This window comes from Citrus sinensis, chromosome 6, assembly GCF_022201045.2.
Source record: "Citrus sinensis cultivar Valencia sweet orange chromosome 6, DVS_A1.0, whole genome shotgun sequence".
In the NCBI taxonomy this organism is placed as follows: domain Eukaryota; kingdom Viridiplantae; phylum Streptophyta; class Magnoliopsida; order Sapindales; family Rutaceae; genus Citrus; species Citrus sinensis.
The window spans coordinates 22,206,178-22,471,254 of NC_068561.1; the positions used below are offsets into that span (position 1 = coordinate 22,206,178).

At 35.4% G+C, this 265,077-nt stretch overlaps 41 protein-coding genes and 1 long non-coding RNA gene across 79 annotated transcripts; 15 read left to right on the forward strand and 27 right to left on the reverse strand.

Moving 5' to 3' along the window:
- Positions 1–239: 239 nt before the first annotated feature.
- LOC102612378 (proteasome subunit alpha type-3) lies at positions 240–4,126 on the reverse strand. Its single transcript, XM_006481921.4, has 10 exons — positions 3,917–4,126; positions 3,796–3,835; positions 3,634–3,717; positions 2,917–2,990; positions 2,286–2,372; positions 2,101–2,185; positions 1,907–1,953; positions 1,651–1,716; positions 621–711; positions 240–423 (listed from the first exon to the last, which is right to left on the reverse strand). Exons 1-10 carry the CDS (start codon positions 4,018–4,020, stop codon positions 352–354), a joined length of 750 nt encoding a protein of 249 aa, XP_006481984.1. The 5' UTR covers positions 4,021–4,126; the 3' UTR covers positions 240–351.
- Positions 4,127–4,622: 496 nt separating this feature from the next.
- LOC102612682 (probable aquaporin SIP2-1) lies at positions 4,623–8,173 on the forward strand. The gene is made up of 3 exons (XM_006481922.4): positions 4,623–5,241; positions 7,342–7,602; positions 7,723–8,173. The coding sequence occupies exons 1-3, from the start codon at positions 4,957–4,959 to the stop codon at positions 7,885–7,887; spliced, it is 711 nt and encodes a 236-aa protein (XP_006481985.1). The 5' UTR covers positions 4,623–4,956; the 3' UTR covers positions 7,888–8,173.
- A 456-nt stretch (positions 8,174–8,629) lies between these two features.
- On the reverse strand, positions 8,630–11,176 carry LOC102612985 (magnesium-protoporphyrin IX monomethyl ester [oxidative] cyclase, chloroplastic). The gene is made up of 5 exons (XM_006481923.4): positions 10,616–11,176; positions 10,243–10,307; positions 9,832–10,159; positions 9,420–9,518; positions 8,630–9,132 (listed from the first exon to the last, which is right to left on the reverse strand). Exons 1-5 carry the CDS (start codon positions 11,108–11,110, stop codon positions 8,869–8,871), a joined length of 1,251 nt encoding a protein of 416 aa, XP_006481986.1. The 5' UTR covers positions 11,111–11,176; the 3' UTR covers positions 8,630–8,868.
- Positions 11,177–12,903: 1,727 nt separating this feature from the next.
- On the reverse strand, positions 12,904–19,206 carry LOC102613288 (probable protein S-acyltransferase 4). The gene is made up of 6 exons (XM_006481924.4): positions 18,818–19,206; positions 17,752–17,934; positions 16,745–17,053; positions 15,601–15,822; positions 13,686–14,281; positions 12,904–13,093 (listed from the first exon to the last, which is right to left on the reverse strand). Exons 1-5 carry the CDS (start codon positions 18,881–18,883, stop codon positions 13,688–13,690), a joined length of 1,374 nt encoding a protein of 457 aa, XP_006481987.1. The 5' UTR covers positions 18,884–19,206; the 3' UTR covers positions 12,904–13,093; positions 13,686–13,687.
- A 3,667-nt stretch (positions 19,207–22,873) lies between these two features.
- LOC102620089 (probable protein S-acyltransferase 1) lies at positions 22,874–26,428 on the reverse strand. 2 transcript variants are annotated; one of them, XM_025099606.2, is made up of 6 exons: positions 26,164–26,428; positions 25,556–25,735; positions 25,163–25,465; positions 24,389–24,610; positions 23,423–23,869; positions 22,874–23,312 (listed from the first exon to the last, which is right to left on the reverse strand). In XM_025099606.2, exons 1-5 carry the CDS (start codon positions 26,269–26,271, stop codon positions 23,465–23,467), a joined length of 1,218 nt encoding a protein of 405 aa, XP_024955374.1. In that variant the 5' UTR covers positions 26,272–26,428; the 3' UTR covers positions 22,874–23,312; positions 23,423–23,464. The 2 variants fall into 2 exon arrangements, with proteins under 2 accessions (XP_024955374.1, XP_015386952.1); XM_015531466.3 differs by having other exon boundaries at positions 22,874–23,869; positions 26,164–26,427.
- A 12,137-nt stretch (positions 26,429–38,565) lies between these two features.
- Positions 38,566–39,013, forward strand: LOC107177543 (transcription elongation factor TFIIS-like). Its single transcript, XM_015531468.1, has 2 exons — positions 38,566–38,673; positions 38,732–39,013. Exons 1-2 carry the CDS (start codon positions 38,566–38,568, stop codon positions 39,011–39,013), a joined length of 390 nt encoding a protein of 129 aa, XP_015386954.1.
- A 681-nt stretch (positions 39,014–39,694) lies between these two features.
- Positions 39,695–47,980, reverse strand: LOC102613575 (alpha-L-arabinofuranosidase 1-like). 3 transcript variants are annotated; one of them, XM_006481925.4, is made up of 18 exons: positions 47,618–47,980; positions 47,042–47,268; positions 46,887–46,941; positions 46,102–46,313; positions 45,750–45,871; positions 45,474–45,627; positions 44,631–44,700; positions 43,671–43,816; positions 43,515–43,560; positions 43,362–43,414; positions 42,861–43,005; positions 41,971–42,089; positions 41,763–41,834; positions 41,576–41,679; positions 41,280–41,336; positions 40,962–41,160; positions 40,441–40,587; positions 39,695–40,105 (listed from the first exon to the last, which is right to left on the reverse strand). In XM_006481925.4, exons 2-18 carry the CDS (start codon positions 47,216–47,218, stop codon positions 39,956–39,958), a joined length of 2,028 nt encoding a protein of 675 aa, XP_006481988.1. In that variant the 5' UTR covers positions 47,219–47,268; positions 47,618–47,980; the 3' UTR covers positions 39,695–39,955. The 3 variants fall into 3 exon arrangements, with proteins under 3 accessions (XP_006481988.1, XP_006481989.1, XP_024955674.1); XM_006481926.4 differs by having other exon boundaries at positions 47,624–47,976; XM_025099906.2 differs by lacking the exon at positions 47,618–47,980 and adding an exon at positions 47,537–47,555.
- Positions 47,981–50,562: 2,582 nt separating this feature from the next.
- On the forward strand, positions 50,563–54,668 carry LOC102614065 (histone-lysine N-methyltransferase, H3 lysine-9 specific SUVH1-like). Of its 9 annotated transcripts, none has more exons than XR_371062.4 (4): positions 50,578–50,683; positions 50,796–50,844; positions 50,959–53,243; positions 53,685–54,668. XR_371062.4 is itself a non-coding variant. In XM_052443232.1 (3 exons), exon 3 carries the CDS (start codon positions 51,013–51,015, stop codon positions 53,176–53,178), a length of 2,166 nt encoding a protein of 721 aa, XP_052299192.1. In that variant the 5' UTR covers positions 50,563–50,652; positions 50,796–50,844; positions 50,959–51,012; the 3' UTR covers positions 53,179–54,668. The 9 variants fall into 9 exon arrangements, 4 of the variants coding, with proteins under 4 accessions (XP_052299192.1, XP_024955525.1, XP_024955526.1 ...); XR_371063.4 differs by having other exon boundaries at positions 54,341–54,668; XR_371064.4 differs by having other exon boundaries at positions 54,433–54,668.
- Positions 54,669–58,924: 4,256 nt separating this feature from the next.
- Positions 58,925–60,851, forward strand: LOC102614945 (nascent polypeptide-associated complex subunit alpha-like protein 1). Its single transcript, XM_006481928.4, has 4 exons — positions 58,925–59,092; positions 59,456–59,543; positions 60,066–60,193; positions 60,292–60,851. The coding sequence occupies exons 1-4, from the start codon at positions 59,033–59,035 to the stop codon at positions 60,628–60,630; spliced, it is 615 nt and encodes a 204-aa protein (XP_006481991.1). The 5' UTR covers positions 58,925–59,032; the 3' UTR covers positions 60,631–60,851.
- Positions 60,852–61,590: 739 nt separating this feature from the next.
- On the reverse strand, positions 61,591–64,515 carry LOC102615241 (probable E3 ubiquitin-protein ligase RHC1A). Of its 6 annotated transcripts, none has more exons than XM_052443115.1 (3): positions 64,324–64,515; positions 63,860–63,926; positions 61,591–62,804 (listed from the first exon to the last, which is right to left on the reverse strand). In XM_052443115.1, the coding sequence occupies exon 3, from the start codon at positions 62,784–62,786 to the stop codon at positions 61,857–61,859; it is 930 nt and encodes a 309-aa protein (XP_052299075.1). In that variant the 5' UTR covers positions 62,787–62,804; positions 63,860–63,926; positions 64,324–64,515; the 3' UTR covers positions 61,591–61,856. The 6 variants fall into 6 exon arrangements, with proteins under 6 accessions (XP_052299075.1, XP_006481993.1, XP_024955402.1 ...); XM_006481930.4 differs by having other exon boundaries at positions 61,591–62,875; positions 64,324–64,514; XM_025099634.2 differs by lacking the exon at positions 63,860–63,926 and having other exon boundaries at positions 64,324–64,514.
- A 1,676-nt stretch (positions 64,516–66,191) lies between these two features.
- Positions 66,192–67,919, reverse strand: LOC102615918 (hypothetical protein). Of its 2 annotated transcripts, none has more exons than XM_015531533.3 (5): positions 67,737–67,919; positions 67,607–67,651; positions 66,947–67,353; positions 66,734–66,850; positions 66,192–66,485 (listed from the first exon to the last, which is right to left on the reverse strand). In XM_015531533.3, exons 3-5 carry the CDS (start codon positions 67,319–67,321, stop codon positions 66,408–66,410), a joined length of 570 nt encoding a protein of 189 aa, XP_015387019.1. In that variant the 5' UTR covers positions 67,322–67,353; positions 67,607–67,651; positions 67,737–67,919; the 3' UTR covers positions 66,192–66,407. The 2 variants fall into 2 exon arrangements, with proteins under 2 accessions (XP_015387019.1, XP_006481995.1); XM_006481932.4 differs by having other exon boundaries at positions 66,947–67,346; positions 67,737–67,918.
- A 1,045-nt stretch (positions 67,920–68,964) lies between these two features.
- LOC107177571 (vacuolar iron transporter homolog 4) lies at positions 68,965–70,302 on the reverse strand. Its single transcript, XM_015531531.3, has one exon. It carries the CDS (start codon positions 69,920–69,922, stop codon positions 69,167–69,169), a length of 756 nt encoding a protein of 251 aa, XP_015387017.1. The 5' UTR covers positions 69,923–70,302; the 3' UTR covers positions 68,965–69,166.
- Positions 70,303–70,447: 145 nt separating this feature from the next.
- LOC102616211 (uncharacterized) lies at positions 70,448–76,813 on the reverse strand. Of its 2 annotated transcripts, none has more exons than XM_006481934.4 (14): positions 76,282–76,813; positions 76,144–76,178; positions 75,970–76,048; positions 75,811–75,889; positions 75,522–75,599; positions 75,264–75,436; positions 74,914–74,970; positions 74,319–74,478; positions 73,908–74,127; positions 73,064–73,177; positions 72,068–72,187; positions 71,924–71,975; positions 71,140–71,293; positions 70,448–70,911 (listed from the first exon to the last, which is right to left on the reverse strand). In XM_006481934.4, the coding sequence occupies exons 1-13, from the start codon at positions 76,396–76,398 to the stop codon at positions 71,141–71,143; spliced, it is 1,437 nt and encodes a 478-aa protein (XP_006481997.1). In that variant the 5' UTR covers positions 76,399–76,813; the 3' UTR covers positions 70,448–70,911; position 71,140. The 2 variants fall into 2 exon arrangements, with proteins under 2 accessions (XP_006481997.1, XP_006481996.1); XM_006481933.4 differs by having other exon boundaries at positions 71,125–71,293; positions 76,282–76,808.
- Positions 76,814–86,477: 9,664 nt separating this feature from the next.
- LOC102616903 (calmodulin-binding protein 25-like) lies at positions 86,478–87,704 on the forward strand. The gene has a single exon (XM_006481936.4). The coding sequence runs from the start codon at positions 86,611–86,613 to the stop codon at positions 87,316–87,318; it is 708 nt and encodes a 235-aa protein (XP_006481999.1). The 5' UTR covers positions 86,478–86,610; the 3' UTR covers positions 87,319–87,704.
- Positions 87,705–92,426: 4,722 nt separating this feature from the next.
- LOC102617207 (protein sym-1) lies at positions 92,427–96,005 on the reverse strand. 3 transcript variants are annotated; one of them, XR_371067.3, is made up of 8 exons: positions 95,473–96,005; positions 94,793–94,880; positions 94,391–94,485; positions 94,002–94,074; positions 93,830–93,922; positions 93,581–93,645; positions 92,714–92,794; positions 92,427–92,466 (listed from the first exon to the last, which is right to left on the reverse strand). XR_371067.3 is itself a non-coding variant. In XM_015531565.3 (8 exons), exons 1-7 carry the CDS (start codon positions 95,853–95,855, stop codon positions 92,714–92,716), a joined length of 900 nt encoding a protein of 299 aa, XP_015387051.1. In that variant the 5' UTR covers positions 95,856–96,003; the 3' UTR covers positions 92,427–92,466. The 3 variants fall into 3 exon arrangements, 2 of the variants coding, with proteins under 2 accessions (XP_015387051.1, XP_006482001.1); XM_015531565.3 differs by having other exon boundaries at positions 93,581–93,667; positions 95,473–96,003; XM_006481938.4 differs by lacking the exon at positions 92,427–92,466 and having other exon boundaries at positions 92,572–92,794.
- Positions 96,006–96,871: 866 nt separating this feature from the next.
- LOC102617783 (protein ROOT PRIMORDIUM DEFECTIVE 1) lies at positions 96,872–99,256 on the reverse strand. The gene is made up of 2 exons (XM_052443805.1): positions 99,051–99,256; positions 96,872–98,977 (listed from the first exon to the last, which is right to left on the reverse strand). The coding sequence occupies exons 1-2, from the start codon at positions 99,254–99,256 to the stop codon at positions 98,062–98,064; spliced, it is 1,122 nt and encodes a 373-aa protein (XP_052299765.1). The 3' UTR covers positions 96,872–98,061.
- Positions 99,257–102,081: 2,825 nt separating this feature from the next.
- LOC112498659 (putative F-box protein At1g32420) lies at positions 102,082–103,563 on the reverse strand. Its single transcript, XM_025100176.2, has one exon. The coding sequence runs from the start codon at positions 103,538–103,540 to the stop codon at positions 102,362–102,364; it is 1,179 nt and encodes a 392-aa protein (XP_024955944.2). The 5' UTR covers positions 103,541–103,563; the 3' UTR covers positions 102,082–102,361.
- An 8,014-nt stretch (positions 103,564–111,577) lies between these two features.
- On the forward strand, positions 111,578–113,212 carry LOC127903129 (uncharacterized). The gene has a single exon (XM_052443806.1). It carries the CDS (start codon positions 111,578–111,580, stop codon positions 113,210–113,212), a length of 1,635 nt encoding a protein of 544 aa, XP_052299766.1.
- A 30-nt stretch (positions 113,213–113,242) lies between these two features.
- Positions 113,243–113,761, forward strand: LOC127903130 (uncharacterized). The gene has a single exon (XM_052443807.1). It carries the CDS (start codon positions 113,243–113,245, stop codon positions 113,759–113,761), a length of 519 nt encoding a protein of 172 aa, XP_052299767.1.
- A 1,238-nt stretch (positions 113,762–114,999) lies between these two features.
- LOC127903131 (uncharacterized) lies at positions 115,000–116,024 on the reverse strand. The gene is made up of 4 exons (XM_052443808.1): positions 115,731–116,024; positions 115,400–115,645; positions 115,161–115,313; positions 115,000–115,026 (listed from the first exon to the last, which is right to left on the reverse strand). The coding sequence occupies exons 1-4, from the start codon at positions 115,953–115,955 to the stop codon at positions 115,000–115,002; spliced, it is 651 nt and encodes a 216-aa protein (XP_052299768.1). The 5' UTR covers positions 115,956–116,024.
- A 2,804-nt stretch (positions 116,025–118,828) lies between these two features.
- Positions 118,829–124,990, forward strand: LOC102619017 (aladin). Of its 2 annotated transcripts, none has more exons than XM_006481946.4 (14): positions 118,829–119,126; positions 119,213–119,268; positions 119,370–119,534; positions 120,223–120,337; positions 120,489–120,585; positions 120,679–120,858; positions 121,113–121,171; positions 121,934–122,021; positions 122,120–122,195; positions 123,025–123,124; positions 123,851–123,902; positions 124,033–124,170; positions 124,364–124,451; positions 124,685–124,990. In XM_006481946.4, the coding sequence occupies exons 1-14, from the start codon at positions 119,069–119,071 to the stop codon at positions 124,745–124,747; spliced, it is 1,335 nt and encodes a 444-aa protein (XP_006482009.1). In that variant the 5' UTR covers positions 118,829–119,068; the 3' UTR covers positions 124,748–124,990. The 2 variants fall into 2 exon arrangements, with proteins under 2 accessions (XP_006482009.1, XP_006482008.1); XM_006481945.4 differs by having other exon boundaries at positions 118,834–119,126; positions 120,486–120,585.
- A 4,040-nt stretch (positions 124,991–129,030) lies between these two features.
- On the forward strand, positions 129,031–131,835 carry LOC102619521 (50S ribosomal protein 5 alpha, chloroplastic-like). Its single transcript, XM_006481947.4, has 3 exons — positions 129,031–129,199; positions 129,649–130,003; positions 131,546–131,835. Exons 1-2 carry the CDS (start codon positions 129,100–129,102, stop codon positions 129,987–129,989), a joined length of 441 nt encoding a protein of 146 aa, XP_006482010.1. The 5' UTR covers positions 129,031–129,099; the 3' UTR covers positions 129,990–130,003; positions 131,546–131,835.
- A 520-nt stretch (positions 131,836–132,355) lies between these two features.
- On the forward strand, positions 132,356–134,421 carry LOC102619812 (50S ribosomal protein 5, chloroplastic-like). The gene is made up of 2 exons (XM_006481948.4): positions 132,356–132,571; positions 133,887–134,421. Exons 1-2 carry the CDS (start codon positions 132,487–132,489, stop codon positions 134,240–134,242), a joined length of 441 nt encoding a protein of 146 aa, XP_006482011.1. The 5' UTR covers positions 132,356–132,486; the 3' UTR covers positions 134,243–134,421.
- Positions 134,422–134,763: 342 nt separating this feature from the next.
- LOC102620088 (E3 ubiquitin-protein ligase At4g11680) lies at positions 134,764–137,997 on the reverse strand. The gene is made up of 4 exons (XM_006481949.4): positions 137,367–137,997; positions 136,653–136,772; positions 135,909–136,206; positions 134,764–135,206 (listed from the first exon to the last, which is right to left on the reverse strand). Exons 1-4 carry the CDS (start codon positions 137,696–137,698, stop codon positions 135,045–135,047), a joined length of 912 nt encoding a protein of 303 aa, XP_006482012.1. The 5' UTR covers positions 137,699–137,997; the 3' UTR covers positions 134,764–135,044.
- A 1,239-nt stretch (positions 137,998–139,236) lies between these two features.
- Positions 139,237–142,115, reverse strand: LOC102620371 (receptor-like protein kinase FERONIA). Of its 2 annotated transcripts, none has more exons than XM_052443107.1 (2): positions 140,571–142,115; positions 139,237–140,460 (listed from the first exon to the last, which is right to left on the reverse strand). In XM_052443107.1, the coding sequence occupies exons 1-2, from the start codon at positions 141,967–141,969 to the stop codon at positions 139,352–139,354; spliced, it is 2,508 nt and encodes an 835-aa protein (XP_052299067.1). In that variant the 5' UTR covers positions 141,970–142,115; the 3' UTR covers positions 139,237–139,351. The 2 variants fall into 2 exon arrangements, with proteins under 2 accessions (XP_052299067.1, XP_052299068.1); XM_052443108.1 differs by having other exon boundaries at positions 139,237–140,423; positions 140,480–142,115.
- Positions 142,116–145,641: 3,526 nt separating this feature from the next.
- On the reverse strand, positions 145,642–159,921 carry LOC112498596 (receptor-like protein kinase FERONIA). The gene is made up of 2 exons (XM_052443109.1): positions 157,968–159,921; positions 145,642–147,433 (listed from the first exon to the last, which is right to left on the reverse strand). Exons 1-2 carry the CDS (start codon positions 159,361–159,363, stop codon positions 146,325–146,327), a joined length of 2,505 nt encoding a protein of 834 aa, XP_052299069.1. The 5' UTR covers positions 159,364–159,921; the 3' UTR covers positions 145,642–146,324.
- A 1,229-nt stretch (positions 159,922–161,150) lies between these two features.
- LOC107177544 (NAC domain-containing protein 30-like) lies at positions 161,151–162,371 on the forward strand. Its single transcript, XM_015531470.2, has one exon. The coding sequence runs from the start codon at positions 161,151–161,153 to the stop codon at positions 162,369–162,371; it is 1,221 nt and encodes a 406-aa protein (XP_015386956.2).
- Positions 162,372–163,919: 1,548 nt separating this feature from the next.
- On the reverse strand, positions 163,920–166,004 carry LOC107177573 (uncharacterized). The gene is made up of 2 exons (XR_008055579.1): positions 165,400–166,004; positions 163,920–164,961 (listed from the first exon to the last, which is right to left on the reverse strand). It is a non-coding gene; the product is annotated as an uncharacterized LOC107177573 (long non-coding RNA).
- A 1,778-nt stretch (positions 166,005–167,782) lies between these two features.
- On the reverse strand, positions 167,783–176,468 carry LOC102621404 (transcription elongation factor SPT6 homolog). The gene is made up of 17 exons (XM_006481953.4): positions 176,099–176,468; positions 175,901–175,990; positions 175,520–175,649; positions 175,221–175,293; positions 174,973–175,123; positions 174,753–174,891; positions 174,426–174,672; positions 174,132–174,338; positions 173,917–174,042; positions 173,419–173,805; positions 173,242–173,349; positions 172,346–173,125; positions 171,878–172,019; positions 170,627–171,798; positions 169,499–169,708; positions 168,718–169,192; positions 167,783–168,491 (listed from the first exon to the last, which is right to left on the reverse strand). The coding sequence occupies exons 1-17, from the start codon at positions 176,127–176,129 to the stop codon at positions 168,088–168,090; spliced, it is 4,872 nt and encodes a 1,623-aa protein (XP_006482016.1). The 5' UTR covers positions 176,130–176,468; the 3' UTR covers positions 167,783–168,087.
- A 3,886-nt stretch (positions 176,469–180,354) lies between these two features.
- LOC102621691 (4-alpha-glucanotransferase DPE2) lies at positions 180,355–188,647 on the forward strand. Of its 3 annotated transcripts, none has more exons than XM_006481955.4 (23): positions 180,355–180,520; positions 181,097–181,496; positions 182,053–182,170; positions 182,287–182,342; positions 182,467–182,594; positions 182,740–182,866; positions 182,961–183,157; positions 183,333–183,411; positions 183,581–183,619; positions 184,117–184,236; positions 184,409–184,510; positions 184,613–184,696; positions 184,804–185,046; positions 185,231–185,356; positions 185,550–185,624; positions 185,732–185,803; positions 185,969–186,088; positions 186,375–186,472; positions 186,684–186,843; positions 186,959–187,057; positions 187,530–187,727; positions 187,978–188,071; positions 188,207–188,647. In XM_006481955.4, the coding sequence occupies exons 2-23, from the start codon at positions 181,122–181,124 to the stop codon at positions 188,422–188,424; spliced, it is 2,928 nt and encodes a 975-aa protein (XP_006482018.1). In that variant the 5' UTR covers positions 180,355–180,520; positions 181,097–181,121; the 3' UTR covers positions 188,425–188,647. The 3 variants fall into 3 exon arrangements, with proteins under 3 accessions (XP_006482018.1, XP_006482017.1, XP_052299330.1); XM_006481954.4 differs by lacking the exon at positions 180,355–180,520 and adding an exon at positions 180,527–180,700; XM_052443370.1 differs by lacking the exon at positions 180,355–180,520 and adding an exon at positions 180,746–180,867.
- Positions 188,648–190,154: 1,507 nt separating this feature from the next.
- On the forward strand, positions 190,155–192,655 carry LOC102622166 (phosphatidylinositol 4-kinase gamma 8). Its single transcript, XM_006481956.3, has one exon. The coding sequence runs from the start codon at positions 190,615–190,617 to the stop codon at positions 192,301–192,303; it is 1,689 nt and encodes a 562-aa protein (XP_006482019.2). The 5' UTR covers positions 190,155–190,614; the 3' UTR covers positions 192,304–192,655.
- Positions 192,656–193,381: 726 nt separating this feature from the next.
- On the reverse strand, positions 193,382–194,619 carry LOC102622472 (3'-5' exonuclease-like). The gene has a single exon (XM_006481957.4). It carries the CDS (start codon positions 194,322–194,324, stop codon positions 193,695–193,697), a length of 630 nt encoding a protein of 209 aa, XP_006482020.1. The 5' UTR covers positions 194,325–194,619; the 3' UTR covers positions 193,382–193,694.
- Positions 194,620–195,179: 560 nt separating this feature from the next.
- LOC102622771 (3'-5' exonuclease) lies at positions 195,180–196,269 on the reverse strand. Its single transcript, XM_006481958.4, has one exon. It carries the CDS (start codon positions 196,190–196,192, stop codon positions 195,557–195,559), a length of 636 nt encoding a protein of 211 aa, XP_006482021.1. The 5' UTR covers positions 196,193–196,269; the 3' UTR covers positions 195,180–195,556.
- A 1,100-nt stretch (positions 196,270–197,369) lies between these two features.
- On the reverse strand, positions 197,370–198,821 carry LOC107177545 (putative FBD-associated F-box protein At5g38570). The gene has a single exon (XM_015531471.1). It carries the CDS (start codon positions 198,819–198,821, stop codon positions 197,370–197,372), a length of 1,452 nt encoding a protein of 483 aa, XP_015386957.1.
- Positions 198,822–203,780: 4,959 nt separating this feature from the next.
- LOC107177546 (NAC domain-containing protein 2-like) lies at positions 203,781–204,983 on the reverse strand. The gene has a single exon (XM_015531472.1). It carries the CDS (start codon positions 204,981–204,983, stop codon positions 203,781–203,783), a length of 1,203 nt encoding a protein of 400 aa, XP_015386958.1.
- A 1,731-nt stretch (positions 204,984–206,714) lies between these two features.
- On the reverse strand, positions 206,715–213,830 carry LOC102623078 (mediator of RNA polymerase II transcription subunit 15a-like). Of its 4 annotated transcripts, none has more exons than XM_052442970.1 (11): positions 213,385–213,830; positions 213,192–213,273; positions 212,665–212,758; positions 211,449–212,234; positions 210,641–210,726; positions 210,312–210,386; positions 209,048–210,163; positions 208,435–208,746; positions 207,508–207,690; positions 207,328–207,413; positions 206,715–207,052 (listed from the first exon to the last, which is right to left on the reverse strand). In XM_052442970.1, exons 1-11 carry the CDS (start codon positions 213,489–213,491, stop codon positions 206,839–206,841), a joined length of 3,141 nt encoding a protein of 1,046 aa, XP_052298930.1. In that variant the 5' UTR covers positions 213,492–213,830; the 3' UTR covers positions 206,715–206,838. The 4 variants fall into 4 exon arrangements, with proteins under 4 accessions (XP_052298930.1, XP_052298931.1, XP_052298929.1 ...); XM_052442971.1 differs by having other exon boundaries at positions 210,641–210,702; positions 213,192–213,288; positions 213,385–213,828; XM_052442969.1 differs by having other exon boundaries at positions 213,192–213,288; positions 213,385–213,826.
- Positions 213,831–215,852: 2,022 nt separating this feature from the next.
- On the forward strand, positions 215,853–217,389 carry LOC127903132 (zinc finger protein 1-like). Its single transcript, XM_052443809.1, has one exon. It carries the CDS (start codon positions 216,556–216,558, stop codon positions 217,387–217,389), a length of 834 nt encoding a protein of 277 aa, XP_052299769.1. The 5' UTR covers positions 215,853–216,555.
- A 499-nt stretch (positions 217,390–217,888) lies between these two features.
- LOC102623351 (protein kinase and PP2C-like domain-containing protein) lies at positions 217,889–224,158 on the reverse strand. 4 transcript variants are annotated; one of them, XM_006481961.4, is made up of 13 exons: positions 223,885–224,155; positions 223,679–223,796; positions 223,401–223,567; positions 222,895–222,962; positions 222,536–222,759; positions 221,958–222,009; positions 221,179–221,239; positions 220,690–221,061; positions 220,325–220,394; positions 220,016–220,235; positions 219,825–219,929; positions 218,807–218,902; positions 217,889–218,262 (listed from the first exon to the last, which is right to left on the reverse strand). In XM_006481961.4, exons 1-13 carry the CDS (start codon positions 223,997–223,999, stop codon positions 218,068–218,070), a joined length of 1,863 nt encoding a protein of 620 aa, XP_006482024.1. In that variant the 5' UTR covers positions 224,000–224,155; the 3' UTR covers positions 217,889–218,067. The 4 variants fall into 4 exon arrangements, 3 of the variants coding, with proteins under 3 accessions (XP_006482024.1, XP_006482023.1, XP_052299554.1); XM_006481960.4 differs by having other exon boundaries at positions 220,690–221,239; XM_052443594.1 differs by lacking the exon at positions 222,895–222,962 and having other exon boundaries at positions 220,690–221,239; positions 222,536–222,767.
- Positions 224,159–227,252: 3,094 nt separating this feature from the next.
- Positions 227,253–229,478, forward strand: LOC102623947 (cysteine proteinase inhibitor 6-like). The gene is made up of 4 exons (XM_006481962.3): positions 227,253–227,576; positions 227,736–227,955; positions 228,838–228,983; positions 229,116–229,478. Exons 1-4 carry the CDS (start codon positions 227,391–227,393, stop codon positions 229,230–229,232), a joined length of 669 nt encoding a protein of 222 aa, XP_006482025.1. The 5' UTR covers positions 227,253–227,390; the 3' UTR covers positions 229,233–229,478.
- Positions 229,479–229,559: 81 nt separating this feature from the next.
- LOC102624231 (cytochrome P450 98A2) lies at positions 229,560–232,944 on the reverse strand. The gene is made up of 3 exons (XM_006481963.3): positions 232,177–232,944; positions 230,442–230,839; positions 229,560–230,356 (listed from the first exon to the last, which is right to left on the reverse strand). The coding sequence occupies exons 1-3, from the start codon at positions 232,658–232,660 to the stop codon at positions 229,712–229,714; spliced, it is 1,527 nt and encodes a 508-aa protein (XP_006482026.1). The 5' UTR covers positions 232,661–232,944; the 3' UTR covers positions 229,560–229,711.
- Positions 232,945–235,469: 2,525 nt separating this feature from the next.
- LOC102624513 (70 kDa peptidyl-prolyl isomerase-like) lies at positions 235,470–239,242 on the reverse strand. 8 transcript variants are annotated; one of them, XR_008055664.1, is made up of 12 exons: positions 238,902–239,238; positions 238,733–238,819; positions 238,296–238,556; positions 238,099–238,176; positions 237,937–238,017; positions 237,610–237,804; positions 237,428–237,514; positions 237,194–237,357; positions 236,958–237,080; positions 236,702–236,848; positions 236,497–236,583; positions 235,470–236,396 (listed from the first exon to the last, which is right to left on the reverse strand). XR_008055664.1 is itself a non-coding variant. In XM_006481964.4 (12 exons), exons 1-12 carry the CDS (start codon positions 239,056–239,058, stop codon positions 236,297–236,299), a joined length of 1,608 nt encoding a protein of 535 aa, XP_006482027.1. In that variant the 5' UTR covers positions 239,059–239,237; the 3' UTR covers positions 235,470–236,296. The 8 variants fall into 8 exon arrangements, 2 of the variants coding, with proteins under 2 accessions (XP_006482027.1, XP_052299133.1); XM_006481964.4 differs by having other exon boundaries at positions 236,497–236,624; positions 238,902–239,237; XM_052443173.1 differs by having other exon boundaries at positions 236,497–236,624; positions 238,296–238,608; positions 238,902–238,922.
- Positions 239,243–250,647: 11,405 nt separating this feature from the next.
- LOC102624898 (WAT1-related protein At5g07050-like) lies at positions 250,648–252,932 on the reverse strand. Its single transcript, XM_006481965.4, has 7 exons — positions 252,617–252,932; positions 252,430–252,492; positions 252,207–252,323; positions 251,850–252,102; positions 251,570–251,728; positions 251,282–251,433; positions 250,648–251,157 (listed from the first exon to the last, which is right to left on the reverse strand). Exons 1-7 carry the CDS (start codon positions 252,817–252,819, stop codon positions 250,887–250,889), a joined length of 1,218 nt encoding a protein of 405 aa, XP_006482028.1. The 5' UTR covers positions 252,820–252,932; the 3' UTR covers positions 250,648–250,886.
- Between the last annotated feature and the right edge of the window lie 12,145 nt (positions 252,933–265,077).

Genomic DNA, 265,077 nt, shown 5'->3' on the forward strand with positions numbered 1-265,077 from the left:
TAAATATACGTGGTAAAAATAAAAATAAATGAGAGATATAAACAGACTAACCTTTCATCCCATTCCTAACCATACATTTCGTGCTATCTAAATTTTAGACCAGATGCCAACACATTAAGCAAAAGCGTAAATTCAAGTTTCAACACCAAAAAATTTGGCGCTAGCTCATAGACCAGCAAATGATAATTTAAAAACTTTAACAGTATAGATGCAATTATCAGCGGTAAAGACATCAACCATCAAGAGAATCCACCAATCTATTAAATATTTTGAAAATGTTGCGACAAGTATTCCAAGACAAGCCCTGAAATGGCATCAAACTAGTAAACAAATATTATCAACTCTGCTACACTAATCTGCATCCATCTCTTCCAACGCTGCTCTGGCGGCTGCCTTAGCTTCCTCAAGAAGCTCATCTGGTACCTGAATGTAATAAAAACAGAAACAAAATTATATAAACAAAATCACTAGCATAATTATGCTGGTAATATTAAGTACCAACAGCAAACAGCAACCCAAAAAATTGCTCGTCTAAGATCCAGTGAGCGAGGGTGGTAACAGCAGAGGAATAGAAGAACCACAACTTTAAAACACACTAGTCATTTTAAATTATAAATTACCTTCTGATGCTGGCGGTTTGATTCATCACAGACCCAGCTCATTTCCAGTTCAAAGGCCTTGTCCTTAGCCTCATCGTGCACTCCATAAATGCTGTTTAGCATCAGATAAAAATGTTTAACCTTAGAGAAATCAAATTGATGATATAGCAGATATTGAAGTATCAAACTACAATTAGAATTACAAGTCTCATACATGCAAAAAAATTTCATAAATTTGTCAAGCAAACAAGAGAAAATATTGACAAGCTCAGAAATTATTCTTACATATAACATGCACAGCATGTAAGTTATATTTGAGAAGGCCTATTGAGAGTTAGTTGCCAAGATCCATTCTACACTCAAAAGTTGACACAAAATAGCTGCATATCACTTTTGTACTACTCCAGCCATGATGCATTAATAAGGCTATAGCCAATTAGCCATCATCTCCAGTTTTAGCGCACAGATCCATGATAGTTCAAACACACGACTTTCAAAGTACTACTCAACTGACTTGAAATGGATGTTCTGTCTAGATCCTTATACATTATATGAATTTGCAAAGTAGTGATACACAAAATAGCTGCATATCACTTTTGTACTACTCCAGCCATGATGCATTAATAAGGCTATAGCCAATTAGCCATCATCTCCACCACAATCTCATTGTATTAGTATTAATGTCACAGTTGCAACAGCATTTGTTAGTCCTAACTTGTACTGTTGTACTATAAACATGCATTTCCTATTTTGGCAACAGCCAATTCTTTTTATCTTCCTGCAATGAATTCATAACTTGTATGTCATCAATCAACATACTATGTAACACTCACACTAATGCTAATTCGTACACTATAACACGATTAGTTTAAAGACACTATGTCCAAGTCTTTATTTTTAGCAATTCAAAGCACAAAAAACACCCCACCAAAAAAATATTACTAATTACTACCGAGATGTTAGTCAAGAAGAAAACCACCAACGTCACACACTAAAATAAAAAATTTACAAGATAAATATCAAGTTACCAGAGAATAAATATAGAACTTACATCTTGGCTACTTCAATGACCCCTTGTCGGCAGGTCATTTCAGAAAGCTTCAACTTTTCAATCTCTCTGTGAAAATACAAGTTTCAACAGTATCAGTACCATCAGTTAATTTTCTCAGAAAAATGAAAAGCAAAATGAAGGTAGCTAAACAAAAAGAGGAGATGACCAGATGTTCACTTATGCCCACGTCAAAATTCTAGGTAAAATAGTAAATCTTCTATCTTTGAACTTGGTAAATAAATAAATCTAAACTTACGTTTTAGCAGCCTGCCTGCCCTTTCCAATTGCAGCTCCAAAATACCTCTACAACAAATGCCAAAACACCAATAAGCAAAAACCACTCTAGAATAACAGTAATACAAATAAATAGATGTTATACATGTAGAACAAAAAAAAGATGGTAAGACATTAAACATAACTATGAAAGTATTTGACAAAATATTAACTTACATAGGAGATACCAGAAGGTTCAATCATATACAATTGCGGTCCATCTCTGTCATAACCTCCAAGAATTACACCACATCCAAAAGGTCTGCAGCACCACCATCATTGCTCTTACAGTTATTAAAGGGGAAGGAAAACAACTTAGTAACAAAAACAGAGGTAAGTAATATCTCATCAAATCATCAAACCTGAGCCACCAATATAGAGTACATAGATGCACATAGCTAGCAACTCGTTGAGCAAGTTCTTTAACAGGAATTGGTTCGCCATATACACTGCCAGTCAACAACAAACACAGGATGAAATTGTTATGATATGATAAATAACATTAATACTTGAATAAGTAAGAGAGCATTAAAATGCCATGTAAGGAGGAGCAACCTTGGAAGGAAAATCTTAACTATCTAAAAAATTTTGATATTCTTTCTCTTATCTTCTATTTTCTTCTCCACATGATCACAATACTTATAGTTTGTTACTACATCTGGAAAGAATGTTATAAGTTTCACAAAATGTTGCTACTATATAATTGAATACCTAATACTGCATAAAGATTGAATAAAATTCAAGAGTTAGTTGTTAGGCATATTATAGACACATTTAATCTTAATGTTTTTGTTGCTTTGCAAACTGAAGGATGAAACATACTGATTGCATATTAACTTAGCACTTTCTATTCCCTCATCATAGCTACAAGCCTAAGTCCTGGACCTAGCCTCAAATATCATGCCTTTAAAGCTGTCTTTTCCATATATATAGCTAAAAACAGTGCCACTGCATTACACAAATTGCATACAAGTAAATGATCTAAAAGCAAACCTTTCATAGTTTGTAGCTTCAGACTTGGCCCTGGTAACAATTTGTCTCCCATCTGCTGCTAATCCTGCAACAGCCTGCAATTGAAAAATGTCAATATATGCTCCAAGATACAGTTTGAAATAGGTACACAAGGACGGTTTACATGCACCAAGATACAGTTTGAAATAGGTACACAAGGATGGGTTTACATGCACCAATATACAGTTTGAAATAGGTACACAAGGACAGGTTTACCTACAGCCTATTAAACCACAAGAAAGACACCATCCATAAGAAGACATCAAAAAACATCAAACAGTCTTCTGCACTTTCCACAGAAAGAGAGGTTGTGTCTACATAGATGACTACAAAGGAAACCCCCCTCCTTCTCTCCAGATAACTCAGTTGTACATTTACTTCCACATTTTTATGAACCTTTAAATTCTCTCCTAGTCATACAAAGTCAGCCCCAAAACTTTAGATTTGTATCTTCTAGCAAACATCCACAATCATATCAGCCCAACACCATATGAGCTACTGTGTATAATTGTCTTACTTCAAACAAATCTGAGCATCACCCTCATCTCACACTCTCACACACACACACACACTCTCTCTCACTAAAATCACATAATCAAAAGACCAAATTACAAGCTAAAATTCTCGATTTCACTATTAGGGATTTAAAATCTAAACTAAATCTATACAATCCACACAGTATAAGATAAAGGTAAGTACCATGCCGGAGTGACGATGAACGGAATGGATTCTTCTATTGGAACCAGGCAACATCATCTTCGACGCTATTAGCTTCTCCACTCCCTTTGGAAAAACAAAATAAAATACACCTAAAAATACAAATTTTTAAGATTTAGCGAATAAGTAAAAAACAGAATTTACCATAACGATGCCATCTTTGCATTTAATTCCAATCACAGTCCTGCGAGCGAAGATTGAAAAAATAAGGATATTAAGAATGGAGAATAAAAAAAAGAGCGAAAGAGAGAGTGAGTTAACCTACCCGCTGTTGTCGACGGCTTTGGCGGCGTATTCGATCTGGAAAACGCGACCGTCGGGAGAGAATGTGGTCACCGACAGATCGTAGCCTGTGCCTATGCTGCTCATGCTTGCTCTCTTCTTTCTTTTTCGATTTTTGAGTCAATTTGATTTCCCTTTCCCTTCTACTGAGAAAGCGAAGTTCTGTGAGATATAGACGAGTTTCTTTTTTATCAAGAAAAAGAAGCAGACTGGGACTTTAAAATAAATAAAATAAAGTAAAAACAAAGACCGATGAAGGGTATAATTGTACTTTTATGGCGAAAGGAAAATTACGGAGATGACCTAACACTATGGTTAATTTATAAAATAACCCAGCTTAAATTTTTCTCATTTTTGTAACTGGAAAATATTATCTTCCCCTTACAAAAGAGACATATTACTTATCAAGGTCATACTAATTGAGATGAAATTTATTGAACTTTACAATTAATTAACTTTAGAGTTATAATATGTTTTATCATTGATTATGATATTTTTTTTTTGTTACACTTCTCTAATTCATCGTTATAATATTTAAGAAGTAAATAATTGTTGTAATATTCACTATGTTAGCGTGATACTTTAGTCCTACAACTCAGATGCTACCCAAATTATGAGATACAATACCTTGAGATATCTCATTGACAAGTAAAAACCCCTCCTCTTTTATTAAATTAAAAATTTTAGGAGTTGTGAAATTACCATGAATGCCAAGGGGCGGCCATTGACCAAATAAAGATCCGACAATTTCTGCAAACAAGTGAAACTGTGAAAAGTTTCTTGTGATGGCACTTTCTTCGTTATGCCTAATGAGAAACTTTCCACGAGGACTACTATCTTTATTGGGAAAAAGATGAACCAATAGCAATTATTCAGATTCCCCTGGTTTTTTTACTTCAATTTGATATCTTAAGCTAAGACCATCATGATCCATTAGAGAGAATAATCGATATAAACCGTTGAGAACAGATTTTATCTTGATTGTATCAGATTGTATCAGAATTGTGAGTAGCAATTGTCACAATGGCAGGGATTAGATTGATTGTATCAGATTTTATCTTGTCATTCATGTGGGTTTGGCAGAGTGTTTTGATCAAGATTTTTGTGTACAAGGTTCTGGGATTGGGACATGCTCCCAGTGGTGAGGTCTTCAAGTGTGGCTTGTCAATAATCAGCATGTTTCTGTTTGCATTCTTGGGCAAAGTTACCAAAGGAGGGGCTTATAATCCCTTAACCGTCTTAGCTTCTGGCATTTCTGGGGATTTTAGTAATTTTCTCTTCACTGTTGGAGCTAGAATCCCTGCTCAGGTAAGCTCTTTGGATGCTAAATCTACCTTTTTGTTGATTATTTTTACTTTTGAGGGATTTAATTCTCTAATGGGTTTTGTTTTGTTTGGTGATGTTAATATGTTCGTTTGCTTGCTGAGAAAACAATGAGAAAAGGAGAGAGCATAAAGAGTATTAGTTTTATCTTATTATGGTTTCCATATAAAAGGTTCCATCAATTAACACAATCATCTGTACAAGTCTAGTTAGAGTTGAATTTTCCTCGGAACGTGATTTTTTTTTTTTTTTTGATTTTGTTGCTGAATAGAATTTCAGTATATTAATGCACATCCCTGAATTTATTTATTTTTTTCTGTTATTGATCTCATAAATAAAGTCATTTATATCTTCATCATCCTCTGGCTTGTAATATATTATTTTGTGGATCTTTCTTTGTTTGCTTTGGCAATTATATTCCGCTGAGGAAAGGTGGTTCTTAATTGGATCAAAGGATTTTCCATCTCTTATTTAAGATTACATGAAGCAAGCCTACTAAAGTACTAGGAATTTACCTCTGCTTTTGGGCTCAAATTTAAATTTTAACGTCCTGTCTAAGATCTGGATTTCTATATCTTGTTGGCATGCATCCCCAGTCAATAAGAATTGCACTTTGTGGGTGTTACACTGCTCTCGGCTTTGTCCGAACTGTTGGGATTTTGAAAAGGATAGGATAGATCTTACATTCAAATGTTACCAAGCTAAAACCAAAGGGGTGGGGTTAGAGTAAGGGAGTGTAGCACAATTAAATTACATTTACATCCAACAGCTGGTGTCCTGGTCTTTTTTGCACACAGTGACCGTTAATTTTGTGGGGTGTGCATCATGTTCATGAAATAAAAGGCTTGAGTGATCATTTTGGATAAATATCTGGAAAGACTGAATGAATAAATGCATCTTAGATAACAAAAATGCAATAAAATAAGAGGGATTTCTTAGAAAGTTTTCAATAACGTCTAGAGAATTCTTCGAAATGAAGACTGGGATCCACCAATTCATATCCATCCCTGCTGCAGGAAAAGGAATACAGATCCAGTAGGCTCTGTTGGACGGTACCCGCCGAAATATTTTCTTTTTCCTTTCTTTCGTTGATATGGAACTGGGTATGACGTTAATTCCTTCAGCTCAGTGGTTCAATAAAATCCCAAAAAAAGTCCCTGTTTCATTTTCCTTTTTCGAGTTTTCTGGCTGCAAATACAAGTAACCTTCAAAACATAAATTTGCCATGTGGTGGAACATTTCTATCAGATATTTTGTGCTAAGGCCAGGATCAGAAGCAATGGATTTTCTCCTCATCCATTTGCAGTGAACTTTGTCCATCTCAAATTGGACTTGTCTGGTTGCATCTTTCCAATTTGAAGGAAGCCCTCGGTTTTGTGGTCCTGAAGTTTCGGAGCAAAAAGGAAATTGATTTTTGAGTATTTGACTAGTAGGAGTGAAGTTGAAGAATTTTATACTTCTTATGTATTTACTCAGCAACAAAGTGTCCTCTAAAATGCTTGTTTGTGATTGGTTTCTTGGTATCCCATTGTTAAGAATGTTAAGAAGGTTACTGTTGTTTTTTCTTTAATTAACTTGATTGAAAAAAATCTTTTCTCCTTCCTTGAGGAACTTCTATCCTCTTCTCTTGCCTTTTCTACTTTGAAAACACATTTATATAACTGCTGGTGCTTTGAACAGTCTAAATTTTTAACATAATTTATGTATGTAAGAACGAAATATATTCTCCAATCTGAAGTTCCACGACAGATATCCTTTTTGGCCATTCTAGTGGATTTTACGCGAGACCTCTTACAGCTGATCTCACAGGTCTCTGAAAGGACTTAACAGTCAAGATGAGTACCTTCTGGCAGGGTGTTTTATATACACAGAAAAAGAATTGATCTCGTAACATGAGATCTAGCCATTTTCCTTAAGTAAATCAGCTTCCCAAAACTATCCACCATTCAGTATAAAGGTTTTGAAAATTATCTCTTCATGTTCCTGGTATGATAGAGAATGTGGTTGTTTCCAAGTTATAGAAATAAGACAACTTATTTTTTCTTTATGTACATTTATTTTAGTTTTTTAATCTCGTTTTTTCAGGTAATTGGATCTATTACTGGGGTTAGGTTCATCCTCGATACCTTTCCTCAGATAGGACGTGGTCCAAGTTTGAATGTTGGCATCCATCACGGTGCATTGACAGAAGGATTGCTCACATTTGCTATCGTTACCATCTCACTTGGGTTGGCAAGAAAAATTCCAGGGAGTTTCTACATGAAGACATGGATTTCGAGTGTCTCTAAGTTAGCTCTTCATATTCTTGGGTCTGATATGACTGGTGGATGCATGAACCCAGCCTCTGTAAGTACCGATTATAGTTACTGTATATATTTGCTGCTTTTTTCTTTCTGTTCTTCTTCAAGTTGCAACTTATAGAAGTAGCGATCTCTGTTGGATTTTAAAATGTTTCAAAATTTGTAGGTGATGGGATGGGCCTATGCTCGTGGAGATCATATAACCAAGGAGCATATATTTGTATATTGGCTAGCTCCAATTCAGGCAACTGTGCTTGCATTATGGTTATTTAAGTTGGTAGTTCGACCACTAGCAGAGGAGAAAAAAGACTCAAAATCTAAATCAGAATGATAAAATTTCACTTCCTTTTGTGTTGTAACTCTGTTAGCTCTTTCTAATCGATCAGCTCAGGTGAAGGCAAATGTAGGTTCACAAGAAGACAATTGGCCGAAAAGACTACAATCCATTTTGTAGATGAATCCCTTTGGAATCATCTTTCTGTAAATCTAAAGAGTACGATCTGTTCCTTAATGAACCTCTTTCACTTGATTTTTCACTCGTTAATCTGGCTGAGTAATGCCAGATGATAGATGTAATTGCAACAGTAACTGCTAAAATCCATAGATTGTTTTATGTCTTTTTGCTTGAGAAGTTTCATCCAACAAAAATCCTTAAGCTCATTCCTTCTGAGTAAAATGAACTAAGACATCTTTATTTTCGGATGACAAGAAACAGTTTTTGACTCGTAAGATGGTATAACAAAAACTGTATCTGCCAGTAACAGAGCCTTACAATGTGGGTATAAGGGCGGAGCACAGCACAGCCGAAAACTCTAAAGGATCAATTTTTTCTTTTGAAATATTGATTAATTTTTAATGATGTTCTCATCTTTGTTATGGAGGAATGGTCGGAACTTTAGGGTATTGTTTATATAGCTTCCCATTTTTGGGGATTTGTTATTTAACGTGGACTTCAGTAAAACTATAAAATTACTTCATTATTCCAATATATAAAATTTACACATCAATCGTGTAGGAGCCAATATAAACATTTTTATACTTACTTTTCATATTTTATTTAGAAACTCCAAAAATTTTTAAAACTCTGTTAACCTTTTATAACCTCCGCCCCTGTATTGGGTAGGAGATGAATCATGACTAGGTGCAAAGAAATAAATTGTTCTGATATTACAAACAAAAACAAAAGGTAGAAACTCTACATAACCATGTATCCCCAGTTACATCTGCCCGAATTCTTTTTTTATTTTTTTTTTGTTTCACCGAAACTCAAGATGGACATAAGATTTGGCAACTGGAACTTTCTACAAAATTATCAGTAAACAAGCTCTGGTTCAAACTCAGCAAAATCAACAGATCCAGAGTCAACTGGTGGCATTAGATATGTAGCAAGGAGTTCAGAAGCCAGTGCTGCAATCAGTGGAATCCTCTTCAAGTTCTTCACCAAGGGAATGTCATCGGTCGCCCCTACAGCAAGAAGCCTCTCGTTGATCTCTACCATCCGATCCAACCTCCTCTTGAACTCTGGGTTTTCAACATCCAGCACAGCAGGGAAAATTCTAGCCGTTGTGCGATTGGTCTGTAGAAAAAGAATTTCAGATACACAAGTTCAAGTATCATAAAAAATGGTAATTCTGTCCTCTTTTCCTAGGTCATATAGATATGACACTGACACTGTTAGATGTCTTACTAAAACTGAAAATGCAAATGAAGAAAAGCAGGATATTGTTAAAGTGAGCTTCGTTGGCTCACTTGGCTGGTACACAATGTGCTGTCAAGTTCTACATATTGACAATTGATTCGCAGCACAGAAATCTTCATAAACTTCTGTAAAAAGCACACTAACAAGCTCAGCCACAGACTAACCTCAATGATGACATGCATGTCAAATTCTTTGGTGTCTAGTCCAATGCCCTCATAGAAAGCAGTACGCTGGCAGTCATTGAGATACATTGTGACATACACCTGCAGGAACAATTATGAAATTATCAGGAGAAGAATATATGAACTTACTGATACCTAAGAAAAGTATCCTTTATGTCATGCGACTTATAAGAAACACATTTAGCATGCAATTACAAGATCTTACATTAGGTTTCACAAACCTAAACATGATAGCAATCAACCTTACAAGATTTTCAAAACCTCCATCAATATCCTGTTTGTGCTTTCTTTCTATGGTTGCAGCCAAAGTAGCATGAAAATAATCACAAAAAGAGCCAATGCTTATATAAGTTGGGTGAGATATAACTGATGTTCATAAAGCATGAAGGATTACCGAGAGGCAGAAAAATCGGGCCCACAACTTTGCCTTCCAGTCATTGAGGAACTGGGGTTGTGCCTTCATCAAGGCTGAGAAGAAATCACCGTGACGGTTCTCATCCTGGCACCAGTTCTCGAAATACTTGAAAATGGGATAACATTGGAACTCAGGGTTGGCCTTGAGATGTCTGTATATGGTAATGTATCTCCAGTATCCAATCTTCTCAGATAAATATGTGGCATAAAAGATAAACTTTGGCTTGAAAAATGTGTATTTCCTAGCTTTTGTCAGGAAGCCCAAGTCCAATGCATAATTGAAATCAGATAGCCCCTTGTTCAGAAACCTTGAGTCAATAAAACAATTATGGTTATTTACATGAGCAACAGAGGATACACATACATAACGGATTTGGATGCACATTCATACCCGGCATGCCTGGCTTCATCCCTGGACATCAGAGAGAAAATCTCAGCTACCACTGGGTTGGTTTTCTGTACCATCAAACTGCAAAGTATTAGTCAAAGCATTGAATTGATTTTTCAACTCAAGTCAGCTATAAACAGTTGCCAGTAAATTAACCATGTGTTTAATGCAAGTAAATATTCAGAAAGTGCAAGAATTTTGAAGATTGGACATTAAGCCATTGCTCATCTATAGTTATCTGAGAAGTGGATAATTTTATTTACATTCAGTGCCAGAACAAATACGATATATCTGCAATTAAACAAACTCTTCATGCATGCAAGAACTAGAAGAAACCCATGCAACAGCAATTTACGAAGCAATTAAATAAACAAACCTTGAGTCTCCTTCCGAGCTCTTTGTAAAGAAGGAAACCAGAGAACTCAGCAGTGCAAGACCTCTCCAAGAACTCAACAAAGATCTGCCTGAGAGGGCCTTGCATCTTGTCAGCAGCTTCCTTGAACTCCTTGTTCCTCACAAAGTGAGTCTGGTTATAATCAGTCTTGAATTCTTGAAGCAATGCCTCAAATTCAGCCTGGTTGAGCTTCTTGTTGATCTCAGTGTTGAAAAGGGTCTCCATTTCATCAAAATCTGTTGTATAAAACCTTGGTGTCAGAAGGGTCTCCTTGATAGCAGTTTTGTTTGATTTCTTGCTTGGCTTTTGGGCAGTGGCAGCAGCCGCTTGCTCTGAAGTTGCTGACATTTTGATTGTACAAAATCTTGTGCTCAGAGATGTACATGTTGCTTTCGGGTAGCTGAACCTAGGCTTAGTAGTGGTGGCGATGGTGCTGAATTTGCTAATCGGTTTGACCAGTGCCATCTCAGCTGCCATTTCTGGAACCAGGAGAGGAACTAGAGAGTAACTGAGTGGCTTTTGAGTGGCTTTCAAGTGTTACAAGCGAGGACTAAATCGAACGGAAGATAAGATGTGGGGACTTATAATTGGTGTAAAGTTGATTGCATATCCAATGAAATCGTGTGAGCATTGTGGATGTTTGACACGTGGTTGATGATCATAGGTTGGCTTGATTGCTTTCTTTGGTTGTGATAAATTGATCTCAGGGAATGGACTTTGTGGTCCTGCTTTCATTACATCAGATTTTTCATTTTTGGTTTTGATGTGTTGCTATTTTGCTTGTAGGTTGTTCGTGGTCTGAAAAATCTATGGGAAATTTTATGGAAATTGTCTAAAATTTACGGTTATTATTATTTTATTTTAGTAATCAATAAAATGACATTTCAAACTTATATGTGTGAATGAAGTAATTTGATATGCTGGACGTATGATTGACATATAATCAATGTGTCAAAGGATTTTTTTTTTTTTTTTTTTTGAAAGGGGGTGTTTAATTTTTAATGATCAATAAACGATAAACACGTTAATTACTTTTTTGACAGAATAAATTATCTAATCAAAATATTCCTTTTTTAGTACTAAAATAAGAATGATAATATGAGATACTTAATAAATTAACGCTAATTTTGGACTATTTCTATAAACTTTCCAAAATCTATGGAACTTTAAATAAAAAATAATTTTTTCTCTTTTTTTTTTTTTTTGGCATTTATGTATGTGCTTGGACTTTGATATCCCCACATATCTAAAATCATTTAAAATAATAACAACAACAATAATAATAATAACAGTAATAGAATTAATTTTATTGGCATCTAAAAAATTTTTGCTTAAACATATCTAGATTGATATTATTTTGAAATTTAATTAAGTCTTCTGAACATTTTTGAATATTTAACCCAAATCGCTTTCAATATGCATTAAATATCATTATTGTATTTCTTCTATAATATATATATATATATTTAAATGTTATCAAAGGTCACCGATCTGTTATCAAGTAAATATGATTAAACGCATAAAAAAAAAAAAGAGTAAATATGATTAAAATAAAATGAAACTTTTTCTTTTAATAAATAAGGACTTCGGAGATCACAGATCAGAGAACACATTTCCGCATTGGTTTAATTGCATAATTCGTCGAAATATTCGGAAAGATTTCAGCTTTTTTTTTTAACACCAAACAATTTCATTTTTGAAAATCAACTTCCTAAACATGGTAAAATACGTTACTAAAAAGTCTAAAACACCCCTGCTTCCGGCTGTTAGTTGTGAAAATACGGGCAGAGCACTGCCTTCAGGTGAAATTAAAAACTTTCCTCTGAAAGCTCCAATCAAATGGTGTGAACCAATATTCATAGAAACTGTAACTTAGTAACTTCAATTGGAAAACTTAATGTTCTTTCAAGAACATTTATTAACACTACCTTCTGTAAAATCATTATAAACGAGAGCAAGTACATTCTATCATCAGAGAAGAGGATGGGAAAGAAAAAGCAAAACTCATTATAGCACGGCAAAGCGTGTCCGACTAGATTGTACTAATATGACAACCAGTGGGCCGTGGCAGATATTGTACATTTCTAACCACAACTAGGAAATCTCAATCTGAATCAAGAAAGATTGAAAAAAAAAAAAATTAAGAAAATGGGAAAAAAATTATATAATCTGCGATACAACCTATTGATCATTTACTCTTGCAACTTCATTTTGACATGGGTTTCTGCATTGTTTAGAGACGGTATGACATTTACAACTTGCAACTAAGAAGATGTAAAAATTGAATCAATTCCCAGTCAATTTCCAGACACACAAATGTTGAGCATACCTCTGTATTTGAAAAAACCTTATGCCCCCGAATCACAGGACAGTATAATTACAGAAAAAAAAAAAAATTGAGAACCTTCACACCTGCTTCCAATATGTCCATGCCAATAGTAATACCTTCCATTGAGATACCTGTACATTATTGGAAAAATTATTATGATTAGAAGCCATTCGAGTAAGAAGAAAAAAGGGCTAATTTGAATAATTAATAAATTTTAGAATGACAATTTACTATAATAAAGAAAGCAAATACTATAGCTCTGTACCGTTTAAAATAATATTCATATGGGCTTCTTCTAAGCTGTTTGTGCAAGTATTTGACGGTATTAAGACGTCAATAACATTAATTTGACACAAAGAGAAACATCTTTTATTACAAACAACTAAGGTCCATGGAATATGAAATTCAAAGCACTTGCTCAAGCAATGGAGTGAAGTAGTTGTTTTTTGGTTGAAAAGCTTCTTGATCTATTATCAAGATAAATTGTAATTTTTAGTCATTTTAATAAACAGAAGGACATGTATGAAACACCTAACTCAAGTGCGGTGATATTAGGCCTACTTCTGTAAGGTAACATTTTACAAAACTGAAGCTGTTATTATACTGTTTACCAATCAATTAGTAATTTTTTTCCCCTGTAGAACTAGTTCAACCGGTCCAAAACTATAAAAACCTTAGCCTGAAAAATCAGAGAGACAGTTCAACGAAAAAATAGATCAATACCTCTATACTTCCAGAACTGGTGTAGTGATCCCATCAGAGTCAGAAACGTTATCAGGTTTGTCTACTGCATTAGCCTCATTTCCACCTGTGGAACTTTGAACAGGTTCTCTGACTTCATCAATATCAGAGCTTGCTTTGGAGTCTCTCACCCCATCTCCAATAATTTGGTCCTGCAGATATTCTGCTGCTCCATCACCAACAATGCAGACTTGCACTGAATCTTTCTCATCTTGCTCAACAGGAAAGAATGGATCAAAACCTGGTATTCCTCTTTCCTCCTTTATCTTCAAGCTATCTTCCAAATTATCAAAATCCAAATTCTGCAGAATTTCAGGAAGTGAATAACCAGTGTCCTCTGCATGCTTAGATCCCATTTCAATGTCAATTTTCTCCTTTGAGCCAGCAGCAGTACCTTCACCAAAATTTGGAGTCAAAGATCCTATCACCATATGCTCATCTTCCTCCACAAACGATCGGAAATTATTCATTGAAGGAGGGATCTTTGAGAAGAAAACTTCTCCAAGATTTCTCAACATCCCATTATTATATGGGTTCTCCTTCTTGTCATACCGGTACCGGAAGTTCTCATAGGTAGTCTGTATCCATTAAGCATGTGATAAACAGATTTTAAAAATCAGTAGCTCAAATTTGTTACCAGTTGAATGATGTCAAGCAAAAAACACAGAGTAGAAGATGCAAATAACATATGATTAAAACATCAAATTGATGGTTAGCAATGGACCTGATAAAAGCTCAGTTGCTACCTATTTTGGCATGTGCAACAAAATTGAAACTGGAACTCCACTGAGAATGAAGAATATTTTAAATTAGGAACGACTTTGTCCTTTCAAATGTCAGGGGTGAAATAAGCTTTCCTAGAGTCAATTTATCACAACACAATAAGTACCAAGACCAAGCTCAGACATTTCAAATTTACTAAAACTAGACATGTTGAGAAAGTAAGTTAAGATCAACAACAAAGGGAGACCAAATGAAGACCATATACATCATCTTTGGTCAATTGTCCACTAGGAAAAGCAGAAGACACTGCCTGTCTACCGGGAGACTGAAAAGAAAATGTCACCCAAAAACAGGACCACACATGCAAATATGTTATCTGGCATAAAGTAGGATACCAAGAACACAAATAAGTTGGTACAGGATGGTAGGCATTACACAAAATGCAAGTTCATAATTAGCACATTCTTGGTAATAGGCTTAAGCCAACAGAATATAAAGAAACAGCCATGTTTCTGGTACCGGATATTTGGCCACCAAAAGAGGTAAGAAAAACAGATAATGAGATGTATTAATGGTTAACATAACACTGCAGAAGATGCATTCTAAAACCTCAGGTAGCACTATATGAGGGACAAATCGGTAGGAATCAGATAAAATATCACAATTATTCAATTTAGGAGTAACATAATTCTTGCTGATGGCGATATAGGAACAAAAGTACAATCTCAAACTCCTTGATATTTGGCATGAAATAAAAAATAAATAGGGCCAAAAGTAGATTGCAAAAGTGGATGAACAAAAGAAAAAACAATAAATCTTTCCTGACATTGCAGAAGAGATCGCATGGTAAATCATATTAGCAAGGACTATCAAAACAAAAAAAAAAGAAAAAAAGGAAAAAATTAATAATAAATGACAGAATAAACTTTTCTATCATTATTGATAGATTATCTCGAGAGAAACTACTGACTTATATTCACACTTCACAACCTGTATTAGATATTGTATGCATGAATATTTCTGGACTGCCGATAACACAGGAGATTTAATAATATGTTGAATTGTTATTGATGGACATATCAGTTTCTCATTGGAAAACATGAAGCAATCAGTAAACAATGATTTTTTATTTATTTTTTAACTCTTTTATGTATTTGAGAAGCAAGAAAGTCACCTGGTTTGTGCAGATCAGATAGAAATGGAAAACTGAGAGGCCGCCGACAAACCAGACTGCTATGAAGCAGTAAACCATTAATATAACTGATGGGACATCCTCAGACATAGCCTTCCAAATATTGTGATCCTTTTCAAGAATATTAACCCAAGAAAATGCAAAGACGTATACGCACAAAATGGTTGATGTTAATATAAACATGTAGAAGAATCGATAATTGCGCTGCAACCATAACAAAATATATATAAGAGATCAGTTAACTGTCAAAAAGACAATCACTTTGCAAGACCATTGATACCAAATCAGACTAACATCATCCATTTTGCATACTTATGGATGTGAAATAATTGGGTATAACTATAGTTTTGTTGTTTAACCACTTTAGGTTAGATCAGAATTTTAGTATCTGCAATATCTGATTTCCCATTTTGCACCTACCCTACTAATTACGGTCTGTGCTGGTATACTATAAAATGCATAGTTGTCTTTGAATTGTACCTTTACTGTTATTCAATTTCCAATTAAATTAGTGCACTCCTTGAATGATGATAACTTGACCCACTTGTTGCATGGTCAAGACAAGTGTTCTTAAACATGTAACAACAAAAAGGAAGAAAACTGTGTGATGGAACAAGAGCTTAGTTGAGCAGCTTCACAATAAACAGGAACCAAAAGTCTGCAAGGGAGCAATGTTCTGAAAGCAAGCAGCTTGTGGAGATGGCTAAAAGGCTAAAAGCGTCCTAATGCAAACAGGGTCCATGACCAACTCACAGTTATAGCCATCTTGATGATAACACCATTTTGCACCATCAATATGGCTCCTTTTAATGATGAAAGTGCAATGTATGACTACTAAGTTTTTCTGTTTCTGTAAAGAAAGTCTAGCATACCCCGGGTATAGAAACATCTTCTTGGATCCTTGCAAGTGTGTATTTACTCTTTCATGATCAGTTTAGATGTACACATGGAAGAATCCAACGCGAGGGGATGCATACACTGGAAGTGTTCTAGACTCACTCATTTCTGAAATAAATTAATCTCAGTTCAATCGACCACTGGCCTACTACATTAGCAATAATGTTAGACATGTTCTTATATGTTTTACTGGGGAAAGTAAGTCCACATACATAAAAGTTAAACTTACAATTCCAATGCACTGACCAACCCATGGACAGTGATGATCAAATCTCTGAACACAGTTGTTGCAGATGGAACAATGAGAAGCACGAGGAGGACGATAAAGCATACAGGTGTCACAGTACTTCACTTTCACTGTATGGCCATTTATAATGACGTCTTTTGTTCTGGGTAGTTTCAAATGAGGAGTTCTACCATTGACCCATTCCATAGATGGGGTAGCCATATCAAATGCATCATCAGATTCAGGTGGCTTTGAATTTCTGGGCACCATTCCAGGATCTCTGGCAGACGTCAAGAAAAGAAATAATAGATCCTGCACAAAATTTGAATTTAGATTTGAAGATATATTTCAAAGGAAAAAAGCTCACTCATATCTATAATTTGAGGGGGGGGGGGGGGAAGCTCTGACGGTAAGCATACGGGCGTTCATCTCAAATGGTCAGCCATTCAACTAAGTAATTATCCAAAAGAAAAGAAGTTAAAGAAACTTCATCACAGAAAATAATTAAAATAGAATTGATTTCCAGTAATACTGATGCCTGCCTTAAGATTGAACGCTTGCAAATGAAAATGATCAGCCATTCAACTAAGTAATTATCAAAAAGAAAAGAAATTAAAGAAACTTCATCACAGAAAATAATTAAAATAGAATTGGTGACATGAAGAAGAAAAGAAGCTAATTTCAGGATATTTAGGACATAAAAGAAGAGAATTTACTTTGCATGCTGATTCCTTACTGTTTCAACCATCCTTGTGCTTCCACCACTTTTTCATATTTAGTCCACACAGATAATTCCAAAAAAAATAACAAAATAAACTTTTTGAAAAAAATTAATCCCTCTCAATAAATTTTTAATCAATAATTTGAAAGAAGTGCTTAAGGTTACTTATTATCAGCCCTGGAATGCAATAGAGACTAGCAACCGAAAAATACAGAGTATATTTGCAAGATAACAAAATAGAGATTGTGGCACATTACAGTTTATGCAGAAAAAAAGTAAAGCATCTCACCAGTACAGTAAGGATTGAGCCCACAATTGACACCACAACAGAACGAGCAGCATGGTCATCATGTCGTATCTTCAAATAGGATTTTACACAAAAAGCAATTGCAGGGCCAGCAATAAGGATCGTAGAGAGAAATAACGATGCGACATCGGGACCAAAGACCAGCAGCCCACCACAAAAAAATCTCTGGAAAAAAAAAGAAAAAAGAAACAATAAAGTGCTATAAAGCTTGCATAATATTATGATTTATACCAAACTATCAACTATGAAATGATGACTTATACCAAGCTATCAACTCTGAATAAAAGATGGTGCATCGAGGCCAAATTTCAGTTAGCCACCTTAGTTTAATAAAACTTTCTTTCAAGAAGGACTAATGAGGGGTCATATAAACAGAAAGAAATTATGTTTCAAAACTCCGTTAGCCATGCGAGAATTCCATCTTAATCAGCTTATGTTACAAATCTAGCATTGTGTAAATATTTCACAAGAGTGAGAAGAAAGAAAATGTCAAACTAAATATATTAGTTTACAAGAATTATGAATGGTCAATCTACTCTTGGGCAAAATCCTATTAAGAAAACTAATAATATCTTGCTTTTCTTCTATCACCTGTAGCCCCAGAAAGATAAGATTTTGCATGAGAAAAGGGGTACCAAATAAGAACAAGCAACTTTGATGAACAAACAAGTTCATCATCTTTCATGAATAATCTACTCAATAGCTGTCAGCAGAATTAGCATATTGTAAAGGAAACATAAGAAACTAAAACAAATTGATAAGCACATGAAATATTGAATCAAATAAGCAACCCAACAGTTGCAACGCCTCAAAAACAAGCTTAATTCATTAGCAAGTAGGTAAAATGAATTAGAACCAGAAAATGAAGAATCTCATAGGAAGATTAGCTGCAGTTAATCACTATAGCCAGCCATAGCCGGTCAAATAAGAAATAAGAAAAGATGAAGCATTCAAAAAACGACCAAAAACAACTTATGGAAGATACCCGATTGGATTCACGACAAATAGATTACATAGAGTAGGAAAAAAAAGAAAAGGAAAAACTCACATTGCTTCCCTTCCAGACTTGATAAAGCCTCTTGGGTTTGTCATTAAGATGATGACTCCGGGCCATTGAAGAAGAACCCAGATGAGAAAGAACAGAGATAGAATCAGTTACGGTCTTGTTTGCATAATTAAGAGAATAAAAGCAGAGTGGCGACTACGAGTTATTGCACATAATCCATGACAAGTTACAGTAAAAAACAAGAACTGAAAATAGCAGAAAGGTTGATATTCTTTTTTGGGATTTATGTGAATGTGAAGTGAAGAGAGAGAGAGAGAGAGAGGATTTAGGATCAAAGGACAGAGAAAGAGAGACGGATTCTACAAAGACTAACATCATCTTCCTCATTCTCTCTCTCTCTCTCTCTCTCAAACGATCCCTCGGGGCGGATGTTTCAATTTCTCGCGGGTTTCTGTTTTTATTTTATTTTTTATGAGTTTTCTTATTGGGGTAATAACATACGGGCCCCTGATTGTTTACAGTCTATCAATTTACGACATAGTTTTGTTTATTGTATCAAAATATCCCTAAGTTGGTAACTCCTACTAAAATTACGATTAGATTAAATTAATGTGAAAGTATTAATATTACTTATTTTTAAAAATGAATTTTAAAAGTCAACAATTCCCTCAATAATAACAATTAGATTAAAAGATATTTGAGTCATTTGAATGAAATAGAAAATAAACCCATGAAAAGATATGATACACTGTTAATAGTGATTTATGTCAAGACAGATTTTTTGAAAAATTAGAACCTAGACGAACGCAAACGGCTCGGAGTTCGCATGGCAAATAGAAGATACGGACCTTTTTGATACAATTGCAAAAAGAGTGTGTGCATACTTGACATATTATAGAAAATTAGGCACTCAGGTTTTGCATCTTATTTTATTTGTTTACAATTATTTATTCATTAATTTGCATGAGCTAATACGAGCGCCGGAGGCAAGACCCAACCGAAGAGCAACGTGCTGTCACGGAACAGCCAACAGCACATTTATTCCTTTTAATTTGTCTCTACGCTTTCGCATGAAATCGTAATCTTAATTAACTTGCTTTGTCTTCGAAGCTGAAAGAGACTTTACCATTACTATTTAGTACGTATTTACTATTACCACCCAGAACTTATCCAACAGTTTTTCTGTTTCAGTTTCGATTTTCAGTGACCGGTTGCATGGGATTAAGCTTTATTATTAGAGTAAAGATTAGTTTTACTTCACAGTATTTTTTTGTTTTGGTATTATGACGCAATAAATCATCAAGCTTATGTATTTGAAACATACATGGGGAACTTGCAATGGAGCAGCCTGTTAAATAAAAATAAGAATATGGAGGCAAAGAACAAAGAATAATTTCTTAGGATTTGAGACGTGTTTGCACATTTTCTTTTAAGATTTTATTTGCCCTCTCCAATCTTGGTTTGTTATAGAGTATTAATGGCAAATTACCCCCAAGATATATCAAATACTAAATACAATCTCTAGCAAATAAGATTGTATTTCTAGAACATATATGAAACCTGCAAAATCTGATGATCATTTCCAAAAAATGTATATTTCTTTTATGAAGAAGATGTTAAATCAAAAGAATGCAACCATTCGAAATGGTACTTCTTCAAAAAACTCTTTTGGTTTGAATTTACAACGATTAACACTTGAAATTTTCAAGCTTGTCAACCGTTTCTAGTTGACGCCTTTCTGGAAATAAACGGTTAACCGTTTTCTCAATAAACGGTGAGCCGTTTTATTCCAGAATGTCAAATACGTTACTCTCTGTACATAAACGGTTAACCATTTTCTCAATAACCGGTGAGCCGTTTTCTCTAGACCATAAAACATGCTCTCTGGAGTTAAACGGTTAGCCGTTTTCTCTATAACCGGCAAACCGTTTTTGTCAAGAATATCAAACCAAAGATTAAAAATGTTACAATCTCTCTTACACAGCCTTGTTTCTTTTTCTTTTTTTTTTTCCCGATTCGGAGACCGGAATTTTTGACGGTCAAACCACGTCTTTCAAATTGTTTCTCATTGCTAGGGCATAGGAAAAGGTATTGAAGTTTTGGAAAATAGTTTTTTTTTTTTTTTCATTCAAGTTATTAAAAGAAAAAAAAAATACCAAACAGCGTCTTGTTTTGACTCCAAATAAATGAACCCACGGTGAGGAATCTTGAATGCAAATACAAATATTCCCAATCGAAAATGCATCATAAAATTTTAACCTTTTTTTTTAATGCTTATCTTGATGTTTAACGCGACTTCAAATGCAATTGCTTGTATTTTTCTTGAAAATTTTCACACCAGAACAGAGAATGTTCTCGTTACTTGTCTTTTCCTTTCATTATTAAAAAATATATATATATGTAAATAAATGATAATCACTGTCGTAAAGACCAGACCAGCTGCCACGACGTTGGACACGATGTCCAGGGAATGTGAATCAATGATTAAAAAAAATAAAACAAACAAATTAAAGACACAATCTCATAACGTAAGAGAGCTGGCATTTGACAACATTACATTACCCCCACTACAATTCCAACAAACACAAATTGTATCCAATTCATGCTATGCAATGCAACAATGTGGTAAATTTTCGCTACTAGTTTAGGGCTTCGAGTTTTTGTGTGGAAGTTAGTAGGAGTTGATTTAGGAGGTTTCAAAGTAAAGTCAGCTTAGTTCATACTTCATATTGTCCTTGTCACGTGTCAATACTAAGCGGAGGTTTTAATAGATTTTTTATTATATAAATACTATAGTACATTCGTTTATAAATCGGTAGAAGGAAGCGGTTTTGATTGATTTCTAAATGTAAATTTTAGTCAAATTGTAATACAATTTTATTTTTTTTACTCAAAAAGTATAAACAATACATGTGTCCGTATATCAAACTTCCGTACTGTCTTTCCCTTTTTGACCATCTATTCAGTTTTTTTTTTCCCCTCAATCTTATAATTTGATATTCAATTAAATTAAAATTTTCCTTTCATGTATTTCATGGCAATTCTTGAAGAACGATTTTAAAGAAGACAGATGGCATAGGTTGGAATCGGCAGGTTTTGTTGATTTCATTTGCCCTTTTTTTGTTGTCTTCAATGGTGGGGAATCAAAGAATTGGATTATTAGTTGGCCAAGAACTATAGAAGCTGTCACCTAAGTTGTAGCCATTATCATATCATAACTAATATATATGTAACGTAACCTTTATCAGATTTTGCTTTTCGGATCAAACATTAAAAACTAATTAAAAAAAAATCTTGCATTTGTTTTCTGATAAAAAAAGGCCAGTCAAGAATGGTGACAAAGTTAAAAGGAATCATAAAAGATCTAGTCAAGTCCTGAAAAGGGCATCCATATAATCCGTTCCAAATTTACCAAATGTGTGCTGGGTTAAAAAATTTCGTGCCTTTTCAAAAACAACCTTCCCTAACTTGTACACTAAAAATTTAGCAGTCACCATCAGCGAATCTACCATTCCCAGTCAAAACATAAACAGATTTTTACAAATCAGAGTTTTTCAGAAAATAGAAAATCAAAAATAAGAATATGGAGATAACACGACAGGAAATATTCAGAAGACAAGCATAATCCATAGTTCTGTTAGTGGTTCTATGCTATTGGATTAAGCCTTCAAATAATTACAAGTTCAATTACAGCGCACTCATATTCTTCTTTTCATCAGTTCCTTACTTTTCTCCACAATCAGAACTCAGAAGAAGAAGAAGATATTGTCTCAGTTTTGAAACACAATGATCAACAAAGGAATGAATGAATGAATGACTTTAACTTTCTGCTTCTTTTATTTCATTTCAGTTCATTTACGCCATTGATAGTTTTTGCTTTTGCTTCAATCAACAGCAATGAAGACATTCTTGCAAAGATTAATACAACATTATCCGATCAAACCTGTGTTAAAAAGCAAGATCACATTTATGCATACGTTCACTACAGTCACTTGTAACATTAAACTGGATATCAACATTGCTGCATCAGATAGACAGTTGAACAATGATGCATCATAAAGTTTAGTTTGGAACAGGACACAGAAACAGTGTTGTAAGTGGTGAAATGTGATTGTTGCACTGGTTTCCTTAATAAGATAGCTATTACCAACTTAATAAACAAGAAATAAACAGCATAAGCAAATTTTTCTCTGCGTTTTTTGAAAATTACAGAACTTCTTTCTTTTTTTTTTCTTTTTTTTTTTTCCCTCCTTCTTACCAGACTCCACAGGCCAAACTAAATCAATCCCCTCCAGGACAGACTGTTTCAGAATTTGGAACTTGTAAATTATCTGTCTTTCCTAGCTATAGCTCTAAACAATCAACAAATTTCTTGAACCGCTTCACAATTTACAATTATTTGTTATTACTATCGATCAACTGCAATCACAGCTAATTAAATTGCAACATCAAATGAGTTCAACCCGTAGGAAACAATGCTAGACCATAAGTATTCCGTAAAATTGCCCCAGAAAATCTGCAATCTGATATTTGATCACTGAAAAGTAGCACACTACATCATCTATCTTTTGTACCATATGCTGTATACGTCTTTTTTAACTTACTGTGGGATACTTCAAGCAAAAAGAATACAAGATAAAGGGGTACCTTCGTCTCTGTTGTTTCAGTGATGTACTTGAGTGGGATCTACTAAGTCCTCTCATTGGAGCACCGCGGTGAATATTTGGGTACTTGTTCAGAAGGTAAGAAATATGGATCAAATGCATCAGCACCATTCCCCTCCTTCTTTTTCAAATTATCATCAATACCACTATAATCCAAATTCTGCAAAATACTTGGAAGTCGGACATCATTTTCTTTGCCATATTTCCCCATTTCTATATCGAATTTGTCCTTTGAACCTATGAACCCTTCATTAAATTCTGCTGCAGCTGATCCCGCTACTGAATCATCATCTTCTGTCACCCATGTTCGGAAATTGATCATTGAAGGGGGGATCTTGGAGAAGAAGAGTTCTTTAATGTTCTTTAATATCCCCCTATTGAAAGGGTTTTCTTTCTTATCATAACGGTAACGGAAATTTTCATAAGTTGTCTGCAGAAAATTATGAACCAGAAAGGAAGAAATGCAATCAAGACTAGCACACCACAGAAATACTTGATATGATAACATTCCTGGAAAAAAGAATATGAACTATATAATGTTGGTATATGCAACATCAAATAAGCCCGAGTTTTCATTCCTGCACACAAACACACATAGGGGGGCCAACACAAGACCATAAACTTTTTTCATTCAGAGCAACAACAATCGCGTCAATCTGACAAATCAGGCATATCATGGGTAGTTAGTATCACTTATTCTTATTTTCTGGGCAAAGTTCCGTATGCATGACAATAAAAATAAGCACCAAAATGGAAGAGAGTATCTAAGTTTATTGTCTCATGGCTTTAGATAATCTACCTTTATGATATAAACTATACAAACCATGTACACAAACTGCACTTAATATAGTTCGTCTGTTTATTTATTGAAAGCAAACCACAGGAAAATATTCTATTTTCGGGTTATTGATTTTAAACTACATAGGAGCATTTTGAAGAGTAATCTCACCTGATTAGTGCATATTAGATAAAAGTGGAAAACAGTGAGTCCACCAACAAACCAGACTGCTACAAAGCAATATACTATGAGAGCAACAGATAGTAGGTCATCTCTCATGATGCTCAATAGATCACCCTCCTGGCGGATGATGTTAATCCAAGAGAATACAAAGACGTAAAGGCACAAGAAGGTTGAAGTTGATATAAAGAATATGAAAGACACATAATTGCGCTGCCAAGAAAAGAATAGCAGTTAGCATCTTACCACATAATTTTTTTTTTTTTTCCCACAAAGTGTAACAAAAAACAAAAGCAAGTTAATCAAAGTATGGTGTGTTATGAGCAAAGCTTAAGCCGTCAACTTATAATTCTAGATATTGACACATCTCTGTTCAACCAGAACTTGATCTCTTCTAATTGAATTAGCTGATGACATTTAGCTTTCTACAACCATATGTTCAGCATGCTTATCTTTGCTCATACCTCTATTCTGTTCTTTTTTATTCTTCTCCTTGTGCTTTCCGAAACCTTACTCGGCACTTATAGATAAAGATTTTCCTTATAAAAGCTCAAACAAACTATTTGCAAGTGTTTGAGACATCAAGGCAGTAAGCAAAATGAAATTGAAACAGATCATTTCTGAGGACCCAAAACAAACTTCCTTTAACAAAGATTAAGAAAAACCAAAGAGGAGGTGTAATCATTCTCCAGGGACTAATTTAACTTTCATGGCACTTCTGGATGGTCATTTAATAAGCTCGAAAGCAATTTATTTAATACTTACTAATCCAATACATTGTCCCACCCATGGACAGTGGTGATCGAATTTCTGGATGCAGTTGTTGCAGATTGAGCAATGAGAAGCTCGTGGAGGGCGATATAGCAAACAAGTATCACAAAACTTCACTCTAACTGAGTGTCCATTAACTATTAAGTCTTTCGTACGAGGCAATTTCACGTCCTTATTGCTGATCCACTCTATCGATGGGGTATTCAAGTCAACTGATTCATCTAATTCAGGTGGCTGAGCATTCCTTGGGATAATTCCTGGATCTCTACCTGATGTCATGAAGAGAAAAGTGAAGTCCTGCATAAATTTACGTGTTAAGAGTATGTCGAAGCATGCAGACTCCTCTAAAACCAAGAAAGTTTACAAATTCATCTAACATAAACATACCAAAACTGTAAGGAGCAATCCCCCAATCAATACTGGGTAGTTGAAGAAAGGGTTTTCTTGTTTGATCATTAGCAGCATCTTTATGCAGAATGCTATTGCAGGAGCTCCAATCAATATTGAAGTTAGAAACAGAGATGCAGCATCGGGACCAAAGACTATTCTTCCACCACATATGAATTTCTGATATTACAAACAAAAGCTTAGTTCCATCGATTCCAGCATTTGTCATGACATCAAAAATTGAGTACAATATCATAGTCTATTGTCCACACAAAAACCAAACAACTGACTCAACTAAAAGTAACAAAATTCCATGAGAAATATATTCAATCCCTAGTTGTCAAAAGCGCTTTGAGAACTCATCAAATAATCATTGCATGCAACAATATCAAAGAAAATAAAAGCACCATTAAAATAGAACAAGTTGAGGTTTCCATATATATATAATTGGAATTAAAACGAACCCAATTGCATAAAAGAATCATTTATGACAAAAATAACAAACAACATTTCAGAAATGGCGAGTTGACGTTCAAATATCTTGAAAGCTAGCCCTTGAATCAAAAGAGAGAAGTACAAAAACAGAAGGTGAGAAAATAATTAATTACATTGTTACCCTTCCAAAGCTGATAGAGCCTCTTGGTTTTGGCCTGGTTAGGAGATGTGAAAATGTCCTCAGAGAACGAATTGTGAACCTTGTTTTTGTTTTTGGTCATTTTTTTTTCTTTTTACAAATTCTCTCTTTTCATTTACTAAAAAATTCAAAATCAAACACTGCCATAATTATTCCTAGGACAGAAATATCTGAAAAACATGAAGACAGAAACAGAAGATTATGAATTAAAGCGAATGAAATTAGATCAAACGCTTTAATTTCCTCAAAAGTTTTCTTTTATTCAGTTTTTGCCTTGTTTTACATTTCTCTCCCTCTATTTTTAATCAAAGAAAAAGAAAATAAGAAAATTAATAAAATAAAAATACAGTATTTCTTACCAGCTCGAACCACTAACAAACATTGCTGTCGGGCCCTCTAACGAATTTTGCTCATTCGACCGTGATTTTCGCGGGCAAAACCAAACTAAACAAAAAAGTTATGTACTAAACTAAACCAAAAAGTTGCGTTCTTTTAAAGAAATTATAAAACGACATGAAAAAACAAACTAAAACGACATTTCACATAAAACCCACTGACGCATTTTCTTTATCTGCCTTTTTTTTTTTTTCAAATAGAATTTTCTTTGTCTACTTGAAGTAACTAAACACAGCCCATCCACCCATCATATAACGGAGTTCTTTGTCTTTGACTTTTTGTTTATTGTTCATTTTTATGCCGTGGCAATCAAATTTAGAATCACCGTTATCAACGGTCATTTTAGAATTTAAAAGAAAATTTCGAACCGTTAGGGCGACAGAGAGAAATATGATTTGGCGCCAAAATTTGAGTTCAGTCAACGGCTTTTCGATTTTCATTGATTTAGCGCAATCAAGAAAGACAACACAGGTATTACCGTCAAGAACCCAGAAGCAGATTAACCCGATTCATTACAAATTTTAAGGGGGGAAATTTTTTGTAATTGACCATTAGGTCTAGCTTTATAACAAAGTTTTGGCCCCAAACTCATGATTGATTTAGGAAGGTCTCTTGAAACCATTAGGTCAAACCATTTATCTCTTTACAGATTCTATAATATCCAATAATTCTTGTGGCAAAATATTTAAAGAAAAAAAAGTAAATAATCATTTGCTTGATGTTTAATTCTAAGAGCATAAAATATATATTTATTGTGAAAAAACATTTAAAATAATAAAAATTAGGAAAAATATCTTATTTAATTTTTTAATTCACTTCGAAATTTGTAATTCTTATTTTTAATATTTAATAACCAATTGTTAATAAATAAAAGCAATCAAAATTAGCTAGGTTAGGGTTCCCGTTTCTAACTTGGGCGCCAAGATACTGAGGCCTAGGCCCTAGGTTTCCTAATAAGTAAAAGGAAACGATTTAGGAAACTAAGTGACTCATCCTTTAGTCAGTAGTCACAAGGAAACTAAAGAGGAGCGGGCTGTGGAGTCCTCTTCTATAAATACTTCCTAATCTGCTACTAATAATCTCCTCTCGTTCTCATTGATTTTCCTTTCTTGACAATGGAAAGAACAAGACCACCCCTTCCATTGGGCTGCAAATTCCAGCCCTCCGATGAACTACTTGTTCAATTCTACCTTTTCAACAAGATTTCTGGAACCCCAGCCCCCTTTCTTGATGATTTCGTAAGAACTGAATATCTCTACGGTTCCAAGGAACCTTGGCAGATTTGGAGGCAATTCGGAGGACCCGATTTAGAAGACGGTGAAGATCTTTATTTTTTCACTCCCTTGAAGAAGAGGAGTGTTAATGGTTTGAGGATTGATCGCAGAGTCGGTACCGGTACGTGGCAAGGAGAAGATGCGGGCAAGGCGGTTGTGTCCCGCAAGTCTAAAAAGAAAATTGGTTCCAAGAAAAGGTTTCGATATGAGAAGGACAAGTCTCCACACAATGGTTGCTGGATTATGCATGAATACTCTCTGAATCCTTCACTGTTGCCGCAAAACCTTCGATCCAGTGACCTTGTTCTTTGTCGAATTAGAAAGAATGGCGAACCAGCGGCAGGCGGGCAGAAAAATTCAAGGAAAAGGAGAAAGCTTGATGAACCAGTTGTTGAAGAAGACATTGATCAGCCTGCGGAACCCGTTTTCGTCGAGGAACACCAGTACTTCTATCGGCAAGAAATTCAGCCGCAGCCCTCTACTGAACTAGCTCCTCATAACCACCCTCAGCCTTTTCAGAATCATCAGTTGATGCAACAAAGTCCTGCATGCTTCTTCGGGGCCCAAGAGGAAAATTATCAGCAGTCTATGACTCAAGAAGATCCTTATGAGCCTGAACTTTCTGACAGTCACCAGAATATGCAAGACACTCCGGTGACTGAGCAGAATCCACACGAGCAGCTTCAGCTTTCTGCCGAGACTCACCAGCTTTTTACTTCATTTGACCTCCAAGAATACCAACAAATGCCTGTAACTGACCAGATTCCTCATCATCAGCTTCAGCTATCTTTTGAGGGCTATCGGTCAAGGGTTCACACTCCATACATCTTGGAGGAAAATCAAGATGTGGTTGCTAGTACTCAACAGATTACTTATGAGCAGCATGAGTGTACTGTGGAGAATCACCAATATATGGTTCATCAGTCATCCGACATCGAAGAGAATCAACAACTGCCAGCTTCGGAGCAGAGGCTTTATGAACAACTTGAGCAATCAGTCGAAAAGCACCAGTCTATGCTTCCTAATCCACCCAACTTCCAAGACAATCAACAACTGTCTGGAACTGAACGAAGTCTTTATGATCAGCTTGACAAAACTATTGAAAATCACCAGCAAATGCTTCAGACTCCATCAAACATCGAAGGCTGTCAAGACCTGCTGGCATTTGATGATACTCTCCTGTGGCTGCTTGACTCTTCTGATGAGAACCTCAGTTTTGATATTAATGACATTTTGAACGAAGAGTGAATGGAATAATGTTTATCTTGTTATGTATAAAAAAACACGGTCACTTTGTATTTGGCAAAAGTTAGTATTAATTAATGGAATCCTTGGCCATTGTGCAAAAGTTCTTCCCACTACGTTAATGAGTACCTGTGGCATGATTCTTTACCCATGCAAATTATGGTATGATTTTCTCTTTTTTAATCACTGAATCAAATTTCTTTTAGCGGACAAGGTAATTTTATTAGTCAATGGTCTTTCAAGTAGTTTCTAACACTTTCTAATTGAATGTCCAAAAGCATATCGGATACTAATCACTTTTCCTTTAATACTTTGCGCACGATTAGCATAAACAATGTATACATAACTATCAAATCGGACACCATCTCAAATCCAAAAAACATTGCACTTTACAGTAAAATATTAAAATGAGTTCTTAAAGGTGCTTTTGTGGGTATTCTTTTGTACAAGACAAAATGGGAAGACGTTTTTCTGATGCATTTGAATAGGCAATTAATTTGTGTACATCCATTTGAAGCTTTTATTTCAAATGAAAATAATTAGGGACCGAGAGAATCTCTATTTGCAACCAAAATCTTGAGTTCAAGTTCAAGGGATTGAGTTCTCAATAGAGATGGCAAAATCCTCCATGGGTTTGGGGCCCCATGGAGCCCCACCCCAAATGGGAAAGATTTTTAATAATTTTTGGGAAATTGAGTGGGGGGTGGGGAAAAAATAATTCCCAAATTGTTAATGGGGTGGGGTTTGGTATTGCACTCCCCACCCCACCCCCACCCCAATCCCCATTATATATAAATATATTTTTAATTCTTATTTAGTAATTTTTATTTTATCAACTATAATGTCAATTAATAATTTTTTTAAATTTTTATGCAATATAAATAAGATTTGAATAAAAGAAAACCCTACAATATTTTTCAATTCTAAAACATTATAATGTTTTTTTTTCTCTTTTAAGGTGTTGCTCTCTTTAAATATTTTTCACTTTTAATATCATTTTAAGATATTGTTTCAAACTTTTAGAGATTTTTTTAAAAATTAAATACTTCATAATATGGTAATGATTTTATTTTAAGTTTCTAATTTTTAATTTACTGAAATCATATATTTATATTTACTATAAAATAGGTAAATGAGGAATGGGGTGGGGATGGGGAAATCATTCCCCATGTGGGGATTCTCCATCCCCAACCCACTAAATTTATTGGGGAATAAGGTGGGAAATAGAGGCAAAAAATTTTAATAGAGTGGGGAATGGGGTGAGCCTCCCCACCCTCACCCCACCCCATTGCCATCCCTATTTCTGAAGGTAACTAACTAATTAATGCTATGGACTGAAGTGATGAATTCAAAACTTATGCATATGAAACGGCAGTGTTGTGTGTTAATGATTTCAGTTAAATGGTCACGAGCTGTACACGTGATTTTCTTAAGCCTATTCGAAACGACACAGCTCAGAGTCGTTTGTCCAAAGCCTAAGTGACGCACGTGTTGAAGCATGTGAGGAGGGAATCAAATCTGTTACAAAGCCGTTACCACGTGTCTAAATCCTGTACATTATGGGTTTGCTACGAGCTGTTATATAAGCTGATTGTTGAGGCAGCTTCACGGGATTGATGAGAGCATTCTAGAGAGATCGAAGTGAGAGAGAAAGTGTCATCTTGTTCCTTGTAATCTTCTCTGTAATTGCCCAGTAATTTCTTCTTGAATAATCAATAAAACTCATTCTGTTGGCTTCTCCAGTTGATGTAGATTGTGCATTCTTGCACAATTGAACCAGGTAAATTTGTCTTCTTTGATTCCTTGTTTCACTTCTTTACTCACTAAATTGTGTGTTTCTGATCTCCATTAATTTTCTTATTAAGGTACTATTAATCATTGAATCACAAAGATTGATTAGTTGGTTCATAAGCATCTTGAATTGATCTTTATTGCGATCTTGGGCAGTGCTTTGATAGCTTGAGTGTTTGAAGCTGTAAAATCACTACATATACGTATTATTATTACAGCAAGATTGGAAGAGCAGGTAAAAATCTTCTTGTCCACTTCACTCTCCTCTCTAAGAGCAACGCTTTCATTATTAAATTGAATGAGAAGTGTCAAACGGTATAGGAACTGTGGAGACCAATTAGGTGACCTGGCAATTGGTTTCTTGACTTGCAACAGCAGAATTTCGTTAAACCACAACAAAGACAACTTAAACATGAAATGATGCAGCCACAGAACGTTAGGCAACATATGCAGCCACAATTTTAGTCAGAAGAAAACGCAGCATATGCAAATGGCTGACATCAAAGCTGTTGCCACTTCAGGTATGCTTCAGCAGGACACATTAATCAGCCAACAGTCAGATAATTCACTTCAAATGCCACTTCCAACAAATCCACATCACTTTCAATACACATCTGAAATGTCTCAGCATTGCCGTTGGCTCTTTCATAACCTGGGACGCCAGTATATTCTGCTAATTCTCAATTGCTTCCAGTTGCTCAGCCCGGGATATCGGCATCAAGCTTTTCAACAGAGTCTTCCGGTCCAAATTATGAAACGAAATCATCTGCTATGAAGGAGCCTCTCGAGCGATTACTAAAAGCTGTATGCGTATTTTCTTCTTTGATATTTTTTATTCACTCTATATACTAGACGCCGTAAACATTCATAATTATTTTTTTCCTGTGTGCGAGTTTGCTTGATCTAAGAGACTTATGCAGCATTATGCTTCTTTTACAATGAATTATGCTTTATTCTTGCCTGAGTTTCTCTTTATTTGACCATAGTTTAACGTGTACTTTCGTCAAGCTTGTGAAAATCTTCAATTAGTAACTCTGAGTCGTTGGCCCAACAATAGCAGATTACTTTTCCTTTGGAAGTGTTATATGACGGATTCTTAGATGTATTAATGTTGTTTCAGGTACAATCACTGTCACCTAAATCATTAAGTGCCTCCGTCAGCGAAATTTCCTCAGCATTGAAAACAGTCGATGCGATATCCGGAACAGCTTGTAATGACTATGAAGTTGATGTAGATGAGAATTTGGCATCTGAAACAAGGTGTTGTATGCGTGGATGGAACTTCAGCTTCCAATGTGGGCGCTCTTCTGAAAAGAAGATGAAGCACAAAAGAAATGCAATTGCTCTAGACGAAACTGATATTCTCAAGCCATCAGCTGGTCAAATATGGGACACAGATACAACCAGGATCATCACGAGGCGAAGGATTGAGGTCTGATGTCTGCTCCTATCCTACATTTTTAGTATTTGAATGTGCTTTAATGGTAGAGTAGCCACTGCGTTCTGCATCTCCTCCCGGAATTGGGATTGTTTTATTCTATTGCTGGTTTCAACCTATGAAGCCTACATTTTACCATGTGAAATTAATGGTAAATGGCCAACATCAGCGGCTGTCATGAGAGATGCATGTATGACATAATAACTTTACATTGTAAAAATCGGAAGATAATAGTTTTAACTGTAGGAAAATGAAAATATAGGAATTTAAGATCCATTATATCAATTAGTACATTAAACAGAGGTATGAACTTGATTTATATTAGTCATAGAAGTTCATGACTGGCTGGTAGAGAAAATAATAGAAGATTGTATGCTACATAAAACCATTCACCAAAGATACGACTATTGTAATATTTCTGTAGCTATGCACTACTTCTTAGGTCTTTCTATCATCCTTAGAGCTCCGCCAACTTGAATTGTATCGCTTCTTTGTTGTAGATGTGAAACACTTGCTAATTCTTTTTACTGATCTAGTTTCAGCGTAATTTTTTATTTTTTATTTTTTACTTTTGGTTTCTACTTTTGTTGTCTCATTCATGATCTAATTTGCATACCTTAGACCCTTTTTTTTCCTCATTTTTCTCTAAAGGGATTAATACGTACTGACTATTCACAGCCCAGCAATACCCTGTTGGATGAAATCAAATGCATAAACCAGTGGTTGATAGAAACTGAGATTGATTTGGATTCACCTGAAGATCCTTCAGCATTTGATGCTGGCGAAGGAACAATAGTCAGATGCGTTTACAGTGCTGTGGCTCTCGATGAAAATTTCAAGATGCAATTTGCACCACAAATGGTGAATTCTTAAATTAATGTGTCATAATATGACAGGTAATATATGGATAGAAATTCTCAAAATAATTAATAATTAAATATGGTCCTCTCCATGCAGCTGCCACTACCCTTGCGGTTGTTTGTTCCTGCCAGTTATCCAAATGCTTCTCCTGTGATCTTAGGCGGGTTGAGTTTTGACTGGTGGTGAGAAATTGGAAACTCACTTCATTTTGATAATAAGATTTCTTTTTTTCTTTATTCTCATTTTTTTTTTTTTTATGTTTCTGTTTGATATATACTTTGATAAAATCTGGATAAGTTGTGTTCACATCCTGAAGCAGATGTGATTCTGTACCTACAGACATTATATTTATGAATCAGCGTCAGTGAACTCTAATCTTTCACATGGAGAAGTGATTCTGATGTTTTTCATTGACTGAATAAGAATGATTCCACAACTTCTGTGAACTTCTTTTGCTTTTATATGCAGTGGTGAGAGCATAGGGTCGATTAGCTTATCAGAGAAGACGAGGTCACGATTCAGCTTATCTCTTCGCAAGCTTTCAGAGCCCATGTCTCTTGCGGAGATGGCAATGACTTGGGATATTTGTGCCCGCACCGTCCTCTTGGAATACGCTCAATCAGTTGACGGAGGGTGCTTTAGCTCAAAATATGGAAAATGGGAGAACTGCGTCACCGCTTGATCAATCTCGCAAGCTGCTTGTGTGAAATTAAGAGTGTAAATAGTCCATCATAAATCTCCCTGTTAACAAGACTTTGTGGTTCCAGTCTGCTAGCGTGTTTGATAATTTGCTCTTTAGTTGAAAATTCTTTACTCCATACCCTGCTCTTTGTTAATTAACAACTAAAATAGTCATATTAATTCAAGAAAGCAAAGAGAAGATTACCCATTTGATTTAGAAATAAAAAATCCTAACCAATTTGACAGTTAGGGCAACGTCTCAGCGGCAAAACTTTTGATCCATTTAGGAAGGTTTCTCCAATACTTCTGGCCTAAGTCAACCAAAAAAATTCAACCTATCAAAAAGCTTTTTATAAAATTCTAAAATCTTAACTTATGTTATTTTTGTTTTGTAAATTTATTGCTTCATTCGGCTAGAAAACTGTAACGAGTGTACTCGTGAACTTGAGTTTTGTACGCTAAAGTGGTCATATGGCTATGGAGGTCTTACAATCTCTTTTTAGGGGAAATGTTTGTTCTGCAACTTGCAAAAATGATTCCCATAAATTGACTTACAATCTTTTTTGAGAGTCTTAGAGTGATTTCATAAGAAATCAATACAAAGATAACACTTGACTCTAAATAATGAGAGCAACAAAATTAAATAAGCCTCAATGAAGAAAAAAAAAAGGCAAAGACATAATCGTTACACTTTCTTACTGTTTTAATACATTTTTAAGGAGAATGAGAAATTTTGCCATTTAAAGAGCAGAAGAAGTTTTGCTATTAAACCCTCATAGAGAGACATGAAATTCAAGGGAAATATATTAACTTTGCTCAATATTTTGATTAATTATCAAGGGGCACAAATTAAAGCAAAACAAAAATCTTTGATATTCCAAGGTCTACAAAACAACAAAATTTTGACTAATTTTATTGTGTATATGGTTTTTCAAATAATAAACAAATTGTGTACATGGCTTTCTGTAAAATTTATACAATCTTCTTTTATTAATAACCATTTTAATTTGTAATTCTTAATGCAAATAATAATAATAAAAGCAGAAATAACTAGAAAAAAAATATTAGCGCATTTAATCTAGCTATAAAAACGCTCAAGAAATTAGTTTAGGAAGGTTGTTGTTTCCTTATATCACAAGAAAAGCAAAACAGTTCAAGAAATCCCTCTAATATTATTTATACGGTTCTATATCTAAACTCATTATCATTCACATTCACCATACACAGTAAACACATAATGCAAGAAAGAAATCATAATCTGCCATTGGGCAGCAAATTCCAGCCCTCTGATAAACTTGTTCAATTCTATCTTTTCAATTTATTTTATAGGCTTTAATAAAATAAGTAATGCTCATAACGGTCTTTAACGCAATTTTTATAATTTCAATAAAATTAATAATGTCCGTATCAGTCCCTAACAAATATTCATATATTTAACTAAAAACATTCACATAAATATCAGTAAGGAATGTTTGTTGTAATTATTTTATTATAAAATATTTTAGTTCAGCACAAAGTAAAAAACAAATTCCCAATTTCGCCACTCCTTTCAGGTATCGCGCGTTTGGGATCGCGAAGGTAACAAAACAAATAATCTGGTAGTCAAGTTAATTAAAAAAAAAAAAGAAAGAATAAAAAGCAATTTCGAAGACCGTTATGACTTAAGCCTACTGGCCTTGACCTGAGGTTTCCTAAATGGAATTCATGAACAAACAAAACAGCCCATTCAAATTTTTTTAATTCTCTTTTATCCGTTAATAAGCTGAATAAATAACTTATCAAAAAAAAAATCTAAATAAATAAAATTAGGACACTGACGAGGCACTTGCCTGAAACCAATCAAAATTAACTAGGGTTCCCGTTACTAACTTGGGCGCCAAGATACTGAGGCCTAGGCCCTAGGTTTCCTAATAAGTAAAAGGAAACGATTTAGGAAAGTGACTCATCCTTTCGTCACAAGGAAGTTAAAGAGGAGCGGGCTGTGGAGTCCTCTTCTATAAATACTTCCTAATCTGCTACTAATAATCTCCTCTCGTTCTCATTGATTTTCCTTTCTTGACAATGGAAAGAACAAGACCACCCCTTCCATTGGGCTGCAAATTCCAGCCCTCCGATGAACTACTTGTTCAATTCTACCTTTTCAACAAGATTTCTGAAACTCCAGCCCCCTTTGTTGATGATCTCGTAAGAACTGAAAATCTCTACGGTTCCAAGGAACCTTGGCAGATTTGGAGGCAATTCGGAGGACCCGATTTAGAAGATGGTGAAGATCTTTATTTTTTCACTTCCTTGAAGAAGAAGAGTGTTAACGGTTCGAGGATTGATCGCAGAGTCGGTACCGGTACGTGGCAAGGAGAAGATGCGGGCAAGGCGGTTGTGTCCCACAAGTCTAAAAAGAAAATTGGTTCCAAGAAAAGGTTTCGATATGAGAAGGACAAGTCTCCACACAATGGTTGCTGGATTATGCATGAATACTCTCTGAATCCTTCACTGTTGCCGAAAAACCTTCGATCCAGTGACCTTGTTCTTTGTCGAATTAGAAAGAATGGCGAGCCAGCGGCAGGCGGGCAGAAAAATTCAAGGAAAAGGAGAAAGCTTGATGAACCAGTTGTTGAGGAAGACATTGATCAGCCTGCGGAACCCGTTTTCGTAGAGGAACACCAGTACTTCTATCGGCAAGAAATTCAGCCGCAGCCCTCTACTGAACTAGCTCCTCATAACCACCCTCAGCCTTTTCAGAATCATCAGCTGATGCAACAAAGTCCTGCATGCTTCTTCAGGGCCCAAGAGGAAAATTATCAGCAGTCTATGACTCAAGAAGATCCTTATGAGCCTGAACTTTCTGACAGTCACCAGAATATGCAAGACACTCCGGTGACTGAGCAGAATCCACACGAGCAGCTTCAGCTTTCTGCCGAGACTCACCAGCTTTTTACTTCATTTGACCTCCAAGAATACCAACAAATGCCTGTAACTGACCAGATTCCTCATCATCAGCTTCAGCTATCTTTTGAGGGCTATCGGTCAAGGGTTCACACTCCATACATCTTGGAGGAAAATCAAGATGTGGTTGCTAGTACTCAACAGATTACTTATGAGCAGCATGAGTGTACTGTGGAGAATCACCAATATATGGTTCATCAGTCATCCGACATCGAAGAGAATCAACAACTGCCAGCTTCGGAGCAGAGGCTTTATGAACAACTTGAGCAATCAGTCGAAAAGCACCAGTCTATGCTTCCTAATCCACCCAACTTCCAAGACAATCAACAACTGTCTGGAACTGAACGAAGTCTTTATGATCAGCTTGACAAAACTATTGAAAATCACCAGCAAATGCTTCAGACTCCATCAAACATCGAAGGCTGTCAAGACCTGCTGGCATTTGATGATACTCTCCTGTGGCTGCTTGACTCCTCTGATGAGAACCTCAGTTTTGATATTAATGACATTTTGAACGAAGAGTGAACGGAATAATGTTTATCTTGTTTTGTATAAAAGACCACTGTCACTTTGTATTTGGCAAAAGTTAGTATTAATTAATGGAATCCTTGGTCATTGTGCAAAAGTTCTTCCCACTACGTTAATGATTACCTGTGGCATGATTCTTTACCCATGCAAATTCTGGTATGATTTTCTCTTTTTTAATCACTGAATCATATTTCTTTTAGCGGACAAGGTAATTTTATTAGTCAATGGTCTTTCAAGTAGTTTCTAACACTTTCTAATTGAATGCCCAAAAGCATATCGGATACTAATCACTTTTCCTTTAATACTTTGCGCACGATTATCATAAACAATGTATACATAACTATCAAATCAAATCCAAAAAACATTACACTTTACAGTAAAATATTAAAATGAGTTCTTAAAGGTGCTTTTGTGGGTATTCTTTTGTACAAAGACAAAATAGCGATTTATTTTTTTTTGATGCATCGTTATGTTCTTTTGTTTCTGCAACTAACTTTAATCCAGTGGATAGGCAATTAACTTGTGTGCATCCATTAGAAGCTTTTATTTCAAATGAGAGTAATTAGGGCTAGAGAGAATATCAATTTGGAACCAAAATCTTGAGTTCAACTTCTAAGGATTGGTATTATTATTATTTTAGGGTTTTAGAGCAAGAAAGAGAGAGCAGTTAAAAATCTTCTTGTCGACTTCACTTTCCTCTCTAAGAGTAACGGTTTTGCATGGTTGGTTTTGGAAACTGCCTCAAATTCTTGTAGGCCAAACAAACATAAAAATCAGATTATTAATGCAGTTTCCAAGATATTCTTGCCCACATTATTCTGTTTTTCCTATAAATACTTGCCTAAATTAATCATCCTGATTTCGATTGCTAATTTCTTCATTCAACCCCGCCAAGAAACTGATAATCCATCTGATATATTCTCACCCAAATTTTTTTTATTTTTTTTCTGTTGGTTGTCAAGAAACCAAAGGAAGTGGACTAGTGCTACTAATGTCATTTCTTGGATTAAAACTTGCGGTGATGAATCAATTTAAAGTACCAAAATATTAAGAGAGAAATTACAGAGAGTGAAGATGAGATATTAATTCCAGCCAAAAATTCTAAGTCCGGTTTTCCGAAGATAAAGATCGAAGAAGAGGAGCAGGCTGCTTTTACTGATAGCTTCAGGAAACCACTTGGAGTTCAGCCTCCTAATGTTTGTAAATGAGAGCTTAGTAAATGTCCCAGTTCAAATGTTGTGGTTATTATGGATACAAGATTCGTAAAAATCTTCTAGAAGGGTTGCCTAAAGTTGCTGGCGAGGTTGAAGAATCGATGAAGGAACAAGTAAGAGCTTGTGACCCAGTTGGAAGTTGCTGCATGGGTTGAATTATTGACGTTAAAGAAGCTGGGTCCTTTCAATTATGGGACCAAGGAAGTCAAGCTCAACTACAGATCCATATGTTTCAATGTAAGGTATTCAAACAATCCTGATTTGAGAAGAAAGATTCTTCTTGGAGAGGTGAAGCCTGAGAAACTTGTCACGATGATTCCTGAAGAGATGGCAAGACATAAATTAAGGCATGAAATCCGACAAATCAGAGAGAGACGCTTAGCCAAGATTCGGGACAAGGATGATGATGATGAGGAGAAGGAGGAGAAATCTGAATGTGATGATGCTCGATGATTTAATTTATTCATTATAATGTTTTCAAATATTAAACATCTGTGTTGTCCAAATTTCAAATGTACATACGCTGAGATGATATTGTTTACTTACTTCACTTATTTATAACATTACACATTGTGTCACATTACACGCTAGGTATTCCCAGGCGTATGTGAGTATGTGTTGCTTTAATTTTTCTATTTGCTTTTTAGCATATGTTTGAATTATTTCATATCTTTTTAGTTGGACGCTAAACAATATAAAATCTTTAGCAAAAGTTATTATATAAAACAGACACTTACAGCCCGTATTTAGCAGAAGTTAGTTTTAATGGGATACGTAGTCGTGATTCAAAAGTTCTTCCTATCGCACATTAGGAAATACCAGCGGCCTGTTGAATGATTCTTTTCCTGTGCAAATTATGGTATGATTTTCTCTTTTTAACCAGTGGATCAAATTTCTTTTAATGGACAAGCTTATGTGATTACCCAGTACTCGCTAGTCGCTAGGCAATGGATTTGGGATATTTCTGCTTGCACCATGCTCTTGAATTGTGCTCGACTAAGCTTAAAATATGGCAAATGGAAGAATTGTGTGACGGCTTTATGTTTATCACTATGAAATTAACTTCATCTTATAGATGACACGGCGTAGACGTTTACAGAATTTGTGTGAAAAGTTATTGATATATTCAGAACATAGATAAAATGCCGTATGAATTTTATTGGAGTGAAACATATATGACATATTCGTTTATAATTTCTGCATATAGATGACATGTCCTAATAGAAGCACTTGTAAATAAATTTACAAGCTTGATTTATAAATATTAAATAATAAAAAAAGGGACATTGAAGCAACGAAACAACAAGCGTTGTCCATATCCTTCGCAGCAATTGACCAACCAATCAGCATGTAAGTAAAGTTGGTGTCATTATCGCGTTAAAATATACTTATTCCTTAAATTGAAGATCTGGAGAAAGAATCAGCCCCCTCCATCTTCATAGCGACTGATTCTCTTAACAAATCAAACGAAGTGAAAGAATATGGCGAGATTACAACATCCATGTCCTTGGCAGCATTTTCAAGTAGTGTTAGGCTCGGTACCACCTGCATAGATTTAAAAGGAGTCCTGAGGGCTGAGACATAAAGACCAGAACCTCCAGTCTGGTTGTTATCTATTCTACAGTCATTCTTTTGATACGTCTTTATATCGCAAATTCCATTGTCACTTTCAACAGTTTAAACGGAGTAATAAACTCTTAAGATTCGAACACAAATGTATTTTCTGTTAAAAGGTACTCGTGCTTGGTTAAGTAATAAACTTGGAGATTTAGAGAGCATGTGTCATGCAATAGATCAGATGGTATATACAAGCTCGTGGAGGCCTAGAAAGATTAGTGTAAATTACTTCAGCGTGAAGAAATGAATTAGAATTTAGATACCTTGTTTGGCTCCGTGAAGGAATTCTCATCCTTCAAATTGCTAGACGTGAGCTGAGTCTTTGTTGATCCAGATAATTTTATGGAATTTGGCCCCAACCCATCCACAGAAACTTTGAGATTAACTGAATTGCTCCTGAGGTTCACAACCTGCAAAATCATATTAGCCTGAGCATAATTGAGGCTCAAGAATCAAAACCAACTATGTGTTCACTTTTGGTGGAGAATGGTAGAAGTAATAGATGCGACAAGAAATTTGGATGTTTATGTAATTGTACAAACATTAACATGTCATCAGGTTGATAACACATTTTGATGATTTTCTTATAGACGAAAAGAAATACAGAATAAAAAAAGAAAACATTTGAGGATAGTATGCACATCCATATGTATCAGGCCTCATATGCTATTTCCAAGAGAATGTGCATAAAATAAGGTTTAAAGAGAAAAGTATGCCAGAATGAAACAAAAAATCTTAAAACTGAAGATTGATTAATTGAACACAAATTGCCAATAGGAAAAACCTTTATTCTCAGGAAACTTTTGGCATTCTCTGAGTCTTCCCAAGAAATTGCAGATGCGACAATTGAACTAGAGGAATTTGTTAGCAGGGTTGCATTGAGAAGAGTTGCCCCACTTGATTCTCTGAAAAATTGTTGCACCCAGTAGCTAGGCGTTCCATAGAGCTGTGCAGAGTTGAAGACAATTGCATCCGGAGTCCACCTTAACAAAATAAGTTTATAGTGTCAAGAATAACTCATAGACATTGATGTTATTTTTCCCCCACTTTTCAATTCTAAAAAAACAAAAATAAGAACAGAAACAAAGTATGAGTGAAGTACCATCTGTCATTGGCATTTACAAAAAGTGGTGCATAGCTTGCCATTGCAACAACATCACTGCAGCAAATAAAGTAGTCATCAGGAGCTTGGAATCATTTTAATCAAATTTCGACTAAAATAAATCGCATCAAAATTTCTGACGCTCAAAACCTTTTAGATTGGTCATCGTAATTGAGCTACTAAGATTTTCGAAAAGTGACATAAGAATTGTCAAACTCATGAAACAGACGCTTAATTCTTAAAAAATTGTTTACCAAGAGAAAACAATCAATTAAAAGTAATCCATCTTTTGCAACCTGTTTTTTTCCAGCCCAATAAGGAATCCACCTTCAGCAAGTGCTGCTAAAAGATTTCCATTGCCAGCATCATTTCCGTGCACAGCATATTCACTAACGAAGGCCTGCAAAAGTATAGAATGAATGTGAAGATTCATATGTATACATCAATAACCAAATTCATAAGTGATATAGAAGCACATCACACCTTGGGACCAGTGCGTGATGTATGATCAAACTTATGAGTCTTTGAAAACAAGTCGTTGGCAGATGTATAAATCTGATCAAGAATGAAAGAATAAGGTTGGTCAAATGTTTCCAAACAAGCCATAACAATTATGTAATAACATCAAAAGAAAAATGATATATCAAATGTCCAGTCATGAGTAACACAGGCACTATATCAAGAGTCTTACATGAAAATCATAAAAATCAGCTTTATGATCCAATGGACTAGAAGATCCGTCACAGTTTGAGATTATTCCAATGTCTGGGTAGGTACGTTTTATAGCATCATAGAACTTGAGGTAGTTTCCTGGTCATTTGAAAACAACACAAGAGTGAGTCTCTGAGATCTATCATTTTTCAGAATCGAGTGCGCAATCAGACATTAGCTGAATCTTTGGGCAACCTAGTACAGAAAACCAGATTTGGTGACAAGAGCATCATTTCATAACTTTCTAAACCATAACAAAATACATCATTGGCAAGTAATCCTGGAAATTGCCAACGTTATATAGTTAGAGAACTTCTAAAATTCTAATTATTTCCCAAACAATTAATAAAACATAATAAAGAAATAAAAATTGCCAAACCCCAATAAATAAATAAAAATAAAATGCTTTCAGAACTTGCTCTAGAAGCATTTTAATAGCTTGAGCATTTTCTTGGGGTGATCTTAATAATTTTTTTAGCATTTTCTCTGTCTTCCCTGCAATTGTAATAGAAAACACTTAAATGAAAAAATATAAAAGAAAAAGATAGGAAAGGAATATAAATTGGAAAAAAGGAGGTTAAACCCTTCACACAGATTATAATCCCTATTTCTGCACTTGTTCTTTATTTATTTATTTTCTCTTTGGCGTTCAAGAAAAACTTTTTGCATAGAGAGAGAGAGTCTTATGCTAGCATAAAAGTTAACATTAACAACATCAACCAACAGTGTCTTACAAGATTCATTTTTTCATTAATCCAACCATTTAATTATCATTCAAATACTCAAGATGCATATCTTAATTCCTTATTGTTAAATAGAATTATTTATTTGATCCAAAAAATTAGAAATGAATTAGAACAGAAGGCAGACCTCTGTAATTCTTTTTCCCACAATCTTCATTCCCAACAGCAACATATCTCAAGTCAAAAGGATCAGGATGTCCCATTGCAGCTCGTACAGAACCCCATGTAGAGTTTGGATCACCTCTTGCAAACTCAATACCATCAAGGGCTTCCTACAAAACAGAAGGGAAAAAAGGAAAACCTACAATGAATCTGTACCTCTAACCTAACAATAAGTACCACATTGAACAGCAAGATAAGGAGCTAAGTTTTTTTCTGGACAAGAATGAAATAATTATACCACATGAAAGGGGCTTTTGGAATCAAGTTCCTATATTATATTAAAATTAAGAATTGGTTTGTCAAATATGCTGCTGTATGAGGGGGGGATAAAAACTAGTAAAATCTCAAACCATTTTTTTTCTTAGAAAATTAACTTAAAGGAGATAGTTTTTCTTGTTTTCAAATTAAGAAGATGGATTTTTGACCCATGGTCTTGCAGATATGGGCTACAGACTTGCACACATACTTGCACAAAAGGTAAGACAGCGGAAGTATCGACTTCATCAGTATGGCTGATTCCTGTATTAAAACCAAAAAACAAGGAAAATAAATAAATCAACTAAACAGGCCAAGAAGGAAAAATAAAAGGCAGCCCTGAAATCAACCATGTGCTTAATACCATTGTTAAATACCCATATGGGCAGCGCACCAAGGTCTTCCGCTAGCTGCATAAACAAGTAATTTTATCTTGTTATCTACTTGAGCACAGAAACGAAAGTCATTTTCTAAAAACTGAAAACTAAACTTCATCTATAGAAATGCATGTGATGCCTACTTGAAGGAACTCAAAATAACCAAGGCCATCATCTGTCCAATACATCCAAACATCACCAAAGTGCCCAGGTCTATTTTCCCAGGGTCCAATGCTTGCTTTCCAGCGAAATGCATTTCTTAACCATTCACCTTCAACAAAACAGCCACCTGATGCAATAAAATTGGAAATACTGCATTGTTTAGGGTGGAGTTCCTGAAGGGTCTGACAAGGAAAAAAATCACACAAACACACACGCGCGCGCATTTAGGAAGAAATATAGGGAGGACCGGGATTGGATAGAACCAATCTAATAAAATACACTAAAAATTTTAGAAAGCCTAATATTTATGAAAATTGCCCAATACTTGATCCAAATGTAGCAGATGTGCATATCAGACTACCACTACTATAGATAACTATACAATATACTAACTATATCACAGTAGAAAGTTGATGTTTTTATACTAAATAGATTATTAATCTATTAAAATAATAGATCACTTATTACAATCACAAAAACAATCACAAACTATTTGTATCCACACCATTGCTACAGTGGATCTGTAAATCAAGTGCATAAAGGCATTATAGGGGATAGAGAGGAAGGTAAGTTGAAGCTGTGGGAAAGAAGGGCGAAAAAACCAATCCAAAGGATTCAAGTTTATGGAACAGATGCATAATAAGGGTAAAAAGGCTATTCAAGAACAACAAATTCGGTGAAACTAAAATCCAGAATGAACTAGAAAATACAAACAAATTGATAAATTAATATTATTAGTTTATCAACAAATGAGAAGATTCTATTAAATTTATGAATTTAACAGAGGTCCTTCTGTTCACCGTTTAAGCAGATATATAGCCAAAAGTAGCAAATTCAAATATGAACCTCATCATCTCAGCAGCATGAGAACATAGCAAGGGAATCCTCATGAAAAACCTCACCAGAGCAGAAAATTGCCAGCATAAATAAATTCTATATACCTGGAAATCTGACGAATCGAGGTTTAAGATTTGCAAGCATTTGGAAGAGATCATTTCGAAAACCATGTCCCTGTGCCAAGATAAAGATGCAGAAAAGCTTAAGAAATATACATAGAATTAGCTATTAAGTCATAACAAGAAACATTATGAAACTCCAGAGATGCAGGAAAAATAGTAAACACATAATATTTGACAGTTCTCATTTATTATTCAACTTCTAAAGTGACCAGCTACAAATTAGAAGTTAATTCGAAACCTACTTTTGGTCACTAATGACATTAAAATGCCATAAAAGAGTGTGCAACACCACGTAAGAGGAGGCATACCTGAGCAGCATCAAGAAAAACAAACAACTAAAGCCTAAAATCTTAACATCCAGAAACAAATAAAGCAAAAATGAGAGATAGAATTTAACGAAGAAGCCAAAAGAAAAATGCAATATAGACTTCCCTGATACCTCTATCTTGAGGTAACTAACAAGATGCTCCTCTGTTTCAAACGCTACCAGTTTTTACTAGACGACGCTTGAAACTAGACAACACTTCAGTGACCATCATAGTCCAATAAATTCCATAAAGTGAGGAAATGTCAAAGAAGAACTTTTGGGTATCTGTGTGTTTCCAGATTTTGATTTTTAAGTTCCTCCAAATTAGTTCAACTCATAAGATATCTTCTTCAGATTCTAAAATGACGTGAAATAGCATATGCATCTGCGTTAAGTATATACTTCCTTTGTCCTCCTAAGTCAAAACTGTTGAGCGTATAGTAACTGAAATTCTGGGGTTTATTACACATTTTGAAGAGACAAATGAGTAACAAAAAGTAAAAAGGTAAACTCGTTGCCTTGTATGTGTCCAAAGGCATAGCTGACACTTGATCAAACCATATAATGCCTTCTCTTGAAGTTGTCAGTTGAAGTCTTGCATTAGGATTTGTTTCTTTGGCTTCCAACAAAGTTTCCACCCTTGTCCAGTTTGAAACATCAGAAGCAGAAGCTCTGCATGAACATTAAAATATACTGTAAGTCCAGCAGATATGAAAGCCTGGTTGGAAAAAATTCATCAATATCAGCTATCCTAAAAACAGTTTTGGGGGGGGGGGGAGAGTGATGGTGCTTACATAATATTAGAAGTAGCCAGCGTCTGCAACCCATTGGAGCTTGTCAGTGATACCGATATATTTACTGATCCCAGTGAACGGATATAAAAGATCACCTTGTAGGTCTTCCCTTGTTTTATGGCCTGGGAGAAGACGAGTAAAAAAGAATGCAGATTGCAGCAAATGAGAAAGAAAAATATAAAACCTTCAATAAGTAAACAAGAAAGGGATTTGGCAATCTTGTTTCATGTATAAGCAGATCCTATAGAGTTAGAATGGGCAAAGATAATATTCTGGTACAATCACTGTGCCATAGAGGGAAAGAAGTAATGCAGAAATAGTTTTCTTATAACAGTTGCCAAGTAATTCTCACCATGCCCCAGTATCCTGGGTTATAAACTCCAACTCCGCCAACTGGACAGATATTAGTGCCTTCACTGTCGCAAAGCACCTCCATTCGAAGGGCAACTTTGTTCCGCTCAAAGCATGATGAGCGGTCTGTTGATACAATTAAAGATGAATCGTTACCAATAATAGCCCAAGGATCAATATTTGAGGGAATGTTTTGACCCCCAGCTTCAAAACCTGTAATAGGAGATGCTTCAGATATAAATAATCAGAAAAAGTAATTTAATGTCAATAATAAATGGCTTAATGATCATGGTGGATATTTTGATTCTTAAGTGAAATGACCTCCTCCCCGGTAGACATAGTGAAAAACATCAGAGAAACAGCCTAACAGGTTTCAAATAATGCGTACAGTATGCAGACAAAGAGAAGGGGGAAGATATTTATTGCATCATGTACAGATAGCAGATATGCACCAAACCCGCAGGTCTCATGAAGAATAGAAAGTCTAAGCATTCACTGTTCAATCAAATGATCAAATGCTTTCAAAAGCCCCCAAAAAACATGATTTCTCAAAATTATTGGGGCAGTTGAGTGACTGTGTCCACTGCTTTTGTGGTTTAACCAATAACCAAGGTTTAGATTTGAGAAACAAAGGAACCACTGACAGCAATCAAAGATTGGTCCGACACATTTATAAGGCAAAGTGGATTCTTAAAATCTAGATATAACAAGAATATCAAGGTACTAAAAATCACATAAGCATGTCCTTTGCAGCAGAAGAGTAAAAACAGCCGATTTCGAAATGACCTCTGTTGCTCACAAGCTCTGCCCACAGTCCACCAGCTCCAGCATGATTGATCTCCTGCAGAAAGAAAAAAAGAAAAATACAAGTTAAAAGCTCCGCAACCAACTGAAAACCAGCAAAATCGAACAACATTATTTCAAGTCGCTGATAAACAAACCTCAAAGAATATTCCAAACAGAGTTTCAGGCATCGGCCGACCTTGAGATGCATCTACCAACAGCCTCGCCGTCTGGTTTACCTCCACTTCGGCAGCAAAACATTGAAAAAGAAAACAAGTTCCAATGAAGAAGAGAAGCAAAAGAACACCGCAGGAAGGGACCTTGCAAGAAGCCATTGCTCAAACACCAGTCACCGCATCCAATTCCAACTCTCTTCAGTCACAGCCTAATAATACCCAATAAAGCTGATAATTCAGTTACATTTCTGATCACATAACAGACAAAAGAAGATAAAAGGCATCATAATCATAACCATAACCCAACACCATGTTCTGTCACTCAAATCAGATAAACCGTTACGGACTAAACATAGAAACAAAACAAGAAAGACTTGTCGTCGTCGTCGTCATCACCATCTGGACTACTCAACACAGCAGATTGAACCCAACCCAGATAAAAACCAGAACAAATAAAACAGAGTGTGGTGATAGTACCTTAAACGGAACAAACCCAGATAGAACTTTCAGAAAAATAATTATCAAAATGAAGACAAAAGACAGAGAAGTGGTACCTACCTCTACCTGAATCAAATGAAAACAATTGCGTTGTGTACTTGTGTTTAGGTGTGGCTGTTGACTGGAGCTTAAAGGAGTTGAGTTGGGGAGTTGAATGCAGTTATAACAACAAAACAAATGTTGCGCGCGTTGTTGTTATATAATGGGACGAATGAGTAATGATGTTATGCTGGTGGCTGATGGGTTTTGTCAAATGGTCGTTGCCTTGCTTTGACGTAAGTGGATAGAGTAATCCCGATTCTCGCAGTGGATTAGAAGGAAGAATTTTCACTTTATCTCAGGAACTAAATAAATAAATAAACAAATAAATAAAAGATTTCTTTTTCCGGATCCCGCTACCTCGTTTCTGCTGATGTCAACCTTCCACCGTTGGACTTTTGCCGCTTTCATTTCACATTTTCGTTTATTTGTTTCTTCGTTTAAATAATTACATTAAGAATTTCGATTAATAAAAAAAAGAAAAAAAAAGAGTTAATTACATAAAGTTATTCTAATTAAACAACGTAATCCAAAACCAAACAAATACTTATTTTAATATAAAATTTTAACATAAATGTTCTTAAAACAAATTGCTGAAGTTAAATGCATGTACATACAGTACCAGCGTATCTTCAAGTACGAAGAGTCATTGTCAAACCAAAAGGATCTCTTTCCCTACCGTAGAAGAAAACAGAAGAAGAAAACGAGCAAGTGAAAGATCTTGAGTGCAAGCAAGCATCGTCTGATTGTTTTTATAGGAAAAAGTTGATGGGTATAATAAGCAAACGTTATCCAATAATAGATTTGGAGGCCAATCGGACAATTTCACCGTGGGGTTTTTCACTTTTGTTGTGCCTCGCCAGCCAGTCCACCTACGCAGCCAACTAAATAATAAAAAAGATCATGTCGCTTCGTTCAGTTTCCCACCAAATTTAATGTGGTTGGTTTTTCGTCATTAGAATATTAATTTATGCCGGGACGGATGTTAAAAGGAAAATTAGAGTGGGCCATAGTCCTGTAAAAATTTTAATTTTTTTTAAATATATATATGATACCCTTTAAATTATAATAAAAATTAAAAATATCTCTAAACGATATATATATATATATATTATTCATTCCGGTCTTTGTGACTAAAGTTTTCAGCTTTCGTCCTTTTTTTGTAACGAATGATATCAAAATTTTTTTACTTTCATTTTAAAACTTGGTTGATTAGTGAGCCGGTATTTAGTATGGCTCGTCAAAAATATCTATTTAAACTCATAAAATTAAAAAAAATTATTAGTATTATTTAATCATATTTTGAGTAGAAGCTAAATAAGTTATTTTATTTTTACTAAGTATTTATTTGGTGTGATTTATTTAATGATCACAAGTGCTTATTTAATTTTATAAAATTTTCTTTTAAATTTTCTTGTTATCGTTTGGTTATACTTTTAATAGAGTTTTTGAAGATTAAATAAATTATTTCACTTCTATTAGCAAAAGATTAAATTTTGAGTTTTTGGGAGTAAATGTTGTAAAGTTTTTTTAATATGTTAAAATGTCTAAAATATGTTTTACTTATTTGACAACCTTATTTTATTATTTTCATAACATAATTTTAAAAAACTTACCTATTAAAATAATTTTACAATTTTTAATAAATGTTCTCATTGACAACCAAACAACTAAATTATTTTTGGTGAAAATTCTACTTTTAAAAGCTTTACTAATAAAAAGTTAATTTAAATAAACTTTATTTGAAAAACTATATCAAACGGAGCCTAAAAAAAGCTCAATAAGTTTTTGAAAGTAGAGATTGTACAATGTATTCAAAGAATAAAATTATCTAAAATGCCCTTAATTTATTTGAACATCTTATTTTATTTATTTCATAAGATAATTATAAAAATTTGTCTATTAAAATACTTTTATAATATTTAATAAAAACTCTTACTGATAACTAAATAATTAAAATATTTTTAATAAAAATTATATTTATATAAATTCTATTAATAAATTTCTATTTAAATAAATTTTACTCAAAAAATAAACCATACGGAGGTGTGTGTGCGTGCGTGTGGTATAATTGATTCCGCAATATCGTGCCAAGGATAGAACAACCATATAGATTGATAAGGATGCCACGTTGAATGATTTATTACTTTAAATAAAGCGTGGGTAAGTTTATCACTCTTCTGAAAAAAAAAAAAGAAAGTAAATAACTATTTTTGTGGCAAGCTCAGCCCGTTTAGCAGACTATTTGGGTTTGCATAGGCCCAGGCTTTGAAGCCGACACGCCCCAGCAACTGGGCCTGTTATACCCTCTGGCACAGCAGAATTGACAAAAGAAAATTAAAAAAAAAAAAAGGCGCGAATGATAGGGATACAAGTTTACTTTACAAACATATTTTTTACATAAATAAAAATACACGATTGGTTAAATGATTTTCATACGAGCTCACTTTGGTAATACATCATTGGAATGAGATATAATTGTGACGAAGTTTTGATTTCAATATTATTAGATTATAATAAAAAAAAATAAAGTTTAAATTTAGATTACATATTCAAATACGTGTCTTTTCTATTAAATATCAAGAATTGATTAATTTTTTTGAAAAGAATTAAATATCTTATTTATAAAAATGAGTATTGTAAAAATATTAAATATTTTACATATTGTATTTTAAAATTTCATCTTAAATAATATAATATAAAATAAATAATAATATAAAGTAATTAATTCACTTAAAACCGGAGAACTTTATCAACTACTGTAAATGACACGTCACACTCAAAATTATATTAGATGAATTTTTAAGATAAAATTTTTTTGGATATGTATCCTTCGCTAATAAAAGAAATAAATGGACCCGCCCCAAGTGAATTCAAGTGCAAAAGAGACGATCAGGATCTGTAGACGATCTACACAGTCGCACCGAGAGCCCACTGGTCCGCAAAACACACGAATATCGCTGTCTGAGTAATAGTATGAATTAATAAAAACTATATATTGGGGTATTCAAATCACAATTGGAAATCACTACAAAAATTAGAAATGAAATGATCAGGTAACGACAGTAGATGCAAATCCTCTCTTCGGTATTTGACTTTCCCCTGATCTGTTTGAATATCGATTTCTTATTAATTATTTTATGTACTCTTGAATTGTTGCTTGACGACATCTGTATCCATTTGCATGTTCATGTGGCAGGAATTCATTCTCTTCAACAAATTTAATTTAACCAAAGTTTTGCTTGCCGGTATGAAAATGAAACCTCCTGTGACTTTTAACATTTTTGTTTCCATCTTATGTAGGCTAAGTAGCTTTTATCCATTTTGGTTTAATTTTTATAACTGTCTTCGTCTAATATTAGGAGCTGATATTACTTGAAGAATTTGAGTTAGCATAACTGGGAATTTTGTTTGTAATGGATCAAACTTTTGGGCAAGACTCGGTTCCTGTTTCTGGGCCATTGGATAAGTCTAGGGTTTGGGATGTAAAGCCGTTGCGGCGTCTTGTTCCTGTATTCCCTTCTGCACCCAATTCATCTTCCTCTTCAGCTCCGCCAGGTGCTGCCCCATTTTTTTGCACCGCTCCGTTTGGTCCTTTCCCTTCCGAGGTTTCCCCCTTCTACCCGTTTTCTGCTTCAGTGGGGGCTCAGGGGCAGCCCCAACAAAATGCATCTTTTGGATATGGCAACCCAGTTACTGCTGCTGTTCCAATAACTTCATTTAGGACGCCGCCGCACTCAACAGCTCAGGTAAATGGAGATACTGGGCCATCTAGGAGTTCTAGAGGTCGTGTTCAATCGCAATCCCAGGGCAGTTTTGGAGATGAGGATGGATACTGTGACAGCCAGAATCAGGGTGCCCAGTTTGTGAGTAGATATAGTATGCACATTGCTGATGCGGAGGATAATAGTAAGGGTGGGAGGCGGAAGAATAAGCCCCAGAAGAGGACTAGAAGTGGGCGGGATATCAATGTTACCTTGCCAGATATTGATGTGGATTCAATAGTTAACAATATTCTCTCATCATATAATCTCATGGAATTTGACACTGTACGGCGAACTGATGGTGACAGGGACTCTGTGGGATATATACTTCTGATATTTGATTTGCTTCGAAGAAAACTATCGCAGATTGAAGATGTGAGAGAAGCAATGCCAGGGGTTGCTAGACGACCTGACTTGAGAGTGGGTACAATCTTAATGAATAAAGGGATTCGAACCAATGTTAAGAAGAGAATTGGAGCTGTCCCTGGTGTTGAAGTTGGGGATATTTTCTTTTTCAGGATGGAATTGTGCTTGGTTGGGTTACATCATCCAATTATGGCAGGAATTGGTTACATGGGTCTGACAGTTAATTTAGAAGAAGAGTCCGTGGCGGTTAGTGTTGTTTCGTCCGGGGGATATGAGGATAATGTAGAGGATGGGGATGTGTTGATTTACAGTGGACAAGGAGGGAATATTAATAGGAAAGACAAGGAAGTGACAGACCAGAAACTTGAGAGGGGTAATCTTGCTTTGGAGAAAAGCTTGCGTCGGGGAAATGAGGTACGGGTGATTAGGGGTGTGAAGGATCTGTCAACTCCAACTGGCAAGATATATGTCTATGATGGTCTTTATAAAATCCAGGAGTCATGGACTGAGAAAGGAAAGTCAGGCTGCAATGTATTCAAATATAAGTTTATTAGGGTACATGGGCAGCCTGAAGCATTTATGACATGGAAACTGATTCAGCAATGGAAGGATGGTATCTCTTTGAGAGTTGGGGTCATATTACCAGATCTTACGTCCGGGGCAGAAAACATACCTGTTTCTCTTGTAAATGATGTTGATGATGAGAAAGGGCCTGCACATTTTACATATTTGGCTAGTCTCAAGTATGCTCAACCAGTTGATTCACGTGAAATTTTTGGTGGCTGTGACTGCCGCAATGGATGTGTCCCTGGTGATCAAATTTGTCCATGCATTCAAAAAAATGCTGGCTATCTTCCGTATACTTCAAATGGTGTTCTTGTGACTCAAAAATCCTTAGTGCATGAGTGTGGTCCTTCTTGTCAGTGTCCTCCTACCTGCCGGAACCGAGTGTCTCAAGGTGGCCTGAGAGTACATTTGGAGGTGTTTAAAACTAAGGATAAAGGCTGGGGTCTTAGGTCTTGGGATCCCATCCGTGCTGGGGCTTTCATATGTGAATATGCAGGGCAGGTTATTGACATTTCGAAGATAGAGGAACTTGGAGGTGAAAATGTAGATGATTATCTTTTTGATGCTACCCGTACATATCAGCCTGTAGAGCCTGTGCCTAGTGATGCCAATGGGGTTCCAAAGATACCGTTTCCCTTAATTATAACTGCAAAAGATGTTGGAAATGTAGCTCGTTTCATGAATCACAGTTGCTCTCCCAATGTGTTTTGGCAGCCTGTTCTCCGCCAAAGTGACAAGGGGTATGATCTTCATGTTGCATTTCATGCCATCAAACACATACCTCCCATGAGAGAGTTGACTTATGATTATGGCCTGCCAGACAAAGCAGAAAGAAAGAAGAACTGCCTTTGTGGGTCATCAAAGTGCAGAGGCTACTTTTACTAATGTTTGATCAACAGATGACATTGGATGGGAATATGGTCCTGGCTAACTAATGCATTTAGAAGAAGGTTAGATTTCTCCAACCTACTTTTCTAGGCTTTTACTAGTGATTCCAAATTTTTAATTTGGATGACTGCTGTGAAGAAATAATATTGCATTTTCATATCTGCACTAATAGAATGTGGTTTGTTTGTTAATTAAATTTCCCTAATATCTTATAAAAGTTGAATTATCAAGTAGTTTGACATAGATCCAAACAATGTCATCGTGAGTATGCTTTTTTTATATAATAGTAAATATTTTACGGTCCAATATTCCTAAGACTAGTAATGCTATTCAGCATTCTTAAAACAATGCATAAGAATACTAATACTGTTCAGCATTCTTAAAACAAAGCATAATTCCTGAGGCACCAGATATATGGGTGAGGAGCTCAGCAATGAGCTAACCTTTTTTGTATAGTCTGCGTGGTGACAGGGCTTGATCCTCATCTTGTGGTGGCCTGGCAGGATAAATGGAAGGCATGAAATTAACATTTGGACCTTAACATTTGCATATAGTGCTCAAGGTATTCCAGTTATGGAGATAGTGATTTTACCTTAATTATCTTTTTCTGATTGCTGTGACACCAAAAAACATTGACTTTTTATTAGAGCTGCTGTGAGAGAAGGCTGGTTTTGATATACTGGTTGCAGCCTGAAAGCTTGTCTTGTGTAATGTCAGAAGGGAATAGATTCATTTTTTGATAATGGAAGTGAAGAAAAATTCCCTATTTGAGTTTTTTTAGGAGATTCATAGATTAATTTCTCCGTCTGGGTATGTATTGCTAAACAAGGGACTGAGATACTTATTTCAGTTTTGGTTAGTTATTTTACTTAGAATGAGCAATAACTTGCCTCCTCTCTCCATGGCTATAAGTGTTCATAGGTCTGAGCTTGTGCTTGTGGCTCACGTGCTCATGCTTTTATTTTTTATTATACAAAGTGCTCATAAGTGTTCATTTTGTTCTGATCTGTTATTAATAGTTTGCATGCATCTAAATTATATGAGCCATGGTTCTGTTATTTTATTATTGAATATTTACATGGTCTCTCATTAAATAGAACATCTGGGTGTGCTTAAACCATGTTCTCACTCTTGCTGGATTGCCTGGTCCTTTCCTTAGGTAATCTCTAGTTGCCAGGGGGACAAGGCTGCAGAGTGACTTGAAAATGCAAGTGTTTTTGCTGAATGCATTGTGGTTGAACTGTATTTTAGTTTTACAGATATTTGCAGGAAAGAATGCTGAGAACTATCTTGTTTGGTTTTGTAGTCATCAGCACAAGAAGAAGTTTTTTTGCAGCTTGTTCATGTGCTAACATTTTGAAGATGTAACATAAGAATTTTTTGTGTAGAATCCATCCAAGTTGTAACATGGAACACTATACAGTGCTCCTGTATAGTTTAGTGTAACTTGCTTCTCCCAATGATATTGCCTACACTATTTTGATGCATGTGGGTTTGTTATATAACATGGAGTCAACGATACTCCTGACCTAGTCAAGGATTTCTACTCTGTTAATTTATAATGCGTCACGGTACATACATTTCCAAAAAAGTCTATGCTTCAGGATGATATGGGTGGGGTTTCATTGTGCTTGTATGTATCATTCCTAATTTCATGGAGCCTTAGATGATAGTGGCCCTTTTGCTGTAATTGATTCTGTTGTTGCTTCAAGGTCTAAGAGAGATAAACTAGGGGTATTTTGGTTGCATATATTTTAACGAGATACATAATTGAATGTACACGGGTTGCTTCCCTTGAGCAGCCTAGAGATGAATCAGGGAGTTGGCTTGGAAAAGTCTCATCTTGTGAAGAGGAATTTACAAATGACAAAATTCCCTGCAAGGCATAATTTACAAATGAACTAGCAAGCCACCTGTGATTGTATCAAGTTCACAAAGATTATAATAAAATAATGAGAAGTTTTTCTTGATTGGTATATCATCAATTTTGTATACCCTTTAGTTGGATAGAATGAAAATTTGGCACCAGGTCCAAAAAAATTGTTACCGAAAAGAGAAAAAAAGAGAGAGAGAGAGTTTTGTACCCTTACTGCAAACTTAGTGAAAAGATCTACCCATTTAAAATAATAATAGTAATTATACCCTCCTTGAAAGCATGCTGAAAGCTTGTTTAGACCGAACTTCTTGATTGATTCATCTAATCCTCTGTAGACTTGATTGAATAAGATGTTGGTAGTGATGCGTATATTGATTAATCTTGAAAGATTTAAGCTCAACCCAAATGGATGCTTCGATAAGGAGTTTGAATGCATCAGTACAATTCAGGTAATCATAAAATTAGATAATTGCGGTATAACCATTACCGACTAAATGCTCAAGTTGATCAAGAAGAGCTTGTTCAATCATAGGCACTGGTTGTTTTTCTTCTTGGTTAATTATTCTGATCAATAGAGGACTCAACCTGGTTACGAAGACTGTTCATTTTGCATCTCCATCTGAAGATGAAGATTTTCATCACAAGAAACAAGCACACACTGAATAGGGTCATCAATCACATGACATCTGTTGTAGAAAATATAAAATAATCAATAAAAGTGGGCAGCAAAAAGTAATACTCCTAAAAAATGAGGAGTAGAGTCATGCTCCCCCAAAAATGGAGAGTAAGAGCCATGCTCCCCAAAGAGCACGAACCACGGTTCCCCAAGAATAGGTAGCAGGAGTCATGCTCCTACGGAGCAGAAACCATGGTCTCTAAGAATGGAGAGCATAAATCATGGTTTCCACAAATGGAGGATGGCAAAAGTCGTCGATCTTAACCCATGAGGACTCTTGACTCAATTTTAGATTATGGACCGTACAGAAAAAGTCAAATTTAAATATAAGTGCTATTGTTGAATCAAGCCTAGTAAAATAAAAGTCAAAAATAGAATGATAGTGCTTGGTCCAGAAGTAAATAAAATAAAGTTTGACAGAATACAATCTGTAAAAAGATTAAAATGTTTTAATTCAAATCTGAGGGGATAGAGGAGAATTAGGAAAGTTTAAGTGAGAAAATGATTTTATTTGTAGAAGGTTATAAAAACAGAGGTCTCTTTTAGTATGGGGATACAAAAAAAAAAAAAAAAAAAACTGAGGGAGAATTGAATTGTAATTGCGACCTTAATAAAAAATTTATTCGACATAGAGTAGAGGTCGAACCACATTAATTTTCTCTGTCTTTTCATTGTATTACCCATATCTAAATTAATTCTCTAGTTGATCAGAAATCCGCGTCAACAACGTAAGTTGTTGACTTCTCATGTCCTGGTGATACAGCCCAAGTTGATCATAATGAGAGATCTCTTCAGCCGCTGACAACTCTTGAATCTCTTCGGGTTAGATGATAGGGTATGCTGCATACACCGGAGACACCCACCTAATGGGCTCAAGCCGGTCACAAGAAGTGCTTTGTTCACTCGCAGGCTTATTATATTTTATGGGTGATTCGCAACAACAGGCTCATCACCACATTGTCATTAACCTGATCTTCAAACTTTACCATTTTCCTTGATTTCGTCTCCCCTGCTCGCTGATGATCATTGGCTTCAACAATCTTGACATTACATATAATTTTATGGGAAAAATTCTCGCAAGTGGTAAAATTGACATTCCCTTTCAAAAAGAAATTGCAAGACATCACCTACGAAAGAACACGAAAGTTCAAGTTCATGAGTGCACTTTGTGTGATTGCCATTTTATGTTCCGTTTGATGTTTAAAGGATTTTCTCTAACAACAACAACACCGACTCCTCTAATCATTTCTCACAGGACAGGACACCGATGTTATGTCACCAAGGGCCGAGCTCCTACAATAGAAGAAGAGCGGATGCCATGGCACGTTTAGGTTTTTGCAGAATCATTTGAATTTCTTAATAAAATATGATAATATCATGAGTTTCAAGCGAGAAAATTTCATTTTAATTAATCTTGCATATTTGATTATTTTCTCACAATATTTTATTTTACTTTGAAGAAAATATGTTGTTTAAATTATATGATCTCATAAATAAATTTTGATAATAACTTGTAACTTTACAATTATTAATTTATCATTAATAAAGTTAATTATAATATCCTTGAGGTATAGTACTCTAAAGCTCAGATCCTCATACGTTGTCAAATAATAATATTTTATTGATTTTTATTGACTTTCTAAACATCTAAAAATGCTCAGATTGTGAGATACAATTTTATGTATTCTATTTTAATAAAAAAATTACATTATTGAAAAATAAACTTTTACATGTTATAACTTATAACCTGCACATCTCAAAAAAAAAAAAAATTTGATCAATTTTGAAAATTTTAGGTTATGGTTTGGCCGTATAGAGTTGAAGTCCAAACCCGCCCCTGGACGTCAGTAATCAATTGCCTTCTGTTTGTTGATGCCAGTTTTATACTATTTTAATGTGTTATTATTTTTTTGGATATTTAAAATTCCAATTGAGTTTAATCACTGACACTCTTTAGATTGTCTTCTTCTGTTTTATAATTTTTTTTTTTGAGAAAAAATTGAAGATAGATTTGTCTCATTTTCTAAACTATAATCTTGCGATTAACTTTGTTTTTTTTTTTAATTAACTACTAACTACACACCTTTGTTTTTTATTACGTGTTTGGTATGAGTTATTTAATATCAATTTGATATGACTAATCTAATAGTCATAACTGCTTATTTAATCTTATAATCTATTTTTCAGATTTTTTTGTTGTTTAGTTTTTTTTAAAAATAAAGCTTCCGAAGATTAAATAAGCTATTTGTTTTCATTCTTAAAAGTTCAAATTTTAGACTTTTCAAAAAAGAGGTTGAATTTTTTTTAAATGTTAAAATATCTAAAATATCTTTTATTATCTGACAATCTTGTTTAATTCATTTCATAACATAATTTTAAAAATTTTACTTATTAAAATAATTTTTAATTTTTAATAAAAATTCCCATTGACAACCAAATAATTTTTTTTTTTGTTAAAGATCGCTTAATGCTTGGAAGTTCCTTTATTTAATCATTTTCCTTCTTCGTGTTGCTAGATATCTCATTCATACACGTCTTCTCTTTGATTCTCAAGCCTATAATTACTTAGAGACAGAGTTCGAAAATGTCAAATTTTTTATGATTCCACCATACACGATTGAATTGTTAAAACTTCTAGATAGATATCCCACATCTGAACTGAATTTTTTTTGTAAAGTTTTACTAATAAAAATTTTACTTAAATAAACTCTATTTAAAAAAACTATACTAAATGGAGCCTTAAAGATAATAATTGCTTATTTAATCTTTAAATTTTTTAATTTCATTATTGTTTAGTTGTATTTTTAATAAGGATTAAATAAACTTTTTTATATGTTCTAATAAAAATATAAATTTTAAACTTTTAAAAATAAAAATTAGAAAAAGTTGTAAAAAAACTAAATCATCTAAAGTGCTTGAATCTAAATCTTAAGCGATGAGGGTTCACCGTTAGTCATTAACAAAAGGCGGGAGCTCCATTAAGAAAAAAGAGCCAATGATTATCCTTAAACTAAAGTGAATGTAAACCAATTAACCAACTCCGATTGTATTATAAATATATAAATAAATAAAATAAAAGATAGAAAAAAAAAACAACTCAGACTGCAAAATCCCATTTTATTTCCAAAATAAGGAATATTTGACCCGTGAACCATCAACCCGAACCCGGGTAAGACAGAGGTCCATGTCTATAAATTGCTTTGGTCCTTTGGAGAATATAATCGGGCATTTAGGGTTTTAGTCTTCTCTCTTTCGTGTCCGCTTCTCGTTCTCAAGTCTCAACACCCAGCCCAAAAAAAATGACTGCTCAGTCTCAAGAAGAGCTCCTCGCTGCCCATCTTGAAGAGCAAAAGCTCAACGTAAGTCCGTTTAGTTCTTGAAGTTTTGTTTTTCCGTGTGAAATATCTAAATAGGTCACTTTTAATAATTTTCTTTTCTTTTTGGGGTCAGAGAATTGAATTTCTTAGATAATCTATTTGATGCTGAAAGCCTTGTAGATCTCGTTGGATTGATTGGACTCAATGAGGGTTTTGATTAATTTGCATTTTAGATTCCATACTTAGTTGTTTTTCCTAGTTTATGTAGATTATATTGGACACCGTTTCTATGTGGGAGATAAGTTTTTACTTAATTGAGTAAATCCCTAATCCTCCCCGGTTTGGTAGATTTACAAAATAAACCTAGAACAGATGTTGATTGATGTGGCATAATATATATTGCAGCCCGATGAGCCTGTAGTCGAGGACGACGATGATGAGGATGATGATGAGGAGGATGAGGATGATGACAAGGATGAAGACGATGTGGAAGGTAAGAGAATAACCCATACATAGATTTGATATTAATATGTTTTATGAATTTTTTTATGTTAGATGTGTATATATAGGATTAAGTCATAGTATCAATCTTTACTTCCGATTATAATTAATTGGATGATATGTATCTTTGTGAGAAAGCTTCCTACGCATTAAATTTAATAGAGGGTCTTATATGTGTTTGTAAATAGTGTAAAAAAAATTGTTATGATGTTTAAGATTTTGGAGTGCTAGTGGTTGGCAAGGAAATGTATTGTTAATGGAATGGAAAGATTTATGAACTTGTAGTAGTGGTTCAAGCACAATTGATCTGGTAATATATCAATATCAGATTTAGAGTAATGGAGTTCTTATTCATAATTCATTCACATTATAAGGTATCATTGTGAAAAAATTGGAATTACTGAACAATATGATGGGCCATACGCAAACTAAGAAGTATATGCTCTGTATTTAGTGTAAACATTAATAAATAGAAAAGTGAGCATGCAGTTACTGACTGATTTCAATATGGCAGGGAAAGGAGATGGAAGTGGTCGCTCAAAACAGAGCAGGAGTGAAAAGAAGAGTCGGAAAGCAATGTTGAAACTTGGAATGAAGCCAATCCCTGGCGTCAGTCGAGTTACAGTTAAAAAGAGCAAAAATGTCAGTGTTTGAATTATTATCTAACTTTTTGTGTCCTGTTGCTTTGGTTCAAACATCTATATAGCATAAAAACTGATGCCTTCTTTTTCTTTTCCCAGATTTTGTTTGTTATCTCCAAACCAGATGTTTTCAAGAGTCCTACATCTGACACATACATTGTCTTTGGGGAAGCAAAGATCGAGGATCTGAGTTCACAACTGCAAACTCAGGCTGCAGAGCAGTTCAAGGTCCCTCCTCCTAACACAGGTAATGTGGCATCAAAGCCTGAGTCATCGGCCATGGTTCAAGATGACGAAGAAGTAGATGAGACTGGTGTGGAGCCAAAGGACATTGAGTTGGTAATGACTCAAGCTGGGGTACCGAGGTCAAGGGCTGTGAAAGCACTCAAAGCCGCAGATGGTGACATCGTTTCTGCCATTATGGAGCTAACAAATTGATGGTCACTTTCTTAATTATGTTGCTCTGCTGAATGATCCCATAAGGAAATCTTTTTTTTTTTTTTCTCGCTGTTACCATTTACAATTGAAGTTGCAGATTTTTGCTGGCTTTATAACTTTTCTCTCTTTTTTTTCCCCTCTTTTTCCCTTGTGTATCAGCATGAAACAGCTTTTACTAAGAATGTTGTTATGCGAGATTCCAATCTGGGTGTGAGAGTCAAGCCAATGAGGTTTTGATATATCTATTACATACTTACAATAGCTTTGGGAATTGGGAATCTTAGAGAAGGGTGGGGGATTTAAGAGAATAGTTCGTTTTATATCCTCCCTGTTAAAAAAGCAGCAGTTTATCTTGAAAACAAAATCACTAAAACACCTAGCTACGACATGTTACCAAATTCAATTTTTTTCTAATATCTTAGAGAATGGACATAATTGGGAAAATCATTTGGGTATATTTTTCATTTTCAAACACAAATTTGGTATTCAGAACCAAGAACTTTGAGTTGGTACTTGAGTGAAGGTGCATGCGGGTGTCTATTATCTTCACCTTAAAACTATTTTGAGATTGGCATTAAGAGATGTACCAAATTAGATGACAACTAAAAGAGAGATTTGATTCATAGACTTGGATAGGGAAAGTTTCAATAATTAAAAGACGACACAATGCTGTCGGTGAGTGACCAACTACTCGAAGATGCCTTCCTTGGCCTTCTGGTTTATATCACGTCCAAAGTCTGGATCACTGTTTTTGCTACTCTGTTTGTTCTGAATGTTAAAATTTTGTTACAAACTAAAGAGCAGTGAATCAAAAACGCATCAGTCCTTAATATCCCTATTTGCATAATCATGATGAGGCCACACTTTCAATTGAGGTTTTCAAGTCCAGAAACCATAGGTCGGAGTCGAACCAGGTCGCTTTTTTACGTTCATGGAATTAAGAAATGTGAAAAAAATAAATAAAAAGTAAAAATATTAAGAATTAAAAACTACGGGAAATTTTGCACGATAGCTGCAGATACAACTGAAAAACACAAAAAAGGGAAGTATAATTTACATAAAAGACGGTAGAACACAAACGACACCCAATTACTCTTTTAAGAGACACACTGGACTTGTAGATTTCAATGTCCCAACCAATTCCAAAGTTTTAAGAAGTCCTTTTTGGTATCAATTGAGACACCGACTTATCATGAACAATTTATTAACACACTGACTTCTAGTCTTTAATCAAATGGCCATCCGGAATACCCCATGTGAGGGTTATTCTCGTGCATTGCTGGTGAACTGCTTTCAGTTGTTCCATTGTGATTAGAGCTTGAATTCGAAGATCGGAACGGCCAGAAACCAGAGAACAAATTCCGTCTTCCTTGATTCTCCCTTCCGTTGCCATTACTACCAAAAGTGGTGCTTCGACTTTGACCACTTGAGCTTTGATGAATACGACTGCTACTTGACCCTTGCAGTGGTAATTCTTGGCGACATACAGGACATGAGTTGTGCTGCACTAGCCATGGCACAATACAATCTGAGTGGTATATATGGTTACATGGCATTTGTCTAGCTTCAGACCCCAGCTCGAATTTATCTTGGCAAACTGGACAGTGCGAATCAGAACGGAGATGCCTCTGTGTGATCCTAACGGTGGGCATAGCATCAATTGCAGATCTCGCCGCTGGGGGAGGGCCACGTCGATTATTAGCTGAAAGCTGCTCAAACAGTTCTTCCAATCCAGGACCTATAAAATAATCACCAGTATTACCACGTGCAAAGCCAAGCCCCGGAGCACCACCAAAGATTGCTTCGAATCCGCTATTTCCAGACAACCTTAAAGGAATTTGGCCACCAAATATCAACAAAGGTCCAAAACCCTGACCATGCTCAGGAGTTGAATCATATCTTCCCCGAATATCATGGCTATGCCTGTCTGCCATTCGGTGCCTCATGAAGGCTGAAAAAGCTTCCATAAGTCCAAGCCTCTGGTCACGTTCTTCATCATTGTCCAGGCCAAAGAAATCCAGAGGACTTACACTCACCATATCATCAAGCTCTTGAACAAATCCTCCACTGCAGTAAAGGCAGACTGCATCTTCTCCTTGCAGGCGAACTGGCCTCCTGCATCTGTAACACCAATGGGTGTTTCTGCCACTTGACATCCTCTCCTCTCTTTCTCCCTTCAAAAAGTCTCAGAAGTCAAAAACTAAAACTTGCACCCAGAATTCCACGTAGCTACTATCCTGGCATACTGGCAAACAAATCAATTAGATAGCATATTAATATAAACCTTTGGCCATCATCAAAGGCTATTTGATAACTTAAAAAAAATTGAGAAGTTATATAAAAATATTCAACAAAATGGTTTCTCTGATTATAGATTCATAATGTCATGATTCCTACTTCTACAAGAAAAGAAGGTTTAAAATAAACTTGTAAATCATATTCAATTGACAGAATGATGTAAAAAAACAAAAAAATCCAACCAAAAATCATAGGATCTGGTAGATAACATATTTTTTTTTTAAGGAAAAAAGAAAATTGTTTCTGTAAATTGCAAAGAAGAATTATGTGCAGTAGTTGAATTTTAAGAAATAAACCTCTTAAATGTACTTCAATAACTGTTTTATTCCGAAAAAAGAAATGAAATCGTAACTGGTACTAATATCTGAAAGTTTTTGAAGTCAATAAAGAAAATATATCAGTTTCAAATCGTCAGTTCAAAAATGCACAAAACATCCTGGAAGCACCATATTCAAGACTTCTCCATTTCTGGAAAGAGAAAACAGTATTCATACGTGCCAAAGCAGTCCAGTGAAAGTGAATAAGGAAATGTAAACAGTAGAAAGCAACGACAAATGTGCAGACAAATGCAGGATAAAAATCTATACCAGTAAATCTCTTCCAACCCTCACCCAAACCAACAAAGTTACATGGGAACTTTGGATATCCTACCATCAGTATCAAAATAGCTAAAGCAGTCCATACATTGCGGTTAAGACCATTAAAGAAAATGAAAGCCATCATCACAAAGGATACTTAAGAATAGATACAATAACCTATTCCTCAGATCCAGAGTATAGTGATGTGCTGCTAACAGTCGTATTAGCACATTCTAAATGATATAATCCTTTCTTTAAATTCCACGCGGGTCACTTGACTTGTGATTGACCAATTCTATGTTACATATGCGAACGAGAAAGAGTTACCACAGGAGCTAGATAATAAAAATTACTGAAAATCACACTCTTTGATGCATTCTCAGCTTGTTACTAGTCGCTGGTCGTCAACAAGAAACCCAACTGTTAAACAGCAACTGCTAACATCAATTTACAAAATAAAAAGCAAAAACAATGATACAATTCAAAGTCAAGAATCAAAGCTATGCTTCAGCTATCATTCAATCTAACAGAAACGTAAAATTTACGAAAATTTTCAATTCTAATTTGTTCTTCTTCTTCTTCTTCTTCATTTAAATGATCAGCTAAAAACTGAATTTATCCGGTACGAAAAAATAATTGCAAAATTTCGTTTTAATTTCCGCCATTTCTCAGCGACCAAACGGAACAGAAAAGCCGGAAACGATGACGTCATTATTATTGAAAGTGAAAATATGACAAAATTTTATGGAATCGTATTGTGATATAAACAATCGAACGAGAGATTAAATGAATCAAAAGACACGAAATCGGCACGTACCTTTAAGAAGAAATGCTTCGATTTTTTTTTATTTTTTTTGTTTTGTTTTGTTTTGGGGATGACTTATTGGGGAGGGAGAGAGAGAGAGAGCGAGAGGAGGAGGAGAGAGAAACCCTAGGCTATGGGCTGGAAAATGTGAACTTGGGAGATTTTTCTTTTTATTCTTTATTTGTCGATGTTGCTATTTCTGTCTCAACAGATAGACTTTCGAGAGACTTGAGTGAGTGATGGTTCTGAATTCGCTAGCTAGTTTACGCCAGGTGCGTACTACGCTCACTTTGCCTTGCAAGTCATCAGCACGTGCCCTTTTGGTCTTTCCCAGGCTACTTCTAGTCTACTTCTTACTTTCTTAGTTCTTTACTTACAGGCATTATGGAATTTATACTTGTCCAATATTATTTTTTCCTTTTAAATAAATATTATTAGGATATTTTAAAATTATATCTTTACTCACGTCTTGCTTTATTTTTTTTAATATAGAATCTATTAGCGAATAATATCTAAATAAAATAATGTGAACTTAATTTCTTACATATTGAGTTTACACCTATGATTAATTAATTAATACCTAATTGAGTTAGATGGAAGAATTAACTTTGGGTTTTTTTTTTTTTAATGAGATGTTTGTGAAAAATCAAATTAAAAGTTATAGGGCTTGGGAAGAACGTAAGTTGATAAGATAAGATTATTAATTTCAAATAAATGACCTTCTCTTAAATGTTCACAAATATTTATGAAATTGTAGAAATTATAGAAGAGCTATATGAGTACTAACATGCCGTGCGTTGGCCGTGGGCCGTGGGCAGGCCAAGACATTTTGGCTCTCCTTCTTTTAAACAATTTCTTCGAGCTATATCACACAAGCTTAGAAGCAAAAACATTAATAGGTTGGTTTTGCCCTTGACCAAGTTTTTTCTATTTATTATTTTATTTTTTCATTTTGTAATCACCAACGAAGTACAAAGATGTCACAATATAGTTGCATTGTCTTGTTATTTTTTACATTATTGTTTTCAAAACAATAATCTCACGTACAAATTCTAGAATTTTTTTGTTGCATAAACAATTGGTTTATTGGTAGTTAATAGAAATTATAACATTAATTAAAATTACACACTTGCACTTTACTTTCGTTAGATCTTCATCTATTAAATTCATTTAATGGATCCCATAATAATCTTCTAATGATTCATCAACGCAATTGACGGAATTTATTGAAAAGTTACAAACACTTTTGAACACAATCCATATGCAGATGCTCGTTTATAGTGAACTATTGATTGCTTTAAATGTAAGTTATTTCTTGGTTATCAATCAATTAGATGGCTTTAATTTTATGATCGTTCTACACAACAAACCCTTATTAATTTTTCATAATTTTCTTCCCGATGGGGTGCCATTTTTTTGGCATGGTATTGTGTGCCATAACGAATAAGGACACGCCGATTTTAAGGGCCCAGCAACACTTTTTCCGTTTCATAATGGCTTCGACAACTTTTTGATGTGGGCCTAAATGCTATGAGCTTTTTTGCATGCTTTCACAGCAATAATGGCAAATGATAAAAGAAGCTCTAATAATTTGTATCTAGAATGCATTGGCTTTGTCCCCATTTTATTCATCTCTCTATGCTGTTTTGGTGCCAAATGATGATATGGCGTGCAACCGCGGTCAGGTTTAGCGCCCACACTCTCTCTGTTGAAGACCCCGAGTTTTTGTATATCTTACATAATTTATATTGAGTTGGAAGTTGAAAATGAAAAACTTGAGTATAACCAAACTCGGGGTTTTTCAAGCAGAACACGAGTGAGTTGTGTACCTGACAAATGGCTATACCATAGTCATTCTATGATTATGAATCAATTGATGTCCAATGTGATTCCAAGTAATGAAAGGCTTTTCTGGGAAGTTGACTCCTCAGACAGAGACAGACTGTATTTTCCAACATACTATTCCTATTTCTTGCGGAAGCAATAATGAATTGAACAACAAAAGCTTATAAACAACTAAGAGAAATTCTCATGCTTCCTGGAGCATAATCCTATATAACAGCTAATGTCAAAAGAGGGAAAAAAAAAAAATGGTGTTACTTATAGCCGTCTCTCCTGTCTTGTTCTTCAGCTTCCTTGTTAGCAACTTGAACCGATTTGAACCAAAGAAACGCCTGTATGTCACGTCAGGTTAGATAAATAAATCGATACAACTTATTTTCTCCTAAACTAACATATTTCCCCAACCTTCAAGAAATTTTTCCCAGCTAGTCAATTAAATGAGTAGCATCTTTCTGGACCAATGCTCCTCTACACAAATATTGATAAAAGCTTCACTAAGCCAAAGATACCAGCATACTCCCTACATTGAAAATGCTCCTTGAATACCATAAAAGAGATAAAGCAAATTAAAAGAACTCACAGAAGTAGGGAAGCCAGTAAATGCAAAGAATCCGAGCAATGGAGCGTAGAAAATGCTGTCTGAATTGAGAATCCCAAAGACTGGATTCTTGTTTACATACTCAAAAATCGAACCAATCTGCAATCACAGGTTTCAAAATTACTTAATATTTCATATTTGTTTACCAGTGAAAGTCTAAAAGATCAAAAGAGAATAAAGATGCAGGAAGCTTACTGCAGCAATTGCTGTGATTGTTGAGGTGAGTAAGTATACATAAAAGGGAATCTCAAAGCTCCCTTGCGATGTCAAGCCTTTGCCTTCATCAGTAGCCCAAGGAGGGGGCTCATCAGAATCGGGTTTAGCCCAAGAGGGAATAGTTTCTTCAGATTCACTTGACTTTGCCGAACCTTCTGTCACAGCGAAAACGGAAAACCTATGAGGTAGCTTTTTATTTTGGAAGGCATGATAGCTCGGGTTCCTTTTTGCAACAAGTTGATTCAGGATCCTTTGTCCGTCGCCTAGAAATGGCTTGGGATGTGACGGTATTTGTTTCCCAGAACTACGGATCAGATTACAACTGGAGGAAGATAATATGGTTGCAGACATCATCACTTCCTTATCTTGCTTCTCTGAACTGTTACCTAGAATTTAACATAATATAAATTACTCCAAATGCCAAATTGTTATAAGGATACCGTGCTTGTCACCAAGTACACTTGAAAAACTACCCAAAAAAAAAAATATTCACGATTATGCAAATAAACTTCTGAAAGTTACAATTAAAATTAGATTATCATGTAAGAATCGTCACAGCAGTTAATTAAATTCTTCCAAAAACATAGCTACTAATATTTTCCAAAAATTATTTCAGTATTTGCATTCAATAACACGAACCTTCGTTGACGACCGCCGGAGGAACGGTGACAGAGAACCTGCCGCCTGTTGGATAATGAAGAACAATCATATTATTACTTTTCTTTTCACTATATTTATTTTTTTCCCAAAAAAAAAAAAAACAACTAACCTCAATTTGACGGCTTCACAGCGACGGAGTGAGGATGAGGAGGGTGGCGGATGTGAGCGGGAAAGAGAAAGTAAATTGTTAACGGTGATGGCCTCTTACTAGCCCTGTTCGCGTTATGACACCGATGTCATCACCAGTCACTCACTACCTCATCCACACACAAGGCACCACCAAAAAAAAAAAAAATCCCAAAATAAATAAAGATATTTCTGTAATTTCTCCATCTCATCTGTACAAATTTCTTTTCTTTTTAACATATATATAATTTGTAAATAATTTGGAGAAATTATCTATGTTTCTTTACTTGCAATCTCTACTTATCATATTCTTTACATTTATAAATTGAGCCCATTTTAATACACAATCCCAAGCCTAAAGTATATAATTGATAATTCAAGCCATCTCAAAAATTAAATAAAATTAATTCTAAAAATTCTAAAATATACTAGAGGTACCAATCAACTTAAGTAAAGAGTTGTTTACTTGTTTAGATATATATAAAGGTAAAAGGTTATTTAGTCCTTATATTTTATGATTAATATATATTTAATCCCTGTATTTTTTAAAATAACTCGAAACATCCCTATCGTTAAAGTATTAATATCCCTACCATTATTTTTTATTTCTTTTGGCTTACTTTTACAATATTATCATTTTATAATAATTTTTTGTTTGGACATTAATAAAAAGAAAATAATTAAATTATCAATTTAACCCTAAAAAATAAAAATAAAAAATTTATTAATTTTTTTGCAAGCACTATTTGCAGCCTTGGTAGTTTGCATACAATTTTTAACTTTTTTGACAATATAATTTTTGACAATTAAAAATTAATATAATTTTTTATTTTTTATTTTTATGGTTAAATTGGTAATTTAATTATTTTTTAATTAATGTCCAAACTAAAAAATTATTATAAAATTGGTAATATTGTAAAAGTAAGCAAAAAAAATAAAAAGTAACAGTAGGGGTATCAATACTTTAACAGTATGGATGTTTCGAGATATTTTTAAAAATACAGGGATTAAATAGACACTAATCTTAAAATACAGAGATTAAATGTGCTTTTACCCTATATATAATTTGTAAATAATTTAGAAAAAAATGAAAAGTTACCTGTCATAAAATTATTGTGATAAATTCTTTATTACCATCACAAAATTTGTTTTAACTTGAAATGTAGTATATAATGCAATACAATGATAAAGTTGGAAAGTGCAATGAAAATTTGTCATATATAACTATTGTAAGATATATTAATACGAAAATAAAAAATAAAAAATCTAACAAATTTCATAGCAAGTGTCGTAATATTCGTCGTTTGTTCTTTTTTTTTTTTTTTAAATTTCGAATAGCGGCTTGATGTTTATTAAGGCAGTAAGCATGTAACACTCAATACGGTGCGGTATTAAGTATTTGTTCAATCCGAATCAATCATTTCTGCCCTCACTATCAAAAGGCTTAAGCAAACCATAAGTAACTCCCATGGCAATCCATCCTCCAACTAGAACTCTCACTGCTGACACCCTAATCGGTGAGCCTCCAAGGTGAGCTCCAAAACCCCCGAAGAGTACCAGTGCTAACGAGGTAACTATTGCAATCACCACAATCCTAACAATGTATCGAGCAAAAAGAATGGCTGGCAGCAAAGGTACAAATGAACCACACAAAAATGCCAGAGCCGAGGCAGCTGCTGCCTTAAAAGGATTAGGCAGCACCTCCTGCAGGTCATCCCTCAATTCCGAACTACTCGGAAATGTCTTTGCATCTTCTATAACCACTTTCATCATGGGAGAACGTCCTGGAGAGAAAATTGTGGGCAACTTTGGCTCCGTCTCATGTAGCTTAGTTTCTTTAACGCTGGTGATATCGAGCTTCATCACGCGTTCGCAGTTGGTACTAGTAGTTGCTTTCTGGATATCTCGTTGGGTTGAAACAGAAACAAACTCTCCGACGGCCATGCTACATGCACCTGCAAGAGCACCAGCTAGTCCAGAGAGAACCATGGATCGCCTGTCCTCCTTCGCTGCACCTACACCAAGCATCAGTGATGTTGTGGAGAGCAACCCGTCGTTGGCTCCTAAAATGGCAGCTCGAATCCACTGTCCTCGCTGTATTCGTTCCTTCATCATCCCAAGGTTTTCATGATCGGGAGCACAAGGCTCTTGTGTTTGAGAGGAGGCCATGCATATAATATGTAAATGAAGATTTCAGACACATACGGTAGTGGAGTTATTGCCTACTGGAGTGTGGCTTCCGCAGGTGAGACACACTCATGGCACGTGTATATATGTAGAAAGACACACCGCAGATTCCAATTTCGTACAGCTATGGGGAGTCTTACGATATAATAATATGCTTAGGTTACACCGTCAATAGTTACAGAACAGGAACGTTAAAGTCTAAGGCATTCTCGTCTCTTAGTCTTAGAACCCCAGATGACTCGCGCATCTTTTTTGTACTTGAATACATTATAAAACTATATCATATGCTGATGTCTCTTTTGTTTTTATTCGAAAGACTGATCCACGTTCACATCCCTACTAAGTTTCTCGCCTGCGTTCCTGCCTAGGCAATATAATTGTCTCAATATTCAATGTTTTGCTTAACGCCACAAGTATCTTCTACACAATAAGCAAAATACCACCAATAGATGTTGATCCCTCACCCACCTATCGTGGGGCTCTGCTTCTGCACATGACCAAATTACAAAAATAAACAGCGCCACAAGAGGCTTAGAACTAATTTCTAGAATTTACAGCTATTTTAGTATCAATGTCGTAATCCACAGGGAAAACATAAATAATGACACTAGCTAGAATCACCTCCTTTTGCTAAGCTCTACCTTTTCACCAAATAAAAGTTCTTTAAGTTGCACGAAGCAATAAGAAAAGAAAAAATAAAAATACAACCCTCTGCTATACTAAGGAAACATGGATTGAGATATCAGTATACTTTCTTTTAGGATTTCATTTTAACTTCATTTCAAGGTTGTCTCAGGGATTATGCCACCACACACAAAAATTCCTGGTTTCCCCCCATCTTTTGAAACTTCTTGACGGCATGGCCTAATGCTTATCTAGTTCCAATATTCCATGATTTGATGAAGTCAAACAGCTGAAGATCAGCCAACCCAATGCAGAAGAGAAAAAGCCCTCCTCAAAGTCCTTAGCACCTGCATAACTATCCATTGTTATTGCTGCAATACATCCTAAGGCAAACATCTCTGCTAAAGATATTCAATTTGTAGTGGTGCTACAAGAGAAGCATCCTTAGATATTCAATTTGTAGTGGTGCTACAAGAGATGCATCCTTTCCTTGGACGAAAAAGTAAATGAGAGACAACATATAGCATACTGAATACCACAGAACTAAAGATGAAGTTTACCCAGTGAAATCAAACCTCAGTCGGCTTCACCAAGTCCATCACTCCCATCCCCTCTCTTGGATATTGCTGTAAAATGAGGGCTGCTTTTCTTCGATTGTGAAGCAATTTCCGCATTCTTCCTCAAGACAGCTCCTGGAGAGGGGTATGGACGCTGTTGAAATAGTGGACCCTGAAATTCACAGAAAGATTTTACAAGCAGCACAATAAGCCTCAAGGCCTGGTCAGACCCAAAGTTAATGTAAACCAATGGGATGATAAACATGTGTATGCACTTCAGCATGCTTGCACACATGCAAAGATAGACACAGGTAAGCAAAAGCTGTCACACGGCAATGCTTTTGACCAATATTAAGAATTACAAACAATCTATCAACACAACGAGGGGAGAGACCTCTAGAAGGAACCAGCTTGGGCATAAGAAATTTTTATCAATCTCTTGTATTTATGTGCATCATATAATAAATCATTCTGCCATACAACTAGCATAAAAGTATGAGTTGGCTTCTGTCCCTTTCAGCAAAATTAATCTCGATATAAGTATTTCCTAGTCTAGAACTAAATCTTGTCAAAATCGGGCCATCCACGGCAAAATGCTACACTTCGATAAGAGGTGCTGATAATCTGGTTTCACCTAGTGATCGGTCGAGTCACAACCGGCAAAATTAATCTGGATATAAGTATTTACTATTCCAAAGTAGCTCTGTACATTAATGCCTACAAATTCGGACATTCAGCTGTATCTACAGCATTATCAAACATCCATAGTTGAACAAAGATAAAATAAATGTAATCAGTATACCGTGGCAGTGGTGTCTGCTGCCCGGGGCTGCACTCCTTTTAGGCCAACAACCCTGCAGAATTATTACAGGATTAAACTAGACAACTCAAGCACAATACCAGAACATAATGAGAAAAAAAAACAAGAAACAAAATTATGATGTACCAGCCACCGCGGGGTGCATCTGAGTAAGAGCTTGGGTCCATGGGATCCAACTCATCATCCTCACTGAAAGCACGTTTTCTGCTATCTTTTCTATTTCCTCTTCCCATAGGAGGTTTCCAACTGGACCAAGAAACTCATGGTGAGACCTTTGTTATTCAAAAAATAAATGCATTACTACTAGTACACATACATTATTTCAACTTTTTGCATTTTTTTTTGGGTTGTTTTGGTGTTTTTTTTTTTGGGTGATTCCAACTGGTGTCCAACAGTCAAAGATATAAGCAAGACTTTACCAGGTTCAAACTTTTATACATGTCGACTCAATATGCAACAGAGACACGGCTTTATGCATTTGCCAAATTCTATCACCGTTCTGACGTTCTGTAAGAAAGAGCTAGTTGATTTAAAGCCAAGAGCCAAAGTCCATAACATTTGATGATAGTACCAAATGGAGTTAATTTCCATAACAAAACAACAGCAAGGAAATATCAATTCTCCTAGACAGCACCTAAAGACTTCAGCCAAGTAAACCAAGGTGAATGTTTTAGTCAAAATCCTCAACTAATTTCAAAGTTGCAGGACTGCAGCAAAACAAAATCCAGCGTTTATTCCATGGTAGTGCATACCATCGATCATTATATTTTATTGGTCTTACATCTCATTGTTTATCCATCCTTTCTCATAGAAAGTTTTGAGCACGGGTGTTTTTAGGGTTTACAAAGTCTCTGTGTCCATTCACAAAAATGAAAGTGATAATGTTTCTTATCCTTAGAGAGGCTGATAAGAATGCAAATATTGGCCCAGCAAAATCACTTGTATGAAATTAAATGTTTTCTTCTTAGAGCTCTTCCAAATTCATCTCTTTTTCCGAATACGACTCCTTAGAGCTCTTCCATATTCATCTTTTTTTCCGGATATGACAGCTACAATCAATTCAGTTGATAGCAAACCCCAAATCAGTTCACATAACCTAAGATTTAAAGAAAGATCAGTTACCTCTGTTTTGGTCCATTTTTGCCAGAATCTTCTTTGGCATTTGCAGAATTGCTGGTCTGCTGCTGCTTATTCAAGCTGGTCAACAAGTACTGGCACTGTGGAAGATTGAGAACTCTGCATGGAAACAGTTTGCAAGAAATTCCTTGTCAATGCGTCTTTCTTGGGGGGAAAAAAATCATCATATGCTATTTTTATGAAACCCTGAGAGTCAGGATAAATTTGCATGAGACATCCATGCACTGAATATTTAGTATTATAGATAAAAGGAAGTACTGTAGAAGAAACAAGATCCATGCATTTAATAACGTTTTTCTTACAGACAATGGATCATATTCATCCACAAAACGTAACTCAATAAAACAGTGACCTTCTTTCACTAGTCCTAAATTCTAATAAACCAACTTTGGTAAAAGCAGTGATCTTGGAATATTAAGCAGAAAACTTAAATCAATTAATGACGGAACAAAAATCTAAAATCTCAATTTAGACTTGAGAGAATACATAAATATGCAGGAATTGTAAATTGCTCAAAACTAAGTTTCTTAGATAAAAAATCATTTAACTTTAGAAAAATGATGATTCAACCTTCAAAACCTCACATCTATGGAATGCTACCTAAGAATCCCATAAAAATAAAATCTAGAAGAAAGCCAAAAAATAAATCGTCTTTCATTGGCCAGGTCAAAATTTAAACAAATTAATCAAGATGGATGATACCACAAGATTTCTTTCAATAATATTTTTTAAAAGATTTCTAACCACCAAATGACATGCACTGTGCTACATATTTCAAGGTGAAGTATGCTAATACACAGAAATTAGTGAGCAAAGGGCATCGTCCTACCTTGTACAGTGATTGCAGTAACCCCACGTCTGCACAAGACCTACTCCCCAACCACCGCAGTGCAAGCATCTCTCCAGCCCAGATGATGGGTTATCCCAGATCCCATTAGTTGTATTTCTCGAAGCATTGCTATCAGACTGTTCTGATGCAACAGGCTTTGATGAACCAGGGTGCACCCATTGTGATACATGGGTCCTTTTATTATAGTAATATTTATGTCCTGTTTGTTAAGAGCACAAAGTTTAAGATGTTAAGATAAGATGAGAAATTGCATTATCTAGTTGATTCATACGTTCTCTGGAAGTTTGACCATTGCATTAGCTTCCCAAAAAAAAAAAAATTCATAATTGTAATTGTGCAGAATCAAAGAAGAGAAATGAATGATGGAAATATGTTGCATATCAGGCATACCAGACGTTTCATCTACTGCCTCGATCCAATCTTCCATAAGGGATAAATGTGATGGAGTTTGTGCTCTGGAAGAAGTTTCAACAGGTCTTTCCCACTGACTCTTTCCTGTACTTTCATTGTAATAATATGAAGCACCACTTGCAGGGTCTTTTGCCTCCACCTAAATGGTTATTATTAGATGTTAATGGAGGCATGAAAGACCAAACATCTGTAAGAGGACTATGTCTAGACAAATTTTAGATATTTAAAGTCCTGGTAAATTCGAATCTATCTTGCATTTCTCCATGGTTGTTCACAATAAGGTTTTTAAAACTCTTGAATTCTATATGAATGTTCAAAATCAAAATTCATGTTCTCACCAAAATCAAGCATACCAAGCCTTTGTTCCTCATACTACAATTGCAGTTCCATCTGTATTTAAAAAGACCTAAAATGAATTTTTTTTTCAGAAATTTAAAACATAAGAATTTGAATGAAATCTCATTGTTCATATATGATCTCTTATCAACATTACATGATGAGCAAATTCTATACAGATATGCAGGCTAATAAAAACCAAATTAAATAAGAAAAACAAACAGCTATTGGAACGCACCCATCCAGGAAGCAACTTTTCTCTATCATCAAGTTGAGCCGAAGTACTCTCCAACTTCTGAAATCAAAAAATTTGAAGTAAACGGTTATGAAAATGTACAAGATGGCTTGAAGATACAATTTGTTCATACAAGTTGCAGTCCAAGTAAAGAAGCTTGCAATAAGTTGGCAGTATAAACTAGAGTCATATCTCACAAACATGAATCTAAAGAGTACGACCATATGGTTGGGACAGAGGTAAGAAAATACATATGTAACAAAAGAGAGAAATTTGTATCCATTGCATTAATGTTATTAAAAACCAATAAATAGGGACAATTAGTAGTGCTAAAACTAAAGACAGAAACTTGCATTATTAATTCTTGGAGGATCGCCATTTTCTGAGGTATCTTTAAGAATACCCCTTGCTCTCAATCTCTGCTTAAGATACTCGGGCAATTCTTTAGTTACAGGCTTTTGTTCTGACTCACTATCCAGTTTGAGATTTCTCTGGCCCATCCCATCATTTCCAGCTCCCTGAGTTCCTGAAGCACCACAAGATATTAAATACTAATTTACTTCACAATCAAGAAAAGTAGCATGTTTTCACTTTTCACTGGTAAGTCTTACTGGTTATGGCAGTACTCTGAACATTGTAATAAGCAACGCCACCTGGCACACCATACCCATTTCCAATTTCTGTGTTACCTGGAACACAAGAAAAGAATTAGCAAACAAAATTCTTCTCAGATAAATCTAAAAAGAGCTACTCAGCTGCTTATTGAGTTGCTGCAAACTTTGAGTACGTCACTATGCAGACAAGCAATCCACAGAGAAAACAATAATTGAATGGGTGGTAAAACTTGTTCCACTAGTAAACAACATAAATTAACATCGGCACAATAAACAGAATACCAACCTTGATTGGGACCTGTTGGCTTGCCACGCTTTAAAGCCATTTCTGCACGATGTTCTGAGGTCATCTTCAGTAAGTGCTCCTGGCAAAAAAACTCATAATAGCTAACAATACCACCCAATATGGTACCAAATAGGAATAAGAAATATATAAGTTGCATACTTTAAGAGCATTGGGATCACTTCGTTTAGCAAAAATGTCTGCACCATCATGGTGACTAGCACCCACAACTCCTTCCTCTCTGAAATCAAATTCCAAAATACAAGTTATTAAACATAGACGCCAGATTGTTTATCGATATAAGCCATTCAAATAGGAAGCAAAATGATATCTAACCTTTGTCCTTGAATGATTTTTTGGGTTTCAATTTCCTACAAGACAGCGACAAAACAATCACGTCGTCGAATTTTTTTTTTTCCTTCTTAAAATAAGGGCAAGGAAATAAACGAAAGAGGAAAAGGAAGAGAGTGATACTTGTTCACGAAGCACAGCTTCTCGGGCAGCAGCTTCAATGTCATTGGCGCTGGCGTTGGTGCCGGCGATGTTGTAAATTGATGAATTTCCATACGTATGAGGCGGCTTCTCACCCATTATTAAGGCCCCTGCCGCAACCAACTTCGACGAAAGACTTGCTTCTTCTTCTTGTTGGCTCTTGTGTTTCTCTTTGTCAATAATTTCAATTTCAACAATTTATAATTGATGATTTCCTTGCTGGGTTTTGTGAGTGAAGAAGAACAATTAGAGAAGGAAGAGTTTTAGTCAGTGGCTAAACCAGGAGGTTAAAATGAATAAAAGTAAACTTGCGGGGGGAAACTATTCAAATTATGTAAAACACGGTGGTGTTCAAAGAAACATTTTAATTAGAATCGAGTAAATTTCAATTAGATCCCTACCTCCTCCGAAATCATTTTTCGACCTGGACCGCCCCTGGTTTTAGTGTTGGGTTTCGGCCGAAGGGCCCATGGGCTTTTGACCGAATACCCAAGTTATATCTTCCTTTTTTCTTTTTTATTATGCTCTCACATCATTAGAAAACTGGGATAAGCAACTTTGAATTTTCAGCACTGCAACATTGTACCTTTATTATGAGTCATAGAGTTTGTTTCACACAAAATCCATTTCTTTTAGCTTCCCTGTTAAATGATGTTCATAATTACAACTTTGAAAAGAAAATTCTATCTGAAAAAATTATTTAGTAAAACCAGCTCTTTTAATAGTTCTCTACTTCAACATACAAAATTACAAAGCTTAATTTGAAAAGTCATTTGGTCCTACAGCTCCATCACTAGCCATCTGAGCATCACTTAGCACATACATACAGGAAATTTTGTTCAATAAGAAAGTCGAAACTTAAAACATATAAGAGCAAACTTGTGAGATCTCTCGTGATGGCTGATCCGGAAGCAGATCCATTCTATCGGTTCTTGACTAGGGCACGCCTGCGAATTATACAGAAGGAAAACTATATGAGATGAAGAAAAATGAAAAGCTTTCACAAAACGTATTCCGCTCCATCATTAATAGTTACAGGTTTTAGACATCAACCATGTTCATAGTCAACTAAAATTTAGAAATGCTTTGCTTTTTCCTGTATTTCCATAGTCCACTGGAGTAAGCCAGTGAGAATCCAAATAAGTTTCTGAAGTTAGTGTCAAGGCAGATCAGGTCTTTTTAATTACTTATGTTCCACCTTTGTTTAGTTCATTAACTTGAATTAATTGATAAATAATTACAGATGTGGGTAAAATACAGATGAGTTAACAGAATATCTGTCAAACATATTTGCAGGGTATAAAAGAAAATGGAATTACTGAGAATGCAGCAAAAGAATATGTGAAAATCGTACTATTTCCAACATTTGAAACTTATCCAATGCTCGTAAAATCTTCAGAAGTAGCAATCACCATAATCAATATACAATTACTTTTTATCAAATATAAAATTTGTAAGCAAATTGCAGGACAGGAAAAGGAGATGGGAGTACTGAAATTTTGAGGAAATATAAACAAATCTTGTAGTTAGCAAGAGTTTCAGATTGATATGGTGCACATCAAGTCTTGGAAGCAGATTTCTTAAATTCATTAGGGGTGGGCAAAAAAACCGTAGTGTTAAAAAAATCGAACCGAACCGATGATTTTTTCTAATTCAGTTCGGTTTTTATTTTTAAAAAAAACCGAATATATCGTTTGTAAAAAAAACCGAAATGTCGGTTCGGTATTCGGTTCACTTAGCTGAACCGAAAAACCGAACCGAAAAACTGAATTATTTTTTGATTTTATTCAAATCAAACATGTGTTAATAATTTTATTCAAATCAGACATGATTTTATTCAAATCAAACATGTGTTATTTCTCTTTATAATATTATGATTATGTTTATATAGATGGAGTATTGGAGTTTGGTTATATATTTTGAAATTTTAATATTTCATATTTTGGGAGTATCTTATTAATAGTTAGTAAGATATTAGTGATAAAATGTGTTTTGAATACTTTGTATTTATTGTTAATATTTGTAATAAAATTAGGATAAATTAATTGTTGAAAAAAATTATTACATTCATGAGGCCCAATGGGCTAAAAAATTAAAAATTCAAAATAGGCCCAATAGGCCCAGAACCAAAAAAACCGAACCGATCCGAAAAGAACCGTTTGAGTTCGGTTCTTATTCGGTTCTTTTTATAAAATAACCGATTTAAATCGGTTCTACTTAATTTCAAACCGAACCGAACCGAACCGAACTGTGCCCACCCCTAAAATTCATACAATACCTTCAGGTCATAGCAACAGCCAACATACCCATAATCAAAAAGCTTTACTAGGTGCAACAAGTTCCAGCAGTTCACCAATCTAACTATTAAGCAGTGAAATAATACTGTATAGAATTATTGACTGGCAGATTTGCGATTCTTGCTTCCCGTAGTATGCTCAATCCACAGCACTCGAAAAATTTTCATTTGCAAATAAAAATAATAAATAGAAGGGGCGCTAATGAACAGTAGAAATGAATCCATGCCCTCTAAGTAGAAATTTTAAACGCAATTGGTAGGCAGAGTGTAACTGAGAAACAAAGTTACAACAATCAATCATTCCAGCGAAGGAACTACCGAACTAGGCAGGATATTTAATTATCATAAAATCCCCTGATCCAGTACAATTTCTTCCAAGTTCACAAATAAACAGTTTATGGAATTAACAGCAAATATCAAACAATTGAGCAAAAGTTATTTTTGAGGAAAGAAAATAGAGGAGACAGCATTTCTTGCCTGGTTGAAACCATTCGTTGTACAAAGCTAGGCTCGCGCTAAAAGGAACTACTTTTTCGAGTCATGTTAATCCCACTAATTTCAAGATTTTTAAATTCCATTTTCTCCAGGTCACAGGAAACCGGCTCCTCAGTACCCTTTGCCAACAGAAAATCGTTATCGATCATACCCAAGGACTTGTAAAATCTGACTTCCGGCAAAACCGCACATCGTGTAGTTCAAGTCTCAGACTTGTAAAACTCTGTCATCACCCATTTGCAATATCGGTTAATTGGCTGAAGATCGGTATTGCAGCAAAAAATCAGGGCAGGCGAGTCCCTTAAATGTGCCACAGTAACTTGAGTCTTATGTCCACCAGGACGATAGCTTGGAAGCAACAACTCTGGAATTTTCCTCGGAACCAAAATCAAATGACAAAACAACTGACACAGGCATGCAGGCAACCAATTCACAGTTCCATTGACAAATGCCATCGAAACCTCATCAAGCGCATAGCGTTCTATTTTAACTCCAATCGTCATACACAAATTGGCGCTCGCCGCTCGGCGAGTAAACCTCAACTTCAGCTGGTTTCCCATCAAAGAAACCCGCGTACAAAATCCTCACAATCTTGAAGTCATTACTCTTTTGGTCAAACCCAAGCCCAAAAGCCAAGGCTGTTAGTTTTACGATCCTCCAAATGGGGAGGATAGCAAGAACTCTGGCTCCGAAGAATCCTGAACTTCATAAATCGTAATGGAGGGATTCCAGAGGTATAAAGTTCGACAAAACGGCCGAGAATGGGACAAACAAATCAACCCATTAGAACAACCAACAAGCCTAAACAGCTTGGTCTCAGACTCACTAGTAAATAAGATTTCAATACTTGAATGCTCAACATAAGTCCTGTCATGCATTAAGGCGAATGCATCCTTGCCAGTAGCGCCAGTCTTGTGATGAAAAAGAAATCCATTACCATTACTATTATTATTATTATTATTATTATTATTATTAAAATTGAGACGTGAGGAAATGAAATTAGTGTTAGTGATCAAGGGACCCCGTGCTTTGCAAACACACGTACATCTAATAAGGTCCTTGGCTGGTAACCGGACAAGTAGAATATCGTCAGGAAGATGAACTAAAGACATTTTTAAACGTGTACATCAAGTGGGAAATTTTTGCTGTCACTTAGCTGGCTCTCTGCTGTGCTTCATTCCACGTCACTAATAATACAACAATAATAAAAGCTTCTTCGCTCAAAGGCTGAAAAAAAAAAAAAAAGCACTTGGCCCATGGGCCTAGTTGGACTACTAATTGTCTTTTACATGGATAAAAATGAAGCAACGAAGCAAATATTAAATATCAACGTAGTCTCTTCTACTTTTCTTTTGGCTTTTTATAGTCTCTTCTACTTTTTTATTTTTTAAAATACTGATATATTACAATTAAAACTCCACTAATATTTAAAACCAGATAGTAATCAGGACTCTCCATGATCACAAAGCGGGGAGCCAAATAAATCTCCTATCAGAAAGAGACTCGAGTCCCAGCCATTACTTAAACTCGAACTCATGCGCCCAAGGTTATTGAGAGCTCTGAGTTGCCAATGAACTTTTCTTTTTAGTTTTTAGTTTACAAATAAAAATATGTAATCTTCAACATCTAATAAATTATATGAACAACTTTGAAAATCTTATTAATATGCCTTTGCACTTCAAAATTAATTTCACAAGGTTTGAAATATAATTTACCAAATCAAGGTGTAATTTATAACTTTGGGGAAAATCAAAGTATCGGAGATTTGAGCTCACAATACAATAATTTTAAAACATTAAAAACAAAACCTAAGCTTGCTTATTCAGCTTTGCCTTTGAATCTTGATAAGTAATTTTAAGTTAACTGTGATTTGGGGATTTTTTTTGTGGGGGTGGGGATTATCCAATCATCCTTTTCTTGAGCTAAACGCATAGAATAAAGTACCCCGTCATCTTTTTGTCCAAAGTGACATCCACTTTTTCATTCAAGTTTGTTGTTGTTGCTCTTTGTTCTATTTTTGGGCCAATTTGATTCCTTCAATTATCAACTTGATCGTCAGGCAATGGCCTCGGTAGTGGGAGACAGGGGAAACTTTTAGAATCTTCTCTCTCTTCTTTTTATTTTTTATTTTTTATATTTGCATCTTTACCTTTTGATCAAAGCTTATTTTTGGAGATTTTTATTTTTATTTTTAAGATTAAGTGTTCACTCCATCCCAAGTTGCCAACAAACTCTCTACTTTCTCAAACTCTATATTTGCTTCATTCTCTTTGTTTAGCTCATTAAGTTTTTAAAAGTTTAAACTAAAAATTGGATGTTTTATCTTTAGGACATCCAAGTAAAACGTTGATATGATATAGTAACCCATGCACCCACTCCACTTTATATCTCGTGCACAAGCGAAAATTGGAAAAAAGAAAAAAAGGAAAAAAAATCCTCTAAAAATAGTGTGAATGAAAAAAATTAAAAAGTATGTAATATTGTTATAAATCATCCTCTACGCAAAAATAAAATCCAAATGGTTTGAAGAGGACAATCCTTTGCGAAAACAATTACATTGAATAATATTCAAAAAATATTTATTGACTCATTTTAATTGGAATTTATAATTTGCAGACAATTTTGTATATTTTATTTTCAATCGACACGTTACAAATGAAGAACCACCCACTATTTAGATAGTAACTCACTTTTCTTCTCACACATGTTTAAGTGCCTTTGTACAAATATGTGGGAGAGTACTTCTTCTAAATATTTGAAATAGATTTATCCTAATTGAAAAATAATATAAACCCTACCTCAACTCCATAATCCCACCAAAATAAAATGTTGAGATAGCTTTATTATTAATTCAACTTTTATTTATTCTTATGTGGAATTGAGTTGGAAGGTGTGGAGTTAAAGTGGGTTCTCTATCATTACTTATTCTATTTCAACCTAATTATTGAGTTGCTCTATATCAAATAACACAACGAAATACAAAAAAAAATAATAAATGAATGCTTACAAATCTTTCCTTAAGAAAAATAAAAATAAAAATAAATAAAAGTGAGATTCTCAGTTAAAGTAAGTAGGTGGGGTTCGGGTAGCATCTATGAAAATGTGAACTTGAGTTTTAAATGAACTGGATTAAACGTCACCAATCACTTTCTTAATAGTAACCTTAAAATTTATGCTATAAACATATATATTTTATTAACAAGCATAAAGTGTTGAAGGATATCAGTGTATTTATGTAACATTTGTGGGCAAATGCCAAATTTTACGACCTAAAACAAGCTAATTAATTACATTTGACCTAACAGGTAGAAACTACGGCAAAGTCTATGTCTACGGCATGCATGGTGTAGTAATTTAGCAACATCAAGGAAGGTGACCACAAACAAAAGCAATCAATTCAAAACGATAAGGATATGTGTATGAAAAGAGATGATAAAAATTGAAAATTTGCGTGGCCGGAGTGCTTCCCAAACAACACGAAAGAGGCCCACAAGTGCTTTTTTATATACATGGAATAAAGAAATGAGGTCATCAATGCCAGCCATGCAAGCCTTAGGCCTATCAATAAAGCAAGAAAATGTCTTTTGTGGATGGATGGATCCCCCACTCCATGTGTTACTATCACTCGCAATGAATAATCGTCGACCCAGAAACCAAATGCGTCAAGCAAGGCCGTCCTTTTAGAGTCGCAAATTGCCCTTCCAATCCCTCATTTGGTCCGCTTTAGTAGTTTTGAATGCATTCAATGCTCCCAATAAATTTTCAATTTCAGACAGAGGCGTCGTTATTTATTTAAAAAAAGAAGAAGAAGAAGAAGAAGAAGAAGGAGAAGGAGAAGAACTTTAATGCAATATTTATGCCTCCGGAGTATAATTAGAGTTTTGTTTTTTGTTTATCTTTTGTACCTACATATTGACTGACGCCTATCTAAAAATAGTATTTTCATAGAATACGATTGTCAGATGAGAGAATTGACACATTTCTCATACAATTACGGGTAGTTAGTGTTATTGTACATAATATCATATCCCCATTTTGCATGATTGCATACCATCTTTTCCCCTATCCCACCGCAGCTGATGGGATACACCTAAAACCAAACAACCTGCTACTGCTACACGTGGCGCACATGTGTGCGTCCGTAGGGGGGCGGGCGGATAGGATTCTTGCGGGTCTCTACTTCCGTTTCGGTTCGCCCGGGCCTCGCTGGCCCAATTAAAAGTTCCCCGAAATTATTTTTTTATTTGCTATTTTGGAAGTATTTAGATACCGGTTTAGTCATTTATTTATTTTTAAAATAACTATATTGTATTCTCAAGTCAATGCAAGACCCACAAAAATCATGTCGATAATGGTGCTCTGATAAAATAATCCTGGATTGGGAATCTGTTCTTATAACTACAGTTGGTGCCTCTTGACAAAGTTTAAATTCGTGCAGTCGTGTGTATATTTTGAAGTTCATGTCGTTATAATCCGAGCTCCAAAAAGATGTCACAAATTTATGGAAAAGTTGAAATTTATACAATTCTAACGTAATTTAAAAATCGGAAATGTCGGATTATATAAAATCAATGGCTCAAAAATTTAAGTAAAAGAACTAAATTAAAATAACCTCACCCTTTTAAAATTTATCCAACTTAATTTATAGATTTTTTTCGTGTAACATTCCTCTCAACAATTGCATGCATATTTGTTTACTGCTATTATTTGCAATATCTTTTTTTTTGAGTAAGACATGATCAATTACATTATTTGGGAACAAAATACAGTCCTATGTTAATGAAATAAACAAATTCATATGCATATTCAAACGCACTAAAAATTAGCTCAATCCAGATGAAGGCATCATATCTTGATTTCCTTTCCGCCGCACGACAGTTCTATCAATACAATTAAATGCATTATTCTTAGTGCATACACTGTTTCCTCAATATATATATATTTAATTTTTTCTGGTTTCTTTCTTATTTATTTATTGTCAAGAACATTTTTGACTAACAAGTAGCTTTAAAAACCCTGATATTGGTTAATCGATGGGGAATAAATTAAAAAAAAAAACTTAAATTTTTTTAGTTTTAAAATTATATTTATATAATTCATTAAAACGAAAGACATTCCTGTTCAATTAATTAATGAGAGGAAATAAATTAATAATATATATATAAGGATCACCCTATGTTACTAACATAGCACTGGTCTATATATAAATAAGGATTTGTAGTTGGATGTAACTAAACGTCGTTATAACAGCGTTAGTAATGTGGGTGAAGCTGAGGAAGGGAGCCGAGCCGAGCCGGGGCCGAGGCGGGAGAGGGAGGGGGGAGTATTCTTGAGGAACAAGACTGTCACCTGTCAGTGTACTGGGAATAAAGGCAGAGCTTTCGGTGTAAGCATCAAGTGTCAAGTCAAAATCCTATCTCTATCTGTACTAGTTGTGTAATTTTTTTTAAAAGTATTACTTGTACGTCACCATTTCGTCACGCCACCTCACCTCCTAACGTAATCGCTGGCGCCTTCCTTTTTTTTTTTTTAAAAAAAAATTTCAAATTTCATTGTCCTTCTAGAAATGGTTACTTACACTAGTTAAATTCTTTTATTTTTCATTATTTTTTATTGAGTTACAGTGATGTATGTGGTACTGAACAAAATTATTAAAAAAGAAAAGTAATAATTATAAGAGGCTATGGTAGTGAGTTCTAAATAGAGAAGCGAAGGGGAGCACAGTGAGCATTCCTAAAGAGAGGGAGAGCATAACGAGGAAAATTAATTAGAAAGGAGCATAGCGTGTATACGATTGCAGACACATCAACTCCGATGCTACCTAATCCCTTCTTGAGAATCTCACCTTCGCCGTGTGGGTCCTCTCTTCAATTCCGAGTCATGTTACTTACATAACTTTATTTTGTTTTCTCCTGAAAAAAGTATTTCTATTCTATTTTGCCATCAGTTTTTATTTTCTTTTATTTTATTTTGGAAGGATGATGCCAGGTGCCAACCTTAATGTTCGCTTGATACACTTGTGGTTTGAGATTTTCGTTTCTATTTAAGATTTTGTTAAGTTACAACCTACGTAATTTATAATTATTGTAATATATATAAAAATTAGTCATATGATAATGGGATTCACTATCATATTATATGAACTGTAGGTTATATTAATTAAAACATAATAAATTTCTTTTAATCAACGCGTGTCATTATTCAAAATATTTTTCTTTTATTTTTTTAAAGTGAAAGAGTGAATAAATGTCAAATCAATCTTTCAATCCCTATTTTTTTAAAAAAATTTAAATTCAAATGATCTACTAAATAAAAGTTTAAAGATCCTAATATTTTTAATTGTTGAGTTGCTCTAAATCTTATCTCACTTCAATCACATCCTACTATTTTACTTAGAAGAATATAATCTTATAATTAGTAATGCCATTGTGGTTTGGATACAATTTTGGACCATGAGATGGAATTGAATATAATTTTTGTAAGTATATTATTAGCATTAATATTATTCTTTCTTACAACAAAAGCGTGATATTTAATTAAGAAAATAGTGTGGGGTTCACGAAATTGATATACAAAAATATACGTTAACACTTAAAATGTAGCAGGTACTTTCATTAGTATGATTTTGCCTTTGCTTGAAGTGATTTAACTTTATATTAAATGCAAGATGTTGATTGATATAAAGATTCGAGTTACATATGTGATTGAAGCGCGGATAGAATCATAGATCAAGCAATGCCGGCCGTCTCTTAAGTTTTTAGTTACAGTTCTCTGAAGAATTAACCAAGCGAGGATATATTACGTCTATTAAAGATTCGTGATGGTTAATTTAATTGTTGCTTTATCTGGTGACGGTCTTAATTGGGAGGGAAACGTCGTTCAAGCCTTTACATATGATAGAAAGAATCTCGGTGGGTAGGCTCAATTGTAATTTTGTAAATTTTGAATGAAAATAATTTGAAACAATTGGGAGGATTTTGAATATACACTATTCGCGAGTCATATCACGGATCCAATCCAGGATCAATAATTGACGGTAACGGCGCAATTATAATATCAAAAAGCGGCAACAAATCACAGAAAAAGAAATAAAATATAAAATATAAAAAAAAAAAAAGGGGATAAGGAGGAGGGTGTCAGAACGCGTAAACAAGGACGCCAATCGAAACGACGCGGCTTGACCGTCAAAATCAAGTCACTCACTCGCTCGCACTGTCTCAAAGTCTTTAACACCAGCAGTCAACTATTCACTAAACCATGGTTAAATTTATATTTTTTTTCCATCCGTACAGCCGAACAACCGACACGTGTCCCCCCGAAAAACGCGGTTTCTCTCTTCACCCCCGCCCCCCCGCTTCACCGTCCTATTTATTTACGAGCTCTTGGCTCCCTTAGCCTCTCCCATTTCTTCCTCAATCACTCTCTAAACAAACTCACAATGAACTGAAGAGAAACCCCCCAAGGCCCCGACCCGAATTGAAATAACCATCAGCCCTTGTTTACACCAAATATTTACGAGAATGACATCCTCCGAAAACTTACCCAGCGTCGAAGCGTGGTCGTTTCGTGCGGCTTTCGCTGATTCTTGGCTATCTGAAGCCTACGCACGCGACACCGAAACACTTACCAAGGCCCTTCAAAAAACCTTCTCTAACAACAACAACAACAGTAACGATATTACTTACTCCGTCACTGAAACGCTTGCTTGCGATTTCACTCCGCCCTTCGTCGCCCCCGAAACTCCCACTGTGTCTAACGTCTCGGGCTCCGACCCCGAAACTCTCCCGAAACGCCAGCGTACCGCCGCCGTCGGCGGCCCGAATTCTGGGAAAATCACGAAGCGGAAGGCGCGTGCGTCCAAGAAGACCCAGACGACGTTCATAACGGCGGATCCGGCGAACTTCAGGCAGATGGTGCAGCAGGTGACCGGCGTCCGATTCGGCAGCGCGCAAGTGGCCATGGCGCCGGTGCTGAAGCCGGAGCCGCAGAGGCCCGGCGGCAGGTTGCACGGAATCGGCGGTGGGTCCTTGCCCACGCTTGACACGTCGGCCTTCTTGTTGGATCATCACCAGCAGCTGGGCCAAGCTCCCGGGACGGGAGTCGGGTCGGTCCTCGGGTCGGGTCACTTCGATTTTCAAACCTCGTTGGCGGGTGATGGCGCATGTACTGGCCTAGAGTTCGATGCTCTGTCCAACTTTCCCACTCTAGAGTCGTGGAAAGTGATGTGACCAATTTGGTGTTCTTTTTTTTTTCTCTCTCCTTTCTTAATCTTAATTTTAATTTTATGAATATGTGATTTTCCTTTTTGTTTCTTTTTTTAAAAAAAATGCTTAAATTAGGGTGGTAATTTTTGTAATGGGTGGTGATGGGGTCTGTCTGTTCATATATTGGGGGGGGGGGGGGGGGACATTTTGTTTATGAGCTTATTAGATCGTTAGTGATGCAGTATAGTTTTTGTCTTTAATGGTGTAATGGGTTGTAAGGGTATATTAGAAAGCAGCAGCAATGAATGAATGGGAATGGAGCTTATTTTTACTCGCATCATGTTTTGCTAACTACAAATGTACTCGATTACTATTTCCAAGTTATATATATAGACATCATTATTATTAAATTATTTTCATCAATCTGCAGGATGTTGTTGTAATAAATGCACAAATTATTTATGATGACGATGATGATGATGATGGCCAAATTAATCAGGCAATGATGTTATTATTGTACTTGTTTGTTTCCATGAGTTTTTTTGTCACCCCGCATAAGCATATAATAAAGTGTGTTTCCGGAGCAGATCTCCAATTACATCAAAAGTAAGGTGAGATGGCGGTTCATGAGTCACGACAAGAACTCGGTGTTGATTTTAAGATCCGTTTGCTGAAGTCGGTGAACAATCCGAAAACTAGACCACCTTCTTACCGCATCGGCTCTCTTCATTTTTGGTCCGTGAACGATTTGACGAATAATAATAGAAGAATGTGATTATTTCTCAGTTCAAAACTCCGTGCTCGAGATCTAGTGAGTACCTAGGTGTTGGATTATGGAAGAATGTGTTATTATCTTAAGTCCAAACACGTCTTTAGTAGATGACAAGTGTTATTTCACTTCATGCCCCCCTATTTGACAATTATGAACACGAATCATTGAATTGTCTATCGGTTCGATCTTCACATAATTTTTAATCTACCAATTAAACTCCTGTTTAAAGAATTCTAACTCCGTTAAAAGAAAAAAAAAAAAATCAAATGTGTAATTTGTAATTTTGATTGTAAATATAGACAAGTCTGTAAATGTAAAATTAAAATAAAACAAAAAAAAAAATTCCCAAATTAAGTACTTTGTTGCAGACTATGAATTTCGGTATTTGTAGTGGTTTGTGCTCAGTTTTGTCGAATTTAAAGATCAATACCAGTCGCTCTCAAATTTTTTCATCCATACAGACAATAAATAGCATACAGAAAAAAGAAAAAAACAAAAAAAAGTTGAGTGGCTCTCCAATTCCAAGCAAGTTCCCATTCCTCTCACCACATCATCTAATACTACCATTTACTTACTTGATTGACTTTTCGATTAAATTTTATTCTTTAATCAACGTGGTGGTATTAGTTATAGCAAAATTAACGAATCCTTAGCATTCCAAGCATATTGAAATGCATATTATTAGCTTATAAATATGAACTAGCCAGGAGCACAAATTTACTTAAAATAATGTAAAAATCCTTAAATGCGTTAAGGATGAACATGCAATCAAAACAGATTAATCTTTTGACTTTACAAAACAAGTGCCGAATTTTTAACACAACCCAGAAGTAGTGGTGTGGCAGGGGAAGGGGATCTTGATTTTTCAAATAAACATGGTATAAAATCGAATCCCATATTCGTTGCAAATTTTTTTTTTTTTTTTTAAACTTCATCAATTGACTTCTATGCTAGATGGTAACTGCTGAGTTTAATAATTAGTCCACCCATTTTGTGTTTCCTCGATTTCAATTAATAAATGCTTAAACAAAGCTAGTTACATTCACTTGGCTTCGGTCTTCTAGAAAATTTGTTATTATTATTTAGAAATTATAATATATGAAAAAAAAAATATCTAGTGTTTATGGTGATTTGGTGGATGCGTTAGCACCCGTGATTTGATTAATACAATTTATGTTCAATAAATTGACGAAGAATACGTATATAAAATAGTGCAAGTGCTTTCTTAAGTCTAAAGGTCCCTAAAAATTAAATTAATCATCTAATTGCATGGACTTGTGTCTCGGCAGACCTATTCAACTTCTTTTCTTCCTTTCAAGTCAAGCAAATTGTTATATATATTATCGATAATTAATATATATATATATAATAATGGATATTATTATAACAATATGTCCCCCCCCCCATTTTTTTCTTCTGAAAGTATGCCTTTTATTAATTTTTATAAGTAACTAGTTATGTTATAAAAGTAATATTGATTTTTTTTTTTTCATGTTTTTTACGCATTGTATGATTGAAAATTATACCTCTTATTACCCAATTGAAATATATTCTAATACGTTATTTAATTATGTTTAATATTTTAGTTATGTTAAGGACAACATAACTTTTTCTCAAAAAAATCTTTTTTTTTCTTTTTAAGGAATGAAAATTGAAATACCTCAGCAATTGTGATGTGAACATAACTTAAAAATTCAAAACTTTTTACGCCATATATCCTACAAGATTTGATCACTAAAACAACTACCACTCACTTACATACAACTTTTTGTTAGTAAACTAATTTAACTAAAGAAACTTCTTTCATGAAGTACACAAGTTGTACAATTTTAATTCAAATCTGGTTTGATAATAACATTGTATGTGGGAATTTGGGAACGAGTTGACAATTTTTGCAAGGATGGTGCACTTGATTTAATGTTTATTACTTTTATTTCTTAACTAGTTATTTCAATGAGTAACTTCATATTACAGTGCCCTTGCCACAAGTCTTTTTTTCCATTCAACAACTAATTTTAGTAAGCAGTCTCTTCTAATTAAAATAAATGAAAAAAATTAAAAAATAATTTGAGATAGTTTGTATCTTGTTTTATTATATGAATAAATTTATTTCGCCTTATTTTAACAAATTATAAAATTATATTGGAAAACATGAAAACATCAAATTTGAAACCTAGTAAACGTCAAATAGCGAAAGAGATATAGAAAAAAAAAAACGTCATAGTCTGTGGTCACACATTTTAGTGTGAAATAAGCATCTTCATTTTATTTTATTTTATTTTTCCTAACAATTTTTATGAAAACAACTTGCGACTTTTTTTTTCTCTCTTTTTTTTTTTTTAAAGAAAGCACAAAATGATTGCTGAAAAACAACAGCAATCGGCAAACATTTTGTTTCGATTAAAAGGGCATCAACAATTTGCATGATATGTGTGTCTGCTTCCCTTTTCAAGTGTAAGAAAGAAACTAATCCCATTTTACAAATAGCTTTAAGGGCAATAACATTGGGGTCAAGAAGTTGTTACATCTTCTTAGTTAAGATATATAATTTTGTATTAAATTAAATAAGTCGTCCATCCGAAAACCATTATTTAAATGATCAATGGATTCTTTTATTATTTAAAACTCTCACTTCAGTAAGTAAACACAATTTTATTGTTTAGATTTTTATTTTTCTAATAAGTAACGAGGTTGAAAAAGGATTTTTTAGCACTATATCTTTTTACAATATTTATTCGCTTCATTATTAATATTTAAGGTTTAAGTTCCCTCACTTATGTTTTGAAAGTTAAAATTACAATCACTCAATGCCAGTCCTAAAGGAGACCTCAATTTTAGTTAAAATCTAAATTTTTAAATCAATTAGTTTTGGTTCAATTCGCGATTCCTTGAAATTGAACCAAAATCCAGTAAAAAGACATATAAAATCTTCTCACATCGGATCCGATATGATTGGAACCCGAACTTGCAGAAATTGCAGGAAGAAAAAAAATCCAATGATTTTAGTTACCGTTTAATCATGAACTTGATCGGCGTTGGGTGGCGTGCCGGAGGCTTGAGGAATCTTGTGGGGCAAGTCAGAAACGGTGTGCTGTACTTGATTGTACATTTTTGTCGTATTTGTCTTGACTGACAGAGACTTTGCCACGCCATCAACGGCCGCATTCATTGCACTCTCCCTACGTGTCCCCAGCATGTGCAACGTGTGTGTAGGTGTAATCTCTTTAGTCTATTGTAACAACATTAAATTATTTCCGAATCATAGACCGTCAATTATCCTCCACAAGATGAAATCCAACGGTGCAAGCTAATAGCGTTGACTGTTGACTGCTGACTGAGCCAGTCAAGTCAGATAACGATATCTGCAGCCTTCTAGCAGTGGTAACATGATCACATGATAAACAAATCAAACAATCATCCCGGCCCCACCTTATTCAATGGGATACGTAAGAATTTTTCAATGAAAACTTGATATATATATTTTTTGCCTTCCCCCTTTGAAATGTCCATGTTTAACTATTGGAGTCTAAAAATATCATGAAAAGAAAACATATCAAAATATTTACACAATATGAGTAATGTTTCTGCTCGTATAACTAATAATAAATTAATTAAGTTTACTCCAATTGGTTTTTGACTTGTACAGCCGTAATCAATCGAACTGGTTCGAGGCCACTTCTAATCTTTAAATATCTTGTAACATAAAATGTTAACAATCAAATCCTATAAGAAATTACTAAACGTTCTTCTAACACAAAACACAAAACTATTGAACGACAATTTTGGTAATACATTACCATCGGCATGCATTATAATAATTATATTTAGTATAACCAAGTTAATTTTTTTTTTTCAAAGGGAAATTCAAAATAGGATGCTTCAGTGGCCGTGACATTTCATAAAAGAAAGTGAAGCTGCGGTGTTCACGGGGGGGCATATCATAGTGGGAGAGGTTGTTGACCTACAAAATACTGGGGGCCCTCTTTCCGAATAGAGACAAGTCTCTTGGGTCCACTGACTGGTGACGTGTCTTCTGACTTTTATCTGTCGTTTTCATCTGTCACTGTTATCTCTTGCGTTGCTGTCTAATCTTTTCTTTCTGATTGACCGCCGTTGCCCGATGGTTCCTCCGTTACCTCATGCTTGCATATGCCATGCCGTCATGTTTTATTTCGAATTTCAATTCTTTCCGCAATAAATAAATATTTTTAGCTTAGTTTTTTTTTTTTTTTCATTCACGAATATTCTTAAAATGTAATATCCATGTATCAGTGCATGGTGTGGGTGGGGGGGGGGGGGGGGGGCTGGGCTAATCAAGGACTTGCATTGACAAACTTCTTAGGAAGGATTGAGACCGTAATTAAACTACAGCCTGGCAAAAATGGGCTGACTTCATTGACCTGCATTCCATGACAAGTCCAAAATCAAATAGCGGCATAATTTCATGCTTAGAGCACAAAGTTTCAGCTAAGCAACAGAATGGAGACCATCAAAACACCACCATCTCAAGCCACACCCATTTAGATGAATACATAAATTGAACAAGATTTCAAGAATTTTCAACTTCTTAATCAAAATACATATCATGGACAACAGAGCAGCAGTAAATGCATGGAATATCAACAAGAGTCCTTCGCTTTCACAAACCTATTTCTGGAGGATCTCTTTGTGAGCTTTAAATGAGAGGATCACATTCCAAGCTAGAGCAATAACATTAGCAGCAAGGACCTGAAATTTACCAAATGGATGAAACATCACGTCCAACGACCAATATGGCAGATAATGTGAGAGAGTGCAAAAAGGATGAAGTGATTGATTCTAAACAGCAAACAACAAGCCAATAACATAAGAGACTAGCACAATCAATAAACAAAGTTATCAAAGATCGGATTTTAGAATATAGGTCAGATCCACCAAGCCCAAAGCATGGCCCTGGGATGTCTCCTTTGAATAGATTTGACTTACTTAGAAAAACTTGATGGCTAAAGGTTGAAATTATAGTTCATATCCGAACGATGGGTCGATAGAGCAGCCACGAATGAGCATTTGTTATTTCCATGCTCTAACCAACTACCTTTTCAAAATGGAGCAACAAGCTGGCAATTTTCATTAGCCGGTAAATAGCTTATCTCATAACATCCCAAATTAGACAATCAAAATGATGTGTTTGGTGTTTGAAGTGTTAACATATACAGATATACTATTTCCAAGATAGGTTACTGCATAAACAAGTTGACGTAAGGGGCTAAACAACAGACCTTTTATACTCCCTAAATGGAATACAAAAAGCCCACGCAATGGACATATCTACATTGCATGGCTGCTCATTTATTTGTCTATAACATAAACCCAAACTACTTTTTTCAAATATCACATTCGAATTCTGTAATCAATTTGGAAACCTTCCATGTACAAAACAACACATTTGCTTGATGAGGAAATATGATCCAACCATGTCTGAGTAGATTATGCTAATGTACCACAAATAGTTTGGATAAATATAGCTATCCATACCTGGAATTGTGGTGGGACAAATCGAAAGTTGAGGAATTGGAAAGGTATCCACAGTTGCCAATTAGCTACAACAGAAGAAAACCACTCCTAAAAATGAAATTAAAGTTCAACTTCAGTACAAACAATTTAAAATCAAATATACATTTTATAGGTCCTTTCAAAAAGCTGCTTTTACAGTTAAATTAGAATGCATGGAAGGTAACTGAAACTTAAAAAAAAAAAAGGAGCAAAATATTATGCATTTTCCACCTGTTGAAGTTTGGGTAGAACTTCCGATGGCCTTCCCTCAAGTGTTACCAACGTAGATAAGAAAACTCCAATAAATATGGGAGAAAAAAGGAACTGCAACACAAAACATACCTTAAATGATGAAGCGACCAAGGAGTATATTGGAAAAATTAAAGAAGAGAGATATAGTCACCTGATCTGTTAGAAGGCGTAGGAATGCACCTGATGCTCCAGTCATTGTCACCATTTTATTCAGATGTGAATACCTAAGATAACACAAGTTGTCTTAAGGGAAAGATGTAATAACCCCTTAAAAAAAAAAAAAAAAAAAATTCATCTTTTTTCTTCTTTTGGTGATGAACTCACAAAAACCTTGGTTTTTATCTAGTATTTTCAGTGGCATCAAAACAAATATAAACAGAAAAAATTATGAAACCACAAATTAAAGCAACTATAGAAATTGCAAATCATTAAAGAAATCAAAAGAGATATCTATACCTTAGAATTAGAAAAAGAGTGCAAACTTTACTATAATTATGCATCCAAATCTATGTAGACAAATGTATTGATGCGAGGCATTACCAGAAATGCAATGTGGGTCCAACTAACACCAGCCCCAGCAAAGTGAAGAGGGATGTCCTTTTGAGGTCCAGTGAAGGCACTTGCTCAACGGCGAGCTGCAACAACAACCACAACATAGTCATAAAATTGAACTTGTCATTATTTAATTAATGATAGAGATGAACTGAAAACCACTAAATTAAGCTGGCTCTAAAATACACAAGGATTTTGTACAAATAGTCTATAAGTGTGAGTGATGGGCAAATAACTGTAAAATCCAGCAGTGGTAACATTGAAGTAGCTTATGGAAATCATAATTCAGTCAAGAAAATGACAAAGTAGTGAAATATTGAGAACTCGACCAATGTAGTAACAGAGGAAACAGACACTTAATCTGGTTTAAAGTGAATGAAGAAAGTTTACCTGGCAGATTAAGTCTCCAATTAAAGTCAAAAGTGCAGATGTCACGGCTTTTGTTGCCACAGGATATTTGGCAAGAAGAGCTAAATACCTGCAATGACACACAATTCCAGTTAATATAGAATAGTTGACCATTTTATTTACCACATGATTGTGGAACTGAAATGAAATAATTAGGAGATGCACACACCAAATTATTCACAGAATAAATATTTAAAAATGAGAAGATGCATACTAAACATTAGCCTCATACAAGGCCCCGTTTCATGATTTATTCGTACGATAATTGGCATGTGAGAACATATATACTAACTAAAATCAGTTTGCTTAGAGATAGCCTATCATAAGACATTTTTAAATCTATTCATCCATAGAGTTGTCAATGATCAATTAAAATCAGAAATCCAAAAATTGATAATCTTCAATTTGAGCTTGACAACCTCAAAATCAAGTAAATGCACTTTGCATTTTGATTTCCACCCAGCGCAATGCATAGGTCTTGTGTTGTTGGCTAATAATCCGAGCAGTCAAAAATGGAACAAAAAACAATGATGGGTCAATCTGTTTCAGTTGAACTAGCAATATCTAGCCAAAAAGTACATACAATGACAAAACCGAAGAATCGAAAAACAAAAGCACACTAAGACACAAACAACCAAAAAAAAAAAGCCGAAGAATTTTACCATTGAAGGAAGGACCAGTTACTCCCACCAGAACCGCCTTCGCTTCTCCCTCCAGAATTGCCATCGCCAGAGCCTCCAGACCCACCACCAGCGCCACCACCCGAGCCACCATCGGCAACCGCTAAAACGCAAACATGATCAAAACCCAGTTGCCCAAATCTAATTTTAGAACCACCCAGATCCTTAACAACAGTTCCATGACCAAAACTCGAAGTATAAGAAGTCAAAGAAAAAGATGAACAGCCCCTAAACGCTGTAATTTGAGCTTGGTTTGCAGGAGTATAAATTTGCCGGCCAGTATGAGAAATTCGTTTGTGAGAGAATCCCAGGAAACGGGACAAGAGTGGGGATTTAAGAGTAAGAGACAAAGAAGTTGCCACCATTTTTCCCTTTTTTCCCCTTGAAAATTGTGAAGCGTTGCCCTCTCAGTTTCAAAAGCAATTAAAGGGGTTTTGGAGGGTTTTGCATTAACGTTGCGTTGGGGTGAGGCAAGTTCAACAGTTCAAGTACAGAAGTACTCTCTCTCTCTAAATATTTTGAAATAAAATTATGCGCCCGGCCCACCCACACTGCCGAATTTAAACAACAACATTTATCAAACAACTTACAATCAAAAAGGCATGTAAAATGTTAAAAAGATATATATTTTTTTAATTGTATTTTATATTTTAATTGAAGCAATATCAGTATATTAATTAATTGATTAATTGGTGAAGACTTACTTATGAGTATATATATTATTGTCATGGATGAAACACAATAACACACCACATTGCACAGCCGCATAGCAAACACCAAATTTATTCGCCATTCATAAACAGGGTTTGATGTCCTCACTAATAAAATCTTCATCGGTCCCAAAGACAAACATTACAAAGACGCTTTCTGTACTTTAGACCATAAAATTTACATATGTATTATAAAAGCATCTGCCATACGTTTCTTGAATTTACTGCCTCCCAGACTCCTTATTGTGTCACACAAAATGCATATCGCCAGAAGAAAGAAAGAAAGGAGCTTGTAAGGGATCAGTTCTAGCCCAAGATGGAGACATTGGTCCTTTTAACTTGGAAGCCCGACTCAACTTCAATTCAGTCAACTTAAACCAAAAGAGATTTGTCTTCAATTTCATTTCATCATTTGTTAAAGGTTCCAATCAACAAACTGCTGTTTGATGTCCATGCAGACTCCCTTGAGATTTACGTAGAAATATATCTTCGCTATGAGCAGCCGACGACCATAAATCTGTCATATAAACCTAGCCTAGTTTCTGACTTGCAAGACAGTCAATTCCTGCTCAACCACATTGAAATCTGGCCGAAAGATGAATTAGTCCAGGGGCCCCCATTACACAGTGCATTTTCCTCTGTTTACCTAAGAAGAGAAAGGGGAGCTGCGAAAACAAAAAAAATAAATAAAAGGAAGGAAGATAAATTAACAGTACAACAAAAGAACAGTTTGCAGACCAATCTACATTAGGCAGTGTCTTCCTGTTAAAGACGCTGCGAAATAACTGCCCAAAACCCTGCTGCTAAAATTGTCATTACCTAGCAACAAATATAAGCAAGTTACAAACAAATGTTATTCAAATTTGGTAAAATGATTACATTGCATGTAATCTGAAATCTATCAAGTGACATGTTACCACTAAATTCCCTATATATCACCTTCTCAGATTGGATGTTTCAATCATACTTAAATTGTGATTTGTGACTAACAGCTTATGATAGCAGGACACGGCAGTTAACAGATATCCAGTCTTCGTTCTTAAAATTCCACCATCTAGATATTGAAAGGAAAACTCATTGAGATATCACAAACAAGGTAATTATCATTTTTTTTTCTGCTTCTCTTTTAAGAATCTTGAGCTCCAAAGCAAATAATCAACTTAGAAAACATGAAAAGAATGGCCAAGAATAAGCATAAACATTTAATCACAACTGACTATAAACTTAATCTAACAAGAAAACAGTTACTTCCCAACAATACCATCTCTTACCTACTGATGAAGGACGCCATAAGTTCAGAATTTTGTTCCAAAAGTAAAGCACATCAAAAAGAGTACTGTAACGTATACTAAACAAGGACAGAATGTAATTCCAAGAAAGCAAATCAGTTTATGCGGCCAGGTCAAACTATTTGAAATTTATTCCTTCATCAAAATCCAAATGACATTTTTTTCACATGTTGTTGATGTTTGGTATTAGAGCAATGATTCTCACAGGTATACATATGTGGCACTGCTGTGATAAACATCTTACAACCTAAAATTTTATTAAACAAAATTATTAAATTATTTTACAAGATGTGATGCAGCACTTGATTAACAAAATCATGGATTGCAGGGAAGAAGCAACTTACCACAACTAATATTTTAAGGCTAGTTGATAATTGTGTTGATGGACAAACTGTTATGTAGACTTCTCAGCATCCATGCCTCTGCATTTCAATCAGAGAAGAAGATCTCATCTTGAAGGACTGAACATGAGTCACCACATGGCCAATTGAATTCATTCTTGAAACTTGAAAGTCAGTTTCACCACCACTATTTGCAGAAACATCAAGCTCTTTGTTCGATAAATCACAAGTTTAATCTAAATTATCATCCAGATTGTCCTTTTTAAGAGGTTCAAAGATTGGAACAACCCAGTCCCCACCTCTTGTACCTCCATCACCTATTTTACCAATTAAATTGTCACTCTCCTGCTTAATTTCCTCTAGATGTTTCAATTCCTTAGTATTTCGACAACCTAGCAAGACAAGGTCTAACATTTTCCTTCTAACGACGTAAATTGGATTAGGCTCAATCAAACACCCTCTACTGTAAGCCTCCCTCAGAAAAACTGTTTGAGTACCCCCTTTTGTAGATATATAAAAAATCCCAGGATGCTTAAGTAGCAACTCCCGCACATTAACTTCCATGGCAAAATCTTTCCTGAAATGCGACAACCTCTCAACCTCAACCCTCTTCTCAACCGTCAAGCTCAACAACTCATGAACAACAGCAACTGCACGCTTCTCAAACCTCTCGAACCCTCCACACGTACGGACCCTAACCACATTTTCTTTTCCTTCATAAGGCTTGACATAAGGAAGCCTCTGCCAATTCTTCAACTTTTCCCTAAACCCTCTCTCGATTTTAAACCCCGTTGGAAAATTAATCGGGAATGCAAAATTAGTCTCGAATTCACTCAACCACTTCTCCCTATACTCATTCTCCCTCCACTTTTCAACCAAGGCATCACCCAAATTCTTGTCACTATTAACCAGTTCGACAATTTCCAGATCAACTAATCTAAAATCATTCCCATATTTCCCTAAAATGGAGTCTCTAAAATCCTCGGGCAAACCCAATTCAGTCCTAATCAACCTCAACGCGTGGACATGAAGGGTCCCACTTTTGGACATCAACAACAATTTCTTGATTCTAATCACGGCATCCGATTCGCAGCGTCTTATAACATCAACTTCTTTGTTAATCAAATTTTCCATTTTAGGAGTGAATCTACAACAGAGGTTTTTGTTTAGAGGGTGAGTGAATAAATGGAAAACGTGAGGGTATTTGTGGAGGAAGTTACCCATGGTGATGTTCAATCCGAGGATGTTCTTCCAGCGGGACATTATCTGTACGGAGACAAAGGGGCCCCGCTTTCGAGTGGACATGAGTCGGTGGGTGTTGAGAATCGTTCTGAGTGTTCTGAGTTTGGTGGCGAGTTTGTCGAGCTGATGGTCTCTTGTTCGGTTCTCCAGTCGAGTTTGAGCTGAGTCCACTGCCTTCTTCCATCTCCGTTGCTCCACAAATGGGAACTTTGGTGACAAATTGCTGCTGCGATTCCTTAGACTTTTCAATGCAATCATCTTCTCTGAAGCTTAAAGCCAAGTTCCTTCGTTTAAACTTTAAATTAGAGGGGAAATCCTATAAATTAAAATTCCCCCCCCCCCCCCCCAATAATCCTTGAAATTAATATTCGTACCACACATTTGTGTAACCACACATTCACACCCCCCACATTTGACATAAACACTGACACACCCTTATTTGTCTCCTAACTTGTTGTCCAACTTTGCAATCTACCACTAGCAATCCAAAAACTTATAAGGGTAACGGTATAGCTCTATAATAGGATTGTCAATTAATAATAATATGTAACAGTTGTTCATATGACTGGGGACAAAAATTAGGCTATACCGTGACACCATACCCCCAATTTTGTCTTTCGTGATTGTGTTACTGTCAAATTTCATGCAGCCCCTTACTTTCTTTTCTACTTCTAATTTATTTGTAAGCATTAATTTAGGTGATTTTTAAGAACTCCGTAGTCGGCAAACAATTGGATTTTCTGAAATTGAAATGGCTTACTTTAATGGAAAGCGTTAAGTGATAATGGAAAGGCAAAAATAGCTAGTTTACCTTCAAGTGACTCACCAATATATGGGGTACTACCATTTGCTAATCTTCAACCCAAAAGCTACAAAATCAGAACATCAAAAGTACGTTTAGCGGAGATAGAGCCGCCGCCTTTGTGTTTGAGAGACACGCATACAGTGTAAACGAATAACAAACACAGTGAAATAACAATTTACACAGTAGTTAAACAATAATAACCAGCAACTGGAAATGACAAATGAAAACAGAGAGCAAAACAGAAGAGAAAGGAAACCGAAACAAAAAAATAAAATGGAACCCAAGGCCTGTACAGTGTAGTATCCTTAAAACAGATTTACCATCTACTGGAGTGCTTTAGGTCTGCTGGTAACTATTTCTCAGGATACAACGGACATGAATTTCTGGCTAAGCATAGGCTGGAAATTCCAGCGAACCACAACGAAGATGGAGGAAGGAAAAACAAGCGTGCTTTGTACTGGTTTTTTTTTTTTAGAGTATCCAAAAAACAGAAGAGGAGGTGCCTTTTTATAGTCATGTGAGGATGTAACAGCTGCTTTATATTGAATTTCCGAATTCAATATATGTTATTAAATTGCTGTAACAGCCATTGAATTTAAACAATTCAATTCAAAAAATTGAATTGCATAACAGCAAGAAATAATTGTCAAACTATTACAACTCGTTTGAATTCAAAGAAGTGTGAAACTGTTACACAAAAAAATTAAAAACGTGCCATGCAAACTTAGGTGACTTTGGACATGCAAGACACGCGAGCGCACATGAGTTCAACCAAATCAGTCTTGGATTTGCACCCCCTCTGCCAAAGATGGCCAATGGGCCGGGCGGCACGTGGCACGGCACGGGCACGGCACGTGTCCGTACGGCACGGCACGAGCACGTTTCGGTGAGGCACGAGACACGGCACGGCACGCACGTGGGCCGTGCCGGGCTTAGAATTTTAGGCACGCGGGCCTTAAAGCACGGCACGATAAGAGATGGGCCAAAGCACGGCACGCGAAAAAGCACGTAATAAGCACGGTTCATTAGTGGGCTAGCACGCGGCCTGTGAGCCATTAATAGCACGTGGGCCAAAATATATCTAAGTAAATTTTTTTAACAAAAAGTAAATATAAAATGTTATGAAATTAAAGTACAATATCTTGAAATTAAATGTTTTAATATATTTTTTAGCATAGACTTTTAAAAATTAATTTAAATCATTAAATCTTAGTTTAAATAAATATTCTAATCTTTTATGTTTATAATTTATTAAATGAATAAGTAAATATCATGATTTTAATAAATAAAATTATAAATATCATAATTTTATTTATGATATTTATTAAATGAATAATGTTATTTAATTTTATTTATGATATTTATTTAATTATTTATTTACGTTTATAATTTATTAAATGAATAAGTAAATAACTAAATATCATGATTTTAATAAATAAGATTATAAATATCATAAATTTATATATTATAAATAAAAAATAATTTTTTTTACAAAATTAATAATAAAATATTTTTCATATTAATATTAAATCATAACTTAATTAATATTTAATAGAGATATGTTTCATTTGTGAATGAAATATTTTTCATTTTATACACAAGAAAAATGTTAATTGCTCTCTTAATAAAAATTAATATGATTATGATTTTGAATATTATTATTATTATTATTATTATTATTATGTTGGTGGGCTTAAAAAAGCACGTCAGGCACGTGGGCTTGAATAAAGCACGTTAGTCACGTGGGCTTTTTTAAGCACGCAAAAAAAAAAAAAAGTTGGTGGGCTTTTTTTGGGCACGGCACGAGAGGGCTCGTGCCGTGGGCCGTGCCGGGCTCAACTGAAAAAAATGCGGGCACGGCACGGCACACGAGCCCTTATGGGCCGACCATTGGCCATAGTTACCCTCTGCACACGCTCTTATAATTCTTACTCATGCATGGTTAAGTGTTTATATATAAACACTAATCCCTAGGCTTTTTTTTTTTTTTTCATGTGGGATAAGCCTTATTTCCTTTCAAATTTCCAACTTCAAGGGTGAATTTTGAGAGACAATTTCTCATACCCAAGCACCATTTTGAGAAAATAAAATTATATTTTTGAAGTATTAACGGAATAGAATCCGATATTCACAAGAATTCTCACTTTCTCCAAGTAGGACTCACTCAAAATGTGCCCTCAAAATAGCATAAAATACTATTTTTTCAACATACAGAACGTGGAAAAGATGGGCTGGTTGCATATACTCGAAGACATTTTGAATCGTCCAATATATTTCGTTTCGTTTACCTTATTTACGTTTTAAGAGTGGAAACTATCCGCCATTTGATCAGGAAATTAACCCGCGGCCTCGGTTTGAAAAACAAGATAATTATAATTAAACATATATGAACTAAAAGAAAGAAACAAGGAATAGCTACTCAAAAAGTCACAAGAAATATATGATCTTAAACAAGGGCTAGTTTCGACTGCTGTAATCTCTCAATCATTCGGCTGGTAGTGAAGCAACATAAGTGGCAGAAACCCTAGCACGCTTTAGATCCAAAAACTTGACCACATCTTGTTCAGTTACCGGAGGGATCTTGATTGCTCTTCTTTCTTGTGTCTTCAAATCATAGATAAAAGCCCTTGAAACTAGAGAAGATTTGTACTCAGTAAGCAATATTTCACCGTTATTACTGTTGCTAACAGGGATAGGAGGTCGAAACATGATGGTGTCCAACGGAAAAACATAATCCCTCCTAATCCAAACCTCACCACCACCACGACCGTAGTCTTTTAGTATCCAAACCCTAATTTTGTTCTTGGACCTAAAATCGTCACAATCTAGCACTCCCAACTTTTCCTCAGCCTGAATCAAATCATGATGCTTGCGTACCTCATCAGGAAGTTTTACAATATCAAACTTCTCCTCCTTAACATCAAACACTGCTAAAACTGGCTTGGTTTTTCTAGGATTGGTGATGATCCAATGGATGAATCCATTAGCACACAACCCTTGGCGACGAAAATGTATTCTGGAGGGCGGGGCATCGATTTTTCTCCATGAAGTAGTGCCTAAAGTAAAGATCTCACACTCTGGGGTTCCATGATTATCAATCATCCACGCGTAGGATGAGCTGTTCGTCGTATGTTTATTAGATATGTTCAACACTTTGTAATCTCGGGAGCTTGGATCAAACCCTAGGAAATACTCCCTGAAATAACTTATCATTGGGCCGGAGAAATCTTCATCATCATCACTGACGACAAAAGTTGATTTGGGAAGATCAATGATCTCTTGAGTAACGACATTCCGCATTAAGATTTCGAAGCCGACGATGTTGTAGAAACATATGAAGCCGTTAATTAGTTGGGTGACTCGATGTAGCTTAAAGTCGGAGGGTACTGTTAAGAGGTGAGATGCTTCATCTGATTGGTGTTCAATGGTCAAGAAGTGTTGCTGGGAGAAGGAGCTGTTCGTGAAGGAAACGATGAGGGGTAAAATAGTCCCTTTGATTGATGAGTACCAAGTTTTTGATACACATTTGAAGCGCATACGAGCCTTCTCTGGAAGTATTTTGAGCACATCCATCGCCACATCATGCGGAACTGTGTCTCTTCTTTTGTTCTCCATTTTAGTAGTCTTTGTGCTGTTCATATTGCTAACTAATTTGATCATCATTATACATTTATATATATATATACTGAAACGATCGACAAAATACCGCTATTAAGGAAAATGTTTTAATTTCAATATTCAACTTCCATTTTACACCTTAAAAGATTTTGCCGTTTTTTGTTTCCTTTTTAATTGATTGCGCATTCATATTTACATTAGTTTCTATTTCAAACCTTGATTCCCCGATATTATTCTATGTTATTCAAATCTTGTGCATTTATTGCTGACAAAACTCAAAATTTTCTTTCTTTTATATACACAAATTTAAGGATCAATCACCCCTAGGTGACAAATTTTTTGATAAATTTAAAAAAATGAATTATTTTTAAAAAATATTTGAGTATGTGACAATCCGTTAACTTTTTCATTAACTTTAATGGGACCAGTAAATTAATTACAAAATAATATTTTTACCCCTAGAATTAATTATAAAATAACATTTCTACCCCTATAATGGCTACAAAATGACATTTCTGTCCCTAAAATTGGTTACAAAATATATTTTTGCCCCTACTCAATTATTTAATATTTTTTAAATAGAAAAAAATTATAATTACATCTAAGTGCAATTAATGGGCTTTTTTTGTTAAATCATACAATTGTTTTTTAAATTTCTTGTTCAATCAAACTTTGCCATTAAAATTTATAAAAAAAAATTGTTTGATTCAACAAGAATTTTTCTTTTAAAAATTGTGTGATTTAACAAAAAAAAAACCGTTAATTGCACTTAGATGTAATTTTTTATAATTTATTCTATTTAAAAAATAAAAAATAATTGAGTAGGGGCAAAAAATATAGTTGCAGCAAATTTAGGGACATAAATGTTATTTTGTAATTATTATAGGGGCAGAAACATCATTTTATAATTAATTTATTGTTTCCGTTAAAGTTAATAGATTGTCACATGCTCGAGTAGCTTTCGAAAATGTTTCACCTTTTTAAAATTTGTCAAAAAATCTGTCACCCAAAAGTAATTAACCCTAAATTTAAATCAGGTTGTGATGGCTTGATTTTAGCATAGAGTAATGGTATAGCCATAAACTCTTGTATAAATTTAATTTGTACAAACTGATGTGGCATGATAAAATTGGTTGAATTAAATATCTCTTGACCCACATGATTTATTTATATTATTTTATATTTTCATTCAACCAATGAATTAATGTCGTATCAGTTTATACAAGAGTTTGTAACTGTATCATTACTCTTTAGCATATTAAAAAAGAATCAGTTTTTTTCTTGTTAAATAAATATCTTTTAGTTACATTATGCTCATATTTACGCACAATCACATAGAATAATGATCTTTAAAATTGATCGTTGGTGGTACAACTGTAAAGATAAAGGTTAAAATCACACACTTACAGAATTTCCACCATATTTGATAAGCGCCCATTCATAATCAATTAATCATCACATAATTGTGAAGCGATATTAAATAACTAATTAGCATGTGACGGTACTTTTTACATTCTCATGTCATTGGCCAAAGTAGTCATGGCTTAAATTTTCTATTTAAACTTAATTTTCTCCCAATTGCATATCTTGACACCACCATATGTTGTCACATACACAACAATTAATTAAAGAAAAAAGTTATGAAATCGTTCGGATGACCCGTCGTCCCCTCCATTCGTACAACTGACACGTGTAAATAGCATGTGCTGGTGCATACTCTGTGATCCGTCTTTTACTTTTGAATGGAAATGACGCATCATTCTTCTTATTAACATGCTAACAACATGACACTCCATGCTTTCTTGGCAAGCGACCCATCATCTACGGTGTTGAATTCCAAGTTATTTTAATTGAAGTAAGAGATTAATCATTTTTTAGCAGTTGCATGGAATAGCAATCTTAACAATTGTAATTGTCCTATAAAAAAAAAAAAGAACACACACACATGCCTAAAAGTACTAGTAATCATAGCATTTGAGTTCCAACTATTGTAGGTCGTAAATTTTATAATTTACAAAATTACTTATTTATCATTTAATAGACACGTTTTTTTTTAGGGAAACATGAAACTTTATTAAACAAATAACTGAGAAATCAACCAAGGAGGTGAAACATGCATCCACTCTCCCAGACCTGACAAAGAAGCCCCACCCTAGCAATAAAATGGCAGTGGAGTTTCAGATCTCCTAACAAAAGAGAAAATAACATCGCCTAAGAATTGAGCTAATGCTCTACAATCATAGCTCTACAATCACCAATAATAAGGCCGAAGCCATTACGACTAAAACTATCAACAAACAAAGCATTGAAAAATTGTAAGCTGTCCATTTCAACAATAATAGGAAGGAATGGTAATCCCCTGAGCCAACTGAGAACTTCTCGCACGCCAATAGCTTCAGCTTCCCGAGCTATCCATTTAATAGAAACGTTATTCAACGTGATTATGATAACAATTCCAATTACAACTACAACTATTAATTAAAATTAAAAATATAATTATTGATCATGGTAACATAACAAGATAATAAACTTTGGCCATATAAACATACCATTGGCCATAACATTTTAGACTTGAAATCCACAAACTTCAAAATTTTTTCTCATATTTTTTGAATATGAAATTCAATTTTCAGGTTTCGGTCCGATATTTTTCCCTCAAAACTAGAACCGAATAAAAAAAATAACCAAAACCGAATAAAAAATTAACATTCTTTTTATCTATTAAAATAGTGCTAGAAGGCATGATTTATATACTAAAATAGTGTTAGAAGGCATAATTTAGTGGACACGAGAAAATAAGAAATTAAAAAAAAGTTAAATTTTGTAAGAAAATTTTAAAAAATTATAACTATTTAAATTTTAATGAACCTGCACGGAATTTTGGTTTAAGTTCGATTATTTTATTTTTTAAACTTTTTGATTCTATTCTTATTAGTTCTTTAAAATTCAATACCGAATTGATACATTGTCCACCCATAATTAGCATTTAGCCATCAACATTATTATTTCTAAATGACAATAACAACAACAGCGACAATTAAAAAATATTAAAAATATTTTAATTGGCACTCAGATTGTAAATGGCATGATCTTTATTGGGTTTCAAAAAAATAACATGTCGTGCATCGGTAAATCGTTCGAAAGACCCGTCGTCGTCCCTTCTATCTGTACGACCGACAGACGTAAATATTATGTATCAACGCATACTCTAGGTGACTCACCGTTTACGTTTTCAACGATAACGACACGTCTTTCGCTTTATTAACTTGTCGACAATTTGAAGTCTCTATGCTTTCTTGGCAGACGACCCGTCATTCGTGGTGTTGAATTTCAAGCAATTTGATGAATATCATAAGGCAAACACCAACTTACAGCACTCACAAAAATATGCGTGAACAGTAATAATCCCATGTAGTTTTTGTGTGTGCTGTAACTTACAGCCGGCTGTAAGTTAGGGGCTCCCATATGATAAACATCTTTGGCTTTTATCCTTATCCGCCACGTCAGAGCCAGTGAGCTCAGAATTTTGACTTTGATCCAAGCCAAACTGCCTGCCTGAATAATAGCTCGATCATTTGACCTTTGAACCTGTCACTTCAGGGTTCCAGTGTTAGACAAAGCTAACCCTTTATTCTTCGTAGGCTAGGACCCGCTACGTCAGTAAGATCAGACATCATATTATCGTTAGTGGCAGTATATTATTCTCGTTCGTTTATTATTTTATTTTTCTTTCCCAACTTTATCAATTTGGATGAAAATTATGATATTTCATGAGGGGATATATGCTTGTGCGATCCAAGAGGTACCTTTCTGTCACACACACAAAGTGTGTTGATAGTTGAGGTAAATATATTCGAAAATTTATATATATATATAATTTATTTCTTAACAAAAATTAAACATGATTAGAAAGTGTCACTGTGTCAGGGGTATCTGTCCATTTTCCGGAACTCATTGGCATATTCCGATTTGGCATCACAATCATACCATTTCTGTCCTACAATGAAACTTTTTGTTTCAATAAATGCCCCTTTTTTTCTTCTGCAAATTCTCACGCTTGACCATACACATAGTATTCCCACCTGTTGATGTTCAAGATGTTAACCGTTAATCGTTCAGTGATAATCACTACCCCAACTGTGGAAAGTTGGGTAAGCATACTGATTCTATTCACTTGGCTGGCACGGCATTAATTTCCACAGAGAGTTTGATTCCCTTTTGGTGGCAATAATTTTGAGTGCAAATTGCTTCTTCTTTTGAGAAGTATTAATGAGTCTAATAGTTTTACGTTCTCAGCCATTAATTTATTAATTAATCTTGCATGCATGCATACTCTAACCCTTATTTATGTTAACTAATTTAAACCTTGATTCCATGATATTATTCTAAATTTTCTCCAGGAAAATGTTATATTAATTTATGTATATTTATTACTATGATAAAACGTAAAATTTCTATTATTTTTTATACAAATTTAAATGAAGGTCATTTTGTAACGTGATTACTTGATATATAAGTTACAAAATTTCCATATACGTGAAACCATATTTTAGATAATTGATAATCAGAACATGCCTATACTCACATGCATACTGTCACATCATTTGTCAAATTATTAATTCACAGTCAAAATTTTCCATTTCGACAAAGACTTTTAATTCCCGATTATTAATACATTAACTTCACCATTATGTGCCTCACAAATTAAACACAATTGATTTATTATATGATTTTTATTTAGTGATAAGTTATCCGATGTTCTCTAATAAAATCTTGCAAATGTAAAATTTTATATTAAAAAATATCAACCATAATATTATGATCATAAAGGAAAGTTTAAGTACTTGATATTTTAATAATTTGACTTTTTTTTTTTTAAATGGAACCAATATTTTATGCATGTAAATCTTCGTAGATAGTGGCAGACTGCTGCAAATTTTCTGAGTACAAGATATCTAGCGCGGGTATGAATAGAACGTAATTAAAAACACAAAAGTAATACAAGCAAAACAAATAAAAGCAGGGACACATAGTAAAAGCAAACACACGATTTAATATATATATATATATTAATAATCTGATGGGCAGCCCTTCATCTTTGTTCATGACTACACACATAAACAGTCACTTATTCTATATAATTTTAGATGAACGATCCCGTCCATTATAATTTGGATAGGTTGAAGGGGGCCATATGCTCGAGCATATTACTTGGACTCGGACTTGGACTGCATCTGCTTCTTGCCCTCTCTCCAGTGTGGTTAGTCACAACTGGGAAAGTGCGGTCACCAATGGGAACGAAGTCAGCTCCGGCAGTCGGTGGTGGCGCCTCCGAGTTACTTGCACTGGCACCATCATTGTGGAAAATGGACCTGGTCATCCTTCCTCGAACGTCTCCTTGGTTTGGTGGTGATGGAGGTTGGTTGGGTGGTGGGGGGTGATAAACCGAAACATACTGGAAACCAGGTTTCTGGTTGTTGTTGTTTTCCCGAGACATTTTGGCTGCTGAGATATACTACGTACTGGGCAGAGTTTAAGATGTGCAGGATGAGTACAGATGAGGCGTAACACATCTATTTATAATTGACTGACTTACATGAGGCTGCAAAATGCACCCTCGTGTCCTTGTTGATTGGAGAAAATTTAATCATAGACCAAAATTCTAAGCAATGTATTACCTGAGTCCTCCTTGTTTATAGCTTGGGAAATTGATTTTCGAAACTTCTGTTGTCTAAATTATATTTCTACAAACAAAAAGACCACAATAAACAATAACTATAATTTTCAACATTATTGGAAATTACTGATCCCCACATGCTTACTATTTAAACTTGCAAGTCTTTTCTGACGTTTGGACCATGTAACATACCTATTTTCTGACATATGAATGTAATTAACCTATTTTTCTCTAATTTATAAGTTCTCAATGTTTAATTGGCGCATGGATAACTAAAACCTAATTGACCATAAAACCATGACAAAAGGATTTGCATTTTCTTCAATAATATTTGAACTTCTTGTCGGATGTTTTATCACTAATTGATCAAGAGTTGCTACCTTGCTAGTTATAGATTCATTAATCATCTTGATCGTTAATCAGTGCATTTAAGCAACTAATTCTCAGTAACAAACATGTGTTTAAAAGTGTAATTGCAGACACTACACCTAGAAGCCATAAGTGAAAGTGAAAAGTATAATAACACACTCAAACACACACACATATGTTTTTAAGTGCGGATGTTCTTATTTTTTTTCAATGCAAACACATTATTAAGACATATAATTTAATAGAATCAATGTTTAATTTACTATAAAGCTATGTGATTAAATAACATATATGTTTGCACTCACTCTATTAAAATGCATAGTTTAATAGTATGTCCACATAAAAGAAAAAAGAGATAGTAACCGCGTGAGAGAAGGACTAACTATATATAATGAGGACATTAAAATTACATTTTTTCATTAAAATTATATTTTTTTTTAACAAAATAATGAAGTGAGGATGTCGCGCGCACATGTGTGTTTGTAAAGAGAGAGAGAGAGAGTGGAAACATGTAAAACCAAAACCAAAATGTGAAAGAAAAAGATATCATGACATGCAAGTCTATTCTAGCTTGCATCATGAAAAGTACAAGGGAAATTTACAAAAGTAGCCAAAAAAATTAGGCATTTTTCAACTTTAACCCCTCAAACTTTTTTCTATCATAACTAGCCAAACACCCTATTTTTGGACTACATTACCCTCATCATTTTCATCAAATTTACAAAGGCATGCCACTTTCCCTTATCAATTCCAGCACTTCCACCACTTTTCCCTTTTCAACTTAACAAATTTCATCACTCAACAAACTCCATTACTCTCAATAAATTAGCAAATTTCATCAAACAAGTATTACATAATTGAAGATATAATTATCAATTGGAGAGCTTCTTAAGGTTAGTTTATACTCTTACCATAACCTAAACTTTTAATCTATTGATTTTATCATTTGAGTTCGAAATTGAAGTGAGTTTTTATTGCAAATGTTGTTATTTTTCATTAACAAAACAATGTGACTTGTTAAAGTAGTTAGTTTGAGTTGAGAAATGAAAATCAATCATTGAAACCCCTGAAAAATCGAGTAAAACAGAAGCCCAGAACAAGTGAGACATGCACCTGTCTCACATAAATCTACTGGTTTTATGTGAGACAGGCACCTGTCTCACTTGCCTGTCTCACCAAAATATGTGCGACAGGCAAGTGGGACAGGCGTGTGAGACAGGCGCCTGTCTCACTTGTTACCATTGGTTTTATGTGAGACAGGTAAGTGGGACATGCGCCTGTCTCACTTGTTACCACTGGTTTTATGTGAGACAGGCAAGTGGGACAGGCGCCTGTCTCACATAAATTTGCTGGTTTTATGTGAGACAGGCACATGTCCCACTGCCTGTCTCACTAAATTTAAGTTATTTTTCGAAAGTAATAACTTGGGCTGCATGTGTCCGTTTTATGCGTATAATATATCATTTCGAAGCTTACGATGAGACGAAGTAAATAAAAAATTGTATACTTCATTTTATCCACATAAATGTACTGCATATTCATTTTTACTAGGTTTTGTAGCGTGAAATCTTATCTCTTTTGTTTTTTTTTTAGGTTTAATGGATTCCGTTGTACTTTAATTATGTTATGACGGTTGGTGGGAGACATTAGCAGATGGCCGTACGGAGTACGTGAATGCGAAGAATACAACATTTTTAGTTCGGAAAGATTGTACGTTTGAGCAATTTATGGCAAGGGTGTATGAAGTTTTACAGATAAATCCTATTGAATATAGTTTGTCGATGAAGACAACTTTGAGATCTAGTAACACAATGTATCGTGCATGTTCACTACCTATGGATATATTTAATGATGAAATGGTTAATGTTGTGCTGCACATGGCCTCTGATGTGGTCAATTATGGATGCATCCCTATATTTGTCACCACACATCCTCGAGTTCCGGCCGAAAATCCTGAGCCACTTGTGGAAAGTGAAAGTTCGTTTAGAGCAAACGAGTCTGTCCCTGATATTGAGGAAGAGGTGTTACCATAACAAATGTCGTTCCAACAACATTACTCACCAGTCAACGAAAACAATGACACTATTGATGATAATGGCATTACGATAGCGGATGTTGAAGATAATGTGTTACCATTAGGGACATCGTTAGGGCAACATTACTCTCCATTTCAAAATAATGAGTTCCGCAGTTATGATGATCCTGGTTATAACACCAACAACACAGAAGCTGATAATGTGCAAGGCATGAACTCCAATACTGAAGTTGATGATAGGGACACTGGTCATTCCGATATTCCTATCAATAATGAGGATGAGCATCAGTATGATATTCCTGTTAACAATAGAGAGAATCGACCCATTCCTCCGATGGCCCGTTCGAGGAGGAGGACAACAGTTGATCCCCTGGTGAGTCTTGCTCCAGTTTTGCCTTCAAACTTGGTTGCTCCAGACTTAGTTAGAAGCTGTAATTCTGCCGACATTGGTGTGGGAAAGTTGTTTGTTGAGAAGAATGAGTTAATACTGAAATTGTGCAAAGTGGCCTTGCGGGAAAAGTTTGATTTCAAGATTGCACGGTCCACAACGACACGCTTTGAGGCTCATTGTTCTTCGGAATCATGTAATTGGCGTCTTCGCGCAATAAGAGGTTCGGATGAGCATAATGTTCCTTGGGTAGTGAGAAGAGTTGACAATGTTCATACGTGCTCTAATGAGGTTTTGCCTAGTGGCCTCCGCCAAGTTAGGAGTCGGGTTGTTGGCCATCTTATCGCGGATAAATTTATTCAGGATAAACGGATATACACGCCGAATGACATTAGAGCAGACATGCAGCAAGAATACGGGGTCCAGTTAACATATCAGCAAGCATATCGGGCTAAAGAAGTCGGTCTTGAAATAGTACGAGGGTACCCTGTAGAGTCATACAACTTACTTCCCAAATACTCTCACGTTTTGATCAAAGCGAATGAGGGCACAGTGACACACCTCCAGCGGGATGGAGATGATAATTTCTTATACTACTTTGTTGCGCTTGGATCTTCCATTAAGGGCTTCACACAGTACATAAGGCCTGTGATCGCTGTAGATGGCACTCATTTGAAGGGGCTATATCGTGGAAGCATGTTTGTAGCAACATGTCTGGATGGTAATAATCAACTGTATCCGTTAGCTATTGGGGTCATGGATTCAGAAAACAATGATGCTTGGGAATGGTTTATGACGAAGTTACACGGAGTGATTGGCGATAGGCCAGAGTTAGTATTTATCTCTGATCGATGCACTGCCATCAAGCGAGCCGTTTTAAAAGCATTTCACACTGCTAGTCATGGAGTTTGTTTTTACCATGTCAAAGGCAACATTAAGTCTAAATTCAGGATGTCCAAAGCTATTTGGGATCAATTCGAGCCAGCTTTTATTAATGCAGCAAAGGCATATGGACACGAAGAATTTAAAAGACAACTTGAAGGGTTGTGGATGCTCCACTCGGCCGCGGCTGATTACTTAGAGAATAATGTGGGCACGTGTAATTGGGCAATGTCCGAATTTGAAGATAGGAGATACAGCATACTTACCACCAACATTGCAGAAAGCGTGAATTCTTTAATGAGGGAACCGCGAAAATTTCCTGTTACTCATCTTGTTGATCACTTTAGAAAAACATTACAGCAATGATTTTATGATAGGAAAATTGTCGCTGAATCGATGAGCACTCGTCTAACGACGTGGGCAGATGAGATAGTCGGCGAAAGGAGAATTTTGGCCGAAAGAATGACTGTTCGGCCAGTGTCTCAGCATCGATTTCATGTTTTGGGTGGTGGTATGAAGGAAGGGATAATTGACATTCATGAAAGAACTTGCTCCTGTAGAGTATTCCAACTCGATCAGCTTGTTTGTGCGCATGCAATTGCTGCTTGTCTGATCGTCCGTGTGGATTACATAAGTCTTTGCTCTGATTATTACTCTAAAGATTCATTGGTCATGGCATATGCAGAACCAGTAGAGCCAGTTGGGGACATGACAGATTGGGACATTCCAGAAGAAATCCAGGAAATCAGAGTTAACCCACCGATCGAAGCACCACCACCTGGTCGTCGTCTAGAGTTAAGAATTCCTTCTATCGGTGAGGATGTTAACCGAAGAACTGTGAGATGTGGTCGATGCAACCAACCAGGTCATAACCGCAAGAGATGTAAAAATCTCATTGTGTCGAATCCAAACTGACTGTGTCGTTGTAACTAATTATGGATTATGAACTCTTATTATAATTTATATTACAATTATATGTAATGAGGTATATTATGTTATGTTCATTTGCATAATGAGTACTAAAGTTGATCAATAATTACTTATAGCTAAATATATGAATATATCAAAAGTTTATATCTATTAGAAAAACAATCTACATCCATACATCAAGTCTTAATACAATACAACGACTTACAAGGCAATATCGCCCGTGAATATATCTACAGCAATTTTCTTCCTGAAGTAATGCCCGTGGCTACTATCAAAATCAAGTTTTAGCCCGAACATCAAATACATTGTAAACAGCAACATAAATACACCGCAATCACCACTTCCAGGTGATTTTTGGGGCACATCCTTAACGATTCTTACTTTCCAAGGGTCGGCACTCTGCAGCTCAGATCGAATGTTGTAGAATCCAACATCTTGAAGCTATTGGGGGAAGACGACCTGAAGAGGTTTGAATTTACGCAAATATGTTTTGTCCTCGCGAAAGGTAACCAACGAGTCGTAAATCCGCATCCTCCTCACGCGAAGGTCCGCTCGAGCTAGTACCCAATGATCGCCGCCCAAATTCACAGGGATGAATATCTACATAAATAAATTGGTAAATTAGTATATTTTATACACAATTACCATAAGATTGAGTGACAATTCTTACCATATCGACATCCGTAAACGGTTTGGACATGAGATCTTCCCGCCCATGCATATAGCTGCTCAAGTTGTTGCCATATTGTAATGAATTGACATCACAACTACCATTGTTCCATAATTGCTTTAGGAACACCTATTACACGATGAGTAGAAAATTAATAACATTTCGAGATATTTAAAACATCGAAATTATAATTAATGATTATAAAATTTGAAAACATGCCCAAAAGTATGTATCTGTATGCGTGACGCGTTGTGGTAGTGCATTTGGAAACCGCCGTTGCTTCTCGCTGATCAAGCGGTAATACGTGTGAATATGCTGTGAAGGGATTATACTAAGTAAATTTATATCAATATCCATGCCAGCAGAAATATTATTGTGTATTGTAATGTACTAACCATTAAACACGCTTACCTCGTCACCAAGCCACCCCATCGAAGCATTGCCCATGAGTATTTCAAAGAAATTTTGAGACTGTTGGACGGGCCGATCCACGGAAATGTTGCCGGCAAACCACTGATCAAACTCTTCACATAGTCTTGAGTCTTCTAGTCCCCTAAGCGGATTCATATCCATACTCGATCTTTCATCAATTTCATAGTCCGTAATGTTGAGTGCGGGTAGAGGCCTGACATTCCTAACTCTCTTGAAAGGAGGAATGAAGTAAGGACTGCCAAATATATACGACGGTCGGTACGGACGCCCAAACTTACTAACGCCGGGAGGTGCCTCCGTGAATATCTGTACACTGTCATCACATATGTCCCCATGTAGACTGTACAAGGACATAGGGGTGTGCTCGTCGTCATTACCAGCATCAATATGCGTACCATAGCCAGCATCAACGTTCGGACCATAGCAATCTGGGGCCTGTTGTTTCGAGGAGATGAACATATTAACATAAGTTCGGGTTTGAAATCATAATAACATAACGAAAACATACAAAACTTGCTCACCGAGGGTGCGGGGCCAAACGGAGAATCACCGTACGCACCCTTTGAAGCACCCGCGCCAAACGAAGCCATAAACCCCATGACCGCTGCTCTATATTGTTGTGCTTCTCTGCGTTCCGCCATAAGTTCTGACCTCAGTTCGTTAATGGAACTGTGTCCAGTCTGAAGTTCCGACCTCAACTCGTGAATGGAAGACTCTATTTTATCCAGTCGTCCAACGAAATAATCATTGCGGAACTTAGTCCTTGCCTACAATTTACGCAAATAAGAAAGTAATGACAAAATTTCGGATAGGTATATGTGCATTGTAAATGTTCAGGACGACAGAAGTTACCTCTGGCTCATTTCTGTCATCTGAATCATGTGCGGATTCATAATGGTCGTCGGCAGCACCGGCATCCTCAACAGGACTCTGCTGCAGTCCTATTGGGCTCGTGGGGTCAGGATCCACCTCGTTTGGCCTTGTACTGGATGGCGCATTGATTGAAGGCTGGTGCTGCACCAAGTAAAACAGAAAACAGTAAATACCAAAAAAACAAACATATAAATGACTTTGCATCCGGTTTTCAATGATACTATAGATGATACCCACATTACAGACCCAACTTGGCAAATATGGCACGTAATCCTCGACACTCTTCCAATAATTTGTGGCTCTCTCCTTTGCATTCGGTTTCAGGGTTTGGAAAATGGTGCCATCCTGTCGTAAAGATTACCAAATTTCCAATTAGTATAACCATATATTATGTAATACTTATATACAGACATACATATAAATGACTTACAAGACGCTCGTTCAGGTATGAATACACTTCGCCGAAGTTAATATTTGAAGAAGCCACAGGCTTCCATCGCACGATCCGAGCACCCTTCCTCTTAATTTTCTCCACCCACTCTAATGGTAGTCCTTCGATCGCTTCAAAAATCCATGCCTTCAACAAGGAAAGATATGAAGTAAAAAAATGTGTCATTAAATATTTATTATAACAAAACTAAGTTATAAAAAAAACTTCTTCACTCACATGCACTGCCGACGTAAAGCCGTAAAAGTTGTATTTCTCAATTCTATGCAATGGATTTTCTGCGCTTGCCTTCTTAAATTTTTTGGCTTTGCCGTTCAATACATTATCAATGCTTTTATATATTGTTTCCCATGACAAACGACCCCACGGAATACTTCGAAAATGATTTATGTCATCTACCTCATTAAGTAAATTGAAATTGATTTGACAATGATCCTTTCTTCCGTGTAGCACTCTATCAGCAAAGTAAAACATGGCAATTTTTAGCGCATCGGTGTCATTCATAGTCTTGAAGCGTAAGTTCATAAATATTTCCTCGAACTGGCCAAGATTTATATCGCGAATCCTGCCTCCAAAGTACTTATTAAGTAACCTATGATTTGTTTTATGCTTCGTCAGGAATACTTTTTCGCCATACCAAAGTCCCGTTACTAGGCACCACTCTCCAATCGATAGCCGTATCAAATGGTCGCCAACTTGAAACCATAACTCATCTTTGTCATTTCCATCGCCATGTGACACTTGCCGAAGCAATATATTGTGCACAATCACGCCACTAAATGAATAGCTCCAGCACTGTAGGAAATGCCCAAATATATCGTCTTTGAATAGCTTCAACTGTTGCCTTGTTAATTTTTCCTGGATGGCATTAACAACAACATCTAATTTGCACATACTCGTGATACGCCTAGGGAAGTGATCAACATAAGGTATCTTCATCATTCCCGGTTCTTTAATCGGTCCGGGTGGGTTATGCAATGCTAATTTTGATTTGCCCATTTATTTGGTACAAGTTAAAAGTATCACACATTAAAAAATTATGAACAAAAGAAAAAAAAATTAAGGCAACACTGCGCACTGCCTCTTGGTGCGACAGGCTCGCGCGAGCCTAGCGCAACTCGCTCGCGCGAGCCTAGCGCAACTCGCTCGCGCGAGCCTAGCGCAACTCGCTCGCGCGAGCCTAGCGCAACTCGCTCGCGCGAGCCTAGCGCAACTCGCTCGCGCGCGAGATGGGCGCAACGTCCGCATCTCGCGTGCGACGCAGCGCCTGTCGCACACGAGATGCGCGCGGCGTGCGCACCTCGCGCGCGCGAGATGGGCGTGCAGCGCGCATCTCGCGTGCGACATGCGCTGCGTCGCACACGAGATGCGCACCTCGCGTGCGCGAGATGGGCGTGCCGCGCGCACGAGGTGCGCACGCCGCGCGCATCTCGTGTGCGACGCAGCGCATGTCGCACGCGAGATGCGCGCTAGCGAGTTGGCTTCCCCCCTTTCTCTTCTCTTCCCTTTCCCACATGCATCTCACCCACCACCGCCATTAAAACACCACCAACAACAACCCAAACAACAACAACATCCCAAACAACAACAACAACCCAAACAACAACAACATCCCAAACAACAACAGCAACAACAACAACAAGAAAAACGGCAATAACAACTCACCTAGGGTTTTCAATTTTTTTCTTTGATTTTGGAGATCTCCGAAGATTTTCAACGTGATTTAGCTTCTTTCAAGTGCCAACAACTTCCTCCGCTGCCGATGTACGCCGCCGCCGACAATCTATAGAACTTCCGGTGATGAGATTTTGGTGAGAGGGGAAGGAATTTGCTTGAGGGAAACGTGAGAATGAGGAGGGTAATTTCGTCCACAATTTGGTGATTTGGCTAATGTTGAAAGAAAAAAATTTGAGGGGTTAAAGTTAAAAAATGCCTTCTTTTTTTGGCTTGTTTTGTAAATTTCCCAAAGTACAATAACATACACATAGAAAGTAGAAACATGTCACATGTGAAACCAAAATGTAAAAGAAAAAAATATCATGATGTATAAGTCTATTATTCATTGCATTGCATCATATATAGGTGTTGTTGCATATTGAAATCCTAATTATCACGGTTCACATCACAAGTGAATAATTTTCAGGAATAATCATTCAAGTTTCATTTAACATATTGATTACCAAACTAATTAATAACGTTGTTATAAAATCGATTTTATATATATATTTATACGTTGTTAAATAAGTATAATGCAGGTAGAAAATCAATCATGGACATCCTAATTTCTTTAGCTCAACCTCGATTAATGTAACAACGACTTTACGTTCATACTTTTGTTTAATAATTGAATGAAGAAAAAAATTTTCATTAATTTTTTTTTATAATTTTATAGGTCAGAAACGTTTTTACTTAAAATATAAATATAAGGAAAAGATGCTAAATTCGATTAGCCGCGACACCGTGGACTGTTTGGGGGTTTTAATCAACTGAAGAAAGTGTGCGCCAATCTCGAACCTGAAAGTCCGCAAGACGACATGAGCACTGAGCAATATCGCTTTTAATTTCCAGCCGTTTGATTAGTTACCTAGACATCTTACGGTTATTTTAAATACAGATAAAGTTAATGGTTGATTATACCTGAGGGTACGGTGGCGGGGTAGCTGCAGATATTGTGTTGCTTTAAAAAAAAAATTTTTCTGATTTTCTTATAAATGTGAGAAAAATTATTTCGGGTCGGGTTTCCATCAGTAGCTGTAAAACCCTATTTCAGCTGCTGCCATATAAAACCTCGCGGAGCTATAATTCTGGAAATTTGGAAAAAAAAAAAACTGTCGTAATTCTCAAAATCATTTGCATTTAGAAATCAACAATGCCTTCGTTTCCTCGTCCCGGCTCTGTAACAGTCTGCGAAATCAACCGAGACTTGAGTACGTTTCAACTTCAGTCGCTATCTCATTTCACATACACATTAAATAAAAGAATTTTAGTATATATAAATTAAATGTTTCTGCAGTTACCGCAGACAATCTATCGGATGATCGAGCTAAAGACACCTATGGAAAAGTTCTGGTATGATTTTTTTTTAACAAAAAATTATTCAAAAAATTGATGCATGTATGTAATGTACTGGACAGTGATTTAATTTCTTGATTAATGTGTTAATTATATAGGGAATGGTGTTCGCTCCAGTGCCGTTTCAGTCGGATGAACTGGCATCGTCATCTCCGGATAGGCAGGAGTCTGAACAGCGAGGCAGAGAAGAGGGAGAGGGTTTGTTTTCAACATTGCATGGGATTATCAGTCACTCCATTAAACCCCTTCTTCATCCTGATCATGTATCTTCTTCTTCCTTTTAAATTCCGTAGCAGTCTTATTATTGGCATAATGAATGGTAATTGTGTTTTTAGAGACTCCTTTATCGAATCGTCGAGTGCATTGATGTATTGTGGATGGTTTCTAATTGAAGGCATTATAGGACTTGTAATCGTACTTGGGGTTTTCATTTGTGTGTTTTACTCTTTTAATTCATCAACGAAAAAACTGAAGTTTTGAATTAGTGAACTCTATGTCAGTGGCTTAGAATTTAACCCACCCAGTTGAAAAATGACAAACTTGCTAATGAGTTTTATCTGTTGTAGTCCACTTTGCCATTGGCAGGTATTGGATTCTTTTAAATCATTGCAATTTGGGTTTATGATGAACATTTTAGCATTTTTAATTTTTTAAGTTACAAGTACAATTGTGTCAAAATGTTGATTGTCCTGCTATCTGTTGATCCAAATTTTGTTTTCTTGCCCTTTTTCCCACATTTTGTGTCATGTAATGCATTTCAATTAAATGATCTATTTTTTGTTTCTCAATAGTTTCTTATTGGCTTATAACTGTGATCGAGATAATTATTACTTCCTTCTGATACTATTGGAGCATTATTCTTAGTCATCCTTCACGGGGACATGGTGTTTGCTCAAATAAGAGAGCTGAGTCGTTTTTTTGGTTGTTTTCTCACACCATAAGGTCCTATAGGTACACTTGTTACCAGAGGTTGATCTTCAGGGAGTAAGCTGGCACCAACATAAGCACATTGTTGCATTCATCTCTGGTTCAACTCAGGTCATAGTTCGTGACTATGAGGATTCAGGTTAGTAATTTATCTTAATTTTCTCCTTTGAGATATCAGTAATGTGATATTATTTAGTTACTTGCTAATTTTGTTGGAATATATTTGTTAAAGAGATTGCTTGTCCTCTCTAGTAAGGAGTTGCTTATACAACTTTGATTTCAAATAGAAGGGAAGGATGCTTGCATTTTGACTAGCGACTCTCAAAGGGATGTTAAAGTTCTTGAGTGGAGGCCAAATGGAGGGAGATCACTTTCTGTGGGATGCAAGCAAGTATCACAATTGTTACATTTTTTACTGTTATATACATATATATAACTTTTAGAGCTATTAGACTTCTTATCTCTTGTACTAAATTTCAGGGGTGGAATTTGCATTTGGGCACCCTCTTATCCAGGCAACTCTGCATCTGTTAGATCTGGTGCTGCCTCATTCTTGGGGGCACTCTCTAGAGGCCCTGGAACTCGATGGACTCTAGTCGACTTTCTCCGAAGTCAGAATGGGGAACAAATAACTGCCCTTTCATGGAGTCCGGACGGAAGATATCCAAATTGATTGTCTTATGCACTTATTTTTTTTATCATGTTATTTTGACTTCATTAGTCACATTAGTCACACCATCAATGCATTTTGCATGCCATTGACCCATTATTTTAACTGTCTTCTCTCATATGCCTAATAAAAATTGCCTTGTACTGGCTTTATTGTATTAGTTCCTCCTTCAGAAATTTCTAATTTTACTTGTGTAAGGTGTCTATTTAAAAGTAATTTATGAATTTCCTTGACCTACCTTTACATATTTGGCATCTGCCTCGTATGAAAGTTCATCATTTACTATATGGGACGTCGCTCAAGGTGTGGTAACACCTTAGTTTAACTTGTTTTTCCTTGAAGAATATCTGTTTGCACTCTAGAATAATTGACGAGCTAGCAAGATGAATTTAGACATTATTAGATGACATTACTTTCGCCATTTCTTTTTGATGCTCTCATCTCCCTTGTTGCTCCAAGAATAATCTAACCAATGTAGATGCATGTGGAGTGTAGAAAACCACACTTTTGGCTGCATAATCAATTTTAAATGCTTGACTTTAAGGTGAAATGACTCATCCATACATACATCATACCTTGAAGTTCGACCTCAGTTACATGTAAATGGGTTTGATGGTATAACATGACTGGAATTTAACGGTTTCAATATTTGCTTCACTACATGTGTTGAAGCTCTGAAATAATGTTTCTTAAGTTTATCCATAGGGACAATCTTAATATCTTATCCTCATAAGGTGAATATGCTCTGGATGTAACTAACTTAAGGGATCAAATTCCACCTTAAGCAACAGAGGAACTTGGTCATTAATATGTGAAAACTTTTGACTTTTTGAGGGGATCGGTGAGGTGAAATCATGTCAAGACAAACTTAGTTTGGGACTTCTTTGGCCATTGTTGGTTGTGCAGTTTTGTCAACATCGAAATGATTGAATTAGAACTTTGTGGTCATCTATCTCCTTTTGTGAATGAATTTATACTTTTTATTTAATGCGATGTGGTTAACTTTTTATCACAAATCTCATCTGTATCTGAGTTGATAATCTTTTACTAATTTAACATTTCCAGGGCTGGGGACACCCATTCGACGAGGATTTGGTGGCATAACGATTCTTAAATGGTCACCGACTGGAGATTACTTTTTTGCTGCAAAATTGTATGTCATGACAGCACTTTTGTATTTAGTTCATATGCTCTGATTTTGATTAAATGTATATCAGTTTGAGAGATGTGGGCTATTCTCTTTGTTCACAGTGATGGGACATTTTATCTTTGGGAGACAAACACATGGACATCTGAACCATGGTCTTCAACTAGTGGCTTTGTCACGGTAATAAAATAATTTGGATGTCAATTTTGATAGAATATAATATTCATGGTATCAACACACATCTTATTAAGATTATCCAGGCATAATTTTGATTATTATTATTATTATTGTATTGCGAATACTAAATTATGCCTGATTTAATCATCTTGGAGCTTTACAGGGACTTGCTCAAATTTTTTGAATCTTTATAATTCAAATATTAGTGCATGCAACCTAATAAAATTTGGCCAATGTTGGTATGTAATGACCAATTTCAAACGAGTATGTGCTCTCTAGCCTAGTAACATAAGATAGCATGTAGGATATTTTGCTCTCATTTGTAATATGTACCTGCATGTATTTTTATGTAAGTATAACTTCTACCATTTGACATATATGACTACAACAATACCATTTATGCATAATCAGCAGCAGAAGTAAAAGTAACTCTTAATCAGTTGGTAATTTGATTGATTGAATGACCTTCTCTGAAATTTTCTTATATATGCATGTGCATATATTCATATTATTTGGTTCAATCGTGTTTGTGTGTGTGTGTGTTGTACAGGTACATGTACATGTATGTATTTTGAAATTATTGGTTTCATGGCATGAAACTGGTAAGGAGATAATCAATGCTAATTGGTAGAGTCGTGGGGGTACTAAGGGGGAAAAATAAAAAATGTATTTGGGCTTTGCCCACCCCCCTTACTTTAAAAAAAAAAAAATCAATGTTAATTGGTATTTCTGATTTTCAGTTTAATGTCATCCTCTTGGATGCCTTATCTAATAGTGGGGAAAATTTGTAATCTCAAGCTTTTGAATTTTTTTTTTTTAATTTATTTACCAGGGAGCAACATGGGATCCTGAAGGGCGCATGATACTACTGGCTTTTGCTGGATCTTTAACTTTGGGTTCTATTCACTTCGCATCAAAGCCTCCATCATTGGGTATGCTTGTTCTACCTTAGGTTTAAAAATCTGTTTGTCTTTGGCCAGTTTTTAAGATGTAAAGACTCGAGATAAGGGCACAAGACAGTGCACTGGTGTGCCTCAGGGTTATTCGTCTTCTTTTTGTAGAAATAAATACGTCCCCACCCTCCCAAAAAAAATACCCCGGAAAGGTAGAAATTAATTCATTAATTGTGTTTTTATAGATTGTTAGTAGGAATTCTGAAGGATAAACGTAACACTTTGAACTGATATTAAGAATATTTGAGAAATTGAAAAAATAAAAGTTCAGGCTTATGCAATATACCATGCTCAATGTCCTTCGAGTAGGTTAATGTACGCTAAGGCTCTATTTGATATAGCTTTTCAAATAGAGCTTATTTAAGTAGAGCTTTTGTTAGTAGGGATTTTATGAGTAGAATTTTTACCCAAAAATTTTAGTTGTTTGGTTGTCAATGAGAGCTTTTGTTAACCATTAGATAAGGCATACCAAACAGGCACTAATACTGATTAAGATGTGAGAAACAAATATCAAAAGGAAAAGAAAACAGAACAAAATGTTGGTATAATTGTTTTTTCTGATAGATACTTCCCTGCTGTTACAGAATCCTGGTTTTTGTACATTTTCCCCAGAAATATCTGTAGTTTTTTCTTTAAAAGTTAGATTAATATGTTAAATGTCAATAAGTGTGATCCTAATTTCTTGTGTTTGACGATTCTCTCCAGATGCACACTTATTACCTGTTGACTTGCCAGATGTAGTTTCCTTAACAGGCAGGTAGTGATACAACTATTTTCGTTCAGTTTGCCCAATATTTGGAATTCTCTGAAGGTTTCTTTCTGCCCCTTAGCGTCATAGCCACATAATGGCATTAACAAGACTCTTTTTTCGCATGTTGCATTTGCAGTCAGGGAATTGAGAAGATAGCCTGGGATGCTTCTGGAGAGCGATTGGCTGTATCATACAAAGGAGGCGATGATATCTACAAGGGTCTGATTGCCATATATGATGCTAGAAGGACGCCACTGATTTCTTTATCTCTGATGTGAGTTATCTTCTTATCATGGACCTTCGTAAAACCGCAATGCGGAACTCTTTAAAATAATGTTATTATATAAGTCATTGTCATGAGCATCAGTTGTTGAGTTTTGTTTATTCTATATGAACTAAATAAATGCAATGGCAGTTATGCCCTTAACTGATAGTTAACTTGGGAATTGGTATAATGTGAATTACAGTGGTTTTATCAGAGGGCCAGGAGACAATCCAAAACCACTTGCCTTTTCATTTCATGACAAGTTCAAACAGGGACCTTTGCTGTCCGTGGTAAGCCTTACAACTTCTATGTCATTCCTTTTCTTGACTTTTTTTGTCTTTGAAACTTCTCCACTTAAGCATGTATCCTACCCTATAATGCATATCCGTACTTGCATGGTGGAGAACTGTTGAGAACTTTTTGAATGGAGAATGATTCATGGAGTTGAGTCTAATCATATAATTCAACAATTATCCATTAATTTTGAAAAAATAAGTTAGTGATTGTCTCTTCCACCATGCAGTGTTGGAGCAGTGGATTCTGCTGTACCTACCCACTCATATTTCGATCTCATCTTCTTCCATAGTCGATGTATACGAGGCGATGCTAGTTTTTCGATCCCTTATTCTTCCTTGGTGACTCTTATTTTCGGCACAGCAGGTTGATGTACTTACATATGCAATCTAAGCTCTTAAATGAGATTTGTCACCTAGTTTTACATGGCTAAGCAAATCAAAAAGTGCTAAACATGGTACGAAAGTTTTTGAGTCCTATTATTGTGCAAATCCCTTAAAAGCTACTTGGTTTATAAATGTTTATCTCCCTCAAAGCTCCATCTAGTCAGCTATGAAGAAGAATCTGGGTCCTAGGGGTGCCACCTTTTAGCTGTATAATCTCTCTCTTATCTTTCTTTCTTTTTTCAAGCAAGAAAGAATTAATTTGGTAAGATATATATTACAAAGAGATAAAATGGTTTTGAAATCAATTATGATGACATAATATATGAATACATGATCAGGTATATGTAACTGAATTGAAGCAGACGAAATGCTATGTCCGCTTAAACCTGTAAATATTAGTTTCATGGTGTAATTAAATCTTCACTTTACTAATATTTTGCTTTCGAAAATCTCACATCTAATTTAATCATCTTATAAAACCACAGTGTTTGACAAATATTCTACCCAGCACATATTTTCTGGCCCAATAAGTTTATAAGCACCAATATTTTCTTCAGGGGAAAATTAATGGACCACTGAGCTTATGCTTATGCTGTATAATCCCAAGACAGATATTTAAAAGAGAGACAGAGAGAGTCGTATTTAAATGAGTGTGTACATTAGTGTTTGAAAGGGACTTGAAAACGGGAGTTTTGACATTACCTAAGGAGTTTAATCACAACTTCTGAAGCAACTATTGGATCAACTATTGTTTTGTCAATTTATTGTAACAGAAAATTGACGTGTATCAATTAATTAACTTTGTTGAATAAGTAGTATTTTAAAACATAATATTCATAAATTCAATTTAGAACATATAATATGCCCTAATCTTGATCTTGATTTGGGCTCTACTTGGGATAATATAGATAAAAAAATGGTGCGTTAAATACTTGTTGAGAGAGTTTTACCGCCCTAGTGGTTCTACCCGGCTCGAATATGAATTAGTTAGGGCATAATGTGATCTTTGGATACCAGATGATTTATATATACCGAAAAAAATAAATAAAAAAATGATGATACCTTATTTTTTAAAAAAAATTATAAATGGGTTTTCTTTAAATTGTTTAGAATGAGAAATATAAATCAGAATAAATAGTTTAACTAAATAAATCACATATAGTTTCTTCTTCTTCTTCTTCTTTAATTAAAAAAAAAAAAAGCTCACTGTAATGTAAAAAAACTTACTTCTGAACTTAAGATCTATTAGTAGTAAACAGAAAACATCTATTGCTACATAACCTTTCTGCTCCTGACTTAGTCGCCGGGTTGACCAGCTACTTGTTTGTTGCTGCTGAATAGAACAATAACATTTAAGCAACTAGTAATTACATTAAGGAATTACTTTAACCTTTGAGCGCTTCAAATTACTTGAGATGTAAGACAACTGATTTCATTTGGTTTATTTGTACATATAATCCTTGGGATTAGAAGACTAAACTCTAAAGCATGGTCATCTAGATTCTAGAATGATGAAGTGGGACAAGTAGGAAAGATCTAAAAAATTCATGAAATTTTTGTATCATTTAGTTCTAAAAACAACTTTCCTAAAATTTAATTTTAACCACTTCATCGTGCATACATGACAAAGATGGACTTCCATGGATACTGATTTAAGCAAAAGAAACACAAAGCTTATGGTTTCATAACAACTAATAAAATAAATGAATGAAAAAACTACCTTACTTCTTCTTCTTCTTCCATATCTGGGACACTATACTTTGGAGGTTATGAACTTGTTACATTTGTAATCTATGCTCTAAAAGGATTTGTTAGCCAAAGTTGTGTTACGTGGCTAAGCAAAGCGAAAAAGTGTTAAACTTGGTATTAGAGTCCTATCTTCGAAGCTACTTGGTTTACAAATGTTTACCTCTCTCTAAGGTTCATCCAATCATCTGTGAAGAATCTGAGTTTTAGTGGCACCCTCTGGTAGCTATCTGTATAATCTCTTTCTCTTCTTTCTTTTTTTCAAGTAAGGAAGAATTGATCTATCAAAAAAAAAAAGTAAGGAAGAATTGATTTGGTAAGTCACATATTAAGGACTTGAGATTCTGAAACCAGTTAGGATGACTTAAACAAACATAATATATGAATACATGACGAGACTACATATAGTTGAATTGATCTTCTTATAAAGCCACAGCTAATGACTCATCAAGCCATAAATACTATGTGGTGGTGTTAAAGTTTAGAGGGAGTGAACTTCGACAGTGCTAATATGTCTATGTTGCTTGGATTATGTTTGACAGGCGGTCAGCAAATAGCAACTGGAGCTCAATCACTTTACCTGAATTCCAGCACAACTTGATAGATGCTACATGGCAAAAAATTGTTGTCAAAGGTATACCATATTTTAAAGTTCGTTCTAGGTTAATTGAGGGGTGTTTTATTCAGCCAATAGACATACATGAAAAAAATATTGAATCCATGCCCCCAGCAATAAAAGTTGGAGTTGCAGCTTGTTGAAGATGAAAGAATCTCTCGATCGGATGAATGCTTGTCTTTCTGATGAGTTAGACATATGGGTTCTCGGGGGTTTAGCAAAAAGCCTTTGGATTAAGCTGTACGATATTTCCCTTTGATCCATTGTTGGTGGACCAAGTTCTTTAACAAGCTTTTTAGACCACAGAATACAGATTAAGTCCATGTTTGGTTATAGAGCTGCTTCGGTACAATTAACGACGTCTATTCTTTTACATTTTGGGGATGATCATCATGCGCTCTATTGAATGGTTAAACTTGGAGAATTGTGAGTTGAAGAACATATTGGTTGAATCTGAACCTGACTTTTTCTGTTAAATGGATCCGTATGACGATTTAGTCATTATTAGCTGAAGACAGGATGGAAGCCATAGCCTAAACAAAAAGCGAATGCTTCATCTGCCGCTGCTTTTCATTCGGTGCAAATACTTGGTTATGGTCTTCCCTTTTCCCCCCCTTTTTTTTTTTTCTTTTTTTTAATTATTAGTGAAAATTCCAAGTTTTTGTATAATTGAAATTATTAAAGATTTGGATTCCTTCTTTTAAATATAGTTAATCTTTTTTTTTTTTTTGGGTTCTTTTGAAGCATTATATGGACTCTCAAATTTTATGTTCTTAATTACAATTGATAATAAGACGATTTGGTTGGTGATTTGCCAATAACTATTTTATCCTAATCGGGTAAATAGGGTTACAAAACGAATCAAATTTTATGTCAATTAGTTTGATTAGGGGGAAAAAAACTATTAAGTTCTGATTGATTAAAATATTAATCCCATCTTAAAATCTTATAATATCTTAAATAAAAATTGAAACAAACATAAATATAAAAAAAGGGTTTTCACAAATTTTATTCCACGACACAATTATCGGTATTAAGGAATAAATCTTAACCATTGGTTAAGTGCGTAGTTTGAATTTTGAATGGAGTTTTTTTTTTAACTCAAAAAATCGAAAAACCAATATTTTTACATTTCTACCTTTACAAAATTATAAATATTAAACAAATAAAGGTTAAATCATGTTCAATTTAATACAATCCTTTCATATTCTAAATTAGTATATTTTAATCAATTTTATTGTAGTTTATCATGTTTTTATAGGAAAAATATTCATAAAAAATTATAAAGAAGTTAACGTTAATTTGAAGATAAAAGGTTAAAATAATAATAGTTACCACTATGTTATCATCGCAGATTATATAAATGAGTAATAATACTAATTATTGAATTTTATTTAAGGATAAAAATTACCTAATTAAATATAAAATTTTGAAGAATATCTTTTATCAATTTAATTTAGACTTTGTAGATTAAGAAAAAAAATTAAAAAATTACGTAATAACTTAATAATTAAAATTTTTCATTATATTAAAAAATAGCTAAGATAAATAAAAAAGATCTTCTTATATTTGATTTTTTTTTAAAAAATTCCTAAAAAGGTTTTCTTCATACAATGATTAATTATTATCCTTTTTTATTATTTGATAGGTTAAACAAGTTTCGAAATTTCTTTGATTTTTCTTTTGTTTGTTAATAATAATTTTAAAAAAAATTGTTAATAATAACTAATTTTAAGTCGAAAAGTCCATTTTTCCAAAATGGGGTCAAAGTCAAACATGCAAACGGCATTCCCATCTTGCCTCGGAAAAATTAAGACGCATTTGCTTGCATTATTTGCTGCTTGCTGTGCTAACATCCAAACTTTGTAGCGACCAGCAAGGAAAGAGAGAGCGCAAATGGCTCTCTCTCTGCTCTTCTCGAGTCCTCTGTCTTCTTCTTCTTCCTCCATATTTTCGACACCATATTCATCACCTATGGCCTTCATCGCTTCCCCAAGTAAGAACTTTTCTCTCTCTTTCTTACAATATCACTTTTGACGCTTTTTGTTCCATCTTGAAAATTGCTTGCTTATTTTTTCCTTCAAAAAGTTCTATAGTTCACATTTTTTTTCTTCCTCTTTATCATGAGACTAGAAACACTATATATTAGTAATACTCAAATGGGATTTTAAGTTTACCAGATTTACCTTCTCTTCTTTGTGTTGTTGTTCATATTTATGTTTGTGTTAAACAGACATTTCCTTTGCAATTGCTTCACATTTTGATCTGGGTTATGTCAACGATCACTTCTTTTACTTTGTTTCCTCCTGGTTATTCCTGAAAAATGCAGTTATCAGGAGCTCGGAAGCTTTGCATTTGAACTATAATGAGTTTATTTTCAAAGTTTTCCCTTTTTCACTTTAATCTCAAAAGCTGTAATTTCATCTGGGTTTTGTTTGGTTTCAGTTCCCAGGTTGCATATGAAATCCATGGGTCATCATCACCTGAAATCCTGCAAAAGTTTTTGTGATATCAGTAAGAAGAGAGGTGAATTGATTGTTAAGGTATCTTCTGACGCAGAAGTTGTGGACAGTGATGAGCCTCAGTCTGAGAGTGATGATGAAGAATATTTTCCACTTGAAAAACTGCCATTGGACTCAAAGCTGCAGCTGAAATTGGAACATAAGATGAGGATGAAGATTTCTAAGAAGATACGGCTTCGCAGGAAGAAGCTTGTTCGTAAACGGAGGATGAGGAAGACGGGTCGATGGCCCCCTTCGAAGATGAACAAATTAAAGAATGTCTGACTCTTGACTTGCAGGTTATTACTCTGTAGAAATATTTTACTTAACTGCTTGTTTTGCAATTTAATTGTCAGATGTTATAGATTTGCAAGTCTATAGTTATCTTTACAGTCATAGCATGCGCATTTACTGACCTTTTTTAGCAGTTTCATATAGAAAGATGTAACTTGTAGACTGGATTTCTCAGATACCATTGGTACTCATATTTTGTGAGGTTCAAACTTTGTGTCTGGGAACCTTATATTGAGAACTTGTTTCTTTGCTAAACGAATAAGTAGTAATTTTTTCAAATATTATGCATATAACATTCAGAAAATGCTTCATTATATAATTGAATGATAGTCAGTCTGTCGACTTTGAGAGTAATGAGCTCGTATGCTTGAGATACTGGGTATACCTAATGCTAGTGCTAGGACAGTCATGAGCTCTTTCACTTTCTTGCTGAGAAAGATTGTTCCTTATTCCATTACCATACTAGGAGGAGGAGGTTAGTGGACCTTTTGCAAAATTTGGTCAAATATCCATAATAAAGTGCAACCTACAATGATCTATCTTCACGCATAAGGAGTCCATGCAAGTGGTAACAAATCTTACCAGGGACAAGAAAGCAATTAATTGGCAACAAGAGGGTCAAGCATCGAAATAGGGGTTTGATGGGACTCTGTGAAGCTTAGAATCTGCTACACTTTTGTGAAGGACAGTAAGCTCAGAGAAGCTATAAGAGATTACTAGTAGGCTTTTTTTAGGCAAACTCTGGTTGTTTAGACTAGCATGTCATTTTCGGACTTAGCCGCATAGCATTCAGCATTGATGGTTAAACCATATGACTGAGTCTGGATGTACAAAAGTAATTTTCTCAACTTGGAGGAAAATAAATATAGGCCATATTAAAAGCTTATTACTCCCTCACACACCCAATTTTCTATTCTAAAAATATCAAACTTTGTTGTTGATGCCAGTACTAGAATTCGTTGTTATGAAGTAGTTTTATATTTTATTAATAGATATCGTGATGTATGTTAGTGGCCTTGTACATACATATACATTATTAATCATCTATTTTATTGTTGTCTTCAATCCAAAACTGTAGTCTACAACCTTACTAGAAGAGTAGTTACGCTAACCAATTAAAGATGCACAGAACACAGGAAGAAATTCTTTTGTTCTTTGTGAGGAGCATCGATACCTCACTGAAACTTGTACTCAACTCTCTTCCTCCCTTTTAGAATGGAGAAGCATAGGAGCTTTCTTTTGGTCTTTGTAACAAACTTAGTTTTATTAGCTTCAGATATTCTGATCCCAGTGGCAAACTACGGAGGACAATTTTCTAATAATAGTCTTGTTTATTTCAGCCTAAAAACTATGGGTTATTATGTTTTTGGGTTGTGTATATAGATGTTTTGGGTTCATGAATCATGCTTTGCTGTTTGAAACTGCCCTGAAGTTTTCCCTTTTAACATTTTATAATGTAATGTTCGTTGTTCTTTTTTTTTTGCCCCTGAAAGATTATAATGAATGTTCTGACTGTTGTCCTTACTGTTGTCCTTTTGGTGTGCCAGATTAAACGGATCCACATTTCCTCCAGCCAAAGTTCATCCTAGTTCGTGCCGTTTCTCAGTTCAAAGTACACCTCTTTTTGGTTAATTGAAACTGCCTATTAACATAATAACATGTCAGAGACTATTGTGATGCCGCTGTTGGCAACCTTGAATTGGGTTGGTTTACTTTTGGTCGGATATTTTGGCTGAGGGAGACGTTTCCTGCTACTTAATATAGTCAAATGTAAATGTAGTCAATTCTCACTCGTGTTGGTTTCTATATAGTCAGTTTAACTTGTGACTTGTGAGGATTTACGGCTTACTGCTCAGGCAATACTTGTGCAATTGCATAGCTTGATTGGTGAAGTTGGAGGTGGCACATTCTTCTTATAACTTCATGGATGCCAATCTCTCCTACTGAACATAGATTCGATGAATATATTAAGTGGACGTAATTGCTTTGCCAATAATATACAAGGTAACTTTAATGAGTAAAATCTCTTGAATTTGTACAAGAAATTTGGGGTTCAAATACACTTGACGCGTGACACCATATTTAAAAAGGGTACCTAACTTAAATTTTGTTTTGAAATGGTGGGGATTTAAATGTTAATTATTTACTTTTATTTTCACATTTGATATCAAATAATTCGATTGCATGAGAAATTGAGAATAAGTTCAAGAAACCCAACCTTAAGAATTTGTGAGAGAAATAGCAAATAGCCAAATAGGGGTTGTTATATATGAATAAATCGAAACATTACTCAAATGGAAAAAAAAAAATGTAAAACGCAAAAGAAACGTATTTTTCAAAATACTTATCCTTTCGAAACGTCATTTTATCTGTTTGTTTGTGCGGGTGAAGAATAAGGGGAGAAAAAGAGCGTTGGGTTCAGTTGAGAAGCTTATCCAAAAGTGCCAATGAGACGCTTAAAGTGAAAGAGAGTGTTCAAAATTAAAAAATGGCTCTACTTGTATCTTATAATCCTTTCATGTCAATCCCTTCTCCTTCTTCTTTATCAGCTCTTTCCGTCACTGCTTGTCCAGGTAACACCCCTTTCTCCCTTTTTCATTTGTTGATTCAACAACTAGTAAGTATGTGCTGAATTTTTTTTCTAAGTTGAAGAAACCCAATTGAGTAATCTTCTTGATTCTTTTGTTTTCGAAGCATTGTAGCTATTAGCTCCAACTTCACACTCAGTTGGGTTTTTATCAAACACTTAACACTGCATTCGTTCTCAGTTACTTGTCTCAGTTGCATTCACTTTTATAATGTATATAAGTTCCATTTTTTTTTTTATTAGAAGGAAAATTTATTTTAACAGATTTGAAGTGTCACTGAATTTTTGCTTGCAAGTGTTTAAATTGTATTTTTGTGCTTGTTCTTGCCTTAGTTTTTCTCAGAATTTTCATTAGATAATTGAAGGTAATACATAAACTGTGCCAATTTACAGATTTGGAATGCATTATATTACCACTCTCTTCAAATTGTATTCTAATGGCTGGTTTTATTGATTAACCAAAACCTCGTGTAAAATTATTGTTGGGATTATGTTGCTTTGAACATTGGAAATTTGTCCCATTTTTAGTCATTCATTTGTACTGCGAGAATTTTACAACATAAATAATTCAATAAGAATCAATTATCATTTTGGACATTTTTCTACATATAATTTTTCTAACTTGTTATCCTAAGAAGTTATTGAGTATGAGAATTAGTAAATTTGCACTGCTTTATCAAAGCTGGTTTCTTTGAAATATTAAATTTTAATGAGAACTTAACTATAGGAGAGCTAACTGTTTGTATTAAAGTACTTGGTTGAGTTTATCAGAAATATTATAAGATAAGAAAAGAATTTTTAAGACAATAAACTAGGAAAAAGAAGCCTGGATTTCATTCTTTAGGAGCAGGAAATTGAGGCTTAGGGCTAGATAATTTTTCCTTTCAATATGTTTTCACTTTTGTGTATCATAGACATATCTAAATTGTTGCTAAGTTTTATTTTTTCCACGTTCCCTGTTTGTTTTATTTTATTTTGTTTTATTTTTCCCACTCTTTATTCTCAGATCTGAGCAAACCACTTGGCAATTTGTTGCTCATACTCAGTTGTAGCTGTTAGCTATTACTTCATGCTTGGTTGAACTTTTCAGCTCATGCTTATCTCTACTTCATTGGTTTTCCCAATTCATTTTTGTTTATTGCCCATGTTGTCTTACTGTTAAAATGCAATTTAAAAAAAAATTACGTCAGAAATCAGGAGCTTATCTGATTTTGTTCTGAAATACATCTTCTGCCTTTTGTAACTTGAAATTTAACCTTTTGGTGTATCTGAATTCTTTTTTCTTTTCCTTTGATTTTCAGTTTCCAGATTGCATTTCAAAGCCATTGAATCTCATCCAAAATCTTCCAATGGAGTTTGGAGTTGTACACCCCTTGTTGCCAGCAAAAGAGGTGCCGTGATTGTCAAGGCATCTTCAGACATCGATGGAACAGCTCCAACAGATGGCGGTGAGCCCCCTTCTGATAGCACTAAAGAGGTTGTACCCGTTGACAAACTTCCACTAGAGTCAAAGACGCAGGAAAGACTGGAGCAGAAAATGAGAATGAAATTGGCAAAAAAGATAAGACTTAGGAGAAAGCGACTTGTTCGCAAGCGAAGAATGAGGAAGAAGGGTCGATGGCCACCTTCTAAGATGAAGAAGTTAAAGAATGTATGAACTTTACCTCTAGTTTTCTTGCAGGTTTGGTGCTGACCTTTTGTATGCCTCCAGTCATTTCAATTATTTGTTTTTGTGAATTCGGACCATGTTATCATGTCAAGGTGTTATGAATACCACAATGGATTAATTGTTCATCAATCTATTCAGAATTGAATAATATATGGTGTAGAATTTCATTTCCTTGTTTCACATGATGGATGCAACGTATACAATTAGTGGTTGAAGTCTTGAAGAATCCATACATCTAGAAATATGCCATTGTAATCTAACTGCGTCTCAGATTTGTCTTAGCTTTTGTTCTCCTATTATAGTTGTTCTCTGCGGTCCAAGGGGGTTATAGGAAATCAAAAGCTACCAGCTAAATTTTCAAGAATCTGTTATTTTCATTATATTAATTATATTAACATTAATCTTAAAACCACTCTTATGATTTGATTCCTCGATCAATTTAATTCAATTGAGAAAGGACAACAGCAACTTTTGCAACTTGCTCAAATGGTCTGTCAATAATAGAAAGATAAAAGAAGATTACCTCCAATCTGTTTTTCCTATTTAACCACACAGCATAATATACACTTGTCATAAAATAAGCTTCAACATTAAATTAAAATTTCTGTACACAAAGAGGGTTCACAAATATAAACTTTAAGAAGAAAGGAATCATCTAATAAAGAACTATTTCCTTTTTCCATTTTTCTTCTTCTGAATTAGATAGCTGCTCAAAAAGAAGATAACCGAATAGGTTGTTCTGGTATTCCCTCAGTTAGAGATCTCCTCTCAACTAACGGAGGAGGGATGATCACACCAATGTATCGCCTCTTCGGATGTTGTACTTGCAGAGAGGGCAAGTCGCATTTATCCGAAGCCATTTGCTGATGCATCCACAATGAAAATGGTGGTTGCATGGTAATGTATAAAGCTCTGCCCCATCTACATATTGAGAAAGGCAAATGCAACAATCCTGAAAAGTGGGGAAAAAAAATTCAAGTTAATAATGCTGAGGATGCTGCTGCATTCTTTACTTTGCACATGCCAAATGCAGAACACTTTCAAGAATAAAGATAGTTATCACTTCATGCCAATGGGCATCAGATACAAAAGTAATAAAAAACGACATTCATCTAACTAAATAAAACTAGCATATAATATTGTATTTAAAAATAAAAATAAAAGATTTTGATCAATACCACTCTTCAATTTCGACTTATTGAAAGTCACCATGTCAAAAAAAAAAAAAAAAGGAAATAAGGACTCATTTGTTATCAATTTCAAAATCTATTTTCTTTTATATGTGTTCAAAAACAGACATATAACTGCATTCGGTAATGTACTTGGAAAATAGGAATTAAAAGCACAACATCCATTCTCTAAATATTAGTGTTGTTTAGCAAATCTTAAAGATGTTTTGTGACAAAAGCTTCTCTAAAAGAAGTTTGTTTTCGCCTTGCTTTGTATTATATTACATTTTGTGTTACAAATAATAGCAGTAGTGAAAGGCAACGTCCAATTTGTTAAAAGTAATTTTTTTTTCTTTCTTGATGACTGAATGCATAATTAAAGTAGGCCAGAAAACTCAATAATGGCTGAATGAAAATAACAATTCAACTTTCATGAGAAATCTGACATTTCAAAACTGAGCGCAGAAGTGTTTATAGATGCTCACAGAATCCTCAGGATGAAGCGCGAGTTCATCAGTAGAGTTACTGTTGCTCATTTCTGTCTCTGTCCCAAAGACATCTTGCTTCTCACTATTATTTGATGCCCTCAAATGACTAGCCAACCGGTATCTATACTTGGGAAGGTTCCTAATATCGTCTGCTGATGCACCTTGTCTAGTTGCTACAGCATAGACAAGGGCTACGATTGGAATGCAACAGAAGATAGCAAAGAAAAAGATACATACCATCCCGATGCAAAAGATTACAAAGGACACATCAAAGGCTAGAAAGACCACAGTTACCCTGCAGATCAGGCACTAGGTTTCATCATTAAAGTTCAATATGTTTTACAAGAATTCAACGCGTGAAAAAACTCAAATCCATCATTTCTTGATGGTCACAGCCACAAACTTATAGCGTGCCATCCATGCATTACCTCTTCAGATATGATATCAATTATAATTTTAAAACTTGAAGTTTCACATTACCATCACTGCTTGTCAATGATGCCTGCAGGTCATATGCTGGGAGTCATAATGCAATGCATGATCCAGACCACTGCTAGTTACATCACAGTCCATAAATTTATTTTCATTTCCATGGGTTTTATTGTTTAGTATTTATGTGCATGCTCAATTTCTATTTGTAAACACATCTAGCATCTTAAGTATCATTATTACAGCAAAAGGAATCAAGGGAAGAGAAAGTTAAAGCAAATAGCAAGCATAGGCTCAAATCATAGCTCTTACCAGTACAGGCGAGGAGAATCCCTTACCAATGCTTGACCCCCCACGACGATCCAGTAGAACCCAATCACCCACCAGATGGACGAAATCATTGTGTTCATCGCTCCCAACCTTTTCACAACACTGAAAAAGAAAACATAAGGTAAGAAGAAACATTTTGAACATGGGAAGATTCCATCACCGCAGAACATGACTGACTAGTTCAATCACAGTTCAAGAGTCTTCAAGTCGGGCATCCCCAATTCTAGCTCATCATAGCACATGCAGAGCCAATATGGCAAGGACAAATAATTTTTAACTGTTAAAACTACTAAATTTACCAAGAATCTCAAATCTACGACCCAGCAGACAAACAATAATCTACAAGATCATCTGGCCATCCAAGATTTAAGCAAATTCCTTGAGGTTTAACCAAAAATTCAATAGCTCTATAAAGAACCAACCCAAAACTACATAATATTTATGAAAAATTCACCAAATGACCTGACTGTAGCACAATGTGCTTTCAAATATCTTTAATCCTTAAAAATATACAAATAAGTAATCACATCCCAAAAGATAATCACATATGATGGAAAGTGTACACCCCCTCCGACTGAACATTCAATCCACTATCTTATAAGTACCAGCATTCATTGTCTTTACAGATTTCGCATTCAATATCACTAAATAGTTAAAGAATCGATATTTGTATAATATTTTGATAAAGAAGGTTACCTGAGACTAGTTTGGGAGGGGGAAAGGCCGTTAACAACGAGGGCCACACGATGACCGCAATAATTCTTCCTCCGATACTCAAAAAAAACAAAACCCACATGCAAAAAGCACTGCAGAGCATAGCCAGAAACCCAAACCCTCAAGGGAGTGGCGGGTTTCTCTTTAAGAGTTGAGAAAAGCACAATCACCGACACCACAACAAAAGCCATGTTCCATATCGCGTCGAGAAACACTATCGGCGAGAAAAACCTCGACGAGGATCCGCAGTTCTCGAAGACGACGTCCATTCCCTCGCAGGCGTCAATGTTCAGTGCTTCTTGTTCTTCTTCCATTGTTGGGTAGTCTTTGGTTGATTTTGATTGATTGATTGACTGATAAGAGTGTGTTTTGTGTGTGAGCTGAGCTAGAGCTCCTGGTGATGGAATTATTTGGCGAAGTGAAGGTCTGGGAAAGTCGATAGAGAAACGTCGTCGTTATCCTTCGACGTAGGTAGTGGTTGATGATTGGGTGGGGTCCCGTCCAGCGAGGTTGTTAATTGTTAAGGTAGGAGGCATGTGAGGAATTGTGGTTGTTTTGGTTGATAACGAAGTGAATGATATGTCGCAAAATCGACCGCGTGGATGTGAAAGTCATTCATTAAGTATTTTATTAAATAATTGTTGTGATAATGCCATATCATCTACCATAACTGGCAGAATTCAGATTCTAGTTGCCTTCCTAGGAAAATTAATAAATTTATAGAGAGCATAATATAAAAAGAAAATATAAGAAAAATGATAAAGAAACAAAAACAAAATTACCTTTTATGGTTGTTTTTATTCGTATTTTATTGAATTAATTTATTTGAATATCAGTGTTCAAAAATAAATTCAAGAGAACATATGTATAATGCATACATTAAAATGATTAAATTTTAACTCGCATGTTTATCTTTTCTGCCCTACGCCCGAGCCTCAACATATACATTTATCCATTTACCTACTTTCTTTGAAAAAAAAAAAGATTGAAAAAAATAACCCCACCTCCTAATTATGTCTTGAGAAAGAGAGAATTTTATTGCTAAGCATTAACCGTCACTACCGCAAAAGTTGCTGCCACAGAAAATACCAGAATCTTTGACGCAAAATTAATCACTTCAATCTTAAATATAGCTGAGCCAATGATACATATACCTCATCAAATACCGCGTGAGGTGGATTTAAAATAGGGAATCTCTATGTTATATTGAATGTACCATACATCACTTACAAGAACCACACAAATTATGAAATTCATATAATTATGTAGTTCTTGTTAATTATGTATGGTACATTAATGTAACATAACAAAGCCTTTTAAAATATCATGGACATACTGCAATTTATGTGAGATATAAACTTAATATAATAATACATGGGAGTTTGAACATGGGACCATAGCAAACGTGTGGGGAAATATAAAACATCTGGCGATAAAAGGGGCCTCAACTTACGGACTAACAAGATAATCTTTAAATGGTATAAAATTAATCCGTGCAAAATAATTTGAAAATGCCATCACCAATTATTTGGATGTGGTTGCGGGATGAGATCTTGTCATTAGCGACGACTTATACAAGTCGTCAGCAGAAAAGTCGGCAGTTGTTTTCACTTTTCAATGCCTTATTTTGTCGTACATTCTCCATTTTAAACCTTTCCAGCTTGACTTTTGAACAACGGAAAGCCCCCCCCCCCCCCCCCCCCCCCCCCACCCTTTTCCTCTTCTATTAACTAATAGCATTTTCGTTTCTATAATTAAAATTACCCTGAAAATTTTGATACTGCATGCATGCATTCGGAAATTGGAACAACTGAATTAATTCGTTCAGATTGGAAAACATCATTCAAAAATATAACTGCACAAAACTCGATCTTTATTCTACTTCACCTGTTCACCATTCACAATGTTTATATAACAAGTGGTTCGATGTCTTGGATTTAGAAAGCAAGCAATATTTCATGATCTCATCATCTCCCTTGTGGGTCAATGATCTCAGAGAAGGCATCTCTACAGAGGGATCCGCTCTCAGAACATTTATTATTTGAAAGATCAGCCTCATGACCAAACTTTTCACTCTCCTCTGCGCTCTCTTGTAGCTGAAATGCAAACTCTAGATCACGAATCACATCACTCATGGATGGCCTTTGGGCTCCGTCATCATTCAAGCATCTAATTGCAACCTCAGCAAATTTGTTCAAGCTTTCATTTGATATCTTACCCTTCAAAAGCGGATCAACAATCTCATCAATGGTTCCATTGCGATAACATTGTTCAGCCCAAACAGCTAAACTCACTTGATTCCTTTCCATTGTCCGAATAATAGGTGGTCGAGCGCACAATGCTTCCAATAACACAACGCCAAATGAGTAGACATCGGATTTTTCCGTTAGCTGCTGAAGTCGATAATACTCAGGATCTAAGTACCCGATGCTCCCCTTCACTATAGTACTGACATGAGTTTTGGACATGGAATTGGGTCCAAATTTGGACAGTCCAAAATCAGAAACCTTGGCCACCCATTTCTCATCCAACAAGATATTCGTTGTCTTCACATCCCGATGAATGATAACTTGCTTCGCCCCAGTATGCAGATACTGCAGCCCACGAGCCGCGCCTATGCAAATGCCAAGCCGTTGACTCCATGGAAGAGGAGGATTATTGCTGTCATAGAGATGATCCCGTAGCGTCCCACGAGCCATGAAATCGTACACAAGGATCATCTCCCCGTCATCATTGCAGTAACCAATGAGAGTGACCAAATGAATGTGTATTAGTTGGGAGAGCATCTCTATCTCTGTCTGGAATTCCAGTGCACCCTGTTGTGACCCTGGAATCAGCCGTTTGATCGCAACAGGAGTGGCGCCACCGTTGATAAACCCTTTGTATACGTTACCAAATCCTCCAACTCCAATAATGAGACCAGCATCAAAGTTGTTTGTTGCTGCTTTGATTTCGGATAGTGAAAAGTGAGTACAGAGATCGGACGTTAGAGATGAGCCACGAGACTTCCTTGAATTTGTCTTAGAAGTAGAAAAACGTCTCCAGAAAAAAATTGAAAGAGAAATTGCAACAAAACCTGACACAAGTCCACCAACGTTAGAGATGAGCCACGAGACTTCCTTGAATTTGTCTTAGAAGTAGAAAAACGTCTCCAGAAAAAAATTGAAAGAGAAATTGCAACAAAACCTGACATAAGTCCACCGACAATGGAAATTGTAGTTGCCATGATATTCTTGGATTTCCTTGATTGTGAGCTTGGCATTTCCTGTGGCACAATGGAAGGTTCGTTATTCCGAGTTTCGCTGATCAGAGGTTCAGGATTAGATCCGGCAAGATTTCCATAGTTGTCCACTTTAAAAATTTCAATCCCGTTCAAGATAGAATCAGAATACTTGGTCCTCCGTCGGGGAGCAGGGTGTAGTGCAACAGAGAGATTCTGCTTCTTTTCATTTCCTTTTGCTCCAATAATTACTGCATAGTCTCTGTAGATGGGAACGCCGTTTGCTCCACCCCAAATTATGATGTCTGCTTCAGCTCCTGCAATTAGATTAGCTACATAGATCCGGAACACTCTGTCGCCGGGCTTTGTTACCTCTTGCTGAAACTCGCAAAAATGAAGCCTGAGAAAATATGTGAACCCAGAATCCACTTGAAACTCCCAAGTGAGACTATACTCCTCGTTTTTTATCCTATCATTGCCCATTGACCTGCAGCTTTTGTAGACAACAGCCGGAGCAGTGTAATTATTTATTTTGCTAAATTGGAGGACAACACTAATGTTAAACGCAAGAGCACTGGGTCTGGCATCTGTCAAGTAGTCGTCATCCCTACTCCAGGTTCGAAACATGCCTGTGTCATCCAGCTGTGAAATCGGATTCCCACCAACATTTATTCGGTATAACGTCTCGAGGGAAGTACTGTTTATGATTCCGTATTGGTTCCCCTGGCCAACGAACTCGAAACCTGGGTCATTGGCGGCTGTATAATAAAGATTCGGTGGCATGGATACTATTTCAATTCCGTTGATGAAAGCATATGAATCTTTGTAATCTGGACTTGCCATGAGCGTTATGTTCAAGAACCTCTGACCTTCTTCGACGTTAATGCAAAATTCTTTGAAAAACAAATCCTTGCCCAAAGCATCGGCTGTGAGTGAAGCACTGAAGTTGCTAAGAAGGGTAAAAGAACCGGCTTTAACGGAGAAGAAAGCTTTAGAACTGTTAAAACCTGAATATGAGGTTGAATAGAAATACAGACGGATGAATTTTTGACCCGCGGTGAGGTTGAATGTGTAGGTGAACTGCGACTGAGAAAGCCGTACTGCTGAATACGGGGGCTGCTGAGGAGCGGTGAAGGTTCTTGATGCCTCATTTTCCGGCTCCGAGGGCGAGTATTCAGAGTTTATATCTCCAATCCAGGTTCGGTAATCTAGAGTACCGGAGGAGCCAGTCGAGCCACAAGCAAGAAATATGCTCTCTGTGGGTTTGTAAAGAGTGACTGAGTCATCGGAGAAGGCGAAAGCCATTGGGTGGATGAAGAATAAGATGTAAAATGGGGTGAGACAACTGCTGCCAGTGTCCTCCATGATGGTTACTGAGATCTAACAGGCTAAAACATTTGCAGATTTTACTGAAAATCATGCGCTAAACGCATGAGTAAAACGCGTCAATGCTCAGCCGCCCTTAACGAAAGGTAGAAGTTGGTGGGTCTTGGTCTTTGGCAACTGGCAATTTGGCATCACTCATAAAGAATTTTTTTTTTTTAATCACAATGACATTTGAAATACCAATACGTATTAGCGAGCTATTACATCAATTTATTAAGCCAAAGGTTACAATCTATTATGACCATATATTTTTTTAATTACAGTTTCATTTTTAAACATATACCTCTTAAAATTCTAGAATGGAGTGCTAGTTTAAGAACTAACGTGAATACGAACTTTATTTAATTTTTGAAGGGGGAAAAAAAGGCAAACAGTGTTTATGATAGACATCAAGATCGATATAATCCACCATAGTATACTTATAAGCAAACAATTAACATCTTATGACCATGACCATTGACCAGGAGTGTATAGTAGTTCATAAGGATACTTTCATAGTGAATATACCTTGCCTCCAGTAACTGTGTTCACAATAGACTAGGGTTATAATTGGAACACTCCTCCTGCTCTCTTCCCTCTCTATTTACCTCCTTCAGCTCTTTGAGCTCACCCTTGACTGCCATAGTTGGCTCCATGAGAGATGCTCCGCACAATTCGGTTTATAGTCTAATTAACTTTCTTTAAGTTGAATCTCGGAAACTTAAGATCTGAAAGAACCTCACTGCACAACGAACAAAAATATATTTTAAAAAAACTAATTAAAATATTAACCAAACTTTAGTTTAAAAAAATAAATAAAATTATTTTGTAATCAACAAAGTGTCATCATGATGTGGTGCCATGGTTCCGGTGGTCCTTTTGTAATCAAACATTCTGGTCTTGCCTTAACATTTCACCTCTCATAGAACCACTTCTTTTGGAGCTGCCGGAATACACTCCGCTTCCTCTTCCCCAATCTAATGCCCCCCTCAACCCTCGGAGTTAAACGAAATCCTTTATTTTATAAGACTAAGCTCTTTGAAAAGTTCACCATATCTAGTGTAACTTCATTATCACCAATCTCGAGATGTTTAAAAGCCAGTTCATTAAGGTCATAAGAAACCAGCTCTCCACTAATCACTAACATTCCAAAGTCACTGTTTGAGGAATTAAATAGAGCGACCATAATCTCCTCCAAGTGAAAGTGAGCAAATGGTTGAGCAGGTCACCTTGACTAGGTGGTATGAGCTTGAGCAGATCACCTCGACCAGGTACAATGAGGTTGAGCAGATCGCCTTGACCAGGTGGTGTGAGCTTGAGCAGATGACCATGTGGTATGAGCTTGAGCAAATCACCTCGACCAGGTGCTATGAGCTTGAGTAGATCACATCGACCAGGTGCTATGAGATAGAGCAGATCACCTCGACCAGGTGCTATGAGCTTGAGCAAATCACATCGACCAGGTGCTATGAGGTGGAGCAGACCACCTCGACCAGGTGCTATGAGCTCGAGCAAATCACCTTGACCAGGTGCTATGAGCTCGAGCAGATCACCTCGACCAGGTGGTCTAAACTTGAGCAGATCACCTCGACCAGGTGATGACCAGGAATAAAGACTCAGTTAAAATAAACCACCACAAAGCTCTTCCAAAAAAGCAGGGCACGAATTTGATCAATTAATGGTTATTGTCACGATCTAAGGTCGTGGGTGTGAGGTGTTTTATAAAGACCCCGAGAAAACCACGCGGAGAGGGAGGGCTCTTTTTCCCTTGATCTGACTGAGAAATTCTTTCTGGAGACTCTACTTTACTTTTCTGCAAATTATTCAAAAAGCTTTCAGTTTTAAGGCAATGTTTATCAAGCCATATGAGAAATGGCATATTTGGTTTTTCCTTTAAATCCCATTACTGACTTGAGCGTCGGAGGGTTTAAGCGGGAAAAACTTCCAGCACCTCTGACCATTCTCTGTAATTTCAGGTACTTATTGATCGTCAGCTTGAAGATTATATGCTCATGAATGTTCTGCTCATAGTTAGAGAATATTCTTGGAGATCAACCAACAGCTTCCCACCAACAAATTTAATGCTGATGCAGGGATCTGAAACTGAGTCACTAACCAATTGGTTCAGATTTCGGCATCAACAGTCACTATTGTTGACAATGCCTAATGGCCTTACAATTCTTTCCTCTGGCACAATCGAGTATTGTTTAGTCCAAGACTCCACCATGCCATACTCCCTCATCACCCAAATGTAACAGCCCTCGATTAGTCTAAGATTGCTGATGCTGCAAACAATCAGGGCAAGTGATTCTCTTAACACGGCCACAGAAACTTGAGGGCTTTCTCCTTAGCCATCTTCATGATACATTGGAAGCATTATCTCTCCAAACTTCTCAGAATCAAAATCAAACAACATGACAACATTTGCAGAGGATTCTTCTCCGGTCTTAGAGGCAAACCAATGGACAGCTCCATTGAGAAATGCTGATGAAAATTTATCATTTGCATAGTATCCATCATTATTTCCAATTGTTCTCCATGAATTCGTTGCTAGTGAATATACCTCAACTCTTGGTGGTTTTTTTTCAACATATAATGGCATATAAACATCTCCAAAATACATTATCCTTACATTATTTGAGGATGATTATTTGGAAAATGGATTAATTTGAGGATTATTATTATTTTTTTTTTTTGGAAATGGATTATTTTGCTGATGATGATGAATCTGATTATGATGATTATTATTTTTGAAATGGATTATTATTTTGCTAATGATGATCTTTTATTTTGATTATTATTAATTTTATTATTATTATTAATGATAAATTATAATTAATTAATACACTAAGAACATATGAATATAATTAATCAATATATTAACAATAATTAATAATAATAATAATAATAACAATTAACAATATTATTATTATGATAAAAAAAGAAATATAATTAATTAATATAACAACAACAACAATGATAATAATAGTTATTATTATAATTAATTAAGGGTACTTTAATAATTTAAAACAATTCAACTCATTCCGATTATGATTTTTACAGCTTAAGTAAATAATTTATTCTAATTGTCATTCCCTATTCCGATTCAAGTTTATTCCGATTCTAGGCCATTCCGATTACTGACAAATAAACGCAGTATTTATTGCTAACAAGTGGCATAATTAAAGAGGAATTAAAATATTTATATCATCTTATAGTTATCGTTTCAGTTTTGATTTTAAATGATTAGGAAATAGATGACTGGATACTTAAAGAAGAGTTAGAACATTTTTATTTTATGTATAGTACTTGAAATTTCTCTACTGACTGTATCTTCAACTTGTTCATGTGCATATAGCACTACCGCTGGTAGAAACTATATATGACTAAAGCTGGGCTTTAGTTTACTTGAAACGTTAGGAAACTAAATGTTTAAATTTATATTTAAAAAAAATTGATGCAAGGTTTAAAAGGTTAAACATTACCTCAAATGCATAGGTTTTAATATTTTTCTGAGTGTCACGCGCATAAGTCATAACCATGCGCATTAACTGTCACTACCGCAAAAGTTGCTGCCACAGAAGATACTAGAATCTTTGACGCAAAATTAATCACTTCAATCTTAAATATAGCTGAGCCGATGATACATATACCTCATCAAATACTGAGGTGGATTTAAAATATCATGGACATACTGCAATTTATGTGAGATATGAACTTAACATAATACATGGGAGTTTGAACATGGGACCATACCAAACGTGTGGGGAAATATAAAACATCTGGCGATAAAAGGGGCCTTAATTTAGGGACTAACAAGATAATCTTTAAATGGTATAAAATTAATCCGTGCAAAATAATTTGCAAATGCCATCACCAACTGTTTGGATGTGATTGTGGGATGAGATCTTGTCATTAGCGAAGACTTGTACAAGTCGTCAGCAGAAAGGGCAGAAGTTGTTTTCAATTTTCAATGCCTTATTTTGTCGTCCTTTCTCTGTTTTTAAACCTTTCCAACTTGACTTTTGAACAAGTGGAAGCCGTGTTTTTTTTTTTTGCCCTTTTCCTTCCTCCTCTACTAATAACCAAACAAAACAGTTACTAACAGTTTGAACAGCATTTTCGTTTCTACAAATTTAAAATTACCCTGAAAATTTTGATACTGAATGCATGCATGCATTCGGAAATACATAACAACTGAATTTAATTAGTTCAGATTGGAAAATATCATTCAAAAATATAATTAGATAAAACTTAATATTTATTCTACTTCACCTGTTCACCATTCACAATGTTTATATAACAAGTGGTTCGATGTCTTGGATTTAGAAAGCAAGCAATATTTCATGATCCCATCATCTCCCTTGTGGGTCAATGATCTCAGAGAAGGCATCTCTACAGAGGGATCCGCTCTCAGAACATTTATTATTTGAAAGACCCGCCTCATGACCAAACTTTTCACTCTCCTCTGCGCTCTCCTGTAGCTGAAATGCAAACTCTAGACCACGAACCACATCACTCATGGATGGCCTTTGGGCTCCATCATCATTCAAGCAGCTAATTGCGACCTCAGCAAATTTGTTCAAGCTTTCAGTTGTTATCTTACCTTTCAAAAGCGAATCAACAATCTCATCAATGGCTCCATTGCGATAACATTGTTCACCCCAAACAGCTAAACTCACTTGATTCCTGTCCATTGTCCGAATAATAGGTGGTCGAGCGCACAATGCTTCCAATAACACGACGCCAAATGAGTAGACGTCGGATTTTTCTGTTAGCTGCTGAAGTCGATAATACTCAGGATCTAAGTACCCGATGCTCCCCTTCACCATAGTACTGACATGAGTTTTGGACATGGAATTGGGTCCAAATTTGGACAGTCCAAAATCAGAAACCTTGGCCACCCATTTCTCATCCAACAAGATATTCGTTGTCTTCACATCCCGATGAATGATAACTTGCTTCGCCCCAGTATGCAGATACTGCAGCCCACGAGCCGCGCCTATGCAAATGCCAAGCCGTTGACTCCATGGAAGAGGAGGATTATTGCTGTCATAGAGATGATCCCGTAGCGTCCCACGAGCCATGAAATCGTACACAAGAATCATCTCCCCGTCATCATTGCAGTAACCAATGAGAGTGACCAAATGAATGTGTATTAGTTGGGAGAGCATCTCTATCTCTGTCTGGAATTCCAGGGCACCCTGTTGTGACCCTGGAATCAGCCGTTTGATCGCAACAGGAGTGGCGCCACCGTTGATGTACCCTTTGTATACATTACCAAACCCTCCAACTCCAATAATGAGACCAGTATCGAAGTTGTTTGTAGCTGCTTTGATTTCGGATAGTGAAAAGTGAGTACAGAGATCGGACGTTAGACAAGAGCCATGAGACTTCGCTGACTTTGTCTTAGAAGTAGAAAACCGTCTCCAGAAAAAAATTAAAAGAGAAATTGCAACAAAACCTGACACAAGTCCACCAACGATGGGAATTGTAGTTGCGCTCTTACTATTGGATTTCCTTGATTGTGAGCTTCGCATTTGCTGTGGCACAGTGGAAGGTTCGTTATTCCGAGTTTCGCTGATCAGAGGTTCAGGATTTGATCCGGCAAGATTTCCATTTTTGTCCACTTTAAAAATTTCAATCCCGTTCAAGAAAGAAGAATAATTGGTCCTCCGTCGGGGAGCAGGGTGTAGTGCAACAGAGAGATTCTGCTTCTTTTCATTTCCTTTTGCTCCAATCATCACTGCATAGTCTCTGTAGATGGGAACGCCATTTTCTCCACCCCAATATATGATGTCTGCTTGAGCTTCTGCAGTTAGATTAGCTACGTAGATCTGGAACACTCTGTCGCGGGGCTTTGTTACCTCTTGCTGAAACTCGCAAAAATGAAGCCTGAGAAAATATGTGAACCGAGAATCCACTTGAAACTCCCAAGTGAGACTATACTTCTCGTTTTTTATCATATCATTCCCTATTGACCTGCCGCTTTTGTAGACAACAGCCGGAGCAGAGTAATTATATATTCTGCCAAATTTGAGGACAACACTAATGTTAAACGCAAGAGCACTGGTTCTGGCATCTGTCAAGTAGTCGTCATCCGTACTCCAGGTTCGAAACATGCCCGTGTCTTCCAGCGGTGAAATCGGATTCCCACCAACATTTATTCGGTATAACGTCTCGAGGGCAGTGCTGTTTATGATTCTGTATTGGTTACCCTGGCCAACAAACACGAAACCTGGGCCATTGGCGGCTGTGTAATAAAGATTCGGTGGCATGGATACTATTTCAATTCCGTTGATGAAAGCATATGAATCTTTGTAATCTGGACTTGCCATGAGCGTTATGTTCAAGAACCTCTGACCTTCTTCGACGTTAATGCAAAATTCTTTGAAAAACAAATCCTTGCCCAAAGCATCGGCTGTGAGTGAAGCACTGAAGTTGCTAAGAAGGGTAAAAGAACCGGCTTTAACGGAGAAGAAAGCTTTAGAACTGTTAAAACCTGAATATGAGGTTGAATAGAAATACAGACGGATGAATTTTTGACCCGCGGTGAGGTTGAATGTGTAGGTGAACTGCGACTGAGAAAGCCGTACTGCTGAATACGGGGGCTGCTGAGGAGCGGTGAAGGTTCTTGATGCCTCATTTTCCGGCTCCGAGGGCGAGTATTCAGAGTTTATATCTCCAATCCAGGTTCGGTAATCTAGAGTACCGGAGGAGCCAGTCGAGCCACAGGCAAGAAATATGCTCTCTGTGGGTTTGTAAAGAGTGACTGAGTCATCGGAGAAGGCGAAAGCCATGGGGTGGATGAAGAATAAGATGTAAAACGGGGTGAGATAACTGCTGCCAGTGTCCTCCATGATGGTTACTGAGATCTAGCAGGCTACAACATTTGCAGATTTTACTGAAAACCATGGTCTAAACGCATGAGTAAAATGCGTCAATGCTCAGCCGCCCTTAAACGAAAGGTAGAAGTTGGTCGGTCTTGATCTTTGGCAATTGGCAATTTGGCATCACTCATAAAAGAATTTTATTTTATTTTTAATCACAATGACAACGACATTTGAAATACCAATACGTATTAGGGAGCTATTACATTAATTTATTAAGGGTGTGTTTAAAATTGAGGTGATGTGTCTTTTAAACTAAAGATGTAGAAAAAAATTGTAAATATGAAATTAAAATTTGTAATATATAGTAAATGTAAAATTTAAATAATAATTTTGATAAAATTATTAAGGATGTAATAAATTTTTTATTATACAAGAGAAAAATTATATCAACATAGCTTCTAAGTTACAACAGTTAGTGTTTATTAAACACTTTAATACTTTAACTTTTAAATTACAATTGTCCAACTTCAATTCCAAACGCACCTTAAGTCAAATGTTACAATATATTATGACCATATAATTTTTTAATTACACTTTCATTTTTAAACGTATACCTCTTAAAATTCTAGAATGGAATGTTAGTTTAAGAATGGGTTATTTTTAACCAGTACCCAAATGTTTCAACATTTTTTTATCGTACACCCACTTGTTTTGACAACTATCACCACGCACCCAAAACGTTAAAATTCTATGCTAGTTTAACGATCAAAAGGGTAAAACAAGAAATGCAAGTATGTAAGAACTAAAATAATAAAAATTATATTCATTTCCTTCTCCGTTTTCCTTTCCTTTTTAATTTTCTTCTCCATTTCAAACGTAAAACAAAAACAATGCAAGGGTAATTTGTTGTTGCCGAAATCCGATGACCGGCAACAAGGGTTGTTCGCCTTTGTTCTCCTTTGCCCTCTTAAGTTTCACAAGCTGCAGCGTGGTCGCCGCAAGCGCAAGCAATTTGGTGGCGAAAATAGGTGGCGCACAAGAGTCGTGAGATGCTGGTAACGGCATCTTTATTTGTTTTGTGGTTATTTATTTGGTATAATAAGTATATTGAAGTATAATCTCTACTATAAATTTGCTTTGTCCTCACTTGAAAATAAGATTTATATGGAGATATTGAATTAAATAAAATTATAAGCAAATGGTTTATTTGTTTATTGTTTAGTTTTGTTATATTATACTCTTAGATTTGTATTTTTATTGTAAATTTTGTAAATTAGAATGGGTAATTTTGTATCTGCACAACCAAATCTATTCAATTTAAAGGTATTTTAGTGTTTTCAATATATAATAGCTTATGCCGTTTTACTTAACGGTAAAAAGTAACGGAATGGATGTGCAGTAATACTTATCAAAACAATTGGGTGCACGGTAAAATATGTTGAAACATTTGGGTACTAGTTAAAAATAACCCTTTAAGAATTGATGTGAATACAAACTTTATTTACTTTTTGAAGGGGGGGGGGGGGGGGCAAACAGAGGTTATGATAGACATCAAGATCGATATAATCCATCACAGTATACTTATAAGCAAACAATTAACATCTTATGACCATGATCAGGAGTGTATAGTAGTTCATAAGGATACTTTCATAGTGACTGTACCTTGCCTCCAGTAACTGTGCTCACAATAGACTAGAGTTATAATTGGAACACTCCTCCTGCTCTCTCCCCTCTCTATTTACCTCCTTCAGCTCTTTGAGCTCACCCTTGACTGCCATAGTTGGCTCCATGACAGATGCTCCGCACAATTCAGTTTATAGTCTAATTAACTTTCTTTAAGTTGAATCTCAGAAACTTAAGATCTGAAAGAACCTCACTGCACAGTGAACAAAAATATATTTTAAAAAAACTAATTAAATTATTAACCAAACTTTAGTTAAAAAAAAAAATTAACAATCCCGCAAAAATAATCTCAATTGAGAGTAGTCATCAAATAACACTTCAACTAGAGTCTATAGAAGTAGAAAAGTAAAATAACGATGTTAGGAGCTAGTGATTAGTGAGGATAATAATAATATTTTTAGATTAATGATAAATAAAAATAATGTTAAATAAAATGAAAAAAATAATAAGAAGAACCAATGTATAGTTATACTTGACTGTAATTCAAAAAACAAATTGTATACTTGACCGTTGGGACCCCTATGGTTACATCTTACCGGCGCGAAACTCTTGACCTCAACGGCCTGTTATTGTGCATTGATTCAGGATGGTAACTCAATTTCATTTACGGATTTACCCTTAAGAAAATAAAAAAACAGATTATTAAATGCAGAGTGGGCCCTCTCCAACTTTCTTTGTATTAATAATAGCCGTAATAAAAATACTCATTACAGAATTTTTTTCTGGGGAAAAAAAAAGACAACGCCTTGGCCCAGCTAAAGAGTAAGGTTCAGCGCCAAAATATTTATTTATCGACCTGGTTGCATAATAAGTACATGAGTTGATTTAGGGAGGATGTTTCCTTTTAATAAAAGGAAACAAAATCAAATTAAACAGGGCATCGTTTAGGAAACCCTTCTCTATTTATACATATACTGTCCTAATCGTCTGGTGCTCATTATCTCACAGAATATAATCGTCCATTACCATGATGCAAGAAAGAAGCCGCATTCTTCCAGTGGGGTGCAAATTCTTACCCTCTGAGGAGCAACTTGTTCATTACTATCTTTTCAACAAGATTTCTGGAATCCCCACTCCCTTTGTTGAATATTTTGTGAAAGATGTAGATCTTTACGATTATGAAGAACCCTGGGATATTTGGAAACAGTTCGGAGGACCCAATTTAGAAGATGGTGAGGATCTTTACTTTTTCACTAACTTAAAGAAGAAGAGCATTAATGGTTCAAGAATTAATCGCAAGGTTGGTTCTGGTGCATGGCAAGGGGAAGATGCCGGCGAGCTAGTCCTGTCCCGCAACTCCAATCGCCCAATTGGTTCAAAGAAAATATTTCGATATGAGAACGACAACTTTCCACACAACCGTTGCTGGATTATGCATGAATACACTCTGAACGCTTCACTGTTGCCTCAGAACCATCATTCCAGCAGTGACTGTGTTCTCTGTCGACTTAGGAAGAATGGTGGTCAGTCAGTGGGGATCAAGGATTCAAGGAAAAAGATAAAGAATGATAAACAAGTTCAAGACAATGATCATCAGCCAGCGGGGAAGTCAAATTCAAGGAAAAGGGTAAAGTTTGAACACCAAGTTAATGACAATGATCAGCCTGATGAGCCTTTTGTTGAGAATCACCAGAATCAGTATGTGCAAGAAAATCAATCGCAGCCCCTGAATGAACGAAGTCCTCATAAACTGCTTGAGTCCTCTGTTAAGAATAACCCGGAAGAAAAACCACCAGTACCCAGGACTAAACAGACTCTTCTTGAACAAATTGAGCATTTAGCTGAGAATGGATATCCATCTACTTTTGAGGAGAATCAACAACAGCCCATGACTGAGCCAAATCTTCATAATCAGCTTGAGCTTTCTCAGAATCACCCGTTGATGGAACAAACTCCATCTTACCTTCTCAAGGGCCAAGAGGAAAATCATCAACTGGCCGTGACTGAACAGAATCCTCATCATCTTGAGCTTTCCGACAATCACCAGAATATGAATCACACCTCGTCATCTAACCTCGAAGAAAACCAACTTCCAGCAACTGAACAGTCGCATGATGATGCTATCTACTCTGAGCTTACTGATATTAATTCTTGGGTCGTTCATCAGCTTACCCGTATTGACGATGCTACCTACCCGCATCTTGCTGATGATAAGTTTTTGGTTTCTAATGAGCTTGTGTATACGGATTGAAAACGACTCATTCAGCTGCATGCTGGATAACCCCTTTTCAGTTAAGCCCTTTTTTTTGTTCAGTTTTTATTGACTCGAGGAAAACAGAAGTATATTATAACACGTCTATTTCACTAGTATTTTTAGATTTGCTCTGGTGCAAGAAATTCTGACAAGTAGACAGAGTATATAATATCCAGATGCATTCGCTGTTCCAGTATTGATTTTTTTTTTCAGATTTTATTTTAAATTGTATCACCCAAGTTTTAGTTTTTCATATGTATGTATCTCATGATAAGATTACCTGAATCATTAAAAACTGCTTGGATTCAATCTCCATTATTGAAGCATCCATTTGTGATGAGCTTTTAAATCTATCCAAGATTAATCAATTTAAGCACCTACAAGATCGGATTCTATCAAGCCTATAAAGGAGTAGATGAATCAATCAACAGCTGGTAACGGCAGCAACATCTTTACGCTACAAGAATTCTTCACGTTACAAGGATTCTATTAGACAACAGCTATAAAAAACTTGGATGACCTACTACTCATCAAGATATAGCACTCATTTAGAGCATTTTCATCAGCTATTTCACTTACACAACAGATTTTTCAACTGAATTTAACAAACTAATTTCAAGTGGGCCCCACCACAGCGCCACCTCAGCCGAAACATGTTTTCCCTTTTAACAGCCAAATAACTAACTACTGAAAAAGCTTGAATCAATCATTTTTATCAAATTTGATTTCTCATACTGATCGTGTAAGAATATTTTTCAATCACGTGTCTTGAAAATATTTTGATGGAAAATTATTGACTATTCCTTTGTCTCTTTGGCACAAAAGAATTGATCATTATCAATTCTTTTGTGTGGGAATGTGTAGTCCTCATTATAAATTTTCGAAAACCATGCTAAACGTTTTAAGGATATCGAAATATTAGAAAATTGATGGTAAATTTGCAAGGATGTCGCTGTTCATAACTGATATTTGATGATTGATGTGCTCTTAATTTAAATATTATTTTAATATTTTTCTAACTTAATTTTATAATAAAATTTATTTTATTATGTTAATTTTTTTTATTTTGTTAGTGTAGATATATCTTGGGAATAAGAAGAAATCAATTGGAGCTTAAAGAATAATGGAGTACAAAACTAATACCTTATGGAAACAAATATTTGATTGTCAATTTTGCCAAACACATGAGAAGTCAAACCGTGAGCATGAATTTAAAAGAAGAAAAAAAGGGGAATGACTTCCAAGTTTAAGTTATTCAAGTGGAGTGCACTAAAGGATTAATTGATAAATTAAAATGGCAAGCATGTGGTGGGCTTTTTGGACAAATCCTTACTGGCTTAGCAATTATAAAGTTGTTTTGATTTAAGGATTGACCATACCAAACAAGCACTTGGAGGACAAAGATTATTATATAAAGAGATGAAAAACTGAGAACAAAAGAATTCAAAAGAGAAGCAACCGTAGAATTTTATCGAAGCCGAGAGAAGAGAAGAGCTGCAAGAGATCCAGAGATAAGCCGAGATTAATTCTTGAGTTTTGCAATATTTTTAAACTAAGCCAACGTTCCAGGAACAATAGGAATTGATTGTTCCTTGGTGAAATTCAAAGAACAGAAACAAGAGATTCTTCATTCAGGAACAAATAAAACAAGTAACGAGTCTTTAGAATCAAATTATGTCTGCATACATTTGTATCAACAAAGTGTCATCATGATGTGGTGCCGTGGTTCCGGTGCTCCTTTTGTAATCAAACATTCTGGTCTTGCCTTTGCATTTCACCTCTCATAGAACCACTTCTTTTGGAGCTGCAGGAATACACTCCGCTTCCTCTTCCCCAATCTAATGCCCCCTTCAACCCTCGGAGTTAAACGAAATCCTTCATTGTGTAAGACTAAGCTCTCTGAAAAGTTCACCATATCTAGTGTAACTTCATTATCACCAATCTCGAGATGTTTAAAAGCCAGTTCATTAAGGTCATAAGAAACCAGCTCTCCACTAATCATTAACATTCCAAAGTCACTATTGTTGACAATGCCTAATGGCCTTACAATTCTTTCCTCTGGCACAATCGAGTATTGTTTAGTCCAAGACTCCACCATGCCATACTCCCTCATCACCCAAATGTAACAGCCCTCGATTAGTCTAAGATTGCTGATGCTGCAAACAATCAGGGCAAGTGATTCTCTTAACACGGCCACAGAAACTTGAGGCCTTTCTCCTTCGCCATATTCATGATACATTGGAAGCATTATCTCTCCAAACTTCTCAGAATCAAAATCAAACAACAGGACAACATTTGCAGAGGATTCTTCTCCGGTTTAGAGGCAAAAAAATGGACAGCTTCATTGAGAAATGCTGATGAAAATGTATCATTTGCATAGTATCCAGCATTATTTCCAATTGTTCTCCATGAATTCGTTGCTAGCGAATATACCTCAACTCTTGGTGGTTTTTTTTCAACATATAATGGCATATAAACATCTCCAAAATACATTATCCTTACATTATTTGAGGATGATTATTTGGAAAATGGATTAATTTGAGGATTATTATTATTTTTTTTTTGGAAATGGATTATTTTGCTGATGACGATGAATCTGATTATGATTATTATTATTATTGAAATGGATTATTATTTTGCTAATGATGATCTTTTATTTTGATTATTGTTAATTTTATTATTATTATTAATGATAAATTATAATTAATTAATACACTAAGAACATATGAATATAATTAATTAATATATTAACAATAATTAATAATAATAATAACGATTAACAATATTATTATTATGATAAAAAAAAGAAATATAATTAATTAATATAACAACAACAACAATGATAATAATAGTTATTATTATAATTAATTAAGGAAATTTTAATAATTTAAAACAATTCAACTCATTCCGATTCTGATTTTTACAGCTTAAGTAAATAATTTATTCTAATTGTCATTCCCTATTCCGATTCAAGTTTATTCCGATTCTAGGCCATTCCGATTACTGACAAATAAACGCAGTATTTATTGCTAACAAGTGGCATAATTAAAGAGGAATTAAAATATTTATATCATCTTATAGTTATCGTTTCAGTTTTGATTTTAAATGATTAGGGAATAGATGACTGGATACTTAAAGAAGAGTTAGAACATTTTTATTTTATGTATAGTACTTGAAATTTCTCTACTGACTGTATCTTCAACTTGTTCATGTGCATATAGCACTACAGCTGGTAGAAACTATATATGACTAAAGCTGGGCTTTAGTTTACTTGAAACGTTAGGAAACTAAATGTTTAAATTTATATTTAAAAAAAATGATGCAAGATTTAAAAAGTTAAACATTACCTCAAATGCATAGGTTTTAATATTTTTCCGAGTGTCACGCGCATATGTCATAACCATGCGCATTAACTGTCACTACCGCAAAAGTTGCTGCCACAGAAGATACTAGAATCTTTGACGCAAAATTAATCACTTCAATCTTAAATATAGCTGAGCCGATGATACATATACCTCATCAAATAATGAGGTGGATTTAAAATATCATGGACATACTGCAATTTATGTGAGATATGAACTTAACATAATACATGGGAGTTTGAACATGGGACCATACCAAACGTGTGGGGAAATATAAAACATCTGGCGATAAAAGGGGCCTTAATTTAGGGACTAACAAGATAATCTTTAAATGGTACAAAATTAATCCGTGCAAAATAATTTGAAAATGCCATCACCAATTATTTGGATGTGATTGTGGGATGAGATCTTGTCATTAGCGAAGACTTGTACAAGTCGTCAGCAGAAAGGGCAGAAGTTGTTTTCAATTTTTAATGCCTTATTTTGTCGTCCTTTCTCTGTTTTTAAACCTTTCCAACTTTGACTTTTGAACAAGGGGAGGCCGTCTTTTGTTTTTTTTCCTTTTCCTTCCTCTTCTACTAATAACCAAGCAAAACAGTAACTAACAGTTTGAACAGCATTTTCGTTTCTACAAATTTAAAATTACCCTGAAAATTTTGATACTGCATGCATTCGGAAATACATAACAACTGAATTAATTCGTTCAAATTGGAAAATATCATTCAAAAATATAATTAGATAAAACTCAATCTTTATTCTACTTCACCTCTTCACCATTCACTTGGATTTAGAAAGCAAGAAATATTTCATGATCTCATCATCTCCCTTGTGGGTCAATGATCTCAGAGAAGACATCTCTACAGAGGGATCCGCTCACAGAACATTGTTCATTTGAAAGATAAGCCTCATGACCAAACTTTCCACTCTCCTCTGCGCTCTCTTGTAGCTGAAATGCAAACTCAAGACCACGAACCACATCACTCATGGATGGCCTTTGGGCTCCATCATCATTCAAGCAGCTAATTGCAACCTCAGCAAATTTGTTCAAGCATTCAGCTGTTATGTTACCTTTCAAAAGCGGATCAACAATCTCATCAATGGTTCCATTGCGATAACATTGTTCAGCCCAAACAGCTAAACTCGCTTGATTCCTTTCCATTGTCCGAATAATAGGTGGTCGAGCGCACAATGCTTCCAATAACACAACGCCAAATGAGTAGACATCGGATTTTTCCGTTAGCTGCTGAAGTCGATAATACTCAGGATCTAAGTACCCGATGCTCCCCTTCACTATAGTACTGACATGAGTTTTGGACATGGAATTGGGTCCAAATTTGGACAGTCCAAAATCAGAAACCTTGGCCACCCATTTCTCATCCAACAAGATATTCGTTGTCTTCACATCCCGATGAATGATAACTTGCTTCGCCCCAGTATGCAGATACTGCAGCCCACGAGCCGCGCCTATGCAAATGCCAAGCCGTTGACTCCATGGAAGAGGAGGATTATTGCTGTCATAGAGATGATCCCGTAGCGTCCCACGAGCCATGAAATCGTACACAAGGATCATCTCCCCGTCATCATTGCAGTAACCAATGAGAGTGACCAAATGAATGTGCATTAGTTGGGAGAGCATCTCTATCTCTGTCTGAAATTCCAGTGCACCCTGTTGTGACCCTGGAATCAGCCGTTTGATCGCAACAGGAGTGGCGCCACCGTTGATGAACCCTTTGTATACGTTACCAAACCCTCCAACTCCAATAATGAGACCAGTATCAAAGTTGTTTGTTGCTGCTTTGATTTCGGATAGTGAAAAGTGAGTACATAGATCCAGCGTTAGAGATGAGCCACGAGACTTCCTTGAATTTGTCTTAGAAGTAGAAAAACGTCTCCAGAAAAAAATTGAAAGAGAAATTGCAACAAAACCTGACATAAGTCCACCAACAATGAAAATTGTAGTTGCCATGATATTCTTGGATTTCCTTGATTGTGAGCTTGGCATTTCCTGTGGCACAATGGAAGGTTCGTTATTCCGACTTTCGCTGATCAGGGTTTCAGGATTAGGTAAGGCGAGATTTCCATTGTTGTCCACCTTAAAAATTTCAATCCCGTTCAAGATAGCATCAGAATACCTGGTCCTCCATTCGGGCGTAGGATGCAGTGCAATAGAGAGTTTCTGCTTCTTTTCATCTCCTTTTTTCAATATCATTACAGCGTAGTCTCTGTAGGTGGGAACTCCATTTCCCCCACTCCAAGCTATTATGTCTGCTTGAGATTCAGCAATTTCATCAGCAATGTTGATCGCGAACTCTCTATCACCGGGTTCAGTGATCTCAATCTGAAACTCGCAAAAATGAAGCCTAAGAAAATATGTAAACCCGGAATCCACTTGAAACTCCCAATTGAGATTATAATTCTCGTTTATGTTCTTATCCTGCCCCATTGCTCTGGCGGTTTGGTAGAGACTAACGGGAGCAGAGTAATTAGATATCTTAGTGAAACGGAGAACAATACTAGTGTTAACGGGAAGAGCAGTGGGTCTGGCATCTGTCAAGTAAGCGTCATCCGTACTCCAGGTCCGAAGCATTCCTGTGTCTCCTAGTGGTGAAATGTGACTCCCACCAACATTTATTCGGTATAACGACTCAAGGGCATTGCTGTTTTCTATCATAAATCGTTTCTCCTGGCCAACAAACAGGAACCATGAGTCGTCGTAATAAAGATTCAGTGGCATGGATACTATTTCAATTCCGTTGATAAAAGCATATGAATCTTTGTAATCTGGACTTGATTTGAACGTAATGTTCAATAACCTCTGACTTTCTTCGACGTTGATGCAGAATTCTTTGAAAAATGAATCCTCGCCCAAAGCATCAGCTGTAAGCGAAGCACTGAAGTTGCTAAGAAGGGTGAAAGAACCGGCTTTAACGGAGAAGAAAGCTTTAGGGCGGTCGAAGCCTGGATAAGAAGTTGAATAGAAATACAGGCGGATGAATTTTTGACCTGCGGTGAGGTTGAATATGTAGGTGAACTTCGAATGAGAAAGCCGTGCGGCTGAGTATGGAGGTTGTTGAGGTGTGGTGAAGATTCTTGATGTGTCATTTTTTGGCTGGAAGTAGTAGGAGCGTCCAGGGCTTATATCTCCAATCCAGGTTCGGTATTCCAGAGAATGGAAGGTGCCATTCGAGCCACAAGCAAGCAATATGCTGTCTGCGGCTTCATAAGGAGTGTCTGAGGCACCGGAGACGGCGAAAGCCATGTGGTGGAGGAAGAATAAGATGTAAGTTGGGGTGATCAGATACCTAGCGCCGGTGTTCTTCATTGTGATTGTGTTGTGTCTCTAGCTACAGCATTTACAGAATTTAATAAAGGGTTAAAATGTTAAAAACAATGGTGGGCTAAAATCAGAGTAAACGCGTCAATGCGGGCCACTGAAAGACTAAGCAAAGTCTACGGTAGACGCTCTACGAAAGATTGGAAGGTGGTCTTGGTCTTTGGGATTACTCGTAAGTCCAGATTAGAGTGTGGGTTTAAGGACTTTTAAGACAGAGTTTCCTTTTTTCGGGAGATGGTCAACCGCTCAGATCCAGTTTAACGGAATTTTAAACTAAATATCATTTTTTTTTTTTTAACTTTTATAATGAGTACCTTGCCTTTAATAAATATCGTGCACACAATAGATTAGAGCTATAATTGGGATACTCCAGCACTCTCACTTCACCCATTACCACCTTCAACTCTTTGAACTCACCCTTTTCTACCATAGTCGGCTCTACCAGGTACCAACTGATACCATGATACATATTCCACATTACCCGATTTATAGACTGTAACCTTCTAAAGGATGCCATATAAAGTTTCAAACTTCAATATGCCAAAAAAAAAAATTCCTTATGTTTGTAGATAAATACATGAAAATTAACTAAATTTTAGATTTAAATCAATACAAAAAGTTGAAACTTGAAAACTTAGATGATTGTTGTCAATGTCCACCTCCAACTAAATTTTAACTTATTTATTTCCTAATAGTACCACATCTATATAGTTTAAATTTTTTTTATAAATTAAATATATATATATATATATATATATATATATATATATTATTTTCATTTTTTGTGAGTTTGTAGTTTTTTACGGATTTTGAGAATTAAATCAATGTCCAATCCGCCGACTACAGATTTTAAAATTTTCATTCCAAACCAATTTACAATCCACGCATTGGATTTTTTACGAATCAAATTTTTGTGACTCAAATGAATTCGATTAGATTCTAAACACCCTAACTTCAACTAATGATTATTGAAGAAGAAAAGGGAAATAACATTGTTAGGGTTTAGTAATTACTGAGGATAATAATAATCATAAATTAATAATGTCAAATAAAATGAAAAAAATAAGTTTTTGGGTGCTTCAGGAGTACTGCTCTTTATCCATTCACTATTTCACTACTTGCTACATGCGTATGTATATTATTATAAGGCAGTGACTATGGTGGAGTTGCTCCACTGTAGAATACTAATGATAATTGTTAGATTATAGCAATAAGTGTAGATTTAATATTTATTTTTATGATTGTACGGTCATCAACAATGGTCCATAGTGGAACAGTTCCAACATATGTGAACCCTTAACATACTGAATTAAAATATACACTTAGAAATAAAATGAATGAAAAATAAGCACTACTGCAGAAATACCTGAGACTTTTTCTTCAAAGAACCAATGTATATTTGATCGTTAGGACCGAGATGGATAGATCTTATTGGCACGAAAAACGGCTTGTTATTATAAATTGATTGAGGAAGGTAGCTCAATTTCGTTAACGGTTTTGGAAAACAGATTATTAACAGCAGATTGGACCCGCTCCAATCTTCTTTGTATTAATTAGGCCCAGCTAAAGAATAAGGTCTAGCGCCAGAATATTTATCGACCTGGTTTGCTCATAAGCACGTGAGATTGATTTAGGAAGGTTGTTTCCTTTTAATAAAAGGAAACAAAATCAAATTAAACAGGACATCATTTAGGAAACCCTTCTCTATTTACACATAGACTGTCCTAATCGTCCGGTGCTCATTATCTCACAGAATATAACTGTCCATTACCATGATGCAGGAAAGAAGCCGCATTCTTCCAGTGGGGTGCAAATTCTTACCCTCTGAGGAACAACTTGTTCGTTACTATCTTTTCAACAAGATTTCTGGAATCCCCACTCCCTTTGCTGAATATTTTGTGAAAGATGTAGATCTTTACGATTATGAAGAACCCTGGGATATTTGGAAACAGTTCGGAGGATCCAATTTAGAAGATGGTGAGGATCTTTACTTTTTCACACACTTAAAGAAGAAGAGCATTAATGGTTCAAGAATTAATCGCAAGGTCGGTTCTGGTGCATGGCAAGGGGAAGATGCCGGCGAGCTAGTCCTGTCCTGCAACTCCAATCGCCCAATTGGTTCAAAGAAAATATTTCGATATGAGAACGACAACTCTCCACACAACGGTTGCTGGATTATGCATGAATACACTCTGAACGCTTCACTGTTGCCTCAGAACCATCATTCCAGCAGTGACTGTGTTCTCTGTCGACTTAGAAAGAATGGTGGTCAGTCAGTGGGGATCAAGGATTCAAGGAAAAAGATAAAGATTGATAAACAAGTTGAAGACAATGATCATCAGCCAGCGGGGAAGTCAAATTCAAGGAAAAGGGTAAAGTTTGAACACCAAGTTAATGGCAATGATATCCCTGATGAGCCTTTTGTTGAGAATCACCAGAATCAGTATGTGCAAGAAAATCAATCGCAGCCCCTGAATGAACAAAGTCCTCATAAACTGCTTGAGTCCTCTGTTAAGAATAACCCGGAAGAAAAATCACCAGTGCCCAGGACTAAACAGACTCTTCTTGAACAAATTGAGCATTTAGCTGAGAATGGATATCCATCTACTTTTGAGGAGAATCAACAACAGCCCATGACCGAGCCAAGTCTTCATAATCAGCTTGAGCTTTCTCAGAATCACCTGTTGATGGAACAAACTCCATCTTACCTTCTCAAGGGCCAAGAGGAAAATCATCAACTGGCCGTGACTGAACAGAATCCTCATCATCTTGAGCTTTCCGAGAGTCACCAGAATATGAAACGCACTTCATCATCTAACCTCGAAGAAAACCAACTTCCAGCAACTGAACAGTCCCATGATGATGCTATCTACTCTGAGCTAACTGATATTAATTCTTGGGTCGTTCATCAGCTTACCCGTATTGAGGATGCTACCTACCCGCATCTCGCCGATGATAAATTTTTGGTTTCTAATGAGCTTGTTTATACGGATTGAAAATGACTCATTCAGCTGCATGCTGGATAACCCCTTTTCAATTTAAGCCCTTTTTTTGTTCAGTTTTTATTGACTCGAGGAAAACAGAAGAATACTATAGCACATGTCTATTTCACTAGTATTTTTAGATTTGCTCTGGTGCAAGAAATTCTGACAAGTAGACAGAGTATATAATATCCAGATGCATTTGCTGTTCCAGTATTCATTTTTTTTTTCAGATTTTATTTTAAATTGTATTACCCAAGTTTTAGTTTTTCATATGTCTGTATCTCATGATAAGATTACCTGAATCATAAAAAACTGCTTGGATTCAATCTCCATTATTGAAGCATCCATTTGTGATGACCCTTTAAATCTATCCAAGATTAATCAATTTAAGCACCTACAAGATCGGATTCTATCAAGCCTATAAAGGAGTAGATGAATCAATCAACGGGACCTGTATAACACGTGCTGTAGTACTTCAGCGGAAGCTTAATCCACAGCTGGTAATGGCAGCAACATCTTTCCGCTACAAGAATTCTTCACGTTACAAGGATTCCATTAGGCTACAGCTACACAAAACTTGATGACCTACTTATCAAGATATAGCACTCATTTATAGCATTTTTCATCAGCTATTTTACTTACAGAACAGATTTTTCAACTGAATTTAACAAACTAATTTCAAGTGGGCCCACCACAGCGCCACCTCAGCGGAAACATGTTTGCCCTTTTAACAGCCAAATAACTAACTACTGAAAAAGCTTGAATCAATCCTTTTTAGCAACTCTGATTTCTCATACTGATCCTGTAAGAATAATTTTCAATCACGTGCCTTGAAAATATTTTGATGGAAAATTATTGACTATTCCTTTGTCTCTTTGGCACAAAAGAATTGATCATTATCAATTCTTTTGTGGGAATGTGTAGTCCTCATTATCAATTTTCGAAAACCATGCTAAACGTTTTAAGGATATCGAAATATTAGAAAATTGATGGTAAATATGCAAGGATGTCGCTGTTCAAAACTGATATTTGATGATTGATGTGCTCTTAATTTATATATTATTTTAATATTTTCCTAACTTAATTTTATGTTAAAATTTATTTTATTATGTTAATTTTTATCTTAATTTTCTTATTTTGTTAGTGTAGGTGTGTCTTGGGAATAAGAAGAAATTAATTGGAGCTTAAAGAATAATGAAGTACAAAAAATTAATAACTTATGGAAACAAATATTTGATTGCCAATTTTGCCAAACACATGAGAAGTCAAACCGTAAGCATGAATTTAAAAGAAGAAAAAAAGGGGAATGACTTCCAAGTTTAAGTTATTCAAGTGGAGTGCACTAAGGGATTAATTGATAAATTAAAATGGCAAGCATGTGATGGGCTTTTTGGACAAATCCTTATTGCCTTAGCAATTATAAAGTTGTTTTGATTTAAGGATTGACCATACCAAACAAACGCTTGGAGGACAGATTATTATATAAAGAGAGGAAAAACTGAGAACAAAAGAATTCAAAAGAGAAGCAACCGTAGAATTTTATCCAGAGAGAAGCCGAGATTAATTCTTGAGTTTTGCAATATTTTTAAGCTAAGCCAACGTTCCAGGAACAATAGGAATTGATTGTTCCTTGGTGAAATTCAAAGAACAGAAACAAGAGATTCTTCATTCAGGAACAAATAAAACAAGTAACGAGTCTTTAGAATCAAATTATGTCTGCATACATTTGTATCAACAAAGTGTCATCATGATGTGGTGCCATGGTTCCGGTGCTCCTTTTGTAATCAAACATTCTGGTCTTGCCTTTGCATTTCACCTCTCATAGAACCACTTCTTTTGGAGCTGCAGGAATACACTCCGCTTCCTCTTCCCCAATCTAATGCCCCCTTCAACCCTCGGAGTTAAACGAAATCCTTCATTGTATAAAACTAAGCTCTCTGAAAAGTTCACCATATCTAGTGTAACTTCATTATCACCAATCTCGAGATGTTTAAAAGCCAGTTCATTAAGGTCATAAGAAACCAGCTCTCCACTAATCACTAACATTCCAAAGTCACTATTGTTGACAATGCCTAATGGCCTTACAATTCTTTCCTCTGGCACAATCGAGTATTGTTTAGTCCAAGACTCCACCATGCCATACTCCCTCATCACCCAAATGTAACAACCCTCGATTAGTCTAAGATTGCTGATGCTGCAAACAATCAGGGCAAGTGATTCTCTTCACACGGCCACAGAAACTTGAGGTGTTTCTCCTTCGCCATCTTCATGATACATTGGAAGCATTATCTCTCCAAACTTCTCAGAATCAAAATCAAACAACAGGACAACATTTGCAGAGGATTCTTCTCCGGTTTAGAGGCAAAAAAATGGACAGCTCCATTGAGAAATGCTGATGAAAATTTATCATTTGCATAGTATCCAGCATTATTTCCAATTGTTCTCCATGAATTCGTTGCTAGTGAATACACCTCAACTCTTGGTGGTTTTTTTTCAACATATAACGGCATATAAACATCTCCAAAATGCATTATCCTTACAATCCGGTAGTCATTACTCTGGTAGTGAAATCCAAACCCAATAGAGAAATAAGTTCCACGATCTGTAAAATTGCGAGCAAGAACGCCTGAGGATCTTGAGTTTCCAAATTGAGGGATTCCATAAGTAAATTGTTCAACCAAAAAACTGATACGAATCAGTCAAACAAATCAACCCATTGAGAGAACCTACTACTTTGATGTAGTTGGTCTCAGACCTAAACGCGACTCCGAAACTTGAATGCTCAACATAACTTTTGTTTTGCAATATGGAGAAGAAATTCTTGCCTGAAGGCCCCAACTTGTGATGCAAAATATGCCCATTAATGTTGTTATGGAGATTAAGGTGTGTGGAAATGAAATCAGGCTCGATAATAAAAGAACACCATGCTTTGGAAACACACCTACATCTAATAAGCTCCCGGACTGGTAATAGAGAAAGAATACGATGTAGAATTTCAACTGGAAGATGATGAATTGATGACATTTAAACAGTGACTTACCAGATAACGCAACACATCTTATCGGCCAAGTGCAGAGATTATCGTTCAGCCTGATCTTGATGGCAAGATGATTGAAGGTTGAAGTCAAGAGCGATTAAAAAGTTCAAGCAATGACTTGTCAATGTATAAACACAGCTTTGCTAAAACTTTTTAAGAGAGGTTTCTTTTGAGAAAATGGCCTAATACTTTTGTGCAACATTTTCAAAGTGAGCCACGTTCCACAAGCAATAAAAGTTGGCCCACTGTCACGGGCTCGCTTGGCACTCAAGGTGGATACACTTAGAAGTGGGGGTTAACTTAGAGATTGGGCCACCAAGACAACTAACTAGCTGGGGTGCACTTAGCAAAACCCCCACCAAGGCCCAAAATCCACCAAGGCCCAAAGGTCTAGAACTCTCCACATATTATCCATTCACTAGAACTTTCTAGGACTCACCACTTGGGTCCCTTAGTATTTTGCCACTTGTAATAAAATTCTCTAGAATTAGGCATTCCACCCCCTATAAATATGGGTGAGCAACCATCATTCACACAACCACCAACACACCCACACAACACACCTAGCACACTAGCTCTCAAGCTCTCTTGTACAAACACTCTTGTAATTATTCAAAGTGTAATACAATCATCTTTGGCCATTCCACTCTTACTTCCCTTAACATTTTCTCTAAGTGTGTGTGCTTGGCTTGTTTAGGGAGTAATCTAGGCTTACTTGGCGACTCACACGCTAAGGTCGCTCAAGTGCCGCACGGGAACTTGCTGCGCAAAACTATCACCCCGTGACACCACGCTGAGAAATGGAAAAGAACCAAAATATTCTTGATCAAGAAGAGATCAGAAAAAGAATTGCACACACCTATGATTGATGGCGATGGGCATCTCAAGGTCTAGATTTGCATTAAAAAATAGAAACTTTGCAAGACCGGACCACCACCTCCAATATATATATGAATATAATCACCTGCCATCTTTTAAACAAGCTGCAAGCTTTACTGAAAATCCATCTTATCAGACAACACATCTTGACTTCTCGCTGTCATCAGGACCTTACATTACGTCCCTTGTGATCTTCTCTAAAAGGAATTCCTGTTGTTGCCTCAAACTCTAGAACAGATCAAGACTCGCTCAAATGTTTTCTAAGACTACTACAAGGATTTCTAAAATTACAAGGATCTTCTTTCCCTTCCTCAGTGGATCCCATAAACGTCTACCTCTTCCTGATTAATCCTCACAAAATGTAAGACCTAATCCATCTATATGCTTCTCCTGTAATCGATCACAAAAATAAATTAACCGACTAACCGAACCAATTAATTTAAAGAAACAGTTCTCACACTGAATGGGACTTCAGTACTTGAATGCCCAACACAAGTCTTGGGATACAATATGGAGAAGAAATTTTAGTGGTTTGCTATGCTAACACATGTATCTGGTCAGATACATTACTGGCAATGAACATGAATGTTAGACTTTTTTTTTTTTTTTCACTTAAGAATGGCTTAATGATAACAAAGCGTTTTGGTCTTACCCGAGAATACTATTTTCAATAATGTTTGAACTATCTCTCTCTTTTTTTAAAAAAAAAAAAATTAAATATTATCTCACGATATGATCATTTAAAACCATTTCCTAAGAGTTTGACTATTGACACCCCTTCATTAATTTCATAAAATCCCTATTATATTACAATTACATTTAAGAACAAATATAAATAGAATTAAACCATTTATATTTTCTTTTTCTCTTCAATTTTATTTTCTTTACACAATATACTTTTTTTATTATCATAAAAATAATCTGAATTTAAGAAGTAATCTTCTAAGCCAAAACAAAATTTTGTAATTAAACATAACAACTTAATTAAGATACAACACAATGAAAAAATAAATTAAGTAAAATTTATCTCATTACAAATAATTTTTTAAGAATTCTCAAACTAATTGCTAAATCCAAAATTTATAAGTAAAATAAAATCATATTAGACTCATAATATATGCATTATTTTCTAAGTATAATGTTCTTATTTTTTTAAAAAAAATTTTTCTTTAGAAATTAAATAGCAAAAAAAATTTAAAGAAAAAAATATAAATATTAAGAATAAAAGAGTGAGAAAATTATTAAAAACTGAAAAATTCATATTTATTTTAAAAATATATATTTTTGGCATTAAATGGGATATAATTAAAAAAGGAATTTTAATAAAATTTTCGAGGGGTGCTAATTGATGTCATCCTTAACATGGAAACCAAATTTAAGCAAATTCAGATTGAATCAGACGCATTTTTCAGATAAATAAATTTAGAGCAAAGAAATGTTATCATATAATTATATATTTTGCGTGGGCCCGCCCAAAAAGCCAGCAATGGTTAAGCGTATGGTGGCCTGGTAACGGCAGATTTACGCGTACCGTTTTCGAAATTGAATTTCCAATAGGGCGAGAAAGAAAGGCGCGCTTCTGTGATGATAACATTACATGCAAAAGCTAATATAGCAACGCCATTAGACCCGCGCAGCAGTTTAAAAAAGAAGAAAAAAAATTCTAAAGGCGGTTATTCCATCATCCAGGGTAGAAAAGATTAAAACGGTGAAGGTAAGTCAACCGTTCGGCCGCTTTCACCAAAGACCTAAAACTAAAGCTCTAAACTCCATTACCAGCTTGGAGCTGGAAACTGAGTGTTTTCAAAGGTTTTACCACCCACCGTCAGAACTTCTCTTGGAACCACCACCTCCCCACCCTGAATCTTTGTCAGCACCACCACTTGAATGTCCCCAGCCACCATTGTCACCATCACTGGCTCCACCCCAACCACTGCTGCCACCACCTCCACTACTGCCCCAACCACCTGGGAAAGCTTCCCTGCCTGCTGGATTTTGAGCTTTGGCACCTGGAAAATTGCCCCAACTATCATCCCCTGACTTGTTAGCCGAATCCCATTTAGGAGTATCATAGCTAGAATCCTGCCTCTCACTGTTAGAGCTATTTCCTCTGTTGCTGTTATATGAACCTCGACCACGTCCACGTCCCCCATATGGCCGGGGTAGTCCACTTGGATGCCCATCTCGACCACCACCATTTCTGTAATCATTTCGGCCTATAAATCCAAGACAAAGCAATCGGTAAGTTCGAAATGGTAAGCACAAGTAGAAAACAATCTAAAAAGAGATGATTCCAGAGTTTTGAGACATTATAGATGTGTTTGAACTCCCTAGGCAGAGCTGTTTCATGTCTTATATCAAACAAATTAAATTATACACCATCACAAGAGCAGTCATTATTCATTACTAATTGCATATCTTAAGTTTAAATGAGCACGTTACCTGTTCTTGAACCTGGAGTAGAAGATCGATCTCTATTCCAGCCATCATTTGTTGAACCGCCCCAGCCACTACCCGCAGATGCCGTAGAGCCCCCATTCGCAGGGCTTCTCATTGGTACCATAGCAGCAACTGATCTGATTGATGGTGCTGAGTCACCCTGAGGATCATCAATATGCCTCTGAAAGTATGCCACAAGCCGATCAATGTCCTCAAACATCCTTTTCCGAAACTTAAATCCCTTGGGATACAGACCAATATACTCATGGTGGGGATTTGTGCTTCGTATATATGTTAGAATGAATGTACCCGGATGTTCATGGGAAATGCCAAAACCATAAACTATCCTTGTGGGAAACTCTGCTTTCTCAATCCTTAGAAGCTCATCGACCTCTGCTTTAGAGCCTTTCCTGAACTTGCGGTAGCTAAGCATTGCCTTAAGGTGGGACACTAAGGGATCAATATATCGATCCACTACCTACATTCAATAGGAAATGGAAGCAGGTATATCAGCTTTCACTTCATTTGTGAACTTCAGATATCAAAAGGCACATTCGCATACCCACACGTAGAAATTGCATTCCATTCCAATCAAATATGTGGCTTGTTTCAGCCATCACTACTAAATCCTTTAGCAGATTTAATCATTCCGCAATAAACAAATTATCTAATATGTAGTGTTAACTCCAAATACCTCTCATCTATTTTTATTAGTTACTCTAGCAATGACCACCAAAAACAGAGCAACCATCAAATAGATATTCAAAAAAGAAGCATGACTGACCTCATCCAAGTCCTCAAAAGTGTCCTCCCCAATTTTCAATGTTTTCCCAATACCAACCAAGCTTTTGATGTCCTTATGATCCTTTCCTCCTTCAATTATGTCTTTGTGGGCATACACTCCGTCATAGACTTTGAGAGTTAAAGTTAAATAAGAAGGTCCACGAGAACTAGGACGGATGATACTTTCACCAGGTTCTTTGGCAGATAATAACTGTTCAACACAACAAAAGAGAGTTAAAACGTGTTGAGAAATTTAATAAAAGAAAAATATGAAAACCAAGCTCAGAGAGCATTTCCCCTCTTAATCTTGATGAAATTGCATGAAAGAACAACATCATTGTGGTATTGAAGCGTCTGTAAAGATGTGGAGAAGATATCCTCTCTTAAAAATTTAACAATCCCGTCCAGGTCCAGGACACTCAAACTGGTGCTCACAGAAGGGGGAAAAAACACACACACTGATAATTACAGATTAACGGAAGTTGACTGGCTTAAATATATTTGAGGGCATCATGAACCTTTTCACAGACTTGCATGAGCAATTTATTCACTTTCTAAAGTTTCTTTTAACATCTAAACAAATATAAGATACAATTCAGCATGAATACACAAACAAACTCACATATAATCGGTGCAGTCGAGAGAGTGAAGAGAGGGGGGGGGGGCGCGGAACTCATACATAATCAGGTCCTCACATCTGCATATTTTGACAATTGCTGTGTCCAAAGCCCCTTTTGGCATTTTAATTCCTACAGATCATGGGTTTAATCTCCTCAAGGATCTTAAGAGTTTCTGTTTCCAGAGAGGCCCCCAGGCTCTCATGGTATCTCATTCAACAAATAATTGTTTCTCCTAGTCAACAAAAACTTTTATAAAAGGTATACAAATATGCAAAACACATATGAACAGATTCAGCCAAAAATCCCCACACGACAGACAACACATACCTAAAGCCATATTTCACAGTAAATTTATGAAGCAGCTTCATAGTGAATAGAGCAAATATTAAATCTTTATATTTTGTACTACAAAAAGAATTGCATTACCAGTGAAAAAATTTTGGATTCAACTCATGCACCACAATAGAACAAAATTCAAAATATAGGTCATGGCATGATCAACATCGCACCTTCATTGCTTCATCGGCTGTTACATTCTGGAAGCAGGGATGAACAATCAGCCGCTCCTTAAAATGTTTCTTTGCGAGCTCCTTCTCTTTGCGAGCTTTTTCTTGCTCACTTTGACGACTGCTCCTCTCTTCATGGTAGTAAGGATCAAGGTTTTGACAATGTTGGTACCGGTTATTTCTCATCTCGCTCTCCCTACAAACCAAGAACACCTGGTACCTGTTCTTCTGAATTGATTTAATCTTGCAGGTGAGAATGTCACCTTCATGAAGCTTGTCAGACAACTCAGAATCCCTCCAATCATCTGAATAGTCTTCCTTCATAAGCATTCCTGCCAATCCTGATTCAAGTACACATATTGCTCTTTGACCTTGCACCCTGCGGACCGTGGCTTGCACAACCCTCCCTTCAGCAAGTGTATCTTCAGTTTCACCAGAAATCATATAAAACTCCTCATCCTGACTTGGTTCTTTATATTGATTGCGCCAATCCTGGAAACCATGTATTAGTTCCCTTCTTATAAGATACAATGTCTCTCTCTTGTTCTCACGCTTTTTCTCTTTAATGTGTCTGTCCAGAAGATAGGTTTTCAATAAATCAGGCCGGTCTCTCACATGTTCTATAGCCATCTCCAATGCATCTTCATCATCATTCAGGTCACCTTCAATGTCCCTATTATATACCTCCTTGGCCAACTCTTGCGCAAGACCATAAGATTCTGGATGTATTCTTGTATCATCCAACAAGTCAATGAACTGACTGCTGCTAGCAGCCTGCCCGCTCCTCCGAACACGCAGAAAGCCAACTGCATTCACAAACACCTTTTTGCCAAGCCCGTGAGCGGTTACAAAGTCCTTACGAGTAAAAATTGCTCCAGCTCTCACTAGGGATCTCTGTAAAGATGCTGCCTTTCTGGGGCCAAGGCCAGATATGAATTGCAAAGGAGCAAATTGCCATTCACGGTGTATAGCCAAATTAATGTCCAAACCAACCTGGTTTGTAACATCCACCATAACCTGTTCAATCATTCCATACTTCTCATCTGGAGTGAGAAAATTCTCCAAGGGACAAAGCTTCCAAGATAAGATCTCCCTCCCAGGTCCACATAATGTTGCAACCATTGCCAACGGATTTTGCAGATAACGCCCAAGCGCAACAGCACGCTTAACATTGCCTGACAACACAAGGGAAAGCAGTGTCAATTAAAAGAGACCTTGAAAAGCATACAGAATTGAGGACAGAAACAAACAAACCTTTCTGCCCAGGTAGCTGGTCAGATGAAATTCGAGAATTTTCATAAAGGCGTGGCAAAGATTCATCCCCATATACAATGCTTAACTCATCCATCTCATGCCCAACATCTCTTGGATGTTCCTCCACCATCTTGAAAATGATCTGATAAAAAGAAGAGTGAAATAAATAAGCAAACTATGAAAAAATTGATATTTTTCAACATCCTCCCACCAACACAAGAAAAAAAAAAACACTAAAATAATCTGAGATATGTGACTGTGACCTTACAATGTCTAAAAGATACTTCACCCAACTAGAACCACCGATCTACCACAACATTGAACTAATTGCATTTTCGAGTATTATAATATTCAATGGAACATTTGTAGGCATCAAGTTCCATGAACAGGATAAGACATAACATCTCAAAGAAAACCAACAGACCCAGTGAGAGTTCAGACATCGCGAGGATAGAACTCAATGCTTACCTCATAAATATCATCTTTCAGTGAGGTGCAAGACAAGTTCACAGCTCCTAGGACAACAACATGAGGTTGATGGTCCATCATAAACTTCAATAGACGTTCCTGGTCATTTTTCTTACTCTGCTGATCACGTACATTTTGAGACCGTAAAGTGAGACATCCAGTAAAAAGCACATCTACCACCTCCCCTGACGAATCCAACATAACGAAAGTGGTTTCTGGTTTTCCAGGGCCCCAACAGCAAGCCAATACTCTTGGAGCAGCTTCCTCATCTGGTGTAATATCATTATCCTTACGTTGGTAAGGACCAACAGAAACTTTATTCCACAAGGCTTTTCCATATTCCATGAGTAACCAGCTTTTAGCTCTACCACTCATCAATGATCTTGCTTCTTTCACCATTGAAGGCAAAAGAAAATTATCAAGAGCATCCTTCAGAATCAATTCTCTCTGATCATTCCATAATTGAGCAGATTTGCTGACACCATCACTAAGATAATGCTCCTTGCAGTCACTGAACAACTTGTTCAGAGAATCTTCAGGCAACTTAATAGTCACTTGGAGAAGTTTCTCCTCTTCAGCCTTCTGGATTAGGAGCCATTGTGCATCCTCAAATTTTCTCAAGGGTTTTTCTCGCAGCCATTTCACCCCTGCAAACTGATGGAAAGAATCAATTGCTGAATCTCCATCAGGAGTTGGACATGTTGACACCACAGCATTATCCATAAAAATACTACGAACGTATTTCCTGACACACGGCTCACAGCTTATTTCGACAGCAGCCTGAAATAGTCAACAATAATTTGCAGAAAATCAGAAAATGACCAGATAATCACAAACCACAATGCGAAACTATTGAACTCACAAATATGACCAAAAAGAAAATCAAGAAGGCATACCATGTGCCTAGCCCCTTGAAGAACAGCTTGAGAAGAATTAAACATTGCACATTTGAAGTTTGAAGCCATCTCCTCAGGTGTTTCCTTAGGATCCTCCAATTCATCACCCTAAAGTCAACAAAAGAAAGAATATTATTCCCTTGTTCAACAAAACAGCAAGAAGTGAAGCAGGCTTACCATCTTTTCTAAGGATAACTGCAATCCAAGTTGCTCTGAGCTGTAACCAAACTTGCTCGCAACCTCCCACAGACCAGCTTTACTGCAACTACTATATTTTGTGCTTCTCTTAGGCCTCTTATACTGACCTTCGTCAACACCAACCTCACCCGGAGGGAAATGCAAATTAAACTTTAAGTCAACATCATCCACCTCTCTTTCTGTTTCTGCAGCCTCGAGAGACTTAGAAATCGAATCAAAAAGTTGTTGATTTAAAGCTAACCTTGTTTCATCATATATCCGGCGCGACTCTTCTTCATAACGCTTCTTATAATATGATTGAAGAGCACTCTTTCGCTTCTGAAGAAGCAACCACTTTTTGTCTAAATCATGGATTGCCCAGAGAACCTAAAGAGAAGCAAATTAGCTGTTGTTATCTAAATTTACATTTTTTCCTTAATTCACAAAACTTTTCAGCACATCCCAAGTTTTTAATTGATCCAAGACAAGGAAATTTACCTTATGCCATTTCATCGTAGGTGTTCTCTCAAAGTCATCATTGTTATCATTATTAACTTCATTTTGCTCAAGATCTTTCAAAAGGCTCAAGCATTCCTCCTTTCGATACATAGCAATAAAGGGGATCTAAAAGCAACAGAAAACATTAGCATGGTAAAATAAATACAAAATTAAAAATAAGAAAGGTTCATCACTGCATAGTAGAGAATACTAACATCTAACTTCTGCAAGTGCAATAGGTCCAAAAATCTCATGATGTCATCCCTACTGATAGAAAGATCATGCCCTTCTTTAGGCGACCCAGCACCTCTCTGACCAAACAAAGGCAAGGTACCACTAAGAAGCTGATTATATATCCAAGTGCTCTCATCTACTATACTCTCGCCATCCGTAGGGGGACTGCCAGTGCTTTCCTCAGAGATCTGCCAAGTCAGAATAATATTAATTCAGTCAAGCTTGTATTAAGGTGAAAGGAAATCAAAAAGAGGGAAACTTAAATGTACATTCACCTGCATTCTTTCTGGAACATCAGTCATCTTAATCTGGTCATCCTTCTCTGTCATATACTTTTCAGCCAAAATGATTGGTTCAAATTCATCTTCAAGTCTCCTTTCCCTCCATTCGCTTGATTCTAAACCTTGCTTGCGAAGCTGAAGAAGCTCCTCCACATCACCAAAAATATCATGTGCTTCCTGCAAGGCCGAAGACGAAATTCCAGGTGCCTGCCGATTTTTCTTTTTCTTCAACTTTTTCCTTCTACGCAATGAGTAAGTTATTTATGAGTGGGAATTCCAACACATAAAAGACAACAGACACATTCATGACATGGAATATACCTCACAGGAGCTCCATGCTCATCCACTTCTTCTTCGTCAACAATAAAGTCAGCCATCTCATCTTCTTCACCAATGTCACCATCCTCTTCTTCCTCTTCTACCGGCTCCTCTTCTTCTGCAATGTCCTCAAGTGGAGCTCCTACAATATCACAGTTTGAAATCAATTTCTAACAGGCTAAAGCAAACCTTCATAATCTGGGGAGAATTTCAAAGGTATTACCTTCATCATCACCAAATAAACTACGTTTAAGCTTCTCCTCAGCAGTTCGTCCACCCTTACCGCTGCCATCAAACTCCTCATCAGAAAATCCATATCGATCCTCATCTGTATCCCTCCGGGCTTTTTTCAACCGCTTAAACTTTTTGCTCTCCTGTAGTAATAGAAAAAGACGCCTTAGGAAAAGAAAAGAGTATATAATTAAGGCATTGTATGACAACACCATGGTCAAAAAAGGAAATCTCACAAACCTTTGGACGGTAATTAATATTGTTGTCACGGAGGAGCTCATAGTCATCCTCGTCAAGGACATCCTCAGCTTCCCTAAGAACAAAGAAACAGCACTATTAGAATTGAAACTCACTTTTATTAAATTTGTGTTAAAAGAAAAGCCATAAACTTGCTTGCTTAATTATAATAAATTAACACCACATTAAATTCCTGGTCAAAAACCCTACGGCTCAAACTTTTGAATATGTTTTCATGCAATTCCCAAAACTGCCAAAAGCACTAAATCACAGACTTAAGGTTCAAGTTGGGCAAAACTCACTTTTTCTTCCTTTTCTTCTTCTTCTTCTGTCTCTCCTCATCACTGTCTGCCCTTTCTTCTTCTTCTTCCTCCTCTTCTTCAACATCATCTACAATGAATCCGTCCTTCTCATATTCATCCTGCCCTTCCTCTGCAGAAACAAGAGTGAAATCATATATAAACATACCAAATTGAAAAATGGACCAAGATGAAACCCTTAACACACTAAAAATTAGTTTCAGTGACACAACAATCAAAACAAGAAAATTCAATTCAAAGTAACTTGAAGATGAGGAAATAATCCCCTCCCTACCTAGAAGTCCAAAATCCGGTAAGAACAAAAACAAAAAGCCCAAAAACTTTCAAAACGTCAAAATTTAACCCAAAACCCAAAGCTCTTACCGTCATCTTCATCCTCTTCGTCTTCATCTCGCTCCTCAACAGCATCTCCGTCAACTGGTTCTCGCTCTTCCTCACCCCCGTAAACCTCATCTGAACAAAAAAAAAAAAGGCAAAAAATTCAGATAATATGAAACGCTTAAGGCATTTTACTGATGAAAATAGTTTTGACAAAAAAATTAGGGTTTCCTGAGGGGTCACCTTCTTCATCAGAAACTACGTGCTTTCCCATTCCCGATAGACGATTAGATTCAGCGCAAAATCAGACGCAAAGAAAAAAAAGAAAAATAATGCAAAGTTATAATCAGAGAGGAACCCTATAAAAGCTGAAGCAATAATTTATTTTTTTTTTGGGTTATAACTACGGAGAATTTTGTTTATAATACGGAACGTTGGAGGGGGAGAGGGGGAGAGGGGGAGAGAATGAAAGAAAGTGGCAACTGTGGGTTTACAATTTAAGGGGGACAAAGCCTGAACGGGTCGGGTTTTCCGGAAACAAGTTACGTGTTTAAAAAGGACGGGGTGAATGGGTGATCCAAACCGAATTGATCGAAGTATTAAAGGCGGTAGTAGGTTTTTGTTTTCACTCCTTATTAAAATAAGAATGAATTCCGGTATTTATAGAAATAATTTTAGCATATTACCGACATTATCTATTAACAAATTATGGAAATAAGAATATTCTTGTGAAACCGAAATCCACAAAAATATTGTTCAATATAAGGTGATGCTGATGAATATATGCATACATACATATATGAGAGATTTTAATTTTTAGTTTGAATGGCTAATATCTCAAAATTGGTTTGGAATTTTACGTTGATATTTTACAATAAAAGTAAAATTGAGACTGCCCTACATAATGTCTATTATAGCATAATTTAAATATTAGTGAAAATAAATATATTTTGTGTCGTAATAGTATCTAGAATAGGGGGTTACAACCAAAGTATCAAACTCGTGCCATCAAAAATTTTTTTGGGGCAGGGGTCTCATTGGCCATTGTGTTCTTATTACGAGACAGCGTGTATTTAATTATTTCGGGTGATGCGTTTTACTTGCCATAAGCTTGACACCGGCAGAGAAAGACCGAAGCGTAGTCATAATACTAGAAGCCCAACTAAAATATTTCAAACAAGTCTGGGTCAGGCCTGTTATCGTGGATTAAGTCTGGGCCTGTTTTCCAAACATGAATTGGACTACTGTCACGCCTTCAAATCCCTCGTAAAACCCCCTTTTTCTGAAAAATTATCCCATTAAACAAACAAATAATTCGAGTTCTCATAAATACTCCCCACCCCATTCCGAGTAATGCCCATTTAAATAGGCTTCTTTTTCATTTTCTAATAAGTTCACTATATTTTTATAAAATAATCACCCAAGAATTTGACAACATTGCTGGAATAATCAATCTTCTAATTATATTAGGAGCTGTCGAGTAGAATGTAAATAGATACAACGCCAACTTTATTTTCAAGTTGTAGTATTGAAGACTAATTAAAATAACAATAATTAGATATATGAAAGGTAAATTCATGTCTTCCAAACCAAACTCAATAAATCATGTTAGCTTATAGGTTTTACCTCTATTTTGCTCTTTTTCTTGTGGCTATTGATTGAGTGCGAATTCTTCTCTACCATCATTTGTTATTACATGTATCGCTATATCAAATTATTAGCGTGAAATAAATTCTTTTAATTTTATTTTTAAGAAATAAATTGAATGATTAAAGAACCTAATGTTATTATATTCAACATTTATTCGGTAAAAGACCATTGGATTGATTGTTATGCAAAATAATGATCATGATTTTAAACAAATTTTCCTCCAAAATGAGAACGAGACACCTTAATATGGAGCGTTATTGAGAATGATTGAATTAAGGGGTATTTATGACATCAAGGTAAAGATTTTTCACCACTTAAAGTACATTTAATTATATTTTATATATGTGGGTGCTTTAAGAAAAGGGTTATATGAGGACTTCAGAGGGTGCTAATAGCACCACTCTTGAAACGTTCGAGCTGCACTGGGCCTTTGGATAAATTTATTAAACTTTTTGTTTGACTTTTGAGCACAAGTTTTTTTTTTTTAATATGTTATTTTGAACACAAAATTAAACTACTTAATGTTTAAAATAATATATGAGAATTAAAAATTCTAAGGTATAACTATAATTAAATTCATTGTAAAAAAATAATTAACATACTTAACAGATAATATAATATTAATTTATAAATAAATATGCATAAATAATTTTGAATTTGTATTTATGTATTTAGTTTTCATTCACATTGATTTGAATAACTAATACGAAGTTAAGATGATGATGATGATGATGATAGTAGTAGTAGTAATGAGAAATATATAATATATATTAATTAATACAAATAATGAACAAAAGTGTAGATTATTTAATTCGGTTTGTTTATGGTTTTAATAACAATAAAAAATAAAAAATAGAAAATGTATGAATTAACGGGTGGCGGTGGCGGTGATGCGGCCCACCAAACTCCCATGACTGGCGCGTGGGCCTCTTTACTCCAATAGAAGCATCTTTTCGCTTTCTCGTTATAAAACTTAAGCCCAACACATCACGTCATTTACTCCCAAATTTTCACTCCAATATTTAATTTAATTTAATTTTAATTTATATTCATAAAGTAAATAAGTATAAGCCAATTTACAGTTCAATTTGAATCTGATTGTACCACCAGAATAAAATTATCCATAGTCAGAAATTAGAATCCCAACTCGTGTATTTATTGGGTTTTTAATGTGTAGCTCCGCTGCTACACGGTTGCATTCGATTCCAATCAAAATTTTGGTTATGGTGAATACAAACATTATTACGATGTTTAAATATGAAAATGTAATTGAATAATGTATTTTTTAAAGTGTTAATTAATTTAATCAACAAGAACTTCTAAATTATTGAGATATGATTTTGAATTTGTCCAACAACCTGCATTATAAGTGACGCAACTCTTTTTAAAATTTAAAAACACAAGATAATTGCTCAAATTTTCCGGGACAAAGTTTGCCATGAATTTTTTACCTTAATGCAAATAATAACTTCCTTACCAAAATTCATTTCAATTAATAATATTACTGTAGTTTGATAACATTAAAAGGTAACGAAAGTTTATTAAAGGACTTACCCCCACCATTCACACTAACCAGCATTTATAAACTATTTTGTTCAGAAGAAATAAAAACTTTGATTGTATTTATGAAGTTTTACTTGTTTTGAGAGAAGTGTAACTTAAGTCTCCAACAAATAGAAAGGGAGGTCTACAATAAATTTCAAAAGCTTATTAGGACAATTCGATAAGTTAATGAGATGAGGTAGTCAAATAATTTCTTTTTGATGTTTAACATAATTACTTCAACATTCTCACATAACTAATACTAAAAAGATGTGTCATATTTGTAAAACCATAACACATTGTATATAGGTTGATATGAGCTGTGTTTGTCATTATTGTACTGATTAAGACTGGTCTCAACAAATTTATTAGTTAGTATAAGTCCATTTTTAATCATAATATTAGTACTACTATAACATAAATATAAGTAAATGAAAACGAAGGGTAACATAGATGTGAATAGCGAAGCCTTTGCTCTTTAATAATTTTAAAATAAAAATTAATTTACATAACATGGTGGATGATTAGGTACAAAAGGATCAATTCATTTTTGCATACGTTCATTGAATATGAGCTACAACAAAACTATATTGTCATCATCGGAGCCTCTATTTTACTAAACAGAACAGCAAATCGGAACATATATATATATATATATATATATATATATATATATATATATATATATATATTTGTTTATTTGTGTCTGTGTTTCATATTTTTGGGTTGTGTTTTAAGTGAAGGTGACATCAGCTGGCATGAACGCACTATATATATCTCAGATCTGCCTAGTTTTTGGGGATTATTAGTACTGAGAGAGAGAGAGAGAGAGAGAGAGAGACCAGGGGTGGAATAGAATAGCACAGCACTACTCAATTAAATTAGATAAATATGAAATGTTAAGTATTTGTTTATTTGTGTCTACGTTACTGATGATAGATAATATACTGGGTGTCTGTAGCAATCTTTGTTGACCCAATTGAAAATGTTATGGACTACAAAACGCTATATAATTGTTTTGGGCCTCCATTGTCCCGTCCTTAATTTTCATTAATTACGGACCGGTCTCTCCCCCACATGGCCCATTTTGCCCCTGCCTTTGTCTCAGTACGCGACATTTTTCAGAAATGTGAATTTGTGCACGACACCTTATGAGATTCACAATGAATATTACATGCTTGGTCTTTGCCTGAAAAAGCAAGATATTTTCTTTTAAAGCAACTAAAATATTATCTCTAGATAAAATTAAATATTCGGCAATAATTGTAACTTAACGCAATTTGAGAATTAAAAAAAAAAAAAGAAAAAGAAATAATGAATATTTGGGTAGTTGCTATTCAAAGGTAGATTTTAGACACGAGCTTGGAGGAAGACTGCGTGACGCAGCCAATTGTCAGCGTGAGTGTGTCGCGGCTTAATCACTTTCCCGTGAAAGCAGCGTTCTAAAAGGCCACTTCCTTTCCATCACCCAAAGTACCTACTCGAAAAAATAATAATAATAAAAATTTCAATGATTTTTGTTGTTGTTGCCTCTTTGATCTTTCTCATTTTTTCTCCATTCAATTTTCATAAAATATCTGTAAAACAAAAGCGATAAAACCATTTTTCTTTACTAAACCTCACGAGCATTTATTGCTGCTGGTTCGAGTAAAGGTTCCTCTACTATTTCATATCTCTTTTGGGTCTCTGTATTTCATTGTATATTACTTTTTTTCAGCTAGGTAGTTGATAAAATTTAGCTGGGTCCTGTCTAGCTGTCTCTAAAAGTTATAACTTTGTTTCAATTCTGTGAATTTTTTTCTCAATCTTTTATTATCTGGGTATGTAAGTTTGAGCCTTTTGAAGCTTATTACACAAGCACAACCAAAACCAAACCGATATAAAATTTTTTGATATTTTTACCCTCTTTCTTGTTTTCATTCAACCAAAGGGAGTCCAAATGTCAATCCGGGATATTCTTGTTGCATTTAATTTTGATATAATTTCATTCAATTTTCGTGGATACTAACAACTAAATCTTGGTTTTTGTTTGTTTTTGAGAAACTGCAGCTGATCTTGTTCGCTTCTGGAGGAAATGGCAAATATGGGATTGTTTTCTGGAACTAAGTCTTCGAAACCGTTAACATTGTCTGTGAAATCGCTGACTGTGAAATTTAGGATACCATATTATACTCACTGGGGTCAGAGCCTGCTTGTGTGCGGGTCTGAACCAGTGCTTGGTTCATGGGATGTGAAGAAGGGCTTCTTACTGAGCCCTGTTCATCAAGACGATGAGCTCATTTGGAGTGGAAGTATTGCTGTGCCGATCGGGTTCTCTTGTGAGTACAGTTATTATGTGGTTGATGATAGAAAGAATTTACTGAGATGGGAAATGGGAAAGAAGCGCAAACTACTGTTACACGAGACAATTAAGGATGGTGAAGTCGTGGAGCTTCATGATCTTTGGCAGGTGAGGCTCTTTTTGTTTCTGTAGCTATGGATGTGCATATAAATTAGTATTCACTTTTTCTGACGTGGTAGATGATCCTTGATGTTTTGCTTGAATTTTATTCATTTGGGAATCTTATCTGTCAATTTTCTGACTACCTTGTGCAAGGCCACATATTGGGAATCTTTGTTTAATAGGTTCTTCAGTTTTGTATTTTTTTTGGTTGCTGAATAGTTGACAAGAAAGGATAAAGAAAATTGGAATCTTAACTCAAGCTTACTCAAAAGTTGCAGATACTCAAGGTCTTGTCTTGTGTATATATATATATATATATTTTTTTTTTTTTTACTTTTCCTTCCAACTAACTGGGGCAGCAGTATATTCGGATGACTTAAACCTTAACGAATTGTCACATCTGCATTCAGACTTTGTTATAGTAATGCTTTACTTTTATACACTGCCAATGAATTGCTGCAGCATTTGTTGTTAGATATTGTGATCATAACATGAGTTGATGCAACCCAAGTATAAATTGCTGTTGGCTTCGCTAAAAAATTTTTATTGTTAACAAATCCAGACCGGTGGTGACGCTCTCCCTTTCAGAAGTGCCTTCAAGAATGTGATATTTTGCCTTTCTTTTAGCTTGGACATAGAGAGATCTGATGGACTCATTCAGAATAAGTTAGAACAAGAAGGTAAATTACACTCAAATATGAACTTTTAACAATCCTTTTGATTTAATATTCTAGTTGTGAACTGGCATGTTGGCCAAGTAATTTGTTATTTATGTTTTTTTTTTAATGTCAAGCAGATTCAGTCCTGGTCCGTTTCAAGATTTGCATTCCAAACATAGAGGAAGACGCATCGGTAATTTCTCTTCACCCACCAATAGGTTTTATAAATCTGCTTATTATTTACTACCTTTACGTTTTGACTTTCATCTCATTGACATTCCTGATTTACTCATGATTATGAGGTCTGCCTGATGCAGGTATATGTGATCGGTAGCACTTCAATGTTGGGGCAGTGGAAGCTTCAGAATGGGCTCAAACTTAGTTATGCTGGTGAATCAGTCTGGGAAGCTGACTGTGTAATACAAAGGGGCGATTTTCCTATAAAATATCCTTTTGGGAGTTTTCATCTCTGAACTTTGAAGTTTTATTACATGCTACCTTTGGTTTCATAAATCATAATGTCATGCTCTCTCTCTCCTCTCCCCCCCCCCCCCCCCTCCCTCCCCTGTCCACCTTAACTTGTATTCCACGTATAAGTATTGTAAATCTGGCAAGACTGGAAACATTTCTCTGGAAACTGGTGCCAATCGAAATTTGAATGTTGACTTCTCTAACAATCAGCCAAGATATATTTTTCTTTCAGATGGCATGATGAGGGTAAACTCTGGAGCAAATCTAATAGTAAAATTGATTCTTGCATTTTATTCTTGACTATTAGTGTTCATCCTAATTTTTCAATTTGTTTGATTAGGAAATGCCTTGGAGGGGTGCTGGTGTAGCAGTCCCAATATTCTCTGTTAGGTCAGAAGCAGATCTTGGAGTTGGAGAGTTTCTTGACCTGAAGTTACTTGTTGACTGGGCTGTGGAATCTGGGTTTCATTTAGTTCAGCTTCTGCCAATCAATGATACCTCAGTGAATCGGATGTGGTGGGATTCATATCCCTACAGGTAATACAAGAACTTCTGGATCATTTAAATCAGTTGCTTCTTTTCTTGTCACATGCCTGCTTTACCTTACATATTCCACTAGTTATTGCTATCAGTTACTTCAAAATCACGAAGATTAACATTTGTCTTTGCGATTCAAATGTGGATGAGTTTTCATTTACTATTCGTCGTGCAGCTCACTTTCTGTATTTGCATTGCATCCATTATACCTGAGGGTACAGGCACTTTCGGAAAAGATGCCAGAGGACATAAAGGTGGTCTTTCTATCTTGTTCATTTCTTTGTCTGAGTAACTGATGTTATTCACTGATATCCTTGACTTGAATTTATGCTGATTGTTTCAATTCTTCCAAAAATTGATCTTCTCATTTGTTGTTAGTTTGACAGTTAAATATTGACCACCATTTTTTTCTTTTCGTTGCAGAAAGAAATTGAGAAAGCAAAAGTACAACTGGACAAAAAGGTTATTCCTACAATTAGTTGTTACCCTTTCAGTCACGATGAAAGATTTTTTTTTAATTTTTTTTATTCATCTATATGTGGCTTTGATGCATTTTATGATTCATATGAGCTTTTGGGGGGAAAAAGTTGGCAGACATCCTTAATAATGGATAGTCTCTAAGGTTTTTAGGAAAGACTTGAGAGCAGCATATTAGGAAAACTTATAGAATAGATCATTTCTGGAAGTATCTCATAGAAGTAAGGATGAATATCTAAGTGGTAGTAACTCAAAGACTTGAGAGCAGCATATTAGGAAAACTTATAGAATAGATCATTCCTGGAAGTATCTCATAGAAGTAAGGATGAATATCTAAGTGGTAGTAACTCTACCAAGGATAGGGAAATAACATCTGAATTTAATCTCTCAGAATGCTGATTTTTTGATATTACTGACTGCATCTGTCCTGTCCATGTGAAGTTGGCATTCGTATTAATTTATTTGTGTTTGGTTATCTACAGGATGTTGATTATGAGGCAACTCTGGCTACTAAACTTGCAATTGCCCGGAAAGTTTTCAACCAAGAGAAGGATTTGATATTAAATTCCAGTGCCTTTCAGAATTTTTTTTCTGAGAATGAGGTCTTAATAGAATTTGACTAAATTCATGATTGGATTTTATACATTGTGGCAAAAGATCCATGAACTTTGTCTCAGATGTTATCTTCTTCATTTTCATTTCCTTCTTAGAAATCTAATTTACACAATCTTTTCAAAGCCAGTGTGATCCTAATGTTTTGTTTATCTTTAAAAGGATTGGCTAAAACCCTACGCGGCATTCTGTTTCCTGCGGGACTTTTTTGACACATCAGACCACAGTCAATGGGGTCGCTTTTGTCATTATTCTAAGGATAAGGTATTATTTTATTTTGATCAAGCCAAAAGACAAGGTGATGAGTTCTTTCATATTATTCATAGTTGAATGAAGAATTTAATAACAAACCTCCATTTCTTACAGCTTGCGAAACTAATCTCAGAAGACAGCTTGCACTATGACATAATTCGCTTCCATTATTATGTCCAGTTCCATTTACACATACAAGTATGCAAATTTGGTTTATAGCCTTTATCTTGTGTATTAATTGCTTTCACCGTTGAGGAAAGTGTTATTTATGTGTTATATTTTTTAGTAATATAGTGCAATTATAGTTGTCTGAAGCAGCAGAATATGCAAGAAAGAAAGGGGTAGTTTTGAAAGGAGACCTACCTATTGGTGTTGACAGAAACAGCGTTGACACTTGGGTCTATCCAAATTTATTTCGCATGAATACATCTACTGGAGCCCCTCCAGATTATTTTGATAAAAATGGTCAGAACTGGGGATTTCCCACTTATAACTGGGAGGAAATGTCAAAAGACAACTATGCTTGGTGGCGGGCTCGATTAACACAGGTTTTTCCCCCATTTACTTTTTCATTTACCCATATATCATTTGAAAAATGAAAATTATGGGGAAAGGGGGGATGTGCTTCGGACTATATTCAAACACTATTTTTTTATTGTCTTTATTTGCCAGAGTTTTTCTTTGTGGAGTTCTAAAGTTCTAGTACGTGTTTTTTCTTTGCTTTCATTGCAGATGTCCAAGTACTTTACAGCTTACAGGATTGATCATATATTGGGTTTCTTTAGAATTTGGGAACTCCCTGAGCATGCTATGACTGGTCTAATAGGAAAATTTCGGCCATCTATCCCTCTAAGCCAGGTTTGCTTAATCCTCTTAAGTCATGAATGTTATTCCATTGAATAAAAAGGGTTAGACTGTTTTGATTTAACCCTCTTAATTCTTGGAATGTTATTTCAGACAATGAAAAGGATGACCAGTATTGAAGTAGGAAAACTAATTTATCTTATTTTCCTTCATTTGTGGATGCCAAAATAATGCTTTTACAATGCAGGAAGAACTTGAACGTGAGGGAATATGGGACTTTGATCGCCTAACGCGCCCATATATCCGGCTGGAGCATTTACAGGTTGTTTAAAATCCTTGTTGGCTGTGATACCTTTTCATTTGACTTATGATGTTCTTTATGTATTTACTAGTGTAAATTATTAATTTTCATTTTCATTTCTGGTTCAGGAGAAGTTTGGATCTTCTTGGACTTATATTGCTGCAAATTTCCTTAGTGAATTCCAAAAGGGCCGTTATGAGGTGACAACCGTTTTCTCTTTAACAATGACACTCCTTGTTAATTCCAAATTTTTGTGGTCTTGATAGAGATAGGAGTTTTGGATCCTCCAATCTATTTACATTTGCTGCAGTTTTATGCACGCACAATATTAAATTCTTTTTATCATTTCTTCAATGATATTCTAGTTCACCGAGGATTGCAACACAGAGAAAAAAATTGCAGCCAAGTTGAAGACTTGTGCAGAGAAGTCCATGTTGTTGGACAGTGAAGACAAGACTCGCCGTGATCTCTTTGATCTTATACAGGTAGCATATTACATCATAGTGTTTTTTAACTTCTAGATTCTGTGCCAATAAATTTTTTTCCTTTTCCTAAATGGGTCATAGATAAAAACCAAATCCCTCAAAGCCTTTTTGTAACCGGGATTTGAACCTCTATCTTTTTGTACCACCCAAAGAGTTCTTACCGGTTGAAACAAATACCACCTACCTTCTAATTGTTTAACATGGAGTACATTGCCTTTTTCTGGGTATTATATCTGTTTCCAACTAGTTTTAATTCTCAATTTTGATATTTTGAATTATCTTGCAGAATATAGTTCTCATCAGAGATCCAGAGGATTCTAAAAAATTCTATCCTCGTTTCAATCTCGAAGATACCTCAAGTTTTATGGATTTGGATGATCACAGGTGCATTTGGTGCTGTAAATTCTGAATTAACTGCTTAAATTGTAAAACTAATCTTGAAAGACTGATTAAAAAGTAACAGAAATGAACCTGTAGTTGAGATATTAATCACGTTGTAGTTCTATTCAGTGATAATATATTATTTCTATTTTCCTGTTTCTAAACCTTATTTGCTGCCATCATCATGTCCTCACCCAGCGTCCTTGTGGTGCAGCAAAAATGTATTGAAACGGTTGTATTATGATTACTATTTCCACCGGCAAGAAAATCTTTGGAGGGAAAATGCTTTGAAGACGCTACCTGCCCTCCTGAACTCATCAGATATGATGGCTTGTGGGGAAGATCTTGGGCTTATTCCTTCCTGTGTTCATCCTGTACATTCATTAAACTCCTCAATCTCTTCCAGCCAATCTACATATGTTTTTCTTATCTTTATATTTTAAGCTTATATTCAGCAGAGGCACATTTTGACTCGTTGATTTCATGCAGGTTATGGAAGAATTGGGGTTAATAGGTTTGCGCATTCAACGCATGCCTAGTGAACCTGGACTGGAGTTTGGTATTCCTTCTCAGTACAACTACATGACGGTAAGACTATCCAATATTACTTTTACATGTACACTGCTCAGATCTCTGGACATTGAAGTCTGCATTGGAGATTTAGTTTTTTCACTGTGCTCTTTAATATTGTACTGATGATATCATTTGTAATGTCTCCTTAACAGTAAAGAACGTTGTCATTACCTAACAGCAGAGATAAGAAGTATAAAAGTAGATAAAAAGTATTTTCATGTAAAAACAAACAACAATCAACTACAAAATAGATGTTATACTTTTGAACTTCTAACAAGAATCCCTGCAGTAATAAAATCACTAATGAGTTAACTGTTACTGGCATTGAGAAGTCAAAACATGGGTAAGAGCATAGTTTAGTCCTACTTATTTATATATGGATTCAAAATACTGCACTTTGGTTGCCAAAGTACCTCAACTTGAATTTTGGGGGTCTTCTTGTAGTTGTTACATCGTACTCATGTTGGTGATTATCTCTACAATTTAGGTGTGTGCTCCATCTTGCCATGATTGCTCCACCCTTCGTGCTTGGTGGGAAGAAGATGAGGAAAGAAGACGGCGATTTTTCAAGAATGTGGTGGGCTCTGATGCATTGCCACCTAGTCAATGTCTCCCTGATATCACACATTTCATTCTAAGGCAGCACGTTGAATCACCATCAATGTGGGCAATTTTCCCTCTTCAGGTATTTTGACACATTTTGGTAGCTTTTTGTTTTGTCTATCCTCAAAACCATAGCCCTTCAGAAGTACACTGGATAATGCGACTTAGCATGTTCTCTAGTTCTGCAGTAGCTAATTGCATGTCTGAGGACTATACGTGTTACCATACCATATTTGTAATTGCTTTGAAACAATGTGTTTTTGAGAACTATACGTGTTACCATACCATATTTGTAAATGCATTGAAACAATGCGATTTTCTCTGATAATCAGGACTTGTTAGCACTAAAAGAAGATTACAGCACTCGCCCTGCTACAGAGGAAACAATCAATGATCCTACGAATCCAAGACACTATTGGAGATACCGTATGTTTCTTCCTTTTCCCCTTTCATTCTGATGGAAAAAAATTAATGAACGAAGTAGGCTTTGCATTTGATTGTTTGAAGTCAGGCTGGACATTTAATCAAGAATCCTGATTTTTATTGTGGCTTTGTACACAGGTGTACATGTCACGTTGGAGTCTTTACAGAAGGATAAAGAACTGAAAACGACCGTTAAAGATCTTGTTTGTGCGAGTGGAAGGTCATGTCCTCCAGGGGGTCAGGAAGTAGCATCCAATACTCGGGATAAGCAGCAGGTTGCCAGTAGCCAAGAAAAGAACCCTATATCAAAGCCGCTAAGTGGAGTTCCACAGAAGGGAACCGTTGCTGTGGTGTAGGTTTTCAGATGCTGTGAGACCAGAAATAGTTGAGCCGAACCTGGTAGAACTGAGGTTAGATATTGGATGGACTTATGCACGAAGCACTAGTCATAATCAGCCCTATACTTCCCCTCCGTCAAAATGGCAATATTTACGGGCATATTCTGAAGTTATTTATCTTCTTTATGTAATGTTATACGAGCCCAATAAATAAGCAATTCAAGTTTTCTTGTTATTGCCACCAATAGATTTACGGTAATTGTTAAAAGCTAGAGGACAGATTAATGGTGCGTTTTGAATAACGGCTGGTGTTAATCATCGTTCATGCTAGGTGAAGGGGCATTTGATTTTTTTTTTTTTTAATATAATCAAAAAGGCATGTTAAATATACCTATTATTTGTATTGTGTTACCGAGCCCATAACTCATAAGCTCTATTAGTTCAGTTCCCTACTGCATAATGAAAATTGCGAGCCGTAAAAAGCCACAAATAATTACAAAACTAAAAATAAAAATAAGATGAAAGCACAAACACAACTTATAGAACTTATGAAGTCATTAATAAATCTATCTTCTGGTAGTTAATCTTGTTAAAATAACAGCAGAATCTGTTATGTCTGTTTAAACACAGTTAAGTAAAAGATGTTATGTCTGTTCAAACACATTTAAGTAAAAGATGTTATGGTTGGTTCTGTTATGTTCAGGTCGGCCGTACTTTGTACCCGCACAAAATTGCATAGTTGGACCATACCCATTATCTGCGCTAATTGAAACATTAATTTTCGGATCAAACTGTATTTTAATCGAAAATAAGGGATTTTGTCCATTCTATTTTCCTTTAATTTCTTTATTAAATAATTCCTTCAAGAATATTAATACATACTGTCACTCACATTTATGGAACGTGTATATATTTGCATTCTAATTCTAATTAATGATCACTTACAGATGTTGCAAAATTATCACGGTCTAGTAATAGTGTTACTCTTTTGTAACCATCAATTGTTTGATATGAAGCTCAAATGATTGTAATCAGGAGAATCTCTAATGTTAGTAACTTTGTACTTTGCAATGATAATAAAAGATGCCCCGTATAAAATAAAAAAAAAAAAAAAAACCGAAACTTCATGTCTAAATTCTAAATTGTAACTGAAAATAAAATGTGGGGACATGTAGAAGAAGAAATTTCGGCCGTGGAGACCGGATCTGAGCCGGTCAACCAGGTAACAAAGAGGAGGTACCAACTATCATAACAAAATAGAGAAAAGAAAACAATAACGATAGAGAAGTAGACGGTTGGTTAGAAAAAGGAGGAAAGTAAGCAGAAATGGCAAGATGTAATTGGTGGATAAAGATAATAACAGAAAAGGGGAAAAGTTAGTTAACGAAAAATGCGGGAGAAATTGAAGGGACCCACAAGAGAGTAACGGAATTTTAAGAATAAGGAAAGGGGAAAAAGGAGAAAGAGGTGACAAAGGGATTTTAGGTTGAGTTAGTGCATCTGTGGGTTGCTGTTGGGTCTCCATTTTCCCTTCCTTCCCCTTCCTTCCCTGAATGCCTTAATCAGTGTTCAGGGTACTCTATTTTCCTTCCTCTCTCTCTCTCTCTTTGATGCCATTATCAATCACATTTGAGGTTTTTATTTTCTTATATTTTGATTGCTGTTTTTATGTGTGATTAAAATTTAATTGTTTGGTATCTCATGGGGTGTTGCTATTTCGCAGAAATTTTGGCGATTTATAAGCGGAGGAGCGAGGGAATGATATGATAGTGTGTGGTGGTTTGTTTCTATTTCTTTGGTTTTTTTTTTTTTTTTGATCTGTCGAATTGTGTTTTTGGTCTTACATATAGATAGATGGTTGATTCAAGAAATGGCTAAACTCATGTTATAGGTCATAGTAAAATTCAAGGAAATGAATTCAGCACTTTCGAAGCTAGAATGCCAATACCGGGTAATTTTTCATTTCTGTTCATACAATCTTTTCCCTTCATAGATATATATAATCTTCGATGAAGATGTTAGAAGATAAGGCCTTGCTTAATTAAGATTTATTAACTTCAGATGTGATTGTTGTTTACCCGAAGCTAATTGTAAAACTTAACTTGGAATTGCAGATTTGTGATGGTTCATATTTCGGGGAAGATTGACCATCAGAAAATCCCCTGAGAAGAACTGTACTTGGCATGAGCAGCTACCATTTTCACTTGTATGAGAATCTTCGAGATGGCGGTAGCCATTGACCAACATCATGGATTCAAACCATTTGGCCGATCTCAGAGATGCAGACTCCAATCCTTCACTCAGTTAGATTATAGCATTCTTGGACTTACCCAAACCAATCTTGCTCACTCCTTAAAACAGGCATTTGATGTTGCTAACATTCACCGAAGCTTCTCCACTCCTTGCCTTTCCTTAGCCACTACTGTGGAGGATGAATTTGACACCAGTCAGAGGATTGAAATTGTTAGTGGCAAAGGAGCCCCGCGAGTACGTGCTCTTGTTGTTGAGGTTGCCATAGCTTTAGCCTCTGGGGTTAAACCTATTCCAGTGTCAAGTGGATTAGGCGGTGCTTACTTACTACCAGGTCGGAATGGTGACGTTATTGCCGTGGCAAAGCCTATTGATGAAGAACCTTTAGCCTTCAATAATCCAAAAGGCTTTGGAGGTCTGATGCTGGGACAACCTGGCGTGAAACGTTCAGTTCGTGTAGGTGAAACTGGAATCCGTGAATTGGCTGCTTATCTTCTTGACCACGATGGATTTGCTGGTGTTCCTCCAACGGCTTTAGTCAAAATTTCTGATGTTGGGTTCAATGTTAATGATACAGCAGCAAATTCAACCGCACCCTATAAGATTGCTTCACTCCAACGTTTTGTGGAACATGAATTTGATTCTGGAGAATTGGGTTCTTCTAGCTTCTCAGTTGCTTCAATTCATCGCATTGGGATTTTTGATGTAAGAATCTTAAATCTTGATCGGCATGCTGGGAATATACTAGTTAAGAAGCATGACCGGCACGGTGAGGCAGCAGAGCTTGTGCCCATAGACCACGGTCTCTGCTTGCCTGAGTGGCTGGATGATCCATATTTTGAGTGGCTACATTGGCCCCAAGCTTCAGTACCTTTCTCAGAGCCTGAACTTGAGTACATATGCAATCTTGATCCATACAGAGATGCGGAGATTTTAAGAACCGAGCTTCCTACTTTAAGGGAATCCTCCATCCGGGTTCTCATGCTTTGCACCATTTTCCTGAAGCAAACTGCTGCAGCTGGGCTCTGTCTGGGCGATATAGGTGAAATGATGACGAGAGAGTTTTGCGGCGGAGAAGAAAAATTAAGCGTGTTAGAGACTCTGTGTGCAAAAGTTAAGGAAAGTATGATGAACATGTCAGATGATGATGGCGAGAGTAATGATAGAAGTGAAGAAACTGAAGAGGAGTTTGAAATGTTTAAATTTGACAATGAAAGTGAAGATGATTCCAATGAAGTAATGGATCCTCCTCAGCGCTCGCAGAACCCCACTAAGAACATGTCCAAGCCATCTAAATTTCCAAGGTTATCAGCAGTAAGGTCGTTGCCCGGACTACACGAGGCTGCTGCGATGTCTCCATTATATGAAGAGAACAGCAGCGAAGACGACGAAACAGAGAAACAGACCATCAAAGAGAACGGAAGTCGTGTTGATGAGATCAAGGCAGCAGCAGATGCAATGACAAGGAGCATGAGTTTCTCAGTGAGAAATTGCAACTGTGAAGCTGAAGGCTTAGCATTTGGAGGCATGGATGAAGGTGAGTGGGAAATGTTTTTGGAAACGTTTGAGGTGCTTCTGCCTGAAGTAATCGAGCGCACAAAAAGCATGAAATTGAAGAAAAGGTTGGGATCTTCATGTGAGTTCTGAGGCAAGTTAAGAAGAGAATGAAGGGAATACTATTGCACGTATCTAATTAAGTATGGTGAAACTGTACATTATTTGATCAAATGACTATATATAGAGAAGATTAGAGAATGTAGATAATTAGGAACGTAATGAAATGGAAAAGAGATTGGCGAAATGCCATCCTTCCGTTAACATTTCATTGATTTTATTTTATTTTATTTTATATGTTGTTATTGTATATTGAAATAGAATTTACCTTGAACATTATACTGTAATAATGGTATTATATTTCTATCATATCTTTCCCGGTTTTAATTCTTTGTTTCAATTTGATATTCACTATTACCATCCGGTTCAAGGCCCATGCATTATTCTGACGGGTTTAGTAGGCCCATGCACGTAAAATATCGTATGAATGGGCAAAATCGTCTCTGTAAAATAATCAAAGCAAATACAAATAATTCGACTTTGATTACGAATGAGTGTTTCGCATGTAAAGCATCATCATCATGCAAATAAGAAAATACTCAAAACCATCGATCCTGATGCTACAAAATTAAAGTAAAAACGGCAGCAAACACTAATCAAGATTCCATGAATTCTTAAATAGAATCTGCCTTTGCTGGTGAACCAATTCTCCGTTCGTAGACAATTGATAGTGTATCGAAAACACAAGCCAGAGAATGACTGACGATAACCCTACTAAACCCTACGCCCCAATTTTTGAAGCACGGCTACAACACGAACTTAACATACGTGGATGGACCTTCATGTCTTACGAAATGATTTAAGTTATATTAACTATAAAACTGTATCAAATAAATAAATAAGGAACTTGTTAAATTACATTATGACATAATTTACATTAACTATTAAGTTGTAACTAGTAATCTAAAAGTAGAACCAACTAAATTACTCTTGAGATCACTAAATATATCTTTTAGGTTAATATAAGTTACATTATTATGTAACTTAACAAGAACGAATAAATAATTACTTTAACATAAGTAATTATTTGAGTTATATCAACCATAAAAAGTTCTTTGGACCTACTCGTTATATAAGAATCTCTTGACTACGTACATTGTAGCGTAAATAATTAACACAATCAATTAATAATCACTTTATATCATCATAACAAAGACAAAAGTATAAGTAGCGATCATCCCCAACACATTGCCCAAACCACTACCAAAAAGGACAAACAAAAAAAGCTGCCATTACCAAAACCCAGATCTGAAAACTAATGCAGAAGCAGCCGGCCACTAACTCCATAACTCACAAGGCTAGTAGCTATTGATATTATGAACAAAGTAAAGTTATCCGAACACATTGCAACTAAAAGCCCAACAAAAAAAAAAAAAAAAACGAGTAGCATTAGCAATTACGAGAACCGAGGGCGGATGTGGAAACTAATCCCTAAGCACCCTCCCAAGCTCAAAGGAAACGAAAGAGTCAATGCAAGCATACTGAACCTGAGCAGGATCAAGCCAACGTTTGTCCCAGCGACTCATCGTCACCCTTCTCGGCTTCTCAAAGTCCAACCCCAAAACCTCACGCGCCAAATTCTTCAACCCCGCGTTCACCAAATCAGTCCTCCCCTTTCTGTCGCCAGCCAGCCGTCCCAATTCCACCACATTCCCTTGGACCGTTATCCCATAGAAGTCCTCCAGCTTTTCCAGATCTTTTTTGATGCCCACCCCGACGAACGAGTAGCACTCCGTCGAGAGAAACCCGACGAGGGACCGAGGGATGGTCTGGGCGTGGATGAGTTGGAATATCAGGCACCGGCGGCCGACGCAGAGCTGGATGATGGCCACGGGATTCTGGACCCGGCTGAAGCTGGGCCGCCACTCCAAGTCGAGCCCCACGATGAGGCGGGGGAGCTTGTTGCGGTGGACTCGTTCGATGTCGGAGACCCATTCGTCGACGGGGTCTTCCTCGGTGGTGACGACGGTCCGGATCTGGTTGTCGAAGAAAGTCACGTCGTACCTGTTGTGGGAGTCGTACGGCAGTTGGTGGTCGTATATGCTTATCGTCATTTTGTTGGTTTGCTTTGCTTGCTTTAATGGGAAATTTTTTTTTTTTTTTCCCTCTGCAGAGGCTGAAGTTTCAGTGACAATGAAAAAGAAAAACAACGAACACAAGATGGAGAGAGAGAGAGAGAGAGAAAAAGAGAGCCAAGCCTTACATAAGAAGCTACACACGCTATTGGTCGTCAACTTTTTTTTTTGAATATTTTATTTTGGAAAAAAATAAATAACTGTCTATACTTTTAAATTCACAGTGTTTTGAAAAATAATATTATAACTTTTATTATACATAAAGAAAATAAAATATGGACTTGTTTGAAAAAGGCGCAGAGGAAATAGCTTATTTTATGATTGAGATGAATAGTTGAAATGTATTCGGATTTGGGAGCATCCTAACTTAATTTTAATTTAGATTTGATAGTATTTCAAACGGATTAAGAGAAGGTTTGTTAATAAACAATAAATTAAGCAAATGGACGCAAAATCTAATGTGGATATAATCTAAATATATGACTCCAAAATCGGAATGAAGATTTTTATTTAAAAACCAAAATGAAGCTACACAAAAATAATTAATTAATTAGCTATTCAAGTGCCAAGTAGCTCCATCTCGAAAATGTGTTAGAATTTCTTCTTCCCGTAATTAATTAAATGCGTAGACTTCATTATGCTCGACAAATGACAATGAAACAAACGAAAATGCGTAATTGTCTCGCTTTTAAACAACTGGAGTTTTTGAGGCTCCGACTTCAAATTTTAGAAGAGAAAAAAATTAATTTAAACTTTACCTAATCTAACTTTTTAGATGTCATATAATGGGCAGAATTCTCTGGACTTTAGTTCTAAAGTTAATAAAGCAAATAATTAAAATAATAAAGCAAAAGCAACCCATCATCTTGAATGAATCTCTTCAACGAGGCAGATGCAGCAAGCAAACAACAATAAAACGCAAACAGAGACAATGATGATTCTGAGAAGTTTTAAGTTTTGACCGAAAATGAAATACAGACTAGCAATCATTCGGCATCTGATCACAACATAACAAAACATCTGAAACCGAAACCCTAATTTGATTTCATCACAAGTTTACCGCTGACCATTAGTGGCAAGTAGCAGCCTTAGAAACCCTAATTACAAAACACATTCCAAAATGGGCAAGGCTAATGTTATACGACGAGATCGGGAGAACCCAATTACCAAACAAAAACAAAAAACCAGAAACCCTCCCAAAACGGCACGCCTCAAACGTCATTAGCATTAAGAACCCTGCCTATCTCAAAAGCAATAAACGCATCGAGGCAAGCGTAAAGAACCTGAGCGGGAGTAAGAACACGAGTATCCCAAGCACTGAGGGTAATGTTCCTCGGCTTGTTCACTTCCTTTTCCAAGACCTCCCACGACAGCGCCTTCAGACCCGCGAACCTCAGCCCCTCAATCTCGAGATCCTCCGCCGCCAGTGGCCTCAAATCCACCGTCCTAAAAACCTGCAGCCCGTAATTGTTCTCCAGCTTCTTCACATCTCCGTCGATCCCCACACCCACGAACGTATAATCCTCGTCGGACAAAAAGTTTGCGAGTGATTGGGGGATTCTTCGGGCGTGGATGATTTGGAAGATCAGGCAGCGGCGGCCGACGCAGAGTTGGAGCGTGGCGACGGGGTTTTGTTGCCGGCTGAAGCTTGGGCGCCACTCCACGTCGAGTCCCACAATCAGGCAGTGGAGGCGACGGCGGTGGATGCGCTCGATCTCCGAGATCCAGTCGTCCACCACGGAAGGCGATCGGGTTACTTGAGTGAAGACGACGTCGTCGTAGAAGTGTACGGTGTATTCGTCGTGGGTGTTGTACTGAACTTCGTGTTTGCTTATGCTTATTGCCATTCTTTTCTTTTCTTTTTCTTTTTTTTCTTTTTTTGGTTTTTCTTCTCGCTTAAGGTTTTCGTTTTCTGTACTCGCGAAAATGATTTGATTTGGTTATTATATAGACGACCTTTGGACTCTTTTCCACGGTCGTCACTTGTTTTTCCTTATATTAATTTTTGTTTTTGGATAATTGAGAAAATTAATTCAATGGTTTAAAATTTATTAAATCGAAAATTAAATGAGACGGTTAAACAATCAAATTGAGTGCTAATATGAAAAGGGAAGGTGATTTTAAAATTAAGATTGTGCGGTAGAGTAGTTGGTTTTTGGTGCATTAATGTTTTTAAGCAAGTAATTGTTTTTAAGAAGATTGAATCATAGTAATTGAAATATTTACTATTTTTTTTTTATCGAATGTATTCAGTGAGAGGAATGGTAACAATGTAAAATTTAGGAATGACAGTAAGACCATAATATTTATTTTTGACAAGAAGATTTTAAATTAGCAATGTAAGATATTTGTAATCCCTACAATAAAATTAGGAATTAAAAGTTACAAATTAATTTTTTTACAAAATGAGAGGATACAACGGAACAAATGAAAAATGCCGAGTGACTACGGGCAGACATTGACGTGACGTGAACCGTCAACGTGTTCAAATGCTAGATGCTGTTGCGGGCATTTTCTTGGTTCGCAAGCCACCCTCCACACTCACTTCCCGCTATTCTTTTTTTTCCGGCTATTTTCCCGCCAATTGAATTGGGCCTTGATGTAAATGGACCTTAATTTCGAGACACATGGGTCCAATCTCGGACTGTCAAGATCTATAGCCCAAAAAAACAATTTCCTTTTACTCATTTAGAATACAACCATGCAAAGAGTGACGCCACATCTTAAATAATGTATCATTAATACATTGAATGATGAAATAATTGAATAGTTACTAAAAGAAATTATCAAAATTTATCATTTAAGGGATGAATATAACACATCACCTGAATGAAATCTTAAAATTTTATTCTAAAAGTAATAGGACTAATGTTATGTAAAGGAAAAATATTTTATGAAAATAAGAGTATCTCAATATTACATTTCGCTACAAAAGTACAAGTGATAAGTCTTATCAGTACACTAGCATCTAATTCTGAGCTACTACAGAAACCTTATGAATGGACCAAAACAAGTACAAAAACTTCATCGAATTTCTAGATGACTGGTCTTGGGAATAATTTGATTCAGCCAAGAAGAGACAGTAGTCTTCATTCTTGATTTATAGAATGAGTTTGCTTCTTCGTACACCCAGTTCTCAAATCCTTTGAATATCTTCTGGTTTGTTCCAACCATGAGTCTTTTTAGTGAAATTACATTCTCAAGCAAATACATCAACAGCTCTGCTTCATGCAAGTTACCGTAGAATCCATTGATCTCCAATTCTGTCAAATGCTCATGGTGACATTGTGGAAGAAGCCTGTCTACCTCCTTCGGTTGTTTGATAAAACTTGGAGAGAACAAATTCAGTTGTAGCCTCTGCAACAGAGGAAACGCCCTGAGGATGTAAGCAATCCAGCTCAGATTGTCCTCATCATCAAATGGGTAAATTGCCAGAATCAATTCCTTCACATTGGTGAATACAGGTCCATTATCAGGAAGCTCAAGTGCCTTGATGGACAGAATTGAGATTAGATTCAGCTTTTCTAAATGAGTTACCTCGCTTGCTAATTTTGTTAGAGCATAAGTCACCCCGTCAATTCGATTCTTGTTTGTGAATTTGAGATACACGTCAGTTAATTTAGGGACTTGCTTGAAGATGAAGCTTGACGGATGACCTGTATACTCCAATCTTGTTAGATTCTCTGAAGAAACTTCAATCCCATTTAACCTGAAACAGTCTTTTATATCCAAGAACTTCAACTGGTGACTTGAATTTGTGAACTTTAAGTTGACAAGATCTTGGCAGAGATGCAGACTCAGTTTCTTGAGAGACAAGCAATTTGACAAGAGATCCATTAACAGTCCATCATCAATGCACACGCGTCTCAGCTCAATACTTATGAGAGAGCCGAGACTGTTGTAACTCAAAGGTGCACTGAAAGTGCATGAATCCAATCGCAATTGCCTGAGATTATGTTTCCCCTCAAGAGGCGAAGCTCGAAATTGATGGTGTTCAAATGAATTTGAAGTGGCACCACCGTTTCTGAAACTAGTGCACTCAGAAAGATCAATGTCAATACTTTCAACTCCCTTCAAAACTGCAGAATTGATCCAGTGATCAATATGAGAAGAGAAATTCTTGCCCAAGTGAAAATGGATGGCCAAGGAGTTGATTTTGCCACCCCTAATGCGACGCTCATCCATTATCTTATCAACACGGTTTACAAACTTATGCCTTTGTACTTGTCTTTTCGATTCGAAGTCACAGGTGTTTCTGAATCGGTGAGCTCTACTCCCAAGTACATTAACAAAATCAAACTTGAGATCAGAGTGACTAGCCCAAATAAATCTCCATCTTTTTGATATAAAGCTTGTCCTCACAGCCTCTCTCAGTGGCAACAAAGAAACAATTGTGGTAAGAATCTCATCTGGTAGCTCCTCAAATCGGTCTAGCTTTCCCCTCATCTCGGCAGCTCTCAATCTTTTATTCCTCATCTTGCTTTCCAAGAATTGATGAAACACGAGCAATATGTTTGATGATTTCTGGTGGGATTTCAACGCCAAATCGAAGTTGGGTCAATTCTTGGTTATGAGTAATAAATGTGATAGTTCTTTTTTCTATGTGTATATATAAACGAAATGGGATTTAATGTTTATCCGATTCCTTTTAGGACAAATCATAGTTTCCTATTCATTTCAGGATTTAATTAATGCTTAGCTGGCTCCTAAGATATTATACAATATTTGAGTTTCCTTTTCTGTGAAACCTTGTTCTAGTTTAGTTTCCTACTAACTATCCGTTTCCTTTTTCATTTTAGATTCAATTTAGTTCCACTATATATGTTTTTGTACATGTGAAAGCACACCCACAATATTTTCTTCGCATCTTTTTGAAATATCTTCTCTCAATTCTTTCAAAGAACTTCAATTCCTCTTCCATTTTTTTTCCCCTTCTTCTTTCACAAAGATAATTACATTCAGATAATCCGATTGAGATGGCCACCACGGCCGTGTTTGATGAGTATCAGTGTGACATATATCAACCTGAAGATGATGATCTTATTCAATCAACCCACGATCACGAAGCTATTTTCTCCCTTCATCTTTTCTCAGCGACTCCTAACATCATGAACAAGAACCTCATTGTGCTGCAGCAAGATTTACTAGGCGGATGCGCATATTGGTCAGCAAACTTATCAAGATGTCTCTCAGCCTTGAACGTAGCTTTCCATGCTCATCCAAGCATCATATACCAGATCACAAGTTATGCTCATTTGGCTGCGAATGAATATCATAACATGGGCAGCGGGATTATTCCTCTAGTTGTGATCATTAAGGCTGCGAATGTAAGTTACGATATTAATGAAGAGGCCGCAGCCATTGATGAGGCTGTTACAAGATCAATTAACACACAGGTTTTGAAGTTGGCGCCTGCAAGTAAGTCTTCGATCCAGGCTTTAGAGAAAATTAAAGTTGAAGGGTGTTCGCAGCAATATTGCGTGATTTGCTTGGAAGTAATGAAAGAGGGATCAAAAGCTGCTCGCATGCCTTGCTCCCATATTTATCATCAAGATTGCCTTGTTAATTGGCTAAAGAATAGTAGTCTTTGCCCGTTGTGTCGATTTCAATTGTCGTAATTGACAGATTCGTAACACTTTGTATATCCGAACTTCGTTATTTATTCTTTTCAGAAGTTGAAAAATCTTGTTTTTTCTTAATAACGGATTAAAGATTAAAATTTAATAATAATAATAATTAAAAAAAGCATTAATCTTCAGGGCTGTACCTTCCAATACATTTAAGTACATTAATTAGATGTCACTTACTTTGATTCACTGGTTTTGATTATGATGTGTATCCGAAGTAGTTGATCAAGGTTGCTGTCAAGTTTTGTCTAATGGAGTTTATTTAATTGGCTAGTATAAAATATTTTTGTATTGGATCTTATTCGATCAAGGTAGATTGAACTGTTATGTGGGATGCTAGCTCCATTAATAAACTCACCTCATAATATGTTAGTAAAAATATTTTTCTCGTTATCACTGTATAAATTTTAATATTGCACCACAAAAATATTGCACCACGCTGATCAAGTAAAGCTTTCCCATGACGTTGGCAAATTTAGCGTTGCCCCCGTCATGTTAACAATAATAGAAAAGAGACGATAATTATTACTATTATTAACAATATACAATTTGAAGGGTGCGGCTATCTTTAATTATATAGAATTGTAAAGGAGGTTATGGTAATTTAATAATGACCACATTAAATAGCTGCCCCATCATCGGTCTCTTTCCTACACACCGCAGTTCCCCCACAAAAGATGGCTGAAAACAAAACCAGCACAGTCACAGACCGAACCTCTGCTTTCATCAACTCAGTTTCCACTCATAACCCACCACCGAAATCCAACCAAAAACAAGAACAAGAACAAGAAGAGGAGGAAGGAGAAGCAGGCTCAGGTCCTGAATCGAAACGCCGAAAGACCTGCCCGACAATTCTCGACAAAATCCAAGAATTCTCACCTTCAATTTCAAACGCCAACTTCTCTTTCACTTTCGATACCAAATTCGCCCCTCGCTCCCCTGAGTCCACCCCAAAGTTCGGATCTTTCAACTTTGCGGTATCAGATTTAGATTCCGCGAAGGCTAAAGAAGCAGCTCAAGAACAAAAAGTATCTGCTGTCGTTGGTGAGTTTGAGAAAGACTGATTTAATTTGTTTGTAATTTTTTGTTTGTACCATTAATTTGGCACTGAATACAATATTATGTACTGAAAGATCAAAAGGCCAAATGAAATGAAATGGCACTGCTCTTAATTTTCTTTTTTTTTTTCCCCAAAAAAAAAAAAAGATTAAAGTAGTAGTGTTGATGATTGATTGAATCAGCGTTGAGTTTTCTTAATCCTTTGTTTACTCCCCAAAAAAAAAAAAAAGATTAAAGTAGTAGTGTTGATGATTGATTGAATCAGCGTTGAGTTTTCTTAATCCTTTGTTTACTTTTCATAATGCCACATGCTTACTCTGTTACTTTACTCATCAAAGTGGGGTCGATTTTGTACAATTCATTATTAGTGGAGGTGGGTCCCCTGTTTTTCTCACTTGCACGTGCGGCTCTCAATTATTTGCTTTCGATTCTCGTTTCTATTACACTTTTTACATTTTCGACTTTTTGACCAAAGTGCCCTTTTCCGCGATTTCTACTGACCTGTCGAAAAACGGAGAATGACGCCTCGTCAGGAATGTATTCGGAAAACCAATTGAAACTACTGTGCCTTTAGCCTTTAGGTGTTATTTCGCTGGCAAACAGAGACCCCAATTTTATTACACCAATGTAGCGCACCTCGACCAAATCCATAAAACAATTGGGTAATGTTCAACATTATTAGTTATTACTTATTAATTATTAAACTAATCAGGGATTGCCGATGTCCAGCCTAAATGCTAGCAGAGAGATGACCAAACGGCAGTATTAGTGGTGCCCCGTTTTGACATCTCTGTTTCAGCCTTTAGTCTTAAGAGATGCCATAGGGTGTTAAAACGGCCCCATGGAGGTGCCTTGTCGCCCGCCCCTCTATCAACATTTGGTCATTAATTAAAAAAGATATGAAATAATTCAAACTTGACTAACATGTGTTAAAAAACAGATAGAAAAATTAAGGCAGCACATACATCTGGACATATACTATATGCCTTGCAATGTGACAAAGTGTCGTCTCAATGTATGTACATTGGAAATTTGGACAATACAGATGTTTAATATTTGAAAACATTATAAAGAATAAATTAAATCATTGAGCATCATCACATTCTGATTCTCCTCATCACCATCATCATCATCATCCTTGTCCCGAATCTTGGCTGCGAGTCTCTCTCTGATTTGTCCGATTTCATGCCTTAATTTATGTCTTGCCATCTCTTCAGGAATCATCCTGACAAGTTTCTCAGGCTCCACCTCTCCAAGAAGAATCTTTCTTCTCAAATCAGGATTGTTTGAATCCCTTACATTGAAAGAGATGGATCTGTACTTAAACTTGACTTCCTTGGTCCCATAATTGAAAGGAGCCAGCTTCTTGTAACATCAATGATTCACCAAATGAAAGCAACATCAATTGGGTCACAAGCTCTTGCTTGTTCCTTCATCGTTTCTTCAACCTCCCTAGCAACTTTAGGCAACTCTTCTAGAAGATTTTCACAAATCTTGTATCGATAATAACCATGACATTTGAACTGGGACACCGTACTAAGCTCTTCTTACAAACATTAGGAGGCTGAACTCCAAGTGGTTTCCTGAAACTATCAGTAAAAGCAGCCTGCTCCTCTTCTTCGATCTTTATCTTTGGAAAACCCGACTTAGAATTCTTGGCTGGAATTATTATCTCATCTTCACTCTCTGTAATTTCTCTCTTAATATTTTGGTATTTTAGTGATTCATCACTGCTAGGTTTAATCCACGAAATTACATTAGTACCACTAGTACACTTCCTTTGGTTTCTTGACCCAAAATAAAAAATAAAAAATTGGGTGAGAATATATCATATGGATTATCAGTGTCTTGGCGGGGGATTGAATGAAGAAATTAGCAATCGAAATCAGAATGATTAATTTAGGTAAGTATTTTATAGAAAAAATAGAATAATGTGGGCAAGAGTGTCTTGGAAACTGTATTAATAATCTAACTTTTTTGTTTACTTGGGCTACAAGAATTAGAGGCACTTTCCTAAACCAACCAAGCAAAAACCGTTATCCTTAGAGAAGAGAATGAAGCGGACAAGAAGATTTTTACTTGCTCTCTCTTTCTGGCTCAAAAACCCTAAAATAATAATAATATCAATCCTTCTAAATTGAACTCAAGATTTTAGTTTCAAATTGAGATTCTCTCTAGCCATAGTTACTTTCATTTGAAATAAAAGCTTCAAATGAATGTACACAAGTTAATTGCCTGGACTAAAGTTAATTGCAGAAACAAAAGAACGTAGCGATGCATCGAAAAAAACATATCCCCATTTTGTCATTGTACAAAAGAATGCCCATAAAAGCATCTACAAGGACTCATTTTAATATTTTACTGTAAAGCGTAATGGTTTTTGGATTTGAGATGGGGTCTGATTGATAGTTATGTATACATTGTGTACGATAATCGTCCACAAATTATTGAAGGAAAAGTGTTTAGTTTCTGATATGCTTTTAGGCGTTCAATTAGAAAGTGTTAGAAACTGCTTAAAGACAATGGAATAATAAAATTACCTTGTTCGCTAAAAGAAATTTGATTCAATGATTAAAAAGAGAAAAGCATACCATAATTTGCATGGGTAAAGAATCATGCCACAAGTATTCCCTAATGCAATAGGAAGAAATTTTGCGCAATGACCAAGGATTCCATTAATTAATACAACTTTTGCCAAATACAAAGTGTCAGTGTTTTTTTATACATAACAAGATAACTGTTATTCCACTTATCCTTCGTTCAAAATGTCATTAATATCAAAACTGAGGTTATCATCACAAGAGTCAAGCAGCCACTGGAAAGTATCATCAAATGCTAGCAGGTGTTGACAGCCTTCGACGTTTGCAGGAGTCTGAAGCATTTGCTGGTGATTTTGAATAGTTTTGTCAAGCTGATCATAAAGACTTTGTTCAGTTCCAGGCAAATGTTGATTCTCTTGGAAGTTGGGTGGATTCGGAAGCATAGACTGGAAGTTGTGAGCCGTTGACTGATAGACCTCAACAGGCAGCTGAAGTTGATGATGACGAATTTGGTCAGTTACGGGGCTTTGTTGGTATTCTTGGAGGTTAGATGAAGCAAAATGCTGGTGAGTCTCAGCAGAAAGCTGAAGCTGCTCGTGTGAATTCTGGTCAGTCACCTGAGTCTCTTGCATATTCTGGTGACTGTCAGAAAGTTCAAGATCATGAGGATCCTCTTGAGTCATAGAGTGCTGATAATTTTCCTCTTGGGGAGTTTGTTGCATCAACTGATGATTCTGAAAAAGCAGAAGGTGGTTACAAGGAACTAGTTCAGTAGAGGTCTGCGGTTGAGTTTCTTGCAGGTATTGGTTTTGATGTCCCTCGACAACAACAGGTTCTGCAGGCTGATCAATGTCTTCTTCAACAACAGGTTCATCAAGCTTTCTCTTTTTCCTAGGAGTTTTCTGCCCTGCTGCCGCTGGCTCACCATTCTTTCTAATTCGACAAAGAACAAGGTCACTGGATTGAAGGTTTTGCGGCAACTGTAAAGGATTCAGAGAGTACTCATGCAAAATCCAGCAACAATTATGTGGAGACTGGTCCTTCTCATATCGAAACCTTTTCTTGGAACCAATTTTCTTTCTAGAGTTGCGGGATACAACCGCCTTACCCGCATCTTCTCCTTGCCATGTACCAGTACCAACTCTGCGATCAATCCTGGAACCGTTAACACTCTTCTTCTTCAAGCGAGTGAAAAAGTAAAGATCTTCACCATCTTCTAAATCACGTACTCCGAATTGCCTCCAAATCTGCCAAGGTTCCTTGTTACCGTAGAGATTTTCAGTTCTTACGAAATCATCAAGAAAGGGGGCTGGGGTTCCAGAAATCTTGTTGAAAAGGTAGAATAGAACAAGTTGTTCATCAGAGGGCTGGAATTTGCAGCCCAATGGAAGAGGTGGTCTTGTTCCTTGCATTGTCAAGAAAGGAAAAGGAATGAGAAGGAGATGAGTTTATTATCAGCAGATTAGGAAGTATTTATAGAGGAGGACTCCACAGCCCGCCCATCTTTAATTTCCTTGTGACGAAAGGATGAGTCACCTTCCTAAATCGTTTCATTATACTTATTAGGAAACCTAAGCATCAGAATCTTGGCGCCAAAGTTAGTAACGGGAACCCTAGTTAATTTTGATTGGTTTCTTTATACTAATTAGGAAACCTCAAGTCAAAGGCCAGTGTGCTTGAGTCTTAACGGTCTTCGAAATTGTTTTTATTTTTTTATTTTAATTTTATTAACTTGTACGGCCAGAATATATATATTTTGCTACGTTCGTGATCCTAAAAGCGAAATCTAAAAGAAGAGGCGTAAGTTAGGAATTTATTTTACCTTGGACTGAACTAAAATATTTTACAATAAATAATTTTACAACAAACATTGCTTATTGATGTTTATATGAAATATTTGTTAGGGACTAATATAGACATTATTAATTTTATTGAAATCATGAAAATTGTATTAAAGACCGTTATGAACATTACTTATTTTATTAAAGCCTATAAAATAAGCTGAAAACATAGAATTGTACAAGTTTGTCGGAGGGCTGGAATTTGCAGCCCAATGGAAGAATACGATTTCTTTCTTGCATTAAGTATTCACCTGTGACTTGACGATGAATGGTGAATGTGAATGACAATGAGTTTAGTGATAGAACCGTATAAAGGAACAGCAGAGGGATTTTTTGAACTGTTTTGTTTTCCTTGTGATATAAGAAAACAACAACCTTCCTAAATTAATTTCTTGAGCGTTTTTATAGGTTAAGTGCGCTAATATTTTCTTTCATTATTATGTTTTGATTTTTTTATTTTTTTGTATTGAGCATTATAATTATTTTTATAGTTATTAGTAAAAGAAGATTGAATAAATTTTGCAGGAGGCCATGTATACAAATTGTTTACTATTTGAAAAACCATATATACAATGAAAGTAGTCAAAATTTTGCTTGTTTTATAGACCTTGGAATATCAAAGGTTTTTGTTTTGCTTTACTTTGGGTCCCTTGATAATTAATCAAAATATTTAGAAAAGTTAGTATGTTTCCCTTAAATTTTATGAGCAAAACTTCTTCTTCTCCTTAAATAGCAAAATTTCTCACTCTGCTAAAAAAATGTATTAAAATAGTAAGAAAGCGTAATGATTACGTCTTTCTTTTTCTATTTTTTTTTCTCCCTATTAAGGCTTATTTATTTTTGTTGCTCTCATTATATAAAGTCAAGTGTTGTCTTTGTATTGATTTATGAGAATAATTTTTGCAAGTTGCAGAATAAACATTTCCCTTCAAAAGAGATCGTAAGACCTCCATAGCCATATGACCACTTTAGCGAACAACACTCAAGTTCGTTAGTACACTTGTTACAGTTTTCTAGCCGAATGAAGCAATAAATTTACAAAACAAAAATAACATAAGTTAAGAATTTAGAATTTTATAAAAAGCTTTTTGATAGGTTGAATTTTTTTGGTTGACTTAGGCCATACTTGGAGAAACCTTCCTAAATGGATCAAAAAATTTGCCGCTGAGACATTGCCCTTACTGTCAAATTGGTTAGGATTTTTTAGTTCTAAATAAAATGGGTGATCTTCTTTTTGCTTTCTTGAATTAATATGACTATTTTAGTTGTTAATTAATAAAGAGCAGGGTAGAGAGTAAAGAATTTTCAACTAAAGAGCAAATTATCAAACATGATAGCAAATAAGAACCACAAATTCTTGTTAACTGGGAGATTTATGATGGACTATTTACACTCTGAATTTCATACAAGCGGCTTGTAAGATTGATCAAGCGGTAACGCAGTTCTCCCATTTTCCATATTTTGAGCTAAAGCACCCTCCATCAACTGATTGAGCGTATTCCAAGAGGACGGTGCGGGCACAAATATCCCAAGTCATTGCCATCTCCGCAAGAGACATGGGCTCTGAAAGCTTGCGAAGAGATAAGCTGAATCGTGACCTCGTCTTCTCTGATAAGTTAATCGACCCTATGCTCTCACCACTGCATATAAAAGCAAAAGAAGTTCACAGAAGTTATGGAATCATTCTTATTCAGTCAATGAAAAACATCAGAATCACTTCCGCAAGTGAAAGATTAGAGTTCACTGAGGCTGATTCATAAATATAATGTCTGTAGGTACAGAATCACATCTGCTTCAGGATGTGAACACAACTTATCCAGATTTTATCAAAGTATATATCAAAGAGAAACTTTAAAAAAATGAAAATAAAGAAAAAATAAATCTATCAAACTGAAGTGAGTTTCCAATTTCTCACCTCCAGTCAAAACTCAACCCGCCTAAGATCACAGGAGAAGCATTTGGATAACTGGCAGGAACAAACAACCGCAACGGTAGTGGCAGCTGATGCAGAGACCACATTCAATTATTAATTATTTTGAGAATTTCTGTCCATATATTACATGTCATATTATGACACATTAATTTAAGAACTCACAATTTGTGATGCAAATTGCATCTTGAAATTTTCATCAAGAGCCACAGCACTGTAAACGCATCTGACTATTGTTCCTTCGCCAGCATCAAGTGCTGAAGGATCTTCAGATGAATCCAAATCAATCTCAGTTTCTATCAACCACTGGTTTATGCATTTGATTTCATCCAACAGAGTATTGCTGGGCTGTGAATAATCAATACATATTAATCCCTTTAGAGAAAAATGAGTAAAAAAAAGGGCTAAGGTATGCAAATTAGATAGTGAACGAGACGACAAAAGTAGAGAACAAAACTAAAATTAAAAAAAAAAGTGATGAAACTAAATCAGCAAAAAGAATTAGCAAGTTTTTCACATCTACAACAAAGAAGCGATACAGTCCAAGTTGACGGAGCTCTAAGGATGATAGAAAGACCGAAGAAGTAGTATATAGCTACAGAAATATTACAATAGTCATATCTTTAATAAATGGTTTTCTGGAGCAGACAATCTTCTATTATTTTCTCTACCAGCTAGTCATGAACTTCTATGACTAATGTAAATCAAGTTCATTCCTCTGTTTAATGTACTAATTGATATAATGGATCTTAAAATCCTATATTTTCATTCTCCTATAGTTAAACATATGTCATACATGCATCTCTCATGACAGTTGGAAGGCCCATTACTTCTACATCAACTAATCAAAAGGGGGTTCCTTTTCTTGATTTGTTCCGCCAAAATCTAACTTCGTCCAACTTTTATTCATAATGGGAAGCTCCTAAAACATACTGGATCAATGATCATTGGAAGAAGCCTTTCCACAGGTTGACACCAGCAATGCAGAAGAAAACAAACCCAATTCTGGCAAGAGATGCAGAACACAGTGGCTACTCTACCATTAAAGCACATTCAAATATTAAAAATGTAGGATAGGAGCTGATATCAGACCTCAACCCTTCGCCTCTTGATGATCCTGGATGTATCTATGTCCCATATTTGGCCAGCTGATTGCTTGATACTATCAGTTTCATCTAGAGCAATTGGATTTGTTTTGTCCTCCATCTTCGCTTCAGAAGAGCACCCACTTTGCAAGCTGAAGTTCCTTCCATGCATGCAACACGTTGTTGCAGATACCAAATTCTCATCTACATCAACTCCAGAGTCATTACAAGCTGTTCCAGATATCGCATCAACTGTTTTCAATGCTGAGCCAATTTCTCTGACGGAGGCACTTAATGTTTTAGGTGACAGTGATTGTACCTGAAAGAACATTAATATGTCTAAGGATCTATCATATAACACTTGCCAGAGGAAAAGTAGAGTGCTAATGTTGAGGCAACAACTCAAAGTTACTAATTGAAGATTTTCACAAGCTTAACGAAAGTACACGTTCAAAAATGGTCAAATCAGGCAAGAATTAAAGCATAGTTCATTGTAAAAGAAGCATAATGCTGCATAAGTCTATTATATCAAGCACACCTGCACGCGAAAAAAAATTATGGATGTTTACCTGGTCTAGTATATAGAGCGAATAGAAAATATCAAAGAATGAAACACATACAGCATTAAGTAATCGCTCGAGAGGCTCCTTCACAGCAGATGATTGCTGTTCATAATTTGGACTGGAAGACTCAGTTGGAAAACTTGATGCTGATATTCCAGCCTGAGCAACTGGAAGAAATTGAGTCGCAATTTCATTTTCAGTATCAACAAGATTTAAGGACAAAGTCCTTTGAGGATGTCCAAGGTTTCTAGAAATTAATAGGGAAGAAATATCAGATGGGTGGTTCTCAGAATCTGCTGGTATTGAGAATGGGGTAAAGGGAATAGAAGGAGAAGATGTTATTGATGGAGAATTAGCAGAATATGATGGCGTCCCAAGTTTTGAAAGAGCTAACGGCAAATTTTTCTGGTAAACCTGGGCAGAGGAATGCTGAGACATCTGAGAAGGGTATTGAAAGTGATGAGGAGTTGTTGGAAGTGGCATTTGATGCGAATTATCTGCCTGTTGGCTGATTAATGGGTTCTGCTGAAGCATATCTGAAGTGGCAACAGGTTTGATGTTAGCCATTTGCATATGCTGCATTTTCTTCTGACTAAATTGTGGTTGCATTTGTTGCCTGACGTTCTCTGTCTGCCTCATTTGATGTTTAAGTTGTCTTTGTTGGGGGAATGCATTTTTAACAAAATTCTGCGGTGGCAATTTTGTTTCAGGATAAAATGACCTCCCTGTAGCACCATTAGAAGATTTAATCTGTTGTGCACCTCCAATATCATGGCCTTCAGGTCTTGCAGCATCCTGTAATGAGCTTGATGCATTCTGTTGTTCCAGCTCAAATAGAGAACCCGAACGGGGTAAATTCATCATGTTTGGTTGAGAACTTGGAATCACTTGCTGTGTTGATGATAAAGGAGATTGACCAACTGGTTTGCCTGTCAAGGCTGAGTTCAGCTGAGGCATTTGGGACTGACCACCAGATGGTTGCAATTGAGTACATTGCTGAGCAGAAACCGAGTTTTCCTTTTTAAAGGCATGAAGAAACTGCTTCACTGCCAGATGGTAGTATTCCAAATGTGACATGGAGCATCGAAAGAGGTCACCTCGGGATGATGATAAAAGTTTAATCAACTTCTCTGCTATTTTAATTTTTTTCTTGTAAATTTCTGGGATTGGTGGCTGTAGGAAGGAGTCAAATTCAAGAAACAGATGGACAGCAAGACAAGATAAATCAGGGCGGTCAAGAAACCAATTGCAAGTTCAAGCAATTGCTCTCAACAACGATTTAAAAGAAGAATAATGATAAAGATTAGCACAGTTCATATACCTTTTGGCACTTTTCATTCAATTTATTGTAAACATGTGTCAACCATGGTAAGTACTCCTTCCTCATAGCCTGAAACTGCAGAACGGCAAAAATAGTTTACCTAGTCAGCAAAGGTCTTGTCACTGAAGATACTTTAAATTTACCTAAACTGTGAGTCTTTGGTGGGAATTGGGCTTATTTTGACCAAGGAGATTTATTCCAGGAGGAAAAAGAAATGATACAATAGGATAAACAAAAGTTTAATTACTATCCATATTTTTGAGGTGAAAATGAGTCAACATGATACAGTTCAACTTAATCCATGAAAAAGAATGACTAATCAGAAATACCTTCTGATACATCTGATCATGAAACTCAGCCATGTTTGCTTGTTCACTTGGAGCTCCAGTCTCTAACGAGGGTACAGGTGACAGAACTGGTGATTAAATATCAGACAAAATAAAGAAATGGAATTGGACGAAAGAGAGAATCAACAATTTCTGTGCCTACTTATTTTACCATGAAAAGATCTACTAGAGAAAATTTAAAATAAATAGAATGCAAAAACATAATATTAACACAATGTCATGCTTTTTTTTTCCCCTTTGAAGGGAACATTATGTAATATCTATTCAATTTAATTAATTGAATGAAAGAAAACTAGAAACAGTATTTTCAATCCATATTCAGATAGATCTAGCTTTTAAATTAGGTTACAACATTTTCAAATATATACTGCTTTATAATCATCTACTAGCATTTTCGGCATGTAATTCTACATGCTTATTTCTCTAAAGTTAAGGTATAAGAAGTGCAGTGTTTCTTGAATATCATGTGCATATTAAATTGGTTTAGCATCTAGACTTCATAGTTGATAGAAGTAGCAATAAATTTTATGAATCTATTTTCATTCTAATCCACGTAGGGTCATAGATATATTTTGTTCTTACAAGTTATGCTATTCACATATAATGTAAATGAGATATGCCTGGACCCAGTTGAAACCTAGGAAAGGAAATTTATACCCGAGCAAGTACAACGAATATTCCCCAGAAGATAGAAGAAAGAGGTGAAATATAATAATATAAAATAGTAATGAGATTAATAAATTGAAAAACATAATGCATAAGAATCTTTCATTTAAGAATATTGACATACCAGATGAGACCTCAGTCATGTTTTTTACTGCTGGAAGCACGTTCTGCTGATTGTTTACTATCCGAGGTGTAACCATGGCAGCCAATGTGTCAGGTCTTTGATGTGTAGTTTCTTTCTTGCTCTGCTTTGGAGAATACAAAAGCTGATGAAAATTATTAACTGACTGCACACTTTGCTCAACTTTCGATGGCAAAGATGTGTCCTCTACTTGAAGGATGTGTGCTGAATGCTCATGCGACTTCATATTCATGACTTTCAATTCTGCTCCAGTCACTCTATGCTGCTGCTGCAAGCAAGAAGCATTACTTTGCAATCCATCAGGCTGCTGGTATGAGTTTGGCATGGTTTTCTGAAATGGTGACAGTTGCTGCCCTATATTATTTCCCTGGGGAACAAGCTGATTTGGCTGGAAAACAGCAGCGCTTGATTGCTCTGAGAATGGTGGTTGTTGAGACTCTGTATTTAATGTTTGATTCTGAGAGAATTGAAATGAATTTGACTGTGATGCAATATTCTGCTGTTGTTGATAGCAATGAACACTAAGAATATCTTCAATGCACAAATTTCCAGCATATGGTTGGTGAATGTTGTGCGTTAACAACTGTTGTTGAGACTGTTGATGTTGGTCTTGCCGAGTTCCCAGGCCATTTCTCTGGTTATCGGCAGAGATATTTGATTGCATTCCTTGTCCAACTGAATCACCAGCAACTTTAGATGGAGCCTGATAGACATTCTTCAAACTGGAGCTTTGCCCCCTAACTGCAACCATAGAGTTCTGGTTCAGCACTGTAATGGGCACAAAAATTTTCAAACTGACATATAATGGTAAAGCATATCATAATTGGTCCACTGGGCTGAAAGATATTGCAAACTCTGAACTCTTGTTATTATTAATGGATGTAAGGTAGTGAAGAAATGTTACCAGGAAAACGTGTCTGCACATGTGTCAAACATTAATTTGAAAACTTACCAACTGTGCAAAGGAAGCACTAACATCAAAACCTCTTGATTTTACAGCAAGTATCCAATTGTACATTTTCACAATATCATCAATGCTTGAAGGCAAAGTTCAAGTTCCCAGACAATTAATAACCCTAGTCAAGAATATGCCAGTATCACAAGTTCCCAACATGCGTTTGAAGGCATTTCGTTTGTTTGTACCTATAAAGGGTTTCCTATTGACAACCTACAACATAGTGTACACGGTTATTCTTACCTGGTTTGGAGGGAGAAGATACACCAGCATTGCTGTGACTCGACTTATGATCAATTAATTTGAGTTTCCTGCTTATTTTTTGCAAATAGTCCTCCTGAGCAACAGGAACAGAAAACAGAGATCATATTACAGGTGATTATGTAACAATGAAATGTTAAATCAGGCGCGCGGACATAGTATTTACACACACACACATATAGTCATTCTCTGAGCCGGATGTCCATATTTTTTAAAATGCGGATTTGGGGTATCAGAACAGTAAAAACGCGAACTTGGACTTTCACAACGAAGTCAAATGTTTTTACAATGTCATAAAAGCATTTGGTACTATCGTGAAATCCAAATCTGCACTTCAAAAAATACCAGCACTCTGCACTCACACATGAGAGTGATTATATATGCATATATACAATTTCGTTACAAAGAAGAATTAATTGAAGGGCAGGCGAGCGAGCGAGCGAACGCGCGCGCGCAGGTATACACACGCACAAACTTGATAGATATATGTGCATGTACATGCATTGTACCTGCGATATTGCACTACGGAATAAACCTTCCTCAAACTGCTCGATGACTTTAGTCATTTGACTTCGAGCTTCAGGGGGCATCCTTATAAAATCCAATCTGTAGTTAGTTGCAACAAAAAATATTTCATATAAGAGATAAACATCAGCCAAACACAAAAAGGATAATTAAAAACAGCCCCAAAAAAAAAATTACATTTTTTGAACAACTTTGCGTCTAAGATCGGGCGTGAATTTGGCTTTCCACTCGCTGGGATCCTCTCTGGGCCTACTCATCTCAGTTCTACCGCTACTCTCTTCCATTCAAACTCCGAAACACGAAAAAGAAAAATACGGAAAGTAAAAAATAAAAATAAAATAGAAATCGGTTAATTGAAGAAGCAGGAAATATTTAAAAAGAGGTTAATTGAGGAGGGTGAAGAAGAAATTTTGAGGGATTTTAAGTGAAGAAAGAGTGGAGAGCTTTTTTGAGAAGGGGAGGTTAAAACATGAGAATACTGTGGATGACTTGCGTGAGAAGTTACGTTTGGCACTCACCCAGCACTCTTCACTCTACACGTTGTGCTTATACCCAGAGGCAAAACCCAAAAGCCAAAACCTTAGAAACATCCTTTTCTCTTTTTCTTTTTCTTTTTTTATTTTTTTGAAAAGTTTTTTTATTTTTTCTTTTTATTTCAATTATTATTATTATATTTACGGATTCACATAGGGGTAGGTAAAAAAACCGTAGTGTTAAAAAAATCAAACCGAACCGATAGTTTTTTCTAATTCGGTTCGGTTTTTATTTTTTTAAAAAACTGAATATACCGTTTGTAAAAAAATTGAAATGTCGGTTCGGTATTCGGTTCACTTAGCTGAACCGAAAAACCGAATCGAAAAACTAAATTATTTTTTGATTTTATTCAAATCAAACATGTGTTAATAATTTTATTCAAATCAAACATGATTTTATTCAAATCAAACATATGTTATTTCTCTTTATAACATTATAATTATGTTTATATAGATGGAGTATTGGAGTTTGGTTATGTATTTTGAAATTTTAATATTTCATATTTTGGGAGTATCTTATTAATAGTTAGTAAGATATTAGTGATAAAATGTATTTTGAATACTTTGTATTTATTATTAATATTTGTAATAAAATTATGATAAATTAATTGTTAAAAAAAATTATTACATTCATGAGGCCCAATGGGCTAAAAAATTAAAAATTAAAAATAGGCCCAATAGGCCCAGAGCCAAAAAAACTGAACCGAACCGAACCGATCCGAAAAGAACCATTTGAATTCGGTTCTTATTCAATTCTTTTTATAAAATAACCGATTTAAATTGGTTCTACTTAATTTCGAATCGAACCGAACTGTGCCTACCCCTCATTCACATATGTAATTCCCTGGTGATTTTCACGTGCGTTTTTCACTTTAACTCTTGCAGTCGGACAATCCTTTTTCATTTTGGTGGGCGGGTCGATGGAGCCCAAAAGGCCTACACTGACACGCAAGTGCAAATCTTTTCAAAGAGCGAATCCAATCATTTTTTTTATCCCTTCAATTAATAGGTCGAATCTCCCAAAATTGATTAATATGTGTATATAAAACAGCAACACAACGCTACCTAAGTAATATCTCAAGATTTTTCATTCATCAAAAAATAAAAAACTGTAAGGTTATATTTGATATAACTTTTCAAATAAACTTTATTTAAATAAAAATTTTTGTTAGTAAATTTTTTATAAATAGAGTTTTTACTAAAAAAAAAATTAGTTGCTTGGTTGTTGATAAGATTTTTTACTAAAAATTATAAAATTAGTTTAATAGGTAATTTTTTTAAAATTATGTTATGAAAAGTATAAAATGAGATTGTCAAATAAATAGATAACATTTTAGATATTTCAACATTTGAAAAAAAATTCAATTTGTACTTCTAAAAGTAAAAGATTTAAACTTTTATTAGTAGAGGTAAAATAACTTATTTAATATTTAAAAACTCTACTAAAAACCAACTAAACAATAATAAAATTTTTGATAAGCGTTTAAGAGATTATATAATCACTTATAACCATTAGATAAGTTATACAAGACAAGCATTAAGTGTGTAACCACTACCACAATTATCTGTTCATTTACTGTTATTATCCACGTTTAGTACTCATACTAATTACTCTCTTTATCATTATTTAGAAAACAATAGTGTAAAGACAAAAATTACTAGAATTTAACAACCATTTCTACCATTACATTTTATTTTTCTCCTAAAACCTAGTAATTGAAAATCTAATCTGATTAATTGGTATAATCAATGTGCCACTCTTATCATTTATGTCTATGAATTTTTTTTATATTTTATTAAATGTTACTGTAGTTGATCATGTTTTATTAACTAGTTCTTTGATTGACAAAAGAGAGATGGCCAACAGGGTAAATCAAACTCAAATGAAGTCTCACACTCACAAGAATACTCCTACTCCTAGAGAGGGAAAGACAACTATTATAAATATTTTGAGGAACTTAATAAATGACTACTTATTGCATTAACCTGATCCAAAGGTCGAGCAGGGGGTGGTTTCTGTAATTCATTTAGTAAAGTTGATCGTGATTATATTAATTTTATTTTGCCATATGCCGGATCAATTAAATTTAAGTTGGCTTAAACATAAATAATCTACATTTACATATAATCAAAATTATCTTCCGTATAGTCTAATATATACTCGACATATGCATCTAAAAACTCCAGTAACCAATTAATTATGTGGATTGGTTTCCCAACCTTATCATTAGTTTTCACCTGGCAAAGACACCATGAATTGTTGTTTTTTTGTTTCTTTGTTCTAAATAATTCAACAATTTGATAATAGATTTAGGGAAAAATTGGTAGAAGTGCCATAAATATCCTTATCCTTATACATAACTTTGACTAGAGATAAGCTCTACATGTACGCATGTACAAACCCTATCTTCATATATTATGCAATATTATTAATTTTCTATACATAGGTGGACAAAGTTTCAAAAGATTGCTTATATATTCCATCTCATTATCATCTGTACATGGAAACTTACCTTAGAAAGTTCATAATCCTTTTGTGAATAACTAGATATACGACCATATCTAAGTTGTTAGATGATATGTATATTTGAAGAATTGATCGAAATATGTCTTACTTACCCTCAAATGCAACATTAAGCTTGGTTTTTATTTTAGTACCTTACCATTTTAAGGCCAATTTCAACAACTAACTAATTTTCCACGGGATATCCTACCATATTTGGAAGATGCAAATGCAATATCGCCTTCCTCTCCATATTTTATATATTATCACCTCCTGAATTTTGTTCAATATCATAAGTTGAAGATTGCCATCATGTCTGCGAGAGTTTCATGCAAAGACTTTGATGACAAGAAAATGAAAGGAAAGATGGAAGAAGAGTTATTAGATCACTCACTTGATCTAAGGCTTAACTCCAGTGATAATCTTGAGGTTGATCATGAATCAAACCTCGAGCTTAATCTATTGGATAGACTTGATATAAACTCTCCAAAGGGCTCCTCCGAAAAGAGCCATAATGCAGCAGCAAAGCATCAAGTAGCAGCAGCAAAGAGACTCTTTCTTTGCAAATATTGCAGCAAAAAATTCTCAAACTCACAGGCATTAGGTGGTCACCAAAATGCACACAAAAGAGAAAGGGCAACTTTCAAAAAAGATAAGGAAATTGATAACGTGATCACTTTAGATCAAGAGCCTAATCCATTCATCTATCCATATTCAGCCATGGCAGCAGCAGCAGGGCTCTCAAATCACCATTGCTACAATGGCTCCTTTGACAGATCACCATTAGGTGTTAACATGCACTCTATGATTCATAAACCACATCAATATCATACTCATCATCCTCCATTAGCTCATCGTGTTATTAACGGGCCACAATTTCCCATGCATCATCGATCTAATGCTTATTGGGTGCCAAATTCTGGGCTTCATCAGGCGCCATTGGAACATGTGGGCATAAATCTTAGTAGGGCTCCATTTGGTAGGTTTGAAAGTTCTTTATCTGCAAATTCAGCAGCTACAACTGCTAAAAACAATGTTGCATTTGCAGGCCAAGCGAATTTCTGGGGAGCTGCTGGACCTTCTAGGAATCGTGATCAGCAACGTGATCCTTCAGCTACCGGGCCTAACTTGTCACTCAACCTCTAGTTTTCTATTTATTTTGGTTTCCCATTGATATATTTATGTTAGCTCAAGATTATTTTCAGTGTTTTACTTTTGTTTTGTTTACTTTTTATGCGGAACTAGATGATATTGCTGTACTTTCTTGTATTATCAGTCATGATATGCTTGTTTGTTAGTATAATAATGTTTTCCCAGTGTCATTTTTAAAATCTAATTTTAAGAATTGTTCGAGTGGAATGTTTCAACACTTTCATGTTGAGATAACTATATCCTTTAATAGTATTAAATAGATACACAAAAGATCTGGTTTACCCTAAAATATTACCCTAATGGCCAAATTTTAATATCTAAAGCAATAAATAACAATTATTCAAATATTTTGTATTCACTGGAAATCATCATTTATTCTGCTTCTGTTTGAAGTTTAATGGGATTATCTATGTGTTCACACATAATACATTATATAAGAAAAATGACAACTAGACCTTTAAGTACGACCATGTACATATAAAAACCCTGTACGTCTAAAGAATAACCCTTTTTCTTTTCTACTGATTGGAATGTAAATTCGTAAACTTACAACTTTTTGTCTTCCCCCATGCAGGGCAAAAAGACAATAAACAAAATTATTATTACCATCAATCCCATCAGTTTACTAATCTGAGAAATTGCATAAAGAGGTGAAAAGACTAGAACTTACACCTAGTATATTCTCTCAGCTGTTGATACTGGCTGCAGGAAGACAACAATAACTGTGATGTTATCTTTGCTGCCACGTTCTGCTGCTTCCGTTGCCAATCTCTTGGAGCACATTCCTGGCTCTTTGACAGTGTCTTTGATTATGCCCACAGCTTCTACATGGCTCACAACATCCCAAAGTCCATCGCTAGCCATCACCTGGCAACCAAAATCTCATATTTACTTCTGCATTCAAGGTTAGATGCAAGATTTTCACAGCCATTTTTGGAAACTAAGAAAAAGGTTATATACCAGACCAGCTGATTCAACATATTCATTTTCATGCTACCAAAGGCACCAACAAGTATATCCAGCTACTTGATGCAACGTTTGGCTTTTACGTTAAACATTATGATGCATTCCAATAGGAAGATATATAAGATATGCACAACAATAGAGACAGAAAATGAATATTCATCGTGTTTGGGTCTGTTATCCGACAATTAGTTCACTGTTTCATCCTTTGTGCATTCCAAAACTTTGAATAATGAAACCCCAACAAAAATATTGTACGTTAACATATCACAAGCTGAACATGCAAGAATTTTCTTCCGTTGTTACACTTGCATCATCATATCCAAAACTCAAGTTTGTAAATCATGTCAACAGTTTGACTATTGGGTATTGGGTTTGAAATTTAATTGTTTGTTTGTTTTTTTTATTTTTTATTTGAACCACCACCCATCAATTCCATAGACCTTACCAAATATTCATCCCCTGGCGTCAGTATCGTTTCAGTAATCTCGGGTTCTGCTGTCACAGCAGGTTTCAGATCATCATCACCAATGGAACGAGTGACCTGATAAAAGAAAAAGATAAATTGGATTAAGAATTTATCTCCTCAAGGTAAAAGGAGAGAACAAAATCCAGTAGTGGTTTTGCAGGTTCTTAGGATAGTGAATTTATAAGCCTTGAATCCAGATCAGAAATAATGGAAATAATCTACAAATATTTTAGGCTTCATAATTGCAAATCAGCATATGTATTACAATTTTACTGATAAATATAATTATCCAAATTCTCAAATGAATTATGAAATATCCAACACAAGTTTACAAATTGTCAAAGATTTTGTTTTATGCAATGTTCAGATTTCGGAAACAGGACTGAACTGCTCGTTCTGTTAAGAGATTTGTTTGTACGCTTGAAATCTAACCCTCACTATCACATCCAAAAGGCAAAAGGATAATTTCATAAACTCCTTCAAATTGTTCTATAAGGCCGTTTAATTAGTTTTTGATCTAGGACTTTACTTATAAAGGCTATAAATTGCTTTTCCAACCATATGTGACCCACTCCAATTAACATGTGCTGTAGATATTATCTATCAAACAAACAGACAGACAGATAAGTTTGCCTAAGTAAAAGGAATTTATAATTATAGAGGGGCAGAGCCAGAAAATGGACTCATAGTGGGCAAAATAATAATGGGAAAAAAAATCAATTATTCTAGTGGTTTTCATTGGAGGGAAAAACATTTTTTTTCTGGGGAACTATGTAAAACCACTACAAGAGTTACTTTTTAAGTTTCGTCTTCTAGGTAAAAAAGGAATTAATGGAGGCAATTTTGCAGAGTAATAATGTGATCTCATGGAACAAATTTCTAAACAAACACAATACAAGGGAAAATAATGCCTTGCAAGGTCTACTCAAGCTTATGAATAGATCCACCCCCTGTCTATAACAGAACTGGTAACCAGATAGAGAAACTAGAAGGAAACCTGGAGCGCAGGAGGACCAACCCTCCAAGTATCAACTTGCCAATTAACGTTTCCTCCTGCACTAACAACACGCTCCCTCTCCTCTAGACAGCTTGCAACATGATCCTAGCATGTCAAATTAATTAGATTTAAGAGTGGTAACCCCTCAGATAAGCCAGAGGCTGAACTTAGAGCCAAAATTCCTGCCTCACCCTACTTAAAGCAAAGGGATGACCACCTCGACAGAGAATTGCCCTACAATCACCAGCATTAGCAACAAAAAGCCTGTTCCTAACTATTAGTGCAGCCATAGCCGTGCAACCAGGGTGCCAGTCTTTTTGAACAACTCTCTTGGATTTACGGAGAGAATCAAGTTCATTTCTGAACGCAACATCTGTTCTAATAAATGCTTCCAGCAAGGCATCGGTAGGCCTGCATCAAGTTATAGAATAAAAATTTATCCAAAGAAACCATAAGGTAGACAGGACTGAATAACATGAAATATTCGAAGTGGAAGAAACCTGGTAGTGGAACCTAAATTTTGCAAAAACCCTGGCAAAGCTCGAGCTGAAAACTCAGCAGCTGCTGAACCTGCAATAATGGCATCCATTGAATTATAATCCAACCTAAAGATGAGCATACAGTGTACTCGAAAAGAAAAAAAAGTTAATGAGAACAATTAAAAAAATCTTGAAACTTTGACAATTTTGCCTCCCAAAAGGAGATTTATGGCCTTTTTTAACTTTTTTTCGCTAGAAATAACTTCAAAACCGACTCCCAAATGGAGTATATTATGAATAAGCCTCATGGGCACCGCATTGAAAGCTTACTTGTGATGATTGGATCATTTCCCTAATTTGATCCTCAGTACTAAAGTTAAACATACCTCTGTGACCATCAAAAATGCCAAACATATGGATCTCCTTTTGATTGTACATATGAGGCATGAGGAAGTGAGTATCTTCCATAGTCTCTCTTCTGCCACATGTAGCAAAGGATCCCCAAGAAAGTACTGGATAATAAGTCAAAGCATCATTTGCAGATTCAAGCCAAAGTTTCACATCGGATTCAGCCGCATGAGAAGCCTTCTTGGAGGAATGTTCTCCCTGGGCTGTCCAGTTAATACTCTCGTGATAGGTATGCATATTGTTGCCACTATTTATGAGCTTATCATCATAAGTAACATAAGATTTGCCAGCACACAGATCTTCTTCCTTCAAGCTTTTTCTATGTTCCAAAACTAGATCAAGTTCCAAAGCTATATCAGAAAAAGAAGGCCTGTTATGAGGATTTCCATCCCAACACCTCTGTATCAATGAAAGAATAGATGCTGGCAGACCCAACTCTAGACTGGCAAGAATAGGTCGAAGCCCACCAGAAACCACAGCTGCAGTGAGTTGCTGCTCAGTATAGTTCATCTCCAGGACAGTGTGAGCCTGCCAGCAGCACACAATTATGCATTAATAGATGACTGCCTGTTTTGCATCAGAATTTTAGAAGAGGCCAACCGGTCATATTAACATGGGAATACATGAATGGAACATGTCAGACGCATACACCTGAAACTTTTGATATCCACAAACTGACACAAAAGAACTTCTGGAACTACAGCATAAGGCTACTCTTGCTAATAGGAGATCAATCGTATTTTTGATGGTGTATAAATTACAATATATGGTTGGCAAAAAAGAACATTAAGTGTCACATCTCAAGGAGCAAATAAATTTTGAATCTAAATTGTGTACAATTAATGCCAAAACAATTCAAAAGGAGATAGGAAGAAAGATTGGATCAGGTAATGCTTCTCAATTTTGCAGTTGTTCATACATATCTCCTAAAGCACATTCTCTCTCAGACTAGATAATAAGATCTTGCCAAAATATGAAAAATAAAAGGAGGAGGCAGCAGAAGCAGGTCAGGTGGTCGCAGTACATGGAGCCACATAAAGGTGATTTTGTCCTTGTATCCATTAAATATGTTAAACCAACCCTGAGTAGACATCCATATCAATTCAGTCTATCCAAAAATTTTGAAGAGTTGAAATCACTTTCCACATGAATGTGGTTTCTCTTGCCTGGTAATTTTTCAAAGTTCAAACAAGTCCTATTTGTATTTATCCAACAAAACAAGCTGAATAGGATAAGATATACTAACCTGAGCCTCGGCACGAAGGTCAGTATATGGGACAACACCGGTAAGCAGCTCACTGCAGTAAAATGGAGACTGAATTTCATGTTTATTGGAGAACTAGAAGATAAAAATTTCAATTACTTTTGCCAATAAGTATTACAGAAAGACTGAAAGAGTGCCCAGTTCTAAGACAAAGTAAAAGTTCAACCAAACATAATGGAGGCATGGCCTTCAAGTTGATCATTCCACAAATTTGTCAACATCTCTGTTAAAAGGAGCACTCTGTTTCTGATATCAACTCAGAATTTCTTAACATCAAGTTTTAAATTGTCAGGTCTACTTAAAACGTGTTGATAAACTCAAATGTTTTCAGATGCCATCTGTTGACCTTTAGTATAGTCCCAAAAGCACAAACCAAAGCACAATAACTACATAAGGGTTCCATAAAAGAAAGAAAGCAAGCTGTAGTATATTTTTTGTTCCAAGAAAAAATATAGGAATTTTAAAATATACAACTGCACCCACTTTCTTCACCTTCTGTCCAAACCAGACTTGCTACTTAGTATTGCCACAAAATAAAAGAACATATCCCAAATTCTTACTTGATCGATATTCCAAAGCTATAGACATCTGATTTTTCAGAGTGAATCTCCTTTTTCAATATTTCAGGTGCCATATAAATGAGTGTGCCAACCATGTTCTTTTTGTGAAAGCCACCAGTTGGCTTGCCAGATGATCTCCAATTCTTTAAAGAAATTTCTTTAAGGTTTTCTCTGTATTCGGCCAAACCAAAGTCTGCCAGGTGTGGACAAAGGTTTCTGTCAAGCTGCATCACTTTTACTACTTTAGTCACATTTCTTGAGGCTTTAGGTCTACTCATCTAAAAACTATTTATTCAGAGTCTGCAGTAACAAAGGGAAAAATACACCAAGGAAACCAAGAGCTTTTTAAGGAAAATTACAAGAACATTTGCCGGTTTGATATCCCTATGCACAATCCCGAGATTATGCAGATACTGCAAAGCCTTTGCTGTAAGAGGAAAACAGAAGGAGAGGGCCCAAAAAAAAAAAATGTAACATCATTCAACAGAAACTTAAATAATCATTATTCATCAAATCAATCTAAACTATCATAACTAGCTGACATGCAAAATAGCATTCAACTGCATAAACTATGCAGTTGAACAATCCCTATACAGCATACGCATAAGCCTACCCCTGCATTCCACAATCAAGGTAAATGCCACAATGATTTCCTATGAGGCATAAAGCAGTCTCTTCTAGTAAATTGAGAATTCCTACAGCGTTAATTAAACCAATGTTTATAGTAATTTTTAATTGCATGGCCAATTAGGTTATCACTATCTTTAACAAGAATTATTACTCAAATAATTAATCAAGACAACAAATCACACAGCCAAAGCTACATTACAACCTACATTACAACAAATGGAGTTAAAAAGAATACCTAGCTGAGCTGCAATCATGAGCACTTGATCAACACTCGGACTCCATTCTTCAACGTGTAATTTCTCAGCAAGATTGCGAGACTCGTAGAATTCAAAAAAGAACATGTAATTAGGCGGCTTCGCATGTGCAGCCACAAACTTGGCCAATCCCGGATGATCCAGCTTACTATCAAAATTCAAACAAACAAACCATTATAAACACTAAGCCAAAAACATAAACACACATAAAAAATAAAAATTAAAAAAAAAAGGGAAAGCGAAAGCAGAAGCAAATAACCATAAGAGTTGCAACTCCTTATGAAAATTATCCAACTCTTCAGAAGTAGACAAGATTGGTTTCTTGACAGCAACTTTTCTTCCATCCAATGTTGCTTCATAAACAACACTCTCCGCCCCTAAACACACCCATCAAAGCAGAGTCATAGGAATAAATGATACAAAAATGAACTGAAAAAGACAATTGGGTCGGTTTCTTTGGCTTACCTCTGGCGATTGGGGATAGGAGAGTGTAAGAAGAAGGCGGGAGATGAAGAGGGATTGATTGGCTGCTGCAGCATCCTCTGATACAAGTGTTCGGCTCCAAAACCTTCAGGCCCATTTTTGAATTCAGTGTAAAGAATTGAAGACCGTATTTAAGAAGACAAAAGGACTTGAGTTTTGCGTACGAAAGGGAAGCTTCGTTACTCGTTCGGCTTGAGACCGTACGGATTCATGCTCGCTTTCAGTTTTACTCGAGTTTAAGTTAGTCCTCCTCTGCGAACGTGCGCATTGCATCACCACGTAATCTAATGACCGGATTTTAAGTACACGTGGACAAGGACCTAAGTTAGCCCAGAAGAAATAGTAAAAGTAAAACAAACATATACAAACACGTGATTCTTTTATACAGTTGCCACATGTGATGCATTTAACAATTATCATAAATCATAGGTTTTTTAATTGTTATTAATTTTAATTTTTGTGGTTTCACTTAACTAAAGCTATATTCCATGGGTTTGTCTATTGTTGTTTACGGTGAAATATATCAAGCTTTAAATATTTTTCTCAACAAAATATAATTGATGTAAATTCGTGAATAATGATGCAGTCACGAACAATTATATAAATACTTCTATACAAAAAGATTAACAACATATTACATATATAACATAATTCATGAAAGAATTAGATGGACCAAAGCATTGCAAAACCTCATATTATTTTCATTAATTGCTTTTATTATTGTACCAATTCCTTGTAAACTACCAATTCAATATAAAATAAGGGTGTTTATTCAACAGTACTATAAACTTTTTGTTTAACAACCACATTTTTTTACCTTATTTTTTGAACTTCGAGTTTAAATATCTATATTGATTATAGTGGAAGTAAATTACTCTTAATTTAGAAGTGATTATTTTTTTAAGAGTAATGATATAGTCACAAACTCTTGTACAAATTTATTTTGTACAAACTTACATGATATGATAAGATTAGTTGAATTAAATATCACTTGACCCACGCGATTTGTTTTCATTATTTTATATTTTCATTCAACTAATGAATTGATATGACGTCAGTTTGTACAAAATACATTTGTACAAGAATTTGTGGTGATATCATTATTATTTTTTTTTAACTAGTCTCAAATGGACCATGTTAAAGAAAAGGGTAAAAACTTGTTTAGTCCTTATATTATGAGGTTAGTGCCCATTTAGTCCCTATATTTTTAAAAACACCTCAAAACATCCCTGATGCTAAATATTGACACTCATGCCATTATTTTTTATGCTTTTTAACTTGCTTTTACAATATTACACTCTTATAATAATTTTTTTATATTAATAAAAAAATTAGATTATCAAATTAAACTCAAAAATAAAATAAAAACAAAAAAGGTATATAGTAATTTTTGTGGAAGCTCACGTTTGTCTTAAAAATTAATATTGTAAAAAATTACATTATCAATTTTTTTAGAAAAATTAATATTTTAACTCAAGAGAGTGTTCCACAAAAATTAATATATTTTTTTATTTTTTGGTGTTAAACTGGTAATTTATTTTTTTTCTTTTTAATAATGTCTAAAAAAATTATTATAATAAGGTAATATTATAAAAATAAGTTAAAAGGAATAAAAGATAATGACAAGAGTGTCAATAATTTAATGGTAGGGATGGTTTGAGGTATTTTTAAAAATATAAGGACTAAACGCATACTAACTTCAAAATATAGGGACTAAACGAGCTTTTACCCTAAAGAAAATTCTAAGAAACTTTTGATGACGATATAAATCATGCTTAACAAACTTTAACAGATTTCATGGAACGCGTTAATGAACCCTCTTACTCGCTCTCCCCACCAAAACTTCCCAAAGGAGCCTACGATTCTACCCATTGGAAAGAATGCTTACTGGGCTGCTACCTGGTTCGAAATGGACCCAAATGGCAAACCAAAGATGCTATGCGAACCTTAAGCAAACTGTACAGCCACGAGTCCAATCAAATGGAAGCACTTTGATATTGCCGTGGAGGCCTGGACGGTTTAGAATTCAGATTACGTTCGTGCGAAAAGTTGCGAAATTCCTCACCCAAGTAACCACGTAAAAGTTTGCTATTTTCCAAGTGCCACGTATCAATAAATTTTTTCCTTGATCATTTTCTCTCAATTCCTTTTTTAATTTCTCAATTAACAAACATTAACTCATGTATCGGAGTATATCTTTCTAAAAAGCTCAAACCATTATTTGAAGCAATGAAGAGGTTAAATCGAAGGAAAATTAAAGACGATGATAACTTCACTAACGACAAAAAGCATGAGTTTTAACGGCATAGCTTCAACCACGTGTGATGGGTTGCTTTCAATTAATTGAAGTTTAATTAAGTTCTGTTTGAAAAAAAAAAAAGGATTAATTAAGCTCTATAACTCCTAGGATTTTAAAAATTCAACCAATGAAGCAAAAGCCATTGGGACAAGAATACCGAGGACTTTGTATTGTATATTTTGAAGTTTTGGTTGGTGACAAATTTTCCAAATTTGGTTAGAGTACACAGTAGTACAGTCGCCTTGCTGCTTACTCCTTCATGCCAATAATGACACATCATACTATCCAAGAAAGAAAAAAAAAAAAGAGTTTAAAGAGGCTTATACATATTTTTTATTTAATTCTTATGAATTAAGGATAATATTAAAAAAATTGGATAATAAATAATGGAAATATATACTTATAGTCTCGTCTACACCTACCTTGCTTTGATTATATAACTTTAAAATAAATCATATTTTCTAAAAGAGGAAAAAATGATGTGACAACAACTGAGTCTCGAACTTTTTATGGTTTCTTATGTTTAAACATATTTAATTTGTTTATCTCAAAAGGATCCCAATCTAATAATATTTTCAATATCATACACAGTACATACCTTTAATGTAAGAAGGGGGTGTTTGGCGCAACTACCCAAACACATTATAAATCAATAAATTATCTCAATTTTTTCATTTAAAGTGTTGAGGTAGCTTCATTTCATAATTTATAAAATTACTTATTATTTCGTCCCATCATTTAATAGAGATTAATAATTTTAATCTTTATTTAATTAGATAAATTAGTCCACTTGGAATGATAAAAGTTGAAATACTACTTGTGAACTTGGAAGTATTATATTATTCAACTTAATATTAAAGAGTACTTCAATCATTGCTCTTGTAAGCATCGGTGGGCATTGGGCATTGGCATTGGCAAGGACCTATTTGCTATAAACAGATAACCTATGACGAGTTTTAATACATTTGACACGAATTAGGGACATCAATGTTATTATTACTCCGAAACAAGATCCGTTTGGGGAGACAAATAATTCGGATCCCATTAAGACCGCGATGCTGTAACTAACTTACCCGTTAAGTTTAAGGCATCGGCACCCCATTAAGTTCAATTGGAAAATTCGTCATCTGGAAACCCGAGCGTTCGATCGTGTTGGATACGGAAGCAAAGATTTAGATACACAGTGAAGATGAATCGATACTCTGTGATAGTTTTGAGCGTTTTGGTTTGTGGGTTTATTGAATTGGGTCTTTGCAGAGAAGGTAACTTCATTCAGATGAGACCCGGAGGCGTTTATGATTACGGGGGCAATCAAAACAGTGCTGAGATCGAAGGCCTTGGCCGCTTCGCCGTTCAAGAACACAACAAGAAAGAGGTCCTTTCTGTTTTTTCCATTTTCTCTTCATTTTGTTTTACTGATTCTTCTCGAGTAGTTAATCGAATCAATTAATTACATGATGATTTATGTGGTGGTTTATTTTATTTTGAAACTTATTTGTTTTCCCATAATTTGCATAAATTTTGGATGGCACAGAATGCCCTTCTTCAGTTTGCAAGGGTGTTGAAGGCCAAGGAACAGGTTGTTGCTGGCAAGTTATACTATCTTACACTGGAAGTGATTGATGCCGGCAAGAAGAAGATATATGAAGCTAAAATTTGGGTGAAGCCGTGGATTAACTTTAAGCAACTTCAGGAGTTCAAGCATGCTGAGCATGGCCCTTTCTCCGCCCTCTCCGACCTTAATGTTAAACGAGGTAATGGACTACTTTGATTACGTTATTATAAATGTGATAGACACACATGTGTATCCAATGACCGTGTGACGAGGACATGATCATTACCAGCGCGAGTGTCACTAGCACCGAACACAGAACATCTCTTTTGAGGTTTACTTTGCATTTATAATTACGTATTGAACTGCTTAGGTTATAATATTATAGATGTAGAGAATTACTGAACCACTTTAAAAACAAGTACTTTGAGTTTCCAGATCAAGTCGGTGATGGATGAATGTATGTAATTGACCATTGTTTTTAGATAGCGATCTTGGTTGTATCTGTTGGTTAGCTATAAATTGGTTATGGTAGGCTGATCATACAACCCTGCTTGTTCTTAATCTTGTCCATTCTTTGATAGGTTGTAGATGTGAATGGTTTCGGTATCATGGGACTTAAGTAAGGTTGACTTTGTTACTTAGAAGGCTGTTGACGGTTGATTGTGTGAAATTTTGCTGGTAGCTAACCACTTGGTTGTATAATATGTTATGAAATTGCATACAAATTTTCTTGTTGCAAAAATTTCGAAAATGAACAAAGAGGTAGGTGTTTTCTTTGCTGAAGAGCTTTTTGAACTGTGTTTTGTGTTTCATGTTTTTTCTTCAGCGCCAAAGGCATCTCTGTTTTCTTGATGCATCATCCCTGAGAAAAAACCAATTTCTGATAAGAAATGTTGTTGCAACTTTTGCATAGCGTTTACTCTTTTCTCCTTGATATCCAGTTTCCTTTTTCTCTCTAATATGTTAGTGTTTAATATATTTGTTGAGCATTGAATGATTCTGAAATGGGATAAGTTAAAAAGAAACGAAGAAAAGGGAAGGGAAGCCTATTGGTTAATTGTAGTGCATCTTCTCAATTCAGGCTGCCATGGACAAGAGTGGCTAGCAGTGTCAACAAATGATATAGAGGTCAAAAATGCAGCAAATCACGCTGTTAAGTCCATGCAGCGGAAGTCCAACTCATTGTTCCCGTATGAACTCCTAGAGATCCTTCAAGCCAAAGCCAAGGTTGGCATATTTTATACTTTTCTATCTATTTCTAGATTAATATTGTTTGTAATTTGTCCCTTCTCTCCAGCAGCCTTTTCCAAGCTTTCAAATTTGCATCTTAATTAAGTAGTAGTTTTGATTTGATTGTAGGTCATTGAAGATTATGCCAAATTCGAATTGCATCTGAAGCTGAGGAGGGGAAGTGAAGAAGAGAAGCACTGGGTTGAAATAATTAAGAACAGTGAAGGAAAGTTTTATTTGAAGTAGATGGAATGCTTTAACTTCATAATCTAGCAACTAACTATATTAGTATGTTAAATAGTGTTTTTTGAGGCTGCTATGTTCAATGTTATGATCGGAAGTTCAGAACAACACCGTCCTTGGCTTATTAATTTTCTGTTTGTGTAAATATATTCATATTATGTCTAGTGTTTAATATGTATGGTTACTGATTGAATAAGGTTCAAACTCTTTATCTAGTGTTGTTTATATATATTTCTGTCTCTTCATTCATCTTTTTCCTCTTCCTCCTTTGTTTGGTGTGTTTTAACTCCACAAGCAGCATACCGTCATTTGAAGACCATGGAAGTCAAATTACAAGCAAAACTCTATACTCCTTCCATAGATCACAGTGATTTATTTGGCCTTGTTTTGGGCCAATAGATGTTTCAACAATTTCCCATCTCATTGTAAGTTCAAAATCCAAAGCCTAAGGAAGAAACAAGCAGAAAAGCTGAAAGGCAAAATCACATATCAGCGGCCACACGTTTATACAAGTGCGAAGGCAGCCTAGGAGTTGGCACAGCCTGTAATGGTGTCTTCATATATGTAACCAATCCAGGATTTTCTGACATGTCAATTTCCTCTGGCTTCACTCCCTCTGGTGGCGCCCAAGCAAAATGGTGTAATAGATGGCCCAACATTGATGTGACCAAATTTATACCAAGTTGTGCACCTGGGCACACTCTCCTACCAGCACCAAATGGTAGTAGCCTAAAATCATGGCCTTTCATGTCCACATCCTCCTCGAAGAACCGCTCAGGCCGGAACTCTAACGGGTCCTTCCAGACTGCAGGATCCCGAGCTACTGCCCATACGTTTACATGAATGTTTGATCCCTTAGGAACATCGTAGCCACCTATCTTAACATTGGCATTGGCACGGTGAGGAAGCATCAGGGGAGTTGGTGGGTGCAACCTTAGAGCCTCCTTGGCTACAGCTTGTAAGTAAGGAAGGTTTGAGAAATCGGTTTCCGTCATCACACGTTCAAATCCTATCACACGGTCTAGTTCCTCTTGAGCCTTTTGTTGCACTCTAGGGTTCTTAATGAGCTCGGCCATTCCCCATTCTGTTGAGATTGCAGTTGTGTCCATGCCCGCTGTGATCATGTCCTGAGCAAGTGGAAATAATATAACACATTTATTAAGTTGACTAACTAGTGGACAGTGAGAGAATAAAATGATTTTAGACAGTTACCCAGAGGAGTCCAATGATAGTGTCTTCACTTAGGTCATATTTTTCTTGCAGTGTAAGCAAAGCATCAACAAAGTGTTGCTTGGTACCACCGCTCTTCTGGCGAGCAAGTGTGTGCTCTTCCATGATAGCTCGAGTAAGACGGTCTCGGCGTTCGCCGTGCTTGGCAAATGCCCCTTCCTCTAATGGGAACATCCAACGAAGCCATGGAATATGCTCAGCCATAGCTAGCGATGCCCCAAGCTTCAGCCCATTAGCTACTATTGCCTTGAATTCTTTCCCTTGCTCGTCCATCACATCTTCTGAATTCACGAATCTCTTCCCAAACGCTAGCCTTGTAATGTTGTTGAATGCCACTGCTCCCAAATACTTCTTCACTAGTACACTCTTCCCATAATTTTCTGCAAGTAAATAGAGCATATAAAATCAATTAGACCCAGTTGTATAACTGCATTAATCAACCATTAAAAAAATTAAAAAGGCAAATTACTGACCACATAATATTACTGGATCATAACCAATTTATAGCAAATTACTGACCATAACCGATTTATAGCAAATTACTGACCAGTATATTTGATATAATATAATATGCTATATCTATAGGTATGGTATATTTGATATAATATAGCCGCATATTGTTTTTTTCACCCTGAAATTACATAACAATCACTTTTAAATAGAAGTTAAATCGATATAATTACAGTATAATTTAAGAGCCTGACGAACATAGCTTAAAAATTTATGTCAAATAATGACAAGATTATCCCTACACACACATTTACACTTATTATGACCATGACAAGAAAAGTTCAGTGTCTGGTGTGAACACCAACCTAAATTTAATTTGAAGGAAAAGTTCTAACCACCAAGAATTATCTTCTTAAAATTATTAAAATAATTAGAGTCGGTAAAATCTTAATCATTTGAGAAATGAATAAACGAATTTCATCAATTTATAACTTCTCATTTTTCACAACGGCCAAATTAATGAGCCGATAGATTAGGTATGAAACTGAAGGCTGAAAGGGACCATATGAATGTAATTGGGGAATTAATTTCAACGTTATGTGATCTGGTCAATAAATATAAATAATAATAAATAAAAAATGATATCTGGATAGAAATTCTGATAAAATAAAAAATTCATACTTCACGTTGGGCATGCATTTTTAATTAATTAAAAGAAGAATGAAGTCATGACTCATGCATATTAACTTTCACATTTGCAAAATGAACTTGTTCACCAGCACCATTTTCAATCAATTTGTAAGAGTTGTTCATCAACCCCATTCTAATTTAATTTTATTTATAGTACTTTAAAACACTATTTCCCCCACCGTATTATGCAGATTTGTGATCAAACATGTTAATATTTTGATGTCAACACACGTCCAAGAAGGCAACCAAAAAAAAAAAAAGTTAAATGGAAAAAACCAAGAAGATGCCAAATGCGAATAATGAAATCTAATTGAATACGCTTAACGTAAAAGCCACAAAATTGTCTATAAATAGTTTAGGTATAAAATAATTTATCTAATTGGTGATCTTTTACCATATTGGAGGCACATGCTTTAATTGGCCGAAACAAGCAAAATAATTAATGTATCCATTTTAATTAACGTGCATGCAGAAAAATTATGTGATTGACAGAACAGATTCATAATTACCAAAAAAATGAAAGAAGAATTAACAAAAAGAATATGAAAGAGAGATCAAGGAAAAGGGGAAAGCATACGAGGATCGGTGCAGTCTTTGAAAATGGATTCAACCATGGCTGTGACTTCATCCTCTCTAATTGGTCTCAGAGCCTCTAATCTCTTCGGCGTAAAAAGCTCGAGCGTGCAGACTTTACGAACCTTGACGTAGTGAGGCCCATAATCGGCCCAAATGAGGTCCTTGCCATCTCTGCTGAACTTTGCAGCTGATCTACTTCGATGCCTGTCGGCCAATTGTTGATCATGCTCTTTAAGCACTTCTCTAGCCAATTCTGTGTTGGACACAATCACGTTCAAAGTCGAGCCGAACCAAACCGAAATGACTGGGCCGTATTGTTGAGCCCATTCCGCAAAGCACCGGAACCTCACCGGCTTTATGTCGTAGAGGTTTCCGACGATTGGCAACGGACGAGGGCCGGGCGGGAGGTTGAATCTCAGCCGTTGGTAGAGCTTGTATGCAAGGATGATGAAAATGATTGATAATGGGATGAGTGGGAGAGCCATTTTGTGTTGGTTGGTTTCCTTTTTTCTTGAAACTTCGGAAATGAAATGGTAGGGCTTGAGTTAGACCAATACACTTAGAGACATATATGAGATGAAGAACGGGGGAGTTGGTGGATGAATTTGCTGACGTTGTTAAGAAATCACGTCATGTAAATAAAAAAGATAAAAAGGAAAAAAAAATTATATCGTGGGAAACTAAAATTTAAGTCACCACTCACCAGCTAAAGCATGAAATGAATGGCTGCCATGAATGAGAATTGATGAATGGCTGCCATGAATGAGAATTGATGAATGGCACGCCCAAGCGTATGGTTTTTAATGGTTGGCCGACTCACATGAATCGGGCCAATCATAAGGAGCGTGTTATGTTAGTTTCGAAATTGAGAGGGTGGGGATTGTTTTTTATTAGTGCATTTTGGAAATTGGGGTTGGTGAAGTGAGAAACTTTTGCAAACAGGAGTGCGGGAGAGGATTCAAAGGTTGGTGAGGTGTTAGAATCTTACTGCTCTGATGAACCCACGAATTCATTTGTACGCGTTTGATGTGTCGCAACGGATTGATGAAAATTCAAATGAATGAAAACGAACCATAATACATTGTAGAGTCCAACTACGCTATTTTTAAGGGTTATAAGAGCAGCCTTAAATGATTAGAAAGTTTATAAAAATTAATTATTTCACGGTATTCAAGCTGTGAGATAAAAATATTATATTAAATATATTAAATTAAAACAATAATGCATCCTGAGACGGCATGAAAAGGGTGGGAGGGTCTGTCAATGTCAATGTAATCCTAGTCAGAAAAATATGAATTGAAAGAGAGAAAAAAAAAAAGAGAGATAATGAAATGAAAGTGAAACCACTATACTGGTTCAGAGGTCAGGACTCTGTACTCACAATTATGAGAGTAATGGTTCAAACTTTCGCAATGCATGTAGAGGTTTAGTAGATTTTTCTCTTTTGAAAATGTGAGTGAATTATACACTTTTCGAATATTTAAGAGGGTAAAATTTAGATATCACTATATAAAAATTAATGTAAATTAGTTTCAGTAATTGTCTGATTTATAAATATCTCTTTTGAAAATGTGAGTGAAGTATACACTCTTCGAATATTTGAGAGGGTAAAATTTAGATATCAATATATAAAAATTAATATAAATTAGTTTCAGTAATTGTCTGATTTATAAATATCTCTTTTAAAAATGTGAGTGAAGTATACACTCTTCGAATATTTGAGAGGGAAAAATTTAGATATCACTATATAAAAATTAATATAAATTAGTTTAAGTAATTGTCTGATTTATAAATATTAATTGTAAATATCGTATAATATCAATTGTAATATGAGCATTACTGTAATGTAATTAAAAAAAAAAAGTGAAGCCACTGTACAGTCCACCGAAAGAAGAAATAGATGTAATTCATTTTGAAGCAACGTGTGCGGTAATCAAGTTGTATGGAGCCATGTCCTGTCATCGACTGCTAAGAGTTCGCATTATTACACAAGAGTTTTGTCCTTGTAATAATGATTGAAATTATAGTTGCACTTAAATGGGGACGAAGTTATCACGACTGCTTCTTGCCTTCTTTCTTAAGCTATGCTCTACGAAACGAAATTTAAGCGTAGATATTAGGTAGAAAAATTGACTATATTTCAAAGTTATATATCCTACAATGATGTTGACTGTATATATTTTGGTGGTATCCATGGTTTCCATTTCCAATAAGTTAAATATGCACTGTGATCTATATTCAATTTCTGGATCAGGAATCACCACAAATGTTCCTAAGCTTTAGTTGTGTTAAATTGTATGTTAATGATGATAAATATTGTTTCTTTTATATATATATAAACGTTTTGAATCAAGATTTGCCCTCTATAAATATTTATTTGAGTATTTAAAGATTTTTCTTAAACATCAACAGTATTATGAAATTAAAAATTTTAAAAACTTTTTCTTTTTGAAAGTAAAAATATTTAAAACTCTTGGGTATGGTCATTACAGATTTTGTTTTTGGCAAGATAATATGTAGTAGGTTGTTGTTGCTCCTTGTTTGGGTGGTGGTGAATTTGGCGTAAGTTGGGTGGCTTCGGATTTGGGAGGTGTCTAATCCAGATTAAAAAAGGGTATCCGAGTATTATCAATTACGGGACCCATTGGAGTTGGTGGTGGGTTGGTGAGATTGAGAGATACCACAGACCATTGGAATCTTGCTTTGGAAGGCCCTGGGCATGTGTTGGCTTGACAAAATCACTTTTGCTTTTGCCTAATGGTAATGGATAAACCGAAAAGCACTTCCCGCGACCTAACTTTCTTCCCATGCAATTATGACGACAGCATGACTAAATCAAACACCAAACATTGCCAACAAAGAAAAGGTAAAGCCAACGCGCTAGTGTAGAAAAGACAATCCACTCGCTTAAGCAATGGGCTGATTCTTCTTCTTTTTTTTTTTCCCAAGGCAGTAAGGGTTGTATTGGCATTTACAAAGAGAGTCCATCTCAGATTTAGAAATCTTAATTTTAATAAAATTTGGGATGAATTGATAATAGTAGGAACATACATTTATAATGTTGTAAAAAAATTTTTCATATAGTTGTTAACTCCTAAATTTTAAGTCCGACTTCAAAAATTTTCTTTCTAAAGAATTTTATTTTGTCTAAACGAAGCTGAGTGCATTCATATTTTACAAGTGTTTTTTGTTCCACAATCAAACTAAAAAATAATAAAAATAAGTGAGCCTTTTGTCACGGGCCGCCCAAACACTATACTTTCTTATGAGAAAGAAAGACTGAAAGAGAGAGCTCTAATGGAAAGTTCTTTCTTCTCCTCTCAATACATTTTAGTATTGATTTCAACTTTTGCCCACAGCTATATGAAAAAAAACCAGTGTGAGCTTAGCATACCACCTTAAGGGTAGAGGTGGCAAAAATACTCGTTTGGTTCGGATCCGAACCGTATCCAGGCGTTGTGGACCGGGTATTATCCAGCGTGGGTATGAAGCCAGATCGATCTTGGGCATCACTTGATAAACTTAGAACCCGGATTTTATTAAAAAAATATTATAAAATATATATTATTTTAAATATTTATATTTATTTGACTCATTTATTATACATATATAAAGTTTTAAACACTTAAAATTTATATTTTCATGTCAAATTTTATTTAAATAAATTTAAAATTTATAAAATTATCAAAAAAATAAAAAATATATACACATAAAATATTAAAAAATATGAAATTCGGATACCCGAATTAAAATCCAAACCCAAATCGGTTGCATCCGAATAGAATCCGGTCATTGCAATACCGAGACCCGGCCGGGGGTTTTGCCATCCCGACTTAGCGGGCTCTGCCAAATCCCAAATGCCAGAGCATTGGTTACATGGTGGGTCCAATAATGGGACCCTCAACTTTAATTTTGTAGGATAATTATTTTATGACACCCATACAAGTATTTTTCTAGTTAGATAGTTAAATAATTATTATTATTTCTAAAAAAAATGATGGTTTATTTGTTTAAATATATTTTAATCTCAGATAAGTTGTAATATTTTAGCAAACTAGCATATTCATGTTTACACCGTGATGGCTCGGACCAAGATCGTGAAATTTAACATTTCCTTCCAGCTAACCCATCTTTGAGAGCATGGTACCGAAAATCTCAGCTTGATATTTGGCATATTCTCTTTGCTTGTCTTTTAGCTCCATGTACACAAGTTTCACAACTCTGGCAGTCCAAAACAAATCAAAAATAAAATTATAAAAAAAAAAACTAAACAATCATTGTCCATACAGGATGTAATTAAGGTAAATAATGAGTCTCTTACCTGTTATTTGGGTCAATGGTTAGAGCCCTCTTAATATCAGCCTCAGCTTTTTCAAGTTCAGATGTTTTCAAGTGTGCTTGGGACCTTCTGTAGAGAGCTTTCACATTTAGTGGCTCAAGTTCTAAGACCTGTCAGTCAAAATGAAGCAAAGCAATATTTGTATGCATAATAAATGCATATTTTGAATCAATTAGAGGAAGCAAACCTTTGTGCATAGACTCGAAGTCTCGGAGTAGTCTTCAAGTTTGAGTTTACAAGCTGCATTGTTCAGATAACATGATAATCGAAGTCCATTTGCTTGATGCTTCTCATCATCAGTGAAAGAGTGATGAAATTCAATAATCTTTGCAGCCTGTAATTTTTGTTGTTGACCAAGTACTTCAGTTCAGAAAAGAAGCCAACACTTGATCACTCTTCTCGTCACTCTAAAAGAATTCATTAGTTAACAGATACCTACTTGCCTTTTCATATTTCTTTGAGGCACGCCAGTATTTCCCTGCCCTGAACAGCAAATTTCCATCATGTTTTTTCCTTTCACAAGCTTCTATTTTCTCATGAGTGTCCATCTTCCAAAATGGCTTTTCCTGTATTAATTAATTTGAAATCATGTCACAGGTATGTAGTAATTAATAGGCTGATGGTCCTGGAATCATGTCTACTTCATCGAATTAGTGCTAGAGCTTTTAGAGTAGGTGACCTTGGTGAAGTCAATCAATGTGACTTCATAGTGAAGAACAGAATCTGCAGAGACCAATTCTGAAACTTCATGGCTGCACAAATACTCTGCACTAATCGTCACCGTGGCTTGTTCTTCTTTTTTCATTGTCATGATCGCCCTTTCCAAGCCCTCATTTACATTTTCTGAAGAGGAAAGTTAAAGTTATTGTTCATTTCAATAAAATTCAATGGAGAAATAGGAGCTATGAACTACCTTCAAGAGTTGTAAACTCAAACGGTTCCTCGTTAGATCCCCTTGTCTCAAAAACTGTTCCATCTTCAAGTCTGCCAATGTATATCACTAAGGATACAGAAGTAAAAATGAAAGTCCAACTTGAATCTGAAATTTGAATAAGATAATACAAAATGCAGATACATTTGTTTGTAAGACTGTACCTTTCACTAGGGAACCTTCGTTAGGGCGGTCAAAGCCTTGACCGGCCTTTTTAATCTTCTTTAGAACTTTCTGATCACCGGTGACATCAACGACACTTTTCCATGACAACAGCTCAAGTTGGATGGTCAAATTCGAGAAGGATGAAACACCGCCTTCAATGTTGGTAGCTTCATAGCCGTCATTTTCAATGCCATCTACAAAGATGAAATGAACCCGTGATTGATTCATTATGTCAGCAAACACTGAATTGATACAAATAATGACAATGTCAGTTTTCCAGTAAAGATTTCTTACTGCTTTGGATGGAACAAGTAACACCGACTTACAGGAGAACTTCACTGCCAGTTCTGCTTTTTCACCCCTTCTCATTGTCTTTACTGCTTTGCTTATTGCGGGACAAAGATGACCTGATCTTATACACAAGAATCATACATTAAGCTTCGAAAAGATATTATTGAACATCAATTTACTGAGCAAGCTCAGCTTACCATCAAATACCCGAAATTCTACACCTTCATTAGATTCAGAAACAAGTGCTCCATTTTGAAGCCTTGCCTCATACTTAACTACAAAATTATAAAAAAAAAAAATGATTATTGTTGTCATGATGGGCCGTCAAACATCCGGACTCGTCACATACGTGAAACGCCAACAACAAATGCTCAAAAATGCGAATTAGTATTACCTAAAACTTCATCATTATCTCTTGGAGTGGCCCATCCTTCACCTTCCTTTATTATTTTCTTTAAGATACCTCCATCACCAGTTATATCCCTGATGGCGCTCCAAGATAGCAATTCAATATCGAATACTAGGCTCGAATTTGAAGGAATCAGCGGAGGAGAACCGGCTTCTCCATAGGCTAACACCGATGGTATAAAGAAGATTGCTCTCTCACCCTTCTTCATAGTCGCAACACCTTCATCCCATCCTTTGATTACTTCACCTGAAACCCATGTTCCGTAATATATAATTCGGATATGTTTGAGATTCAGAGGCTGTAAAATCATTAGCTGTTAAATATAAGTATCTCTTCTGAGTTTTCCAGAAGAAAATGGTGCAATTTTACCTCATATTCAAATAAAATTGGATTCATGAAAATGAAATGTGAGATTAAATTACCTTGGCCTAATTTGAAACAAAAGGGAGTTCCCGTATCACGACTTGAAGCCAAACATGCCCCACCATCAATATGACCACTGAAATGAACTGGACCACATAATTTACATTATAACTGAGGTTAAAATAACCTTTCCTACCTCCCCTGAAAAACAGAGGAAAAGAGTAGTACCTTGGACTTCGTCTCCAAGAAGTGGAGTTTGCCAGGAAGTTCCTTTTCTGAGAATTTGCTTTCTCAAGCCTTGCTTTCCTATTTCTCTCTCAACTGAGATTGGAGGTTTTGTTTCTGTTACCGTTTCGAAATGGGATTTTAGGGAAGTGGTTGCCATTGAAATTCAATGGACAGAGTGTTTGCGCTTAATGCTTCAGTTGAAGATAAGCCGTTGGTGATTTCCCTCCTTCTGTCTACTTTCAGTTAAGAAGATTATTCTGTTGGCATAAGCGGGCCAAAAATCCAACGGAAATGAACTTAACCCAACTGCTTAGACAGGCCCATATGGCCTCATCACAACAGATCTACTTGCCTGTTCCAAGTTGACCAAGACTGTGCAAATTGTCTAAGATTACAAATGTTTATAGGATTAATTTGGCATATAAATTATTGATTAAATTTGACGAGTGGTTTTAATAGTATTATTCGTGACAAACTGTAGCTCATTTTCTCTATTCATTTTGAAGGATTTAGGATGTTGTTCATTTTCCTGACTAGTAGGGCACAAGAGGCCTATGAATTTGTAATGGGCTCACATTAAAGGCACTATAACTCAGTGGGCTTAAATGTGAGCAAACACTACATTGTATCAGAGATTAATTTTTAAATAAATAACCCAACCCTTGAAATTGGAATGAACGAAGTAGAAGGATAAATTATGCATGACATTGGCTGAACTGAACAAACTAATTTTCTCGGAGGCATTTTATTTATAAAAAAAAATAAAAAATCCAGCGGGCTGATGTTAAATCGGCTCGCCCCAAATTAAAGGTAGGGGTTCATCTTAACTCATTGGCCCAACTTTAATCTTTAATCTTGGGCTAATCCAACCTACAAAGGATTCAATCAATTGAATAAGAAGGCCCACTAGGGTGTCTCAATCGGAAAGATGATCCATTGCCTGGCATACAATTTATTGACGATGCATTTCAAATTCAATAGATGTGTAATTAATTAAATATGATATATAAAACTAGATAACTTCCAATATGAATCACTTTTGTCGCTCTGAGAGTACATGTCAATGTCACTGAAAATAAAATACAATTAATTACTATGGAATGGTCGAGAAATCTTTCAGATAAGGCCATCATCCCACCAATATATAAATGAACCACAACAAAAGCATATTTAGCCTTACATTTAGTTTCGTCCACATAAATTTAGATATATCTCTCACTAAGTATGTGATATTTGCGTGCCAACACAGCGGATTTATTTTTTTTATTTTTTTTTACTTTTTGAAATCGTAAAACAAGGAGTTTGATTCCAGTCAATAATAGCATACTCCAAAGAAATTAGAAAAGAAATACTTTTCTTTTTCTAATAATTTATTTTTTCAATTCCAAAAAAAATAATTAATTTTTTCTAATATTAAAATCATTGGTATAAGTGAGACACGTAAGTTGAGCTAGAAGGTTTTTTTTTTTTTTTAAGAAAAAAAAACCAAGCTAAAGTGTTTTCAAGATGCCAAGAAGCTTCATACGAGTATTAAATTTGTAGCAAATATATTGTTGATACGATATTCTGGTTCTCCTCATTCTACGACCAGGGTCTCTGCTCGATCAACTTCACCACGACCAGGATCTCTCCTCGTAAGCTTCTTCTCCAGAGATTCCTGCGCACACAGACAGGTCAGAGTACGCCGGTTGTTTTCCCGGCGCAAATCCTCCGACGCTCAAGTCAGATATGAAGGTTCGGGGAACGCTTGCCACAAATCTTATGGCTGTTAGGTTGTTTTCTCTCTTTTCTTAGTTCAAATAACAAAAAATCTCACCCTTTTACCTTTGTTGGCTACCTTTTTATAGGCTTCCTCTGAGTCCCGACCTTCCGCAGTTTACGCCCGTTATTCTCCCCACCTTCGGATGTGGATTCCCCATTTCCGTAGTCGTGGGTGGTTGCGTGGCCTTCGTGCCTAGATTCTCGGGCTGGAGAGCGTGCCTCGCCAATTGTCGTTGACCGGGTCTCCTCGAATAAACCCTTAGCAAGAATACAGCAGGAATGGATTTATGCTTCTTACAGAAAATTGGCCTCGCGGATGACGTGCTCGTGGATGAGCAGGATATTCCTGCCCCTGTTCCCCTGCTACCTGTCTCTTACAAGGCACACCTGCTCGCAGACTTCTGCCACCAAACATCTGCTCATCACGTCTGGTCTCGTCGGAGTATTTCCCTCAAACACCGGTCCCCCAGTTTCTAGTGTTGAGAGTGAAATGAATCAAGACTGAAAACTTTGGTGGTCTACTCGCCTTCGCTTGGTCGAGTAGATCCTGGCACGCCTGGCTTCTGGTCTCGCCATAAACAGGCTTTGAGACTTGACGAGCCTTTGCATGCCTTAGATGATTTCTTCAAAGCTTGGGATTCTGCTAGCCTTCTCGTGGCCGAGCAGATCCTGGCATGCTTGGCTTCTGTCTCGCCATAAAACAGGCTTTGAGACTTGGTGAGCCTTTGCATGCCTTAGATGATTTCTTCAAAGCTTGGGATTCTGCCAGTCTTCTCGTGGCCGAGCAGATCCTGGAATGCTTGGCTTCTGTCTCGCCATAAAACAGGCTTTGAGACTTGGTGAGCCTTTGCATGCCTTAGATGATTTCTTCAAAGCTTGGGATTCTGCTAGCCTTCTCGTGGCCGAGCAGATCCTGGAATGCTTGGCTTCTGTCTCGCCATAAAACAGGCTTTGAGACTTTGTGAGCCTTTGCATGCCTTAGATGATTTCTTCAAAGCTTGGGATTCTGCTACCCTTCTCGTGGCCGAGCAGATCCTGGAATGCTTGGCTTCTGTCTCGCCATAAAACAGGCTTTGAGACTTTGTGAGCCTTTGCATGCCTTAGATGATTTCTTCAAAGCTTGGGATTCTGCTACCCTTCTCGTGGCCGAGCAGATCCTGGCATGCTTGGCTTCTGTCTCGCCATAAAACAGGCTTTGAGACTTGGTGAGCCTTTGCATGCCTTAGATGATTTCTTCAAAGCTTGGGATTCTGCTAGCCTTCTCGTGGCCGAGCAGATCCTGGCATGCTTGGCTTCTGTCTCGCCATAAAACAGGCTTTGAGACTTGGTGAGCCTTTGCTTGCCTTTGATTCTTCAAGGATTGGGATTCTACTCGCCTTCTCGTGGTCGAGCAGATCCTGGCACGCTTGGCTTCTGTCTCGCCATAAAACAGGCTTTGAGACTTGAGGAGCCTTTGCATGCCTTTGATTCTTCAAGGATTGGGATTCTGCTCGCCTTTTCGTGGTCGAACAGATCCTGGCACGCTTGGCTTCCGTCTCACCATAAAACAGGCTTTGAGACTTGATGAGCCTTTGCATGCCTTTGATTTTTCAAGGATTGGGATTCTGCTCGCCTTCTCGTGGTCGAGCAGATCCTGGCACGCTTGACTTCTGTCTCGCCATAAAACAGACTTTGAGACTTGGTGAGCCTTTGCATGCCTTAGTGACTTCTTCGATGATTGGGGATTTTGCTCGCCTTCACGTGTTGAGGCTACCATTGGGAAGGTCCCATCTATAAACTCGTCCAGATAGCGATTTCTCACCAAATCTTCAACCTGGGTCTTGAGATCTTTGCAATCTGCTGTGGTGTGGCCATCAGTGCCATGGAACTTACAATAGCGTTCCCTATCCCTCATGTTGGGTAGCTTTGTTATTGGGGCAGGGGGGTACAGCAATCCTCGATCCTTTATGACCTCGTAAACCTCGTCCAGGGACATCTTCAAGGAAGTATACCGCCCATAGTCCTGGTTCTGGTCAATCAGGTGCACTGTCCTTTCTCTATTTGCTCCATTCTGAGTTGGAGGCAGTGGCAGCACTTCTGGTCTGCTCCCTCTACTACTGTGGGAGTGTTGATGAAAACCACCATATGCCGAGTCATACCTTCTCCAAGGCTCCCTAGCTGGGGAACGAGGAGGTTGAGCCCTGCTGAGCTGGTACTGTGGTGGCCTCTGATGAGGCTGGTAAGCAGTTACCCGACCTCCTGCTCCACTACCCGAGGTCCGGTGGTCCCTCCTCCTGATCGGCCCATTCCCTAGTAATGCTCTCTTCTCTTTCCTCCCCAACCCTTCTAACTGGTCTGTTTTAATCCGTGCGGCCTTCTCCTCTTCAATCTCAATGTCTCTCTTAGCCTGCTCATATGCGGCCGCATACGTCTGAATAACTGAGCTTCTTAAGTTGTACCACAGCTTTCCTATCTTCACCCCTTCTTTCAATCCCCTTAAGGTCTGAGGGTGGTTGAAGGCCCCCAAGTCAAGGACTACACGATGAAACCTCTTGATGAATTCCCGAAGGGTTTCCTGCTCCCCCTGTTTCATGCTTTTCAGCTCCATCATGTCATCTTCTGGTGCCATTGCCCCACTAAACTGCTCTGCGAATTCCTGGCACATCTGCTCGAAGGTTTTAATGCTGCCCCGAGGAAGTTTCCTGTACCACTCTCGTGCACGTCCCTCAAGGGATAGTGGGAACACCCTGCACCTTTGGGATTGAGATAATCCTTATACCCCAGTTATGTCGTTGAAGCGTTCTATGTGCACCAGCGGATCAGTTGTTCCCGAGTATCTGAGGTCTGGGAGGCGGAAATCTCTCGGAATAATTGCCCTCATGATCTCTGCTGTGAGCGGTGATTCTTCGTCTAGCATTATCCTCCAACCAGGAGCTCTGCTCCTTCCTTGCATGTTGTCAATTATCTGCGCTAGCCTGCGCACTTCCTCCTCTAGCTGCACTGCACGACCAGGGTCATGTGCTGCAACTTGATCCCGCTCTTGCTCTACATCATGCAAGTGTTGCCTCAACTTTGTTTCCTCTGCATTCACCACCCCGTCGTCCTCGTCAAAAATCTATCTTGCCGGGGACTGGTCTTTCTCTCTATGAAATTCTCCCCGCAAAGGTATGTTACCTCTCTCACCACCAAATCTCCTGGTGGTTTGGCTTCTCCTCACACTATCGGGACCTGGTGTCACTCCACCACCTCTCACCCTTTCCTCTTCGAGTACCCTTGGCTCGCTCCGCAGTTCATGCAAGATGGTTGTCAAGGTCTCCATCTGCTTTTCCATCCGTTCCATCCGGTCGAACATGGCTTTTTCCCGTGCTTCGCTGGCTATCTCCCTCAGAGTCACGGAATCATTAAGCCTCATATCCCCCCCTTGTGCGCTACTTCCTCATATCTCCATTACTTTTCAGTTGCTTTCCTTCTCTTCTTGCTATCAACAGAAGCTTTTTGCTCAGCTCCCCACAGACGGCGCCAAAATGTTGATGCGAGATTCTGGTTCTCCTCGTTCTACGACCAGGGTCTCTGCTCGATCAACTTCACCACGACCAGGATCTCTCCTCGTAAGCTTCTTCTCCAGAGGTTCCTGCGCACACAGACAGGTCAGAGTACGCCGGTTGTTTTCCCGGCGCAAACCCTCCGACGCTCAAGTCAGATATGAAGGTTCGGGGAACGCTTGCCACAAATCTTATGGCTGTTAGGTTGTTTTCTCTTTTTTCTTAGTTCAAATAGCAAAAAATCTCACCATTTTACCTTTGTTGGCTACCTTTTTATAGGCTTCCTCTGAGTCCCGACCTTCCGCAGTTTACGCCCGTTATTCTCCCCACCTTCGGATGTGGATTCCCCATTTCCGTAGTCGTGGGTGGTTGCGTGGCCTTCGTGCCTAGATTCTTGGGCTAGAGAGCGTGCCTCGCCAACTGTCGTTGACCGGGTCTCCTCGAATAAACCCTTAGCAAGAATACAGCAGGAATGGATTTATGCTTCTTACAGAAAATTGGCCTCGCGGATGACGTGCTCGTGGATGAGCAGGATATTCCTGCCCCTGTTCCCCTGTTACCTGGCTCTTACAGGACACACCTGCTCGCAGACTTCTGCCACCAAACATCTGCTCATCACGTCTGGTCTCATCGGAGTATTTCCCTCAAACATATATGTTTTGGTTTAATGTGCTATATATGTCATACCAATGATATATATGTGTATAAATTATTGGTTGATTGGCTTTCCTTTCCACATATACTTTGCTTTGAAGTGTATTGGATGTCCAATATCTTGTAACATAACAATCCTGAAAATTAAAGAACTTTTGTCCATCGCCTTTAATTTATTTTTAATCACATTATCAGGACGTAATGTATAAGACATATTTTATCTCAATTGGAAGTCATATTCGGAATTCAAAGGAGATATAAATATGAGATAAATCAAACAATTAATGAAAGCATATTAATTAGTGGGCTTAGGCAACTGTTCAGGTAATGATGCAAGCAACCTCTGTCCTTTAAGATTGCTTGATTTCAAAAAGTTAAGTTATTACAACATAACATATAATGATCTATGACTTTCCAAAAAGTTTTCGATAAAAAATAGTTGATCTTTAAAGTTTAAATTAAATTATCATAGCGAAAAGCCATTAAATTTTAATCCGGTTATAAACTCTATGTATAGGAAAGAATTTGACATAGGATATAGCATTGTAATATTTATGTATGGATTATAATTGAGGCCACATGTATGTATGGAATATTTATAATATTTTTTTTATATATTTAATTCTCATATACTTTTCACTCGTTATAAGTTATATTCATTTGAAGTTTAAATAATATTAGATAAATAAATCATTTAGTCGTGAAAAAATATATCCAATAATTGTCAACGTAATGACATAGGATTTTGAGAAAATTTTGAAAATGGATGGACTAACTTAGAATTTGACTTAAACAGCGGAACTAAAGGAGCATTAATAATTTACCCTGAATCTAAATCTACATAGTAGCTTTGTATGCAAGATATAGCATTGTAAATTAAAATAAAGTTAAGTTACAAGTGTCCATGGCGCAAATAAAGAAAAAAGAAGAAAGAAGGGGTGGGAAAGAAAGATCCTGTGACACTAAAATTATTGTCCAATAAAAAAAAAAGTATTAATAATAGTGGGAGCTGATACAAATATCGATTTTGGTTGAACTGGGGTGTTTCCAGGCAACAAGACAAACGATCTTTCAAAAAAAAAAAATTAATTTGCAGATAGAGGTATCTAAAGAGAATTGTGTATATTATGTGGAGAATCGATGTTGCATCATCATCATGTATCTAATATTTTAGTGGTTTCCATGCAACATTACCATATGTTTCAAGTGGAACTTATGCTCTAGTCATTATCCAAACTAAATTTGCTTTTGTTACCAGCAGAGGCACTTAGATTTTGACACTCTCGAAAGCGAATTAATATATATATATATATATATATATATATATAGAGAGAGAGAGAGAGAGAGTTAAGAATTCATGATCATAATAAAGTTAGAGACAAGTTAAAAGAAAATTAAAGAACTCATAATTCATACATAACGTATTTTGTCATATAATATATTAAAATTTTTTAACTTTTTTCTGACTTTAATATAGTGAGGGATTCCTAATTGAAATCTCACAATTATTGGATATACTATTTTAAGATTAAATAATATATTTATCTGATGTATGTATATATCTTTCTTTTAATTTGTCCCTGATTTTAATCTAGTCAAAAATCCATGATTGAAAACTCACTTTATAAATGAATAAATAAATATATTTGTGTGGCTATTGAATTGATCCTATCCAAATATCCAAAATTAGGAGTTCAATTATGTCATGCTATATACTGTGCCATTTGTTGTGTATATATGATTCACACTATTAGACATTGATGTTCCCCACTCTCATTTTGTGCTATGATGAGGATTATTTATTTTTGTGAACTATTCTTTCAATCAATTTTGATTAGTGGTTAGTGGTGTCGCCATACAAGTTTCAATTATTGAATACAAAGAAATTGAAATGAAAAATGGGCATTATTACCATTGCTTGTAACTTAATGTATGACATTTTTAAAGACATACGGTGACCGTTTATGAACATTTCATATCTGTATCGATTAATTACCTTGATCAACTATATAAATCGACACCACTAATTAAGTGATTAATTGGCAAGAAAATGAAAACATTAATTGCTGAAATTGGAAAGGTTTCAGTAATGTTGAACTGTGAAATGTTGTGGCTAAATGATTTATTCAATCCCCATCAAAAAATGATTTATTCAATCATTTGTTAATTATAGTTGATTACGGAAGCTACCACTGAGAAGATATGATCTTAAATATTTGTCACCAGTACAGCTAGACATCAATTTTATTCTTATAATCGACCATTCTCGTTTCCCTTAGTGGATGTTGGCACATTATAAAGTAGCAGATCTTAATTAGTAGACTCTTGCGTGGCACTGGAACTATGTCATGGAGTTTCTGGATTAGGCCAGAAGCAGTACTGTTCTCTTTAGTTAGCATATGCTAAGTTTTCTTAATGAAAATTTGACGAATTTTTTATTATGCTCTAATACAATATTATCTATATGGTTGTTACAAAAGCAAAAGAAAGTAGACGTTTGATTCTCTCATTATTATTATTATTATTATTCTATTGTGAAATGATTTTATGTTATAGTACTTTTTTTACTGAGGGTCGAATTGGAAATGCTGTAACTTTTAAAATAATTGTTGTTAACTATACTGTAAAAATAATCAACTGTGAAGATAATTAATTAAGTATTTGGTAAATTTTGTTTCAAAAGTACTGTGAGTTTTGAAAGCAGTTATAGATGTTTGATAAATTTAATTTTTAAACTGTTGAGAGAAAGAAATGACTAAAATGTATATAATGTAGGATAAAATTTACTTATACATATAAAAATATGTACATTTAATATTTTTAATTGTGTATTATAATAATTTTTTAAAAATAAAAAATTATAATATATTGATTTTATTTTTTTATCTTAAAAATTTGATAATTAAATTTATAATATTGTGAAACAAATTTAATAATAATTCGACCAACAAATTGATATTAATAAATTTATATTGATGAATTATAATAAAAATGTATTAAAATATTGATTTTGTTTCCAATTTGAATAAGGATAATTTTCAGTTTAGGTAATAATTTTAAGGATATTTATGGAATTGTATTAAAGGATCAAATTTATTCTCAAAATCAGAATCACAAAATTGCTTCTTTCTTGTTTTTCAAAATCAATTGTAGGAGGGAGTGATTTTGACAAAAGTGATTTTAATTTTTGTTTACCAAATATTAAAATTAGCTTTTAAATTTTTAAAATCACTTTTAAACCTACCAAAAGCAATCCCAAACGCCCTAAGAGTGTGTTTGGAATTATTTTTAAGAGATAAAAAATGATTTTGAAAAGTTAAAAGTCAATTTTAGTATTTGACAAATTTTTTTAAAAATTACTTTTAGTAAATTTACTTCATCTTACTGTAAATTTTGAAAAGTAAAGAAGTAGTTGTTTTTTAAAATATGATTTTGAGAATTAATTTTATACTTAATGCAATTCCGTATATATGCTTATATAAATGATAAAATTATCCTTATTAATTAGGAAATAATTTCATTAAATTTAAATAGATTATTATTATTACCAATTATATCAATAACAAAATAAAAAATAAAATTAATAATATAAATATTTTAGTTATTAATTATTGTATATACCGATAAAAAATATTTTATATACATGTTTGTAAATGTGTAAACAAATTTTATTAAGCATTTTGTTCAACGTAGTAATTTACATTCTTACAACAATATTTTAACTGTTAGATTTACTAAATATATAAGACTACTTTTAAAACTAGCAGTTTTAAAAATAAAATTTTACCAAAAGTTTAACTAATTCTCTTCATAGTTGATTATTTCTACAATACAGTTAATGATAATTATTTTAAAAATTACAATACTACTAAATTGACCTAAAAAATCAGATAATGATCCTAAATTTTATTTTATTTTATTTTTTTCATTCAAGATAATCAACATCTTTGCGAGCCGAAATCAGAGCAATAATATATATGAAATATAAATATGGAGGAAATTATCATATGCTTATTTTTCATGTTGTACAAATTAGATTGTTGAGCACGAATTAAATAATAAGCGTGAAAAGTTATTTCAATTATATGTGTTGGTTCTACTTCAAAGTATGCAAGTATGATCACATACTGAACTATATCATTCTTGAGCATAAGATTCTATGCTAAGCAAACATAGACTTTGCGATCGATTCTATTCTTTAAGCTCTTAGCAAGTCCTAGAAGACAGAAATCAATCTTGAAACAATGACAGCACAAGAATATTGTTAGAAATTAAAGGTGATGCATGTGATTCAAAGAAGTTGGATATCATAATAAGCTGGTGGGATTATCCCTAACTAACTCAACAAGACAACTTGGCCACTTACTCAATTATGCATGTTGTAAATGGTAAGAAGGAATCGAAGCTTTCAATTGTAATGGGCTGTGTATCTCGGTTTCAAGAAGGCAAAAAGATCAATTGATGCTATGTTAACTGGTTAGGATTCTATTATGCGATTCGGAAAAAAATTGATCAATATTCCTGCTTAGGTTTTTTCCGAGATTGTAGAGACTAATTAGTTGTTGTTTGGGATTAAGGTTGAGCAACTATAGTTTAAAATGTACAGTATTGAAGTATTTAATAAATACTAACTGCTGTAATTTGAAAGTTAAGTTGAATTGATTTTATATTTATATGATGAAAAATTAATTATACTTTTACTTATTTTGTTAAAATTATTATTTAAAAATTATGTGTACTACATATTATTAATTTTTTTTATAATTACAGTTTTTTTTTCTGTAACGGTTATATCACCTCAATACCAAATGATTTTTGCTGAAGTTTTGGCAACTGATCTACGTATGCATTAAACATGTTTGCTTAATTTCTTTTCTGCGATATACACGTCCTCATTTAGAAATATGAACTGGAATTTTGATATATATGATAGGAGCCATAATATAAAAACAACAAACCTGAGTGGATCACAGCATAAAATAAGTAGATTAAGGGGCAAGTTAATAAATTTATGGATCCAAATATTAATTTGAAACCTTTTCTTTTTTTCAAATACTTTTTGGATCGTACACAGATTTCTTATCCCTATTCAGTGATGGAACTAAAATTTTGGTTCCACAGGCACTATAATGCAAAAACTATATATTTGAATAGGTTATAACATAAACTCAATAAATTTGAGAGGGTCAACAGTGAGGATCATTAGGGAGAAACTATAAACTTAAGCAGGCTATAACATAAAATCTTGAAAATGGATAAGTTCAAGCGCCTGTAGAAGCAGTCAGCCTTGTTAAACACAAATAATTAATGAGATTTAAGGTAAGATATGTTGATGAATAAGAGCGTTCAATAAAGTTTGTCACATACGCTTAAAAACAACCAATCGTAATTTTATTATACTAATGAGAGAAACAATTTACAAATGCTTTTTCTTTTTCTGACTACAACAATTTACTAATACTTGATACAGAATTATATTGAATGTTATTGCTGATTTTCAATTTGTCATACTTAAAATTTGATGTGTCGTTGAATAATACAAGAAAAAAAAAAAAACCGTGATTCATTTAGTATGTTGGTAATGAAAGAAATTTGTTTAATAAAAGCAAAAAAATCAACGCTAAAAAAGAAAGTAGTGTGTACTTTATATTCGATGATAGCTTTAGCCACATCAAACTCAACCAATTGATTAATGAAAAATGGGAATTTAAATAAAAAGGATCACCACTAGCCATTTTAGTGGAATCTACATCAATCGTCAGCAAATTATTCAGTGGAACAAACAAACCACATGTCACAACTCATAGCAATTAAAAATCAAACTGAGGATTCTCATTTCTCTCTTTTCCTTTTCATTAACACAGAATTACCTTACATAAAATATTACAAGCTCTCATAATTTAAACTCTAAATTAGTTTAAAATTTTTTTAAAAAAGGGAAAATAAAGATACACGGAAAAAAAATCCCCTTATCCTCTTCCTTAATTTCATGGCCACCTCTCTTATTATTTGTCTTTCTTAATTTCTCCCTAGTCTCTCAACTAATTGATTAAGCCTTCTGTGTTTCCATGGCTGTCATGGATTTCTTTGGAATTGGAACACTGATAGTCACTGCCGGCTTATTGGTCTCGCTTTCAATCTTTTGCAGTTGGGTATGATTATTAGCTTCAATGTCATCAATTATTGCTAAAGTGTGTCCATGTTCTCCACAGCTTTTAATGGGTTCAGGAATTGTCTCTATTTTATTTTCTTCGTATTCTTTGTATTTCCCCCATAGCACGGCGTAGAGTCCAATGACTATCACAACTGCCCCAAGAGCACTGAAAATTAAACCACAAGCAAAACAAATGAGTTAGTGGCACTACTTTTTTTATACGATTATTCGTTTTTAATAAGTAAAACTAAAAAAAATAAAAATAAAAATAGATTTCATTGAATAATTACCCTCCAACATATATCTTTTCAGCAAGAATGAAAGAGCCCATAATTGCAACAATGATCATCATCAGAGGGCTGAAAGCGGTTACAAAGACAGGTCCTCTTTTTTGCATCACCAGCCCTTGAACATAGTAAGCAATGCCTGATGACACAATACCCTGTACATAAAATTAAAAATAGAAAAAGAAAAGAAAAAGAAAACGTAAATATCAATTATAATATATATTAAGTAAATTATTTAAAGCATAAAAAGAGAGTGAAGAGGGAAAGAGAGAGAGAGAGAGAGAGACTCACAGCATAAGCAGCAGCAAGAAGATTCATGTCCCAACCAATTGTCCAAACAGAAGCTTTGTGTTCCATCACAAAAGTAACAGCAATAGATTGTAAAGTTCCAAGAAAACACACAATGGCTGTGAGTGAGAGGTGAGCTGGGTACCTCCTCATTGTCACTGCCTGTAGTAAAAATATATAAACCAACAAATTAAAGTTAATCAAATTCATGAACGTACTACAAAATCACAAGTCATAAAATAATTAACTACTTTCAAGAATCTTTAATTAGATAGTTAGCTACCTGAAGAATAAAGAATGAAGCCCAAGCAAGAGTAGCCAAGATTAAAAGAATTGAACCCTTAAGCCAGTCTTTGTCCGAAGAAGTAGTTGCCGCAGGGACAGGTGAGGATGTATGACTGTGGATGTGCTGAGACCAAACCAAATTAATGACATTACCTTTATATATTGTCATCAACATGGCTCCAGCCACAGTCACTATAGTTCCCACCATTTTTGCTTGGCATCTAATTTTCTTTATCTCCACTTTCTCCATCCTTCATTTTAAGAATAGTACCAAAAAAAAAAAAAATCAATCTTTTTGTCCAAGTTAATATAAATGGCATCAATATGAGATAAGGATTATGATGACTTTAGTTACCTGCAAAGAACTGCCATGACAAATGTCATTGCAGGTAGCATGTTACTCATGGCACAGGAGAAAGTCGGCGACGTGAACTTTAAGCCGGCGTAGTAGAAGTTTTGATCAATCACAGGCCTATGTAAAGATCAAAAATGAAAAATAAATAAATAAACGAATTAATGTATCTTAAGCTTGATGGCAGTCTTCATCATGTACTGTGGAGATATGCAAAGAAACTAACCCAAGAAGGCCAAGAACAAAGAGTTGCATGAAAATGGGAAAAGTTATCTTTGGCCTCACTTTCCTGTATGTATAACAAAACCAACCAAAAATAAATAAAAATAAAATGAAGTAATATATATATTTGAAACTGTAATAACTGAAAAATTTTAATATCTCAAGCAAGATGATGGTATTAATTAAAGTACCTCTCAAGAAGGAGAGCGAAAGGGGCGATGACTGCGGTAGCAAAGGCATGACGATACACAACAAGAACGTAGTGGCTCATTCCCCTATTGAGGGAAACCTTGGTGATGATGTTCATTCCGGCATAGCCAAATTGCAGTGATATCATAGCAATATAAGGCTTGCACCTTTGAAGAAAATTGCCACAACATCCTTTTCCCTCCATTTTTTTTTGTGGGGGGAACAATTAATTTGTGTTTGAGGAAAATTAAAGGAAGTGATAAGTGTAAGAGGAAGAACACTTGAATGTGCTTGTGTCTCCTAAGTGACAATGGTTACAAGGTCACGTATTTATAGGCGTGCCGGCCTGTATCTGCACAAAAGAACAGTAGTAATTTTTTATTTTTCTATTATTTTGTGTCATCGTACGTACGTGTGAAATTGAATCTCTTAGTCTCACACGTGAGTGGTAGCACTGCCTGGATCTATTTGAATATTCTGATTAGTGTTAGTGTTTCACGGGTGATGTGGGTTCCACGTGGCTGTATATAGGAAGGATTATAATGTGAGATGGGGTCCACTATGTTTTGATCTCAGTGGCAAGTGATTTGAGAGATGCCAAAACAAAGGCGATTTTGGTGCGTGATGATGCAAATTGAGGACCCTCGCTCTCCCATGCATTAACATGATGGTGGGGCCCGCTGGGAGAATTGGGCCCTTATTGCTCCGGCTTTCTCGATGCGGCGTTCCGACGCCTTGATCGGTCGGAATTCGAAGCCGACTGCATCGATCACTGCTTCAACTTTAATTAGGTGTGAGACTATATATGTATGAAAGTATATGCATTTATCTAATGAGACATGCACAAAGCATACTTTAATGATTCCATAATTATAAGTTGCTTGTGATTAATTGTGTTATTTTTCAATATTAGAGCCCTTATTCTAGTACTAATTTCATGCTTTTATCAGTTTACTAGATTAATCACATACATATTCGTGATTGTTACCAAACACGGAATAATTCGATTAAAAAGACTATGATTCATATAACATATATATATATATATATATATATATATATATATATATTTATAATTTTTTTTTTAAAAAAGTGTTTGTGGGACATTGGTCACTTTATCAAAGTTGGAAGCTTGCGTTATTAATTTGAAATACGGAAAAGGGAGTACTCTGTTTTTACTTTTAGTTATTATTGATACATTTATGTGGAGTAGTGCACTTTTTATGCATTAATAATTAATTTCTGAAAAGAATGCGCATCTGAGTGTTTATAAATTATTTTTGAGTGCCCACCAATATGCACAAGAAAAGGATTTGCTTTTTTTTTTTGGATTTATTGCTGAAGAGCTTATGCCAAAAATCTGTAAGTAATCTATATTTTGAATGAAATATTATTTCATATCCTAGTAGCAATATTCTTGGAATTCAATCAAAATATCCTCTTTTTTTTCCTTTTTCCGATTGAGGCTAAACGTATACATATAGATAGGACATGGAATTAATTCCTTATGGGATAAGTTAGATATGGCGTAAGTAAAAACTTTGTAATACAGAAGATGCCTATCGGTTGATGATCACGTCATTTAATTGAATTAAAAAAGGTTCAGATAGAGGAAGAATAAAGCTCACCATTCGAAAAGACAAATCGTTTTTTCTTCTTCTATTTCATGGGTTAATTACTTATTTTAGAGGGAATACCTGCTAATTGTCCCTTTTTTGAGTTGTGATCGAATTTAGCAACTTATGCGATTATGAGAGGAAGGAATTTCAGCATTGAGACTTCTTCGGTGACATTCTTCAATAGAAGGGACTTTGGTTAAAGATTGATTTGTTTTAATTTTTCGTGTAAATTCCAATACTTTACGGTACTCATTTTGACATATCCATTAAGCATCAGGTGGATTGATCACGTTAATTATTCTTTTCCATTTTTTACTGAATTTCATAGTATTACAAATTTTATTAATAGAAAATTATCTCTACACCATCTCTGTTTCGTCATATGTATATTTAATCACGATAAAATTCCCACATAATTATTGTAAACTTCCCTATAATTAAAATTAAGAAGCTTCCATATACTTAATTTAATTACAAAAATTAAATGAATTATGAATTATAATAACAAAAAATCAACATAATAATTTTAAAATGAAATTATAATTATAAAAGATTAACATCATGGATTTTGAGATTTATTTATTTTATGAAATATTTCATGGGTATCCCTGTAACTATTATATTTTTATTTTTTAAAATTTTATATAATAAAATGGTAATTTTTTAGTTCTTTTAAGGATAAAGTGATCATTTATTAGTGTTAAAGTGGTTGATTGATATAAGTTTAAAAACAAAACTAGTACATAGAACAAATCAAAATTTTATAATGACTAATTAAATGTACATATAATAAAAGAAAGGTGGTTAAGAGATAATTTTCCTTTTTCAAAAATTTCCATATGTGAAAACTCAGTCTTTGCATGGACCCTGTGCCATAAGCTTTTGGATTCTAAATCCTTTTTTATTGGCTTTCAGATTTAAAAAAGATGACGCACTTGAGCTGTTCCTCTTAGGTTTGTCTGGTGAACAATTACACGCATGGCCATTCGTCACAAAAATAAAGGCTGGCTTTAAGTAATGCGACAATCGCTCTCCTGCCAAATTTTTGTTTGGCGAAAAATATAATTGGTGCTACAAGAGAGTGCGAAGATATTAGGGAACTTCTCCACACACACACACACACACACACACATATATTGCCTTTAAAATTACCTTAATGATTACCATTTATGTGCTGTTGGTACATCATAGTGTTTGTAAAATAATCCCCTATCGGTTAGAAATGAAATGCTGATTGAGTATATAATTCTCAAATCTTAAGTTGATTTTCGATTTTGAATAAATTAAATCCATAAAATCTTTTATATGCTGTATGTTGGAGCTAACTCACCTATGATTGAATGAGCTATATTGACATTTTCCTAATGAAGGACGAGACAAAAAATTATACACACACACTCCATTAAAATGTGACATGGACTTTTATAATATTGTAAATAAGTTTTACAATATGAAACACTTTTATAGTGTTGTAAAATTATATATGTTACCTTTCCAAATATTTAAATTCGGGTGACTGAGGTCAAAAGAAATATATGGAAACATATGGTCACAAAAGTCTTTGATTTTAATAGTCATGGTTCCTTGTTATCATATTTTATTTCACCCGATATTAATAATTCCACTGCATGCATGGTTCCTTTTTATATTTATATATAATATTTTTGAGGTTGTGTAATTACTGGGTATCAGGCACTCAGATGGCTTGCATTATTATAGAAATAATTAGTATCCTCGTCAATAGAAACCCTATCAGTAGACATAAATCCCAGAAGCAATCAAGAATTATTATCTGCAGTGGGATATATATTAAATGTGTCCACTGCCAAAAGTATTTCACAAATGGATTGATTTGAGAGACCCCTTGCAAATATCTCATAGATTCTCCGGCTAACATCGCGGCATTGTTAATTGAGTATTGCTAGAGAGAGAGAAGTACGAGAGAATTTTGGTCTCTCTCTCTACCCACTCACTCTCTCTCTATCCATTTCTTCATTATTTCTCTCGTCTTTCTCTTGTCCTTCTCTACACCAAGCATTTTCCTTGTTAATTATCTGGTATTTCAAAAGCATGGAATCGATAAGACAAGCAAGGAACGTTTGTTTGTTTCAATTGCATTGCTAGGCCATTGGCACAAAGGAAATTAAAAGCCGCCGAACGCGCTTACGTTGAAGATAATAACAAGATCACGGAGTATCACCAAAATCTGATTTTTCGTATATGTCATCTTAACTTCAGCAGAAGCAAATGCATGTCTTGATGAGAGAATACCCCACACGCTTCGTTTTCACAATTAGTGAATTTTCTCAAAGTTTGGACGCAATAATTTAAGCTCATCACGTCGGTAAAAGTACTTAATTATTTAGGTAAAATTTGTCATTGTTAATGTTTACATGGTAACATCGTAACAATAAATATAGTACGGCTTGTTTGTAGATTCTAAAATTGTTCTGTATATGTTTATAAACCATAAACGCAGCTATAAAAATGACTTATTTGTAACAAGTTACTCGAAAAGAAAGATATAAAATGTATTCTTCTTTTATTTTTAATTATAATTAAGCAACAATTGTTCATTTGTGAGTGCCATGCTAGCTTAGCTCGTAAAATCTCTTGAATGAAACAAATAGTCTGAGGTTTGAACTCTGGTCACATAGGTGAGGAGGGAATTAGGTTGCCATTAGATTATAATTTAATTTTTTTTTTTTACTGTATAAACTTTCATCTCCACAGCTAAGGGATTCGTTTAATACCAATGTTGGACATTTACTTAAAACTTAAAATTTTCAGTTTATTAGTTTCTTTAACATGGCATTAGAGTCAATGTCTCATATTTGATTTGCCTCATTTTTGTGAGTGAGCTCTTTGTCTTTTGGCCTATTTAATTTTTCGAGCGCTCTTGTCTCAGATCACTTTTCATTGAGAGGATTTATTGAAATATCTCTGATTTCTTGACTATCAATTTTAAGCTTTTTTGATATAGTAATTTGCTAATAGCCATAATACCTGACGTGGGACTTGTAGTGTTATTAACGTTAAGAATCTTACAGTAAATGTTATCCTTATGCACTTAATCCACAAAGTAATGAAAGGTGAAATTTGATCAAGTGCAATGAAAGCCATTGCAATATCTTCCGGTTATATTTAATCTCCGTTGAAATGGATGTTGCCAAGCAGGGGTTCGCTAGTTATTGCTAACGCCACCTCTCAACTTTATTGGGGCCCCAAAAATAGTATCGGTCAAAATTCAGATGCAACAAATTGCTTCATTCGACGAAACCGCGAAAAAAAAAATTATAATGCCATTCGTCTTTTTTTATTTAATCATTAAATTTACTTTTCCCACATCAGAATTCAGCAAGGAGAAATCAAAGAGCAGCTTATATTTTGCGAATTTATATTACAAGTGGAGCACCAGAAACCAAATGGGCATCTAATCACCTCCCAATCATCGCGGCATTGTCAAGTCGTGCAACGTAAGAAGGACATATCGCAATGAGTCCAACTAAGAATGGTCTGTTCAATTTCCTTCTTGGTGAAATGATGATTGACGTTTTGGACCCATCAAGAAAATGCAAGCCCGCCAGTAAACTAATGGATGCAAATAAAAGAATGTAAAGGAGACACGATGAGTTGGAGTGTGCCCATTGCCCTAATCCTACACTGTGAAAAGATGTGATCGGGTACTCTTTAAAGAGTATAGTGGCAAGAAGCTTGATACTAAGTGCTGGGAATTTTGAGGCAGTTCCAAGAGGCAGGAACGAGTGCTTGTCGATCATATATATCTTTTGTGTTGATCCTTTTAACATTAATCAGATTTTTTCTATTATTTTCCATAGATAGCTAGGGTTTCTTTGAGAGTAGGGTTTGGCTGCATCTGCATGTCTGCGTCTGTATTGGATGCGTTTATGTGTGTGATTCCACTAGGAGAGTTTTGGTTCAATCTGGCTAATGATAGAGGCGAATAGGTGATGGGTCAAGGCTAAGGGGACATCCATTTTTCCACTTGTTTTTAATTAAATATCTTCTTTTCTCTGTCGGTTTCTCAGGTGAAGTTGGGGTAGGTACCGTAGGTTTATGGGTGCTCACAACTGTGTATTCAGAAAAGGGGGAAATAAATTTTAAAAGTTAACCTCTCTAGGCTCTTGTTGGAGTGCTTTGTTCTAAACTCTCTTGGGTTACAAAATTATGAAAGACATCAAAGTTACATATTAATCAGGGATTTTTTCAATATTTACATTATTATACACCATAATGATCATAAGAGCGTGATAATTCTTGCTGTATATGAAAGATATTATGATCTTTATCATTTTAGCTCATAATATTATTGTTTGTCTTAATCTAAGAAGTTTTTTAAAATCATCATGTAGAGAATTTTTAAAATCTTATGTGATTTTCCACCCGGAACTATAATCTTATAATTTACTTTTATGCAAATAATGGGTAAGAATGAATGATCATTTCTCGTTTACAAATCTCTCTCATTCCGTGAGGTTCACACTAGGAACAAAAATCTCTTTGTGAATAATACTAGAAGACCATGAAAATGTATTCTAAGTTTTTAAATATATTTATTTTCTGAAAATAACCAATTCCAAGAACATTAATTTTGGTTCTGTGCATGACAGCCGATGTAAATGTTTCATATTTTTTTTTGGGTCAAAAGAAAAAAAAGGTGTGCCAATATTAATATATGCGAAATACTTGCTTTTTTTTAGAAGAAACAAATAAATAGCTGAATCCCACATTCCCACAGGCCCATTTGCACTCGTGCACTAAAACTCGTCACACTTGTAAACTTTTATTTATGTATATAAACATCAAACCACAACGTGTTTGAGTGACGGATTAATTAATTTCCTCCGGTTCACGACGTGATAGAACAATAGAGACCGTACTTTTTCTCATCTTCAATTTGCACTTTAATTTGTTTCTTTTAGGACAATTAAAATACTATAATTTTAACCCATCACAGCATCGATTTTTGTTTTCTGCTAAACATCCAAAATGCAAAAGTCTTTGCTTCTTCTTTATCATTAGTCCTTTGACTCTCGATTTGCATGTACATCTTTGAGCCTTTGACTGATTGTCGATAAATCATGCTAACAAAACCCTAGCGTGTCAATCCCTTAGCAAGAAACCTAATGCACTTCAGAATATATATATATATATATATATATATATATATATACATAACATCAATATCTTTTATTTTACTTTTAAATTAATTGAAAGCAACAATTCTTTGATATAGGCTTATATTATATAATTGCATGCATAAGTGATAGCACGGTTTCAAAAGTTTTGGTCAAAGATTCATCTTTCTCATAATGTTTATTGGGAATCTTTTGTACTGATTAATTCAAGTGGGTTCTTTATAAGACCTTTGCTTTGCTTGTGATCTCTAGCTATCGAAAACAGATGATGAACAAGTTACACTTATGCATGCTTTTACTTTTGCCCTTTTTTTCTTTTCCCCAAAGCCCTTTTTTAAAAAAAAAAAAAAAATTAAAACAGTGTTACAAGTCCCAAAAAGTTGGCTAATTGATATAGCCTATAAAGAAGCAGGTTTGAAGATGATTATAGCTTTATCAATAACTTTTTTGGAGCTGTTGGTCTGTCATATTGTATTATTTGATGGCCACATTTGTTTTCTCCTCATTTATATGATTGTTTCGCGAATGGAATTTATTTTATTTTATCATAAAGTCGAAAGAAAAGGAAAATCATACGTAAGTTAGACCAAAATAGTGTAGATTCATTATTTTCTTCAATTAACTATAGTTAATCACTTACATTTTGGTCTTGGATTCAAATGCTAAAAGCCGAAAGACTATGGGATACGTGACGAGGATAACTCGTGTCAATAATATATCAGTTGGCTATGATCAGTTTAGCCAGAATTGAATTCATTAATTACTTCTCATTTTGTTTTATTTTTTGTGTTAATTAACTGTTGGTTGTAGATGAGAATCCATGCTTTCGTTTTAATTTGAAGGGCATGAAATATAAAGAGTGGTTAAGGATGATTTTTTTTTTTAAGCAAAAAATGATGTATTAGTTTACTATAAAAGCTTCACTGCATTAGGCCATATTGTATGTACTGAAAGTTCAAAGTGCCTACGCCCTACAGGCAGCATTTATAAGAAATTGTTAGTTTTTCCTTGCTAAAATCAACATATATCATTTACTCCACTCTATTTTCATAATAGTCAATAATCCTTATGTCAATATAATTTTACAGTATTATTTTTATTTTTAAATAGATTCTTATTCATATTTATTATAAATTAAATAAATAATATAAATGAAAATAAAAAATAAAAATTAAGTACTAAAAATAAGAAAATATATTTCAATGTGAATAAAAATTAATAATAGTATTTTTTGTAATTTTTATTTTTTAAATATTTTTATAATAAATATATTTTATATTTTCAAGATAAATTATCAAGTACTATTTACCACTCTTTTTCTTTAAAATTTTTATGCTTTTTTTAATATTATAAAAATAGCAGAAAATAAGTGGTAGATATTGATTTCTGTAGGGAGAAATTTGACAGTCTCCCTAACTTTTACAAGAGTAAGATTATTTTTTTACTTTGAAATTTGATAATCAAATAAATCAAGGAATAAGAATTGAATTCTTACTAACAAGAAAATGAAGAACAAGAAGACTTTAATAACTTAGTGAAGCTTTTATAAGCTTAAATGATCCGATGAAAAACAAGCACCATGAACCATTTTTATATTTTTTTTTAAAATCAACATTTAAGGATCACAAATGCTTTTAAACAAATGATCTCAATCATATATCGTATCGATTGAAATAAAAAAGTTTTTAAAAAATTATAATGGGATATTGATATTAATTTATTTGCCGAGGAAGAGCCATAATCACCTTACAAAATAAGTCACACGTTTAACGACATGAAGTTTAAACATTATTAAAAGTCATACATTTAACCGAGGTTCATTCAAAAGAGAAAAAAAAATCTGTAATTAAAATATATACTATTCTAGTTTAATTAGGAAGGCTACAAATCACACTATTGTACGGAATCTTCTTTCTAAACATGGTGCTGAGTGTCAACATTCAATCACGAATTAATCATTCAAAAACAAATCTCGTCAACTTCTCACCAACGAATTAGACCAAATAATTAGTCCCTTTTTTTTCTTTTTTTGAGGAAAAAAATAGTCAATTACAAGAGTAAAAATAATATTTTATTTTTTTATAATAAATTGTCTATTCAAGATTTTTTTTCATCAAATTCAACTTTCTTTCACCAAATAATTAATATACAAAAGACTTTTGTTCGAAATTCAGTCTTTACTTCTTGAATTACACAGCTTATTTCAGTTCAAGATCAATAGAACCGATCTTAAGTTTTAATAAGTAATAATAAATTGATCCTTTATTATTTTTACAATATTAACTAAAAAGATAATGATGATGAAAAGGCTTTTTTTTTTTTAATTGTTCTGGAGAATCACATTACTTTGTTTACCAAATTGCCAATGCTTTATCGTTTCATTATCACCGGCAACGACTACCACTTAAAAGATGAAAAAGAATTTTCAATTTGCTGCATTTTTTATTTTGTCAAGTCATTCACAGACAAGACACAGCGTTTGAGTTAATCAATTTGGATTGTGTTGGTCAGATTTATCTTCTTAACATTATCTCAATTTGTATCTTCAGTTACCTCAAATCTAGCTCGACTCGACTGTCCTCGAATACTAACGAAACGGAAACGTTGTCGGATTTACTAATAGGAGAAATTAGGTTTCTGTATAATGATAAGTCTTGTTGAAAGTTTGAATGAATGATACTAGGGTTTTCAGCTTTTTTTTTATAACAAGTTTAAATGTCGCGAATTTACCAAAATAAGTAAATTTGAAATATAATATCATAATTAAATTCTCTTAATCAAAATAAGAAAAGGAAAACAAACAACACTCAATTTTGAATTAAAAAAAAGATAAAAAAAATTAGAAAAATTAGGAAAAATCTTTAAAATAGAAAACAATCAGGAAAAAATAGAATTTTTAGCTCGGCCACGGGGCAGAACTGCGTAGATAGTACTAGGTTTTGTTCGTTTCGTCGTAAGCTTTGAAACGGTATGTTATATGCTAAAAACGTATACTTGTATTTCAAGTTATGACCTCCGGAAAGTATACTGCTCGCAACACACAACACTCTACATCAAACACACATTTATGACCATGGAATTTAAGTTTACATAATAATAAAGAAGAAAAATTAATATTTAATTAATAAGATTTATATTTATAGACACATATAACACAGTATACATAAAATATGCCCTCATTTGCTCAAAAGATGACCGTTTGATTCACTAAGCAATTAATGTCCTTGTCGGGGCTCAAAATGATGAATAAATTAAACCATAACAATGACAATTTATCACTAAATTGATTCACCCATTGACAAAATGTTGATGAGCACGATATCTTTTGTCTACTTTACTTTTAGGTTTAACGTTCTAACAAATTGTCAACTATAGATGCTATGGAGAAGTAATTATGGTAATAATTCAGAGTCTTTATATATTTAAAATTTAATCTTCCTCCATTCCTCAGTTATTCCAAATGAGAAGACAAAGAAAAGCACATGATGATAACAAAAGCAAGATAAGTTGTGCACGTCTAGTTCATATCGGAAATATAAAGTGAATTAATTAGACATTTGTATCGAGTCGAACCACCAAAAATTATACAGTGTAGATGTTGCATGCGTCTTTCAAAGACCAATAACTTCAATTCCTTCTGAAAAAGAAGTAAGCTAATGTCTAAGAAAGTGGAATCTACACAACAGTATATTCACATACATTGTTCAAGATTTTAGTGGTTATTGGCCATTAATTATTATAAGAAAGAAAGAAGTTCTATGGATAGCAATTTTACGTGTATTGCACATAAAAAAGATCTTTAGATAATATTGGAACACACGTTATATCACCTTTTTATTACATTTTTAAAAACAAGTGCCTAATTATTTTGTGGACTGAAGGGTTACCCAATGTGTGTATTTTTCATCTCCAATTGTGTTAATCGTATCTTTTTAAGATGGAGCTAAAGCAAAAGTTTTCACCATTTTTATCGTTTACTTTTTCAGCCACCACAATAGCGGCCACGATTTTCTGCATCCCCACTTTGACGTGCTGACCAAATCGCGCACTAAGGAAATATGTCAATTAAATCAATGTTCAATTTCTGTTTTTATGAACATATGGATACTTTTGTTTTGCTTGATGATGAAAGAATAAAGGTTCAATGAATTTTATAGCACAAATTTACATTTTGTGAAATATGAATACTCACCATTTTTTCTTGCAGATAGGTGCATCTGTATTTTATCTTTTATCGGTATTTGCACTCGTTAAAATCTGAAATATTAAATATCTTTTGTTTAGATAATTGATACAAGATTTAAAATATATATCTATATATGATTCTTAACATGAATAGTTGCAAAATTTGGCTTTGCTACAATTATTTGGGGCATTAAGTTATAGGTGTTCAATTAAAAAAAAAAAACCATCTTATTGGGTGAAATAACTTGTTCTATTTGTTAATATAAGTAAAGTTCCCTTCATTAAATAACAACCCTCTAACTAGTTGTATTACATTGCACGTATATAAGATTTTCTCTAAAATCAAACATCAATTTAACTGATAAATTATTCATGAATTGTAGAGCATAATTGTTTGAGAGATTGATTGTTTGGTTACCATTTGACAGATATATTTGGTTTATCAGTGGATAAATATTGAATAATAATCCTAGGGTTCTTAAGTTTATCCAAAGATTTCTTAATTGTATTAATGAATTTAAAGTTATTAAGTTATATTAACAAATTAAATTATGCACAAAACAACATCATCTTTTAAGGGGTAGGCAAAGTTCTAATTCAATTTTTTGTCCCTACATTTGATAGTATTTGAACTTGAGAGGTTAACTGAATAAATCTGTTCTCCAGCCAAATCCATGGGGCACCAGCCATGTCACTTGATCTCAAAATATGTAGGAAAATCTTGAATGCTCTAGGAGTTAAAAGCCATTTGGAAATCCTAACTGTAATCTTCATTATTAAAGGTCAATCAAATTTTATAATCTAAACAAATTTGTTAGATAAGTTGTGATGTTTGACCCCATGATAAAACTCATTCCCCACTTGTTAATTAATTCTATGTACCTTAGGAAAGGGAAAAAATACAAATAAAAACAAGAAAATAGCAAAAACACTAAACATTGAATAATTAAGAAAGGGGATTACGTTGTGATTAAAGGATTGCTCTGTTATTATTTTTTTCACGTTAAATTTGTAGAGCAACCTTCTTTGCTCCTATAATGAACCCAACTCAATAATTATGGTATCATAATCAATAGACTTGTAGTTAAATTCAAAAACAGAGGAAACGTTAAATAATAATAATAATAATAATAACAAAAAAAAAAAGAGAAAATGAAGTCAAAATGGATTTTATAATTTTATTTTTCGGCTTTTATGATAATGATGAGCTTCAAGAGGTGAGAAATAATAGAGAGAAAAAATAAAGTATCTTTTTTTTTTTTTTTATCACGCATCAAAATTAATGCAATGAATAAAAATAAAATACATCACTCTATTTATAAAATTTAGTAAAACCCAACAATCATAACTCATTATATGCTAGTGGTGATGAAAATGAATGGTGGGGATAATGGTACGTTTGAGAGAGAGAGAGAGAGAGCGAGAGCTGATAAGAGGAAAAAATAAAATAAAATAAAAATAAGGATAATTTTAGAAACTGGCCCGCTTATTTTTTGTCCA

Bases quoted from the DNA above. Each gene is read 5' to 3' on its own strand.
- LOC102616903 (XM_006481936.4), top strand. From the start codon at position 86,611: ATGACATCCTCCGAAAACTTACCCAGCGTCGAAGCGTGGTCGTTTCGT.
- LOC102622472 (XM_006481957.4), bottom strand. From the start codon at position 194,324: ATGACGATAAGCATATACGACCACCAACTGCCGTACGACTCCCACAAC.
- LOC127903131 (XM_052443808.1), bottom strand. From the start codon at position 115,955: ATGCAAAGTCATTTATATGTTTGTTTTTTTGGTATTTACTGTTTTCTG. The intron at 115,314-115,399 runs GTGAGCAAGTTT...TCGAAACAACAG, and splicing joins CGTTTGGCCCCGCACCCTCG to GCCCCAGATTGCTATGGTCC. The intron at 115,027-115,160 runs GTTAGTAAGTTT...AATTGATGAAAG, and splicing joins TCACGGAGGCACCTCCCGGC to ATCGAGTATGGATATGAATC.
- LOC102619812 (XM_006481948.4), top strand. From the start codon at position 132,487: ATGGCTCTACTTGTATCTTATAATCCTTTCATGTCAATCCCTTCTCCT. The intron at 132,572-133,886 runs GTAACACCCCTT...TTTGATTTTCAG, and splicing joins TTCCGTCACTGCTTGTCCAG to TTTCCAGATTGCATTTCAAA.
- LOC127903132 (XM_052443809.1), top strand. From the start codon at position 216,556: ATGTCTGCGAGAGTTTCATGCAAAGACTTTGATGACAAGAAAATGAAA.
- LOC102622771 (XM_006481958.4), bottom strand. From the start codon at position 196,192: ATGGCAATAAGCATAAGCAAACACGAAGTTCAGTACAACACCCACGAC.
- LOC102620088 (XM_006481949.4), bottom strand. From the start codon at position 137,698: ATGGAAGAAGAACAAGAAGCACTGAACATTGACGCCTGCGAGGGAATG. The intron at 136,773-137,366 runs GTAACCTTCTTT...TTTCTTTTTCAG, and splicing joins CCCTCCCAAACTAGTCTCAG to TGTTGTGAAAAGGTTGGGAG. The intron at 135,207-135,908 runs GTGAGCATCTAT...CCCACTTTTCAG, and splicing joins CGCTTCATCCTGAGGATTCT to GATTGTTGCATTTGCCTTTC.
- LOC102622166 (XM_006481956.3), top strand. From the start codon at position 190,615: ATGAGAATCTTCGAGATGGCGGTAGCCATTGACCAACATCATGGATTC.
- LOC102614065 (XM_052443232.1), top strand. From the start codon at position 51,013: ATGGATCAAACTTTTGGGCAAGACTCGGTTCCTGTTTCTGGGCCATTG.
- LOC112498596 (XM_052443109.1), bottom strand. From the start codon at position 159,363: ATGAAGAACACCGGCGCTAGGTATCTGATCACCCCAACTTACATCTTA. The intron at 147,434-157,967 runs GTTTTGTTGCAA...GACTTGTGTCAG, and splicing joins TGTTGGTGGACTTATGTCAG to GTTTTGTTGCAATTTCTCTT.
- LOC102612985 (XM_006481923.4), bottom strand. From the start codon at position 11,110: ATGGCAGCTGAGATGGCACTGGTCAAACCGATTAGCAAATTCAGCACC. The intron at 10,160-10,242 runs GTATGAATGTGC...TATTGACTCAAG, and splicing joins GATGAAGCCAGGCATGCCGG to GTTTCTGAACAAGGGGCTAT. The intron at 9,133-9,419 runs GTTAGTCTGTGG...CTTTTTCTACAG, and splicing joins ACATGCATGTCATCATTGAG to ACCAATCGCACAACGGCTAG.
- LOC102624898 (XM_006481965.4), bottom strand. From the start codon at position 252,819: ATGGAGGGAAAAGGATGTTGTGGCAATTTTCTTCAAAGGTGCAAGCCT. The intron at 252,324-252,429 runs GTTAGTTTCTTT...ATCTTTACATAG, and splicing joins TTTGTTCTTGGCCTTCTTGG to GCCTGTGATTGATCAAAACT. The intron at 252,103-252,206 runs GTAACTAAAGTC...CTTAAAATGAAG, and splicing joins GTCATGGCAGTTCTTTGCAG to GATGGAGAAAGTGGAGATAA.
- LOC102621404 (XM_006481953.4), bottom strand. From the start codon at position 176,129: ATGGGAAAGCACGTAGTTTCTGATGAAGAAG. The intron at 173,806-173,916 runs GTAAATTTCCTT...GCTTCTCTTTAG, and splicing joins CTACGATGAAATGGCATAAG to GTTCTCTGGGCAATCCATGA. The intron at 171,799-171,877 runs GTTTGTTTGTTT...TTGTGTTGTCAG, and splicing joins CCAGCTACCTGGGCAGAAAG to GCAATGTTAAGCGTGCTGTT.
- LOC102616211 (XM_006481934.4), bottom strand. From the start codon at position 76,398: ATGGGTGAGAAGCCGCCTCATACGTATGGAAATTCATCAATTTACAAC. The intron at 75,600-75,810 runs GTTGGTATTCTG...CTTGTGTTCCAG, and splicing joins GCCAACAGGTCCCAATCAAG to GTAACACAGAAATTGGAAAT. The intron at 72,188-73,063 runs GTAACTGATCTT...TTCTTGGTCCAG, and splicing joins AAAAATGGACCAAAACAGAG to TTGGAAACCTCCTATGGGAA.
- LOC102620089 (XM_025099606.2), bottom strand. From the start codon at position 26,271: ATGACCAAAAACAAAAACAAGGTTCACAATTCGTTCTCTGAGGACATT. The intron at 25,466-25,555 runs GTATGTTTATGT...AAATTTATGCAG, and splicing joins GATTGCTCCTTACAGTTTTG to GACTTCACTTTTCTCTTCAT. The intron at 23,870-24,388 runs GTGAGATTACTC...AATTTTCTGCAG, and splicing joins ATCTAATATGCACTAATCAG to ACAACTTATGAAAATTTCCG.
- LOC107177545 (XM_015531471.1), bottom strand. From the start codon at position 198,821: ATGAGGAATAAAAGATTGAGAGCTGCCGAGATGAGGGGAAAGCTAGAC.
- LOC127903129 (XM_052443806.1), top strand. From the start codon at position 111,578: ATGTCGTTCCAACAACATTACTCACCAGTCAACGAAAACAATGACACT.
- LOC107177544 (XM_015531470.2), top strand. From the start codon at position 161,151: ATGCAGGAAAGAAGCCGCATTCTTCCAGTGGGGTGCAAATTCTTACCC.
- LOC102617207 (XM_015531565.3), bottom strand. From the start codon at position 95,855: ATGGTGGCAACTTCTTTGTCTCTTACTCTTAAATCCCCACTCTTGTCC. The intron at 94,075-94,390 runs GTAATGCCTCGC...GTGTTATCTTAG, and splicing joins GGACCCACATTGCATTTCTG to GTATTCACATCTGAATAAAA. The intron at 92,795-93,580 runs GTATGGATAGCT...GGTAAATTTCAG, and splicing joins TTGTCCCACCACAATTCCAG to GTCCTTGCTGCTAATGTTAT.
- LOC102620371 (XM_052443108.1), bottom strand. From the start codon at position 141,969: ATGGAGGACACTGGCAGCAGTTGTCTCACCCCATTTTACATCTTATTC. The intron at 140,424-140,479 runs GTTGGTGGACTT...TTTTTTCTGGAG, and splicing joins TCTCGTGGCTCATCTCTAAC to ACGTTTTTCTACTTCTAAGA.
- LOC102614945 (XM_006481928.4), top strand. From the start codon at position 59,033: ATGACTGCTCAGTCTCAAGAAGAGCTCCTCGCTGCCCATCTTGAAGAG. The intron at 59,093-59,455 runs GTAAGTCCGTTT...TATATATTGCAG, and splicing joins TTGAAGAGCAAAAGCTCAAC to CCCGATGAGCCTGTAGTCGA. The intron at 59,544-60,065 runs GTAAGAGAATAA...TCAATATGGCAG, and splicing joins GGATGAAGACGATGTGGAAG to GGAAAGGAGATGGAAGTGGT.
- LOC107177546 (XM_015531472.1), bottom strand. From the start codon at position 204,983: ATGCAAGGAACAAGACCACCTCTTCCATTGGGCTGCAAATTCCAGCCC.
- LOC102624231 (XM_006481963.3), bottom strand. From the start codon at position 232,660: ATGGCTCTCCCACTCATCCCATTATCAATCATTTTCATCATCCTTGCA. The intron at 230,840-232,176 runs GTATGCTTTCCC...ATTTACTTGCAG, and splicing joins CAAAGACTGCACCGATCCTC to AAAATTATGGGAAGAGTGTA. The intron at 230,357-230,441 runs GTAACTGTCTAA...CCACTTGCTCAG, and splicing joins CTATCATTGGACTCCTCTGG to GACATGATCACAGCGGGCAT.
- LOC102623351 (XM_006481960.4), bottom strand. From the start codon at position 223,999: ATGGGCCTGAAGGTTTTGGAGCCGAACACTTGTATCAGAGGATGCTGC. The intron at 223,568-223,678 runs GTTATTTGCTTC...GAATTTTGATAG, and splicing joins AAGGAGTTGCAACTCTTATG to TAAGCTGGATCATCCGGGAT. The intron at 218,263-218,806 runs GTAAGGTCTATG...TTTGGTTGCCAG, and splicing joins CGCCAGGGGATGAATATTTG to GTGATGGCTAGCGATGGACT.
- LOC107177543 (XM_015531468.1), top strand. From the start codon at position 38,566: ATGTCCCAGTTCAAATGTTGTGGTTATTATGGATACAAGATTCGTAAA. The intron at 38,674-38,731 runs GTAAGAGCTTGT...TTGACGTTAAAG, and splicing joins AAGAATCGATGAAGGAACAA to AAGCTGGGTCCTTTCAATTA.
- LOC102612682 (XM_006481922.4), top strand. From the start codon at position 4,957: ATGGCAGGGATTAGATTGATTGTATCAGATTTTATCTTGTCATTCATG. The intron at 5,242-7,341 runs GTAAGCTCTTTG...TCGTTTTTTCAG, and splicing joins GAGCTAGAATCCCTGCTCAG to GTAATTGGATCTATTACTGG. The intron at 7,603-7,722 runs GTAAGTACCGAT...CAAAATTTGTAG, and splicing joins GATGCATGAACCCAGCCTCT to GTGATGGGATGGGCCTATGC.
- LOC102624513 (XM_006481964.4), bottom strand. From the start codon at position 239,058: ATGGCAACCACTTCCCTAAAATCCCATTTCGAAACGGTAACAGAAACA. The intron at 238,018-238,098 runs GTAAGCTGAGCT...GTATAAGATCAG, and splicing joins AGAATTTCGGGTATTTGATG to GTCATCTTTGTCCCGCAATA. The intron at 236,849-236,957 runs GCAAGTAGGTAT...CAAAAATTACAG, and splicing joins CCTCAAAGAAATATGAAAAG to GCTGCAAAGATTATTGAATT.
- LOC102615918 (XM_015531533.3), bottom strand. From the start codon at position 67,321: ATGATGTCTGCAACCATATTATCTTCCTCCAGTTGTAATCTGATCCGT. The intron at 66,851-66,946 runs GTAAGCTTCCTG...CTGTGATTGCAG, and splicing joins CAATCACAGCAATTGCTGCA to ATTGGTTCGATTTTTGAGTA. The intron at 66,486-66,733 runs GTGAGTTCTTTT...CGTGACATACAG, and splicing joins TTACTGGCTTCCCTACTTCT to GCGTTTCTTTGGTTCAAATC.
- LOC127903130 (XM_052443807.1), top strand. From the start codon at position 113,243: ATGAGCACTCGTCTAACGACGTGGGCAGATGAGATAGTCGGCGAAAGG.
- LOC107177571 (XM_015531531.3), bottom strand. From the start codon at position 69,922: ATGGCCTCCTCTCAAACACAAGAGCCTTGTGCTCCCGATCATGAAAAC.
- LOC102617783 (XM_052443805.1), bottom strand. From the start codon at position 99,256: ATGGAAGAAGGCAGTGGACTCAGCTCAAACTCGACTGGAGAACCGAAC. The intron at 98,978-99,050 runs GTAACTTCCTCC...CCTCTGTTGTAG, and splicing joins CGGATTGAACATCACCATGG to ATTCACTCCTAAAATGGAAA.
- LOC112498659 (XM_025100176.2), bottom strand. From the start codon at position 103,540: ATGATGATCAAATTAGTTAGCAATATGAACAGCACAAAGACTACTAAA.
- LOC102613288 (XM_006481924.4), bottom strand. From the start codon at position 18,883: ATGGCCCGGAGTCATCATCTTAATGACAAACCCAAGAGGCTTTATCAA. The intron at 17,054-17,751 runs GTGAGATGCTTT...AATTTTGTGCAG, and splicing joins GCTCAATCCTTACTGTACTG to GATCTATTATTTCTTTTCTT. The intron at 15,823-16,744 runs GTAAGTTTAACT...TTATGGTTGCAG, and splicing joins TTGGTCAGTGCATTGGAATT to CGCAATTATCGATTCTTCTA.
- LOC102621691 (XM_006481955.4), top strand. From the start codon at position 181,122: ATGGCAAATATGGGATTGTTTTCTGGAACTAAGTCTTCGAAACCGTTA. The intron at 183,412-183,580 runs GTGGTCTTTCTA...TTTTCGTTGCAG, and splicing joins AGATGCCAGAGGACATAAAG to AAAGAAATTGAGAAAGCAAA. The intron at 187,058-187,529 runs GTAAGACTATCC...TCTACAATTTAG, and splicing joins CTCAGTACAACTACATGACG to GTGTGTGCTCCATCTTGCCA.
- LOC102619521 (XM_006481947.4), top strand. From the start codon at position 129,100: ATGGCTCTCTCTCTGCTCTTCTCGAGTCCTCTGTCTTCTTCTTCTTCC. The intron at 129,200-129,648 runs GTAAGAACTTTT...GTTTGGTTTCAG, and splicing joins GGCCTTCATCGCTTCCCCAA to TTCCCAGGTTGCATATGAAA.
- LOC102623947 (XM_006481962.3), top strand. From the start codon at position 227,391: ATGAATCGATACTCTGTGATAGTTTTGAGCGTTTTGGTTTGTGGGTTT. The intron at 227,956-228,837 runs GTAATGGACTAC...TTCTCAATTCAG, and splicing joins CGACCTTAATGTTAAACGAG to GCTGCCATGGACAAGAGTGG. The intron at 228,984-229,115 runs GTTGGCATATTT...ATTTGATTGTAG, and splicing joins TCCTTCAAGCCAAAGCCAAG to GTCATTGAAGATTATGCCAA.
- LOC102613575 (XM_006481925.4), bottom strand. From the start codon at position 47,218: ATGGCTTCTTGCAAGGTCCCTTCCTGCGGTGTTCTTTTGCTTCTCTTC. The intron at 45,872-46,101 runs GTGAGAATTACT...GTCTTCTCCCAG, and splicing joins ACCCAGGATACTGGGGCATG to GCCATAAAACAAGGGAAGAC. The intron at 41,835-41,970 runs GTAAGACTCTTG...ATTCTTGATCAG, and splicing joins CTGATTTTTATGATTTTCAT to ATTTATACATCTGCCAACGA.
- LOC102623078 (XM_052442969.1), bottom strand. From the start codon at position 213,491: ATGGAAGAGAGTAGCGGTAGAACTGAGATGAGTAGGCCCAGAGAGGAT. The intron at 210,164-210,311 runs GTATATGAACTG...TCCTTCCTACAG, and splicing joins TGAATGAAAAGTGCCAAAAG to CCACCAATCCCAGAAATTTA. The intron at 208,747-209,047 runs GTATGTGTTTCA...ATGTTCTTTCAG, and splicing joins TCGAGCGATTACTTAATGCT to GTACAATCACTGTCACCTAA.
- LOC102619017 (XM_006481945.4), top strand. From the start codon at position 119,069: ATGCCTTCGTTTCCTCGTCCCGGCTCTGTAACAGTCTGCGAAATCAAC. The intron at 120,859-121,112 runs ATATCCAAATTG...ACCTACCTTTAC, and splicing joins TCATGGAGTCCGGACGGAAG to ATATTTGGCATCTGCCTCGT. The intron at 124,171-124,363 runs GTGAGTTATCTT...TGTGAATTACAG, and splicing joins CTGATTTCTTTATCTCTGAT to TGGTTTTATCAGAGGGCCAG.
- LOC102612378 (XM_006481921.4), bottom strand. From the start codon at position 4,020: ATGAGCAGCATAGGCACAGGCTACGATCTGTCGGTGACCACATTCTCT. The intron at 1,954-2,100 runs GTAAGTTAATAT...CATTTGTTGTAG, and splicing joins AACCTTCTGGTATCTCCTAT to AGGTATTTTGGAGCTGCAAT. The intron at 712-1,650 runs GTAAGTTCTATA...GATGCTAAACAG, and splicing joins GTCATTGAAGTAGCCAAGAT to CATTTATGGAGTGCACGATG.
- LOC102615241 (XM_052443115.1), bottom strand. From the start codon at position 62,786: ATGTCAAGTGGCAGAAACACCCATTGGTGTTACAGATGCAGGAGGCCA.